This window comes from Phyllostomus hastatus, unplaced genomic scaffold (assembly GCF_019186645.2).
Source record: "Phyllostomus hastatus isolate PE091 unplaced genomic scaffold, TTU_PhHast_1.1 phas_contig_118, whole genome shotgun sequence".
NCBI classification, from domain to species: domain Eukaryota; kingdom Metazoa; phylum Chordata; class Mammalia; order Chiroptera; family Phyllostomidae; genus Phyllostomus; species Phyllostomus hastatus.
Genome location: NW_025333543.1, coordinates 7,791,709 through 8,080,066, shown reverse-complemented (window position 1 = coordinate 8,080,066; position 288,358 = coordinate 7,791,709). Strand labels below are relative to the sequence as shown.

General features: G+C 34.7%; 1 protein-coding gene across 7 annotated transcripts; it reads right to left on the bottom strand.

The window, feature by feature from the left end:
- Positions 1 to 137,756: 137,756 nt before the first annotated feature.
- Positions 137,757 to 263,298, bottom strand: TFEC (transcription factor EC). Of its 7 annotated transcripts, none has more exons than XM_045846898.1 (9): positions 263,173 to 263,298; positions 204,410 to 204,661; positions 184,166 to 184,252; positions 162,619 to 162,733; positions 162,169 to 162,213; positions 160,424 to 160,480; positions 155,736 to 155,811; positions 142,239 to 142,386; positions 137,757 to 141,365 (listed from the first exon to the last, which is right to left on the bottom strand). In XM_045846898.1, exons 1-9 carry the CDS (start codon positions 263,254 to 263,256, stop codon positions 140,985 to 140,987), a joined length of 1,245 nt encoding a protein of 414 aa, XP_045702854.1. In that variant the 5' UTR covers positions 263,257 to 263,298; the 3' UTR covers positions 137,757 to 140,984. The 7 variants fall into 7 exon arrangements, with proteins under 7 accessions (XP_045702854.1, XP_045702870.1, XP_045702863.1 ...); XM_045846914.1 differs by having other exon boundaries at positions 155,796 to 155,811; XM_045846907.1 differs by lacking the exon at positions 162,169 to 162,213.
- Positions 263,299 to 288,358: the final 25,060 nt, after the last annotated feature.

Here is a 288,358-nt window from a genome sequence, read left to right as displayed (position 1 = left end):
AAGAAATATGCAATACCCCTATTATTTTTGGTACTCTTATAATGTATTTACTTACATTATATACTCTACCATACATCTAGTATTTTACTTTAGAAAGTCAATATTTTTAGTAAAATTAAATAAAATATTTTATATATGCTCATATGTTTCTGGTACTCTCACTTCTTGTAAATCAAGATTTCTGCTCAGTGATATGATCACTATTAACTTGATCTTGAAAAACTTCTTTGGTAACAGAGTAGCATAATGCCTTGTGGTAAAGTGAGAGAGTCATGGTGCTATATACTATCATAGGAAACTGAGCCAATGAGCTAGCATAACCCCACAGTAAACAAATGAAGATGTACTTCAGTCCCCATCATATAAATTCTATTTGTTTCTGATGTTCTTTGATCATTGATAGAAAGAAAAATATATTATCTGTTAAATTACTAGAGGCACACCAGGGGAAAAGGGTAACATTGATCATCTTCACTAAAGAACCCACATATGAAACAGAAGCTATATTTGGAATTACTAAAATGCCATCTGATTAAGTGTATAGTAAGTCACCATTGTTTGCTATGATTCATTCAGATGAATTAAATAAGATAATATGAATTACACCACTGTATTTTCTAAGTTTTGAGAGCAGGACTAATATTTATTATAGGATGCTATTATTTTTGGTTTACTATTTGGACATGATGAAGCACCAACTTGCTGCTGCACTGATGGTTCTGGCTGGGTCAGGAATCAGAGTGGGGCTTCTGCCAAATTATGATTGCGCTACTTAAATCTTATATTCAGGGTGCCAACATAACCACAGAATGGTGTTACAGACCCACTGATATAACTGTGAAATAAACACAGACCACAATTTCATTTTTCATCTGACCACATAAACCCCCACTCTGACTAGTGATGTTCTTCATCTCCAAGGTTTAGTGAAAGGTCTGGGTATTTTTCTTTTCCCATAGCTTCAAGTAGAGAAGTATTTATAATAGTATTTTTTTAATATACACATCATTGTGGGATCTTCTCTCAATGATAACCACTTTGCTAGTAATTCAGTCCTGAGAATTACATGGGTAATGCAACTCTGTTTCATGGGACTTAGGTGAAAGTTTTATTCACCAAGCCTAAAGTTATAGTCACTAAAAGACCAAGTAGTGCCTTGGTACTTTTCATCTATTTCAACCTTAAAGACCCCATGATTCATTAGTCACTAGCAAAGATCTCCATTGATGAAACAATTCTCACTCTTTTTTCTACATTGTGTCTGTTATAGTAGCTCTGCTTTAATCATCTCTGGCAGTAAAACATTATCATGAAAATTTCATAACTTCCATGAAATGAGAGGGGTCAGAATAGAGAGTGAGTGAATTGCATGTGTCACATTTATTCCAACACCCCTATCTCCCTATTGGTGTCTTTCTTATACATAATATCAGGGAGTGTTCATGTCATTCAGTATAGACTACATTTGAACTCTACTTTTAGTTAACCAACTAGAGAACCACTCTTAACTACTCAAGCTATCCCACTGAATCCAGAATCTTTGGTAAATGTCACTTTTTAATTAATTTTGCCTTATCTGAGAATTTTCCCATGATGTATCTATCACTGTAGAATCACATATGTATTCCCCAATGCAAATGATCTCGTATTTGAATTCTTTTGACATGTAAGTATTCTATTCTTAGTTTTACTTGGTAATTGAACCCTTATGACATACTGAGATCTGACTATGGCTAGAACATTGAAGGTTGTGGGGCATAGTATTGGAGAAGCATGAGGATAACTAGCCATAATTCTTGGTAAAGTTATTTTAGGACCCCAAACAAGGGTTTAACTCATGGGTTAAACTCGAGATAGAGTGAGGCCACAATGAATGACCCACAATATAGCGAGGGACGACTGTATACTTCACTGGTGAGTACCCATATAGAATTTTATATGTTGTTAAAATTACACAGGCTTAAGAGTGTAGAAAGTGTTTAAAACCATATGAAATGTTTACAAGAGTGTGGGAAAGGTTTATAGGAGTGTGGAAAGGGTTTATAAAGCCTTAAAATATATATAAATAATAAAATAAATACAATGCTGCTACTTCACGGATTTTCACCTATTGCAGGGGTCTCCGGAACATAACTCATGTGATAGGTGAGGGATCACTGTAAACCAGCATCTTCTGATTGGAAAACAGGGTTGCTTCTGCTCAGTGCAATTTGTGGTTGAGGTACTCAGTCATCAAATACTTCCAAATGTCACTATTCTATTCTGAGAGCCTAATTTTTCTAAATTAGTGCCCCAACTAACCTTTATATAAAAAACGTATCTGTAATTCAACTTATATTGCAGATTCTCCAACTTGGTAGAATCAGGGTGTAAATTTGGTATACAAAAGATGAAAGTTTCTTTTTCTCTGATGCCTTAAGCTGAGAACATAAAGCCCTGAGTGTGTCATGTTCTTCCTTTACTTCTCAAACACAGATAAACACAGTCAGGCCATCCAAAAATTTTGTGTTCTTCATGCACATCATTCTGTGATGTGGCAGTTGTCATGTGGTCTGACAAAGTCATGCCTTCAACAGGCATTTTATTCCAGTCAGACATTTCTTCTTAGGGAACTGCTTTGCTACTAGTTGGCAAAGACTACTGGCATTCTATGCTCCACTTATAACCAGATCCTCATGTCTTTAATTCCTCTATTTAGGTCAGATGATGCATTCTAAATTCTACTGATTCTCTTTTTAAAGTTCTCTTGCCTGTAATGTATCAAATATTATATCAGTCAGTGTTAAGTTGCAAAAGTCAGAAAACAACCTATTTTTAACTCATAAGGTATTTATAAGAAATTAGGAATTTACAAAATTGGCAGAAGTATTAGAAGAGAAAACTCTGGGCTAGATTTCTAGGAATTAGTACTTGAAAAACACCACAAACTGGTCAAAACAAGAAACTTTTTACTGTGACACCATCTGGAAGTTTAGCTGTCAGAAATCTAACTCTACCAGCTATTAGCTTGAAAATGCTACTGCATTAATTACAACTCATGAAACAGAGAGCTGCCCCTAGTCAGCTTTCACTGGGATGACAATGCCTTATATTTGATAGATGAATCCATTTGGAAATGGTTGCCAAAAGTTTAGCCTCCAAAATTATGCTATATTTGTTGCATTTGTATATGAAAAAAAAATTTCTCTTAGTTTAAAATCTACATCTGTGTGAAAGCACATAATTTATAAAATCTAAATCACATCCAAAAAGTAATCTGCATGAAATCCTGAAAAACAGCACATTTATTGTTATCAGTTCTATTAAACTGAAGGACACACTTAGATGTTGAGCAAGCAAATCTAGCATAGTTGCCAGAAGCACCTTTCTGCTTTCCTCAGTATTTGAACTGATAGTCACACCCATCTCCTTGAGACATTATCTTTTCTTGAGTTCTGTTATACTATTATTTCAGATTTCTTCTCATTTCTGAAATACATTCTTTTCTTCCCCACTGCTGTCTGATTTTCTGCTATTTAGCACTAAATAATGAAAGTTTCACAGGCCTCAATCTCAGCCTATAATTTCTCTCCCTTCACCAGATAATCTCACTCATTTATCACAATTCCATATGTTCAGCTCAGTATGCTATTGGATCTATAGTTCGGTATATCTCCAATTGCATGTCTCTTCAAGATCTCTAAATTAAACTGTATAAAAGTGGAATTTTTAATCTTCTACACTTATGTTTACATTATTTGAAGCTACTTTACTTCTTGGTTATCACATTATAACTAGCCCTTATTTCAGTTTCAAAACAGAGCAAACTCTTCTATCTGAGGTCCTTTGTACATACTTTGGATTTTTGCATTGCTTGTTCACTTACATATTTTTATCTCATCTAAAATTTCATTTTCTCCATGAGGTAAGGGAATACTCAGGGCATTTTAGTTAAATGAGTAACTCCATTATTCTCCACCTCAGAAATTTTTGACTGCCTTCATTTTCCATATTTTGAGTTTTTACTTGTTCATTATATGTATCCAGCATTCTACTGCAGAGAGTGGGTAAGACCTAATCCATTGTGTTCAATACTACAAACCTAGTATCAAACATAATACATGGAATACAGTTCATGTTTAATATTTGTTGGATAAACAAAAAACAAAAAGAATAGAAAAAGTGAAAATTTCCCTAGATACTAATTCTCATTTTCCTCAAAGTGATATCATTGTTATAAAATAAAACATAAATATTAGTTGTTTTTTAAATATTCAACCAATTTTAAGTGAGTATTTCTTATAGACTTTCTTCTTATTTTTTAATTCCATATGCTAAGACAACCTCTGGATTTCTCTTCCTACTCAAGTCTAGGGTTTCATTTAGTTTTTAGAATTAAAGTTTTTATGATTAGTTGTTTTTTACTATTTGTCTTGTCCATCAATACAATACTATTTTTAAAAAATATATGAAAATGCAATTGTCAAAAACTGTGCAGGGTCTGAGTTTTCACTCTATATGTAAAGAACCAGTTAACCTGCCACAATTTCATTGGTGCTAGTAAAAGAACAAGACACCCTGGTCAGAGACAAAGGTTAGTTTATTACTCACAGCAATAACAATAGCCAGAGAATTATATTTTCTTATTCTGGTTTTCAAAGCCCAAATTCCCATAGGACAATACAATGAGGCCAGAGGATGCCTGCACATGTAGTGTGTTACAGGAAAGAGACCCTGAATTTAACAAGCCTGATTTAAAATAGGCAATAAACAAACTTGCCTGATTTTTATCCTGAAGGGAGACATTATATATACCAGATAGTAAGCAAGCCTGCCATTTTCTCCAGAGGGAAGCATTATCTCAGTTTCCTGAGGCCACTCTGTATATAAGCATCATTGATAAGATCATTGGTGCTTCTACTTGCAGGACATAAATAAATGGGAGAACTATAAAGAATCATACAACATTCAGTAATTAAATAATTATTGTAAGCAATTCTCCCATTAAACTGTAAAGTATAAACTATTTATCAAAAATATTTATTGAGGTTCTATTTTATTACAGACATATGACAATAAAAAGGATCAACCTCTGGCTTCACAGAACTTATATTTTCTATGGAATATAGATAAAAATGAATAAACAAATATACAACACAATACAATATGGTACAATAAGAGATATGGTATACTGTAACATTATGTGATATAATGTAATATAACATAACATAATATCAGATAGTATAATAATTAAAAGTGCTTATGGATTTAATTTGCTCTTAATGATATCAGAATACCTTTTTTTTTTAACAGAAAAGATTATTTCCAAGACTAAGGAGAGTCTGAAACTATATTCCCATTGAAGATTGTGTATGATTTACTTTCTCATTTAAAAAACTGTTATTCATAAATAGTATTTCATAGTGAATGAATTAAAATATTTCATAATAAAATTAAAGCATGTTATTGTGTTATAAAGACTAAGTGAGAAACAAATACAAAATTAATGCTTTGTCTGCATTCCCCGTGAACCTCAAATAGTTAAAAATGCCCCGACCCCATGCTTACTGTCAGAGAGTGCATCCTTCTTGAATTTGGGCTCCTTGTGCCACCCACACACTTTTGATCATTACCTAGATGTGCAGTGGTCATGTCAGTAGCTAATTGCCCACATTGCCATATTCATTATTCTTGTTAAAGGGAGATTTTAAAAATGAGTTCAATATATCAGCCCTTTTAACAGAATTATTAATAATCTGTGCACCCTCATTTATTATTAGGTCTTTTTTTTCCTGAGCTTTTCTTTCTCTGATAAATCTATAATGCTTCTGGAATGCTGTTAGAAATCATTTGCCCTCATTTTATCTGTTAACTCTTTTACCTAAAACTACAACAAATACATACTTTACAGTTTATACATTGCTAGCTATTCTAGTATGAAGTTGACCAAATTTTTCAAATTTATCACATTTAGACTTAAAACAAAGCACATTTAGACTATAAGCAGAATGAGATAGGACATTTTTAATGGGTAAAGTATATATGGAGGTCCAGATTGAGTCACCTCAAGGTGGGCCTCAGTGGTATGCAGATTACTCTGAGTTAAAGGCAATTATAATTTCAGGCCCAAGAAAAACTTTTGTCTTCCCTTTTAACTTCCTAGAAGAATTTGAATTAGAGGCCTTGCTCATAAGAGATTATCACAGATAACTTCTTTTGAGCTATCTATGGAGCAGGACAAATTTCTATTTATTAAAGTTCTGTTCTTATTATCATCCTGCAATAATCTTTTTCTGTATAAAATGGAAATTAATTTTTATTATTTTTAAAGAGTTCCTCAGTGACAGTTTATGTTTAGTATCATTTTGTATCAGTTTTAAGTATACAGCCTGGTGGTTAGACAATCACATACTTTACACAATGCTTTCTCTTGGTGCTAAAGTTTACAAGAAAATTCCCCTTTAAATCATTCTCAAAGAACATTGAATAATATAAGTATGTGATTTTCAATGAATTACTTAACTTCTCTAACTCATGTTTCTCATCTGCAAACTGAATCATTTATCATATATCTTGTATATCTTCTAAGGTTGACAAGACAATAACTACAAAAATGAATTTTATTTAACAAATATTTACTAAGTTGCTTTGTACTTCAGGCACACTTGTAGGTATCGAAGGTAAGCAGTGAATCAAACAATCAGTATCTCCCCCTCATGAGTTTATATTCTACAGGGAAAAGAAGAAAATAAATAAACAAAGTAAATATAGCATGTCAGATGAAGTAAATGCTTTGCAGAACAATATTGTGAGGTAAGGGGAAAATGAAAAGTTATGAATTTTGAATAAGCTGTTCATGCAAAAACCCTTTTAAAAGGTGGCATTTGGACAAAGCCAAACAGGATAGGTTCAAAGGTGGGAGACAGGGATGGGTGGGGTGGAGGGGCATAGTAGGGTGAAAATGGAGACAACTGTACTTGAACAATAAAAAATAAAAATAAAAATAAATCTAATAAAAAAGAGGGGGCATTTGACCAGGCACTTGAGTGAAGAAAAGAAGAGAGGTGCATAAAGAGCTAGGGAAGGAGGGTTCCTACTAGGTAATGGCAAGAACAACATGCCTGAAAACAGTAGATTTGGGCAATGGTAAGAACACTAGTTTATCAAATAAATAAATAAGTGAAGAGAATGAGGTCACTAGAATAAGAGGTCAGACTTATGGACTTGGACTAAATGAGATAGACCCTTTCTTTTTTGTTAGTTTTATTTTATTTATTTTTTTATCTTTATTATATTTTTCTAGTACCATTTAGTCACCTAATACCCCCCTTCCCCCAGCAATCCCCAAATTGTTATCCATGTCCATGAATCTTTTTTCCTTTTTGCTTAATCCCTCCACTCCCTAACCTCCCTCCCCAATTAGCTGCCATCCATTCTCCATCTGAGTCTGTCTCTGTTTTGCTTGTTAGTTCAGTTTGTTCATTAAATTCCCCCATATGAGTAAAATAATATGCTATTTGTCTTTCTCTGACTGGCTAATTTCACTTAGCGTAATGTTGTCCAGATCCATCTATACTGTTGCAAAGGATAAAATGTTCTCCTTTTTTATGGCCCAGTAGAATTCCATTGCGTAAAAGTAGACCCTTTTTGTCTGTGGTAAAGGGTTTAGATTTTACTCCAAATGGAATGGAAACAATTGGTGGGCTTTGAGCTGTGATGTGACTTTATTGCATTTTTTCCAGAAAGGTCACTAGGATGTCTTTAGTGAGAACTGAATGTAGCAGAGCAAGAATAAAGCTATAAGTTAGCTTTTAGAGTTTAGGAGGCGTTGCTTAAAGAGATTGCCTGAGATTGTGGGAAGGGGTTCAGTTCATGGTGTATTTTGAGTGTAAATGTGAGATCTGATGCTGATAGAGCAGATGTAATGTATGATGGAGAGGATTTAAGGACAATCAGGAGGAGGAGCAGGTATAAAATGTCATCTACAGTTTCTGGTTTAGACACTCTCAGTTAGGCATACTAATTATTCATTTAGGTGCAGATGACACATTCATAGTTGAATATACCAACCTGGAGTTGAGGGAGGACTCAGCGCTGTAAGAGGCATCTAAAGCCATAGAAATATGTAAATATCAGCTCATGAGTAAATATACATAGATAAGAGAAAATGACGAAGGGCTTATTATTGGGGTACTTGAACATTTAAAGGACAAAAAGATAAGAAGCTTGAAAAAGTCAATGAAAACTAGTATTCAGTGTAATAAAAGGAAAACCAAGAAAGTTAGATATCCTAGAAGATATATGGGGGAAAAAAAACTTGTTTCAAGAACAAAGAAGTGACCATTAATGTCAAATGCTATGGAGATGAAGTAAATAAAGGCTAAGATTAGACCTTGGATTTGGCAAAACAAAGACCATAGGTGACTTTGAAAATAAAGTGGTGAGGTTGAAAGCCTGTGCACAGTAGGTTTAGGAGAACATGGGAAGTGAGAAAATGCAGATATAAAGTATACACAACTTTTATGATTTTTCCTGGAAAGAACTTCACACTGTCATAGGTTTATCAATATGCCTTTCCTCATACCTCCAGGTTCTTAGTCTTCTACTGTTTTTCCTTTCATGTCCTTGAACAACCAGTCAAAACTGTCACCACAGTTTATGAGTCTCTATATATACCCATCTATGTAACATATTTTTTTAAAAAGTGGGTGACAAGGTGCATCACCCCCAAAGCTCAATGGGAGGTGTTCTTGTCACAAGAATATTTCAAGGTCACCCCTGAGTTGAGCAGAAGTCTAAACACAAATTATATATGAACTTTTTTCTCTTTATCACATAGGACACTTGCACCACAGGCATGAGCAATAGGTTTAAATGAGAGGTCCAAGTACAGCAGTGGTAGATGACACAATATATCTAACTTTAGGCTCTGATCTTGCCTTATCCCAGCTGTACCACATCTGTCTTACTGAGCCTAGTTTATGTGGGTCATCCCTGGATGCCTGGTTAATTCATGTCTTGTTATCAGATGCTTATTCTGTACTAGAGCCCAGTGAGTAGCATGCCAGGTGTTATTTCTGAGGTGTGTATAATTTTCTGCTAAACACTACATGGTTTTCCTCCAGAAGTCAAGGGGTCTATATTATGATTATACACATGGGGTTTGCTATAAATTCCACATGACTTCTTTTCCAACCATAAATATAGCTAAAATCAGTCTCTGATTCCTGCCTCAGAGGCTGATTGCTGAAGAGCTCAAATGCAGTAGGTCTCTAATGTCTTTCATTATTTAAGCAAGTTTTAAAATACCATAATATATTTTCTAAAAAAGTAACCATTAATTTCTTAATATGATAATTGTTTACCACAAAATTGAAAGAACTTACTAAATCAAATATAAACTCAATTCAATGAGACCTAACCATAAAGTATTAACTAGTATTCCTTATCAGTAATATTATACCACTGAGTCTTCATCAATATGTAATACTTTGGGAGTAGGAGTAAATGTTATTCTGACAATTGACATTGGTGAAGAAAAATAGTTAGGGTGCACTAAGTTTAAGGCAACAGCTGCCATTTTTTAGATATTTTATCACACTGATTATTGAAAAATAACTTAAAGTATGCTAGCACATACATTTGGAATTGAATCAACCTTTTCCATTTTAATATCACATAATCTCAAATCTAGAATATGTCTGTCTGGCCAATTTAGAAAGAGAGTTCTAGAATCTGGACCCTCCACCTTGACATGTTTCATATCTTTCCTGGATGGGAAACTACCAATCTAATTAAATCTCATATCAATCTATTTAACATAATACTATTTTGCCATAAAAGTCATGTGACACAAAAAATTTACATAACAAAAGATAGCTAATTAGAAGCTTAATTATATTATCTCTAGAAAATATTATTACTCCAAAACAAAATTTAAAGTCAAAAGTTGCCAAAAGAAAGAATGTTGCATGAGCTCCAACCCACAGAGCTGATCTTGAGAAGTCTGAGTTCAAAAAAAAAAGAAAAATATTTCATTTCCAGTTAATGGTTAGATGATTGACAGTAAACTTGTTAATGATACTATTGAGTCCTAAAACTGATTTTTTTACTAGTAGACCAACAAATGGTTTTCAAAATGTGCTTTAAGAGGAGGTGAAAGTCTATTGGTCAGGGCTAAACTCAACCACACCTCCATTTTAGCTTCTGTAAGCAAAGCAACTCTGCATTGTTTTCCTTCACATTGTAGGCTCATAAAAATGAGTAACTTTGCCAGATAATCTTGGGGAGCTAAATCTATTATTTGAAGTCTATTGCACTGTACATACAGCTGAGTTAATCTGTGTTGGTAAATATTTACAACCTATTCTCCAACATCAAAACTCATATTAAAGATTTCAGGGCTACAATCAATACTCTATGCTATTTGACTCTCTTGGTTATATTGATAAGAATTTTTGATGGAGGAAAACAAGGAGCATCCAGAAGTGAGTTTTATATGCATAAAAGTCAATAAGAATTTCATTTTGAGAACTAAGAACTATTATTCAATCTAATAAAGTTACACATTTAAAAGTATAGTTTCCTCTTACTGATGAAGTTCAACTTGCAAACTTAAATATTGTATTTTTGATAGTACAGACCTCTATATACATTTTAAGAAGACTGAATAATTTTAATATCATCTACATATGTTTATCTTTTAGATATATTAGACATATATCTTCAGACATTTTAAAAGATGTAAATTTATACTTTTCTTATTTTAAATACTTTAAATTAATTAACTGTATCTTATCATATATAAATATTACTTTATTAATCTAAAACTAAAAATATAGTGAGGTTTACATTTTCTAAACAGTTCCAGTTTTATAAAGAAAAATGTAATATTTCAACATAAATTCATTTCTAAATAAATTGCTCAATTATACATTTTAAATTGGAGTTATAAGGCTTTACTTTAAATGTCAAGTTTCTCTTAAATACAAGAGTAAACAAAATGTCAGTTACACACACATGCCTTCCTAACAAAATATTTATACAATGTTTTTGTATTTCCTTTTATACTAGATTCTGTGATGTGACAGATTATATTTTCCAAAAATGGTCAGAGAAATATTTCTGGTCACACCTCACTTCTATCATGTGGCAGAATCTATTAATCTACCCTGTAAACCTGGGCAAGTTTTCACCACTGCCTCAAAAAATGGTATGAAGAGCAAGTGATTCTACCAGCATGTTGTGGGAAAGCCTTGGCCACACAAGATGAGAGCCCAAGCTCCAGCCTTGCCTGATAGCCAGTATCAACCACCATACATGCGGATGAACAAGTCTTCAAATAATTTCAGTTCCCATCCTTCAAGCTATTATAGTTAATGTTGAGTGGAAAAGAAAAAAGTTATCCCCACTGAGCCCTGCCCAAATTGCAAATTTGTGAGCAAAACACATGTTGTCATTGTTTTAAGTCACTAAAACAGGGAGGGTTGTTAAGCAGCAGTTGATCACATACCAGCTGCTCAGAAAACCCTGTTAGGAATGTGGCAACCATTTTTCCCCAGCTGGTGGAAGTGTGAGAAGCTAATGGGAGGGTTATCAGCAAAATCGCTCTGCTAAAGAGATTTGCTTTGTCCTCCAAGAGTCAGTTCACCTTAAGCACTAGTTGATGTAAGGGGATTAACTAATATCCCCTTGTCCTAAACACCATCAAGGTGAAAGAGGTTGCATTGCCATCCCAGCTCCTGAGCTCCTTATGAACTCCCACAGACCTTTGGGATGCATCACACATCAACTCTTTTCCCAATGCTACTTTCTTTACCCTCCCAAAGGTGTAGATCCAGAGAGGACTCCCCAAACGAGTTCCTATACCCAAATTTCTGTCCCAGACTCTGTTTCCCTGGAATCCAACCTAAGATACTTTTCTATATTTAATTTAAAATCTTCTCAGGGTTAAAAGATGCATTCTAACTAGTCAAGACAGCTCTCTAAGGTTTTGAATGGGAAACTTAATTCTTGCTGGTCATTCTGATGACCTGTTTATTTTAGCTACTGAAACTTATTTATATTTGCTGTGTTCATAATATCATTATGCTCAGGAGATGATCATGTAGTCCAAATGCTATGATTCAGTATTCACAGAAGACTGCAAAACCTATGTAGATATATTATTCAGGGTCCAAACAGCAGACAGTAGCCATAGTGTTTATTTGAATTCAGTTAAAAAATGTTAACTAGTAGAAAGTGGGTAAAAAGGGTAAAAGAGGATTCAGAAGTAGCAGACACAAGAAGGCAATTACTTTCTCTCAGATGAGGGTATGTAAATAATAAAAGAAAAACAAAACAAAACAAACACAAAAAATGACTAGGAGAGCCCTATCCTCAAGGTTAAGACTCAGACCTCTTCCAATAGGAGGAACATGGTGACTTCTGGTGGGAAAGATATTTTCTAGAGACTGAAGAAATGGCCAGTAGTTGCTGGAGGGTGTGGCCAGGTCAGAGCTGCTTAAAAGCAGCCACTAGCAGGAAGGTCATAACCAAAGGGCACACTGGCAAAAGGCCACTGGGCTCTCTTATAAGCCAGGCGGTGAAAGGCAAATATCATAAGATCTGACCTACAAGTGGAACCTAATCAACAAAACAAGCAAGCAAGCAATATATAACCAGAGACATTGAAATTAAGAACAAACTGACAGTAACCAGAGGGGAGGAAAGAGAGGGAAGCGAGGGATAGTGGGGGAAAATAGGAGAAGGTTCATCAGGGAACATGTATAAAGGACACATGGACAAAGCCAAAGGGGGTAGATTCAAAAGTCGAAGACAGGGATGGGTGGGGCAGGGGGCTGTGGTGGGGTGCAAATTGAGACAACTGTACTTGAACAATAAAAATAAAAAGAATAATACAAATTGAAGACCAGATCCCGAAGAGAGGTATCTTCTTCTGTTGCAGCCTCATAGTATCTTTTCAGTGCACTCTACTAATGTTACTTAACATTTTTGCTAGATGGCAAAGTAAATTTGTTAATAGGGTTCAGTTTCATTAACACACAGCATGGGAAAGAGACCAATTTGAAACCGAAAGAAAATATCTAATCACTGACAAACCAGGTTAATCACTTGATTGGGTTCTGCATTTCTTTTGCTCTTTATACCTGCCTAACTTAAAACTTACAGACCTTAAATTCTCAGTACCACCTAATCCCAACTGCATTTAAAATGCTATCTGTTTGAATTTTTATTACCGCACATGGCTTCTTATAGCTCATTTTTGCACTTTATGAGATCAGTTTATAATCACGCTGCACAGTTTTGTTACCTCAATTAATAAGAAATTTATTTCAAGGAAGTACCTTAGAATAATACACAAATAGGAATCTTAACCATGTGATCACTCTTCATAAGAACATGGGAAAAATTATGCATTTGTCTCTAAAATCAGAACAAACTTTAGGTAGTAGAAGCATCCAATGTTGAACTAGTGACTGCATTACTTTGCTATCCTCTCCTCAATAGCAGTAATTAATGATATTTCACAATGTAGTCTACCAGCTGAAGCCTATCTTTTCTTCTGTGTCTCCCAACCAAGTGCCTTACTTTTAATCTTACTTTTAATAATTCTTCAAACTTCACAGAATTTATTTTTAACAATAGCTTCATTTCCCTCTATCAACAGTAGGTTGCCTTTTCTTTGTAGGTATTTTGCCATCTGTATTTGCTACTAACATGTTGATCCCCACCCCCACATCTCTAGTTCAAATTACAAAGGAATAGATTGATGGGTTTGTAAAATTAACATCTCTTCTTGGAAATTATTAAATTTCAAGCTACCTCATAAGTCTTTGGCCATCCTATACATGGGTTCTCACTGAAATACATTTGCCTTACTTTCTAAAATAATTCTTCTAAAATTAAATTAAGGTCCTGTCAAGTAAAGAACAAGTTTGAATACTGGGGTAAAGATGAGTGTAAAGATTCTTTAAAAAAGAAAAGAAAAACAACACTATAATCAATACTCACTTTTTTTCAGTATATCAATGAGTCCCTCTTCTGTAGTTAGAGATAGGGTTAATTGATGTCCAAAGGCATCTTGGGGGTCTGTGAGAAAAATCACAAAATAAAAAGAATAGAATAACCTCTTTTATAATAGGAAGGGTTAGGCATTGCAAAAAAATAAGGAAAAAAGAAACAAAATTAGGGTATAATAGTCAGTGTTACCATATATTTTCATTCATCCCCCTTCCAAAATAGAATTGATATTTATTAAGAGAAGAAAAGAAAAACAAATCAAGTGAAAATAAGTAAATAAAAATAGTGACTTAATATGTTATTAGAAGGAAAAATTAAAAATCTATAACAAATATATCGGGAGAAGTCAGAAACAAAAGAGGAAAGAGGGCAACTAATAAATGAGAGAAGAAAAGAATTAATTATTACACTAAGAAGGCTGATATATTGAGCTCATTTTAAAAATATCTTTAAAAATGAATGAAGAAGAAAAATTTAAATAAGGGGAAAGTAATATAGATAATGAAAAATACTAATAAAAATGTTGAGAAGGAAAATGTGAAATACATTATAAAATAGAGATTAGTGATTCAGAGACTCTATGTAGGGTTATGGATCCTTATTAAAGAAAATAAAAACACTGTCACCAATATGCTGTTGAACATATCAGCACTGTCTTGGATGTTATATATTCAATTGAATTAACTCTGAAATGTCAAAAACATGTAAATCACACTTTAAAACATATATTATTCAAGAAGAATTTCACAGGAGATGCAAAATCAACACACATGTTTCTATTATCCTCCTTTTCCTCCTAGCCCTTGGTTTCTATTGGATCATTTTCAAGAGATTGCTCACATAAAATGACTTTGACTAGCACTATCCAAAGCAGCTTATTCCAGTTCTACGGTCTTCCTATAGGAAGACCAGAAAACAAAGAGTACTTATATCATTGAAAACTCAGACTTCCTAGCAAACTACTGCCAGAAAAACCCATCAACACTCTGTGGCATAGCTACCTTATGAAATAGAGCCCATGTATTTAAAAGGTGATAATATGTTTTGTACTTCTCCATTGTTTAATCCTTGAATCATGGGTTGTGCCAACCCAAAAGCTTTCCATTTACATAACTCTTCATGAGTGAGGATAGCCAAATCACCATTCTATGCTCTTATCTCCATTTCTACTATTACATTCATCAGAAATGACAAGTGTTGGGCAACCACAGAGCAAGAATGAAAGGGGAAGATAGAGTAGAATTACAGTTAGGGGGCATTTAGTTCCCCATAAGTAAAGTATTCCTAGAGAAATCAGAAACTGAAAAAATCTTAGTATACTATATCTTGGGAGTTATATCTATTCATATAAGTCATGGGTTTAAATCAGCAGAGGTCCAGGAAATGGAAGTAGAAGAATGTTTTGTGTCATTGCAAATAAGTAACATATACATGAAAAATAAAAAATCCATTTCAATCAATGAATTAGGGGCCTATTACAAAGCAACAACTCCAACCTGTCTTCCCCTCAACCATATCAAATAAATGCCACTGAATTGGCCATTTCAGCTTCCATTAAGACTGCTCATCTGATTCAGCCAAATTTCCTAACAAAAACAGACTCATAATTTTATGGCTTCTACTGATTTGAGGAATCTTACATCAGACCCAAATCCAGAAAATTTTCAAAGGAAAACTATCTGTACCAAGTAAATTTTAAAACGAATAAAGTAGTAAAGGAACAGTCATCATGAATATGACCATTTTCTCAATGCAGTTGATTTTGCTGCATCTACCCAGCAAGCATCTGCTTTTACAATAAATGCATGAGTTAATGCCTCTGAGAAGAACAGCCACACTCTAACCATCTTGTCAAATCCATTCCCTGAAACCTCAGGGGTAGAGCCTTCCTACCACCATCAGGGAGGCCATATCAGCCTTTCTTTCCATTCCTCAATCTTCCATTGTCAGACCATGTTGGTAATTGGTTTTTAATTGGTTCATTTACCAGAATGATTTATATTGCCTCAGGTAGAAAAGATTTAATGACACTCATTACAGTGATTTAGATTATTTCAAAAATAGATAAGACTGTTGTCCTTCAAGATTGAATATCCATGTATATAAGTAGTATCACTCCTATATCTCTGATGTAAAAAAGGTGAAGTGCTTTGTTAACAATGATTTAAAAAATAGCTTATCAAGTCTGAACTATGAATCAGGCATTTTGCTAAATGCTTCATATGCATTATCTCATTTAATAGGCATTTTCATAAGAACAGGGGGGAAAAAACATAAGCAAGCTATGTCTGTAGGGTTGCATTTGTTTTGCAAATAGACTGTTTACAAACTGTTTCTCCTTAACTTTCCAGATGATCGATTGCTTTGCTAAAATTTAGTCCCTCCATTTTGAACAGTAACATACTTGGAAAACAGCTAGAGAGACTAGGTAAGAAATCTAGGTTCATTTCTTTCCTTTGTATTGAATTTATGGATGTGACACAGGTTAACAAAATTTACACAAGTTTCAGGTGCACAATTACACATCATCTGTGTACTGTATTGTCTTCTCAATACCCTAAGTCAAGTCTCTTCCATCACCATTTATCCCCTCTATACTCTCTTCCAGCTCCTCCCACCTATGTTCATTGCAGCATTATTTACAATAGCCAAGATTTTGATGCTGCCTAAGTGTCCATCAGTAGATAAGTAAATAAAACAGCTATGGTATATTTACACAATGGATTGCTACTTGGCTGTAAAAGGGAAGGCAATCTTACTCTTTGCAATAGCATGGAAGGACCTGGAAAGAATTATGCTAAATGAACTAAACCAATCAGAGAAAGACAAGTATCATATGATTTCACTCATGTGGAATCTAATGAACAAAATAAACTAACAAGCAAAATAGAGACAAACTCATTGACAGAGAGCAAGCTGACAGCTGTCAAGGGTATAGCTTGTGGGGCTTGGTTGGGATGTGGAGGGATTGAGAAAAAAAAGGAGGAGAAAGAGAGAATTTATGAATAAGAAATCTATTTTCTATCTTGATGATAATTGAGAAACCTTAATCCAGGTTACTTAATTTTGGGGTGTTTAGACCAGCTCTCCTGAAGGGATTGTTATAATTCTGAAATAACGTATCTCACTTCCTATTTCTATTTTTAATTTTGATGGGTTAGCTCCTAGGGTTCAGCCAAATATTTTGTAGTATAACCTATGCTTGTATTTCATTGTAGTCTTAACTATACCTTCTGCCTAAACTGTTTAAAAACATTAGTTCAACTCATCATTCAATTACTAAGAAGTTATGTACAGTCACACAAATGCCACATCTAAGTAAAGACAATGATTGCTTTTTGGCTGTACAGCAAAAAGAGTATCAAAAATAGTGTATTCATAGACATAAAGTTTCAAGCAAATGTAGGCACTGTTCTAACAGTAAAGAGACTAATTTTTCTACTTCAATATTTCATTTATTGTAAGCAAATATCCTAGTAACACAATAAAATCTTTTTAAACATTTCTTAGAATTACTTTGCATATATATACTATCATACATGTGACTTAAGAGATGTATTGATATTTAGAAACAGGTTGTAATGTTTTTAAGTAAAATAAATTCAAATGGATTCTTCTGATTGAATTTGGACAAAGAGGCATATTTTAGGATTGAGGTTTCACCCAATTATATACATTTGCACAGAAATCATTTAACAAAAAAATTGGACATGGCATAAGCAGTCTTGCTTTAACAAGCATAATATTTGGCAAACCTAAATATTTTCAGAAGAACATATTTTCTTACTTGGATTAAAAAATTAGTATTTATTTTATACTTATGGTAATTGACAGACTTTTGTTGAATATCTACTTCTTCAACATGTGCAATGTCTAAGAACTATTTTGCATTTTTCTGATTGTTTCTCAGACTGTCCCAAATTTAGGGAAGCAGATCTACAAAGATTTTACGTAAGTACTGTTTCATCACAATTCTGGATTAGTCTAGGCACATTTAGATGAGACTAGATATTTACTTGTGCATGCCCTGTGCATTTCTCAATGCATAACATAACTTTTTAGTTTAGTTTAGTTTAGTTTACATTTAGTAAATGTAAGTGGAAGAAAATATAGAATGGAATGAGGGAGCTTACTTCAGAATTATCTCACTTAAGGAAAGTACAAAGTATAGTCATGTACCACATGATAACCTTTCAGTCAATGATGAACTGATTGTATGACAGTAACCAAATAAGATTATAATGGAGCAGAAAAGTTCCAATGGCCTAGAGGCATTGTGGCTGTCATAATGTTGTAGGGCAATGTATCACTCACATGTTTGTGGTGACGCTGGTATAAAAAAATCTACTGCATTACCAGTTTGATAAAAAAAAGTAAAGCATACATAATTATGTGTAGTACATAATTTGATAATGATAATAAAGGACTATATTACTACTTAATTGTATTTACTATTCTATACTTTTTTACAGTGTATTATTTTTACTAAGAAAAAAGTTTGCTGCATAACAGTATGCCATGTTACTCTAACAGCTTCATACAGCTTGTGTTTACCATGTCTCTTGATTGTATAATTTTTCTCTTGTACTTTCTTTAATCTTGTGTTGTTTTATAAATATAGTATAGGTTAAGAGGAAAGTATTTATAAAGTCTTAAGTTGTGTACTAGGCCTTCACATTCACTCAGCACTTACTCACTGAGTCAGCCAGAGCAACATATAGTCCTGTTGGCCCCATTCATGGCAAGTGCCATATACAAGGGTACCATTTTTTAAATCATTTATACCATATCTACTGCATCTATTCTATGTTTAAACATGTTTAAATATGCAAATATCATTGTGTTACAATTGCCTAGTATTCTGTACAGTAATATGCTGTATAGGTTGGTAGCCTAAGAAAAATACTGTATAGTATAGGTATGTAGTAGGCTATTTCATCTAAGTTTGTGTAAGTTCATTATATGATGTTAGCACACTAACAAAATTGCTTAATGACACATTTCTCAAAATATATCCCTGTCATTAAGCAGCATATGATTATAGTTATTTCAAAGTTTCTATTACATCTTTCTGTACCCAGAAAATGAGTATGCAGGTGCTGAAAGTTCTCTGTTGACAAGAAATAGTTTAGCAGTAGTAAATCTTTCATGTACTTGAAGATATCTGTGTATATTTTTCTTCCTTAATTTAGTTCTGTGCTGTCCAATACAATAGCCAATAGTCAATTGTGTCTATTACATACTTGAAATATACCTAGCCTGAATTGAAATGTGCTATAAATGCAAAACACACACACCATATTTTGAAGACCTAGTATATAAAAAATGTAAATTATACCATTAATTTTATACTGATGTTGAAATAATAAATTTTAGATATTATGGGTTAAATAAAATATTACATTTTGTTGCTTTTCCTTTTTTAAATGTGGTACTCAAAAATTAAAATTATATTTGTGGTTCCAGTTATATTTTTATTGGAGAGTGATTATCTAGACTTCAACTTCATTGTCTCCAAGAATTCTTTTTTGTTATTGGGATATGTGTCCCAATATGTGGTCTATGTGGTTTGATGCAACCATTACCTACCAAATGGTTAGGAATAACATAGTGTTTTCAGGTTACCCAGACCAGGAGTAATCAAAATTTCCCAGACCATATGCTGAAATTCTCTGCCCCTTGGGTCCTAACTCAGCACCATTCCCTTCTCCTCCCTCAGACATCATAGTATCTTTCTAAATTTAATAATTTAGATTTTGGGAAAGTACACTACACATGACTTCTAACACCACGTGCCAGGCATAGATCTCAACAATTTATAATTATCAATTAATTTAATTCTCTTAACAATTCTATGAGGTAGGTTTCATAATAACCCTTATTTTACAGATGAAGAAACAGGTACAGAAAAGCTAATAATCTTACTCAAAAGTCAAAGAGCTAATAAAACTAAAAATGAGGCAGTCTGAAATCAGTCTGAGCATACACATGTATTTGTTTTACTCTCTGCTGATTTAATTAACTGATATCCCACAGATTCCACCCCTTCCCCCTTTACCCCATTTGCTGGGTCCTTCATGCCTCAAGTACTCCCAAGTCCCTGTCTTTGGTCCAGAAATATCAAAAGTTTTACTTTGTCTTTAAGAGCAATTAGCATTCTTGACCTCACTCTATAGATTCCTGGCCTTCCCACACATGTTTTGAAGCTTATGTTTTTACACCCACACAATAAAAGGGAAAATATTTTATAAGGGAAAACAATTTATTCCCTTAGAAGACAGACGCTTCTTTAGATATTTATGAATTTAAGAAGCATTTTATTTCTCTGCAGAACACTAATGAAGACTTAGTGTGAAAAATAATGTTAGCAAATTAGGAAACTGACTCACAGATCACAGCATTGCAAGGTTACACAGCCATCAAGGGACAGGAAAAAAAAACCCCTGGCAGGCAGAGTCTTTACTAGTCATGCCTCTCATCCATACAGATCATTTGAGGTTCTTCTGGGTTCTCTATCCTGGGGCCTCGCCTCTCCCAGAGCTCACACAACAATCAACTGTGATGTCCATAGCTTTGCCCACCATACATGAGTTATCACTACACTGTCACCAGATACTATAAGGATATCTCAGCTACCTTCCTAACAGCATGGCATTGTATCATCCAATAACTTTGAGAACATTATTCCACCATCTGTATCATTGTCTCTCTTCAGGTTATGGGAAAGAAATATGTATTTCATAGTGAGCACAAGTGGCGTCTTTGGTCAAAAACCTATGTTTGTTAGAAAAATAAAACCCTTTAGTCTATGTTATCACCTATATAAAGGAAAAATGAAAGTCAGCAAGTGCTATTTTCCCTGCTAAATAAAGAAAGAATAAATGTTGCCTAGACATAAGATGATGGAAAAGTTTAGAAAACTTTTCTCTTAGAAAAGAAATTATTAGTGGGTCAAAAATTGTTAAAAGAAATGTGAGTGTTCAGAATTTGACTGGAGAGCAAACTGATCAGCCAATGAGACCTTTTTGAGTTAATAATGAATGTCTCATCTCAACTTGAAACAAATCTGTCTGCCTTACTGGAAACATATAATATCAAAGAAGAGGAAAGCTGTCTCATAAAGGCATAGTAGCATTTGAACATCAATTTGACGGGTAGTATAATTTTCTTTCTAAGGACCATGAATATCATTGTATTGAAGCCTTCTACAGTAATACTACTAGAATTCTCCACATAAGTCATCTGAATAGGGAAGTTTCAGCAAAAGTCAGAGAAGAAGATATAGGAAAAAAGGTTGAGGCTGATGAATTTCACTTATGACCAAAAAACCATGACCTTGACTTATTTTCATTTAATACTAATCTATTATCTCTAAACCAGGAAAAACTAAAACTGAAATCAGTCAGAAGTCAGAATTATTTCTGCTCCAGATTTACTTTAAGTAGTACCTTGTCATCTGAATACATTGATATGCAAGTGACAAGATTCAGAGAATGTTCAGTTCTTATCTGTGGTCTCTCTTCTGAGTACCAGGGATAGGTAGTAGTGATTTGAACTCCTGTGTTTCCAGCATATAGCACATAGCATGCATGTAGAAGATGAGGAAAATATTTTATTAACCTTCTTTCAGTGTTATCTTGTTATACATATAAATGTATTTACATAAGGTAACACTGAAAAAAGTTGATAAAACAGTATTTTTATTTTTATTATATATAAAAGCAGAATTTTTATACTTGTTTACTGGGTAGTTTTTTATTATCCATATAGGAAAAAGTTTTGAGAAATGGCAAGCTAAATTTTCCATTGTTTTTAATGTTTTTTTTTCCTAGCATACCAGAAATCTGTCACTGTGTCTGGGAAAGCTTCAGTTAGTTATGTCTTTCTATTTTAATGTGATTTACCAGCATACAGGAAACAATAGAAACTATAATGACATCCCAATCCTCTAATGGCTTCTGGATTTAGTTTTAGTTACAATTATAAAACTTCTTTAATTATTTTCTAAATGACCTTCAAATTTTGGGTGAACTTTGTTCTGGTAGGACTGACATATGTATATACTATATGGAACTAAAGACCATATTGACTTCCATACATAATTAAACAAAAGATTTTGCAGGTTCACAAAAAAATCACTTAGAGCTAAAGTCACAAACTAGGCTATAGGTTATTCATTAAGCATGGCATATTTTTTAAGAGCCAATAATTTCAAATTAAGATTTACATTAGAATCTCCATTTCTACCCTCTCTTGAAAACTTTGAGGATATGATTACTTAGGACCTAGACTTCCTCATGGCAATAATTTTCAGGATCCAAGTATCTAAAGCCCCTTTAAATTTTCCATTCTTCACAGTCCCATCCCTCCCAGGGAGCCAATTGACTGTCTCTAATCTTAGTTACTTAACAAACTCCTGTAAAGATTTTGTGTTGTGACCTTGAGCTAACAAACTGAAAGTAATCAGAGAGGAGCAGGAGAGGGATAATAGGGGATAATACAGGAAGGGCCATCAAGGACATGTATAAAGGACACATGGACAAAGCCAAAGAGGATAGGTTCCAGGGTGGAAGGCAGGGAAGGATGGGGAGTGGGGGTGTGGTGGGGTGAAAATGGAGACAACTGTACTTGAACAACGATAAAAAAAAGAAAAACACTTTATCAGCATTACTTATAACAAAAGAAACTCCACTAGTGTACTATGCAGACCAACTGTGTTTTTTGGTAATCATTTCATATTTCACTTAGTTAAAAACACATCTAATTTTTAGCTGCATTATGAAATGTTAATAACCATACCATTAATTAGTAATACATATTCATTGAAAGTTAGTGACTTAAAGACCTAACTTCATATTTGTATTATTCTTTGGGACATGTATTTCAGAACTAGCATCACATCCAGCTATAGATAATGAGAATAAGATCATCTAACTAGATGATCTTAAGCTAACTAGCCTAATATTTTTGTAACAAAGAAAATGAGGACCAGGATGTACATGCATCCTTTATCCAATGTGATCAAACCAGGAGGATGACCAGGGACTAGAATTCAGACTTTAGATTCCTAACCAGTAAATATTTTTTTCTACTATTGTTAAATTCCAGCTATCTTTAATAATAAAATAATAGGACAATTATCTGATAAAGACACTTGACTCGTTAGTCTAGTTTTAGTTTTAAGGTTACTTACTAGCTTTTACTGTGCTAATGCCACATATATGTCTATAAATTGATTGGTTTAGTCATGTGCTTAAGCAATTATTTTGATAAATAATATGACTACCAGAGTGGCTAGTAAACTTATGTTAAAATCATTAATCAAACTTGCTATTTGTTTATAAACACACACATTCACTGGTTGGGGAAATATTTTATTCTTTATTCTACTTGTTTGCAGTTTCAGCTTCTGAATGAGGCCTTAATCAATTGATAAAAGGTGTTGTAATAAACTCAAGACAATTTTTTACATGACATCAAGTGACCACTTAGACTTAATATTTATCTTTCTTCTAGTAACTCTGACATCATGTTTCCAAATAAGGCAGTATGTTCTGAATTTCCTTTGTTCACTTCTGGAAGTCATCATGAGGCAGGATAGTTGGTATTGTTTGCCACCTGGGAACTCAGGGCTAGAGGACACAAGGAAATTAGTGTAATCGCTCACATGAAAAAGACAAAGAACAGATACAAAGGTGTAAGAGGAAAATCAAGAAAAGAGAATTTGGTAAATGTGAACTATCACCATTATATAATTTTAATCACTTAGTTACATTGCCTTGTTCCAAAGCTTAGACACAATTGCAACAACTAGAAGAAAATGTCCCCATTAAATGTTGATTCAATCCCATTTCTGTTAAGAGTGGCTATTAAATAAAGAAGTTGATGCCAAAGCAAAGTGTTACAGAAACTTAACTAACCCCCAGCTAGTGTTTTACTGCTGAAAAAAAAAATGTCCAAAATTTGTTGTTAACGAGTAGTCAATTTTCTATGCTTTTCTAAAGGACCACAGCTCCCCCACTTTATTTCAAATACTTCTCTGGAGATTATGTGACAAGTGAGGTTGTGAAGGATAGAAGTGATTTAGCTACCTCTAAAGATTATTTTCACTGTTATATAAAATTGTCTAAAATAATTTTTCCCAGGAAATAGATTTGGGTTTATTTCATACAGAGGAGGAAACACTGAAGGAAAAGGAAAAAAAAAAACAAAGAAGAAAAAAGAAGCACATGTCAAAAGATAAAATAGTACAGCAGAGAATTCATTGCCTAGGTAACTTTTTTCTTCTCTCATTTTACTTTGCAATAATTTCTCAATGGACAGATTCATTTAGGCTATGATTTTTATTCATATTTTAAGCTGTTGAGCCTGATGTTGAAATCTCCCTTGTCACCAGTTAGACTTACTAGTTTTAATGATTTGGGTTTTAAATGAAGTTCATTATATAATATCCTGCATTGCATGCAGATTATAAAATTCCTGCTGGCTTTACTTTTTAATTAAATTATTCTTTCAAGTGGGATATAGAAGTAGAAAAGTCCATCTTCTTTTTATATTGAAGAGACTCTATAGCCAAACTTTTATGCTTTATTACCAATGGATATTTAAAATAATGTTCTTGAATAAATGTTGATTGGGTCTAAAAGGATTATTTGTTTAATAAATCTTTCCCCCATCACCACCCAATTCAATTGCCTGCATTTTGAAAATTTAGATACATGCAGATAAACAGGTCTCAGTCTCTGTCCTTATCTCTCTCTCTCACTCTTTCTCTCTTGCTCTGGCCCTTGAATTTTAAATATTTTTGACACATGGTTAAATAACATCAATACCCTCCCCCTACAAAAAAAAAAGCAAACAAGCAAAATAAGACTTAATGAATCTGTTGTTTTATACTCCAGAAGAAGTAAGTCACCAAAATTCAGGGATAAGGGAATAAACAGGTTTCCTAAAAGGAACAGTGCAATGGGAGAAGTTCTAGGGAGAAAGGCCCATCACTCTGAGTAGAAAGAGTGGCACATTGTGTCCAGCAATTCAATTTTGTAAAACAGGTATTCATCATGAAGAGAAAAGGGGAAAAAGTCTCTAACTATGGTGGGAAGAGGAGCCTAAAAGACTCAGTTTCTAGAGCAAAAGCTGTCAGTCAATATTCTGAGGCATGGAGAGCTTACAGTGACAACCAACTTGATAGGGGCTTGGAGTATTTCTGGACCATGGTGGCAATGTTTCCAATCCAGATTGGTTTATATCTTCTTAGGTCCATCTCAGCAGACTAGGATACCCAAAAGCCATGTATGAGACAGAGCAAATGGACAATTATAGGGTTAGAAAGTCAACACAAAAAGCAAAAAAATGAATAAATAAATCACGATAGCAGGAATAATCCATGCAGGAAGTCACATTTCAGGCCCAAGAAATTAAAAATCATCTTGAATAGACCCATTGTTATAAAAAAGCTGAAGAAAAGGTAAAATGAGAGTTAGAAAAGTGAATTTCTAAGGGACAGAAGGTACGACAGGAAAGTTGATCTTTCTTTCTTATCTGTTGCCTCATTGAACTGTCAATGAGGTGTCAGAGGTGTCAGAAATCTTGACCAGAAATATCAGTAGGTGACATATCAATGCTTTTAAAATCTTCCATTTCTAAAGTTTAGTGCTTTAAGCTCTCTTGATGATCTGTTATTCCGAATAATAAGCAGTTTTGGGGTGGCTCCTGTAAGTCAGTGGCCCAATTAGACTATCGACTTGCAATGTCTCTGTAACCTTTTCAACTTACACTATGTGCCAAACTGGAGGGTTGACGTTCTGAGCTTCAGTTTAGAAATAGGGCACCTCGGCATCCACTTGATGACTAATGATGCAGGGCCCCCTGTTTATTTGCTTTCTATGGAATCTGATACTGGTTTTCAGTGCCCCTTTCTGGGTCTGATATAAAACTAATTGTTGGCAGATGTGGCAAGTGTTGTGAGCCAAGATATAGTATTTGTTTGCACTGTCTGAGTTTTCAGCCTTAACCAATGTCAGGTCACTACAGCTGGTTTCTATCAAGCTCATATACTGTAGCCCATCCACCTGACAAAACAAGATTTGCTCCTATGACCTTTATTTGAAAGCTTTAAATATGGGAATTCCACCAAAGTAATGGGGAGGTTATGTTGGAAATTCCTAATAAGTGAATCAATGGTTTAATTTATTTTTTATATGTTCCTTTTAAAATATATTAATTAAGGGTTATACTTTTAGCTCATCATGAATTTTAATTTTAGACATAAAATGTATACTAAATTCTTATCCTCTGTATAGGCATTACTCATAAAACAAAGCTTATAAACCACTTTTCAGCCTTAGTGAAAAAGTAATTTCACAGTCAAAACTACAGTAAACATCATGAGTTGGATCCAGCACACTAATTTTGTATTCACATTCCTTTCTTTACTGACAGAGCCTTCACTTTTCCCTTACATGCCAAAATCAGTATGGTGAATTATTTTTATGACCTTCCTCATTGTTTTAAATAAATAAAAGATTGGCATTTCAACCACCCTGTTTATATTAAACTACAAATTCCATAAGCCACAGTAGTGTTTGTATTTTCAACTTTCATGCATTTTTTCCATTGGTACATGAATTCATTTGATTTGTTTTAACTACCCAAAATATTTTAAGAGTACTGCACTATGGAGAAGTATTTATTTGAAGTAGCTGTGAACAATTTGCAAACTCTGTGATGATAAGTGGTTTTTACTAATGAAGCAGGCTTTTATTCTGTAGTCTTCACGACTCTGCAGGAAATAAAATCTCAAAAAACCTAAGCTTTATTAAAATGATTTTAGTTTTGATTTATATCTACTCCTTGAGTTGTAATACATCTAACATATTGTGACTCAAAGGTAATTTTACCTGTTTTTATGCCATCTCTGTGGTTACAAGATATTTTACATGGCTATAGAATAAAATTTGTCTCAATCTGAGAGCCTTACTAAACAGTTCATTTAAAAGGTTGTGGTTAGAAAAGCACAAAGTAAAAAGAATATCACTTTCAATTTTGAAGAATTTTGAAAATAAATTTATTTGGGAAAGTTTAAAATATCTTACAATACTAAATATAAGGTGATTATCACCTGTCAGAATGGCTATCATCAATTAATCAGCAAACAACAAGTGTTAGCAAGGATGTGGAGAAAAGGGAACACTCATTCACTTTTGGTGGGATTATAAACTGGCGCAGCCACTATTAAAAACATTCTAGAGGTTCCTCAAAAACTTACAAATGGAATGACCATATGACCCAGCAATTCTACTACTGTGTATTTATTAGAAAAAGTCCAAAACACTAAGTTGAAAAGGTATTTACATTGGTATGTTCATTGCAGGATTATTTAAAATAGCCAAAACACAGAAGCAACCTAAATGTCTATCAATAGTCAAATAGATGAAGAAGACATGGTACATATATACAATAGAATATTACTCAGCCATTAAAAAGAGTGGAATCTTACCATTTGTGAGAACACTGATGTACCTAGAGGGTATTATGCTAAGTGAAATAGGTCAGACAGAGAAAGACAGATACCATATGATTTCACTTACATGTGGAATCTAAAAAAAAAAATAAGCAAACAAAACAGAAACAAACTAATAGATACAGACACCAAACTGATAGTTGGCAGGGGTTTTGAGAAATGGGTAAAGAAAAAGAAGGGATTAAGGTGTACAAACTGGTAGATATAAAAATAATCACAAGGATATAAAGTACAGCATAGGGGATATAGTCAATAATAGTGTAATAACTATGTATAGTGTCAGATGGGTACAACATTTATATAACTTCGTAACTATTATAAAGGACTAAGCACTATGTTGTATAGCTGAAACTAATATTATATGTCAACTAAAAGTTTTTTCCTTTTTATCCTGTTGTTCAAGTATAATTGTCTCCATTTTTTAAATACACACACTATATGTATGTATATGTATATATATATATATATATATATATATGTGATAATCATGAAATAAATAAACTTCCCGCTTTTCCAATGAGGAGATTCAATTAAAGACTTTTGTTTGTCAATTTGAACATACAGATACTTAGAGACTCAGGTTAGGTAGTCAAATGTCTTATTATAATATTTAAGATAATTATTTATTTGCCCACATTTACAAATGTAAAAATAATAGAGTAATTATGAATATTGCTTTATTCATCTCTAGTTTCATACATGTAATTTTTCAATTTTTTATATCCATCTTTGACCTTAATCTCTTGGTCATGACTAGAGAAAGTTTTAAAGTTTGTTTAACAATTTTTTCCATAAAATATATTTTTTTACATTTATCTACAATTGTTTGTAATATAACACTATTTTTTAATTTTTGTATTATTGACCCTGGAAGCTATGTCCCAATAGATAAGACCCTTGAACTTAACATTAGAATATATTTTTTATTGTTGTCTTGATTTCCAAACTATAATGTACACCATTATTTTTAACTTAATTCAACACCTAATGGGGAATAAAACTGCTAAATTTCTGTTCCTTCTTTTATAACAATCCCACCAGTTAACCTCACTGATTCTAAATCCAATAAAGCAAATTGCCAAACAGAACACTATGATCAAAATAAGATAACTGGGAAAGCACCTATAATATGAGATACTTTGTAAATGCTCAAATGTAAATCAACTAATTCTCTCCTTTTGAAAGATAATAGGAGATGAGAATCTTCTTATATTCGGATATGCACAGTGTATTCTTCCAAATAATTAATTATTCAAGTATTATTTCACCTTCCTAATTATTGCCAAGATGACTTATTTCAAATTTTGCTTAAATATGTATATTTATATATATTTATATAGAATATTATGTTGATTATGCTGTTATAGTTGCCCCACTTTTTTTTGTCCATTTTATCCCCCTCCACATTGCACCCTCCCTAACTCCAGCATTCCCCTGCCTTAGTTCATGTCCCCGGGTTGTACATATAAGTTCTTTGGCTTCTCCATTTCCTATACTATTCTTAACTTCCTCCTCTCTATTTTGTGCCTACCAATTATGCTTCTTATTCCCTGTGCATTTTCCCCCATTCTCCGCCCTCCTTTTCCCCACTGATAACCCTCCATGTGATATCTATTTCTGTTCCTATTCTGTTGTTTAAATAGATATATTATATATAATATATATTTAATATGAAATACACTATATGTATTATATTATAATATATTATATTATTAATATATTATATTAATATATATATTAATATAATATTAATATTGTATTATATATTATATTGTGTATTATATATTATATTATATATTATATTATATTATATATTATATTATATATTATAATGTAGAACATATAATATAATATTATAATATAGTAAAATAATATAATATATGATAATATTATGATATATTATAATGATATTGTATAATATATTATTATATGTTATAATATATTATTATATGTTATAATATATTATTATATGTTATTATATAATATAATAGATGGTATAATGAATAATATATCATTGTAAATATATTTGTTATAAATAAAAATATAAATATATATTATATATTTATAATTATATATAATTATAATTACATATAAATATATAAAATATTGTATGCACATTATAATTACATATAATTATAATTATATAAATATAGCTATATATTATAAATAATAATACATTTAGTATAGTTAATAAATAATATATCATTATAATATATAATATATTAGAATATGTAATATAATATAATATAGATTAAATGTATAAGTGGAACCTAATCAACAAACAAACAAGCAAACTATAATCAGAGACATTGAATTTAAGAACAATCTGACAGTAATCAGAGGGGAGGTGGGAGGAGATGATGGGGGGAAAGGGACAAGGGATTTCAGGAACAGCTATAAAGGACACATGGATATAACAAAGGGGAGGTGGAATCAGGGGAGAGAGGGGGGTGCTGGTGTGGAGGGAGAGTGGTGGAGGAAAAATGCAAACAACTGTACTTGAACAACAATAAGAATTTTAAGAAATGTTTAAATAGATATATATTAAATAAATAACAAATACTTTCTTATATTCAATACTCAAAAGGTATTAAAGACATATGGTAAATGTTTTCATTTTTTCTCATCCGCCCCTCATTCAGTTCCCCATCTTGAAAGCTGTCAATATTTGGGTATTTTTTTCAGAAATATTACATATATATATATATATATAAATCAATGTCTGTGTATATTACTTTCTTTTTAAAATATTAACTGTCATAGTCTGTGCATATTAGTCTATACCTGACACTTTACTAACATTATATTTTGGAAATAATTCCATTTTATAGGTTGTTTATAATATTTTGTTCTTATAAATGCTACTGCAACTAAAAATAAAGGACAACTTTCTTTTATCTGTATTGTTTTGCAAATAAGTATATATACCTATAGCATAAATTTGTGGAGGTTCAATCTTGTACTGAAAGGTAAGAACACTTGAAAATTTGAGAGAAGTTGGCATAATAACTTTTTTCCCACTAAACATTTCCATAAAATTTTATTGCCTTTCCCCCCTCCATAGAAGATAAAGGTTTTTGAAGGATTAAGTGGTAGAAGCTATGTTATTAATAAAACAAAATGCTGTATAGTTACAGAGTTGAAATTGGAATTCATGAACCAGAAAAAAATACAACCATGTCTCTGAATATTTAATACTTAAGAAATAGCTAGAAGTTATAAGACAGCCATGACATGGTCAGCAGGTGCAATGAGCATTGGCTAATAGGCTTTTAGTCAATAGTTTATATGGAGTGAGAATTAATAACTTGAATATATGAGTCAAAAAGTGACTGAAGTATCAGGGGCAGATAATCAACACTGTCCATACTTCAAATCTTACTTCATCATTCAGTATAATTTTATAGTTTTCATGTAGATGACATTATGTTTTGTCATTGATACAATTTCTTAAGGACTTACCAAAACAATATCTAAGTGCATAGATTCAAATTGGCTAATGCATGAAAAAAATAGAAACATCACTAATCAGAATACTATTTACATCATCAGTTTGACTATCATAATTCCTACTGCTAAAGGTAAGCTGCTTCAGCCCTGGCTGGCATAGCTCAGTGGATTGAGCATGGGCTGTGAACCAGAGCATCATAGGTTCAATTCCTAGTCAGGGCACATGCCTGGGTTGCAGGCCACGGCCCCCAGCAACTGCACATTGATGTTTCTCTCTCTCTCTTTCTCCCTCCCTTCCCTCTCTAAAAATAAATAAATAAAATCTTTTAAAAATAAACAAATAAATAAATAAAGGTAAGCTGCTTCAATTTATATAAGTTTGGGGGGTTTTCTTAATATTATAGTTTAATACCATAGCTCATATATTATAATATACTGATAACTGCAATCAAGTAATAGAAACTTAGACACTACTTACTTTTGTGTTCTTTTCTAGTACTATATAAATTTTGAACACTTAATTTTTAATAATTCTTCCTGTTGTGAATATTTAGCTCCATGTTGTGGAATAAATTTTACATACAATAATATTACATACATGCATACAGTGCATGCATTACAATATGCATACAATGCATATTTTCATTTAATTAATAAATTTAAATTGATCTTATAAGTCTGTCACCATATACAAAGTACTTAAATAGTTTAGGACTTTTTTCTAGTCAAAATGGTCTCTATGTATGGAGAAAAGGGATAGAGGGAGTAACCATGCTCTTTGGATGTTGAACAAAGAACCAGTTAACTAACTGACTTATTCATCCTTTATCAAATAGTACAATACATCATTTCAAATCATGTGCACTTTAAAACCATATCTTCTGATTATAATAGTAATAACACTCCAGTTATTTAAGGAATACACACATGATCAAAAAAAGCATAAATCCCATGCAGTCTCACCCAACACATGCACTACTGAGCAGTCTGAGTATCATGGTAAATCTCTAGTCCTTCACTTTTTACCTATCTGAGAAAGACTTTGGTCCTGCTGTTGGTCAGAAGTAAATGTACTTCTGGCCAGAAGTAAATGCTGGACAGAAAAATACACATCACAGATCTCTGTGATCAGGATGAACAAAAAGAGGACAGTTGATGGCTGCTAAAGAAATTCCTCAACCATCTTGCTAAAGATGACACAGACAAAAAGCCTCTGTTGGCATGGTTAGTCTATTGAGAACTCTCTTATCCTTGGCTCTAATCTTGATCCTTTACCTTTATTTCCTTATTCTTCTTAGGTATCATCCTCCGTTAGACCAAAATCTCTGTTCTTTTTGTTCTATCTTTGATATTTTATTTTTCCTCTTTTATATAAAACCTGCTTATTACTTTTTCTTCTGTGAGTGCGCTCTGCCTAGCCATATACAGCTAAAAATGCAACTTCTGCCTCTGGTTACTTGGCTAAATCTCAGCTTAACCCACTGTGTCTGATTTTGTCATTTTGACACCTCCAATTGGCCAGGGCTAAGCTCTGATTGGGCAAAACATTCTGAACATTCTAGAAAGCAGGAATGTCTTAATAATCCTGGCTGTATGTATTTGGAGGTAATTTAACCAACAAATTGCTATAGGGATATTGGATAAAAACAAAATTCTGTCAAAAATCTTGTTTTTTTTTAAACTTAAAATATTCTCCAGATAATTCCTTAGTTTAAAGTGCTCTAAATTAATAAATATATTGGTCAACCACATTTTTTCATTCAGCAGAAGTCATAGTCATCAAGATATGGAATAGTTACATGAAATTAAGTTCTGCAGAAAAATAAAGTATTTTGAATATGTTTAATAAATATGTAGAAAATGTGAGGCTTGAACTTGAAAAAACAAAATGTAGGAATGTTTTTATACCAATCAATCAAAATTAAGGGTTCTCAAACTTTGTCTTTCCTCTTCCCTTTGATGAAATTCTACTAGGTTAGGTATTCCACTATGAATAAGAGGGTATTGTAAACATTCAGGGGACTGACCTACTAGATAAGTTTTCCCTTTGCTGTTTGGTCCAGAGTCCATGAAAAATCAATGTTCTCTTCTCAGATAACATGCTTATTTTTATCTACATGAAACTCATTAATCTCCTTCCAATTTGGTATTTCCGTCTTCATTCCATTATTGTTTTCAAGGTAACAAATGATATTTTCATAAGTATGGCTAGTAATCAATATAGACAAGCTCTGCTCATTGATCTGCAGAACACCTTTGATCTGGAAAATCACCAATTATGGCTGTTTAAAGTACATTCAATTGGATTAGATACAACAAAAAAGAACTGGTATCTACAGTGTTCTTTAATAGTTTTAAAACCTAGAAAGACACAAAGTTAAATATAAGGCCTCTTAAAAGATAAGGGTTAATTTTCATTCCTTCAATTTTAGATGAAGATTATCCAGCACATTCTACTTTATTTCTGAATTTTTATGGCTATGTAGTGTGATACTCTTAAAAGAGACATCCCAGGTATAAGGTAATTGATGCTTTGCAGTGATTTTCTGACAACCTTCAAATCCTAATTAATAAAAATAGACTCAGCTTAAATATTGATATGCTAAGCATTAGTCTTATTTTAACGGGGATTTCTGGTCCCAGCAAATTAAGTCTTTAATGGTATGTAGGCTACTTGGTTGATGATCTACTACATTTTTAGTGTTAATTTATGATTATTTTTATTGTCAGGCTATGACCAAATTTGAATTAGAAATGAGAATGTGAATTGTTTCTTGACTACATGAAACTATTCCACAAAGTACAATCTATATTACTTAATGTACAATGGTCTACACTACTTTAAAGACTAAAAATTATGAAATATGCAAAGATAAAAAAGGTAGAGAGCCCAATTGTGTATTTCTTTCTAGCTCATTTGTATCTCAGTGAAGTTCTAAATTCTGGTAAAGATCTAAAGTTCAAAAAGCTACCTAACTTGTGGTTTACAGCACAAGTTATAGAACAGAGACCTGGATTCACATCCCAACTCAACTCAACTCACTTACTTTGCTATCTATGCAACTTGAAAGATTATTCAATCTTTTTTCTTCTACTTCCCTTGTGCATAATAATAGTACCTATTTCATAGATTGTGAGTTTCAGAGAAATTAATACTTAATAATAATACTTAATATTTATAATTCTTTTAAATACTATTTTTATTTAATATTATTTAATAGTTATTTAATATTTTTATTTAATATTATTGATTGTGCTATTACAGTTGTCCCATTTTGCCCCCCTTCACTCCCCTCTGTCCTGCACACCCCCTCCCACCCACATCCCCCCCTTTAGTTCATGTCCCTGGGTCATATATATAAGTTCTTTGGCTTCTACATTTTCTATACAGTTCTTACCCTCCCCTATTTTCTACCTACCCTCTATGCTACTTATTCTCTGTACCTTTCCCCCCTCCCACTCCCACTCCCCTGTTGATAACCCTCCATGTGATCTCCATTTCTGTGGTTCTGTTCCTGTTCTAGTTGTTTGCTTAGTTTCTTTTGGTTTTATTTTAGGTGTGGTTGTTAATAAATGTGAGTTTGCTGTCATTTTACTGTTCATATTTTTTTATCTTCTTTTTCTTAGAAAATTCCTTTAACATTTCATATAATAAGGGCTTGGTGATGATGAACTTCAACTTGACCTTATCTGGGAAGCACTTTATCTGCCCTTCCATTCTAAATGAACGGTTTGCTGGATAGAGTAATCTTGGATGTAGGTCCTTGCCTTTCATGACTTAAAATACTTCTTTCCAGCCCCTTCTTGCCTGAAAGGTCTCTTTTGAGAAATCAACTGACAATCTTATGGGAACTCCTTTGTAGATACTTTCTCCTTTTCTCTTGCTGCTTCTAGGATCCTCTCCTTAATTTTAATCTTGAGCAATGTAATTATGATGTGTCTTGGTGTGTTCCTCCTTAAGTCCAACTTCTTTGATACTCTGAACTTCCTGGACTTCCCAGAAGTCTATTTCCTTTGCCAGATTGGGGAAGTCCCCCATTGTTTGTTCAAATAAATTTTCCACTTGTTGCTCTTCCTCTTTTCCTTCTGGCACCCCTATAACTCAGATGTTGGAATGTTTAAAGATGTCCTGGAGGTTCCTAAGCCTCTCCTCAGTTTTTTGAATTCTTGTTTCCTCATTATTTTCTGGTTGGGTGTTTCTTTCTTTCTTCTGGTCCACACCATTGATTTGAGACCCAGTTTCCTTCCCATCACTATTGGTTCCCTGTACATTTTCCTTTATTTCACTTAGCACATCCTTCATTTTTTCATCTGATTTGAAACCAAATTCAGCCAATTCTGTGAGCATCCTTATTATCAGTGTTTTGAACTGTGCATCTGATAGGTTGGCTATCTCTTGGTTGCTTAGTTGTATTTGCTGCAGAACTTTGATCTCTTCTTCCATTTGGGCCATTTTTTTTTGTCTTGTCATGCCTGTTACGTATGAGGGGTGGAGCCTTAGGTTTTCACCAGGGCAGGGCAACCCAAGTCGCTGGGTTGTGATGCTATATGTGGGGGAGGGGTCAGAGAGGGAACAATGGTGCTTGCTCCGCTCTCTGCCGGATTTCAATCACTTCCCCTGCTTCCCACAAGCAAACTGGGCCCTTCTGGTGCTGATTCCCAAGTAAGTGGGTTTGTGTACATTCTAGGACCCTGTGGGTCTCTCCGATGAACTCTCCTGTGAGTCTGGGAGTTTCTCCCACTTCCTTAACCCCCACAGGTGTTTTCAATCAGTGGTTTGAGGCTTTATTTCCCCATGCTGGGTTGTGCGGTCCATCCCGCTCCCCAGTTGTTCTTCCATGTTTATTTGCGTGCCAGTGTGGGAATCCCCAGGCTGCAATCCACTGCCTCGCCAGTCCACCCACTGCTGCCTTGCAGGCCAGCTACACCCCGCTCCACTATCTGCCAGCTCACTGGGTCTGCCAGCCGCCGCCTTGCTGGGAGTCCTCTCTCCCCTGCTGCCTGTCTCACTCCTCCTACCCGCCTGGGTGAATATGTCTTCTTTAACTCCTTGGTTGTCGGACTTCCATACAGTTCAATTTTCTGTCAGTTCTGGTTGTTTTGGTTTTTAAATCATTGTTGTCCTTCTTTTGGTTGTGTGAGGAGGTACACTGTGTCTACCTATGCCTCCGTCTTGGCTGGAAGTCCTTTATAATTCTTACTATGCAACTACTATATGATAAGTAATGTTCTATACACTTAAAATTATTTAATACAGCAACAACCCTATGAATTATGTACTCTTTTTCCATTTTATAGTCAAAGAAATAATTATAATTTAAAGCTATAAGCTAAAAGTCAAACTGATAAATTGTTGAGTATTAAATATAAGTAGTCTAATTTCAGAGTGTTCTCTCTTCTACTAGACTCATACAAAACATTTAGCATGGAAACTAGCACATAATAAGGTCTTAATAAATGATACTGCATGTTAACATATGTAAATAATAACTATTCCAAATTCCAGAAACTATTTAATTTTTAGATGTAAAGAAAAATAATATCATCCCTAGCCTTAAAATAATAGCTTTTTTGTATAAGAAAGAACATGGTAGCAAATTCCAAAAGTCCATATCTCTCATTGAAATGTTTACTGTGAACTAATTTGTGAGGCAGATAAATTGCCTTTGATGCTCTTATTCACCTCTATCAATATTCACATTTTCTATTGCAGTTCTGTTCCCCCTAAATACTTGCCTTCTTTCTAATCTTTCTAATCTTTCTAAGCGTTAAGAGATACTATATATATTTTTTAATCCTCAGCATTCATTAATCTCTTTTTTTTAAATTTCATACAAACTTCATTCAGAAAGAATATCCTCTCCCACTCTCTTAGTTTCTCGTCTATCTAGCTGTGTTGACTACTCTATGCTCCAGGGGTAACTGCAACATGCCAGAGCAGACATAACACGTGGACTAGTGAGAGGTTTGAGAATGGGGAATTGAAATGTGAGCTAATCACAGCAAATGAGATTGTGCTTGAATATCTGGAAACAAATAAGTTTGTTTTTCTTTTTTACTAGCCTCAAAGATTTGGGAACATAAAATTTAGAGCTGCTATGCCATGAGTAATCATCAAAAGGTACGTTTCTGAGTTGGAGTCAGTGTAGAAGAAATAGAGATAGATAAACTGGTCCTGGCAGTGTCATTTAAGCCCCTGCCTCAAGCCGTGCTTAGCATTAGTTCTTATATACATTTTCATTATGTGATCCAATAAGTTTTCCTTATGCTTAAGCCAGATAAGATTTCTTTCACTTCCAAGTCAAAGAGTTTTAACTGAGACAGTTTATTTATGCTATAATAAAAAATAGTTAACATTCAAAAAGATGAAGTTAGTAGTGTATAGATTTTTGGGGAGTGCATGTTGGAGCCTTATAGGACAATTGTGAAGGTAGCAATACTAATAAAATGAACTAATCCCTTTCTCCATCTTTCATTTGGTCAGAAGTTTTTTCAAGAATATCTTCATATCAGTAAGTCATCCTCAGAGTTTCTGCAGGCTTCTTGTTTTTGTTCCCTGGGGTTCAGTGGTAGTAAAAGAAGCACAGTTTTATACTTAGAGACTTTATATCTTGCTCATTCTCAGGCTCACACTTTTAAGGGAGTATCTTTAAAGTATATCAGATGTTCCTTTTGATGCTATTGGCTACCCATTATCTGGAAAACTTCATGCCTTTAAGACTAGATAGTTTTCTTCCTGGCTATATTCCCTGGGTCTAGAACATAAGAAGATTAAAATATTCTGCAACTGCTTTTGGACATATGTGGGCAGATACAGAAAGATAATAAAAATGCCAAGAGAAGACTGAAAACCATTTACTGAGGACTGCAGAGGAAAGGGATGGGAAGAATCTAGGCTCTTACTGACAGCATATGGCTAATAAATTAACATAGAACTGCTCAACCACTGGACTTTTGATTCTGTGGATGCAGTAGACATTTTGACAGTGTTTTTATTTTGACTATCCCAAAATTCAATCCCCTTCCTCTGCTAGGACATCCTTATCCTTATTAGGTAGTGCCACCCCTACATTATAAAACAATAGTTGCCAGATACTTACTTTTCCATTTTCCCTGCAGTTCAGGCATAGGAATACAAGCTAGATCCTGAGCCCAATTCTAATATGAGGCAATGACATGAAAGAGCACAAACCATGAGGAAGTACTTCAAGCAAGGGTAGTGGAACTAGCAGTAGATATATCCACTTTTCCAGAGACAGCAGTGTCCCAGGTTCAGCAAACTTATTATTATTAGTAAAAGTTATATACCTTTCATGCACAGGGGTGATGACAATGGTGTCTTCATGGGACAAGCTTTACAAGATAATTTTAGTTTTGTTCTTGGTTATATAACCTCCATCCCTATTTTTCTGATCAATCTAGAGATTTTAAGTCATCAATTTAAGATTTTAAATCAGCTGAATTGATTTCTATTACCCATGACTCAGAACCTTGTGTGATATAGAGGGATAAAGCATTCATTAAAATTCTTTTAAAAATGTGCCCTGGGCTGGTGTAGCTCAGTGGATTCAGTGCCAGCTGTGAACCAAAGTGTCGCAGGTTTGATTCCCAGTCAGGGTACATGCCTGGGTTGCAGGCCATGACCCCCAGCAACCACACATTGATGTTTCTCTCTCTCTCTCTTTCTCCCTCCTTCCCTCTCTAAAAATAAATAAATAAAATCTTTAAAAAAATGTTAAGCAGTTGGCTTCCTGCTGTTTTTGCAGCTAAATAAATTTCCCAAAATTTTCAACTAATGTATTGAGAACCATGATTCTCTGATATCTTCAAGGCACATGCTGTTGTAGTTACGAAGAATCGAAAGTAGAAATCCAGATTAAGGAAACAAACTTTTTAGTTTTGGTAGCAAAAATAAATAGGCGATTAATAGATAGACAGATTACAATTTTTTTTTCCACACAGATGGTCACCAGGTTTACTTACACAATGGTATCTTAGGAAGAAATCTTAATATAGTTTTTATACAATGGAAGAGCTATGTATTATTACCTTTTTTCAAAGCCTTATGTAAGAAAGACTAAATGCTCTTGGTTATAGCATGCCTTTAATGAGTTATTTTATTTTATTCTAATTTTGAGGTACTGTACTCTGAGACTTAACCAGGGGCTAAAACTGAGTATTGAAATCCCACTGTGATTTCCAGTTGATCAGAAAACACACTGAGCTCCCACAAAATGACTTATTGTTCTATGTTTATAACACAGAAGTGAGTGAACCCAGGATAAATAATATTTTCTGTTCTCTCTTAATGATTAGAATACAGAGCTAGCCCTGGCTGGCGTAGCTCGGTGGGTTGAGTGCAGGCTGCGAACCAAAGTGTTGCAGGTTTGATTCCCAGTCAGGGTACATGCCTGAGTTGCAGGCCATGACCCCCAGCAACCACACATTGATGTTTCTCTCTCTCTCTCTCTCTATCTCCCTCCCTTCTGTCTCTAAAAATAAATAAATAAAATCTTTAAAAAAAAAAGAATGCAGAGCTTGGGTTTAACAATGACACTGCACAGCTGATGCAACACTAGAGGACTAAGGGCAAGGATTTACACATCAGTGAAAAAGACAGCACTTGCCACACTCTTCACACTTAAAATTGCACTGCTGTTTTTCCTGAGCCTCACAATTCAAGCTCAGATACTTTTTGTTAATACAACCCCCTTTTCTGATACAGAGGTATTCTATTTGTCTTATCTTACTCTTCTCTATATTGTAATTCACTTGCCTTGGTCATGTGGCTTAGAAATGAAGTGATATATATATATATACACACACACACACACGCACTTCATATATATATATACACTTCATATATATATATACTCTTCATATATATATACTTCATATATATATACTTCATATATATATACTCTTCATATATATATGTGTGTGTATATATGTGTGTATGTGTATATATATGTATATATATATATATTCACCTTTCAGCATTATGCCCACACACAGGCTTCTGTCTGGTATTTTATAACAAAAGATGCCACTGGATACTCAGTTAACTTTTTCTGTCCTTCATTGGATGTAGCTCATTGTTTTTACTGTAAAAAATAATTTCTAGACTACATTTCTCCAAATTCAAAACTATACAATTTTGCAAATGGAAAGTTCCTTTTGAAATATGTAGGGACCTTATATCTGCATATGAAATAGTACTTGGAACCATCTTGCCTTATTTCCCTCTTGTGACTTGCTGTAATTTCAGAAGTATTACTTATACTTGTAAGTTAAGATACTTATTAATTTTCACAGGAAAACTACAGTTTCTTGTGAAATGTTTTTATAGTTATTATTATAATAATTATTATTATAAAATTGAAGTTTAGAATTTTCTTCTTCATTGTCACTGTTTTCTAACATAATTTCTATCACTATTTAGTACCTAAGAAAATCCCAGAAAAAAATGGTAACTACAGTAATGTAAAATGAAGAAAAGATCTTGCCTTTCCTTAGAGCTGATTTTAAATGCATCATTGACAATATCACAATCATTCACAGTACTACACTTTATTCAGGTGGCAGGTACTATTGCAAATGCAGAGCTCATCTGAGGGCTTCTTTTTTTTCCCTTTTCCTTTCTTTCAGTATCACAAAACTCTTCTATTCCACTAAAACAGTGAATTAGAAAAAATATGAAAACAGCCTGAAGATGCCTATTTTGTTCTTTAACATATAATACTTTCATTGAGGGTTTGAAATAGAATATATTCAAGTGTCAGATGTATGGAATTGGACTCCCATCCCTTTGAAAAGTTATATATTTTTCATTACTCTTCTGCCTATACAGAGATAAGTTCTTAAGATAAAATAGTTATGATGTTAAAAAGCACATTTATAAAATATTTCTTTTGATTCTAAAAATACATTTTTAAAAGTTTAAATATAAATTATAGTTTATACATATATACAGCACACATGCATAATAAAGGCATGGGAATTATGTACCATATATTTAGAAAAGTAAAAAATAAAATAGTGCCCCTTTATTTAACATTTTAATGCAAAAGACAAAAGAACAAGTTATTACTTTATTACATAAAAATTGTATTATCTAGTACAGGGGGTTGGCAAACTGAGGCCCACAGCCATGCCTCTGGTGTTTGCAAATGCACTTTTATTGAAGCACAGCCATGTCCATTCATTTACATATTGTTTATGGCTGCATCCCCCCACAATGGCAGAATTAAGTCATTGCAATAGAGACTAAAAGGCCTACAAACCCTAAACTATTTATCTGACCATTTAAAGAAAGAGTTTGCATCTTTCATCTAACATGTATATTTGTAAATGAACATTCCCCAAATTAAGAGGTTGAATGTAGTAGCTGTCACATTTTCTAGTAGTAAATTATAAATATATCTTTTCTGGGCTTTTTCTAGTTACTGAATAGTAAAAGAACTTATCTTAGAGAGCAGTGTCAATAAAGAAGAAAATTCTGAACTTCAATTTTCTAATTATTATTATCATGTTAATAACTAATAAACAGGCATGAGACTCAGGAACTAGAGCCAATGTGTAAAAAAGAAACATTATATCTCAGAATGCCTCAGCCATAGTATAAACCTCCACCACTTGAGATCTACTGTAGGAAATGTTCTATTAGACATTGAAGGAGTTAGTTTTCATCATCCCTACAATCTTACTTCATACACTAGAGAGCACAAAGTGTCAGCCATTACCCCCCAAAACTTATTCTAATGTAAAAAGGAAACAAGACCTGTGCAAACTAATGGGAGGTCTACAGACTATTCTTTCTTGAAACTGTCTTTTTCTGAAGGGATGAATCCAAAGAACCAGGAGAAAGTATTTTTCAATTAGCCTGCTTTTTGCTTTTATACTTTGGTTTGATTCTGTTTATCCCATGAGTTTTTTAATTAATCAAGAGTTTAACACCACACCACTAAAATAATCTTTTGGTATTTAGCTCTTATGCAAATAGTGATGTAACCCCTTAAAAAACTAGCTCCATATATTTGCTTTTCTGTCACTGATAATTTGATATATAATCACTAATTATTTCCATCTCTTTACATACAATATTTTAAACTTCATGTCTTGGAATTGTTCATATATTTTTTCCTAATAGTCACTGATCTACATATGGGCTACTTAATAGTTATTGAGGAATAGAGTCATTCTTTCCTAAAGAAATTCTCCTTCTATTAGGCCTCTATATCTCCAATGAAAGCATAAAATTTGCAAAAATATGATATTGCTATTTTCAATATGTAACAGTCTTTTATGGTTAAAAATCTAATCTCTATGTTTCTTTAACCTCATAACCTTATACCTCAACTTTGAGTCTGTGCTCCATTTAAAAATGCAAATGTTATTTAGTGCATATAAGAAAGTTCATCTCTGTTTGAAAATTGCATATAAATAACTCCAGAGGACTGGAAAGAAGCCTAGGCTAGAGTCATTGCATAAGGATTAGATCTGTATTACATTAACCTCAGAAAGAGGGAATTTCATGAATTAACATATAGAGAACTAGTGAGGAGGTTTGAGCTAAAATTTATAAACAATAGAGTCGTTAGCCAGTAAATGAAGCTATGTTGAAAAATATTTTCTTCACTATTTGATGAATTTTAAGTATCATACTAGTTATTCAGTATCAATATAGTCAAGTGATTAAAACAAAATGAAGTTTCTGCTTCTGCTCTGTAATACTGAGAAAAATGATGACTTGAATCCAGGGTCTAATATTCATCCTGTTACATTTCTCCTGAAATGACCAAAGGAATATAAAAACAGCTACTAATCTGCATCAGTTGAAGGCACAAAGAGTTATCATTTCCATCATCAGAAGTAGCTATGGGTTTATGCCAAATTTGGTGCAGTGGAAATGACAAGGCACCAAGGCCGGCTCAAAACCCACCTCTGGATAAAGGGGTTCAGACTCTCAGGAAGTAATCAGAAGATGTGCTGGCAGAACCCTGACACCTTTTCAATTGGAAACATAATCATCGGAGGTAAAGATTATTGATAGGCAATGTGAGCATTTCAATGTGGGATCATTTTTATTATTTCAGATAATGAACATTTCAAATTAGGTGTTTGGGGGTGGGCCCAGCATTCCTTTGTTTTCCCAACAGAAATATAATAATAATAATAATAATAATAATAATAATAATAATAATAATAATAAATTTTATAGAGAGTTTTTCACATGACACATACCTTCCTAAATTCTTCATAGGAATTATCACACTTAATTCTCCCAGTTATCAATTTCATAAGTAAACTATGGTACAGAAAGTTTAAGTCTGAGTAATTTATCCAAGATCAAATAATAAGTGAAGGAAACAAGATTTGTACTCTGGAAATCTGATTCGAGATGACACCTTTAGATATGGCCCTGTAGAGTCAACAGTGCCATCACCTATCTTGGCTTCTCAATAATACACAAGAAATGCCAATGGATATGCAATGGCTAGGTTTGCCAGATGTAGCAAACAAAGTATGGGATGCCCATAAAAGAGCAGTCTCACAATATCCCTGACTCTGAAGATTGGGCAGAAAGACCAGAGCCTTCATTCTGGTCTACCAGTTTCATCAAATAAAGAAGAAACTGCATAAAAGACTACTTCCTCTTCTGAAAAGTTCTGTATTTGAGTTTGTCCTTCACTTCTCTCTGGAAGCAAGGTTTTTATACTACTAATGTATGTTTGCATTTACCAGCCCTCCAGTTGAATATTTCACAGCAGAAATCTAAGAACAACTGAGAAAGTAATGTGGGGACCCAAAAAGATAAGCTACGTTTATTGGCAGACTGCCAGCTGGATTTATCTCTCTTCTTTCAAGAATAAGTTAATAAATAAACATCTAAGTGAAAATTGTCAAGAAATTCTGCAATATGAAAGAAAGTATTCATTCAGAAGTGTTTACTTTTATTTTTTTAATCTAGAGAAAGTAGAAATAAGTGTTTGATAGTATCTACTTTTTAAACTATCAAAAATTCAATAAAACCAAGCATTAGTTGATCTTCTACTATGGGTATGACATGCTCTGGTGCTATGAACTGAAACAAAGTCTGTGCCACCAAAAAAAATTTTGTTAACTGTAATTGAAAAATTAAGACTTATTTAAAAATCTTTGTATAATATACAGATAATGTATTATAGAATTATATACCTGAAACTTATATAATTTGATTAAACAATGTCACCCCAATAAACTCAATAAAAAATTTAAAAATAAAATTTAAAAACATAGTATAATATAAAAATCTTTGTAAAATAAACTTCCAGTAAAATAAATGAAATGTTAGGTACTGAGGATTGTTGTGGAATGAATAAATCAATCGATTGATCAGTCAACCAAGCAAAAAATGAACAAGTAACTATATAGAAAGAATGCATTGGCATTCTATTTTCATTCCCATCTTATCTACAGCACCTGGAAAGCTGTAAACAACATTTCCTATACTCTTTTACAGCTTAAATTCTGAATAGCATTGGGTAAAATTTAAAGTAAAAAATGTGGCAGTTGCCTCAATTCTACTGAAGGCAAGTCCATGCTATATATTGACAATAGCATTAATAGACAGTGTCTAGTGTCTGGTAAATATTTTTATAGATTTTGAGAGGCAGGGGGTGGTGTGTTTATTTTCTTTAACAGTTCTATGAACTACATGAGACCTTATACTATATCCCTTTGCCTTTAACTATCTGGAGTGCTATTCCATTCTCCACCCTTTACTATGAGGAACAGATCACTTGTAGAACAAACACTTTTAGAAAATGGCAATATGGGATTGGTTTCCTAAACTAGTTGCATTTGAATGCAACAATGATCTCGTTAGCCTTTGATAGTACGCAAATAGCGGCAAATAATTACTTAAATCGTCACCATCATCAAAGGAAAGTTTGAGTATCTGTTGCTGGTTGTGGGATTCATCAAACTACAGAAGCGTTATCAAGATAGCCCAGTCAACAATTGGGACAGATTGATTATATTGGATCTCCCCTATATGGAAGTGAAGGTGTGTGTAAAGACTAGTGAATGCACTTGACTTAATATTTTAATTTTATTTTTCAACTATAGCTTACATTCAATATTATTTTGTATTAATTTCAGGTATACAGTGCAGTGTTTAGGCAAATACTTTACAAAGTGTTCCCCCTAATATTTCTAATACCCACCTAGTACCATACACAGTTATTATAATATTATTGCCTAAAATCCATATCCTATACTTCACATCCCCATGACTATTTTGAAACTACTAATTCATACTTTTTAATCCTTCAATTTTCCAGCTAGTCCCTCAACTCCTCTAATCTCTCACAACTATGTCTGTTCTCTGTATCTATGAGTCTGTTTCAGGTTTGTTTGTTCCTTTTTTTTGTTCTATAGATTCCACATATAAGTGAAATCATATGGTATTTGTACATTTCCAACTGACTTATTATACTTAGCACAATACCCCCTAGGTCCATTCATGCTGTGCAAAAGGTAAAATCCCATTCTTTTTTCATTCATTTTTATGGTCAAGTAATATTCCATTGTATATATGTACCACTTACTTCTCCTTTAATCAATCATCTACTGGTGGGCACATTGGTAGCTTCTATATCTTGACTGTTGTAAATAAGGCTACAATGAATATAGAACTGCATATTCCTTCAAATTAGATTTATTTTTTTTATTTCTTTAGATATATACCCAGTAGTAGAATCACTGGGTCATGAGGCAACACCATTTTTAGTTTTTTGAGGAAACTTTGTATTGTTTTTCATAGTGGCTGCACCAATCTGCATTACCACCAGCAGTACACAAGATTTCCCTTTCTCCAGTCCTTGCCAGCACTTGTTGCTTGTTGATTTATTGATGATAACCATTCTGAAAAGTGAGAGATGATATTTCATTGTGGTTCTAATTTGCATTTTTCTGATGATTAGTGATGCAGAGTATCTTTGCATATGCCTACTGAGCATCTGTATGTCCTCTTTGGATAAGTGTCTATTCAGGTCCTCTGCTCATTTTTAATTGAAGTGTTTGAATTTTGGTATTGAGTTATATGATAAATTTTGGATATTAAATCCATATGGGATGTATTGGCAAATATATTTCCCCAGTCAGTAGATTGTTTTTCTGTTTGTTGATGATTTCCTTTGCTGTGCAAAAACCTTTTAGTTTAATGTAGTCCCAATTTTTATTTTTTCTTTTGTTTCTTGCCCAAAGAGCTATATCAGAAAAAAAAAATAGCTGAGAGAAATGTTCCAGATTTTAGTGCCTATATTTCTTTTAGGAGTTTTATGGTTTTGAGCTTTTCATTTAAGTCTTTAATACATTTTGATATAAGGAAGTGGCCTAGTTCCATTTTTTGCACGTATCTGCTCATTTTTCCCATCACCATTTATTGATTAGTCTGTCTTTACCCTGTTGTATATTTTTGCATCCTTTGTCATAGATTAATTGAATATGTAGGTGTGGGTTATTTCTGGGCTCTCTATTTGGTTTCATTGATCTGTGTATCTGTATTTATGCCAGTACCACATTGTTTTGATTAGTATAGGTTTGTAATACAGTTTGATACTAGGTTGTATAATACTTCCCACATTGTTCTTCTTTTTTAAGATTGTTGTCACTCTATAGGGTTTTTTGTGTGTCCACACAAATATTTGAATTATTTATTCTAGTTATGTGAAAAAACACATTAGTATTTTGATAGGAATCACATTTAAGTTGTAGATTGCTTTGGGTAGTATAGACATTATAATAATGTTAATTTTTCCTATCCATGAGCACAGTACATGCTCCATTTATTTACATCTTCTTTGATTTTTTCTTTAATGTCTTAAAATTTTCTGAGTACAGCTCTTTTACCTCCTCAGTTAAATTTATTCCTGGGTATTTTTAGATGCAATTGTAAATGAAACTGTTTTCTTAGTGTCACTTTTTGGTAGTTGTGAATAAGATGCAACAGATTTCTGAGTATTTATTTTGCATCTTGCTATTTTACTGAATTCATTTATCAGTTCTAGTATTATTTGTTTGAATATTTAGGATTTTCTATATGAAATATCATGTCCTTTGCAAATATCATAGTCTTTGTTTTAAAGTTTATTTTGTGTGATACAAATATTGATACCCAAGCTTTTTTAATTTATATTTATGTAAAATAGATATTTTTATCTCTTTACTTTTAGTCAGTGTGTGTATTTCAATCTAAGGTGCTCTCTTGTAGATAGCATATATACAGTCTTGTTTTCTTACCTATTCAACTTCCCTATTTTTTTTGATTGGAGTATTTAATCCATTTATATTTAATGTGCTTACTGATAGTTATGTATTTAGTGCCATTTTATTCTTTACAACTATATTACTACTTTTCTCTTTCTACTTCTTAAAGAAGTTCCTTTACCATTTCTTTTCATGAACTCCTGTAGTTATTTCTTGTCTAGAAAGGTCTTTTTTCACCTTCAATTTTAAATAATAGCCTTATTGTGTAGGGTAGTCTTGGTTATGACTCCAGTGCAGTCAATGTTGGACATTGTCTGTGACCAGCCCTGGGCTACCTTTTCAAAGCTACAAAGCCATCCATAGTATGTAACTGCCTTTGCTAGGCTCCTGTGTGCATGTCAGCGGCTAAGCTATTCACCAAGGCTGGCTTCCACCAACACTGATTTCAAGCCAAGTCAGCAAAAAGCCCAAGGCATCCTGAGATCTACATTAGCCTGCCAGTTTCCTGTTAGGCTCAATCCCTAAAAGTGCCTCTGTTGGTAAGTGATTTGTGTGAGGTAGGTTCTCAGTGAGTTGTCAGGAGGCACTAGTGGTATTCACCAAGTTGGTATAAATTTAAGCTCAATACCAGTGCTGGGTCTGAGGCTATTCAGCAAATGTCTTAGGGCATACCATGGCCAGACACCACCCACCTGGGGCCCAGGTGAGACTGGGTCTCAGAGAGTCTTTAGAATGAGGCCCAAACAGACCAATATTTGGTCATGTGAAGGGAGGGGTCTGCACAGAAATCATGGTGCCAGTTGGGTATACAAGGGGAAAATAGCCTTATCTTAAAGCCACACAACTCAATCTCTTTTCACTTCTGCCTGGACCTCCTTAAGAGCCTTTCAAGAAAGTCCACACTTGGGGTCCAGACTGAAGGCAGCCGGATGATTCCTCTGTTGTGAAAAAATTATGCAAAGCAGGGCCACTAGAAATCAGGAGGGTGGAGCTACTGGATTGTACAGTAGGGAAGTGGTGCCAGGCCTGTAGTGAGATGGAGAAAATAGCCCCACCTCAAAGCCACACACTCAGTTTCTGACACCCCTTGAAACTTCCTTGCCTTCCTCAAGATCCCTCCAAGAAAGTCTATACCACAAACCCAGGGAGTTGACTCCTCAGCTCCATGTGAGCTCTGCAGGATGGGGCAACATGTACTCAGGAGGATGGGACTAGTGCGTTCTCCCAGTCTGGGGGGAGTGCTTGACCCAGGAAAGATAGCAACAATGGGTGGCATAGGAGAAGATTCATCACAGGAATCCTAGAAGATGACCCTCCAGTTCTCTTCCTGGAGCCACAAAACCAGCCTTTGCTCTGCACAACTGTTGTCTGCTTCAAGCTGCTCTCCTTCTGTCACAGCCTGAGGTGAGTGGCCAAAACAAGATTTTGTGCACTGGCCCTTTAAGCTGGTGCCAGAGATTCTAGCAGACTTCCATCTCTCCTTGGCAGACAGAATCCCTGCTGATTTTCAAGCTAGATATTATGTGGGTTATTTTTCCTGGCTCTGATATCCCAGACTGGGGAGCCCAGAGTAGAGCTGAGAATTCTCTCTCTAAGGGAGTCTTTGCCACTGAGATACACTTCCAGTTTCTCAGTTGCCACATGTGGCTGCAAGCTCAGCTTTTTTTGTATCTCTGCCCTTCTTACAAGTCTTGGTGTAGCTTCTGTAAATCCTTCCTTTAAGACCTCTGTTCAGCTAGTCTTCAGCTGGTTATTCAGGTTGATTGATCTGTAATTTAGCTGCAATTTCCTGGGTGGAGGTGTGTGTAACTTCTACCTAATCCACTGCCATCTTGGAATCCCTCTGTACTCAATAAATTTGGTTGTGGATTTGCCTGCACTGCCTACTTTGTAAAACAACATTTTTGGACTCACTAAAGAATTTATTTCTATCATGGTATTACCACACAACACAACTGACTGACTATAAAATTCATTATATGAAGGAAATAGGAGAGACAGTGGGCTTACTCCCAATGAGTACATTATTTCTTAGCATGTACTCAGAAATAATGGGCCTTTTGTAAAGGTAGTATAGACTATTAAACACTGTAAGTCAATACCTTTCTTGGGAAGGATGTTTCCCTACATGATGATATATGTTTTCAGCTAGCATATGATATGTAGGTCTTTTTTCTTTCAGTTGGAACACACTGGTCTAAGCATGAAGAAGCAAAAATGCTAATGCAACACTTCTTTTAGTACATTTAATGACCCACTTACAGTATTTTTGTTTCTCATTTCTATGACTTTGTTTCTGATGGTTTAGACTTGATACTCAAGAGATAAGTACTTCCACCAGTAATACATCAACAGTTTTTGAATTGAAAGTTGAACCTGCCATCTTTCAATATTGAGCTACTCATGCCATTAGACCAACATACAGAAAAATGTTTTTTTGTGTTCTCTGGAGTTATTGATCCTAAAAATTAAAGGGAAATAGGGTTTCTATTTTCATGTGGGTTACGAAGAAACATGTTTACTACTAAGGAAATACTCTAGAACATAGAACAAATCTGTCAGGTTCATCTAAATGATTTAATAGGATAGCACACAGGTTCAATAAAGACTTAGAAACCACAGTTGTGAAGGTTTGAGTCACTTCATCAGGTAAATAATCCCAACTCATTTGACATGCTGCCCAAAAAATTCCAGGGAAGGGTTTTGAAAGGAAAGAGGTTATAAATAATAATTATGACCTTGTGATCAATTACAAAGGTAAGTACTAAAATAGCTATGCATATTGTCTTCCATGTGTACTTACCTCTATATCATTTTTAATAAACACCTTATTTTACTCTTAATTTTCTCCTGTCATTTTATATGTGGCATGTTAGTGTTAGTTTACTTTGCAATTTTGTCCATAAGTTAAAGAATATGAAGTTGGAGCAATAATTGAACAAAAGAAGAAATAAACATCACTGATTTGTAAATATGGTAACTAATGAGATTTTAGATCTCTTTTCTTAGAGAGAAGATGAAAGAATTATTTGTACATTGAAAACTGCATCATTGCAGGTATTATTGCAAACTGCTTTATTGCTATTATATTGCTGCCATCTGAAAAATTATATTGGAAAGAAGGATTTCAATGAAGTTGAGTAGCCAAGGAGGTAAATTGAGGTAGGAATGATGGCTTGGTACTCAACATCCATCTAGATGCCTCTCAAGGCAGCTTCCCATATTGAAGATGCTAGAAAACTACACACACACACACACACACACACACACACACACACACATTTTTTTCAAGATCTTGCTACAGCCTGGATGTCAGATATAGTCTGATGAAATCTTGAAGGTGGAAGTGAAGCAAAAGACTTTTTTGTTTCTGAGGTCCCGGCCAAGATGGAGGCAAAGGTAGAAACCCTTCACTTCCTCACACAACCAAAAGAAGGATAACAACCAATCTAAAATCAATAAACAACCAAAGTGCCAGAGAATCAAACTGCATGGAACTCTGACAACCAAGAAATTAAAGAAAAAATCAACCAGAACAACCAGCCTGGTAAGGTAGACTGCTAGGGCTGACTCAAAAACTATAGTGAGGTGGCTGAGGGGTGGGGCTGGCTGCCCAGCTCAGCAGAACTGCACGAGAGGGACTGATTTGAGGGGAAAACTGAGACTCAGAGCTGACAGTGGGCTAAGGCTGGGATTGCCACTGCAGGAGATACTTCCAGTCTGACATAAGAGTCTGTTGGAAAATGAGCTAGAGATGAGCAGGCAAGCCAAGCTGTTCCCTCTCTGGCCCCTACCTCACAAGCAGGGCAGCAAAGAGAGTTGTCCTGCCCAGGTGAATACCTAAGGCCCTGCCCCTTACAACTTATCAGGTGTGCCAAGACAAAGAAATAGGGTCCAAATGAAAGAACACAGCAAAACCTCAGAACCAGGTGATGAGGAGATTGCCAACCTATCTGATAGAGAATTTAAAGCTCTGGTAATCAAAATGCTCACAGAACTGATTGAACTTGGTCAAAAAAAAATGAAAGAACAAATGAAAGATACCCAAAATAAAATAAAACAAAATAATCAGGGAACCAATAATGACCAGAAGGAAACCAGATTTAAAGCAACGATTTGGGACAAAAGGAAGAGATAAACATTCAACTGGATCAGAAAGAAGAAATAAGAATCCAAAAAAATGAAAAGAGGTTGAGGATTCTCTGGGACAACCTGAAAAGTTCCAATATCTGAATTATAGGAGTTCCAGAAGGACAAGAACAACAGCAAGAAATTGAAAACTTATTTGAACAAATAATGAAAGAAAACTTCCCCAATCTGGGGAAGGATATAGACTTCCAGGAAGTCTAAGAAGCCCAGAGAGTCCCAAAGAAGTTGGACCCAAAGAGGAACACACCAAGGCACATCATCATTAAGTTACCTAGTATTAAAGACAAAGAAAAAATCCTAAAAGCAGCAAAAGAAAAGGAGACAGTTACTTACAAAGGAGACAGTTACTATAAGGCTATCGGCTGATTTCTCAAAAGAAATCTTACAGGCAAGAAGGGGCTGGAAAGAAGTATTCCAAGTCATTAAAGGCAAGGACCTATATTCAAGATTACTCTATCCAGCAAAGCTTTCATTTAGAATGGAAGGGCAGATAGAGTGCTTCCCAGATAAGGTCAAGTTAAAGGAGTTCATTATCACCAAGCCATTATTATATGAAGCATTAAAGAGACTTATCTAAGAAAAAAATTTAAAAATATGAACAATAAAATGACAACAAACACAACCATTAACGAATGAACCTAAAAGAAAAGAAAAACAATGAAAACAAAAACTAAGCAAACAACCAAAACAGAACAGAATCAGAGAAGTGGACATCATAAAGAGGGAGTTCAGTGGGGAGGGAGAAGGGAGGGATGCGGGGAATAGTACAGGGACAAAGAAGTATTAGTAGGCATAAAATAGATGGGGAAAGACAAAAATGGTATAGGAAACACAGACTCAAAGAACTTATATGTATAACCCATGGACATGAACTAAGGGGGTGGGGAATGCTGGAAGGTTGGGGGTGGAGTAGAGGGGAGATAAAGGGAGAAGGAAAATTTGGGAAAACTGTAATAGCATAATCAATAAAAATACATAAAAAAAGAATCTGCAGTTTAGGCTGGGTGGTGTGGCTCAAAGAGTTGAGTGCCAGCCTGTGAAGTGAAAGGTCACCAGTTCCATTCCCAGTCAGGGCACATGCATGGGTTGCAGGCCAGTTCTCCAGTTGAGGGTGTGTGAGAGGCAACAGATCTATGTATCTCTCACACATCAATGTTTCTTTCCCTCTTTTTCCCTCTCTCTTAAGATAAATAAATAATTGAAATTTAATATTTAAAAAAAGGATTTTTCTGTTTCTATTAAGAATCATGATGAAAGAGGTATGTGATTTCTTTTCTGATGTACCATTAATAAAGATCCCAGTGCCAGGTCACCAAATTCATGGATGTCAAGACAGGATTGTGGCAACTGTTTTGCTATACAGATTGCAACATGCATAGTATTGATTTGGAATGGATAGCAAGGTGATTTTCTTTATTTTTTTTATTTTATTTTAGTGTAGGCCAAATTATTCTTTTTCTTTTCTTTTTTTAAATTATTTCATTGTTGTTAAATTACAGTTGTCTGCATTTCCACCCCACCACTACCTCCACCCCAGCCAAACCCACCTCGCTCCCTTGCTTCTACCCTCCCCCTTGGTTTTATCCATGTGTCCTTTATAGTAGTTCCTAAAAACCCTCCCCACATTGTCCCCTCCCTCCTCACCTCTGGCTCTTGTTAGACTGTTCTTAATTTCAATGTCTCTGGTTATAGTTTGTTTGCTTTTTTCTTTTATTGATTATGTTCCGGTTGAAGGTGAGATCATATGGTATTTCTTCCTCACTGCCTGGCTTATTTCACTCAGCATAATGCTCTCCAGTTCCATCCATGCTCTTGCAAAGGGTAGGAGCTCCTTCTTTCTCTCTGCTGCGTAGTATTCCACTGTGTAAATGTACCACAGTTTTTCGATCCAGTCATTTACTAATGGGCACTTAGGCTGCTTCCAGCAACTGCCTATCATAAATTGTGCTACTATAAATGTTGGGGTGCATAGGTTCTTTAGGATTGGTGTTTCAGGGCTTTTAGAATATAATCCCAGCAGTAGAATTGCTGGGTCAAAAGACAGTTCCATTTTTAGATTTCTGAGGAAATCCCATACTGTTTTGTACAGTGGCTGCACCAGTCTGCATTCCCACCAACAGTGCACTAGGGTTCCCTTTTCTCTACATCCTCTCCAACACTTGTTTGTTGAATTTTTTATGATCGCCATTCTGACTGGTGTGAGGTGGTATCTCATAGTAGTTTTAATTTGCATCTCTCTGATGACGTGTTGCTCAGCATGTTTTCCTATGTCTGGGAGCCCTCTTTATGTCCTCCTTGGAGAATTGTCTGTTCAAGACTTTCTCCAATTTTTTAATTGGGATTTTTGTCTTCCTGAAGTGCAGTCATGTGAGTTCTTTATATATTTTGGAGATCAAACCCTTGTCTGAGGTATCATTGGCAAATACCTTTTCCCATATAGGTGGTTCTCTTTTCATTTTGCTGTAGTTTCTTTAGCCATGCAAAAGCTTTTTAATTTGATGAAGTCCCATTTGTTTATTCTTTCCTTTGTGTCACTTGCTTTAGGGGACATATCAGTGAAGATGCTGTGTGGAATGTTTGAGATTTTCCTGCTGATGTTTTCCTCTCAGACTTTTATGATGTCACGATTCATATTTAAGTCTTTTATCCACTTTGAATTTATTTTTGTTTATGGCATAAGTTGGTGATCGAGTTTCATTTTTTTGCATGTAGCTGTCCAGTTCTCCCAACACGATTTGTTGAAGAGGTTATTTTTGCTCCATTTTATGCTGCTGCCCCCTTTGTCAAATATTAATTGACTGTAGAGACTTGGGCTTATTTCTGGGCTCTCTGTTCTGTTCCACTGGTCTATGTATTTGTTCTTATGCCAGTACCAGGCTGTTTTCATTACAATGACCTTGTAATACAGTTTGATATCAGGTATTGTGATCCCTTCTACTTTGTTCTTAAGATTGCTGCTCCTATTTGGGGTTGTTTATGGTTTCATATAAATTTCTGAAATGTTTAGTCTATATCTGTGAAATGTGTCATTGGTCCTTAATAGGGATTGCATTGAATCTATAAATCACTTTGGGTATTATGGATATTTTGATGGTGTTAATTCTTCTAATCCATGAGCATGGTACATGCTTCCATTTGCTTGTGTCCTCCTTAATTTCTTTCTTCAATGTTGTATAGTTTTCTGAGTACAGGTCTTTTACTTCCTTAGTTAGGTGTATTCCTAGGTATTTTATTTTTCTTGTTGCTATATCAAATGGGATTTTTTCCTGAATTCTGTTTCTGATGTTCCATTGTTGGTATACAAAATACCTTCGATTTCTGAATATTAACTTTGTACCCCATTGTTTTGCCAAATTCATGTATTAGGTCAAGTAGTTTTTTGGTAGAGTCTGTAGGGTTGTCTATGTACACTATTGTGTCATCTGCAGACAATGACAGTTCTACTTTCTCCTTTCAATTTGCATGCCTTTTATTTCTTTTTCTTGTCTGATTGCTGTGTCTAGGACTTCCAATACTATGTTGAATAAGAGTGGATGCATAAACATGCATCCTTTTTTTGTTCCTGATCTTAGTGGGAAAGCTCCAAGTTTTTGCCCATTGAGTATGATGTTGGCTGTAAGTCTCTCTCATATGGTCTTTATTATGTTGAGGAATGCTCCCTCTATTTCTACTTTACTAAGTGTTTTTATCATAAATGGGTGCTGAACCTTATCAAATGCTGTTTCTGCCTCTATTGATATGATCATGTGATTTTTGTCTTTTGTTTTATTTATTTGATGTATTACGTTTATTGATTTCTGAATATTGTACCACCCTTGCATCCTTGGGATGAATCCCACTTGATCATGGTGTATGATCTTTTAACATATTGCTGGATGTGGTTTGCTAATATTTTGTTGAGGATTTTAGTGTCTATGTTCATTAGTGATATTGGCCTTAAATTTTCTTTCTTTGTTATGTCTTTATCTGGTTTTGGGATTAGGATGATGCTGGCTTCATAAAAAGAGTTTGGGAGTCTTCCATCTTAGATTTTTTGGAATAATCTGTGAAGAATGGGGGTTCACTCTATCTTAAATGCTTCGTAAAATTATCCTGTGAAGTCATCTGGTCCAGGGCTTTTCTGTGTTGGATGCTTTTGATTACTGTTTCGATTTCATCTGCTGTTATTGGTCTGTTCAGGCTTTCTCCTTCTTCTTCATTCAGTTTTGGAAGATTATATTTTTCTAGAAATTTGTCCATTTGACCTAGGTTTTCAAATTTCTTGACATATAGTTCTTTGTAGTAATTTCTTACAATCCTTTGTGTTTCCATGGTATTGGTTGTAATCTCTCCTCTTTCATTTGTGATTATGTTTATTTTGGTCCTCTCTTTTTTTTCCTTGATGAGTTTGCTTAAAGGCTTGTTGATTTTGTTTATCTTTTCAAAGAATCAGCTCCTGGATGTTTTGATCTTTAAAATTGTGCTTTTATACTCTATGTCATTTAACTCTGCTCTGATCTTGATTATTTCCTTCCTTCTATTTGCTCTGGGCTGTCTTTGTTGTTGTTTCTCGAATTCTTGTAGGTGTAGGGTTAGGTTTTTTATTTGAAATGTTTCTATTTATTTTAGGTATCCCTGAACTTCTCCATATCTCTATGACCTTCTGTCTCAGGGCTGCCTTTGATCTTGCCCGTAAGTTTTGAATTGTTGTGACTTCATTTTGATTTGTTTCCAGAAACTTTTTAATTTCTTCCTTTATCTGATTTTGACCCATTCATTGTTTAATAGTAAGCTCTTCACTCTCTATGAGTTTGAGTGTCTTGGGTTTTTTTCTTGATGTGGGTTTCTAGTTTCATTCCCTTGTGGGGAAAGAAAATGCTTTATATGATTTCAATTTTCTTGAATTTGTTGAGGCTTGTTTTGTGTCCTATCATGTGATCTGTCTGAAAATGTTCTATGTGCATTTGAAAAGAATGTGTGTTTTGCTTCTTTGGGATGAAGGACCCATATATATCAGTGAGGTCCATTTCATCTAGGGCATTGTTCCTTGCCAGAATATCTTTGTTGATATTTTGTTTGGAAGATCTGTCCACTTTTGACAATGTTAAAATCCCCCACTATAATTGTTTGCTGTCAATATCTTTCCAGAAGTACTCCAAGAATTTCTTTATGTATTTGGGTGCTCCTATGGTGGGTGCATATATATTTACAATGTTTGTCTTCTTGATGTATTATTCCCTTGAGTATTATGAAGTGACCTTCTGGGTCTCTTTTTGTGGCTCTTTTTTGAAGTCTATTTTGTCTTATGAGTCTTGCTTCCCTGGCTTTTTTTTTTCCTATCTATTTGCTTGGAATATTTGTTTCCAGCCCTTCACTTCCAGTCTACATAGGTCTTTTGTCCTGAGGTGGGTCTCTTGTAGGCAGCATATGTGTGGGTCATGATTTCTTATCCATTCCTCTATTCTATGTCTCTTGATTAATGCATTTAATCCATTTACATTTAAGTTTAGTATTGCTGGGTACTCATCCCTTGCCATTTTTCATACCTATGTGCCTCTCTCTCTCTCTCTCTCTCTCTCTCTCTCTCTCTCTCTCTCTCTCACACACACACACACACACACACACACACACAGTTTTTCTTCCTATTCTTAAAGCAGACCCTTTAGCACCTCTTGCAGAGCTTGTTTGGAAGAGGTATATTCTTTAAGGCTTCCTTTATACAGGAAGCTCCTTATTTGGCCTTCCATTTTAATGGAGAGCCTTGCTGGATATAGTAGTCTTGGTTGTAGGCCTCTGGTTTTCATTACTTGGAATATTTCTTGCCATTCCCTTCTGCCTTGGAGCATTTCCACTGAGAAGTCAGCTGCTAGTCTTATTAGGGCTCCCTTGTATGTTACTTCCTATGTTTCCCTTGCTACTTTCAGTTTCTCTCTGCCTTGGAATTTTACCATTTTAATTATGAATTGCCTTGAAGTGGGCCTCTTTGGGTTCCTCTTGATTGGGACTCTCTGTGTTTCCTGGATTTATGTGACTTTTTCTGGCATGAAATTAGAGAAGTTTTATATCATTACTTTTTCAAACAGGTTTTCTATCCCTTGCTGTTCTTCTCCTTCTGGTATCCCTATTATATGGATACTATTCTGTTTCATGTTGCCCTGCATTTCCCTTAACCCCTCTTCATTGTTTCTGAGCCTCTCTTCCTTTCCTTGCTCTTTCTGGGTGTTTTTTCTTACCTTGTCCTCCAGCTTGCTGATCTGATGATACTCTGCTTCATCTAGCCTGCTTTTGATCCCTTCTACTGTGTTCATCAGTTCAGAAATTGTATTCTTCATTTCCTCCTGGCCCTTGTTGATAGTTTCTATTTCCTTTTTCATGTTAATATAGTTTACAGTTAGTTCATTGTAGTTCCCCTGTAGTTTTTGGTAATTCTCTGTGAGCTCATTGAGCTTCCTTATAACCATTGCTTTGAACTCAATATCTGATAGTTGACTTTCCTCTGTGTCATTTAGCATTCTTTCTGAGGCTTCCTCTTTTCCTTTCATTTGGAGATTATCTCTTTGTCTTCCCATTGTTTGTGAGATGCTCCTTGTTAGCCTCTGCTTCTTCAATTGATCTGTTCTGACTCCCTGGGTTTATGGTGTGAACTTCTATGGTAGACTACCTGTGAGATTCAGTGGTACAGTCTCCTTGATCTGCTGAGTTTGCTGGTCTTGTGCTGTCATTTATGTTGGCTCTTTGTATGTCTTTGGGTTTTGATTGTTTTGCAGTATTTCTTTGGTGGGTCCTTCCCTCCAGCTGGTTAAATGAGGGTCACTTCATCCACCACATCTTATATTCTGTTGTGCAAGTGTGGACAGGTTGTGTTGAAACTGCTTCTTCTGTGTGTACAAGGTTTTAAGGCTTCCCTCTCGCTCTTGCTCTGTTTTTTGTTCTAGGTAATTTCTCCACCATTTAGTTGTATTTCCAGATTGATCCTGGGTTGAGGTTAGTGTGGCTTTCACTCCCTCTTTCACATTCTTCTGCTGTCATCTGTGGTGGTTCCTTTGTTGGTGGGTCTCCTTTTGCAGTAGGTATACTGGTGTTCACAGCTCCCACATATTCTTTTTTGTGATCAGTTGGAGGGGGAAGGCAAAATGGTTTAAGGCAATGGGAGTGTATTCTATAATATTTAAAGTATCAACCCATAGAGAAAAGATAGGAGATCCTTTGTATATGTATAGTGTTAACCATCACATTTCACCAAACTAGCTACTTTTTAGAAAGGGTGAAAAAAAGATAAGACTCTTATTGTGGGAGGGAAGGATTGTGAGTTAGATCTAGAACACAGTAAGCCTGTGGGAGGTCAGATGATGAGGTAACGTGAGAGTAAAGGTTAAAAAATAGTTGTAGTGTATGAGAGAATAGAGTTAACCACAATAGTAATAAAGTTCTGGAAATAGTGAAGTGAGCTAAGATATGGGAGGGGTGCTGTCTGGTATTTACAACTGTATGGAATAGCAATTATGTACAATAGTAATGGAGCAACAAGCATATGACAGAATCAATGTGATCTGAATAACAATAATAGGAAGTACAGGACCTAGAGTAGTGTGCTATTGGAACACAAGTGAATTGAAAGATGGAAAAGTAGTAATATACTGAAAGAGAAAACAAGGGAAACCAGTCAAACAATGAAAATTAACAAACCAAGCAAAGAAGATAAACAGAAAGAAGAGAAATACAAAAATACCAAAAAAATAAAAGATGTAAGAATAATGAAAAATAATAATACAAATAAACAATAACTTGCAAATTCTCTGGAGTAACCAAGTGAAATTTGTCTAGCTGTCTCAGTTGTTGGGATGACCCCTTTGGGTCCTATTCCAGTCCTTTCAGAACTCTAGGCTTTATTGCCTCACTTGTGGGGAAAAAAAGGAAGGAAAGAAGAAAGAATAAAAAAGGAAAGAAAGAAAGGAAGAAGGAATGAAAAAGAAAGAGGGAAAGAAAGGAAGAAGGAATTTTTTTTAATTTAAAACAAGAGCCTCCTGTTGGTTTCAAACTGGCCAAGCCAGTTCTGCTGCTCTTCCTGGCTTCAGCAGGCTGAGAGTGATTGGTTTTGCTGTTCTCCCTTCCTGAGCCACACTCTTTGTAAGTTCCCAGCCTCCAGTCCCATTCCTCAGTTCACTGCTGGGCCCCCAGTGCCTTCTGCACCCACCATAAGCCTTCAGTCCACCAGTTGCGCTGTCCTTGAGATGCACCAATTAGGGGCAACTCACTCACCACCTTCTTGCTCTTTGCTGTCCTAGATGCTAGGGACTCTCAGAGTCCCTTCAGGGTAGTTCAGCCCCCACCCCACCCCACTGAGTTAAGTCTTTCTGGGGATTGCTGACTCCCTGAGGCCTGCAGCTCTCCTCTGTGGGGGCATCCCTGCCTTCCTCTTAGAGAACCAGTCACCCTACAGGGCAGCGGGGCCAGAGTGGCTGCCACTGAATATGCAGGCACATGTCTCCTCTGCTGCTTCCCGCAGGGCCCAGGAGATGGGTGTGGGGTGCCTCTAGGTGGTGCAGTTGGACACACTCCATCCTGGGACTGCGGGTGTGAGCACTCAGCCTCTGCTACTGGGGAGGTATGGGCAGCCACCAGGCCTTGGGGTCAGATGTGTGCCGTCCGCAAGGCTACAGGTGTGAGCACTCAGCCTCCACTGCTGGGGCAGGATTGACAGCCACTGGTTCAAGGTTTTGGGTGCACACTGTCCCCGGGGCTGCGGGCATGAGCACACAGCCTCCACAGCCATAGCCGGAGTGCAGCCACTGCAGCCAGGCAGGGGTAGGGGTGCAGGAGGCACAAGGGGGTGATCATGGGGTGCTGCTGTTGTGGGAGAATTCCCGAAACAGCCAGTAAGTGCTTCCTTTTCTCCTTTTCTTTTTGAAAAATTTCTCCTTTTCAAACCTGCTGCTCCAAACAAACACCTGTCCTCTCACACAGTCCAACTCTCCAACCAGCCTGGGGACCTGTTGGTCAGGGTTCATCATGGCCCAACTTTTCCCAGCCGGTGTCCATGGTTTCAGTGGGTGCACACTGCCCCCGTGTATTTGCCACTTCATCCTTATTTGCCCCCTGTGACTTCAAGCATCCAGGTCCCTCCTGGTGCTACTCAAGCCTTGTTTAGCAGAGGAGGGAGCTGTTGACCTGGCTCTCTCCCAAGAAACCTGCAGCAGACCCTGGTTGGTGCCAGGCTTGGAGCTGCAGATGCCCTGGTCCCCAAATTTGTCCCAGGGACCTTATTGTGCTGAAGCACTCTCCTTACCATCTGATTTTTCCACATCCTCTACAATTTTTGCTGTCAAATCTTTATATATGCTATATATAACAGCAGTGGCTGTTCACTCTGTTCCCCAGAATATCGTCTAGGTGTTTCACCCATGAGCAGGTGGAGGTAGACTCCACTCCCACCTATCTCACCGTCTTGTTCCCACAAGGTGATTTTCTGATGGTGGTTCTTTAGTGATTGATCACAGGGGTTTCAGATTATTGTAGTGGCTGCACAGTTCTGGAGCCTACAGCAGCTATGTTTCACATTACAAAATGGCTTTCTGATCAAAGAGGAAGTATCATCTCCCTGGCAACTAGGTTTTGCAGTGTGACTATAGGACTCAATTCTAAAATTTCAACCTACAATTTCTTTCTTGAGATGTTCTGGCAGTTCAGTAAGCCATGCACCCTGTAATACCTTCATTTCCATGTAACCTAACAGCAAGTAGAGTAAAATCTGTTTTCTAAGTCAGCAGCCAAAACATACAAAAGACGTGACCACAAAGATCAAGATGAAAAGAAAGGAAGCATTACAACAGACTGAAAAAAGGTATGTATAGAAAATTAGGATTGTAAGCTTAAAGTGAATTTTGAAAATGTAAATTGTCATTAAATGTAGTAAATTTTAAAAGCAGATACTGCAGAAAATTGAACAAGGATGTGCCAGACAAATACACAGGGAAAAGACTAAAACATTAAAATGATTTTAAAAATGCTTATACTACATGCATGTGTGAACAGAGTAAATAAGTGGATGTTACATGTTACAAAAAAAAAATCAGAACTAAAATGAGGCAGTAATTATTATAATGGGTGAATCAGGAAACAAACTGATAAAAGCAAACAAATCAGAAAACTATAGTACTGGATGTATAGAACACAAGATCTTTGGAGATTCAGGTGAAATATCCTGATGGTATGTTATAATTTAAAGGTAAATAAACATTCAGACATCAAATTTCAAACAAAAGTAATCTCTCCAATACCTCAAAATGAATAAATGACAGTTTTCATGAGAAGACAGAAATTATTTCACTTTATAACATCTAGTAACAATGCATGAAAAAATATATATAAAAAATTTGAAGAAAAATATTTTGAGCTAAAGTGTGTGAAGTCAATAAAAATAGCTTTTGATATGTAAGACCTCAGAAAGTATGCTACACATAGACCCTTCCTGAAAGCAATTATTTAGAAGCCATTAACTAAATTAATTGATACTTTCTTGTATAATATTTTAATTCCTTTAGCAATTTTTAAGCTACATATTTTCAGTTATTTTCTTAGTGGGTCCTCTAGGTTTTCTAACATACACTTAATTTGTCTTCTTTATATCTACATTAACTTAATTCCAGAGTGATATAAAAATATTACTTTTCTTTAGCTCTATTCCCTCTCACTGTTTGTGTTGTTATTATTATACATTTTACGTTTATATATACTATAGACACAACAAATATTATAATATGTATTACTTTATATATTTTTTTATTAAAAAGTGAGTGAAAAATGAAGAGCAAGCACATACTTTTAGTTGGTACATGAGCCTTCTGGTTCTCTCCATTTGACCTGAAGACTCAAGTTATTGTTTGGAACCATTTTTTTTCTTTTACAACTTTGTTCTTTCAAACAAGTTGCACTGTTATTGTTAACTATATTACATTTTTATATGTTTTAGGTTCACTAATAAAATTACATAAATATTTTTATGAAGTTTTCAAATTAGAAGAATAAATATTTGCTTAAAAATATCTAATTATTGACCTTTACTGGTGTTTTTTCAGTGTGTGGACTTAGAATATTATTAAATGAGAAATTATTACAATATATGGAATACACCCAAGTTTGCATTTATAAATAAGAAAATTTTGAAGAAAATGTGTCAAATTTTGTTATTTTTTATGTATCATTTCAAATTCTTTTCATCATTTTTATTTATACTTTAATATATTTCTCATTTATATAAAATAAATGTGTTATTTTGAACTATACACATGTGCTGTATAACAGAGATTCTAAGGTGGTGATTTTTTTCAATGCCTTTAATTTTTTCTGAATATCCCATTCTGCTCACTTAATGCAGGACCACTGGTAAAAGCTGCCAAGTCTCGAGGCCGTAGTATAATGTGTACTGGACTCCACAAAAATTTCATTCTTTATAATCATACCAGCCAAAGAATTTTCTTTCATAGAGAAAATTGTTGCATGTTAACAAGAAAAAAAATGTCTTCTAAATAGTATGACAATGGGAGAACAATTTAAATTGAGATAAAGTGTGCTCTTTTATAAGCAGAATTTGAAAACTTTCCCTTCTCATTCTTGGTTTTTAGTCATAATGAAGGCTTATTTGTATAAAACAAAAATCAAAACAAGTTAAATAGTTGTGACAGTTAAGCTGGCAGTTCCATGCATAAATGCCTAGAGGATATTAAGGAAACCAACCAAAACTATTTCATTGTGCTACTCTCTGAGACTTCCTCACTTCTCCTCCTAGGAAGATAAATAAATGCAACTGAATATCACAACTTAATAGGAAATAGAAGTGTTCAAACTACTCCATGTCCCATGTCCACTTTAGTTTTTTGAATGATATTTTAAACTCTTACCTTGCATTCAATTTTCTCCCCATTTTTAAAAAATCAGCTTTCTTGTAGCACAATTTACATTTAATAAAATTAACTCATTTTAAGTTCTATGACTTTTCAAGTATATTTTATTGATTGTGCTATTACAGTTGTCCCATCTTTTTTCTCACCTTTATTCCCCTCCACCTTTCATGCCACTCCCACCAGCATTGCCCTTCTTAGCTCATGTCCATGGGTCATACATATAAGTTATTTGGCTTCTCCTTTTCCTGTAATGTTCTTAACCTCCCCCTGTCTATTTTGTACCTACCAATTATGCTTCTTATTCTCTAGACATTCATCCACACTCCTCCCCTTCCCCCTCTCCACTGATAACTCTCCATGTGATCTCCATTTCTGTGAATCTGTTCCTATTCTAGCTGTTCGCTTAGTTTGAAGGGGCTGGAAAGAAGTATTCCAAGTCATGAAAGGCAAGGACCTACATCCAAGATTGCTCTACCCAGCAAAGCTATCATTTAGACTAGAAGGGCAGTAAAGTACTTCCCAGATAAGGTCAAGTTAAAGGAGTTCTTCATCCCTAAGCTCTTATAAATTAAATGTTAAAGGGACTTACCTAAGAAAAAGAAGATCAAAACTATGAACAGTAAAATGACAACAAGCTCACAACTATCAACAACTGAACCTAAAAATCAAAATCAATTTTCTCTTTTTGAGGTTCTAGTATGTTTTCAATCCATATAGTTCTTATTACCTTCAGGCCTTTTTCTTTTTAAGATTTTATTTATTTATTTATTTAGAGAGAAGGGAAGGAAGGGAGAAAGAGAGGAAAGGAACATTAATGTGTGGTTGCCTCTCACGCATCCCCTACTGAGGACCTGGCCTGCAACCTAGGCATGTGCCTTGACTGGGAATCAAACTAGCAACCCTTTGGTTCACAGGCCTGTGCTCAATCCACTGAGCTACACCAGTCAGGGCACCTTCAGGCTTTTTAAACAAGTCTTACTTGTGGATAAACTTTTTATTATTATTTAATTATTTTATATAGAGAGAAGGGGGGGAGAGAGGGGAGCACTGATTTACTGTTCCACTTATTTATGCATTCATTAATTGATTCTTGTATGTGCCCTGATGAGAGATTGAACCCACAACCTTGGCATGTGGGCATGATACTAACCAACTGAGCTAAACAGCAGGGCGTGGATGAACTTTTTAAACTTACCATGTCTTCATTCATTTCTTAAATACATTATTATAATTGTGTTCCAACAAAGACAGGTTAGTAAAACTTAACTACCTCAATGTATTTTTTCACTTTTTTGATGGTTTTTGTATGCAACTTAGTTAAATAGTAAGCTAACCATGATACTTGGACCTCAAATTACAACACTGTTAACTAGAGGCTACATTTGCTATAGTAACAATTGGGGAGCTATTTAAGTTAATGTAAGTATAATATATGCCTAATTATGGGCTCTATTTTTTTTTATTTACTTATTCTTAGAGAGGGAAAGAGAGGGAGAAAAACATCAATGTGTGGGTGCCTCTCAAGTGCCCTCTACTGGGGACCTGGCCCACAACCCAGGCCTGTGCCCTCACTGGGAATCCAACCAGCAACCCTTTGGTTCACAGGCTAGCGCTCAATCCACTGAGCCACACCAGGCAGGGGTTATGGGCTCTATTTTTAAGAAAAAGGACATGGGTAAATGAAAATCTAGAATCTCTCTTCAGATATGAAGGAAAATTAGGCAACTTTAAAGAGATAGTAAATGGGGTGAAAATTAAGTATTTTAATTTGTAATATATTAATTTAGTACCAGGGAATAACTTCATTGTGCTCTAATTATTGGCATAGGCAGGATGTGTATGTTCTCCTTTATAACTCTGTATTAATGAAATTGAAGATTGTGTGCTTTATGCAATGTCTGTTATGCAACACTGTGAAAGTTAGCTGGAAGTCTTGTAGTGCTGAATGAAGAAAAAAGGGAAACAAAGTTTTCTCCGCGTTTTAAAAACCAGAGGTATTTTTTAGAAGTCATGTATGAAATAAACTGCCTATAAGTGAGTGACTGCAATGCCACTTCAGTTTTTAGTGATAGAGGGATCTGTTTAAAATGCTCCGACATAAAAATTAAATCAGCTTTAATTAAGTGCTAAAGTAGCATTCTTTGATCGAAATGGGTGAGTTTCTGGCATTTCAATGACAAATATGTATGAAAAGAGTTGTATCAACAGGGAAACCAAAACTGTTGAGGACTAATCACTGTTAGGGTATGTTTTTGTATTTTCAAGTTTTAGTATTCTTTCATTTTTGGCATTCATTTAAAGTTCTGAAGAGTATTTTGATATTGTACTTGATTCATCATCATTTTTGAAATTTCAAACTTCTTATGGAATATTTCTAAATAAGCTTTTAAAATAAGGCAACTATCTACATGGTTGCATTATTAACTAATATGTATTTTATAAAATTTAAACATATCTGAATGAATCAGAGCAATGCTCTATTTCTTTAGAGCAATACAACCATTTTTATAGGCATTTAGGCATTTTTTCCTTCAGTTTTTTGTTTCCTATGACTGAATTCTGGACTAGAAGTGATATAGATAGTATCTGAACCTAGTGATATTGTTCCTGGGACAAATTTTACAAATATTTTCTGTCATTCCTGATAGAGTATTCCCCAGCTCTTTTAGTTGGCACTACTTCCTGCTTGGAGTCAACACATTCTATTATCCCTCTTTCCCTAAAAGCACAAAGTTCAATTATTTTCAATGACTTAATTTTAAGTATATGTATTTTTAAATGAAGGAAATGGTAGACAATTAAAATATAACTTCTGGTGTAAGAGGCAGCATTGGCAACAGAATAGAGCACTGGTCTAAGATATGCAAATATCTCATCTGAGTTCTATTTTTTAGAAAGTGGGGGTTCAACCACCCTGCATGCTCAAAAAGACCTCTTGTCCTTTCTTTTATGCCCCTCCACCAATGTAGTATGTTTCAAAAGAAACCAATTATTGGGTTAAATCATCATCGTCTGGAAGAAATGCTAACATTTTAAGACCAGCACCAACATGTCTACTCATCATTGCATAGACAATTATGAGGGCTAGCTAAAATGTATATGTAATATTTTTATTAATTTTATTGCAGTGGCATGCTTAATAAAATTATATAGGTTTCAAGTGTACAATTCTATACTACCTCATCTGTATATTGCATCGTGTGTTCTTTGCCCAAAATTAAATCTCCTTCTGTCAGCATATATTTGACCTCCTTTGTCCTTTACTACCTTGCCTCACCTCAATTCCCTCTGCTAACCACCATACTGTTGTCTTTGTCTATGAGTTTTTCTATGTTTGTTTGCCCTTTGTTGCTTTCATGTTTGTGTATCACATATAAGTGAAATCCTCTAGTTCTTGACTTTTTCCATCTGACCTATTTCTAGTTTTTTAAATACCAGTTTGGCCCTGGAAAAGCCATTTCTACTCTCTGAGTCTACATTTCTATGTTTATAAAATGAAATTTAGTATATATTCACATGACTAAGATTATTTTGAGTATCATTGTTTATTTGAAAATATTTTTTAAAACTGTAAATTAAATTTCAAACATAAGTTGAAAATAAATTTTATTACACCTTAAAACCACCTAGGCTAAATCTTGCAGAACACTATTGTATGATAAACTAAGTTTAGAGCTCACAAAGTATGTCTAGGGTGTGCTTATGCAACACCAAAATATCTGGTTTGAAAGTGAATATTCATATAGGGCAGGGATCCCCAACCCCCAGGCCACAGACAGGTACCAGTCCTTGCTCTGTTAGGAACAAGATCACACAGCAGGAACTGAGTAGCAGGCAAGATAATGAAGCTTTGTCTGTATTTACAACCTCTCTCCATCACTCGCATTACCACCTGAGGTCCACCTCCTCACAAATCAGCAGCAGCACTAGATCTTAGTAGGAGTGCAAAACCTACTGTGAACAGTGCATGCAAGGGATCTAGGTTGCATGCTCCTTATGAGAGTCTAATGTCTGATGATCTGAGATGGAACTGAGGGGGTGATGCCAGGGGGTGTGGAGAGGCTGCAAATACAGATTATTATTAGCAGAAAGGTTTGACTGCACAGAGACCGTAATAAATCAGTCACTTACAGGCTTATATCAAAACCCTACCAAAGAGTGGCAAATGGCAGTTAAGCTGCATCTGGTGGCAGGCTTTATAGTGGCAAGTGAGTTGATATACATCAATTGTATGACTACATCTGACAGCAGGCATTAAGTCAGAATCTGACACTTATTTTAGTCTGCACATGGCCTATGCATTATTTTATTTACCACTACCATCCATGCCTCTTTCCTTCACTGCACATTTGTCTCAGTCACAGTTATGGTAAGCCCACATGCTAGCCCTCGCATGTGGTGAGTTGTATAATTATTTCATTATATATTACAATGTAATGATAATAGAAGTAAAATGCACAATAAATATCATTATCTTTTTAAAAAAGATTTTATTTATTTCTAGAGAGGGAAGGGAGGGGGAGAGAGAGAGAGAGAGACATCAATGTGCGGTTGCTGGGGGTCATGGCCTGCATCCCAGGCATGTGCCCTGACTGGGAATTGAACCTGAGACACTGTGGTTTGCAGCCTGTGCTCAATCCACTGAGCTACACCAACCAGGGCAAATATCATTGTCTTGAATCATCCTGAAACCATCACACCCCTGTCCATGGACCAACTGTTTTCCACAAAACAGTTTTGCTTCCACAAAAAAGGTTTAGAACCACCGATAGAGGGTATATAAGGCCTGCCTAGTATCTAGCCATGTGAAATGAAAAAAATAGAGCATTTATTGAAGATGATACAATATCCAAGAAACATTGTGCTCTGGATGATGACACTTTCATCCCCTTCAAAGTAGGCACCATGAGACCTCACAAGGTTCTTTCAGTTACCATTAGCTAACCCCTCATATTTTCCTGAATCTCATTGACAGTCTGAAATTGCTTCCCTTTCAGATGATTCTAGTTTTGTGGAAAGCCAGAAGACTCAGGGTGCCAAATGTGGGCTGTAGGGGGTACTGAGCCACTTGTGTGATTTAATGTTTTGCCAAAAACCTCTTCAAGAGAGTGGGAACATTTTTATGATGAAGCTGCCAATCACCAACTGCCCATAACTGTGGCCTTCTGAATTATCCAAATAATTTCCTCAGAGGAATGATCAAACTTAATGCAAAATTTGATGGAGATTCGTTGCTCTACTCACTTAGTCACTTTGACTGTGATGGTCTCACAGCACACATGCTCACTCAACAGCGCTTACTGTTCCCAGTGAACAGTACAGTGAAGTTGTCATTATTCACACATGTGTATTCTGGTCCACTCTCCTTGGCTGCCAGGTCACACAGATGTCATGCAAATCATTCCTGTATTAACAGTGGTTGGACTTTGTCCAGACAGACCTCGTATTTTCAAATAAAATTTCACCTGCTTACATATTTTTTAAATTTATTTTGTTAGCCATCAGAATTATTAGTAATTATGCAGTTATCATTAAACAGTTCAGTAGACACCTTCAAAATTAAAATCACTCTGGTAAGTAAGCTCTTACCATGAGAGATACTGTTGAGGACCTCCCTGCCTGGTCTCAGGAAGCTGTAACCCCCCGTGACTTAGGCTGAGTGAAAGACCTCCAGACCAGGAGCCACGAAGGAGACAAAACTTATTTCCCTGGCATGAACGCTGCCTGTTCATATGCCCCATTCCTTTTCATGCTTGAACGGCAGTCAATGACAGGTAACAATTTTCTTGGATAGAGAATGAATCTAAGACAGACGCGTTCACAAAGGAATGACAGGGACAAGACTCTTGGGGCTGTGGAAATAACCGGGTGATCAACATCAATCACCAATTTTGCCAATGCCTGAGTCCTTGAGAATACAAGTCTCCCAGCTGCCTTTGTCTCCTCTGCCCAACTCAGGCCCGTTGGAAGTAACAGGGGTGGTACAGTCCAGACCAGAAACAATGGACTCCCGGGGTAATCAGGCCTAAGACATAGAATATGAAAGACCCTGTGAAATCTGCTTGCTGGAGGATGCTCTTTAATTAGAATATGAAGTCACAGGCAGGAAACAGAACTAAGCTTTAAGTCCTGTAGTCTTTTTAAATGATAAAACCCCAAAATCTCTGGCTTAGGATCCCAGTAGGAAATCTGCCAGCACCTTTCAAAAGCTAACTACTTGTAATTTGCAAACTGTATTGGTATTCAAGAATAAAACCCTGCTTGTGCAGGGGGACAAGGCACTCCCCACAAGAGGGAGTGTCCATGGCGCCCTCCAGGAGAGAGGGTGGCCAAGGCACACCCCACGTGAGGAGTGGCCCTTCTGTTCCTATTCCCCCAAAGGACCTGGTTGTTTCTGTGTATGTTTTTTCTCGTGCTTCGACGAACCATCTGCAGCATTCTGTGCTCACTGCAGGCAGGTGGGCACACGTCAAGATACCATCAGCTTTAATATGTTTACCTAATAACTGTGCTATCTCAATAAACAAAAAGAACTACTGATATAGCAGGGTATTGGTTTTTTTAATAAGTGAAATGTAAATAAGTGATAATGAAAAACAAAAATATATTTGAATTTTGTAGAGCATCACTCTATCAATGGGTTTCTTTTAAAGAGGTTTTTACCTCTCCCACACTATCCCCCTTATTCTCTAAAATTTCATTGGTTGCACACATAGCAGCCCTGCCATGGCTTCTGGAGTTGTTGCTGTAAATTTGGTGCTATGGCCGGTGTTTCTTTGTAAGAGCTACCTAACTGCTCCTGTAACGTGATATTAACACCTTTCCAACTATAGATGAACCCTTATAGTCAGGATCAACAACAGACAAAGGCTTTCTACACTCCCCATAATGAAAAGAAACACCGCTGTCATACTTCCATACTTAAAGGCACATTAAAACACTGCACCATAAAATGCATTACTTGCTCTATTAGAGCAACTATTTTTTTGGCATGAGGAAATGTTTTTTCTACGTAGCATTCAGGGTAATTCTTTTGTTTTCATAGTACCAAGTCTGACTGGATACTTGAAAAGCCTGAGTTTTAACATGGTTAAAAAGGTCTAAATTGGACCTGGCTGGTGTAGCTCATTGGATTGAGCACGGGCTGCGAACCAAAGCATCGAAGGTTCGATTCCCAGTCAGGGCACATGCCTGGGTTGCAGGCCATGATCCCCAGCAACTGCACATTGATATCTCTCTCTCTCTCCTCTTTCTCCATCCCTTCCCTCTCTAAAAATAAATAATAAAATCTTTTAAAAAAATAAAAGCTGAGAAGCAAAATAACTTTTTAAAAAAGGTCTAAATTGGTTTGGCTCACAATTTCAATGACTACTAATAAACAGACTGACAAAAATATGTTTGTTTCCACATGGAATAACTCATTTTACAAAACTCATTTTCATTTACTCTTATTTATTTCAGTGGTGAGTATATATTTAGTAATTTCCTCTTGTTGGACACATTCATATGTTTTTAATTTCCTACACCTTTATTTTTTTTATTTTAGCCTTTTTTTATTGTTTATGCTCTTATAGTTGTTCCTGCTTCCCCTTTTGCCTCCTCAGCTCCTCTCATTTACACAGTCAACTCCCACACCATTATTTATGTCCATGAGTCATGCATACATTTCAATATGTTCTTTTTCTAATTCCTTAACCTTCTTTCAACCTTTCCCCAACCCTACCCTCTCCTCTTACAGTTGTCAGTCTGTTCCATGTTTCTGTGTCTCTGATTCTATCTTGCTCATTCATTTATTCTGTTCATTGGATTTCAGTATAAGTCAGGCCATATGATATTTGTCTTTCTTAGACTGGCTTATTTCGCTTAGCATAATAGTCTCCAGTTCCACCCATGCTGTCACAAAAGGTAAGAATTCCTCCTTTTTTACTGCCGTGTGGGATTCCACTGTGTTGGGAACCACCCTGACTGGTTTTAGGAGCTGTAACCCCTCCAGGGCTAAGGCTGAGTGAGTGACCTTTGGACCATAAGCCACTAAGGAGACAAAGCTTACCTCCCTGGCAGGAGCACCGCTTCTGCTCCTTTTTTCATAACTGGCCCCCAATGCTTGATCGGTTAGCCAATGATGGGTAAGATTCCCCAAGGGGGGGGGGAGAATGACCAAAACAGGCATGATCACATGGAGTCCCCATGGAAGGACTTGGGGGGCTATGGAGAAAGGGGGTGATGGACCCTTGCCCTTCAGCTTTGACAAAGCCTGAGTTCTCATTCTGCCTGTGAGACGTCTTCTAATCTCTTGGATGTCTTATTCCCTCTGCCTGACTTAATCCTAAAACAATGACAGAAGGTGGTGCAGCCCTGTGCTGGAAAGGGCAGGTTCCCCGGGTGATCAGGCCTGAGAAAAAACACATAACCTCCTGTGAAACCTGCTTCACTAAGAATGCTCTTAATTAAATGATAAAGGTCCAGGCAGGCAGGGAGTTTGCTTCCCAGAGTTTTGTGGCCCATTAGCTAACAGACCCTGACTCAGAATAGGCCCTCAGAGTTCTTTGTATGTTATTCTATTGTTTGATCCTTACTGCCTGACAATGATTAATGAACTTTACCTATATTCCTGGGAAAATTAAAAGTCAATAAAAATCCTGTGAAGGTAAGATAGGGGTGCTCTCCTTTGAGAGTGTGGCCATGCCGCTCCGAGGCACCCTCCCCTTGAGAGGGTAGCTGGGCCATCCCTTTTCCTCCACACAGGACTTGGTAGTCTGTGTGAATGTCTCATGACTCATCCATGATGCCGTGGACACTGCAGGCTGGTGTCTGCATCACCACTGTATAAATGTATCACAGCTTTATGATACACTTACCTACTGATGGACACAGGCTGTTTCCAAATCTTGGCTATTGTAAATAACACTGCTATGAACATAGAGGTGCATATATTCTTTTGAATTGGTGTTTCAGGGTTCTTTGGATATATTTCCAGAATTTCCTACATCTTTAAGTATGTTACAAAATTGCTGGATTCACAGATATCCTCACATATTCTGGGAAATGAATATTTATTTATAAATAATTTTTCCCTGCTTTAAAATCAGCATTTACTATAAGGAACTCTGTGGATTATTAGAATACTTGAAATCAGGAACTGATATACTAGCTTTCCTATTATACAAATACATTGAGTTATAAAAATATATATTTAAAATTATACATTTATATTTTTAAATATTATCCCAATTATTATGGAAGTTTTAATCTCAGTCACTTTTAATGGTAAAAAATAATAGCTCTTAGAGCACTTTCATCCATGTTACTATAATAGACTGAAATATTATGGTCAATGTATGCATAAAAGTATACTTTTAGATGAAACAAACACCAATAAAATCATTTTCAATTCAGATTATTTTTCTACCAGTGACTAATATCTTAAAATTTCTAATTTTCTAGACATTTTTCACTAAAAATTATCAAATACCATACAAATATAGCAGTCTCTTAGTAATTTCCTACAAAGAGCATCACTACCCAATATTGCTCCCTACACTTCCATAAATTAATCTCCTCTGGGAAAGAAAGAGATCTATTTCTGCTTTTTTATCCTACAACTACAGATTTTTAAGTCTTTCTGTAAGTTACATAAAAATGTTTGGAGTCTTATATTCCTATGGCCAAGAAAAGAAAGTATTAACATTTTTTAGCAAGTTAAATCAATATCATGTTTTCAAGCTAAATTCTAATAGTTATTTTGTAGTATTATTTTAGGTTTTAATATACTGAAATGTCAGAAAATTAAAAATGGCTAACAGCCAAAATAAGTTTAAAGATGTTCACATAGACCTATTTACTGACTTATTTTAGATGATGGAAATTACATAGTGTGAGACCTATAAAATAGCAAGACTTTTTCAAAAGAAACACTTTTAGATATGTTTTACTGTTAAAATAAAGACATATATATAATAAGTAATAATCTATTTTACAACAAAACATGCTCATTCTTACTTTTTAAAAATCTATTTCTGTCTCTTTTGTGCATAATTTATCACAAGAGGTGAAAGATAAAAGACAGTATGTGACTCAGTGAAAATCAATTACAAGTGAAATCTTCTAAGAAGAAAAGACAGTCAAAATATATTACAATATTTTGATATCAATAGAAGAAAAAGTGAGTTGACCTCTAATTATGAAATTATTACCTATTTATCAACTATTAGCCATTTCTTTCAAAGTTGCCTTTTAAAAATATCATACTAATCATTATTATTAAGAAACATAAAATTAAGTTATTCAGATTGATATCTAGCTCTTTATACTGTATTTATTTGAAGAAATTTTATGCAAAGTGAGATCAAGCTAGTTAATGTATGGGTAAATAATCTGTGGTGTAAATTTAGGAATATGAAATAGGAAATATTTTTCTAAAGTGCCAGTCATAATCTTTGCCCTGTTTTATTTAATAGTTTAATATTTACTAAAATGCTTTGAGAACAGGGTAGAAAAGGTGAGTAGTGTGAGTAAAATTATGTGAGAAGGGGGACAAAGCCTAAATGCTTAGGATCTGAGGTTGAAAGAAGGGTACAGAGGAGGAATATAACGTCTTTGAAAATGCATTTTGCTCATTCCAAGCTCTTCTAAGACTTGATAAGCTTCTTCCTTCTCCTTCAAGAATCCATCTATGCTATTCTTGATGTTACACATGTCATTTTACCTTTAGCAAATATGGTTTATCTCAACTTACATGGAACATGTAACCATAGGCATACTCTCTTACATGGGTAAGTAAGCATTTTGAGTTGAGAATTAGAAAATAGAAGACTAACTGAAAGATGTTCTGATGTCATATCCACAGAGGAGCAAGAGTAAAAGATCAGTATAAACAATAATATAAACAAGAAAGTTTATTGAAAACTTTTTTAAATCAACATTGAGCTACGAAACTTTGGTTGTTTAATAATATTTATTAAATACAATGCTCAAAGTTTTTAATTCAATTTTAAATAATTTTTGTATTTGAAACCAACATGTAGCTTTCCATTTATTTTTTTTCAGATACTTGTTTCTTCTTATGAAACTTTCCAAGACACAAAATGCAACTTGTAAATAATCTTCATTTGGAAAACCCTCATATGCACTCACATATTACATACTGTTTTGATTGGGTACAACAAACATGCTGCTCAATATGTAGATGTGTTTCAACTCATGATGACAGCTGCTATATGATTCACGAAGCTTACTGCTCAAGGCATTTGTTGTGGTTCGATATTCATATTTATATCAAAGATTTGTTGTGAACAAAGCAATCAAAATGATGTATCAGATGGTTACTGACAAATAGTTTTTTAAAACTATTCTTGTACTTTAAAAAAGAAAAACCCCATAAATATGTCAAAGTTCTATAAAAATAAATAGGTCCTTTAACAAGTAAACTAAAGTAGATGATGTTTCATTGTGTTTCATGTGCCATTTTAGTTATCTGCCAAACTAAAAGAACTGTCAACAAGATGGTTTGAAAATTTGCTTCAGAAAAATAATCTTTCTCCATTAAGGAAAATTTTTTAAATTAAAAAAAACACCAAATTCCTCTTAATTTCACCCAAGTCTGAGCTAAGTGCAACAGTCTGTTGCTCTTCCATGCACAAATGTCTGCATGATCTAATCAGTGAACAGTCATAGCACAGGAAGGATAACAGGCTATTTAAACTTAATAACCACCTGTAAATCACTCCATCAAGGAAACATTTGTTAAAACTTTAATTATCAGAGAAAAAAACATGCAAATTTCCAAAAGTAAAACAAGAACCTATTTCTAGGTTTGTCTCATAAATTGCACCCAAACCCTGATTGGCCACACAAGAAGGCTCAGCTTATTGCTTAAGCAATAAATCTAATATTTTCAATGGAGAGAGAACACACTGTTGACCCATATTTATTGGCATTTTTATCTATGATCAGGAATTACTACAATCTATAATTTAATACTGGGAGGAGGATACCTAAATAGTTCTACTTTTGTGATAGACTAAAAAAAGAAAAACAGATCTATATATGCATAGTAATTAAGAAGCACCTCCTTTAAAAATCACTAAAATGAATTTATATTGTTTTCTGCATAGTTTTCATTGACCTCATGAAACTCATCCAGGATTTAAAATGGACATGGGAAAAAAGTTAAGCATATAACTTTCCAAAATTTCACAGGAGAATCAAAGAGAAAGAAAAAGTTTTAAAGATTAAAAGATAGAGGAAGGAATAATGAAAAGGTGTAAAGAAAGGAGATCTGGGTTGTTTTTCCCCCACTCCAAAATACTGAAAGTAAAGCCTTCTAATTATCAAGACTACATAGAAATCTGAATCAATTGCATCCCTTTATAAGTCCCTGGTAAATAATAAAACAAATGTACTCATTTTAACCTAAAGGGTTACTGCAAAAAAAACTAAATTGTGACTTGTTAAAGTCTGGAATTTTTATACTGTTTTCCCATAATTTGTTCAACATCAGAATGTCAATAATTTATTTGTATAAAAGTGATTGCATAAACACACAGAAATACAGTTATCAACTGCCTTGCTTGTATAGATATGTAGAAAAAAGCTCATAAAAATGAAATGTCATATTCTTTTCAAGATAAAAGCCAGTTTTGTTCCCTCACTTCTAATTTCTTTTGTACAGATTTTCAGCTTCTTTTTTTAATGACAACTTATTTGTACTATCAGTTTTTCAAAATTGTATTTTAAAATATACAAGTTTGACCATGAACTAATTTCAACAACAACAAAAAAAACTGCCTTGGAAAGAAGGAAAATACCCTACATTTCTACAGAACCCGTCTTCATTGCTCTAATTTGGATAATTTTATTTTTAGTCCAATTGGGGTTTGTTGATTGGGTCAATTTATCCTCTTACTATTGAAAAGACAACTCACTGAATATGAGAACATATTTGCCAATGCATCTGATAAGGACTTCATATCCAAAATTAATAAAGAACTTATAATACTCAACAAGAAAAGGACAAATAAATTAATTCAAAAATGGGCAAAGGACCCATACAAACATTTCTCCAAAGAGGATGTACAGATGACCAGTAGACATATGAAAATATGCTCAATGTCACTAATAGTCAGAGAAATGCTAATTAAAACCACAATGAGATATCACCTCACACCTGTCATATAGCTATCATCAATAAATATATAAACAATAAGTGTTGGTGAGAATATGGAGAAAAGGAAACCCTCACACACTGTTGGTTGGAATGCAGACTGGTACAGCCTCTGTGGAAAGCAGTATAGAATTAACTCAAAAAATTAAAAGTGGAACTGCCTTATGACTCAGCAGTTCCACTTCCTGGAATATATCTGAAGAAACCCAAAACAATAATTTGGAAGAATATATGCACCACTATATTCATAGCACCCCTATGTCAATCTCAGTGTTTTTTACAATAGCCAAGATCTGGAAACAGCCCAAGTGGCCATAAGTAGATAAGTGGATGAAAAAGCTGCGGTACATTTACACAATGTAATACTACTTGGCCATACAAATGAAGGAAACTTTACCTTTTGTGACAGTATGAATACATCTGGAGAGTTTTATAGTAAGTTTTATGGTAAGCCAGTCAAAGAAAGACAAGTACCATATGATTTCACTCATATGTGGCATCTAATTAACAAAATGAACTCACAAGCAAAATACAGACAGATTCAGAGAGCAGACTGACAGCCATGGAAGGGATTGGAGGGCTGGATTGGTGGGGGTGGAGGGATTGAGCAAAAAAGAAAATATTCATAGACAGGAACAACAGTGTGGTGTTTCCCAGGGGGTAGAGGTAAAGAGAGGTGTGAGGGGCATGGGGGGATAAATGGTGATGTTAGAAGATTTGGGGAATGTGTACAAATGACATGTGTGGAATTGTGCACCTGAAACCTGTATAATTTTGTTAACCATCATCACCCCAATAAATTCAATAAAAAAGAATAGTCCAAATTAAATTAAAATGAATAAAAAATATCTGAAACCAGTAATAATAGTCCATAATTTAGGAACAGAAACATTAAGAAAACATCTGCAGAGGCAGAGTAGTGTCCTCCCATAGATTAAAAAAATAGAAATAAATTAAAAATTTCCTGCATTGAATGCCTGTCTTAAAAATTAATTTTCTTAAAGACAGCACCTATTTTACATTCCACCAAAATGAGTCACTTAATATTTAAGAATATTTTTTTCTTAATAAATGTTATTAGCTCGTCCTTAACTCAAAGCTTTTAGAACCTATCATCTCTGAGGTGTATACCCTCTGTTCATGATGATGCCATGCTACTGCTTTTTTGTCTATTTTTTAAATGATTGAATATTTTTCTCAAGTACTAGAATAATCCAATCACAAAGCAGTCCTGCAGTAGTCATTTTAACTCTTCGAACAGTCTCTTCAACTGTATAATGAAAAAGTTGGTCTCTGAGACATCTTTCTGAACTACAATCTCACGTCTGTCACACCTATGCTATTATATCAGCCATTGAAACAATCAGACAGATCACCTGTATGTCCTTTATTGGAAGGGAAAGGACTGTCAGTAAAACAAAGAGACCGAAATTTATAAAACATCTCTTTAACCTAGTCACTCAAATTTAAAAATGTGCCAGTCAGCCTCATGTATTTTTTTCACCAATTTTTTCATTAATTGACAATCAATTTAGTTAAAGTAGTTGAAGCAGTTGCAGTGCAGATTTAGCGTCAGTCACAAGTATACTGATATGTCTATGTTGGTGCTAAAGGAAAATATGTACTTAACTGCTTAATAAATTATATTTGGAAGAAGAGTTATCAGATAAACTTTGGGAGTAGCAGAATAAAATTTTAATATGTAAATAATGTATTGTCTATTTTCTACTTCCATTGTAGTATAGTTTCTGACTTTCAAACTGTTGTGTGACATGTCTGTGTTCTCTTGGCCAGGTGACGGTACATTTTTCAGCCTGTCAAACTTCCTGGTGCCCTTTTTTATTATACAGTATTGCTCTGTGCTTAGCCACTGTATCTTTTCATGCAGACACACTGTAGCTTCAGTTTAACACTAAAATTGATTTGCTAGGCGCTCCTTTGCTTCTTCACATTTCACATCTTCCCATTGAATTTCTTGTGTCAGGAGCACAGCACTGTCTTTCTACTTCTACCCTCAGAAATCTGAACTCTTTGAGTTCTCTGAATATTTAAATGGCTTTGTAGTGTGTTTCATTCTATAGTACTTTTTAAAATGTAATTCCATACTATTCTTTGCCAGTTCATATTCAGTGCTTGTTTTCATTTTGGATTCCTCCTGTTTAACATTGTTGTAATTTACTGGTCTTTTTAGATGACTTAATGGCAGGAGACTTTTTCTTTGTTGTAAGAAGTGAATATCCTAATTAGTATTTCCCCCAGAAAACATATGTTAAAAAACAAAACTCCATGATAAAATATGAATTTGTTTGAAGTTAATAGTTTAGTTTTTTATAAGAGGAATATATAAGGGAACAGCAAAAATTCATTATCTTTACACAGATGAGAAAATATGCTTTCATTTCTTTCAAAGTTGAAGACAAGAATGCAAAATGGTTCAGGCTTGAAATTATATGATTCAGATTGGCACCAAATCTTGGATGTTCTCAGGAAGATTCAAAGACCAACTGTTTAGGTCTTGTTGATAAGACACATCTATGGTAGCATATTGTTTTGAATGCTCATATTGGGAAACTTCTTAAAGTTCAGGTGAGAGTTCAAACTACTAAAGTATAGTCATTGTGTAATAAAATAACCAAGATCATTCATTCAGTCGACCTGATATCTACCCATCAAGGTGAACAAGGTAAGGAGGTATTGTATCTTATTGTAACATAACATGGTAAGTGCAGCATTCCAATCTAAAGGCAGAATTTTTCCTTTGAGTGAAATGATTAATGATCCCAACAAAAAGAAAGCTGTTACGAGAGAGACCTCTAGTGGAAAAAAATGCAAGTGCCTTGGCAAGGAATTTTATTGTTTATGCTTCATCCCACACCTCCCCACGCCCAAGGGGAATTTGCATACACTGTTTAAGACAGTGTCCACAAAACAGCAAGCTAATTACCTGGTTAACGTTTAGTACATATGATTTGCACAAACAAATAATACTTTTCTGAGCAGAGTCAAAGAAGTGCTTGAGGGACACTCAACTTCTTAGACATTAGATTTTAGAAAACAAGTTAGAGGTATCTAAGAAGAAAGACAAGAAGATTTGTAAAAGAGGGCAATCAGAAATTGGAGGCACTGCATAATTTAGGAGCTAGACCTGTATTTGTTTCTTGAACCAATCCTTTAATTGTAGGTAATTTTTTGACATAATATTAAAGCACTTTTTTGTGTGGAAGGTGAGGCAGGGATTAGGGGGATTTTCCAGTTTTTCATAAATCATATTTTAATAATAAAACATTAAAATGTTAACTCAAAATTATTTTTAAGAAAAATAGTGAAAGTTGGTGATGTACAGAGTAAGATGGCACCATGAACAGTTTATTTAAAGAAAATGTTGCCTCTCAATTACATAGTACCTCATTTGACTAATGCTCTGTAGTTTTAAAATCATTTTTATCTGTTCTCCATAGAATTACATTTAATTCACCCTCTGATCTGTAAACAATTTTTACGAATTATTAAAAATTTCTACTTTAAAAATATTGATTATATATATGAAAATTAAGATATGTTTTCTAGTTAGAGATCTAACACTAAATCACAGAGAAATCTAGGTCTGTTACTATGCTTAACAACTAAGTAATAATGTAACTTCTAATTTAAATTAGGACATCCAGTTTAGTTTAGAGAAACACTGTGACCCAGAGCTACATAACTTAAGAAAGTGCCAGAGGCATAATAAAAAAATTGGTAATTCAAAGGTATAGCATTAACTCAGCACTGAAATATGGTTATGGTTTCTAAGAAAAGCATTTAAAAGCTGTGGGACTACTTGCCTAAATAATAGTTTCCAAATTTCTCTTCTATAATAATGACAATTGTTACATATGGCTTTTAAAAAATCAGGCACAATATAGGTTTAGGTCTTGTTATTGTTTCAAGTGCATCATACAAATTGAGGAAAGGAGTGTTTTGTGAGGCTATTTTTATTTTCAGTGTCAGCCCCTAATTTTCTTATACATTTTAAATTTTCCCTATTGCCTTTAATAAAATTCTCTTCAATTTATCTTCAGGATGATGAAAGTTTGAAGCCTATTTGTGAGTCAAGTTATTCATAGACCAGATATTTTTCATGTTCATATATCTCAGTAAATGCTGAAGAGGATCTATTTTTCCATTCTTACCAAAGTCTGAACATCTCATAAAACAGGACATCATAGTTTCAATGAAGTATGGTTCATGGATCTCTTTAAATGTGAGCTGGCTTCTGGCAGCCAGTTAAATGAGAATTGGTATTCATTGTGTGTAGGTTGTGTTACCAGAGAGTAACAGATATTATTTCCTCTAATTTGTTTCCATTTGAGAAGGAAGTTTCTTTTGAGAGAGAAAAATAGCTTCAAATTATGGAGGCTCTGAGTGAGATATTTTGTTTATATTTCAAAATAATAATAATGGCTAAAAGTATTATCCAAATATAAAAAACACATAAAGCAACATGTCTATCTGGACTCCTTTTTGATTCTTTAAAAAATAATAATAATCACACTCTTAGGTTGCCACATGTTCTTTAAATTACACATTTCAATTTATCGCTATTACTCTAATAATGTTGAACCCTATGTCTTCCAGTATGTGTACCTCTCTAATGGCATTCTTGCATTCCTTCTAAGTCGTTCTCACCTATGCTCCACAAAAAATTAATTTTCACAAGCACCTTAGGACATAAGAAAGAGTGAAGATGGAAACAAAAGTCTTCAGAGATTGCCAGAATTCTCATTAGAAAAGAAAAAGTCTCAGTTCTGTCTCCTCAATTCAGTCTCGCCAAGGGGTTGAAATGCAAATGGCTTCCCTGTTACCACCTTGTGCCTGTAGGGGGCTGCATGCCCATCCATGAGAAACAAGAAAGAGTTCTGCAAATACAATTTTTCTTCTTATATTATGTCTTTTATGTCTGTATATTATGTCTGAAAAGAACCCTGTCTTTTTCATCCTTTTTTTTTTAATTTTTCAATTACACTTGACATAGAACACTGGCCGGATGGCTCAGTTGGTAGGCGTGTCCTCCTATATAGCGAAAGGTTGTGGGTTTGGTTCCCAGTCAGGGCATATACCTGGGCTGCTGCAGGTTAGATTCCTGATTGGATTGTGTACAGGAGGCAACCAATCAATATTTTTCTCTCACATCAATGTTTCCTTCTGTCTCCCTTCCATCTCTCTCCCTCCTTCTTTTTCTCTCTAAAATCAATAAATATATCCTCAGTTGAGAATTAAAAAAAAAATAAACATACAATTGACATACAATACCATTTCTTAGGTGTACACCCCAGTGATTAGACATTATGTAACTTACTAAATGATCATCTCAATAAATCTCAATCCGATATATTTCCTATGTTGTACTTTACATCCCCATGACTCTTCTGTTACTACCAATTTGTACTTCTTAATCTCTTCACCTTTGGCACCCAACCTCCTAACACCCCTTCAATCTGACAACCATCAAAATATCATCTGCATCTATGAGTCTGTTTCTGCTCTTATTATTTGTTTATTTTGTTTTTTAGATTCAATTGTTGGATGAATATGTATTTATTACCATGTTACTGTTTATATTTCTTTTCTTTTTTTTTCTTCTTCTTTAAGAACCTTTAACATTTCATTTAATGCTGGCTTGGTGGTGATGAATTCCTTTAACCTTTTCTTATCTGGCAAGCTCTTCATTTGTCCTTTGTAAATGATAGCTTTTCTGGGTAGAGTAATCTTCACTGGAGGTCCTTGCTTCTCATAACTTTGAATATTTCTTGCCAGTCTCCTCTGACCTGCAAAGTTTCTGCTGAGTGATCAGTTGACAGCCTTATGGGAGCTCCCTTATAGGCAACTAACTGCTTTTCTCTTGCTGCTTTAAAGATTCTTTCTCTTTAACCTTTGACATTTTGATTTGATGTATCTTAGTTTGGACCTATCTGGGTTCATTTTATTTGAGACTCCCTGCACTTTCTGGGCTTGTATGTGCATTTATTTCACCAGGTAAGGGAAGTTTTCGGTCATTATTTTTTCAAATAGGTTTTCTTTTTTTCTTTCAATTTAATTTTTATTGTATTTTGTTCCATTATTATTTAGTCCTCTTACATCCCTCTCCCCCCAGCAATCACCACACTGTTGTCTATGTCCATGAGTCCTTTTTCCTTTCTTTCTCTCTTTTCTTCTTCCAGCATTGGTCTGATGTAAATGATGGTATGCTTGAAGTTGTCCCAGAAGTTCCTTACAGCACCTTCATTACTTTTTATTCATTTTTTTTCTGTTATGACTGGGTGTTTTTTACTTCCTATACTCCAAGTCTCTGATTTGATTCTCATCTTCATTTACTCTAATATTGATTCTCTGTAAATTATTCTTCACTGCAGTTAGTGTATCCTTCATGTCTGACTGATTCTTTTTTAAGGTTTCCTTGTCTTTATAATGGTTTTCATATCCTTTTAATGTTGTTGAATTTCTCTCTAAGTTCAACTACTATTCCTCTAAGTTCATTGAGCATCCTTATAACCACCATTTTGAACCCTGGATCCCAGATTGCTTGTCTCCATTTTTTTTAGTTCTTTTTCTGGAGTTTTGTTCTGATCTTTTATTTGGGACTTTTTTGTCTCCTCATTTTGGCAGCCCTCTTGTGTGTATTTGTATATCATAGGTAGAACTGCTAGGTCTCCCAACCTAGTAGAGTGGCCTAATGTAGTAGGTATTTTATGGGGTCCAGTGGCAGAGCCTCCCTGATCACCCAAGCTAAGAACTCCAAGTGTACCCTCTGTGTTGTGTGTGTATATCCTCAGTTAATTGAGACTTGTTTGATGCTGGCACATCAATGGGAGGTTTTGACTCTCAAGACAATCAGTTGCAAGGATTGGCTGCGACCACTAAGCACTGACCGCTGACCACCAACCTTCTTCCTGTGTTCTGCCTGGAGCCACCTAGCATAAGCTACAAAGTGATCTCAACGTAATTTCTACTTGTGCTGAGGCTGGAAGTGCATATGTGAGGCCAAGCTACAAACCAAAGCCAGCTGTCTCTAGTGCCAGTCCTTGGGCCACTTAGCAAGAGATACAAGGTATGTTTAGGCCAAATGCTTCTTATTCCAGAGATTTTAAGGAAACCTGAAGCATGAGCAAAGAAGGACTATTTGTATGGAAAAGCCACTGGACACAGTCTGGGTGTGAGTGCAAGTTTGTGGGGCACAGTGTCAGGAATCACCAGGTTGAGGGGATCAGGTTGATGGAGACTCAGATATGACAGTCACCTGCCAAATCTGTGGAGGAAGGCATCAGAAAAGGAAAAATGGCCTCTGCTAGTACTTTAGTCTGGGAGAAAGCTGCTACTCCAGTTCTAGCCCTGATGCCAGACATTTCAGTTCCTCCCTTTATGTCCCTGGTGCCTTTTGAGCTGCTGCCGCAGTACTTGAACCCAGCGGTAATAAGTCCAAAGAATTCTACCTGTAATCCTTTCAGAGGAATAACTGTGATTCCAACCTCTGTCTCAATCACTCTTGTTTTAATTATTAATGTTTATAGACCTATGTTGCTCTTTTTGCTTCTTTTGGCTGCAAACAATGGGGAAGAAATAAGAAAGGAAGAGAATCAGAATCCTTTCTGTACTAAAAATGTGCCCCATTTTCAATTTTGCTTTTTCTGTTTAGGGCTGTATTTTTATCTACTCCATTTTTAGGTTACAACAAATTAGTTCAGGATTTATTATTTTTCACCATTCCAGTCATTCTTACCATTATCCTCATTCCACCAAGTATGCACAAGGTGTGCTATTATCAAAATATTTGGAAAGATTTTATTTGCAAACATATACAAGGTCCAGCACAAATAATGCCCCTTTTATTATAAAATATTTTATTACAAAATCATAAGCATATAATTCTGCATAACAATATCATACTCAAGCACAGCATATGCATTTTAGGTGAACTGCTCAAATTAAAACTATAAATTATTACACCCATATTATTACCCTACCAACCATACTCAAGCATGTGTTACTTCTGCTGGACCCCATACATACCCCTATGTTCATTTCAACATTATTCATAGTGAGCAAGACATGGAAACAACTGCAGTGTCATTTGATAGGTGGTTGGATAAAGACGTGTACATATACACAATGTAATACCACTTAGCCATAAGAAAAGATGAAATACTGTTATTTGCAACAACATGGATTGATTTTGAGAATATCATGCTAGGCAAAATAAGTCAGAAAGAAAAACTCAAAACCATATGATTTTACTTATACGTGGAATATTAAATCGAAAGCAACAAATAAACAAACAAGAAAAATAAAATCTCATACACACAGACAAAGTATGGTGGTTACCATAGGGAAGAGGGTTCCGAGGGGTAGTAAGTAAAGAGGAAAGGTAGTCAAATAGATGATGACATAAAAAGGTGGACTTTGAGTGGTGGACACACAATGCAATGCACATATCATGTATCTGGGAATGTATACCTGAAACTTATATAATCTTATTGACCAATGTCACCCCAATAAATTTAATTTAAAATACTGTTAAAAAATAACCAATTCAGTCAAAAGCAAACAAATGTCTGTGGAATGGTGATCAATTGATCTGAGCTTCTCATTTCAGCAGCACTGGCAGTAAATAAGTCACTTTTGTAGGTCTCTAACTCTTCTGTGCTTTGTTTTCTCTATCTACAACATGAAGATATTGCCATTGCCCCTATCCAAATATTGATGTAAAGATAAAATGCTTCAAAGAAATACAAATACAAAGTAACATTATACATCTAAAAATAAATACAGAATCTGTAGGACACTTATAGAATCCCTCTGCTTAACAGAATTGATGGCTGTATTTGAAATCCCTTTGGCTTAAATCCTATGTTCATTGCTTGGGATCTTTATTATGTTCACACAAATGACTGACACTGAATCGTGGGTGAGACTAAGCCAGACCTTGTATTGACCAATCAATGATTCCTTCCCTTTACCAATAAATAAGTTGTGGCCAATTAATGTCCAACACCATCTTCTACCCAATAAGTAATTTCATGTTCCAGATGCAATTACATGAAAGAGGATGAGGGTGTCTAAAGCCTAATTGTTCTAGGGATTTTATCCTTAAGGAATTTCAGAGGGAAAAGAACATATAAGGTCTTCTGGTCCAGTCAACAGGAATGATTTAAGCACTCACTAAGCAAAGCTATTTCTGGCTTGTCAACAGGAACATTTCTAGTATGAAATACTCGGATCCAAGTTATAATTGATATCTTAATTAATTCAAGATTGTTTTCACTAGAGTTGAACACTAGGTTTATTTTCCCTTTCTCATGAAAAATCACAAAAGTCAGTCTATATGGATTTTTTAGAAGACCATCATTCCTACATTAAATATGGCAAAAGAGGAAAGGAAGGTCATTTGCCTATTTTCTCTAAAGGAATGTACATATAATATGGGCTTATCTTCCTCACTAGATATGTATATAAAGTATATCTTCCAACTAAAATTTTGATTTTATGTTTCTCTGTTCATATGGAAAAATTTGTAGGAATTTAAAAATAGCAGGTATCAATGTGATTTTAAATTATTGTTTGCATATTGTTCTGCAGATATCTGTACAGAGAAAAGAAGAAATAGGGAATTTCCCAAATAGATGATTAAAATAACACTTCTATAGCTATACAGGTATAATATTAAGTTGTAGTATAGTATACATACATATTCTCTAGTAGTTTATGAGTTTTCTGAGATAAAAAAATCATATTAATCTTTGTAACTAGAGTATCCTTAATTTATTCACTTGTGTATTTATTCAATGTTTATTGAGCACCTATTATGTACCAGGAATAATCATATATGTCATAATTTTTGCAAATATGAGTGTAACATGATCCTCACCCTAAAATAACTCATAGTCTAATGAAAATGAAATAATATTATATTATATACTTCTAGCAACTACACTACATGGTTTGAAAAGCACATTTACTCACCTGATATCTTTTGAACCTTAACAACTATATGAGGCTTATATAATTAGTCCCATTTTTATAGACGAGGAAGTTGAGTTTAACAGAAGTTAATTATATTGCTTCAGGTCACTCCATGAATCAATGGCAAATCATGGGTTCCAGACTTCTCACTCCAAATCCTGTGGTACTTAATAAATATTATTACAAGTCTAACAGTACAAGAAGGGATTGTTGAATTATTAATACTGTTGTATTATTAGTTGTCTTTCATGTTCTTCTGATCAAATAAAAATATTTGTAAGACATCTTCCTAAACATCTATATGAAATCCACTTCATAAATAAATTACATGGAATCAAAACTGAAACTCCTGATTTGACCAGATGAATTGTGAACATGGAATCCTTTCAAATAAATCTAAATATTTACATACCCTAAAAAATTTAGTGCCACACATATGATTCAGTTCATTTCAACAGCCAAAAAAAAAAAAGATGTTTTTGTGAAAGGCATTGCATGCAACAGAAGGTCATGTTATTACTTGCCCTCACAGTCCCAGTTAAAAAAATTATTCTACCAGACATTGTTTCTTTTGTGACCTCTCCAGGAAAATATGATTCTTGTTAGTATCACTTCCTATGTAGTACAAGACTGATTTGGTTCAATCTAATCTACATATAGCACTGTGCCTGACAAGTTGCATTTGTATGTAAAAAGAAAAAAAGAATAATGTGTTACTCAAAAGCTTCTATTTTGTGGCCAGAGGGGTGGTGGGGTAGGGGAGTGGGCTGATGATGATATTTTGTGTGTACTAAAAAATATCTAAAAGAATCAATTAAGATAATCAGATGGTATAATATCCATGTTAATTAAGGACTAAATCAAACCAGATAAAAATTAGATATGTAGCTATCAGTTGAAGAATCATTTAAACAAAATGCTAGATGTCCTAAACATCAATATGCCAGATTCTTTTAAAAATATTTTATTGATTGTCCTGTTACAGTTGTCCCAGTTTTTCCCCCCTTGTCCCCCTCCACCAAGCACCTCCCATTCCTTCCAGCCAGTGATCCTCTCCCTTAGTTCATGTCCATGGGTCAGGCATATAAGTTCTTCAGCTACTCCATTTCCTATAATCTTCTTAACACTCCACTGCCTATTCTCTAACTACCAATTTGTACTTAATCCCTGCACCTTTCCCCCACTTTCCCTCTTCCTCCTCCCAACTGGTAACCATCCAAATGATGTCCATATTTATGATTCTGTTTTTATTCTGCTCATTTGCTTAGGGTTTTTTTTTTAGATTCAATTGTGGATAGTTATGAATTTATTGCCACTTTAATGTTCATAGTTTTTATCTTCTTTTTTCTTCAATAAGTTCCTTTAATACTTCACACAGTAATGGCTTGGTGATGATAAACCTCTTTAACTTTACCTTGTCTTGGGAGTGCTTTTTCTGCCATTCTATTCTAAATGATAGCTTTGCTGGATAAAGTAATCTTGATTCTAATAGATGTATAAAGTTCTATGGATGTCATTTTGATGTTGGGCCTATTTATTCTCAGGTATACCTGCACCAGAAGCAGAAGCATCTCTAGACTATGTGTGAATCATTAAATATGGCAAAATAGGAAAGGAAGGTCATTTGCCTATCTTCTCTATGAAAATGTACATATAATATGGGCTTATCTTCCTTACTAGATATGTATCTAAAGTATATCTTCCAACTAAAATTCTGATTTTATTTTTCTTTGTTTATATGGAAAAATTCATAGGAATTTAAAAAAAATTCTAAATTCATAGGAATTTAGAAATTCCTGCTATTTTAATGTTCATAGTTTTTATGAACTATAAACATTAGTTCATAGTTCATAATTTTAAAAAGCAGGTTAAATTTTAAAAAGCAGCGATTCCCTTCTGCTTTTTTAAATTCCCCAAAATTCAAGTTTAGGATAGGATAGTGTTTAAGATGATTGAAAATACTATGATATTAGAGTGCTTGAGTATCTCCAACTGAAGACCAGAAAACTAAAATTCACAAATCAAGTATAATTCTACTGCAGTGTATCTGTCCATTTATTCACCCATCCATCCATCCATCCATTCATTCATTCATTCTACATATTTTTATAAAACATTTAATCTGGAATTGTAAAAATGATGACTCATAACTCTCCCTGTAGCCACCCAGAATCCACAGTTTAATAACAAAAATGACAAATGCAGTTGTCTCTTTCAATGAAAGCATATTAGTTAATATTGAAGAAAAGAGTCAAAATGAAGATGAAGATGGTCAAGTCACTTCGTGAGGGTATAATCCCAAAATGATTATTAAATCTTAAAAAAAGAAGGCACTGAAATGTTTCATCTTTAGCCTTGCAACACCTGAATTAGTTGCTGATTCATGGAAGACAGTAAATATTGAGTGAATGAATGAATAAATGAGTGAAATAAACACTGCAGAAATTCTCAAAGAATCCAAAAAAAGTAATTCTCCACTCCATTGAATAAATAAATGTTATTAATAAATGAAATAAAAATACAGGCTGATGCTCAAAGGACAGTTTTCTTGTCTCAATAGCTTGACTTCACACTGCATTGCTTTATTCATCCAACCACCTAATTATTTCATAAGATAGACTGGGTGAGAAATGAAGAAAAAGCAACCTCAGATAAGATATGCCTTGGCCTTCAGAGGGGCTAAAAGTCCACCTAGTTTCAATATAGTTACCTGATTTTTGGCATTTGATTTTAGGACGTTTAGTAAGGTCTGAGTTTTTTTACCCACATACCAAACATATCACCTGTTTATGTGTATCCCATATGATATCACTCTGACATACTGTTAACATGATAGCATATTTATGGCACTTAGAAAAATAAGCAAGAAAAGGAAATATTATTATACCAAGCTTTGGCCAAAAATCTTTATAGTTAACTAAACTTAGTACCACCACTGTATCCAGAAATGTTCTGAAATGAACTTTCTATTTTGAGTAAATTTGATCTAACAAATTCAACTATTCACCGAAAAACTTACAGATTCCTCAAAAATGTATTATTTCCTGTTTCAAGATGTATTACCTTCTCTACAAAAAAAAAGTCTTTACTATAGTTCTAATTCTATGCAATTAATACTGAAAGGCATATGGCTCACTTTCAAGATATCGGGATGTAAATAAAGGACTGAAATATGAAGGTTTCAATTGAATTTAGGCTGCTTTCTCTCTGCATCTAGCAGAATGACAGCCATGGGCTCAACTTCATTTTTACCAAGCAATCATTGATAAGAGAAATGAGCATAAATTGGGGGGATTAATTGAAGTAGAGGACATATGGAGGAAAGAGAAATAGGATGCAAACAAAACCAAAACATTGAAAGTGGGTCAGGTGTAAGCTTCTTCGCTAGCAGGAAGTCATGATGGATCTCCAAGCTCCTTGTCCTGTCCTGATGGTTTGAGAGGCAGGCCTCATATTTAATATTTGAAAGTATAACAGGGCAAGTGGTGTATTATATAGGTTATTCAAAATCATACAAAAAAGTAGCATTTGGTCATTTCTTAAGTATTATTAAAAAGCACAGGTTACAGTGTACTAGTTTTGCTTCAAGTTTTCCCTTGCATTTTCTCTGAAAACAGGCAGTTGAAAATATCCCTTGGTATGTATTGCTTAAATGCATAGCCCCAGTTCATCCAGCTAATCTAAGTCATGTCAGCAGTAAAGATTAAGTGTGAATTTTTTTCTTATTAGGTTTTATGTGTGTGTGTACACATTCAATTTTATTGTAATAAATGAATCTTAATATTTAAAACTGAGCATCTGCTTTCTGTCCCAGTAATACCAAAAGAAAATTTAAAAATAAACTGGAACAAAATTACAATAGGGAATGCCAATTTCATTCTATATCTGTGAAATATGTTATTGGTACTTTAATAGGGATGGCATTGAATGTATAAATTGCTTTGGGTAGTATGGACATTTTGATGATGTTAATTCTTCCAATCCATGAACATGGTACATGCTTCCATTTATTTGTATCATCCTTAATTTCTTTCCTCAGTGTCCTGTAGTTTTCCGAGTATAGTTCTTTTACCTCTTTGGATAAGTTTATTTCTAAGTACTTAATTTTTCTTATTGCTATGTTGCTATAGTAAGTGGGATTATTTTCCCACTTTTCTTGTTCCTATAGAATGTCAATTTCAAATGTGATCCTACAGGTTCTGCTGATTCTCCCATCAAGTGGCAGGGCTCAAGTAACCATTAGGAGAGGATTTTGTTTAAAAAATGTCATTTTTAAATGTTAGGATGTTCATCAAACATTACAATTAAACATGCCAAAGGAGAAAGCATGTTGTCAAAATGCCCACCTAAGCCATGCAAACATCTCAAACCCACCCTTTGCTGATCTTCTACTACCCAATTTTTTATTTATTTTTCTTTTTTAAACAAGAAAAGTAGACAGATACATGTTGATAAATGGTAACTGTCATATTCACATAGAGACAGAGTGTGATTTCTAAGCCCATAATACAGAGAGAAAAGAAAAAAATAGAACTCTATGCACTACTATACCCCCTAGCTTCCAGCAGAACTAAGGGAACAGAATTTTCTTTTCTCCCACAGAGCACAGTAGTGTTCATTTCACAAATATTTTGTTGAGACAGGAAGAGGAAAAAAATAAATTTGGAAGAGAAATGGGCAGAGATTCTTTCCCACTGTATTTGCTCCAGAATAAGATGAGAACCATGATATAAAAGAGAGAAGAGATCTCAAAAAAGGGGCAACTGAGTACAAGAGGAAGAAACAAAAGACTTCAACTTGCTCCCAGAGACTGGAGAAAATTATAAAAGGAAGTCGGATTCCATCAGATAGTGTTCCATGAGTCTTCTTCATCTTCCTCTCCTTCCCCTCCTCATCATTAGGTTTTAATTTGTTTTTGATATGTTTATTAAGGCATTTAGTTGACTTGTTTTTTAAAAGTTAATGATAAAAGAATATATTGGGTTGACCAAAAAGTTCATTTGTTTTTTTCTGTATGATGGCTCTGGTAGCACTTGGTCTTCTTTAACTCCATTCGAAACAATTTTGTTAGACTGTATTGTGACAGATGTCATATCAGAGTGCATTAAAAAAGTATCAAAATTGTTAAATTTTTGTGTAGCCATTTTAATATTGAAGATGGAAGAAAACAAGTGACAGTTTCAGCCTATTATGCTTTATTATTTCAAGAAAAGTAAAAATGCAATTGATATGCAAAAAAGATTTGTGCAGTGTATGGAGAAAGTTCTGTGACTCACTGAATGTATCCAAAGTGGTTTATAAAAAAGTTTAATGCTGGAAATATTTCTCACTGAATGATGCTTCAAGGTCAGGTAGACCAGCTGAAGTTGGTAATGATCAAATCGAGACATTTATTGAGAAGAATCAGTGTTCTACTATGCAGGAAATAGCCAACATACTCAAAATATACAAATCAATAAAGTTATTAGTGAAAATGTAAAATACATCTTTTATTTTGTGGAAAAAAACATTAAATGGACTTTTTGGCCACCCCCATATAATTAAGTGCAACTCATTCACTGTCCCTTAAAGATTTAGAAAATTAAGTTCACATGTTCACATGTAAAAAAAATGACAGAAAAAAATTCCACTGCCTAGAAAAATCAAAGCATAACTGCTTTGCTATCTCTTCCAGCTGACCCACACAGAGGAATTCTCTTCCATTGTCTTCATGAAGTAAACTGGTCTTGTAATATTATAAACATAAGTTTTCCTTTTTCCTTTTTCTTAGCATTTACTAAAGATGTTTAAAATAATCTTGAGCTACTTCAGCAATGATTTATTGATGCATTTTATGCCTTTTGTTAGCTATAATATTAGTCATTTTAGTACATCAAGCCCTAATCTTCAAGTCTGTCAGTCCAATTTTGCATTACAAATCATTTGTAGTTTTATAACTGTCAGTCCCAAGGACATCTGAAAAAAGATGGATTTATGAAAGGTTACTATGCATTCTAAGAAGGCTGAGAATTAGCATGACTTTGTAACGGTTTTTATGAATTGAGCAGCAGCCATTACTGGCAATAAAGTGTTTTCTGCTTTCGTAATGTATCTTCATTTAAGTATTAAGGGTGAAAATGATCTTTAGCCTTGAAGATCCCTGTGACATGGCAATGGCCCAATGTATTAGCTGTCAATGGAGTGCTATGGCCTGACTCTCTCAAGGCCCCTATTTGTGGACAGTGTTATAATAACCCTTCCATTAGGCATCCCCAAGGCAAATAACCTCAGCTTTAACAGAGTCACTTTACAATTCCTTAGAGTAACATTAAGAGACTGCCTGGTTTATGTCAGTTTAAGATCAACTGCTCTCTGCATAGGTTCAATTCTGTAAATTTTAAGTAGCCATAGTTATTTCAGAATTATTTCATACATGCCTGCAGGTAAATAGTAGACACATAGAATATAGAAATAACCCCATTTAATTTTTAGCCAACTTTTTTAGAGATGAACTAAATCTAAATAGGCTTGAGAATTTATATTCCAAATGATGTTTTTAATCTGTGTACATATTATTTTTTATGAAAATTTCACAAAGTTGCTGCTTATGATATAGACAGGATTTGGAGACATAAAATCACAAGTGAAAGAGATAATAGAATGTTTACCAGGAAGCAGGCATAGCTCCTTATGTGTGTCCTAGGGGTGAGTAATTGTTAGAATACCAAAAGTGCTGGGGGTTTTTTTCTGTCTTTTTATCCTGATTTTGTCTGTCTCATGCTATTTTACCCAGGTAAGTAAATCTGATATGCTCAAATGAAATGCTTGCATTTACGTAAAAAATTACTACTTTTCTTATCTCTACTCCAGATTATTACTAGTCTCAAACTTAGTGGAAAAACTGGTATCTAAAGACATGTTTATTCTGTAAAAAATAAGGTCAAGCTGCCCTAAAATGCTTTGATAAAGCACAATTGTCATGTTGAATCTTAAAAGAAATCTCTAAATATGATTTGAACGATTCAAATGTTTGACCATGAAGCGAATTTATTCTGTCCTCTGAATCCACCTTTTGTTTTTGGGTGTCTGTGCCTTCACTTGTTAAAAGAAATTAAGCAAATTAAAAAATAAACAAATCCATTGGTAACTGTAAATTACAACTCAAGGCTAACTTTCATTGCTTTATTTTCTTTGTTAAATAAAACTTAATAAATTTGTTTGGTTTGAAAATTTTATTTTTAAAACTAATAGAAAATTCAACAACTGTTTACATAGTGCCTACAATGCATACAATGTATACATAGCTTCAGATAAGTATATACATCTTCAATGTTATTTCAATTCTTACAGTAAAAATCCAGGCAATTTTTAAAATAAAAAACTAGGAAAATAAACTATATGTTTAATACCTCCCTTTGCCTATTGGTGCTAAAAACACTAAAGTATAAATAAAATTTGGTTGAATTTAGTTTTGTACCATATCAGGTTAGCTGTTTTAAGAAAAACAAAACTGAAATAATATCATGTGCTAAAACCCCAGTGCTCATAAACAACACTTAGCTTTTTTGATTCACAGTGAAATCACAGTTCTCTATTTCTTGTTCCCTCTGTGACATTGCATGAAAGACCATAGGACAATACATGCCCTACAACATAATATAGGATGTAATTGAAAGGATTCTATTGATGCTATAAATCACAAGCAGTTCTGCTGAAGCAGTTTACGAATAGCAGTAAAACACTAAGTCTGGATCATATCATCAGAATTATGTAGCATATGCAGATATTATTATTTGTAATTGGGAATAAAGTATTACAAAACACATATATGGAAATCATGTTTTTCTTGGTACTTTCGGGCCGCTTTTACTAAAGAATAGAAGTTTTGGCTAAAATAAGAAATCCAGGGTTGTAGAATATCTGTCATTCTTGAGAAAGCATCAGTGTGCTCTGAGAGTAGACTATAATAGTTAAAATATTCTGACAGGTCATATATAACACAATTGCTAGAAGCACAAAAGACTATCTGCATATGGGCTACCAGAGAACTTGATAAGGTTAATTAGTACATAATCAACGAGACATAGCACCACAATGACTATGACAGTATGAGTTTGAGAGTGTAAAAGATCAGTCAACCTGGTAGTAAACTCTACAAGAAAATTATAACTATAATGGACTTATTTTTCTGATGAATTGACTGTGGGGTTTTTTTTAGACATATAGGCCTTCTGAAGCTCTGAAACAATCTTAAATTACAAGTGTCTCTCCTGGGAAACTAAAATGACGATAGCAATGCTTCAATAATTCTGGTCACATTTTTTATGATAAAGAGGAAATCTAGCATTCTAGCCTGTTTAACTGTAAACTTCTCTTGTTATGAATAAATTGTCCTGGTAGATGTTTTTAAACCAAGTGACTAAACCAGACGTGACTAAACCAGGTGGCCTGGATTGATGCCAAACAGTTCTTCCATCTGATTTTTTTTTCCTCAAAGAAACTAAAATATCATATATTGGGCTATCACAAGTAATATCAGAATATTGTAGATAGGCCTTCTTTTATTTCCACAAATGAAGTCATTCCCAAGCAATATTCTAAAATAGGTTAAGGTTTGAGCATCACCTCTTTCTCTCTCAGGCATTGGCCAGAAATGGCCATCAACCCCCAATTTACCTCTAGTTTCCCAAGAGTCAAACAAGGCACTCCAGAATTATTCACCAGATTATCCTCTCAGAACCATGTCCTATCAAAAGACTTGTTGCTGTCATATTTCCCTTCATTCAGAAAGAAATTTATTTTAATCTTATTTCTTCAGAACAAGAATAATAATTAATTTACTAATAAACTATTTGCATTTACTTGCAAAGGCAGTGTTTAATATGAGTAGATTATTTTCAAGTGACTTCCTGGGAGTAAGTTTAGAGTAAATTCATCCAAAAGTTTAAACATGAAGGCAAATAAAATGGGCAATTGATACTGTAGCAAACTATTGTTAGCATTTAATTTGAATTGAGGGTCACTGAAGTCCATTACTCTAAATAAATATATATATATACACACACATACATATATACACATTTGGTGAGTATGATTATACATATATATAATGTATATATTATACAAACACATATTACCTATACATAATACAAATGTAAGTGTACATAAGTATGTAACTCATCCTCAAATCTTAATACCACTCAGAAGAAAGAATTTTTATAGTATGGATATCTAGAGTCATACCACATTTCAGATAACAAAAGGAAAATTTATAACACTATAATGTCACTAAGAACAAGATTTCATAAATCAGGTTACCTAGGTTCCAATTCCTATTAATTGTGTGACTTTAGTAAAGTTTCTTAACTTCTTCATATCTAAGTTTCCTCATAGGGTCATTGAGAAGGTTTAGTAATTAATTTATATAAAGATAGTAATGTCTTTAAGATAGTAATGTTCTTTAAGACAGAGTTTTATTAGCCAATATCCTAAAATAAGTACACAAATTTTTACAAAGCAAATTCTAGTTTACCACATTATTCATTTTGAATGTTATCCATTTTTCATAAATGTATTCATTCAACTGATTTTTAAATACCCATATGCTATGTGCAATGCTAGATGATATGAAATATAAGGGGGACCAAAAAAGGGGAATTATATTCTGGGGGGTAGACCCCTTATAGTACAGGCTTCTGCCACTAAATGAGTGTTTGAGGAACCCATCTGTATCAGTATACCAGTTGGCATTGTTGTGACAGGCTGCATTTGGCTTTAGTGAACCTTTTGAAGACTCAATGTATATCCCTATTTTGTTATGGGTGATATATGAGCAGGCACACCAGCCCATTCCACGCTGAGTGTTCAGCAGTTTTTGACCAAAAATGAGATGACCACCATGCCCTAATCTCTCTAGTTACCAGATCTTACCCTGAATGACTTCCCTTTTCCCCAGATGAAAAATGGCCCCAAAAGTACACGTTTTGCCAGTGTAGAAGAGGTGAAACAAAGAAAGGCAGAAGCACTAAAAAGCATCAAAACTGATGAGTACAAAAACTGATTTGAGCAGTGGAAAAATGTCTTGATAGGTGTATTACATGAAATGGAGAGTATATTGAAGGTGACTGAAGTTTAAATATATAAAAATAAATACACAATTTTTTATAAATAAATTCCAGGTTATTTGGGATTCCCTCACACACAAAAAATATTTTAAAACCTTTTTTTCTCAACAAACTTAAAATCTATTATCCATTAATAAGATAGATGAGGTCTGTCCAGAAAATATCCAGCCATTGTTAATATAACAACAATGTTTTGTGTGACATTGTTGTAACGTGGCAGCCAGGGAGAATGGACTGGAATGTGCATTTGGACAATGATGATGACTTCACTAGTAATTAGTGGTGGCAGTAGACACTGTTGAGTGGGAATGTGTACTGTGTGACCATCTCATTTAAAACAACTGAGCAAGTAGAGCAAAGAATCTCCATCCAATTTTGCATTAAGCTTGAACATTCCTCAGAGGAAACCATTCAAATGATTCAGAAGACTACAGCTGTGGGCAACTGGTATTTGGCAGCTTCATCACAATAACACACCCACTCATGCATCATGTCTCATCAGAATTTTTTTCACAAAACATTGAGTAACCCAGGTGACTCAGCACCCCCTACAGCCCAGAATTGTTTTTTCTCAAAATAAAAATTACCTTTGAAAAGGAAAAGATTTCAGATCATAGATGAGATTCAGGAAAATATCATGAGGCAGCTAATGGCAACTGGAAGAACTATGTGAGGTCCCAAGGTGCCTTTTTTGAAAGGGACTGAGGCATCATTGTCCTACATACAACGTTTCTTGTGTCTTGTGTGTTTTTCAATAAATGTCTCTACTTTTCATGTTACATGACTTTGGAGTATATATATACATATACTCCAAAATAGAAAGTGATAATAAGGCCATAAAGAAGCAGTGATAAGGTTTACTGTATGATAGTTCATACAGTAAAAATAACTTCCAGCTACAGGTTCCATAGAAAGCTTCTTGGAGGTGATGAAATTTGAACTCATCCATAAAGATTAATAAGCTTACAGAGATAAGAAAGGTGATCATTCTGGAGGAGCTTAATTAAGGCATATATACAGGAAAGGGAGAAATTCTGTGTGTGTGAAAGAGAGGACTATAAGATACTCTAGTATTGTGGACATGTTTAGAAATCCAAAAATATGTATACAGGAAAATAATTATTTTGAGCTATAGTCTTCCAACCAAAAAATAATCAATATTCATATTTTTCTAGTTTGTCATATAATTTTATTTAAATATCTGAGAAAGTACTGTATGTGCTATATATGATCACATACATATATGCATGTGTGTATATAATAAATTATGCATGTGTGTGATTTTATGCATGTGACATGTGTGTAAATTATATGCATATATAATTGTGTTTTATTTTAAATAATTAAATATTTTAAATAGCTATGTAATTTTATAATAAAAATGATTAATTAATTAATATTTGAACTTCATATAAATTGCATGTTTTCCATACAGTTTACTCCTATTAAGAAGTTTAGAATAAATATATTTACATATAAAGCTTTGTTGAAATTGAACTTGGTTTTTTAAGTTATAGTCCTTTAAGTGAAATCAGTGTCAAATATGTTAAGGATTTTAAATATTTCTGATAAAATGCTATATTGCTTGAGTATAAGAATGTAAACACTCAACTAATACTGAGACTCATCTTAATACCTATTTTCTTCTTTCTTAATTTAACAGGCATAAAATTGTATTTCACTTACTTTTAAAATTGAAATTTGAACAAGGATAACACATTATTTAGCTGTATTTTTTATGTTTCTCCTTTTTATTTACTGACCCTCATCTACCCTTATAAGGTCATTTATTTACCTATGAGAGTGTAGAATTGTTAGCACAGGAAAAGAAACAAAGTTTTTTTAACTAGCTTCTAAATTCAAAATATATGTATTTTTGCAGAAATAAAAGTATTTGGAATATTATTTTTGAAGTCATTTTCTGCTAAACCAAATTCTGGACTGTCCCTGGATTGGCTCATATTGACTTTTTAAAAATCTCCTGTTTATCAGTAAATTTTTCCTGCTACCTCATGTGTCTAACAATAATGGATTATATTCTAAACATTTTAAATATATACTAGAAAAAAACTCTGGGTTATGTTATTTTCTTCTGGAGAGTAAAAATAGTTTGGTAAAATGTTAAATTATCAGAAGGTAAATTGCAGCTGTCAAGACTTGGTTTTAGGCTTTATTAAAATGAGTATGATTCAACTTTGCTACTACTCCAAAGGCATATTTATGACTTTTATAACATAGTTCTTACTCACAGGACATAAACATTCTTAGTTTAAACTATAAGATGTTTACCAAGAGCTCTCCACTTTAACTGAGTCCAAACTTTAATTTCTGTTGACACTCTGCTTTCTGAAACAGATTGGAAAAATATTCATCATAGGAGTGTGTAATGTACTTAGGAAGATCTTGCCTCAGTGAGAAATATTTAGCCCTAGATGGCCATAATTCCATCCTTCCAGAAACCATAAGTAAGACTTAAAAGAATCAAACTATTTCCAAGTAATTCAACTACATTTCAGAAGAGACATCCAGATGAGTGAGCTGGAAAGTAGCTCTTTCCCAGTTGAATCTTAAAATGGCTACGGCCTCAGAGTCCAAAGATACTGCTAGTATCTGGATTATTGACCCACAGATACTGTAGGATAATAAATGCTGTTGTTTAAACCATTAACTTCTGGTATAATTTTTCTATGTAGCAATAGATAACTAATGCAGAAGGAAACTTCCATAACCTGAAAAAGGGCATAATTGAAACATCTCTGTCAAACTTATTTAATGGTAAAACTCTAAATCTTTTCTCCCTGAAAGATCAGGAACATATAACTTTCACAACTTTGTTCAATTCCCACTGTGAGCTCTAGCCAATGAATCAGTCAGGCAAAAATAAATAAATAACATTCCACAATAAATAAATAAATAAATCCACATTGAAAAAGATAAGTAAACCAGTCTTTATTCACAAAAAAACATAATCAAATGTGTAGAAAATCTGATGGATTCTATAAAATAAGCTACTAGGACTAATGGCAAGATTATCAAATTTATTTTTAAAATTTATAAAAATTATATTTCTATATATTAGAAAGAAAGAAAACATATCATTCATAATAACATCAAAATAAAAAAAATAATTAAGGATATATATGACAAAATATATGTAAGATTTATACATTGTAAACTGGGAAACTGAGAAATTACAGAGGACTTAAATAAATGGAAATAATAATATTTATGGGTCTGAGGGCTTAATATCATTAAGATTCCATTTCTCCAATAATTGATTCATACATTCAGAACAACCCCAACTAAAGTCTCAGCTTCTTATTTGTAAAAACTGACCAGCTAATTCTGAAATTCATATAAAAATGTAAGAGAAAAAAATTCTCAAACATACACTATGTGCTTTTACAACATGTTATAAAGGTACAGTAATCCAGACAGTGTGGTATTGATGTAAATTCATCAAAGAGGTCCATAGAACATAATAGAGGTTCATAAACACACCTGAAAATATATGGACAGCTGATTTTCAACAAAGTGCAAAGACAAATCAGTGGAGTAAGTTACTGAAAAAAAGACTACCAAACAAAATTTCTTTGCATTCCTATGGGATCATTTGCTTTTCTGCAATGCATGAATAATTTACCTTGCAATTAATTTTCTGCCAGTTCACTTCAACCACTTAAGAATTCTACAATCATTTTGTTGATACAAAGTCCATCAAAGTTACAAGCAATAGAAAAGCACCAAGTTTTTCCTTTTACATTTTTCCAATTTTGAATACTTTTTCTTGAATCGTTAATTTTTATGACTCTACCAAAATCAAAATACACCCATCATTGCTACTTTAATATTGTACTAGCTAATAAATTTATATTTGTAAAGTGAACTAAAATATATTAGTATTATAAAGGAAGAAAAGTGTTTTCAGAGATTGTCTATACAGAAAATCCAAAAAATCTACAAAGGTATATTATAACTAAAAAAAAAATACAGCAAGATTTCTGGATTAAATGTCAATACACAAAGATCAATTGTTTAGGCTGACCAAGAAAAAAAAAGATAAAAGACTTAAATTACTAAAATCAGGAGCAAAAGAGAAATCAGCAGAAATATTACAAAACTAAAATGAATGAAAAAAGAATACTTTGAACAACTGTGGACTAACTACTTAGAAAACCTAGATTAAATGGAAAAATTCCAAGAATTACAGAAATCAATAATGTAAAAATTGCATCTGTCATGGAGTAGAAAATTTAAAAACAAAGCTATAAACCTAATAGAAATGTACAAGATGTAGAAAAATATTACAAAACATTTTAAGGCACAAAATCTTTCATAGAGGGCATGACTTGACATACTAAAGATATAAATTTTTCCAAATTAATCTTTATTTTTTAAATTAAAAACTCTGGACAACTCACTCTTAAAGAAGGCACATGAAATTTCTCTTATAACAAGCTACTCAAGTGCAAAGTAGGAGTGGATGTCATTATAAGTTTATTTTTATATTTTTAATTATGTTTTATTGATTATGCCATTACAGTTATGCCAATTTCTTTCCCATTGACCCTCTTCACTGAGCACCTACCACTCTCTCAAGCAATCCCCTCACCATTGTTCATGTCCAAGTGTCATGTATGTAGGTTCTTTGGCTACTCCATGTCCTATACTGTACTTTACATCCTTATGGCTATTCTGTAACTACCTATTTGTACTTCTTAATTCCCTCATCTCTTCACCCATTTCCCCATATCCCCCTCTCATATGGCAGCCATTAAAATCCTCTCCATTTCTATGATTCTATCTCTCTTCTTGTTTGCTTAGTCTGTTTTTTAGATTCAATTGTTGATAGATATGTATGTATTGCCATTTTACTGTTCATATTTGATCTTTGTCTTAAATAAGTCCCTCTAACTTTTCATATGATAATGGTTTGGTGATGATGAGCTTCTTTAGTTTTTTCTTGTCTGGGAAGCTCTTTATCTGCCCTCAATTATAAGTGATATTTTTGCTGGGTAGAACAATCTTGGCTGTAGGTCCCTGATTTTTAAGACTTTGAATATTTCTTGCCAATCCCTTCTAGCCTGCAAAGTTTCTTCTAAGAAATCAAATGACAGCTTTATGGGATTAACCCTGTAGTTAACTAACTGTTTTTTTCTTGCTGTTTTTAAGATTATTTCTTTATCTTTAACCATTGGCAATTTAATTATGATGTGTCTTGGAGTGGGCTTCTTGGCATCCATCTTGTTTGGGACTCTCTGTGCTTCCTAAACTTGCATGTTTATTTACTCCACCAAATTAGGGAAGTTTTCTTTCATTATTTTTTTCAAATAGATTCTTAATTTCCTTCTCTTTCTCTTCTCTTTCTGGCATTCCTATGATGTGAATGTCAGAAAACTTGAAGTTGTCCCAGAGGTTGCTTATACTATCCTTGTTTAAGGGGATTCTTTTTTCATCTTGTTGTCCTGATTGGGTTTCTTTTTTTGTTTTTTGTTTGTTTGTTTGTTTGTTTGTTTTTACTTTCTTGTGTTCTATATCATTGATTTGATTCTTGACTTCATCCAGTCTCCTGTTGCTTCCCTATAAATTATTCTTTATTTAAGTTAGTGTATCCTTCATTTCTGACTGGATCTTTTTTACGCTGTGAGGGTCTCACTAAATTCCTTGAGCATCCTTATAACCAGTGTTTTGAACTCTGAATCTGATAGATTGCCTATCTCCATTTTCTTTCATTTTTTTCTAGAGTTTGGATACTTTATTTTATTTGGGCCATGTTTCTTTGTCTCTTCCCTGTGTTTCTATGTATTATGTAGAGCTGCTATAACTCCCTGTATTGGTAACATGGTCTAATAAACAAGACTTGGTAACATGAGCCATGGTTGCTGTTGGCAGATCAATGGGAGGGATTTACCCAGACCAGTCAGCTGCAAGTGTCAACCACTTACCATCAATCTCTGCCCTCTGTGGAGGATCAGCTGTGCAGAGGCAGGGAGGTGGTGCTCCAACATGGTCTGTATCTGTCCACTGGTTGCATAGGCCCTGGGCTTTCCCACATGGCACAGGCCAAAGTCAGCCCTCAAGATGTGTTTTGCCCAGAGTCGCCCTGTCTGAGCTATAAAGCAATCTGAGATGGCTGCTACTTATGCTGGGCTTGGAGATTTCCAGCCCAAATTAATCTTTGAATTAAATGCAATTTTCTGAGTTTTTCAAGATAGCAGCAGAGTAGGTTAATCTTACTCCCACCTCCTTCCACAACCAAATTGGAAATGCAACTAAATTATGGAACACTGACCTTGAATTAACAATTAAATGCTTCTGAAGAGGAGACTTATAACCAAAGAAATGCAGAAGAAGCCACCTCAAGACTTGTAGGAAGGGTGGAGACATGAAAGGGACTGGCCCAGCTCCCTTGAGAAGGCAGCTGAGATAAAGAAAGAATATCTTAGTTGCAGCAGGTTCCCCATGAAAGGTGTGATGCTTAAACACCAGGCCAGGCTCCCCAGGTCGTTCTGCCTTGCCCAAAGTACCAGAGCCAGGAACAGGCACCAACCTAGTGTATGGCCATAAAAAGTGATGGAGTTTCTGCCCACTAAGAAGAGGCAAAGCCTAATGGAAACAAAGGCACTTTTTTAAAGGGCCAATATACAAAATTTTATTTGCAGCCTCTCTCCCTGTGCTTTGTTAGGGGAAGGGCAGTGGAGATTGGAGTTGCATGAAGAGAGTCTGGGGTTTGTGGCTTTGGGGAGAGTTATAGAACAGCCATCAGAGTTCCAGTACTGAGTCATCCCTTAATACTACAGCAGCCATCTTTCTAGGGCAGAGTAATTTCTTCTACACAGCATCAGTCTGGGAAAAAGCAATTATCCTACTCTCTCAAATTTCCCTTGTGTGGTTAGTAAACCCTGCTGAGGAATCAGCAGCTAGGCTGGCATGTAGAAGTCTAGGAAGACTCAGGGGGTGTCAGTGACAGGCTTTGGATTGAGCCATTCCCTCCACTTTCCCATGAACCTAATGGGTGCTTCCCCCTATGGATAATAAGATAGAAACAACGACCCAGCTTCTGGGAGAACCAAACTCTGCTCTGGAGGCCGCATCTGCTTGATTAGTAGGGGTTCTTCTCTTCCAAGGTCATGGAAAAAATTTGGGAAACACTCAGACTATGGTTCTGGAGCAAAGAATCACACCCACCATATTCCTGGAAATCTGAATGGCACCTCTGCTTCAGAGGAAATCCAAAAACCCTATTCTCCTGATCCCACAAGAGTTTTCAGTGAATGAGCTTTTTCATTGACTAATCCTAAAAGCCAGCTGGCAGGCAGAGTCAGGAGGCAGACCTCTGGGTGCATTGTGATATTTGCCCACCAGCCGCTGGGATCTGGTGCTGGTAAAAACCATCTTTAAAGTGCAGCTTGAACCTCCCCATATGCAGCTAAGCCCTGCAGAAGCAGCCAAAACCTGTGGATTGCTTGTAGCTTCAAACAGGTTGCTGAAGGTGAGGCATAGACAGTGTCTGTCATTGGCTTACATCAGAGTCCCTCTCAAGAGACCCACAACCACCACACCAAGTAGCCAATTTCAGACAACATCAGAGAAGAATCCAACAAGCTTCTCAAACAGCATATGTAAAAGAAGATTGCAACAGGCACTAACATTTGCTGAGGTGAACTTCACACTTGTTTTTTATTATTTTACTTGTTTTTTCTTTTCTATTTTTATCTTTTCTTATTTCATTTATCCTTATCTTTTCTTCTTGTTTTTCCATCCTTCTATTCTTATTATATTTTATTTTCTTTATTTTTCATATTCCTTTTCTTTCATGTTTTTCTTCTCATTCTGTTTTTCTTATTCCTTTTTTCTTTTCTTATTCTTTTTTCTTTTTTTAATTCTTTTTTGGTTGGTCTTTGGTTTTGTGTTTTGTTCTGTTCTGTTCTGTATTATTTTGTTGTGTTGGCCCCTGTATAGCAGCTTACATGCCATGGTTGGGGTTGAACCTTAAGTCAGCCAGCCTGAAAATAGAACCCTACCATAAATAGATCAATAGCAAACAATACCCAATTATAAAAGGAAGGCTTATATGACCCATACAAAGTACAACTCTGGCAGACAATATTCAGGGGATCAGGGTGGCTACACCACTGGATCTCCCATAATACCTACCACATAGGTCACCCATCTAAGACTGGGAGTCATAGCAGTTATATCTAATACATAGAAATAAATACAAAGAGACAGTCAAAATGGAGATACAAAGAAAAAAGTCCCAAATAAAAGAATAGAAAAAACTCCAGGAAGAGAGCTAAATAAAATAGAGACAAGCAATTTATCATATACAGAGTTCAAAGTTATGGTTATAATGCCCTAGTTGGTTTGGCTCAATTGATTGAGCATCACCCACAAACCAATGAGTATAGCATTCTATTCCCAGTCAAGGCACATATCTAGGTTGCAGGTTCAGTTTCCAGTTGGGGTGCATATGAGAAAGACAACAAATCTATGTTTTTCTTTCTCACATTGATGTTTATCTCTCTCCCTTTTGCCGTCCCTTTCCCTCTCTTTAAAATCCAAGGATAAAGATAAAAAAAAGTTATGGTTATTATCATGCTCAACAGCATGAAAGAGGATATAAAAATCATGAAAAAAAGGACAAGTTGGAAATGAAAAATCACATATCTGACATCAGAAATACACTGGAAGGAGTAAAATATAGGTTGGATGAGACAGAGGATTGAATCAGCAATTAGGAGGACAAAATAGAAAAAAAAAAACAGCCAGTCAGTACAGTGAAAAAAAAAGAATAAAAAAAGAATGAGAATAGTTTAGGGAAACTTTTGGACAACGTGAAACATAACAGCATCCTCAGCATAGGCATAACAAGGAGAAGAGAGAGAAAGAAATAGAGAACATGTTTGAAGAAATAATAACTGACATATTCTCTATCCTGGTGAAGGAGACACACAAGTCCAGGAAGTGCAGAAAGTCCCAGACAAGAAAAATCCAAAGGGTATCATACCAAGAGACATCATAGTTAAAATGGAAAAGGTTAAAGACACAGTGAGTCTTTAAAGCAGCAAGAGAAAAGTAGTTAATTACCTACAAAAGAGTTCTGTTAAGACTGTCAGTGATATCTCAACAGGCCAAAAAGGATTGGCATGAAAGATTACTTTATCCAGCAATTTATCCTATCATTTAATATTGATAATGAAATAAAGAGCTTCCCAAAGAAGCAAAAGTTAAAGGGGTTTTTCTACACAAAACCAGAAATGTTACAAGAAATGTTAAAAAGGAGTAGGAGGAGAAGAAGAAGAAGGAGAAGGAGGAGAGAAAGAAGAAGGAGGAGAGTGAGGAGGAAAGGAAGAGGAGGAGAAAGAAACAGAAGTAAAACAATGAAATGGCAATAAATACATACCTATCAATAATCAATTTAAATATGAATATATTAAATACTCTAATCAAAAGACATAGGGCAGCTGATTAGATAAGAAAACAAGACCCATATATATGTTGTCCACAAGATAACCACCTCAGAATGAAAGATACACACAGATTAAAAGTAAAAAAAAATGGAAAAAGATATTTTATACAAATGTAAATGAACAAAAAGCTGAGTAACAATACTTACATTTTAAAAAATAGACTTTAAAATAAAGTCTATAGTAAGAGACAAAGAAGGACACTACATAATGATAAATGGAGCAATCCAACAAGAGGATATAATTCTGGTAAGCATTTATGCTCCCAAGTAGGACTACCTAAAAACATAAGTAAATCTTGATGTACATAAAGAGAAAGATTGACAACAATGCAGTCATGTTAGGAAATTTTAACATCTCTTTGATATCAAGGGATAGATCTACCAGACAGAAAATCAATAAGGAAATAGTTGTGTTAAATTACACACTAGATCAGATAAATTTAATTGATATCTTCAGAGCATTTACACTTCATTCAGAGAAGAATATACATTCTTTTCAAGCACATATGAAACATATTATAGGATACACCACATTGAGTCTCAATAAATTTAAGAACATTGAGCCCTGGCCATGTGGCTCAATTGGTTAGAGCACTGTCCCATAGGGATAAAAAGTTTCTAGTTTAGATTTGTGATCAGGACACATACCTAGGTTATGGGTTTTATTCCTGGTTGGAGCAGGCATGGGAGACACAGGATTGATGTTTCTCTTTTGCATTTCTCTCTTACCTGTCTCTAAAATCAATAAAAACATGTCCTTGGGTGACAATTAAAAAATAAGAAGATTGAAATAATATCACACACCTTCTCTGGCCATAATGGTATGAAATTATAAATCAACCATAAGAAAAAAAACCCCACAAAGTCTTGGAGGCTAACTAACATGTTACTAAATCATGAGTGGGTTATCAATGAGATCAAGAAAGAATTCAAAAATTACCTTAAAACAAATTGAAAATGTTTCAACAACCCCATTATCTATGGGACACAGTGAAAACAGCCTAAGAAGAAAATTCATGGCATTACAGGCCAACCTGAAGAAATAAGAAAAAAACTCAAACAATGTAATGTCACACTTGAAGAAACCAGAACAACAAAGTCCCCAAGTGAGTAGAAATAAGAAAATAATAAAGATTAGAGCAGAAAAAAAAATAGAATCTTTAATAAATGCACAAAAGATCAATTAAATCAAGAGCTGCTTCTTTGAAAAGATAAACAACATAGACAAATATTTAACCAGACCATCAAGAAAAAAGAGAAAGGACCCAAATAAATAAAATCAAAAAGAAGGAGGAGAAGTAACAACACCACAAAAGGAATTCATAAGATTGTTTTAAAAAATTACAAATAACTGTATTCCAACATATTGAATAATCTTGGAGAAATCAATAAATTCCTAGAAAAAAAGTCTATCTTCCAAAGATGAATCAGAATCAGAGAAAATGAATAGATTACAACTAGTAAAATTGAAGCAGTAATCAAAAAAACTCTCAACAATGGAAGTCATGGACCAGGTGGCTTCACAGGTGAATATTACCAAACATTCAAAGAAGAACTAACATCCATCTTTCTCAAACTATTCTAAATAATTCAAGAGAAGATAAAACTGCCACACTCATTTTATAAGGCCAGCATTTTTCTAATTTCAAAACCAGAAGAAGACACTACCAAGAAAAAGTCATAGGCCAATGATCCTGATGAACTTAAATGTTAAAATCTTCAACAAAATATTAGCAAATAGCCTAATCCAGCAATACATTAAAAAATCATACACCATGATCATCTGAGGTATATTCCAAGGATGTAAGTTTGGTACAGTACTCACAAACCAATAAATATGATAAACCATACAAAATGAAAGATGAAAACATGAGCATATCAATAAATGCAGAAGAATTATTTGATAAAATCCAGTACCCATTATGATAAAAACTCTCATCAAAATGGGAACAGAAGGAATACACCTCAACACAAGAAAGTCCACATATGACAAACCCACAGCCAATATCATACACAATGGGCAAAAAGTGTAAGTGATTCTCTTAAGATTGGGAATAAGACAGGGATGTCCACTTTCAACTCTTTTATTCAACATAGCACTGAAAGTTCTAGCCACAGCAATCAAACAAGGAGAAGAAATAAAAATTCAAATTGGAAAGGAAGAAGTAAATCTCATTATTTGCAGATGGCATGATATTGTACACATAAAACTCATAAATGAATTCAGAAAAGTAGCAGGATACAAAATTATTGTCCAGAAATCAGTGGCATTTTTATACACCACCAATAAACTATCAGAAAGAGAAACCAAGAAAACAGTGTCATTTACTATTCAAATAACAACAAAAATAAGTTACTTAAGAATAACTTTAACTACTGAGGTAAAAGACCTATACATGGAAAACTACAGAACATTAAAGAAATAAATTGAGGAAGACAGGGAGCAAGGGATGGGATGGGCAGAGGAGGGCAAAGGGGGAAAAATTGGGACAACATAACAATAAAAATTATTTAATAAAAATAACAAATAAGTTGAAGTATATGCTGTGTTCATGGATTGGAAGAATTAACATCATTAAAATATCCATACTATGCAAAGCAACCTACATATTCAATGCAATTCATGTTAAAATATCAATGACATATTTCACATACCTAAAACAAATATTTCAAAACTTTGTATGAAACCAAAAAGACCCCAAATAGACTCACCCATCTTGAGAAATAAGAACAAAGTTGGAAATATCACAATACCTGACACATCAGTCCACTGTAATAAAAACAGCCTGGTACTGGCATTACGACAGGCATATACATCAGTGGAAAAGAACACAGAGTCCAGAAATCAAGCACCTATATGGTCAATTAATATTTGACAAAGGAGGCAAGACTAACAATGGGATAAAAACAATTTCTTCAGTACATTGTGATGGAGAAATTGGATAGATATATGCAAAACAATAAAACTACACTGGCAACCTACACTATACACAAGAATAATCTTGAGATGGATAAAAGACAAATATGTCACAAAACTATAAAAATCCTAAATATTATAGAAAAAAGGTAGGCAGTAAAATCTCAGACATTTCTCTGGGAAATATATATAATATTTTATATCCTTGGGCAAGTGAAACAAAAGAAAAAATGACAAATGTGACTACATCAAACTACAAAATGTCAACATAGCAAAAGAAACCATCAACAAAATAAAAAGGGAACCCATCTATGGAAGAACAGTTTTTCCAATAATATATCCGGTAAGGGATTAATCTCTAAAATATATGAAGAATCTATACAACTTAACCAAAGAATTCCAAAACCAAAGAATCCAATTTAAAAAATGGGCAAAGGACCTGAATAAACACTTCTCCAAAGAGGGTATACAGATGGCCAAGAGACATATAGAAATGCTTGAAGTCACTAATCATAAGAGAGATGCTATTTAAAACCACATTGAGACCTGGCTGATATGACCCAGTTGTTTGGAGCATCATTTTGTAGTCAGAGGGTTGCAGGTCCAACTTCAAGTCAGGGCATATGCCTAGATGGTAGGTTCAGTCCACCAACCAGACGTGTACAATCTCTGGTCTGGACGTGAACAGGAGACAGTTAATATATGCTTCTCTCTTGCATTGATGTTTCTTTCTCTCCCTTCCTCCCTCTCAAAAAGCAATGAAAAAATGCCCTCAGGTAAGGATAAAAATAAATAAATAAAAAACACAATGATATATCACCTCATACCAAAAGAATGGCCAACATCAATAAATCAACATACAACAGGTGCTAGAGAGGCCGTGGATAAAATGGAAACTTATTGCATTATCGGTGGGAATGAAGACTGGCATAGTCACTGTGAAAAAAATATGGAGTTTCCTCAAAAAATTAAAAACTGAACTGCCTTTGACTCAGTGATCCCACTTCTGGATAATACCCTAAGAATCCTGAAACATCAGTTCACAAGAATATATTTACTCCTATGTTCACAGCAACATTATTTACAATAGTCAAGACTTGGTAATTGCTCAAGTGCCCATTATTAGATGAGTAGATAAAAAAGATGTGGTATATTTACACAATGGAATACTATGTGGCCATAAAAAGGAAGGAAATCTTACCTTTTGCAACAGCATTGATGGACCTGGATCTTATTATGCTAAGTTAAATAAGCCAGTCAGAGAAAGACTAATACTATATGATCTCACTTATATGTGGAATAAAATGAACAAAATAAACTGACAAATCAAATAAAAACAGAGGCTTCGATACATGGAGCAGGCTGAGTCATCAGAGGAGAGGGTGGATATGGGACTGGATGAAATAGAATGAATGGATTAGCCAAAGAATATATATGTATAACCCATGAACACAGATAACTGTGTGGTGATGGTCAAAGCGAAGGAGGAGTGGGTACTGAAAGGAGAGGGGCAAAGGGTTAGAATGGGGACATCTACAATAGTGTCAACCATAAAAATAAAAAAATACAATCATAAAATAAATATAAATGCAATTTTATTAAAACTTTGTACATAATTCATAAAACCAGAAAACAGTTCTTTAGATTTACATGATGCCCTGTAAGTAGCAAATAAAATTCTCAAGGAAGGGAGTAGGAACATATGCCTTTGGACATTAATGATTATTTTAAACTTGGGAGTAAAGCAGTGTGGAACTGGCAAACATATTTAACAGATAAATAAAATGGAGGATAGTACATAGAAAAATACTCAAGTATTTATCACAACATAGTGCATTACAATCATTTTAGAGAGAGGTTATTACTTAATAAGTGATATTGGGTTAAGTTGGGATAAAAAGATTTGATCATGACTTTGTTATATATACAAGAATAAGCATAAAAATAATTTTATTTAAATGTGTAAATTAAAATTTATGCTATTAAAAAGTAATATGTAAAATATCTTCAGCAAGAGTACAAAAATTTTGTAGACAAGATATATAAAACACAACTCAGAGAGAATAATTGAAAAATTTGTCTATATCAAAGTTTAAAATTTGTTTTAAAGAAAAAAGAAAAACCACAGACTAAAAAAACATATCTACTATAGTATAACCAGGAAAGAATTGACATCCAGAACATATTCAGAATCCTTATAATCAATCAAAAAATAGTTTTAGACTTTTAGTCAAGTAGGTGCTATAAGTAAAAGCTGTGCTTGCCTCCTCCCATGAATGCATCAAAATTACAACTGTACTACAGAAAAACCATCATTGAGAACCATTTAAGGACTAGATAAACAGCAATCCAATAACTACAGATATACATAAAAAGCCATGTTGACATTGATGGGAAGGGTGGAGACCCAGAACAAGCAGGCCCCATACCATCAGAGTGCTGAGTGAAAAATGGGAAAGATATCTCAGCTGATGGGGTCCCTCCTGAGGACCAAGGGATCCTAGCCCCACAAAGGCTCCAGTATCAGAAAGAGAAGTTCCCATAATTTATGGCTGTAAAAACCAGCAGTGATTGTGGCTTAGTCAGATGGAGAGCTCCTGGAATCTCAGGTGTTCTTAGAGTCCTCACGAAGATTTATTCACTGAAGACAGACTCATTCACTATGAGCTCCATTGTCAAGGACGCATCTGAAAAAGCACCTGGACATATGTAAAGAAACTGAACTGTCTGGATTCAGGGCAAGGGTTGGAAAGGCAGCTTTTTCTCAGACAGAAGTGCTGATAGATGACATTGTTTCTTGGTTAATACCAAACCCCACTCAGCCTGCAGGTGCAGGACCACTTCAAGTTTGAATTTCTATCAACCTGGCTAAACTAACTCTATTTGTCTCACTTTGGTGATTTGCTGAGACTTCACCCCACACAGCTTGTGAATTACCTTGAGCCCCTTCCATTGGTTTTTCCATACAAACAGACTATCTAGGTTGACACTGGGGACTTTCCTAAAATTTCTCAAATGTTCATAAACCCCAAAGAAGTAGAATCTGGCCTCACCATGGTCTGTACCTCTTACTAAGTGGCTCCAAGTCCAGAACTAAAGGCAGGTCACTTTGGTTCTCAGCTTAGCTTCTCCCAGGCATCTCCAAGCCCAGCACAAGTGGCATCTTCTGAAGATCACTTCGTAGCTCACACCAGTGGACCCTGAGCTGGGCACAGGCAGTGGCCAACCTTGACCTCCATTTAGACTTTCCTAAAAGGCACCAAAATCAGCACACCAGGTGGCTAGATTCAGATGACACCAGAGACCTCCCCAACCACCTCCACAAATAGCACATCCAAGAGGCAAGTGCAGGAGACACAAGAGGCCCAATAAAATGAACCCTACTCTATGGAGTCAGCCCCTGAACAATAGCATCTCTACTTTAATCAAGGCAATTCCTCACAATCAATCAGCCTGTGGGGCAATCCCTCTCATTGAAATGCCAACAGAATGGAGGTTTAACTACCAAAGGTGGGAACACACAACCCACACAAGGGACACACCTGGAGTACCTGGCTCAGATGACCAAGAAGACTGCAACTCCTATGACAGACATCTACTCTAACAAGACTGAGAGATGTAGTGAATCTACCTAATACATAGGAAAAAAGCACAGGGAGTCAGGAAAATGAGGAGACAAAGAAACATATCCCAAACAAAACAGAGGAATAAAACTCCAGAAAAAGTGCTAAACAACATTTAGACAAGCAATGTATCAGATGCAGAGTTTGGAGCACTAGTTATAAAGATGCTCAGTGATTTCAGTGAGAACTTCAACAGAGATAAAAAACAAAAAAATGAAGGTAAGAAAAAAATAAAGATAACCAGTTAGATATTTAGAATAAAATAACTACAATACAAAATACATAAGAGGGTATCAACAATAAAGTAGGTAAAGCAGAATATTATATCAGCAATTGCATATCAGCAATCAGCAGGAAGACAAGGTAATAAGAAACACAAATAGGACAACAAAAAGAAAAAAGGTATCAAAAATAGGAATAGTTTAAGGGGCCTCTGGGAAAAAAATTTAGCACACCAACATTTCCATCATAGGAGTACCAGAAGGAGAACAGAGAGAGAAATGAATTGAAAACCTATTTGAAAAAATAATGATAAAAAACTTTCCTAATTTGGAAAAGGAAATAGACACACACACATCCACGAAATGAAAATAGTTCCAAACAAGACAAGCTCAAAAATGCCAACACTAACACACACAATAATTAAAATGCCAAAGATTAAAGAAAAAGAGAGAATATTAAAAGCAGGAAGAAAAAAGCAGTTAGTTACAAGTTTTTCTCTCATAAGAATGTCAGCTGATATCTTAACAGAAACTTTGCAAGAAAAAAGAGATTGACAAGAAATATTCAAAGTGATGAGAAGCAGGAACATACAACCAAGATTACTCTACCCAGCAAAACTAACATTTAGAATTGAAGGGCAGATAAACAGCTTTATATATAAGAAAAATCTAAAGGCATTAATCACCATCAAACCAGTATTACAAAAGTTGTTAAGGGGACTTCTTTAAGAAGGAGAGAAAAACACTAAAAGGTAGAAATAATAAAACAACAATAACTACATACCTATCAATAATTACTCTGAATGTAAGTGAATTAAATGTTCTAATAAAAAAACACAGGGTGGCCAAGTGGATAATATAACAAGACCTTTACCTATCCTGCCACTTGGTTTGAAAGACAATACAGACTGAAAGTAAAGGAAGAAAAAAAATTATGCTAATGGAAAAAATAGCTGAGGTAGCAGTATATATACCAAACAAAATATATTTTAAAACATAGGCTGTAATAAGAGAGAAAGAATGAACCAGTAATCCCATTTCTGGATACTTATCTAAAGCAATGCAAAATACTAATTCCAAGAGGCATATGTACCTTTATTGCATATTATTCATTGCAGCATTATTTATAATAGCCAATATGTGGAAGCAACTTAACTATCCATCAATTAATAAATGGATAAAGTATATAGATATATATATGATAAAAGAGAAAAGGGAAATATATATTATACAAATAAGCATTATACATTATATGAATATATAATTCATTATTATAGTATAATATATTAATTTATTATATATCAATAAAGTATATATTATAAATTATTATATACAATGCATTGATTATTACTATATAATGATACATTGATTTATTATATATTATATATTGTATTATATATATTATACAAAAGAGAAAAGAACCACATAAACAAAACTAGAAATAAAAGTGGAGAAGTTACCATACACACTGCAGGTATGCAAAGGATTATACTACATAGAATACTGTGAAAGAATATATGCCATCAAGTTCAATAAACTAGAAAAATGGGTAAATTCCTGAAAATATATAACCTTATTAGACTGAATCATAAAGAACTGGAAAATCTAAATAGACCAATCAGCAATGAGGAAATTGGAAACAACCAGCAAAAACCTCACAAAAAGTAAAATTCCAGAACTGGATGGCTTCACTAGTGAATTCTATCAAACATTTAAATATTTGAAACCTATCCTTCTAAATTCTTTCAAAAAATTGAAGAGGCAATACATTCTAACACATTTTATGAAGCCAACATAACCCTTATACTAAAGCCTGGCAAGAATAACAGAAAAAAAGAAAACTACAAACCAATAATTTTGATGACTACAGATGAAAACAATCCTAAACAAAATAGCAGCAAATCAAATACTACAATACATTAAAAATAATGCATCATGATCAAGTGGGGTTTATTCTAGGAGCACAGGAATAATTCAACATACACAAATAGGTCAATATAATACCACACCTTAACAAAAGAAAAGATTAAAATATTATGATCATATCAATAGATGCAGAAAAAGCATTTGACAGGATACAATATCTATTTATGAATAAAATACTCAATAAAAGAAGTATAGAAAGAAAGTAGGTACTTTCCAACATAATGAAGGTCGTATATGACAAATTGTTAGCCAATAGCATAGCAATGGTGAAAAACTGAAAGCTTTTCCTCTAAAATCAGGAACAAGACAAGGATGACCACTCTTGTGATTGCAATTTAACATGAAACTGAAAGTCCTAGCCATAGCCATCAGGCAAGAGAAAGAAATAAAAGGCAACCAAATTGGGAAAGAAGAAGTAAAAATGTCATTTTTTACAGATGACATGATTCTGTACCTGGAAAACCCTAAAGACTCCATCAAAAAAAATGTTAGAAACAATAAACAAGTAGCATATTGTAAAATCAAGGTACAAAAATGCATTGCCTTCCTATACACTGACAATGAAATTTCAGAAAATTAAATGAAAAACAATCCTTTTGCAATTGCAACCAAAAGAATAAAATATCTGAAAATAGAAATAGACTTAACAAAGGGTGTGAGAAACCTACATACTGAAAGCTACAAAGCATTATTAAAAAAGATTTAACAAAGACACACAAAATGGAAACATACTCCATGTTCATGCATTGGAAGAATCAACATAGTTAAAATGAACATATTACCAAAAGAAATATGAATATTTAGTGCAATCCTCATCAAAACCCTAATCTCATTTTTAAAAGAAATAATCAGATTTTTATGGAACTGCAAAATATCTGAATAGCCAAGGCAATTCTGAGAAAAAAAGAACAAAGCCAGAGGTATCACACTACCTCACTTCAAATTATACTACAGGGCTACAATAATTTTTTTAAAAAGCATGGTATTGTCAGAAAAACAGACACACAGATCAATGGAAGAGAACTGAGAACCCAAGGGGGAAGAAAGATCATGTATATGGGCAGATAATTTTCAACAAAGGATCCAAAAAGTTGAGAGGTAATAAAATCTTTTCAATAAATAGTGCTAGGAAAACTAGAAAGCCACATGCAAAATAATTAAACTAGGTTAAAATTTGTCCCCATATACAAAAATCAATTCAAAATGGATCAAAGAGCTAAATATAAGATCTAAAACAATAAATTACATAGAAGAAGAAATTGGTACTAAAGTTATGGACCTTGGTTGTAGTGAAGTTTTCATGAATTTGACTCCAAAGGTAAGGGAAGCAAAGGTAAAAATAAATAAACAAGACTACAGTAAACTAAAAAGCTTCTGCACAGCAAAAGAAACCAATAACAAAACAAAAAGGCAACAACCAAATGCGAGACAAATATTTGCAAACAACAGCTCTGACAAAAGTTTAATATCCAAAATATATTAAGAAATAATAAAACTCAACACCAAACAAATGAACAATCTAATTAAAAATAGACAGAGGACGTGAACAGACACCTCTCCCAAGAAGAGACTAAAATGATCAAAAGATATATAAAAAGATGTTCATCTCCACTAGCTTTTAGGGAAATGCAAACCCAAACTACAGTGATATGCTACCTCACATTTGTCAGAATGGATATTATCAACAAGCCATGTAATAATAAGTGCTGGACAAGTTGTGGAGGAAGGGAACTCTCATTCCCTGCTGGTATGAATGTAGACTGGCACAGCCACTATGGAAAACAATATGGCAATCCCTCAAAAAATTAAGAGTATAGTTAACATATGACCCAACAATCCCTCTCCTGGGTATGTACCTGACAAACTCAAAAACATATATGTGCAAACATATATGCACTCCTGTTTTCATTGCAACATTATTCACAATGGCCAAGACATGAAGACAACCAAAGTGTCCTTGAATAGGGGATTGGACAAAGATATAGTACAAATATATGGTGGAATACTGCTCAGCTATAAGAAAAATTGAAATACTTCCAGTTGCAACAATATGGAAGGACCTTGAGAATATTATGCTAAGTGAAACAAGTCAGTCAAGAAGAAGCTAGGAATCATAAGATTTCACTCATATGTGGTATATAAAACTGAAACTTGTAGACACAGACAACAGTGTGGTGATTACAAAATGGAGGAGGGTGTGGGAGGTAGAAGGTGGTAAGGGATAGAGAGGGCTTAATGTGTGGTGATGGAAGATGATTTGACTTTGACTTTGACTGACTTTGAGTATTTAATCATATAGGTGTGCACTCAAAACCTGTATGATCCTAATAACAAATGTCACCCCAATAAATTTAATAAATTTTAAAAAATTAAAAATTACTAAAACTTTTATGAAACCTGCTTTCAGTGACTTAGAATAGCAGCACTGACAGCAAAGTCAAGGCAGGAGGCACTTCCAATAAGAATCCTCTCCTGATCTCCTATGTCTTGGTTATTCAGGCCTCCTATGTGGTCCTGTGTTTAATTGTGGGTGCACAGATTTATCTTCTCCACCAATGAGTTAGTGTTTTAAGGATAAGAACTAAGGAAATCTTTTTTCTGTCAAGCCATTAATAGAATGTAAATATTGGATAACTGACAGGAAACTCGGAAATGTTTGATAAATGGGCAAATAGAAGAAGCTATATTTTCCCAGTGATCCTCTCAATTTTGTCATTCAGAATCACTTGCATTTCTGTGAATATCAAGTGAAAAACTTTTTAAATTATATAAGTCAAATTGTTTTTACTAATAGGAGAAGGAATCTACTTATGTTTAGGGGAATGCACAAAGAAGTGTAACCAAATTCTGTTTGAAAAGAAAGAACTGTCTCTTTTACACCAAAGTTTCCTCATGCACAGATCTCAAACTGAAGGAATGTTGCACATTTATTATGAGTCCTTAAGACATGGAACCAGGGCATTTCAGATGGAGAATCTCTCAATCTCCTGCTCCTGTCTTAAACATTAACTTATGGGAGTCATGATCTGCTGCAGGTGACTGGGTCTCACAAACATGGCCAAGTCTGTCAGGTTAGGTCCCTTAGTTCTGGTGTATCTTGTCATATGTTTTCACCTACCAGTGACAGAAATTCCCACCCAAACTGTTTCAAATATTAAAGGAGACTTTTAAAACCACAGAACTTAAAAAGACATGTTATAGCGCAGGATTTAGGTGACACTGGGTTAGCAATCCAGGAATACTTCTCTAGAATTCTGAAAGCTCCTCTCTCTTTACATATGTCAGCTTTGTCCTCAGGCTGGCATTCCTGCCAGATGACTAGAAGGCTGCCAGAAGTAACTCATACCATGTGCTGCTTTATTCACAAACATGGAGAGATAGCAAACAAATCACTTGACAAAACTATTAAACAAAAGTTCTGAGCCTCCTGAACTTGACTATCCTTGAACCAATTATGTTAAAAAGAAAAGCCAGGAACTGGTTGTATGCCTGGATTACCTGAACCAATCCCTACCGAAGCAACCACACTTGAAACTTGGTATGGAATCAATGCTACCAAATGGACCCAGCTGCTTCCCATGGGGAAAAGGACTGGAAAAAAAACATGGTCTGTGCCATTTCCATACTGTTGAAGAAGGCCCAAAGGATTCTTCCAGCATTCTAATGTTTTAGAGTATCCTTTTGCTATACTCATAGTAAAAGCCTTCTATTTTTGAGTCATCTCTACCTGCAAGGTATGTGGCAGACAAAGACATTCAATACATAAAAGTGACTGAGTCAGCAATTACCCTAAGCACCAAGTACTAACCATACTACTTCAATTAGTACAGGAAAGGAGAAGTGGTGACTAATAACTTGCCTATATCCTAACTGGTAATAATCTAGTCACAGTGAAATTGGAAAATATATGGTTTAACATTGCCAAACACATATGGCTATAATTCTAGCCCACAAGTAAATCCAAGTAGTCATTTCTTATTATGAGATGAGTCTGGAAGATTAAGCTGTAGCAGGAAGAAATGCAGGTGATGCTTGTAGAACTAGAAGACTCTACCTGTCTCTACTGACATCTTTCTATTCCTCAGACAAGTCAAGATGTTTTTGCAGTGAGGTCTTTTAAATATTTGCTTTCTCTACTACTGACCTGGTCCTTTGCACAGTTGTTCACTCATAGCTTTGTGTCCCTGTTAAAATGTTACCTATCTGTGATGTTCTTCCTGATCACATGTTCAAAGCATGTATCTTCACTCTCGTTGTCTATCATATTAGTGTCCTTTATTTTCTTTCTAGGACCAATAGTAAGTGCCTCAGTGTATTTTATATATATATATATATTTATATAATATATAATACAGAATAAAAGATATTATTCTATAAGATATTATTATATTATATAAGATATAACATATTATATATAATAACATATTATATGTATAACATGTTATATATTTATTTCTAAATATATATTTATAATATATACAATTTATTTATTAATGAATATTTAATATAAATATATACCATATTATCATATACTGTATAATATATTTGTTTATAAATATGTATTTTATAATATATAATTTTATTATATTTAATACTAGATATAATGATTATTTAAAACAGTTTTAGTATATTATATTTATTATATTAATTTATATAACATTATATAATATATATGTTCATTTATTAATATATGTTTATAATATAATTTATTTATAAATAATATGTATTTATGGTATATATTTATATAATATGCTATTATATAATGTGTGTTTATATAATATTGTATATTATATATTATTATATAAATGAATATATAATATATGTTATAATATATTATATAAGTAAATATATAATATATATACTTATTATATGTGTATATATAAAATAACAGGAAATGTATGTATGCATACAGCATGGAGACACTGGACAAAGACAATTCACTTCTGCATGAGATGGGGCCAGCCTACATGATACTCATATACAATGTAAAACTTATAAATTGTTTATTTCTGGAATTTTCCATTTAACATTGTTGAATTACAATTGACCATGGTAACTGAAATAGCAAAAAAGTGAAACTACGAATAAGGGAGACTACTGTAAAAAACCTAATGTTCATTTAAATTTTTTCTTTGACATAGTTATATGCTTTAAAATTTTTTAAAAAATAGAAAGATATTTAGTGAAAATATTCTCAAGTCTGCTCCCTCTTAAAAGCAAGTATTATGTCCTTTTGTATCTGTCAACACTTTATTTTTGCATATATAGCAAATATGTGTACATTTCTATTTTTCCTTATTACCCAAAAGGAACTGTCCTATACATACAACTCAATACTCTATATTATTATTTAGTAAAAGGAAAAATTTATGAAGAACTTTCTAAATCAAAATACTGAGTTTTCTTCCACTTCATGTCTCATTACAGGGACATAGTATTCCATTTTATAGCTGTACCATAATTCTCATGTTGATGGGCATTTTCTATAATTTCAACACCATTTTTTATGGGATAGGCTCTTCACCATGATTTGCAGTGCTTCCTTTATGTTTAATTCCAATATGAATATGGGCTTAATTCTGTCCTTTGAACTGTCTGTTTATTCATGACCCATACCACAGATTTAATTAGTAAGACTTTATGATAGGTTTTAATCTAGTAGCCCTCATCTTCCTTAATTGCTCTTCTTTTTCAGACATTTCCTTTTCAATTTATTTATCTTTCCTTATACAGTTTAATATCAACTTGTCTGATTTATGAAATTATTAATATTTATAAAATTTAAAAGTTAATTTAGGGAGAATTGAAACCTTTATTATATTGAGTCTTCTCATTCAGGGATATAGTATACCTTCTTTTTTCTTTTGTTTTTAAACCATTGTTCAAGTATATGTGTCTCCATTTTCCTCCACCACTCCCACCTATGCATGCCTCCCACCCTCAATCCCACACCCCTTTGGCTTTGTCCATGTGTCCTTTATATATGTTTTTGATGACTCTTCCCCTTTTTCCAACCCTTATCTCTTCCTCCCTCCCCTCTGATTACTGTCAGTTTGTTCTTTATTTCAATGTCTCTGGTTATATTTTGCTTATTTGTTTGTTTTGTTGATTAAGTTCCACTTATAGGTGAGATCATATGGTATTTGTCTTTCACTGCCTGGATTATTTCCCTTAGCATAATGCTATACATTTGCATCCATGCTGTCATGAAGGGTAGGAGTTCCTTCTTTCTTTCTGCTGTGTAGTATTCCATTGTGTAAATGTACCATAGTTTTTGTATCCACTCATTTACTGGTGGGCAACTAGATTGCTTCCAACACTTGGCCATTGTACATGGTGCTGCTGGGAACATTGGGGTACACAGGTTATTTTGAATTGGTGTTTCAGTATTCCTAGAGTATAATCCAAGAAGTGGAATTGCTGAGTCAAAACACAGTTCCATTTTTAGTTTTTGAGGAAGTTTCATACTGTTTTCCACACTAGCTGCACCAGTGTGCATTCCCACCAACAGTGTGCTAGGGTTCTCTTTTCTTCACAACCTCAGTAGCACTTGTTTGTTGCTTCTTTTATGATGACCACTCTGAATGGTGTGAAGTAGTGTCTTGTTAACATTTTAATTTGCATCTTTCTGATTGCTAGTAATGCTGAGCATCCTTTCATGTGTCTCTGGACCCTCTTTATGTCCTCCTTGGAGAAGTGTCTGTTCAGTCCCTTTGTCCATGTTTTAATTGGGTTGTTTGTCTTCCTGGAGTGGAGTCTTGCTAGTTCTTTATGTATTTTGGAGATCAAACCCTTGTCTGTGATATCATTGGCAAATTTATTTTCTAATATGGTTGGATCCTTGTCATTTTGCTGATCTTTTCTTTAGCTATTCAGAAGATTTTTATTTTGATGAAGTTCCATTTATTTATTCCCTTCCTTATGCCCCTTGCTCTAGGGGACATATTGATGAAAATATTGCTGTGTGGAATATCTGTGATTTTCTCGTCTATGTTTTCCTGTATGATTTTTATGGTGTTGTGAGTTACACTTAAGTCTTTTATCCATCTTCAGTTTATTTTGGGGGAAGGTGTAAGTTGCTGATCAAGTTTCATTATTTTGCATGTAGCTGTCCAGTTCTCCCAATATCATTTGTTGAAGAGGCCATTTTTACTCCATTCTATGGTTCTTCCCTGTTTGTTGAATATTAGTTGACCATAGAGACATAGGTTTATTTTGGGGCTCTCTATTCTGCTTCACTGAACTATATGTCTGTTCTTTTGCTAGTATCAGACTGTTTTGCTTACCATGGCCTTGTAATATAGTTTGATGTAGGTATTGTGATCCCTCCTACTTTGTTCTTCTTTCTCAAAATTGCTTCAGCTATTTGGGGTTACTTATGGTTCCATATAAATTTTTAACATGTTTGTTCTATATCTCTGAAATATGTCATTGGTACTTTAATAAGGATTGTATTAAATCTATAAATTGTTTTGGGTAGAATGGACATTTTGACAATGTTCAGTCTTCTAATCCATGAACACTATATATGTTTTCATTTGTTTATGTCTTCTTTAATCTTTCTACAGTGTTCTGTAGTTTTCTAAGTATAGGTCTTTTATTTTCTTGATTAGGTTTATTTCTAGGCACTTTATTTTTCTTGTTACTACATCAAATGAGATTTGTTTCCCTGATTTCTGTTTCTGATATTTCATTGTTGGTGTACAAAAATGGCTTCAGTACTGAATATTGACTATGTATCCTGCTGCTTTGCCAAATGCACTATTATGTCGAGTTTTTTGGTGGTGTCTATAGGATTTTCTACGTACATTATCGTGTCATTGAAAACAATGATAGTTTTACTTTCTCCTTTCCAATTTAGATGCCTTTATTTATTTTTCTTGTCTGATTGCTGTGGCTAGGACTTCCAATAGTATGGTGAATAGAAATAGTCAAAGCAGACATCCTTATTTCATTCCAGATCTTGATGAGAAAGCTTTTATTTTATGATGATATTTTACTATGATATTGGCTGTAAGGTTTTGGTATATGGCCTTTATTATGTTGAGGTAAGTTCCCTCTACTCTCACTTTGCTGAGCATTTTTATCATAAATGGGTGCTGTATCTTACCAAATGTTCATATGCACATTATGTCCACATCTGTTGATATGATCATGTTATTTTTTCTTGCCCTTTTTAAATATGATGTATTATATTTATTAATTTGCAAATATTATAACATCCTTGAATTCCTGGCATGAATCCCACTCGATCATGGTGTATGATCTTTTTAATAGATTGTTGGATGCAGTTTGCCAATATTTTATTGAGAAGTTAGTGTCTATGTTCATCAGTAATATAAGCCTGTAGTTTTCTTATCTTGTTGTTGCGCGTGGGTCACCGGCCAGCAGTGACCACGGAACACTGTGGATGGCTCGACGATAAACACGCGAGAAAAAACACCACATGCACAGAGACAGACTAGTTTCTGTGGGGAAGTAGGGACAGAATGGCCACCCCCCCCTAGTGGGGAGCGCGCTGATTTACCGTCCATACCTGCTTTTTATTAGGCTCATTCTGCATAATAATTCAGGTAAAGTACAGTACTCATTCGGGAAGTAAGGAACTATAGAAAACAAAGAACTCTGCCGGTCTATTGAGTTGGGGGGTCAAAGAGCTGTAAGACTGAGGAACAAACTAACTTCCTCCTAAGACCCTTCTCATTCAACTGAGAGCATTCTAAACAAAGAAGGTTTCACAGTAATTTACATGTTCTTTCTTAGGCCTGATCACCCTGGGGAATCCGCATTTCTCAGTACCGAGCTGCACCACCCTGTCATTGTTTCAGGCTTAGGTGGAGCAAGGGAACTAGGTAACCAAGAGATAAGGGGATTTTCTTCCAGACGCTGAGAACTCAGACTTTGTCAAAGCCGAGGAGTGAGGGTCCATCACCCCCTTTTGCTACAGCCCCCCCCAAGTCCTTCTTTTGGGGGGGCCTCCCAAAAGTGATCGTGCCTGGCTTAGGTCATTCCCCCCGTGGGGAATCTTACCCGTCTTTGGCTAACCGATCAAGCTTTTTGGGGTTCAGTTATGAATAAAGCAGCAGAAGCAGCATTCCTGCCAGGGAGATAAGCTTTTGTCTCCTTGCCGGCTTACGGTTCCAAGGGCGTTCCCTTAGCTTTAGCTAGGTGGGGGTTTCAGCCTCTGATACCAGTCAGGGCGGTTCCCAACATCTTGTTGTGTCTTTATCTGGTGTTTGGATTAGGATGATGCTGGCTTCATAAAAAGAGATTGAGAGTCTTCCCTCTTCTTGGATTTTTTGGAATAGTCTAAGAAGTATAGAGGTTAGCTCTTCCTTAAATGTTTTGTAAATTTCTCCTGTGTTACCATCTGGTCCAGGGCTTTTGTGTTCCAGGAATTTTTTGATTACCGCTTCAGTTTCACCAGTTGTTATCTGTCTGTTGAGCCTTCCTGCTTCTTCTTCCTTGAGTTTTAGAAGATTATATTTTTCTAGAAATTTGTCCTTTCACCCAGATTTTCAAATTTCTGGTATATAATTCATAGCAATGTTTTAGAATACTTTGTATTTCTGTGGTATCAATTGTTATCTCTCCTCCTTCATTTCTGATTTTTTTTATTTGGGTCCTCTTTTTTTCTTGATGGGACTGGTTAAAGGCTTGTCAATTTTGTTTATCTTTTCGAAGAACCAGTTCCTGGATTTATTGATTCTTTGGATTGTTCTTTTGGTCTGTATGTCATTTAATTCTGCTCTGATCTTGGTTATTTCCTTCCTTCTACTCACTTCCTGCTTTGTTTGTTGTTATTCCTCCAGATTTTGTAGATGTTGTGTTAGTTTGTTTACTTGAAATATTTCTGTCTTTTTCAGGTAGGCATATATTGCTATGAACTTCCCTCTATGAACTGCTTTTTCTGTGTCCCATAAGTATTGGACTCTTATGTGTTCATATTCATTTGTTTCCAGAAGCTTTTTTTATTTCCTCCTTGATCTCATAATTAATCTATTCATTGTTTAATAGCATGCTATTCAACCTCCACAAATTTGAATTTCTTTTGCGTTTTTTCTTTTGATGGCTTTCAATTTCAGGCCCTTTTGGTCCGAGAAAGTACTTGATATGATTTTAATTATCTTCAGTTTTTCAATATTCTTGTTGATATTTTGTTTGGAAGATCTATCCGTATTTGACAATGAAGTGTTAAAATCCTGTAGTATATGTGTGTTGCTGTGTATATATTTCTTGAAGTCCATCAAGATTTTCCTTATGTATTCAGAGGCTCTTATGTTGGGTGCATATATGTTTATAATGTTTATGTCTTCTTGACAAATTCTTCCCTTGAGTATTATGAAGTGTCCTTCTGGGTCTCTTTTTATAACCTTGTTTTGAAGTCTACTTTGACTGATAAAAGTAGTGCTAACCTGGCTTTTTCTTCCTGTCCTTTTGTTTTGAATATTTTTTCCCAACCTTTCACTTTCACTCTTGTAGGTCTTTTGTTCTGAGGTGCATCTCTTGTAAGCAGAATATATGCAGGTCATGTTTTCTTATCCATGCAGCTACCCTATGTCTTTTGATTGGAGCATTTAGTTCATTTAAATTTAAGGTTATTATTGACAGGTACTTATTCATTGCCATTTCATTCTGTTTGTATTCCTCCCTCTCTCACTCTTCTTTTTCTTAAAATTGTCCATTTAGCATATCTTGCACTGATGATTTGGGGGACATGTATTATTTCAACCTTCTTTTGTCTGGGAAGCTCCTTATTTGGCCTTCTATCTTGATTGAGAGCTTTGCTGGGTAAAGTAATCTTGGTTTCAGGCCTCTAGTTCTCATTAACTGGAATATTTCTTGCCATTCTCTTCTGGTTTAGAGTATTTCCATTAAGAAGTCAGCTGCTAACCTCATTGGGGCTCCCTTGTATGTTACTTCCTGTTTCTCCCTTGCTGCCTTTAAGATTCTCTCTTTGTCTTGAAATTTTGCCATTTTAATTATGATGTATCTTGAAGTGGGCCTCTTTGGGTTCCTCTTGATTGGGACTTTCCTGGATTTGTGTGACTTTTTCTCTCATCAAATTAGGGAAGTTTCCCATCATTACTTTTTCAAATAGGTTTCCTATCACTTCCTCCTCTTCTATTCCTTCTGGTATCCCTATTATATGGATATTGTTACATTTCATGTTGTCCTGCAGTACCTTTAGTTCCTCTTTATTCTTTTTTAGTCTTTTTTTTCCTTTTCTTGCTCTTGTTAGGAGTTGTTTCTCTACCTCATCCTCCTGTTCACTGATTCAAACCTCTGCTTCATCTATCTTACTTTTGATTTCTTCTCCTGTATTCTCCAATTCAGAAATTGTATTCTTCATTTCCTCTTGGCTGTTTCTGATAGTTTCTATGTATTTTTTCATGGTGATATAGTTTCCAGTTAGTTCCTTGTATCTTCAGTGTAGTTTTGGTAATTCTCACCGAGCTCATCGAGCTGCCTTATAACCATTGTTTTGAACTCAATGTCTCATAGTTGACTTGCCTCTCTTTCATTTAGCACTTTTTCTGTGGATTCACCTTTTCCTTTCAATTGGGTTTTCTTTTCTTTGTCTTTCCATTATTTGTGAAACTCTTTTTATTTGCTTCTGCTTCTTAAATTGATCTCTTTTGACTCCCTGAGTTTGTGGAGTGAATTTCTATGGTATGAGAACTGTGAGATTCAGTGGTGCAGTCCCCTTGATCTCCTGAACTTGATGCATTTGGGGTGCCCTTTATGCCATTTATTTTGGTGTAACTGGGTTTTGATTGTTGTTGACTCATTCTTTGGTGGGTCCTTTCCTCCAGCTGGTTGACTGAGGGACACTCTGACAACCAGGTCTTGTATGCTGTTGTGCAGGTGCTACCAGAAGAAAACCACACAGCCCATGAACAAACCAATGTCCCCCAAAACTCCCCCTGCAATTGCACTATCAACAGCAAATGGACCAGTGTTAATAAGGGTGTTAGGAGATTAAGAGTATTATATGTAAATAAAGGAATAAACCATAGTACAAATCTAGTGACTTAATATGCACAAACTTGATGGACAAGAAATGAATGTTAAAAAGCTATTCCAGAAAGAAACTATCGCAAGTCATGGAGAAGACCATGGTGGATTTTGTCTCTGTATCCTCTAGTATTTAGCACTATTTTTCTTTCTGGATCCTCCTCTTGTGATATCAGATGTTGATCCCATCTGACCTTAGCAGCATGCTCTGAGATTGCCAGGGATCTACTGTGTGTGGCTATCTCCTTTATGTGTTAATCTAGTCACTTTGCACCTAGCAGTAGGGCTTGAGCCCCATAGAGTGAGACAGAATCCCTCTTGGGGTTGTGGCTGTTGTTTCCTATCAGGCTGCTGCCACTCAAAGGGGAGTGGTCTGCCTAAGCAGGATGACTGCTGCCATTGGGGTGATGATAGCACTTGGATCCTGTTGGCTATTCTTTCAGTTCTGTCCCCATAGTATCTGTCCCCAGTCTCTCCTCAAGCATCTCTAGTCCACTCTGGTACACCCCCCCAACCTTTGCCAGGATATACTGTCTGTGGCTGGCCTCTGTGGTTGCTAACCTTGTCACTGTGCACTCAGCAGTCAGGCTTACAAACCATAGAGCCAGGGCAGAGTCCCTCCTGGGGTCAGGGCTATTATTTCCCCTCAGGTGCTGCCTCTTGGAGGGGAGTGGTATGCCTGAGCACAATGGCTGCTGCCAAATGGGTAATAACTTGCCACCAGGATCCTTGTGTCTACTTCCTGAGCTCTCTTCCCAAAGCTTACAACCCCAGTCTCTCCTCAGGGGTCTCTAACACACTCTGCTCCCACCTTTTCAGGGGGCCCAGGGTAAATGGCTGTAAATGAAAATTTGTGTGTTGACCCTTTAAACAGGTCTTTGCATCTCCAGCTGTAGATCTCTGGAAGAGAGCAACCCTGCCACTTTTTGCTGCTATTTGTTATCTGTGTACTTTTTGGGCTCTGGTGCTTTATGCTGTCTAACCCAGCTTAAGGTTTAGATACCACACTTCTCAGGGGGACCCAACTGGTTGCTTAATTATTCCTCTAGCACTTCAGCTTCTACGTGTGGTTGCCTAGACAGCCTTCTCGAGTCTCCACCACACTCCTTACTAGTCAGGTTGTGCTGCAGGTGATTCTTCTGTCTGTCCAAGGTTATAAGTCTCCTCCCTCTCTCTCTCTCTCTCTCTCTCTCTCTCTCTCTCTCTCTCTCTCTCTCTCTCTCTCTCTCTCTCTCATTTTTCAGTTGTTAGTCCTGGGTATTTTCTTCACAATTTAGTTGTAATCCCAGATTGGTCCTGGGAGGAGGTTAGTATGGTACCCATTCACTCCTCCACTATTTTGCCAATCTAGTATACTTTCTACTTATTCAGTTTCCATTTCACGTTAAGTGTCTTAAATAATATATGTAGGAAATTAATAAAAGAGGCAAGATATTTTGGTCACTGTTCAGCATTCATAGACAGTGAGGAAAAGGTACTTAATAGAGGAGTCTACTAATGTTAGCATAAGGTTTAAACTACATGCTTAACACAAAAAAAACTTATCCCCTGCTTGGAAAGTAGAGGTGAGTAATGACAGAGCTATTTGAGAACAGTACCTTTTTTTCACCATACAAGTAAAATTGTTCCTTCTTCTCCCCTTCCTTCTCTCCTCACACTCCAATGCACATGCATTCATGCACACATATACATACTGAAATATATGCTTTCTTACTCCAGGTATAAGAGAATTGACACCAAGTACCTCTGACAAAGGGTCTGAATAACATGGGGTTTGTGTGATAAATGAGATTTTATGACTAATTACTCCAAAGAAATTTAAATTTTCTGACCCCAAAAAGTTACATTTCATATACTGAAAGCATTAATGAATCTACTGAATTAGTAATAGGAAGCTTATAATAGGATACAGAGCATGGGTCCACTGATAATAGGAGAATACCTGTAGGCAGGATGGGGGCAAGGGACATCAGAAAATACAGTGTTTAAAAACACCTTGCATAACAAAGGCAAAATTAACAGCCATACCTTTCTGAAAAATAAAAAGCTGCTGTCCAGGGCAGATTATGTATGTGACTGTGAGAACATGCAGTGACTCATGACATAGTCAGCGGGCAGATGCCCTCCCCAGATGCCTGTGCATCACTGGGAACTCTTGCCCTGATTAAAGATGGCAGCTGAAAGAGGGTCAAAGACACTGGGAAACTGACAAAAATTGCGGACACTAACCCAGCATAGGAAGAGCTAGTTTTGAGGTCACATAGGAAGTTCCAAGCTGAGCATTTAAATTAGGTTAGGCTGAAGGTAAAGAAGGAGCCACAAGGTCTGTCTGCCTGGAGGTGTGGCTGGAGAAAATGATGGCAGAGCTGAGGGAGTTGTAAATGCCCACCAGGGCAAGCACAGACATGTGAGAGATGCTTGGAGCTGAACTATGACTGGGAATTCTAAGTTGCAGGCTTCTGCTTCTCTGAAGGCCATACAGAGAAGTCACCCCAGATCCTGAAGGAGGGAGCTGCTGTGAGAGGATGGCTTTTCTGAAACCAACAAGTGCACATTCCAGAGAGGATGGAGACCTATTTGCATGACCAGCTAATGGACAGATAGATAGGGGGAAGTTCTGAGCATGATTGAGAGCTCTCAACCTCCCTCAAGGTTGGAACCCTGTTAATAAAAATCTGTTTCCTTCAACACTAATTATTGAGTCATGTAGATCCAAGGCACCAAGTGGCCAAGCCTCTGTTTACACAGTTACAATCTGATTGGTTGCCTTTGCTTAAATAATACTCTCCCTTCTCTGTCTCACATCCTCGTCTTCCACCAGGCTAGCCCTACTTGCCTTAGGGTATGAGTTACATGAAACTGGCCCAGATGCCCTGATATGTGCTTCCATACTACCCCGATTCTGCTAGCATAGCACTTACTGAAATTTATTTAAAAATTATGTTTTATATTATCCTAAGCAACAAACACTGTTCTTTGAGGAAAACAGTGAATGAATTAATGAATCAATTCTATAGTAAAAGATTTCTCTACATTCATTGTTGTAACATTTGATATTATTTTCATTTAGATAAGCCAAAGAAGACACAAATACTTTTATCTTACTGCAGTTGAAATAACTGACAAGAAGAGATAGGAGATTCATTTCAATGAATGTTCATAGTCTTGAGTGAGCACTATTTCATTATCTGAAGAATTTGACAATTCACACTTCCCTTACCTATAATTAATGATGTAATCATTTATTAAAGAAAAAACATGTTAAGCAAGACACTGTGTTAAGTATTATGCGATGTAAAGAAAGCTAAGGAATAATTTTGGTGTCCAATGACCATCTATCTAATGAGGAAGGTAATCTATGCAATGCTACAAAAATAAAAATACAAAGATTTTAAGAAGTAGCTAGCTGCTATAGTCAGCAAGGACCATAATGATGGTAACTATTGATGTGGATGATGAGAAAAATCTTGAAGTAGGATTGTTAGACTAAATTGTTGCAAGGCCTAACTAAATTTATTGATTTTGGGACATGTGTAAAATACGTAATTCATCTATATCTCTAATCTACTTTCTATATTTACCAATGAATAAATAGGAATTTCATAGCATAATGAATAAAGTCTCAAATATCTCCTTCCTGCCCTTAGGAATATCAGAAAGGGTTTTATAAAACTACATACCTCTTTTAACATAGAATGATTATAAAGTCTTGTAGAACATCACACCCTACTTGTTCCATATAATTATACAAAATAAGAATTTTGGAAGAGAAAACCACATAGTTCAAACATTATTTTTCTTCACAGATATACACAGCATCACTTTTCACTTGTGTAAGCAAATAAATATAATCTTGACTATAGTATTGTTTGTTTTGCAGCACTTTAATTTTTTGGAACATAGCTTTTGTTCTATAATAATGCTTGACTGTTTCATATGCAGTATTTCCAATCCACTTTTCCTGGAATGTGAAAATTTTTAACAAAATGTTAGCATTTGCAGGCACCAGATGTTTTGACATAAGGAGAAGCAATATGTAAATTTTAATCCATGCTAGAAACAATAGCCTGCAGGCACTTTTTCTTATTATGTGAATTATATACTTAACCATAATGTGATAGATTCTATCAAAATCATCATCATCCAGAATGCTGTACACTGGTCTTTCAGACCAATGAAACTGATACATATTTAACCAGATTGCTGTACATTACTTAATCAATAAGCTTTCTTTATTTTACTATTTAACAACCCAATAGCTAGAACTCTGCAGGTGATTATAACAGAAACAACTTTTTAGGTTGATTTTAATACTCTTTCTGATGGTCAAACTTGTGTTATATCTAAATGATTTATAGCTGTATAAATCTCTTATTTTAACAAAAATATTAAAACCTGTTACAATTTTCTTTATCATTTCCATATTTTTAACTAATCTCAGTGTCAGGTGTGTGCATGTGTTTCTAATTGAATTGATTTGGGGATAGCTCCAAATGTTTCCTAGATATAGGTCCAAACCAAGAATAACTACTCTTTTACAGAGTCCTTTATAATATCAAGATATTAGGAAACTTTTTTATAAACTCCTAGATGGGCCTATAAGGCATGTACACACACACACAAAAAAAGTCAACAATCACGCATGAAATTTGTCCAAACATCCAACTTTTCAGCCTATATTGTGTCAAAAATCATCCTGACTTATTTTTACCTGCATTAGATTGGTTATTTCTTTCCACAGAGAAATTATTATATGGACTGGTATTTTTGGCAATAACAATGCCTTAAAAATATGCATGTTATAACTTTTAAAAAATGAACATATATCTGAAATAGAACACCATCTTTATAGTCAACTCAGAGTTGTACTGTTTTATTTATTAATTTTGAAACAAGTAAGCAGAAAAATTAATAAACATGGTATTACATATTAGGAAGTCTTAAAATTTCACTGAAATTCTTATTAATTTAATCATCAAGGGATATGTCAAATCAATACCAATTAGCAGCTTTAAAATGTTTTACATATTAAAATACATCATTCTATTTATCCTAGATTGTCTGGGGACCATCTACTATATTAAAATATTTTGTTGAGTTCCTTGATGATTTTATTGCTACCATTATGCCTGTTAGCAATTTTGCAACATTTTGATAAATATTTTCCATAAATCAAAACCATAACAGAATGGATAAGCAGATGGCAAGATAGTATATTAAGAAATGTAACAATTATTTTCATGAACAGGAAAATAATGGGTCATCATTTTCAGCATGTATTATGCATTGAGCAGTTGTCAGTTGTGAAGTCTCATGGCTGCCAAGTATACTTTCATATGATTAACCCACATTCTGTATTTTCTAGTACAGTCTATATACAAAGGCAGAACCAAAAGTATGCTAAATGTTCAGTTACTCTATGCTTCTATTTAATATAAGCAAAAAAAAGTTGGTACATTTTTAAAGTATGTGTCCAAAGATTAATATATGCATTAAATAAGTGCTCTTTTTCTCAGAAAATAAGAAAATTTACTGTTATTAAAAAAGAAAAATAGCAATAATTTCAAATTTGCAATCTTAATATGCTAAAAGTATTATTTCTGTCTAACCAATGTTAGATTAAAATTATACAAATATTACTTCAGCTAGTAATATATGTAAAATGGTATTTGAGCTAAAAATTTTAAACTAGTTTGTAATTTTATGATTAAATAATTGAATTAATTTTATCCTTGTATACTACAAGCAATTACCATGCAATTAAATAAGATCTTTGATTTTAGTTTTTAAACTTTAGTAGTAATGTATTAAAGGATGATGTATTATGTAACTTCTTTTTTAATTTTATTTTATTGATTATGCTATGGCAGTTGTCCCATTTTCCCCCTTCATTCCCCTTCACCCTGCACACCCTCTCCCACCCACATTCCCCCTCTTTAGTTCATGTCCATGTATCGTAAGTTTGTTGGTTTCTACATTTCCCATACTATTCTTGCCCTCCCCCTGTCTATTTTCTACCTACCATCTATGCTACTTATTCTCTGTACCTTTTCCCCCTTCCTCCTCCCACTCCCCTGTAGCTAACCCTCCATGTGATCTCCATTTCTGTGGTTCTGTTCCTGTTCTAGTTGTTTGCTTAGTTTGTCTTTGTTTTTGTTTTAGGTGTAGCTATTAATAATTGTGAGTTTGCTGTCATTTTACTATACATTTTTTAATCTTCTTTTTCTTAGATAAGTCCATTTAAAATTTCATATAATAAGGGCTTGGTGATGATGAACTCCTTTAACTTGACTTTATCAGAGAAGCACTTTATCTGCCCTTCCATTCTAAATGAAAGCTTTGCTGGATGCAATCTTGGATGTAGGTCTTGCCTTTCATGACTTGGAATATTTCTTTCCAGCCCCTTCCTGCCTGCAAGGTCTCTTTTGGGAAATCAGCTGACAGGCTGATGGGAACTACTTTGTAGGTAACTGTCTCCTTATCTCTTGCTGCTTCTAGGATTCTCTCCTTCATTTTTACCTTGGCTAATGTAATTATATGTGCCTTGGTGTGTTCCTCCTGGGTCCAACTTCTTTGAGACTCACTGAGCTTCCTGGACTTCCTGGAAGTCTATTTCCTTTGCCAGATTGGGGAAGTTCTCCTTTATTATTTGTTCAAGTAACTTTTCCACTTGTTGCTCTTTCTCTTCCCCTTCTGGTACACCTATAATTCAGATGTTGGAATGTTTAAAGATGTCTTGGAGGTTCCTAAGCCTCTCCTCATTTTTTTGAATTCTTATTTCATCCTTCTTTTCTGATTGGGTGTTTCCTTCTTCCTTCTCGTCCACTCCATTGATTTGAGTCCCAGTTTTCTTCCCATCACTATTGGTTCCCTGTGCATTTTCCTTCATTTCACTTAGCATAGCCTTCATTTTTCATCTAATTTGCAACCAACTTCAACCAATTGTGTGAGCATCCTGATCACCAGTGCTTTGAACTGTGCATTTGACAGGTTAGCTATCTCTTCATCATTTAGTTGTATTTGTTCTGGTGCTTTGATCTATTCTTCCATTTGGGCCATTTTTTTGTCTTGATGTGCCTATTATGTATGAGGAGCAGAGCCTTAGGTGTTCACCATAGTGGGTCAACCCAGTCACTGGGTTGTGACACAGTATTTCAGGGAGGGTTCCAAGAGGGAACAGTGGCACTTCCTCCACTCTCTGTTGGATTTCAGTCACTTATGCTGCTTCCCCCCAGCAAACTTTGCTTTTCTGGTGCTGATTCCCATGTAGGTGGGCTTGTGTACATTCTAGGACCCTGTGGGTCTCTACAACGAACCCTTCTGTGAGGATGGGAGTCTCTCCCAGCACCTCAACCCCCACAGGTGTTTTCAATCAGTGTTTTGAGGATTTATTTCCCTGCACTGGGACCCTGGGTTGTGAAGTCTGTCTCAGTCCCTAGTTTTGCCTATTTTATCTGCATGCAACTGTGGGACTGTCAGTCTACCTGCTGCCTTGTGTGTGTATGCCCCACTCCACAATCACTGCCTCGCTGGATGTGTTTGCTGCCACCCCATGCCTGTGGTCTGCCAATCGCTGCCTGCATGCCCAGGGTCTGCCAGCTCAGGTCTTGCACACCCGGAGTCAGTCAGCTGCTGCCTTTCAAGCCCAGGGTCCGCAAGCCACTGCTTTTTTTTTGCCACGACCCCTCTCTGCCCAGCCACCCGCCCCTCCTACTGTTACAGAACACAGGCGGGGAGGTGGGTAATTGTTGGCCCACCCAGGGACGCCAAAAACTGTTACAGAGCACACCCACACACAGGGTCAAGGGGGTTACTATATACTATTACCAAAAGAAACCTCCCACTAAGTTCGATTGTCCACAACCTTAGGAAAGATATTTCTCAATGCCAGAGATTTGTAAAAAGGAAATGAAGTATTTATTTAAAGCTATACAAACTTAAAGTAGTGACCTAATGTCCTCATTAAAATATCAAAGTCCTTTTGGATACCCACAGATTCCCACAGTGCTTCCTTCTCCCCCTGCCCTAATTTGGGGTACTGTATCTCAGGAAAAGAAGTAGAGGTCTGTGATTCTAGCTGTGGGCACCATCAGCTGTGTCACCCTCCAGGCAAGATCTCTAATTAATCCAAAGCCATGTGGCACCTTCTCATGGCCTACTGGGAAGAGTTCTTTCACCCTTCTTCCAAGCAAAATTTCTCCTGCTTCCAAGGCCATGTGGCCAAAGGCAGCACCCCAAAGATGCGTGGTCCTCTCCTACCAAAGCTGCAGGGGTCCCCACTCTGGACAAAACCATATGGTTCTTGTCTCCACTAAAGCTGTGGGGGTCTGCACTCTGGCAAAACTGCATGAATCTCTCCTCTATTGCCACAGCCACGTGGTCCTCTCTACCGGAGCTGCAGGGGTCCCCACCCTGGCCAAAACTGCATGGTTCTTCTCGGCAAAGCTGCAGGGAGGGGGGGTCACCACTCTGCCAAAGCCAAGTGGTGATTCTCTGCTAAAACTGCATGATGGTTTTCCCTACTAAGCTGCAGGGGTCCCCACTCTGGCAGAAGAGCAAGGCTCTCTCCTCAATGGCTGCCATGTCTGTGTTTAAATCCCCATGCCAATCTTCCTCTGTATCCCCATTTCCGACTCCTCCTACAATCAGTTACATCTGCCAGCATTCCTGTATTATTCTGAGTACACTGGGCTGCCATCATGAGTCTGGGCAGGGGTGGCCCCTTGTCATGGAGCCAATCTTCTCCAAGCTCTCACGCAGACACTGTAACTCAGGGAACCTGCCTCCCAGTTATATCTTGGGGGGAAGTTCTTTCCATCCCCCTGGCTCAGAGCATAGCCACAGCTATTTAGCATATCTGTGCAACCAGTTAAAGGTTATAGATATGTTAAGTGACCATGCCATGGATTAGCTGCAAAGCTGTGGCTGCACAAAACAGCTCTACATGTTCCTGCTCCATGTGTCCCTTTCCCCAACTCACACCTGAGGAGGGAAGGGGTGAGGATATCCTAATATTTCCTGGACACCTTGAGTTCTGGACCCCATTCCAAATCCCTATTTGGGGCCCCCCTTTTGGCTGCACCCTGTATCACTACCAGTCTGGATGAATGTGTCTATTTTAATTCCTTGGTTGTCGGACTTCCATACAGTTCAATTTTCTGTCAGTTCTGGTTGTTATTTTATTTCTAAATTGTTGTTGTCCTTATTTTGGTTGTGTGAGGAGGCACAGTGTGTCTACCTACGCCTCCATCTTGGCCAGAAGTCTAGAGTGTATTATGTAACTTCTTAATATATAATTCAGTAAAGTAATAGTCTCCCCCTTTATTTGCATGTTTTATATTTTTTTATTATATAACCACCAGCCTTAAATAAAATTTATTTCTGTGGAAAAAGAAACAGAAGCATGAATACATGGAACAGAATGACAGCTGTCAGAGGGGAGGGGGGCTGACTGGCTATAAGCAGGTAAAGGAATCAGCCAAAGAGCATATATGCATAACCGAGAGACACAGACAACAGTGTGGTCATGCCCACAGGGAAATGGAGGGGCAGGGGCAGAATAGAGGCAGGCAAGGGCAGATAAAGGAGCACATCTGTAATAGTGGAAACAGTAAAAATAAATTTGAAAATACCAAATTTTTAAATAAAATGGTAGTGCAGGAATGGGAGAGGTAGCATTTCAGACACAAAAGTCTTTAAATTTATTCTTGAAGCCTGCTGCATAAATGCAGAATGGACATTTTACTGAGGATTCCATCAACAGAAAACATAATATAAATCACTTGCATATGCAGAAATACAGGCACATATCCTTTTATAAGAAGACAAATATTTCCCTTTTATGTATAAAGCAGTGGTTAGTAGTAGTTCATCATTAAATTGGTTAAATACAGTAGGAGGTTTTCTTTTTTTTATCAAAATAACTATTTTCCAGTAATCCTCCATACATTAATTCTTTATGAACTTCACAGAAGAAAAAAGTAGAACAAAACTATATAATTTTTAGTTTCTTTGTTAAAAATTAAAATCATAGAAATGATAAAATATTGGTGTAAGCAATGAATAATGATTACAGGAAGGTTATATGATGCATTGGATCAGCAACTCTCTAAATGTGTTTAGTGTTTATTAAGTAAATGTAATAAAATCTCTCTATGTTTAGCTTGCACTAACTCAGATTGACATATACTTGTCAACATGCAGGGCCCTGGAAGAGCAAAAGTTGTAATTTCATGTAGCACATCCAGGCTGTACCATCAATACTGAAACAAAATTTAATCCTTCAGGTGTTTTCAAGAAACACAGATAGCTGATCTTGTGCTGATAACACAGAAAAATGATTAATTGATTCCAGTTTTCATCTATATTTTAGATATTTTAAGGTCAGTAAATAGCCTAGAGATATTCTAAAAACATTAAAATCATTGAAAACATTAGTTCTACCACTTATTTAAATATCTAAATTCCACAATATCAACAGCAAAAAGCATTTTCATAATATTTTGAAGTACAAGAAAATGACAATATGATGCAATCTATCAAAATAGGAAAAATATATTGTTTTACATTGTAAAATCTAACTTTTCCTCTGACATAAGGGTAAATGAGTAAACTAAATCAAGAACCTTATTGTGCCTAATTTTTAAGAGCTATTAAATATTTTATTTACAGCTATGTGAGAGAAAATATGAGTTAAAAAAGAAGGAGCAAGAAGGCTATTTACCAATGTCCACAGTTCATCTCATTATTTATTATTTAGAGCTTCTGTGCCCACATAAACAAAGTTATAGTCACTGATATCACTATCTGTATGCTGAGGAAATGTGTTGTGTTTATATATTCTTCAGTTATGGGAAAAGTTCAAAAAGAAATAATTAAAAAGAAATTATGAAGATCTATTTGAAATCATAGGAGACCCTTGTTAAGATCATTAGGAGATAGAAAGGTTGCTTAGTGTAAATCCATGTAAAGGTGGCCAATGTTTTATAATAAATAGAGAGACTAGATTGGATGCAACATTACCTTGAAAAGATACCAAAAAATAGTGGAAATAAAATTACTTAATCTTATTTTTCACAAAGTCTTTATTATCATTGCAATTATGCATTAATTATTTGAATGAACAGGCTTGGTTAATAGTGTGTCAATAGTCCAGTAATAGTTAGTGCTTTTTCTTGACAAAATTGTTTGATAAACAGTATAACTCTCTCCATCTTAATATGTCTAATTTCTGCAAAAATATTCTAGACAATGAATTTTGCCAAGGATCACTCATGATTTTTATTTACTCAAATAATTTTGCTTTTGGATTTACATGTTTTTACTCTGTTATTTATTTGTATCATTCAAATTTTTACTGTCAGATGCTTACAAATTTAGTAGCCATAGAGAAACTGACCCATAAATATTTAACAAATATATAGCAGGAGTCATACATATATAATGGGGTGTTTGAAAGGGGACTATTTTATAACTGAACAACTCCCTCAGTAGATTGTCTAATATTTGGTACACTTTCAATTTCCTATGAAACCTCATCACTATTGGTGTTGGGATAATGATATTCAGATAACAAGGGCTCCCTCTTCCATCATTATATACAGTATTAACTATGCACTTAACTCTTGATGAATACAACTACAATTGTATAGCTACAATGCAATATATGGAAGTATCAGACTTGATGCAGGGATTCCACACCTGGGATCCAAGGACACATTCAAGGGGTCCTTAAAACCTCTTGGTGCATGCAAATTCTTGATTGTATATACAATTTTATGTTTTTCTGGGGAGAGGGTCTATTTGTGACACAGTGCCACTCTTTACTCTGCCTTTCAAAATCCATTATCCATTTTACAACCCCCTAATTGTTATTATAATCTGAGAATAGCAAAAAAAAAAAAAAATATTCGTTCTTTTTCCAGATCTCTTTGGTCCAGACTGAAAATATATCCTGTGTCAAGTTCTTACAATTAGCTATGATAATAAAAATTGGGTTTCAGGACTGGGTAGTAGTATTTTGGATAGAAAATGATGATGAAGGAATGATATCATCAGTATAACTCATCTCAAACTATAAAGAGAATTATTGATAATATGAGAGCAAAAGTGGGATTCTATCCAGAATGATATGTTTCCCATGGACTGAGAAACATATTGTTTCTCTATGATTTACAATATTAAATTATCAACTCAGATAGTAAAGTAGAATTTTATCATAAAGTTAAAAGTATATCTCATTGCTCTCTTTTACATGCCATAAATCATCTATCTGTCTTTAATGACTACTCCTATAAATTAAAAATTATTTTTCCATGTTAAATGATGAAAATTGATTATCTAAACTCTGAGGTAATGCTGTAAGCTAAGCTAGAGATAATTATTATACCATAAGAATGTAATATTTTCCCTCTTTCATCATTTATCTCAAATTTTGTGATGGTGTATTTTCCATGTAATACCAAAAACTATGAAAGTTTATCAACAAGTTAATATGCATGAAATATTGCATTTCAATCACATCAATAATTTACAGAAATATTTTATTTTTTAGATTTCTTCCTAATTAAAAAATCTATTTCCACTATGTCATTTTTATTCTAGTTTTCAAGGGCTTTCACAACCTGTTGCCAATGTTACCTTTCAGAACTCCCTAACAGGCATCTTTTAAGGTGGCCAGATGAATGTTCTATTTCTAATAATGTTACATTAAGATACTTATTTATTTTCATTTTTATCATTCAGATATTTTTGCTCTATCTTCCCTCCCTTTCACTCAATTTATGCTTCCAAATTAGTTAAATTCTGTTCTTCACATAGATTTTTGTGATTCTCCTGACTTTATTCATTTTCATTTTCTCTGTCTGTATCTGTACCCTATGCTGATCCATGTAGGCTTGAATTCTATATATTGTTTATAATTTTTGTTCTTTTTCATGTGATCTTGATAACTCCCTGAAGAGAAAGACCATACCATCCTGCTTATCTGTTGTATATTTTCACAGGACACTGCAGTTTTGAGTATCCCTCAATAAATACACATTGATCAGATTACCATTTATGAAGGTCTAGTACAGAGCAATATATCTGGTAAGTAAATTCTCATTCCTAAAATAAGTTCAAGAGAGAAAAATTTGAGTAAAGCATTATAAACATAAATATTCTTAATAAATACTAGCAACAAAAATCAATAGAGTACTCTAAGTACTTATGAGAACAGAACTTTAATTCACAGCTGGATATAATAAGAGCTCTGTTTCACAAATTATTTTGTCACTTGGCAATGTAATTCTCAACATTTTGTCAATCTGAAGTAAGACCATATCAACAACTAAGTATTTTACATTCAATATTGGACATAGTGATAAATTTTAGATACCTGACAAACTGTCATAGTAGCAGGATTTTTTAAAAAATAGTTCATTTGCTGAATGATTACCCCAAATCTCTTCTTGATTAAAAAAATAAATTTAAAATGTGATTTCTAATGAAAAATAGAAAATCAGAAGAGTGAAAGAAAAAATATATTACCTGTATTATATGCAAGTGTATGGAGGTATATCTGTGTGAAGTCATAAAATTCTAATCCATATTCTTGAGAAAGGTTATTCTGAACAAGGCATATTTCCATAAATATGCAAAGAAACTTTTACAATGCATGTAATTAAACAGACTAGCAAAATTAGGATACAATTTTAGAAACCAGTTTTTATGAATTTTAGGAACCAGATTTATTTTGAAATCTTTTAATGTTTATTATGGATTCACTTTTCAATTATGAACTGACAGATTATTTATCTTTATAATTATTTTTATTAGAAGGTTGAACTTTAAACAACATGTTCACCAGGCAGTAGAGAAAGGAAATGAACTTCCAAATCTATTGATCAAGATTCTTGTAAACCATTTTAAGAGTTGAATAGTAAGGAGTTGGAAGTGAATAACTAAGAAAATGTTTGTATATTTCAGAGGTTTACCCTTTGCAGTCTGTTACAATAATACATCCAGTAAATAGCTATTTCTTATGTTGTACCTCTTTCCAGAAAACAAAATTTAAGTAGATTTAGGTTCTATAGTCAGAGAAGAATAATATGTTTTAGCCTTCAGTAATTCCTCAATACCATATTTCCTCTTCCTGTGAATTTATTCTACTGTTGTTTTTAATCCACCACTTTTTCATGAATAATATATTGTTTTAAAAAAATGAAGCCAAAGCAATACATGAAACACAGATATAAATGCACAGCACCAGAATAGAATTGTTTCCTAGTTGATGAGTAGACTGTGTTTATTTTTTATAACTCATCACCATCATCTGAGCTAAAACTGCTTCTTCTACTACTCTCTTTGGAAACTACAGAGGAAGTGGCAGATAGCAGAGGATCTGTTCCTAAATGACATATTGTGTCATCCAGTAGCATATCATCCAATGTTTGTTCCTCTTTCAAAGCAGCACTGAATGATAAATCTGTGAAGTGTGACAAAGGATCAGAGAAAGCCATAGCTTGATCCCAGAGTTTGGGGCTTGTTCCCTGAGACAGAGTCAGTTGTTGGCAATAGTCTACTGAATTCTGCTCAAGATGAGTCTGTTCTTTGGTGACATGAGCACCTAAATCAACTCGGTCCAGTGAAACCAGGGTTGGAAGACCATTAGCACGAGCCTGTATTTCTAGTTCCTGCAATTTCAAACAAGAATAATTAAATAATGACTATGAAAGGGCACTTAACACTAGAGAATAAATCAGAAATGAAACCAAATATTTCCAAGTATTCAAAATGAAAAGTAATACAAATTATAAATATTCTTGCAAATAATAGAATCTGATGTTTTTATCACCTAAAAAATAATACTCAGAAAAATATGAAAAAAATTTTTAAAGTCCATATCCTTGTCCTTTAAAGGAGTACACTGTGGTCCCATAGTGACTCAGACTCCAATACAGTCATTTGGAGAGAGTGAAAAATCTTCCATTTATTCTTCCAGATTAATTTCTCACTATATTACCATTTCATGGAAACGAAGTAAGTGCTTTACCTGGCCATAAGCATACTCACATAAAAAACCTGATAGTTATGAAAATCCATATTTTAATATTTTTGTCACATGAACAGATGAGGAGTGACTTAATATAAACTTGCACAATATGCCTTGAGGCAATGAAATCCATAGCAATGTTACTAAAGAAATAAAAGGGGTAAAGGAGAATTTAGTGTCCAATATTATCTAAAGAAACAAATGTTCTACTTTATTATTTTTTGTCTGAAATAATATTATGTGTGTTTATAAAATTGATTCAATGTTTTGCATTTTGCTATTAGTTGTTGTCATGCCTTATGTATTTTTTTTGTCATCTTGATCCTAGATTTCAAATCAAAACTTAATTGAAGCACTCCAATTAAGTCCAATAAATGTCTAAAAGGCAACAAATTTATCCTTCAGAAGGATAATAATTGTTAGTAAGAAAAAATAAATGAGACCAATGAATAAAACTGATGACAGGTAAGTCATATTTAAGCTATGTGGTTCATAGCAACATTCTTATAAAAACCTGAATCCGGAGTAGAAGCCGCCTGTTAGCTTGCTCTAATTTCTTCTGTCTGTGTTCTAATTCTTGAGCTCTCTGTTGTTCTTTTTGTAGCCACTTGATGTACTCCACTGATGCTTTTAGAATGGTTCCTTTGTTCCAGCGCATATCACTGTAGAAGGGAGAGATAACCTTTTCACAATTGTGCGTGTCAGCAGAATTCATAAGAACTTACAAAATCTTTTACATTAATATGAAATAATGATTTACATGACTATTATTCACTCTTAGATATTATTGCTTCTGAATAGAAATTTTAATAGAATAGTTAAGGAGCCCTTATATAGTAAAATTAATCCCAGAATGAAAATAAGTGTCAAAAGAAAGTAATAAAGTGACTTTTTGTAGGGAGAGCTAAATGCAATATCATGATTCTACCATTACAGTTTTTATATTTTTAGTGAAAATTGCTTTTATTATTAACTCCAAGATTAAAATCTATGTGCTGTATTTCTGCATTAATGAACTAGGAAATGTACATTACTGAGGACTTAAGCCTAAATTTTTAAAGATCATTTCAAATGTACCAATCTTTTAACCTACTTTCTAATAAGTTTGCTTTTATGCTTCTAAGAAAAAAAAATAAGGTCCCTCTTGAATGTTGATCCTGAGTCATTGTGAAACAAAACCAAATTTGGTAATATCATTTTATGCAACAGAGCAAAACTTTCTAGAATTATTAAGCAAATATTTCTGCACAGAAAGTATTAATACTTTTTAAAAGGCTAGATACCTATTTTTAAATAAATTGAATATAAGTAAATACAATTAAACATTATCAGATAACCTTTCAGTCTATAGTATAGAAAAAATAATAAAACATTTTTTGAGATAGGAGAATGATAATCTGTAATTACAGAAAAGGCTACTGATTTTTAATACCTGAAAACACATCAGTAAATTTAATACTATATGAGAGTTAATAATATTTTAGGAGAATGAAGCCAAACTATTTGCTAAAAGTTAACCGAAGCTATTGGGAAACCTAGATGAATTTTCAATTTATAGTCATGAGGTGTTTCAAATACAGCAGAAAGTAAGAATGTAGGACAAATTTAAAAAGACTGCATTGCATCTATTTTTTAGTTTACATGATCTTAATAAAATATCTTGAACTTAATATATACAGGGTCCAGCAGAAGTAATGCCTGCTTGAGTGTGGTTTGTTGGTTGGTAGGGTAATAATATGAGTGTAATAATTTATAGTTTTAATTTGAATATTTCACCTAAAATATCATATGGGTTTTTTGAGTGTGATATTGTTACATTACAGAATTACATGCTTGTGATTTTTAATAAAAGATTTTGTGATAAAAAGGGACACTATTTGTGCCAGACCCTGTATATACTTATTAAGTGATCAGAAGTGGAAACATATATTTTAAGAAACAAATGTGCTTGCATATGCCTGATTGGAAGTTCATGTTAGATGACAATTTCCTTAACTTTAACAAATTAAGTCTATCTGCATTTTTCTACCAGCAGTTGAAAATGTTTATTAGGCACTGGATAAGCCTTCTTCTACTGAAATACACCAAACTATTCAGTGTCTTGCACAACTGTAAAAAGGCTTTGTCAATTGTCTAAGGCTAAAATAGCTTTTGGTCCCATTTATCTCACAGTGACTTATCTGATGGTGAGAAGGCCAGGAAAAAAGAGAGTACTTTTGTCACTAAATCAAGAAGGTACATGTATTTGAAAAGTGTAGTGAACTTCTGAATTAAAACTCTAACAGGTAGGGAGCCTTTGAGCCATAATTTTGTTTTATTTCTTCTCATGAGAAGAAAAAGTTGGACAGAAAGACTAAAATGAAAAAATATAACACTAGCTAACTTTCAAGTTTAAAGCACTGTTTGCTTATATGTAAAAATAAATCCTCAAAATGGTGGTAGAGACCACACAATGAGTCTTCCTTCCGTTTCTACATGATACAATTTTAAAATTTTTAAATGATCACTCTACTTTAAAGCCACTTTAATATATAAAGTTTCACATGCTCAAACTTATATTAATTGGTTTTCTCAAAATTAGGACTATATGACTGAAAACATCAATAAGAAATTCAATAGAAGCTTAGGCAAGTCAAATAAGGTAATACAGAGCATCCAAGGACCTGTTCTAGCACAGGATTGGGAATGCCAAGAGAAGCCATGCACAGAGCTCTCCAAGGAGAGAAAGAAATTCAATAGCTTCTCAAGTCCCCTTTGCTCTGCAAACAAGCTGATAGGAATCCTTCTGTAGCAGGTGAAGGGGTGAACAGGGCAGCAAGAAGGTGGTGAACCCATTAATGGAAACTCTGTATTGTGCTGTGGGGAGCCAAGGATACTAACTTCCACTGGAGCTGAATCACAAGAATCAACAAGACTATGGGTGTGATATAATAAAGGAAGAGTTCCTTTACTTGAAGTCTTGTACATGAAAGAAATGAAAGTAGAAAGAATGATTTATTGTGTTTTTCCTAGTTTTAAAATATGGCTTGCATATTTTCAAATTTTTCAATATAATGAAGCAAAAATAAAGGTCACTTAAAACCTAAAAACATAATAATAAAATAAAAATACATATAAAGTTTCTCCTGAATATATTTTAGGTTTTCCAAACTCATTAATAAGATGTAAGCCTTTCTCCCAAGACAATTTCACGCAGCTAGGCATTCAAAACATCACATACGACAGTAACACCAACACATGCACAGGGACACATAACAAATTAATGTTTATACTAACTTCCCATTTTTTACAAAATAGTTTTCTTTGAAGAACTTAAAAATTTTTAGGAGATTTAATGCATGTAGATTTAAAGCAAATAATAAAAATGCATACATTGTAGTAGAAGTGTGGCCATGAAAAACTATTTAAAATGCAGTCTATTGTCATTTTAGGAGTTCACATCCACTATAAAGCATTAAAACATAACAAAAAAGAAGATGCCATGGCAGGTTTAATTTCTCTTGCTTAGACTAATATTTAAAAAGTTTTATTATTAAGCCCTGGCTGGTATAGCTCAGTGGATTGAGCGTGGGCTGTGAACCAAATCATCACAGGTTCGATTCCAAGTCAGGGCACATGCCTGGGTTGCAGGCCACGGCCCCCAGCAACCGACCATTGATGTTTCTCTATCTCTTTCTCCCCACCTTCCCTCTCTAAAAATAAATAAATAAAATCTTTTAAAAAAAGTTTTATAAGGTCTCATGTACTACCTCAACCATCATTCATACATAAAAGTAGGTTAAAATTACAACTATAGAAAAAATAGTAAAAAAAAACCCTGTACCCTGGCTGGCATAGCTCAGTGGATCGAGCACAGGCTGCAAACTAAAGTGTCGCAGGTTCGATTCCCAGTCAGGGTACATGCCTGGGTTGCAGGCCCCCAGCAACCGCACATTGATGTTTCTCTCTCTCTCTCTATCTCCCTCCCTTCCCTCTCTAAAAATAAATAAATAATTTTTTAAAAAACCTGTAATCTGTTTTGTAATTTAAAAAGTTGAAAAACAAGAGCAATTTTATAGCATCAGTAGAATAGTTTATGCTGATAGTATTTTATATTTCTACTAATATATTTTTTGTAACTATGATTCATAAAAACCACATATAAATTAGACCACAACCACTTATCTGCAGAAGCTCTTCATTTTTTGTGTTTGTTAGTTTTTGTTTGGTTTTATTATTTACCAGTGGTCAGGAGATTGTCCTTCCCTCATAGTTGTTTTTTTTCATTTAATTTTCTCAACCTGTATATTTTAACTACAGATATTCACTATATTATTTCCTCTTCTGACCTTACTATTTTGACCTAGCAAAGAAATATAAATTTCTGAAGTTTTTTGACACATAAAAATGGCCACTTCATAGAACTGAATATATCCTCAGGTATTAGCCTTCATTTCCTAAGCCAACCAATAAGTTTATTCTAATCATGAGCTGGAAAGTTCCTCAGAGTTCAACTGCTTCACAGTTCCTGCTATTTGCCCAGGAGCATGTGATATTTAGAAGATGAGCCCCAGATCTCTTCACTCAATTCAGTAATCTTTCTGCAAATTTCTGGCTTTTCTACTTTTTCAAAAGTATCTGCCATAGAAATATGTTTTCTATTGTGACTGAGTGCATAAAATTGCAACAAATATTTCACAAGTTATTACTATCCCTTTTATGTGCAATATGTAATATTTTTGATGTTTGCAATGCTATTTTTCCTTCTTTATTTAAAAATGCACAATCTGCTCCTTTTCATTGATTTCATGATCTATTTTATGGTAAACAATTTGAAAAATTCCATTCTATTATTTTATGATCTAATGTATATCCTTTTTTAAAAAAAAGAGAAACTGATCTAATGCATTTTAATGGTCACAGTCATTTATTCAGCAAATTAGTCTTATTTTTTTGACCCACTTTTTGTAAACTTCATCACTGCCATAACATGGTAATAATTTTTCAGTGCGAAACTTAGATTTCTGGTCAAGATGGTAGCATAGGTAAATATGGTATTCATACCTTCCCACAACCACATCAAAATTACAACTAAACTACAGAACAACTATCATCACAAACCACCTGAAATCTATCTAAATGGAAGTCCTACAACTAAAGAATTGAAGAAGAAGCCACAATGAGATGACAGGAGGATCAGAGATGAAAAACAGGTGAACCCATGCTCATATGTAGCAGATAAAAATCAGGAGAGAGGCCCCTGAAGAATGAGGGGTCCTAGCCCCCACACAAGGCTCCCAAGTCTCGGATTTTAGTGCTGGGGTAAAACGTCCCCATAACTTCTGGAAGTAAAAAACAGCAGAAATTGAGGCCAATTGAGATGGAGTGCCCTTGGAGTCCTAGGCAGTTCTTCCTAAAGGGCCTACAAACACTTATTTGGACATACTTCCTATGAGCTCTAGTGCTGGAGCAGTGGTTTGAAAGGCACCAAGAATATATGAGGCAGAACTGAATTGTCTGGCATCAAGGCCAGAGATCCCACTGTGAGGCAAAGTGCTGGCAGAGGCCATTGTACCTTTGATGAGACATGCCCCTACAGAGCCAGCAGGTTGGTGCCATATAGGAGTTTCCATCTTGGCTCACACTATTCACCCAACCATGGTGATTCCCTAAGACCATGCACCACCAAAATTTCAGGCCCACCCAAGCTTTTTCCAGTGGCTTTTCATATAAGTGGCCCATCTTGCCTCACACTTAAAGTTTTCCTAAAATATCTCAAACAAGCAGCATCTGGCCTCATTGTTCCATACCTCTTGATAAGTGGCTTAGCCTCTCCTCAGAACTTCCAAACCCAGAACAGGTAGAAGTCATTTTATAATCACTTTGTAGTTCAAGCTGTGTGGACACTGGACAGAATACAGGTAGCTGCTGACTTGGGTCTGCACTTCCTGCTAGGCCCCAAAGCCAGTGCACCCAGTGGACAACTTCAGACTATGTTGAAGCACCACACAATAACTTCCACAAACAACACACTCAGGGGCAGACTTAGCAAAGTAAGTCCTCCTCCATGCGAGGGCTGGAGGGCTATACAGCTGATCCTCCACTGTAGTTGGTGGTCACAGCCATTCCATGCAGTCAGCCTATTGGCCTGAGGATAAATCACTTTTATTGATGTGCCAGCAGCAAGAAAGTTTCAATTACAACAGGAAAGTATACATAGCCCACATGGGGAGGCTGTGCTACTAGACCCACAGGACACCTACTACCTTAGACACTCTATCAAGCCTGGAAAATGTAGTACCTCTACCTAATGCATAGAAATAGCCCTAACTGATATATCTCAGTGGACTGAGCACAGGCCTGCAAACCAAAGCATTGCTGGTTCAATTCCCAGGCAAGGCACATGCCTGGGTTGCAGGCCAGGTCCCCAGTGGGGGGTGTACAAGAGGCAACAACACATTGATGTTTCTCTCCCTCTCTTCCTCCTCCCCTTCCCCTCTCTCTGAAAATAAATAAAATATTTTTAATAAACACAAGGAAATAAACACAAGGAGGCTCTTAAAATGAGGAGACAAATAAACATGCCCCAAATGAAAGAACACAAAACTCCAAAGAAGAACTAAACAAAATGAAGACAAGCAATCTATAGATAGTGTTCAAAACATTAATTATAAGAATGCTCAATGAACTGAGAGGGAGAATAGTTGAACTCAAAGAAAACTTCAACAACATAAAACCCATAACAAAGAATCAGTCAGAAATTAAGGATACACTAACTGAAATGAAAAATAATTTACAGAGCATAAACAGTAGGGTAAATGAAGCTGAGAATCAAATCAGTGATTTGGAATATAAGAAAACAAAACCACCCACTCAGAATAGCAAAAAGAAAAAAAAATCCAAGAAAATGAAGGTAGTGTAAAGAGCCTCTGGGACAACTTCATTCACATCATGGGGGTGCCCTGAGGAGAAGAGAAGGAGCAAGAAATTGGACAATCTATTTGAAAAAAATAATGATGGAAAACTTCCCTAACTTGGTGAAGGAAATAGACATACAAGCCCAGGAAGCAAAGAGAGTCACTAACAAGACAAACCCAAAGATGCCCACACCAAGACACATCATAATTAAAATGTCAAAGATTAAAGACAAAAAGAAATTCTTAAAAGCAACAAGAGAAATACAGTTAGTTATTAACAAGAAAGCTCCCATGAGACTGTCAGCTTTGCAGGCCAGAGGGATTGTGAAGAAATATTCAAAGTGATGAGAAGCAAGGACCTACAACCAAGATTACTCCATCTAACAAAGCTATCATTTAGAATCAAAGGACAGGTAAAGAGCTTGCCAGGCAAGGAAAAGCTAAAGGGGTTCATCACCACCAAACTAGTATTATATGAAATGAATCTAAAAAAATAAATACATAAGCAAAGAAGCAGAAGAGAAATAAACACATAGGTGCAGATAATATTTTGACGGTTACTAGATGGGATGCTTGCAGGGATGGATGAAAAAGTTAAAGGGATTAAGAAGTATTAATGAGTTGCTGCAGAATAGTTTTAGAAATGTAAAATAAAGCATATGGAATATAGTCAATAATATTCTAATAACTGTAAATGGTGTCAGTTGGGTACTAGATATACTGAGATAATTACTTAGTAAAATATACAATGTCTAATCACTGGGGTGCATACCTGAAACTAATACAATATTGTAGGTCAACTGTATTTTTAAAATATTTTAAATTTAAAAAATACTAATAAAATATAACTATGAAAAAACAACAAAGCGAAAGTTGCCTACTCTATTTTATCCACACACTCTGTCTCCCATTAATTCATTTTCTGCAACTTTTTAACAAGATTTTATTTATTTATTTATTTGCTTGTTTGTTTGTTTGTTTATAAACAGAGGGGAAGAGAGGGAAAAGGTGAGGGAGAGAAACATCAATGTGTATGCTCTCACCCATCCCCTACTTGGGACCTGAACCACAACCCAGGCATGTGCCCTGACTGGGAATTGAACCAGCAACCTTTGGCTTGCAAGATGGCACTCCATCCACAGAGCTGCACCAGCCAGAGCCATTTACTGCAACTTTTATATTATCCATAGTAGCATCTGAAAATTCAATAAATGAAATTACAATAATTTCATAGAGTAAATGGCTACTATTTAAGCCCATATACCCAGACTCTACTTCTCAAATTAAGTCAATTGGAAAAGGCTACATTCTGGATTCAACCATGAAACTCACATTGGTGCCCCCCATAGAGGGACACAGAGTGACAGGTCAGGCTACAACAATCCAATGGATAACATGTATTGAAACAGAATTGGTATTGGATGTCTGGAATATCACAGCTAGCAGGGAGTTATCTCTTCTGTCTGTGCTATGTGGACAGATTCACATATACACATATTCAACATCTAACTGTTTTTAATTAGACAAAAAATAAATATAATTTGCCTACATATAAAATAATACAGTTAATGTAAATACTAATCACTCTTTTTCAGATCAATAAAGAAGAGAAACACACTTAAGAATGATTATAGTGAGTTTTCGTAATGGTGGTCCCATTCAGGGTAAATAGATTTTCCATATTCTAGATTAGAGGATTTTTATGGAGTTATGTCTTATATTTATCTTTTATTCATCTTGAGTTTATGTTTGTGTATGGTGTAAGTTGGTGGTCAAGTTTCATTTTTTTGCATGTAGCTGTGCAGATCTCCCAACACCATTTATTGAAGAGTCTATTTTTACTCCATTTTATGCTCCACCCCATTTGTCAAATATTAATTGACCTAGTAGATACATGGGTTTATTTCCAGGCTCTCTATCCAGTTCCATTAGACTATGTGTCTGTTCTTATGCCAGTACCAGAGTATTTTGATCACAGTGGCCTTGTAATACAGTTTGATATCAGGTATTGTGATCCCTCCTACTTTGTTCTTCTTTCTCAGAATTGCTGCGGCTATTTGGGGTCACTTATGGTTCCATATAAACTTTTGAAATGTTTGTTCTTTATCTGTGAAATATGTCATTAGTATTTTAATAGGGGTTGCATTGAATCTATAAATTAGTTTGGGTAGTATGGACATTTTGATGATGTTCATTTTTCCAGTCCACACACTATATGCTTCCATTTATTTGTGTCTTCCTTTATTTCTTTCTTCAGTGTTCTGTAGTTTTCTGAGTACAGGTCTTTTACCTACTTGGTTAGGTTTATTTCTAGGCACTTTATTTTTCTTGTTGCTATAGCAAACGAGATTTGTTCCCCTGATTTCTGTTTCTGATATTTCACTGTCGGCATACAAAAATGGCTTCAGTTACTGAATATCAATTGTGTATCCTGCTGCTTTGCCAAATTCACTATTATGTTGAGTGTTTTGGTGGTGTCTATAGAATTTTCCATGTATGTTATCATGTCATTGCAAACAATGACAGTTTCACTTTCTCCTTTCTAATTTAGATGCTTTTTATTTCTTTTTATTGTCAGATCACTGTGGCTAGAACTTCCAATACTATGTTGAATAAAAGCAGTGAAAGTGGACATCTTTGTCTTTTCCCTGATCTTAGTGGGAAAGCTTTTAGATTTTCCCACTGAGCATGATGTTGGCAGTAGATTTCTCATATATGGCCTTTATTATGTTGAGGTATGCTCCCTTTACTCCCACTTTACTAAGTGTTTTTATCATGAATGTGTGGTGTAATTTATTGAATGTTTTTTCTGCATCTATTGATATGATTATGTGATTTTTGTCTTTCCATTTATGTGATGTATCATGTTTATTGATCTGTGAATATTGTACCTTCCTTGCATCCCTGTAATGAATTCCACTTGATCATGGTATGTGATCTTTATAATGTAGTGCTGGATGTGGTTTGTCAATATTTTCTTCAGGATTTTGTCATCAATGTTTGCCAGCGATATCGGCTTGTAGTTTTCTTTCTTTGTTGTGTTTTTATATGGTTTTGGGATTGGGATGATACTGGCCTCATAAAAGAAGTTTGAGAATCTTCCCTTTCCTTGGATTCTTTAGAATAGTTTGAGAAGGATAGGGGTTAGCTCTTTCTTAAATGTTTTGTTAAATTGTCCTGTGAAACCATCTAGTCCAGGGCTTTTGTGTTCCAGGAGATTTTTTGATTACTACTTCATCCTCACTAGCTGTTATTCATCTATTTCAGGTTTCTGCTTCTCCTTGGCTCAGATTAAGAAACATATGATTCTAGAAATTAGTCCATTTCACCTAGGTTTTCAAAGTTTTGGCATATACTTGTTTGTAGTAATTTCCTACAATCCTTTGTATTTCTGTGGTATTGGTTATAATTTCTCCTCTTTCATTTCTGATTTTACTTATTTGGGTCAGGCCTGTCACTTTTTTTCTTGATGAGACTGTTTTAAAAGCTTATCAATTTTGTTTACATTTTCAAAGAAGAATATTTTTATTTTGTTTTTATTTTGTTTTCCTTTTCCTAAATTTATTGATCCTTTGAATTGTTGTTTTAGTCTTTATGTCATTTCATTTTGCTCTGATCTTGTTTCCTACCTTCTACTCATTCTGGGCTTTGTTGTTGTCCCTCTAGTTTTTTTAGATTCAGTGTTAGGATGTTTATTTTAAATATGCCTATCATTTTAGGTAGGCCTGCATCACTATGAACTTCTCTCTCAGGACTGTCTTAGCTGTGTCCCATAGGTTTTAGACTGTTGTGTGTTCATTTTCATTTGTTTTCAGAAACTTGTTGATTTCTTCCTTGACTCATTATCCACCTATTCATTATTTAATAGCATACTATTCAGTCTCCATGAATTTGAGTATTTTTTAGTTTTTTCCTTGAGGTTGGTTTGTAGCTTCAAGTGCTTGTGGTCTGAGAAAATGCTTGACATGATTTCAATTTTCTTGAATTTTTGGAGGTTTGTTTTGTGTCCTATCATGTGATCTATCTTTGAACATATTCTACATGCATTTAAAAATAATGTATATTTTGCTTCCTGGGATGAAAGATTCTATATATATCAGTTAAGTTGTTTTCATGTAGTGCATCATTTATGCTGTTTATGTTGACTCTCTGGATGTAATTGGGTTTTGACTATTGTTGGGTATTCTTTGGTGGGTCTTTCCCTTCTGCTGGTTGACTTAGTGTTACTTCACCCACCATGTATTGTATGTTGTTGTGCAGGTGCTGTCAGAACAAAACCACAAAATCCAGGAAATAAACCCACACCCTCAAAAATAACTTGCATTCCCAATACCACTATCAACAGCAAATAAACCAATATTAATAAGGGTGTAAAAAGATTAAGGCTTTATAAGAAAGGAGAGTGAATATGAGATGACCTACTGAAAGAAAAATGATTTTGAGGGGTTAGAGGGAGGAGCACTACCAAGAGTTGAAAATTTGAGAAATGCGAAGAGAGAAAGTAAAATTTACACCATAAATAAAAAAGGAATGAAGAAGGTAGAGTGGAGTAAGAGAAGGGAAACATATACTATTAGATTTAAACAGAAAATAAAATAAAATAAAATAAATATAAAATAAAAAATAATAAAATAAAATAAAAATAAATTAAAAAGTGAGAGACAGAAATAAAAAGGAAGAAAAAGTAAATAGATAAAAAAAAAATAGGAACCACCTGTCTGGTATAGCTCAGTGGATTGAGTGCGGGCTGCAAACCAAAGTGTCACAGGTTCAATTCCCATCAGGGTACGTGCCTGGGTTGCAGGCCATGACCCCCAGCAACCGCACATTGATGTTTCTCTCTCTCTCTCTATCTCCCTCCCTACCCTCTCTAAAAATAAATAAATAAAATCTTTAAAAAAAATAGGAACCATATTGGAGAGAAAAATCTACCACAACACTATCAACAACAAATGAGCTGATCCAAGATGGCTGAGGCATGAGTAGAAGTTACACTAACCTCCTCCCAGGACCAAACTAGAATTACAACTAAACTGTAGATAAACCTCCCAGAACAAATGACTGAATAATAGTGAGAAAGAAGCCTTATAACCTCAGACAGACAGAAGAATCAGCTTCAGCTCAATGTGACAGGTAAGGAGTGCAGTGGAGACATAAGAGGGCTGGCTAGGCACCCACAGAGGGCAGCTGAAGTGCCAGAGGGACATTTAAGCAGCTGGTTGGATCGCTTAGAGAAGTGTGAAGTCTAAACCCTAAGCTGGAATCCCTAGCCTAAAACAACAGTGCCTAAAAAGTACTCAGATAACATCCAGCTGAGAGAAGGGGCAGGGTTGCTCTCTGCTAGAATTGGATGGCTAGAGAAGCAAAGAGCTGCCTAAAGGGCCAGCACATACATTTTCATTTGCAGTTACTTATCCTGGGCTTCAGCAAAAGGGAGGTGGGGGCACAGTAGATGCTTGAGGAAAGACTGGGGGCAGAGGTTTTGGGTGGAGAACTGAGAGAGTAGCTGCTGGGATCCTGGTGCTGAGTCATCCTCCAATACTGCAGCAGCCAGGCATCTTGCTCAGACAGACCACCCTCCTCCAAGTGGAAGCAGCTTGAGGGAAAACAATAGCCTGACCCAGGAGGGATTCTGCCCCGCCCTGTGGTGCTTAAGCCTGAGTGCAGATTGACTAGATTAATAAGTGAAGGAGTCAGCCACAGGCAGTAGATCCCTGGAAGTCTGTAACAGGCTGCCTAAGGTCAGATAGGGACATCACATGACATCACCAGAGGCTGATACAGAAAGAAAAACAGTGGTAAATACTAGATGCTACTGAGATGAAATCCACCATAATCTTCTCCATGATTGGCGATATTTTCTTTCCTGTATACCTTTTTTACATGAATTTCTTGGCCTTCAAGGTTGTACATATTAAGTCACTAGATTTTATACTATAGTTTATTGAAGTTCACATATTTTGCTCCTTTCTTCTCTTACCTCATTTTACCTTCTTCTTTCCTCTTATTATTTTCATTTTAAATTTTATTTTCTCTCATGCTATGACTTGTTTCCATTCCACACTCTTGCTATTTCTTCCCTGTCCAGCCTCTCAAAACCAATTTTCTTGTTAATGGTCATCTCACATTTCTTTTTCCTACTCTTAAAATACCTGTGTTCTATCTCCACATTCAGCAATCTTTGCTTGTTGGTTGTGGATAGGGTAGTTGTTGTATCATTTTTTTTTATTTTTATCTTTAGATCTTCACTAATTTTGTATTTCAAATCTCAAATTTTACCATTCCCCTCTCCTACTATTTTTTTCATCTCAAATTTTAATTTTGTCATGTCTTAGCCTGCTTTTTTTCTTTCTGTTTTTTCTTTCATCCTGCCCTTTTTTAATTTTTTTTCCTTTCTTTTTCTTTTAATATCAAATATTAATTTTTACTTGTATTATCCTAGTTTTTATTCCTCACTCTTAGTATTCCCTCTCCCTCTATCATCTCAAAATCACTTTCATTTCCTTTAGACATCTCTTAGGCCATTCTTTCTTTTTCTTATTCCTATCCCCCCTATATTAATTTTAGTTCAAACATCTTGTTTAACTCCTTTGTATATATGATACCAACTTGGCTAAAAATTCCATTACAATAATCAATTAGTGGTTGAAATCTTTAAGCATGTTTTTTATAATTCTATTTTTCACTTGCATGTCTCCAGAATGTTGGAACCTCTGAAAATCTGACATTCCAATGTTCATGCACACACAAATCTTACATTTCAAGAATTGTTAGAACCATAAGTTGAGCACAGTACTAAGTGTCTTAGACATCATGTGCCACTATCAATAAGACTGTCAATATTGGTGTCATACAGAAAGACCCACTATAAACTGAAAAGAAATAATTTACTTATTTTTTTACAGCTCAAAAGGACAACTGTTAGTGACAATTTTGATGCTTAATGGCTTTCAGCCTTGAATAAATATTTTAAAATAAAATCAGAAGTATATTTATCTCTACCATAAGCTGCTTAGTTTTCTAGTTATTAATCCTCCTAGATCCTTCTTCCCTCCCACCCACTTTTCGGGGTATTAAAACCATCACTTTATTATAGAAATGGTTATTGAACTCACGGATCATTAGACTTTGGAATAAGAGTACCAAGCTCGTTGATTCGGTAATTAATATTATACCTTCTTCTTCTTTCAACTATTAAAAAAAAGAAATATTTATTATTCTCATTAAAGCACAATTCACTTTTATATAGATGTAAACTTTCTTAATAATTTTTAAAGAACAAAAAAATTTCATTTAATCAAAAAATATTTCTCAAAATAAAATAAAAATTCAAATATATTTTATTCTAAAAGAATAATAATATATTATTCACAATGTCTTAAAATATTTCCTTCTGAATACATGTTTTTCAGTATTTAAAATGCCATATAATATTTACTCATACTGAAACATATATATTTTTTATATATATGCATTTTGTCAGTCCATAAGGATTATAAATATCTGAGGACTTAACTCTTATATACAGCCCTGAAGGCCTAACACAAAGTTTGGCACATGGTAGGTATGTGTAACCAAGTAAACTATGACCTTTTTGAGGGAAGGAACTGTTTCCTCCTCATTTTTGTATCTCCAGAGGCTTTGGCATATAAGAGAAGCTAAATAAATACATGTCAATTAGAATGTAAATATGTTCTTTTAAATTTTTCAATTATATATAGAACAGTGTTTTTCAAACTTTAGTGTATATCAGACATGCCTGAAAGAATTGTTAGAATATATATGTACCCTACTAGTAGAGATTCTGATTTTAGTAGGTCTGGGTTGGGGTCCCAATATTTGCATTTATAACAAGCTTGCATGTGATTCTGATGTTCACTTTTAAAGGTTTCTTTAAAAATGATTATGCTTGAAAATTAAGATCATTACCAGAAAGAAGAAAAGACATGAAAGACACACAATGGTCTTTGTGAACCTAAAATATACGTATGGATTTGACCTTCAGGAATAATACATTGGAATTCCTTTGAAATTAGAATATAATTTATTCTCGATGCAGTTTATTTCCCTTCTTTATTAATTCTATTTTCCCTGTGCATGTGATTCAAAGAGCATGACACCACATTAAAAAAAATTGAAAATAAAGATAAAGCTGATAGAAATACATATATATTTCACAGCTAGAATGTGTTAATAAATCTATGTTCACACATACTAACTCCTATATTATAAAATAGATTTTTAAGTATAAAATGAGGCCCTGGCAAGGTAGCACAATTGGTTAGAGCATCGTCCCAATACACCAAGATTGCATGTTCGATCTCCAGTCAGGGCACATACCAGAAGTAACCAATAAATACATAAATAAGTAGAACAACAAACTGATCTATCTCTCTCTCTCTCTCTCTCTCTCTCTCTCTCTCTAAAAATCAATAAATAAAAAAAATAAATATAAAAGGAAGAACAGCTATGAAGTATATTCAAAAACTTATCTCAAAATAAGGGGTTGTTTTAGTCCTAAAATATTTCCCCAAAATCTATTATTTAAATATAAATAATAAATTTACCTTGTAAACTATCAGAAGTTTCTACTCTACTCTTCTTAAGTTGTGCTCGATACATGTTTAATGGCTAATTATAATGAGAGCTTTGGTTTCTCAATGTTTTCATACCTAGTACTAGTTATTTGTAGAGAAGTCAATTTTTAAAAAGTATAAGATGTCACGTGTGATTTCACTCTTCACAAAATTGTTGATATATTCGATCATTTTTGCCTTTGGATACAGGAGAGAGGAGTCTCTATCTAGGACCTCATACTTAAGAGGAACCATGCTTGCCTTCTTTCATCATATGCATCTCCACTGAGCAAGGCAGCCACAGAGCCAGGCTGATCCCTTCTAAAACACACACATAAGGGATATCCTCTGAAACATACTGAGCCTACTGCTAGAGCCTACAAAGGCCACTTCTCAGGTCCATCTTTCTGAGGGAAGATCATAACACCAGTGTGCTCACCACTAGACCCAAGATATGGACAAGGAGCAACTGTTTGCTGACGTGTATGGAGCTTGAATGTACTGGATCAAGTAGTCACACTCACACCTAAGACCACTGGAAACACAGAATGAAATATAGGGTGAAGAGACAAGTGAGTATTGCCCCACTCTGACATTCCCATTCAGAACTCCAAGGATCTGAGAATTCTAAATTCATAGCTGGCCTTCCAGTCCTTAGGAAGGATAGAGTATACTTATTTTAGCACTCTCTAACTTGACTCATAACTTTTAAATATTTAGATATCTGGTAAGTGGGACTTGATCTGTCTTCTTGTCACAATCTTCACAAACTTTAGGGGTTATCCTAGATTCAACATATTTAAAATGTGATATTAATTTTTTTAGCCATGATATCTCCAAAAAGCAAAATCACTCAATAAGGGAATCCAGATTAGAAAACACTTCAATAATGGACATACAAGGCACCTATTATACTTTATCTCAAATGACCTGTTTTTTAAGCTGCAGAAATAGAAGAGAGAAGAAACAAACAAGGAGAGTAATGATAAGCAGTCTAAAATAAAAGAGAAGCCCTTAGTTCTTTACTGTATTAGTTCTTTCTTTTTTTTATTGTTGTTCAATTACAGTTGTAATTTCCCCCCTACTACTCTCCCCTGCCCTACCCACCTCACCTTCCACATTCAATCCTACCCCCTTTGGCTTTGTCCATGGGTCCTTTATACATGTTCCTTGATGACATTCCCCCTTTTTTCACATTATCACTCTCTCCCCTCCTCTCTGGTTACTGTCAGTTTGTTCTTTATATCCATGTCTCTGGTTCTATTTTGATTGCTTGTTTTATTGATTAGTTTCCATTTAGAGGTGAAATCATATGGTATTTGTCTTTCACCACCTGGCTTATTTCACTTAGCACAATGCCCTTCAGTTCCATCCATGCTGTCATGAAGGGTAGGATTTCTGTCTTTCTTTCTGCTATGTAGTATTAATTCTTTTTTTCTTTTTTTTTTTTAGAGAGGGAAGGGAGGGAGATAGAGAGAGAGAGAGAAACATTAATGTGCGGTTGCAGGGGGTTATGGCCTGCAACCCAGGAATGTTCCCTGGCTGGGAATCGAACCTGGGACACTTTGGTTCCCAGCCCGCGCTCAATCCACTGAGCTACGCCAGCCAGGTAATTCTTGCTATCAATAATTAGCTCTCCATAATCATGTTCTACTTATAATGTGGATATAAGCTTCTTGGCTCTACCACTAATGGCTATCAGAATTAGATCATTTCCCTTTCCACAAATACCCTGAGGACTGTCATAACCTTGTGTCAGCTGTTTCCTCAGAGTCACATAGGAAACTAATTATTCTGTGACATATACCAGTGAGTATGAACAGACAGATGAAGGTGTTACAAGTGCAGGTAGAATCAATTTCAGCTAATTACATGTAAGGAAATTCCTGGTTTATTTTAGAGCATTAAATTTTTTATCTTGTTTTATTCTTTTCTCATTTTTTGATTTGGCTCCCAGAACAAAAAGGCTTCACAGTCATTTACCCAAGCTCACTTGAGAGTTAAGCACTTGAGGCATAACCAAACATTATCAAGCTCAACATTCTTGCTAAACAACTTCCTTTGCCTATGTTTATTCCTCTCATGTGACCTGTTATCAGAGTTAAACTGACCCATCAGGGTCTTTTCTTTTTTTATGTTGGAATTCAGAAATCCAACATAAGCAATACTTTTCAGATAACTTATTAGGAAAGAAAGAACAGATTGACAGAAAGATAAAAACCTGGAGTTATGTTTCTTGCTATTTAAATGGTGTACAATTCATTTACATGATGGAATACTATGCAGCAGAAAGAAAGAAGGAGCTCCTCTTCTTTTCAATGGCATGGATGGAACTGGAGAGCATTGTGCTAAGTGAAATAAGCCAGGTGGAGAAAGACAAATACCATATGATCTTACCTATAAGTGGAACCTAATCAACAAAACAAAGAAGCAAGCACAATATAACCAGAAACATTGAAATTAAGAACAAACTGACAGTAACCAGAAGGGAGGTGGGAGAGGATAATGGGGGAAAAAGCGGGGAGGGTTTTTACAAACATCTATAAAGAACACATGGACAAAACCAAAGAGGGTATGATCAAGGGTGGGAAGTGAGGATGCCTGGGGTAGGGGGGAGTGGTGAGGTATAAATGGAGACAACTGTACTTGAACAACAATAAAAAAGTTAAAAAATAAATGGTGTACAATTTCTAAAGTCACTTTAAACCTTTGAGCCAATGAATCACAATAGAGTTCAAATGTAACTAGGACACAGGTGGCAAACACAAGGCCCTTGGGCCGAATCTGGCCCTCCATCTTGTTTTATGCAGCCTACAGTGGCAGTGCAGGATTCCTTGCCCCTAGTTCAGGAGTAGTTACATTTATACAGTCCTAAAATTACATTTGGCCCTTGAGGGCAACTGTGAGGATGATGTAGCCCCTGGTGAAAATGAGTTTGACATCCCTGCACTACATGAACTCATCTCCATCACATGCAACATTCTTGAGAGAGAATGATCAAGGAGAGAATTTGAAAAGTTTCAATTTGTGAAAGTGTATAGCTTTTCTGAGATTTTATATCATTTAAATGTCTCTGAATAGCTCAACTGGTGAGATGTACTATTAATTTTGGTCATCTGACCTCAAAATACTTGTGGAGACACAATAAATAACAACACATTTTAACCTCCATGATTTCTATTGTATTACTTTTGTTTGGAAAAGAAGAAAAAGAAAAATGTACTCACTGAGGTTGTGGTTGTCCTTTTTCTGTCTCTCTTTTGCTAAAGCTGGAGTGTCAGTTTCTGATAAAAGGGAGATAAAACAATTCTTAGTTCTACTGTGTACCCCTTTAATCAACATAATTCAAGAATACTAAGTGAAATACGATATTACTTGCTCCAAGCAATATAGTATTTTTATGCAAATATTTAGATATCGGAAGAAAAGTACTCTTTGAGTAAGAGGCAATGGCAAGCCCTTTAGACTTTGAGTAGTAAAAATCAGATTTGTATACTGGCCCTCCATTTAATAGCCTTCTGATTTACTAGGTAAATTCTCAGTTGCAGTCTCTTCATCTGTAAAATTGGCACAATATTGTGATGATTAAAAGAGGAACAGTGCACAGCAAATGTTTAACAGCTCAATTATTATTATTTTCAGAACTTTAATATTATTCAAACCTAACTTTTATAACCTATATTTACAACCCCCCCACACACACAATCTTTACCTGAGGATATGTTTTTGATTTTTTCAGAGAGAGAGAAAAACATTGATGTGAAAGAGAAACATCAGTCAGTAGCCTCACATATGTGCCCTGACTGGGGATAGAACCCATGACCCAGGTATGTGCTCTGACCAGGAATCGAACCCACAACCTCTTGTGTTTGGGTTGATGCCCCTAACAACTGAGCCACCCAGCTGGGGCAACAATCTACATTTTTCATAACTAATTATGATACATAAATTATAGGATTTGGAATTAAGTACATTTCTTAGATATTACTATTAAACAATATCAGTAAATAACACATTATATGCTATTTGGTTGTGAACATTTGTGATAGTCATCTTCCAACATGGCCCACAATGATTCTTATTCATAATATTCACACACTTGTTAATTCCCTCTCATATTGAATAAGGCTGACCTGTGAAGTCAATAGAATATTGTATAAATGACTGGTGTGGCCTCCAAAAATAGGTATAAATGACATTTTCAGCTACGAATTTGGTGTGTCTTGGATCACCAGTTGTCATGTCATGATGAAACTTGAGTAGCCCTATGAATGTCCACATGTTAAGTACCAAGGTCACTCTCCAACTAGCAGCATTAACTTTCAAGACCTATAAGTGAACTACCTTGGAAACACATGCTCCAGCCCATTAAGGGTCAAATGTATGTATCTTTAGCAAACATCTTGACTATAGCCTTATGAGAAACTCTGAGTTAGAACCAATTTTCTAAGCTACCCCTGGATTTCTGACCCATAAAGATTATTTGAGATAAGTATTATTTCAAGCTATCAAGTTTTGAGGTAATTTTTTATAAATTAATATAGTGTCCCTTTAATTATTCTAATTTTTAAAATAGGTAATATAGAAATACATTTATTTAAATTTGTTCATTTCAACTACGGGCATTAATTTTGGCCTAAATTATTTGAATGCATAAATATTTGTGCATTATTGATTAGACTGTGTAAAAATTACTTAAAAACAATGTTTGGCCTCCAAACTAAAAATGTGTAATAGACATTTCAACTTAATTTTATTTTATGCAAATGAAGGAACTAAAACTGGACTTATAAGTCAAGAAATCCTTATTTGATCCATTTTTCCCTACTCAGCTTTATGACTAGAGAACAATAACTCCTCTGACTCTTGATTTCCTCATCTATATCTTGAAGGGATTTTACCATGTCTCTAATGCCTTTGAGTTATAATAATTTTAGAATATATTATTAAAAATTGAGAGGTTTTCACTCACTTGTGAAAGTTAAATGTAAGTCCATCATAAAATTCATAAAGCAAGCTAAAAGAGAAAATCAAGTTGTTTTATATCAAATTTTACATATAAATGGACTAATTTTTCCTAATCTATTAATCTATTATTTTGCAACCATATTAATAAATTGCATAATATTATATTAAAATGAACCTATGTTAAGAACTTCTCAAGCTGTTTTATACATATACATGTTATATATATGCATATGTATATATGTGTGTGTATAGAGAACATATATGTATATTTGCCCATTTTTCTAAAATAATAAATCAATTCAGTTGAACTACAAGTTATACTCTAAATCCTAAATGTCTCCTATTTTACCTGACAATTTTGATATTTAAAATTTTTTATTTATCTTGATAATACATCCTACTCATTTCTTATGCAGTTGACTAAAAAAGGATAAAAGAGTAAAAGCAACATTACCTGTAATTTCTCTTTTCACTGATAGACTCCTTGGACAGGAAGCATTTGTAAGACCCATATTAACTGATGAAATTCCCTGCTCACTACTATAAACATCCAAAATACTGCCAGATAACTTTAGGGAAAAAAGAAAGAAAAGGTCAATTAATCTTTTAGTGGACATTGATATATTTGGCTATATATTTTAAATTTGCCACTTTAAAAATTATAATAAATATTTTAATCTTAAATAAAAATGAGTATGCATTGACTTTAAAATATGGATTTTAAATCCTCAATATGGATGCTTGTGGAAATGTTAAAAAAAGTTATTTGTATGTAAGCAAAAAAAAAGAAATTAGTTTACTCATGAAGGAAAATTCTGATTACAATTTACAAATTTATAAAAGTTTGATCTATCACATTACCTAGTTATAAATGAATAAGATTAAATATATCACTTGGATAAAAATCAATATACATATTAGCAACGCTGATAAGAATATCATAAATTAGGTATAATGGTTGAACATTTTAGAAACCTTCTTAACACTATCAGTGCTACCGGCCACTCACAGTCAATAAGTGTTTTACACTGTTAATTGAGAAACTCCCTTTTCTCACAGGAAGGCATACTTTTTTCATTGCACACCTAATGTTCTAGATTTTTATAATTATTCCAGATGGTAACAAAAAGTAGCCTAAAACTACTTTTGCCTGTACTAGATATAGGTTACATCTAATTATAGCAGCATTACAATTCTTTTTTTAAGATTTTATTTACTTATTTTTTAGAGAGGGAAGGGAGAGAGAGAAAGAGGGAGAGAGGGAGGGAGGGAGAGAGGGAGAGAGAGAGAGAGAGAGAGAGAGACATCAGTGTGTGGTTGCTGGGGCTGTGGCCTGCAACCCAGGCATGTGGCCTGTCTGGGAATCGAACCTGTGATGCTTTGTTTCACAGCCCACATTCAATCCACTGAGCTACGCCAGCCAGGGCTCAACATTACAATTCTTAAAGTGCTGTTGGGAACAATTTTTCAGATAGCTGTTTTCTATATAATTCAAAATTGTACCAATTTATCACTTAAAATGTGCATATTGATTTGATTTCTCAAGAAAATTAAATTTAAACACCATAGTTTAAGTTAATATTCATTATTCCAGAACAAGCTAAGTTCAAAATGTGTGACTTGAACATTTGAAATATTTCTATTCTATATATCATTATTTCATTTATAGACAGTAAACCAGGAACTGAATAAGTAGTAACTTTTTTCTTTCTTTAAGAACCACACACAACTAATGAAACAAAGCAACAATCAGTTTATTACAAAAACTAACTCCTTATTCCAACTTCTTGTAAAATTCTGATTCAAACTGAAGAAATTTTTTGGTACTTATAAAATCAGACTGGAAATAAATATGAAGAAAAGACAAATGAAGATAAAAATTAACTTCTGAATAATAATCCATTAAACTATATATAATAATGTATATTTTTCAGAGAAAAATGTTAAAAATACAGTGGAAATCAGGTTAATCTGTAAGTACATGTGCATATTAATAGAGACATTATAGAATACATATGTACTCTGATGTATATTTATAAATATTACCATATTTTTGGACCATAAAACTCACCTAGGTTTTAGAGGAGGAAAATAGGAAAAAAATTTTGAAGCAAAAAAATGTGGTAAAATATTTAATAATGCCCTGGCTGGTGTAGCTCAGTGGATTGAGCACAGGCTGCGAACCAAGGGGTCACTGGTTCGATTCCCAGTCAGGTGACATGCCTGGGTTGCGGGCCAGGTCCCCAGTGGGAAATGTACAAGAAGCACCCACACATTAACATTTCTTTCCCTCTCTTTCTTCCTCCCTCCCCCCTTCTCTAAAAATAAATAAATAAAATCTTTAAAATATATATTTAATAACATAAATAACATAATATTTCACCAATATAAATGTAAACAGAACCCAACAGCAGCATTAACAACCATTATTCCTCCCAAATTGGGGCAGGGGGTGCATCTTATAGTCTGAAAAAGATAGTAGTTCTTTTCATGTTTACTCTATTAGGAATCTTTATCTTTGTTTTATATAAATTCATTATTTTAAAAGGTATTTGCACTTCATGCATCTTGGAAGGGAGCTACTTAAGTCAGAAAATTTTTTTCAATGTTCTCATCTGAAAAATAGGGACAAAGTTGATCATATGGGATAGATGATAAATGTTAGTATTAGAATAATACAATTAGGGAAAAATTTTAAAAGCAGTTATTTCCTTAACTTGTGAGTCATTTAGTCTTATTTATAAAAATAAAAAAGTTTCCAAGATCTTTTTGGAAAACCCTATTGGTTATAACCTGAGGTATCACCATCCTAAATTATACATTTCTACTATACCTTTGAGAAATAGAATGGTTATGCCAAACAAGAAAACAAGCACTAAGAGGGAAGGAAGGGGGAAGGAACTAGAGAAAGGGCATTTTTCTCTGAAAAGCTGGAATTCAAATGGATTTCAAAGCAGCAGCAGCAAATTGCAAAAATGTTTAAGAAGAAAAAGAGTCATATTACATATACAATGAAACAATAAAATGGTAGATTCTTAACATACTATTTTGCCGGGTCCATATTACCTAGTCAAACTATACCTAATCAATGATTTTAGCCTTAGAAATGGAGCTAAAATTCTGATAACAAATCTAATCTTGCTTCTTCACCATGGGTATATTACATCTTCTACTGACCTTGGTTATTGTCTAATTTATGCACTAAAAGCACAATGGTTAATATCCTATTTAATTTTATGCTGTAAGTACTACTCTATTTTATGTAAATGGCTAATCATTTTTTTGAATATCATTACATGGTTTATTTCAAAGTATCACACATTTCATATAATCTAAAGTGCCTTTTCTCCATTAAAATATATACAAGTATACTGTTAGGGAAAATTTAGATATTAAATATGCATCTGAAAGGTCTTACAAAGAAAAAGTATATTTAGTTTTCACAAAATTATTGATATAATTCACTTAGGCAATGAAGTCTATGTGTTTGTTTTATAAACAAGTTGGCAAATGGATATTTTATGAAGAAATATTTATTATTCTGGTTTAAAAGAATAATAAATATTATTCTTTTCAGTAAAGCCAAAGCTTCGACTTGAAATAGTAGAACATATCATTAACAAAAAACTAATCAATGGGCAATGTATTGATGTTTCTCTCACACATCAATGTTTCTCTCCCTCCCTTCTCTCTCTGAAAATAAATAAATCTTTTAAAACATTAATACATATAAAATAATTTATTATAAAATATTTTCAACAAGGTAGAACATTCTCCTCAAGACATTGCTTCTTACCAGTAGAAAAGATAAACTCGTTATCTAAGAAGTTGCTTTGAGGAGAGAAGTAATTTACAGTGGTTTTCATTGTCTAAATTTCTTCACCCCAAATTTTATGCACATTTTCACTACTGAGATCATAGAGATTGAAAAACGTAGGGATTTGACCTTCCCACATATACTTGCCTTTCATAGTAGCAATATTTCCTGAATAAAATGAGCTCACAGATCAAAATATCATAACAACATGCAGCAAAAGATGCCCCTGCTGGTGTGGTTCAGGGGATTGAGTGCAGGCCTGTGAACCAAAAAGTCACTGGTTCAGATCCCAGTCAGGGCACATGCCTGGGCTGTAGCCCAAGTCCCCATTATGTGCTACTCCAGAAGCAACCACACATTTCTCTCCCTTTCCCTCTCTAGAAGTAAAATAAATAAAAAATTTAAAAATAACATCAAAAGGAGCAATAAAAATTAAAATCTCATGAAACAAAGTTCTTAAATTAGCCATGTAGATTCTTTAAAAATATATTTTAATAATTTATAATATACAACAAAAACAATTAAAATAAAAATCTCCAAAATTATCAAGCAAAAATTAAAAGTATGAAAATATAATACTTAAAAAACAAATCTGTAAAAGAAAAAAATAGCATAATGTATACACTGAGAAGAGAATAAAGGAATTAATAAATTATAAAACCAAATTAACCTCTCAGGAGGATGAAGAAACAGATCAAGAACTAGAAGACATAAAATAAAATATAATCAGTACAGGAGATAGAATCATTAGAATTAAATACAGAGATTAGCATCTCAGAGAAAGATAAAATGGGAAGGAAAAATATTTTAAGAAACAATGGAGATACATTTCTGAGAATCAATACTAAATAAAAACTAAAGTCTTTTTTATTTTATTTTTTGTTTCTTAATTTTTTATTTAAAAATCAAAGGGCTTAGGAATGACAATAAGCCCTAACAAGTGTGCCTCAGTTGGTTGGGTGTCTTACCGCAAAGCAAAACGTTACAAGGTCACCATTTTGATTCCTGCTCAGGGAACATGCCTAGGTTGTAGCTGGTACCTGGTTGGGAAAAGCTCGAGGGGCAACAGATTGATGTTTCTCCCACACATCAATGTTTCACTTCTTTTTTCCCCACTCCCTTTCTCTCTTTCTAAAAAGAAATACATTAAATCTTTAAAATAAAAGAATGACAATGAAAAATGATATGGAAAAACCTGAGCCCAGACATATTTTATAAAAATGTATACCTATACAATGATAAAGAAAAACATGTAAAAGCCTAAATAGAAAAAAAATATTATGTCCAAAATAGCGAGAATCTGATTTACATAAGATTTTTCAATAGTAAAATTAGTTGAAAGAAAAAAGTAAGAAAGGGAAGGGTCATCAAGGAACATGTATGAAGGAGCCATGGACAAAGCTAATTGGGAGAAGGACTGAGGGTGGGGTGTGGGTGAGGTGGGGAAAAGTGCTAATGGGAAAATGGAGACAACTGTACTTGAACAACAATAAAAAGTAATAAAAGCAAATGAATTTCAAAAAAATTAAAAATTTAAAAGTAAAGAACTTAAAACACAGTTTTATATCCAGCTCAAATGTCATTCACATATTAGACCATGATAAAAATATTCTTAGAGGCATTAAATACTTAAGAATGTTTATCCAAACAGACTAACATTGCAAACAATTTTGGATGAATAGCTAAGTGGAAGGATATATTTAAAGGATATCTTCAAAAATATAAAATAAAATGACCAAATATATTGGTAAAGTATTTGTGGTCTAAAAAATGATGAGAAGAATCAAATTCAAAGATAAAGTGAAATAAGCCAGTCAGAGAAAGACAAATACCATATCATTTCACTCATATGTGGAATGTAATAAACAAACTGAAGTAACAAGAAAAATGGGGACAGACTCAAAGATTGAGAACAGGATGACAGCTACTAGGGGGAGAGGTAAGTGGGGAGAGGGATTGAGCAAAAAGGAAAAAGGACTCATGGACACAGGCAACATTGTGGTGACTGCTGTGGGGAGCAGAGTATAAGAGGACTAAATGGTAAGGGAAAAAAATACTGTAAAGATTAAACCAAGAAAAAAAGAATTGTTCATTCTCAGTGAAGAAGGTTGAAAATGCACACTAGAACATTTCACCTGCTTTCAGGACTCCCACCAGCCTAGTTGTAGATGTGTTTGTAAAGGGACAGCTGTCTCATAATAGATGCATGAGGAGCCTTTGAGAGCTGACATAACTGAAAGACAAGTTTGTGAATAATTTCAAGGTGTAGGGACATTGATGAAGGAATGGTGCACTGAGAATCTATTTCCAGTGGAGTCAGCTCCAGAGGTATAAGGAGTGAACAAGCATTACAGTTGGCCTGGGACTGATGAGTTTCCCAGGATGGGAATTAGATGCTTTGATGCTAAAACAGGGAAAGTTCGAGGCAAGCTGGACTTCCCAGGCACAGAGCCCTTTGGTCCTAATAACAGATTGAAACAAGAAAAAATGGATTTAAGGCACACAAGTTTCAAAAACTTGTACAAACAATAACCAAGTTTCATTGGTCCCTTGGTCTAAAGTTGCTGAGAAGCAAATGAAACTCTCTCACTATGAAAAAAAAAAAAAAGCTATAGTGACCTAGCTGGTGTAGCTCAGTTAATTGAGAACCAAAAGGGTTGCTGGTTCGATTCTCAGTCAGAGCACATGCCTGGGTTGCAGGCCAGGTCCCCAGTGGGAGCCATGTGAACAACAACCACATATTGATGTTTCTTTCCCTTTCTCTCTCCCTTCCCCTCTCTCTAAAACTAAATAAATAAAATCTTTAAAAAAGAAAGATAAAGTGAAATATATAACCATAAAGGTCAGTCATTAATATCAGTATGATCTATTAATATCAGTATGATTGGGTGGAGTAGTAAGGAACTTAATGGATGTGAAATGGTGAAAAAAAAGTACTAAGAAGAAACATTAAAATATGGGACACAAATAATAAAGATGAAACAGGTAAAAATATATCAATAATAACAATCAATGTAACCACTTCAAATGCCTCGGCTAACAGGTTGAAAGTCTGGGTAAAAACACAGTATTTAGATATATGTAGCTTACAACAGACACATTTGCATAGTAACAGGAAATACAGAGGTTAATAGAAAAAATACAATAAATATTAAATAAAATATGAAAATACTCATTCTGGAACCCCCCAAATTACAAATTAATTAATTAATTAATTAATTAAAGTTAAAAATGGAAATATATATTCAACAAATAATAACCACAGTAAAACTGATGTAGCTATTAATATCAGAAAAAAATAGATTTTTAAATTACAAAAAGCATTAGGAATAGAGAATATCACTATATAATAATAAAGAGTTCAATTGTCAAAAAAAAGCATAGCAATTAAAAGTCTGCATGTACCTAATAAAATAACATCAAAGTATATGAAACAAAATTGTTTGAACTACAAGAAACTAATAAATTCACAAATGTAGTGGGAGATTTCAACACTTCTCATTTAAGAGAAGCCAAGCAGACTGAAATAATCATAATGGTACATAAGATTTTATTTTGTTTCCTCTGTATTGAATTTATTGGGGTAACACTATCTAACAAAATTATATAAGTTTCAGGCACACAATTCCAACAAGATTGACATGCTTCTGGCAAGACTGATTTAAAAAAAGAATACTTCATTTTTTCTTAAAGATTTTATTTCTTTATCTTTAGGCAGAAGGGAAGGGAGGGAAGAAGAAAGGGAGAGAAGTATCAGTGCGTGGTTGCTTCTGACGTGTTCCCTACTGGAACCTGGCCCAAAACCCAGGCAAGTGCCCTGACTGGGAATCAAACCGGCAACCCTTCGGTTTGCTGGCCTGCACTCAACCCACTAAGCCATACCTGCCAGGGCAACAAATAATATTTTAAGTTAAAGGAGAATATAACTAGAGTGCAAATTGAAATTTAAAAGATATTTTTCCTACTAAGTTCAGGAACAAGGATGCCTACTTTCATTTCCATTCAATGTAAAAAATGGAACTTCTAGTCAGAAAAACTAGGCAAGGAAAGAAAATGAAAGTCATCCAAATTGGAAAAGAATAAGTTAAATGATCTTTGTTCACAGATGGTATAATCTCATATTTAGAAAACCCTGTGATTACACACATGTGCACATATGAATGTATGCACACACACAGCTATTACTGCTAATAAATGAATTGAGCAAAGTTACAGGATATGAAACCAACATACAAGAGTCAGTTACATCTTATTACACTAACAATGAACAATCTGAAAATAAAATTAAAAAAACAATTTCATTTACAATAACATCAAAAAGTAAAATATATAGTAATAAAGTTTCCCAAGGAGGCAAAAGATTTATACACAAAATACTAAAAAAACCTTGCTGAAAAAATTTAAAAAGACATAAAAAGTGAAAAGACATCTCATATTCATAGATGAGAAGATTTAATGTCATTAAGATAACAATAGTACCTATAGTGATCCACAGATTCAAATCAATCTCTATTAAAATCCTAACAGCTGTTTTTGCATAAAAGGAAAAACTCATAGTAAAATTTATATGGAATCTCAAGGACCTCCAAATAGCAAAACCAATCTTAAAAAAAAATAAACAAACTTGGAGAATTTGCACTTCAAAATTTTAAAACTTAAAAAAAAGCAGTGTGGCATAAAGACAAACATATGGACAGATGGAGTTGGAAAAAAAGGCCATAGGGGTGGGACAGAGGGATAAGGGTGGAAAGCAGGGGAAGGGGCTATTCAAAAAGTATGTATGAATGGCCCAAGGACATGGACAACAGTGAGATTGACTGTGGGAGCTAGGAGTTGTCTGGGTAGAGGAGATCTAAGGGAGGAAAATTGGGACAACTATAATAGAATAATGTTATTTTTTTAATGAGGCCAGAAATAAACCCTTGAATATACAAATATGTCAAGACCATTCAATGGGAAAAACCAGTCTTTTTAACAAATAATATTGGGAAAGCTGAATTCACATGCAAAAGAACAAAGACTCTTATTTTATGCAATATACAAAAATTAATTCAAAAGTGGATCAAAGACCTAAAAGGAGAACTAAAACAATGAAACTTAAAAGCAAGGAAATATTGGGGTTAGTGATCATTTTGGGGGCACGATACCAAAATCATAGGCAACCAAAGAAAAAGATAAAATGGACATAAAACTTTAATACTTTATACATTAAAAACACTATCAAGGGAGTGAAAAAGACAACCTATACAATGTGAGATACTATTCTCAAATAACATATCTAATAGATCAATATCCAAACTATATTATAAAAAAACTTCTACAACTAACCCACCAACAACTCAATTTAAAAAAAAAAAAAACACGGTAAAGGACCTGAATAGACATTCCTTAAAAGAAGTTATACAAATGGCAAAAAAGCACATGGAAAGATGCTCAACATCACTAGTCGTTAGGGAAATATGAATCAAAGCCACAATGAGATAACACTTTCCAGTCATTTAGATGGCTTATCAAAAAAAAATTTCCACCATTAGCTATGGTGGAAATCAATATGACACTTTCTCAGAAAATTCAACTTATAATTACCATACGACCAGCAATTCCACCTGTAGTTATATGCCAAAAAAAATTAAAAACAGAGACTTAAAAAGATACTTACATACCAATGTTTATGCCAACATTGTTCACAGTAGCCAGAAGGTAGAAAACAAACTGTCTACTAATAGATGGGTGAATAAATGAAATATGTATGTACATACAATAGAATACTATAAAACCTTAAAAAGAAATAAATTCCCAATACATGCTACTACATGGATGAATCTAGAAAACATTATGCTAAGTGGAATAGGCTGACAGAAAAAAGCAAATATTTTATGATTTTATTCATAAGAGGTACAAATTAGGCACAATTCATATAGACAGAAAGTAGAAAAGAAGTTACTAGGCGCTAAGGGACAGTAGGAAATGGGTATCTATTGTTTAACACATGCAGCTTCTGTTTGCAATAATGAAAAGACGGGAAATAGATAGTGGTGGTGGTTGCAGAACATTGTGAAATTGTCACTGAATCATACACTTTAAATTGTATATATTGGCAAATTTATGTGCATTTACCACAATTAAAAATGTTATGAGATATAACAATAATTTGACAATGATTATAAATGCTTATACAAAAAAGTGTAATATTTTTGAAAAATGTTACTTAGTAGAACTGAAGAAATAATTAATAGCTTAAACAGTATTTTGGCCATTGAAGATATCAAAATAAACTTTGAACATATTGCACAAAAAATCTGAAAATGATGTTTTTATGAGCCAAAGTGTTACATTTTCAAGAAAAATATTATCCCAATTTTGCACAAATATTTTTAAACAATAGAGACCAGAGGGAATGTTTCTCAATTCCTTGAAAATGAGTCATAAAAAGACATAAAAAAGAAAAATTATAAGCCCTTTTTATTCAACTATAAATTTTAAGGAAAATTGCATTAGCAATATGAACCCAAGAAAATGTACACAAGATAATTTGCTATAATCAAGATGGGTTTCTTATAAATACAATTTATGATATTAAAAGAGAAAAAGAAAATTATGATCATCTCAATAGATTCATACAAAATTATCTGATAAAATTCAACCTCATTTATAATAAAACTCAGTTTTTGAGATTATACTTTTCCATAATTGTAGAAAAATATAGCTTTACCTATTTTAAAATTACTGTTTCCCCTGAAAAAATAAAATCTAGGTTCAAAATTATTGTAGAAACATCTAAGTAAACTATGAAAATGTTCATATATCCATTTAGCCTTGTCAGGCCAAAATACTAAAGGACAGCAAAAGTAATCTGACCTAAATTCCACATATTTTTCCCACTGTTTTGGCCTATTCCATCTCTATATACTATGTTCAATCTACCACTCAGTTATTTCTTTTTCTTTTAAATCATGTATCGGTTTAAATTTTCTTCTCTATTCTTGCATCTCAAGATCCTCAGGGCCCTAAGCCTGACTTATATCCCTTTATCTAATATCCATCCATTCTTCTTAGTTAATTCCCAATTGCCCCTCCCAGCCCAATTCGTGTTTAAAAAGTAGAACTTCTGCTTTCTTCCAGCTCAAAATCTAAACTCTAAAATATTTTCCCTTTAACTCATATATTAAGGTCAAATTTTTTTGTCTAGCTTTTAAAATCTTATTACATGTCCCTACATTATCTAGCCAACATTATTTACCACTATTTTCAATTTTTGAAAGATTTCTCATCACCACATACACATAACCTAAGCTTCCAACATCAGATTGCAGCCTCCATTGGGAGATAGAGAGTGGAGAAAAGAGTGTTGCCATGAGGAATCTATGAATTAAAATTTAAAGATAATAAAATATAATATAAAATATAAGCATTATCATAATCTTAGATCTGTCTGACACAGGGGAATTTTTACTTCTAACCCTACTGTGGAAGGGTCCTTGCTTTAACACTTTTAATGGTAAGAACTGTTTGAATACCCAAAAATGTTGAAATCCACTGGACTATATTTTTCTCCATTTTATTCTTTCCAATTGATATTTTCTGTACTTCAAATGTCCTCACTCACTTATTAATTACCAAAATCTAACCTATCTTTCAGACTCAATTTAGGGCCCAAACCATCTCTAACACTCTTCCTCATGGCGGCCTGGTTTATTTTTCCTTATCCAAACTTTATAAGACTAATAAACTTGGCCATATTTTTAAGAATTTAATTTATATACTTATTGTTTTACCCCTATTTATTTATATTCACTCAGCAAGAGAGAAGATACCAGAGTATATATTCACTATGTTCCTGAAAATTGATTATTTATCTGAAATCCTGAGAATTTTCTTCAGATATATGTGTGTGTACATATATACATATGTATTATATATATTCTGTATTTGTGAATGTGTGTGATATAGCTATATCTCAAATAATCTCATTATAAATACATATAATATAAAAATATAATAGATATACATTACATATTATATGTTCAGATATTTTTCAATATAAATAGCTAAAAGCAAGTAAAAACTCTAAACCCTTACATACATATGTGTATATGCCATATCTATATATCTATATTATATATTTAATGTGAATTTTATGGGAAACTGAGAGAAAAAAATTTTGTGTTGTTTGGATCCTTTGGTTTTATGTGAAGACATTCATCATGAACCTAAAATGGTCAAAATGAGCATGAAACTATTAGATAAAATAATTATAGACAAAAAAAGTAGATAAACTCAAGGCATAAAGAGGGAACACTGTAGAGGAGCTTATACCACACATGTATGAATACTTAAAAAACTGACATTTAACTATTATTTTCTGTCCTTTTGTGTATTTATTCATTTAAATGTAGTAAACTAGATTTTTCTAGTTTTAAGACACATGCAACTGATCTACCTCTACCTTTACTTGGATTGCTAAAGTAAAACTATGAGGTTTGAATAATAAACATAGAACAGAGAGGTCCCACTGAATTATTATTATTTTTGTTCTATTCTGAGCAAATAAAAGTAATACATGGAGCAGGAATGGGAGACCCCTTGCTCTTGACTGGCTTGTAATGCAAATAGACAAAGATAAAATACAAAAGAGAGAATGTTAACTTATAAAAACTTTTGCATCATATACTTTAGATGCATATAATCTATTTAGTATTAAACTAATAAAAGTTATTAATTTAATGCATACACTACAATAAATAATTAGTGGAACTCTCATTTTTTGATAAAATAGTTACAATAAAACATTATTTTATTTTTAACAATTTTTTTACTAAATAGACTTTTTTAAAAAGGCTCACTACATCCTAACCACTAAAAACTACCTTGTCATTCAGTAAGCAACTTTTTAATACAGCAGATTATATATGACATATTTCAAATCTCAATTTCTACATTTCATATTTCATTATGAACTATTAATTTGTAAAGTTTTATCTCAGTATTTAAGGTGGTTTCATCTCCAAACATTGAAAGAATGGCGAAATGCACTTGCTCACCAGTTTTAACTTTGAAGTATCTATAACCTTCACAATAGCAATGGTTTTCTCTTTCTCCTTCATCATTTTCTTTTCCTTTTAAACTTGCAAACAATAACCAGGAGAGCTGCACAAAAATGTCTGCACTAAGGTGAACTTTGATTCTTCCTTGGACTTTAAGACTAATCTGGTCTAGATTGTGATTGAGAAAAGCTTGTTTGTTGATGTTATGCAGTCCTTTCAAGTTCCAACCAAGCACATGGGTTGTTAATATTTACTCATTCTTCATCTCTCCAGTGATCTTGAACTACAATAGTTTACTGAGATTGCCAAATGCCACCATAATTTACAGACACCTGACTGAAAAATACCTATATATGATAAAAGAAATGAGTTACTATGCACTACCATGTCATTGAAAGGAAGGAGTAAAACTATACCAATTGGTGAAAACTATAGGGAAACATATCTAAACTCAGAGGTTAAACAATCATTCAGCTAGAGTCAGAGAATTAGATCAGTCTAATGTCCCTACAAATGCTAAGGTTCTATAATTTAATTAAATGGCTTCATTCTGAAGCTGCAGGCACAGCACAGTGGTTAGGATTGTTGCATATGGAATCATACAGGACTGGATTCAAACCCCTTCCCTGCCATTCACTAACTATATAAACTTGAGTGAGCTGCTAAACATTTCTAAGCCTGTTTCCTTATTTATAAATTATACTAGGTGATTATAGTCTGTATCTTATAGGTTTGTTGTGGTGATTAAATGCAGTTTTTCACAAAAAAAATCTTGTGCACAATCCTTGTCACATAACAAGTTCCTAAGACATAGTAGCTATTATTATTGTTGTTATCCTTGGTGCTACTATTTTTTCCATTAAAATGATTATGAAATAATAACATATAATGAGGAAACTTTTTCAATAATCTGTATGAATTTTATAGTATGTATTTAATATATACTTGCTTAGCATCTATGATGGACTAGGCACTTGACTAGATGCTGAAAATAAAATAATGAACAGGTCACTGTTCTAGGGTCCAGAAACAGCAGTGAACAAGACAGACAAAAATCACTATTTTCAAAGTGTTTATATTCTAGGTATGGGAGCACATAACACATAAGTAAATAAAATAATAAGGATGATAGTATTTTGGTAATCAAGTCATAAATGTCAGAGGAAATTAAAATGAGATACTGATTTAGGGAGTGATGGGCTAATGTTTTCTAGTAAGGGTGATTGTGGATAGACTCTCTGACAAGGTGATATTAACTAAGTATCTGAAGCATAAAGAAGCTTCCATGCAAAGATCTAAAACAAAAGTATTCCAAGACAAAAAAAAAGAAATTAAGTAATCCTAAAATGATAATATGCCATCATGTTCAAGGAGCAGGAAAAAGACTATCAAGGCTAGAGCCAAAAGTTAAAGGGAAGTGCTGACTAGGATATCTGGATTATATTCAAGCATTTCAGGGAATTAATAACATGTTAAGCAAAGAGAAACAGGATCTGATTTTTGCTTTGTGGATGTCATTCTGGTTACTGTGTGAACAGCTATAAGGTCTTGAGAAGTAGCAGGAAAGTTAGGTTGGAGTTTGTCTCTGAAGTTCAAGTTAGACATGACAGGGCATACTGAAGGGCATATTGAATAGATGTGCAGGTGTGGAAGAGAGAGGGGAAAACAAATGGCTTTGGGTGCATTCAAAATTAGCAAAAAGTGGGTTGGGAGGAGACAAAGCTTTTCAGTCATATTAAGTATGAGATGATGTTAGAAGCACAAAAGATGTCAAGTAATCAGTAGGATATATGAGTCTACCATATAGGGGAGAAATCTAGTCTGGAATGGGTTGGGATCACCTATAAGATGTACAGATACATGAGAAAAAAAGTCTAAAGTCTGAGCCTGGAGGCACTTTAGCAATTAGACATATCTTACAGGAGAAAGAATCCACAAGACTGTGTAAACCCAGATGATGTAAAGCCACAGAATCACAGATAGTACTTGCAGGAGACAGTGGTCAAACACGACAAATGCCACTGAGAAGCCAATTCAAGTGAGAATGAAGAATTTACTATTGGCTTCTGCATTCCTTGGTTTTAAGAGTCCTTTTAAAATTGTGAGGACAACAGCTCCATAGGAGAATAGAGAGAGGGCAATGAGGAAATAGAGGCAGGGTGAAAATGGAAGCAATGAGGTTTTTTTAGGGGAAGGGGAGTCATGAAATTGTGCAGTGACCAGAGAGAAAATGTATCCAAAGGGATTTGTTTGATTTGGTTTCATTTTGGGGGAGTCTTATTAAAGACTAGTGTAATGCTGCTACTTATAATCCAATAAATCTGAACAGACTGGTAATACAGGGGGAGCTGCTGTTTAAAGAAGGAAATTTCTTGAGAAGGTAAGAATGAGTGGGATCTAGGATACAAATAGTTGAGCTGGTTTTAGATTATGAGCTGGGACAACTATTCTGTTATGTATAGAAGGGATGTGCCAGAAAAAATGAAAACATATACAAGTGGTGTGATAGAATTGGTAATGAAAAGCTAATAAATCAGTTCTAATCTGATTGCATATATTTGAAATATGTGGTGAAAGAGAAATGAGCTGAAAAATGGAGAATGGATGAGGGATCATGGAGATTTGAAGAGAGAAGAGAAGGTATTTAAAAGTTATCTTAATTAATGGGAATTTTAATCCAAGGAATGGAAATAGTATTATCTGTGAAATTTTGGTGATGAATTTGAGGTGAAAACCCCAATGAAATTTTGGTGATGTATTTGTGATGAATAATATGAGCAATGAGGTGAAATTTTATCCATTCACTGCTTAAGTGAAGATGTGGAATAAGATAAGTAATAAGTTTAGCTTGGGTTAGGATTTTGTCAGGAGAATACATGAAGAAAACAGAAAACATATCAAGAGTGTCTGTAAGAGAACTGGTTATAGTGCTTGACCAAAGACTCTAGACAGGTTAAAAAAGGAAGTTTCAAAAGTCTGTGAGTGGAAATAATACCTATTGAAAACAGTGATAGAATCTATTGATATGGAGTATCCACACCTTGTACAATTGGTAAATTTAGAAGACTAGAAAAAATAAAATGTAATGATCAAAAAATATAAAATAAAATTGTTATAGGATAGAGAAATTGGTTATAATGAGACCTAGGATACCATCATATAAGGGATGACTAAACAGGGGAAAAGAAAAATACCATTTACACTAAGGAGACTGAAAGACTGAATGGTTAAGCAAGAGTTGATAAAAGCATAACTAAGTTGCTTAAATATTTCTTGCTCTTTGACTCTTTTCAATCCTGTTTACTAGTTGTTGCAGTTAGAACTAATTGACAAGTGACTAACTCTGTTGATCAAGTAGAAATTGAGAGGTAACTTTCCCTTAATTATTCTGAGTCTAGTCACTAATCTATTCAATTCATTTCTGAGGCAGAAATGCCTGGGCTGAACGGATCTGTAAAAGTTTTGAACTATTTTATTCAACCTAGATTAATAGGAATAACCACCACAGGTGATCCAAGTTACAAGTCAACAGCTTCAAAGTCTCCCACCAACAGAACTTACAACATGACTTTTAGTTAAGCCTATGTGCAGTGGTCTTGGATAAATCTTAGCTAAGTGATATTTTAAGTTTTATGCTTAGGGCACACAGCAAAGGAGCCAAAAAGTGTCTAAGAACACATGCAATAGATAGCCCCAGAGATGTTGCATATTTCTGTGAGAACTAGAGAACATACACTTAGAAAACTCTCAAAAGTAGGTGAAAATTAGTCATAATTATTAGTAGTAAATCTCACTTTTGAAGCTTACCATAATGGATAGCTGTTGTCCATATGACATTAGAATTCATTCACATTTATTTTATATGAGCAACCCCTATGTTCCTGGTTCTCACTCAATCTAGGTAGTTTGGTGTGTGGGGCTGCTCAAACCACAGCTGTAGGGTGGGCCCAAGACCAGAGAAGTTGGATTAGGTATAGATAATTTATAAAAGTTGCTCCAGTAGGAATTATCCAAGGTATTTAACTATAACTACAGGAGTTCTCCTTCTCTTTGGTTGCCAAGCCTAGCTGAATGTATCCATTAGTTGTGATAATCAGAGAACCCTGACATAATAAGCTCATAAAATAAAGAAAAAAATCTTACATAATATAAAATCCATAGGTAAAAAAAATTCTCCAAGGACAAATAAGCATTTCTTTGCATTTTTTTCACATTTCTTCACAACTTGTTTATGTTTTTCCTCAATTTACCTTCTGGGCAGTAAGTAGCTAAGTTCCATTATCCTACAACATCATAAAGAGGCAAAAGTCTTTCACTCTCTTGGGTCATGTTTAAGGACTGAAAAGAACTTCCCAGAAGGCCCAGCAGCCTGCATAAAATGCCAGAATTACAGCACAAGCCCATTCTTAAAATAATATCTGGCAAGAGAAATGGAGCCACAGGAATTAGCTTATGTTATTAATCAAACACTATGTCTTCTTTGTGAAGGAGTGTATGTCTGAAGAAAAAAATGTACCATAGTCTTTTTATGTACTCATTTACTAGTAGGCAAAAAAAAAAAAAAAAAAAAAAAACCATGGTACATTTCTACAATGGAATAGTATGCAGCAGAAAAAAAGATAGAGCTCCTACCCTTCGTGACACCATGGATGGAACTGGAGAGCATTACACTGAGTGAAATAAGCCAGGCAGTGAAGGACATACACGATCTCACCTCTAAGTGGAACCTAATCAACAAAACAAGCAACCAAGCAAAATATAACCAAAGACATTGAAATAAAGAACAAACTAGCCCTGGCTGGTGTAGCTCAGTGGATTGAGCGTGGGCTAGGAACCAAAGTGTCCCAGGTTTGATTCCCAGTCAGGGTACATGCCTGGGTTGCAGGCCATAACCCCCAGCAGCTGCACATCGATGTTTCTCTCTCTCTCTCTCTCTATCTCCCTCTCTTCTCTCTCTAAAAAATAAATAAATAAAATCATAGAAAAAAAACATTCTTTAAAAAAAAAGAGAATACAAATATGTTTAAAAAAAAAAAGAACAAACTGACAGTAACCAGAGGGGATGAGGAAGAGAGATAATGACAGAAAATAGGGGAAGGTCCATCAAGGAACATGTACAAAGGGCACATAGACAAAGCCAAAGGGGATAGGTTCATGGGTAAGAGGTGGGGATGGTTGGGGCAGAGGGCCAGGGTGGGGTAAAAATGGAGACAACTGTACTTGAACAACAATAAAAAATAAAATAACATAAAAAGTAAATTTTAAAAAAGGAAAAAACATTTGGAAGGACAAACTGTGTCCATAGCTAAGGATAGGCTATGATAGTGTCTACTCAATGGCTGGAAATAAAGACAGCATAGAAGAAAACAAAGGCAAAGTTATGGAGGGATGCCCACATACAAACAAGGTCTGTCCATAAGGTATCTAGCCATGTAATGTGAAAAAATAGAGATATTTATTGAAGAAGATAGAAGATACAAGAAACATTGTACATAAGATCCCCTTCAAAGGTAACTTTAGTTGGGAAAAGCCAGAAGTCGCAGGGCACCAAATCTGGGTAATAGGGGGCTGAGTCACCTGGGTGATTTGATGTTTCACCAAAAAACTCCATAGGATGTGATGCATGAGTGGGCGTGTTGTCATGATGAAGCTGCCAAACACCAGTTGCCCATAGCTGCAGTCTTAAGGAAAAAATTATCTGAGTCTGGTTGTATGATCTCATCTCCCTCTTGTTCTCATACATAAGGTCTGTCCAGAAGGTATCAGCCATGTAATATGAAAAATAGAGATATTTATTGAAGATACAAGATACAAAAAACATTGTACATAGAACAATGATGCATCAGTCCCTACCAAAGTAGGTACCTTGGGCCTCACACAGTTCTCCTAATCACCATCAACTGCCCCACTGTATTTTTCTGAATATCATCAATGGTCTGAAATCTCATCCCTTTCAAAGGTGATTTTAGTTTTGGAAAAAGCCAGATGTCACAGGGTGCCAAGTCTGGGCTGAAGGGAGGTTGAGTCACCTGAGTGATTTGATGTTTCACCAAAAACCCTGCACAAGATATGATGCATGAGCAGGTGCATTGTCATAATGAAGCTGCCAATCACGAGTTGCCCATAGCTGTGGCTTTCTGAATCATCTGAATAGTTTCCGTGGAGGAATGTTCATGCTTAATGCAAAATTTGATGCAGATCCATTGCTCTCCTCGCTCAGCCATTTTAAATGAGATGGCCACACAGTACACATGCTCAATCAACAGGCATCACCACCTCCACACCAACTAGTACGGTGAAGACATTCATTGTTCATGTACACGCATTTAGTCCACTCTCCTTGGCTGCCAGTTTACATCAATGTCATGCAAACCATTTTCATTATATTAACAATGGCTGGACTTTTTCTGTACAGACCTCATATTTTAGGTAATTCCTTTCATGTTTAAGCCCCACAGAACCAGGTTCTGCCATCTCCAACCAATAGTTCCCTGGCTAATATGCTAACTCAAAGCATTCCTCTGAACCTAACAGGTTTTATATTTATCCACATGAACTAAAATAATCTTTCATGGTTTCCCATCTCTGGTCTTATCTATCTTTATATCTACCCTTAAAATCTTAACCATCTTCATAACTATATTTCAAACATCATCTTTTCATGAAGAATTTCCAAAAAAATCTAATTTTGGTAATGGTTTCTTCTTTACTTAAACTGAAGAGCAACTATCTAACCAGCATTTAAAATATACACATGTAATCTACTAAGATTTGATATAAAACAGATTTGGAGATAATTATTTTAATTATTCTTATAATACAGAATAAAGAAGCAAAGAGAGGTTATATGTCTTATACAATGTCTAAATTAGAACCTGGGATTTAACATCAAGATTCACACTCTTTCCCTCCCTGAGTCTCAGGTGTGCCTCACTGCACCACCCACTATCATGTGGTCTCTTGACATGTCCATTTTAGCTCACTCAACTTTCCTTTTCTATGGTGCAAGTATTATGCTTTATACATAGTAAGTATTAAATAAATATTTGGTTAATTGAACAGCTTGGTTTTATATATAAATAAAAATCATCAATGATTACTGATCAGTTAACAGTAAATATTTCTTTATATAAATACAGATAGGTCAGTATTATCTAACTTTTAAAAAATCTGGCCCTGGCCAGGTGGTTCAGTCTGTTGGAGCATTATCCCATACACAAAAAGGTTGTGGGTTTGATTCCCAGTCAGAGCACTTACCTAGGTATAGGTATAGGGTTCAACCTCCACTCAGGGTTCATATGAGAGACAACTAAGGGATGTTTCTCTCACATATTAAAGTCCCTACCCCTGCTCTCTCTTTTTCTCTTCCTCTCTTTCTAAAAATATTAATAAAAATATGCTCAAATAAGGATTTAAAAATGTATTCTGAATATCAAAAGCAAATCCCCAATAATCATTGACAACGAATTGTACTAAGTTATTCTATGTAGTCTCTGGAAAGCAAGATAATTGGCAAAGAAAAGTTTTCAATATATAGTTTCAATGAAGTAAGTACTACATCCAAGGAAAAGTTAGCAGGAAATAAATATAATTTCCTCTAACCCACAGTTAAATGCTGGTTAAGAAGATAGCACCCTCATTCTATGAAATTAGACTCAGAAAGCTAGGCTTTAAACCTCATTTCATCTTTGTCAAGTAAAATTAGTATTAGTGACTTTTTATAAAATAGAGATTCTGCACATCAGAAAAAAGAAAAGAAATACTTCTCTTTAAATAGTCTATTTGGGAACTAATAAAGAAAAAAGGGACGTTTTCTCCAATTTTTTAAAGACTTAAATTTAAGACTTCCATCATTAACATACCCCAGTTCATTGATTTACTGATGAACAGTATCCACACTATGCAATAATGTCAGTATTCACTTTCTTTAAGTAAAAATGTTTAAAGTCACACTTTAAAATGTCTTTAAAATGTGTAATTAAAATGTTTCATATTTTTTCATATTTTCTGCAAAATCTAAAACCATAAATAAGTCAAATATAACTTTTCAAAATGTGTGAGAAGAACTTACACACTCTTTACAGATAATTTTAGTGGTTGATAAATGAGCAATGTGAAGGCAAAAGCAATAGAGAATAAGATATTATCCCTTCATTGCCTGTTATTCCAGGAATATGTGCTAATATCAAGATATATGTCTATCCATTGTCTTAAAGGAACATTCTGTCTTTCTTCAGTTCATCTTTAACTTCTAGTTATTCTCTCAAAGTAGAGTTATACTTTTTGTGATAACAATCTTTTTTTATTTATTCTACAAGTTGTAGAACATCTGAATATAATAGCTATTAGTCATGGTAAATTAAGCAAAACTCAGTCATGAGTTTATGAGGGTGTCTTATTATGTGTGGAACTTCAAACAGAAAATCTGAAGATTAAATCACTCATAGAAAATGCTATAGAACATTAGACATATAATTAAATGAGTGTTTATAGAGATTAGAAAGATAGATAGATGATAGACAGGTAGACAGATAGGACAGTTAAAGCCTTATTACCTATCTTCCTCAATAATATTATATAATCTTTTTCTGCACCAAGAAATATTTTCTAATATTCATCTATTATCTTGTCTGTTTCAAAAATTCAGAAGAAAACACCATTTACTGAGCAATTTAAATTTATTCTTACAATCTGAAGCTTTTTTATTTGATATTTTATTTTGAAAACATATAAAGTTTATATTCCTTTTCATTATTATATGGAAAATACAACAGTTGAGTGAGTTATTTAAATTCTAAAATGCACACATTTAGTTAAATGATATTTACATATATTAATTTGGGTAATTTTATACATGATTATCTATTTGAGTAATATTTCATTAACTATTCTATTGTGCAGAAATGGCCATAGCATTTCAGGGTGCAGTTTAAATAATGTTCATTCTTCTTTCCTGATACTTAAATTATCCTTTGGCAAATCTAACCAACAAAAGAATGAAAGCATTTTATTTTTCCCAATAAATTGAATTTAAAAGATCTTAGGAAAATGATTTTACTATGTACTAAGACATTTTTTGGTAATCAGAAGCTTTTATTTATTTAAATCACATCGACCTTCTCAGGTCTAGAAATACTTACTCTTCTTTGCATTAGCAGAGGAGAGTCTGTTCCTTCCTCTTTAAAACTTGATTCCATACTGCTTATATCCTCAATAGCATCTTCCATCTAGCAAAATACAGTACATTTAGAATAATGTGTATAATATGTGTATAATGATAAAAGTTGTGCTTCATCCTGAATTTAAAGACAAAAATTTTAGTAACTATTAATTTTTTAAAATATTCAAAGTTATATGTATATAAAAGCCTAGAATATTTTAGAACTTAAAATGATGTAATCTTGAAACAATTTGATTTGTGTTGCTTTTTCTTGCATTTATTTCTACCTACTGGCAGATAATAGTTGGGCAAATGATCCTGGGCTAGTCCCTTGGAAATCACTATCACCATAAACACAGTGTTTTTCATGAAGTAACTCAAGCCATGGCCCATATCTTTAAATTGTAGGAAGAAAACTTTTCTTTTAAAATATTTCAATCAAAATCTAAGTACTAACCAGGCCTGACTCTGCTTAACTTCTGATATCAGATCAGATAAGCTGCATTCAAGGTAGTAGGGCCATATTTGAAAAATAAGAGCTAGTTCTTTGAAAAGATAATCAAGATTCATAAACTTTTAACCAGACTCTTCAAGAAAAAAAGAGCTTATTTTGTTCATTAGATTCCACATATATGTGAAATCCACACCATATGGTTATATGGTATTTGTTTTTTTCTGACTGGCTTATTTAACTTAGCATAATAGTGTCCAGGTCCATCCATGCTGTTGCAAAAGGCAAGATTTTCTTCTTTTTTATGGCTGAGTAGTATCCTATTGGGTAAATATACCAGTAATCATTTTTATCCACACGTCTACTGATGGCCAATTGGTAAAGGGATTGAACACAAAAAAAACAACACTCATAGACAAACACCAGTATGGTCATAATCAGAAGAAAAAAAGGAAATGGTACGATCAGGAGAGTATAAATGAGGGATAAATAGTGATGGAAAGAGACACTACTTGGGGTGGTGAACACACGATACAATATACAGATGATGTATTACAGAATTGTACACTTTAAACTTACATAATTTTTATACAATGTAATCACAATAAATTCACTAAAAATTAATTTAAAAAAGAAAAAAGAGGACCCAAATAAATAAAATGATAAATGAAAGAGAAATAACAAATGACACTAACAAAATGCAAAGATTGTAAGAAAATATTATAAACAACAGCATTCCAACAAAATGGGCAACCTGGGGGAAAAAATGAATAAATTCCTAGCAACACACAATCTTCCAAAACTGAAGGAGGAAAAATCAGAGAATCTGAATAGACAGACTGAAACTAGTGAAGTTGAAGTAGTAATCAAAAAACTCCTAAGAAACCAAAGTTCTGGACTGAATGAATATACATGTAAATTTTACCAAACATTCAAAGACAAACTAACACTTATTCTCAGACAATTCCAAAAAATTCAAGATCAGGTAAGACTCCTAAGCTCATTTTACAAAGCCAGCATTATCTGAATCCCAATAGCAGATAAAGACACTACAAAGAAAAAAATATATAGGCCAATATCCCTGATGAACATAGATGCTAAAATCTTCAACAAATATTAGCAACCTAAAAACAGCAATAAATTTAAAAAAATCATACATTACAATCAAGTGGAATTTATTCCAGGGTGCAAAGTTGGTATAATATCCACAAAACAATAAATGGTGTTACACCACATAAACAAAATGGTGTATAAAAGCACATGATCATATTAACAGATGAAGATAAAACATTTGATAAAATCCAGCATCCATTTATGATTATAAAAAAAAACACTCTCAGCAAAGTGGGAACAGAGGAAACACACTGCAATGTAATAAAGGTCATATATGACAAACCCACAGCCAATATCATACTCAATGGGCAAAAACTGCAAATGTTCCTCTTAAGAGTGGGAACAAGACAGGGTTGTCTGATTTTGCCTTCTTATTCAACATAATAGTTGAAGCCATAGCCACAGCAATTGGACAAGAAGAAGAAATAAAAGCCATTCAAATTGGAAAGGAAGAAGTAAAATTGTCACTATTTGCAGGTGACATGATACTGTATATAGTGAACCCTAAAGACTCTACCAAAAGCTTACTAGAACTGAATTGATTAAAGTAGCAGGATACAAAGTAAATATCCAGAAATCAGTTGCATTTTTAAACACCAATGATGAACTATCTGCAAGGGAAACTAAGAAAACTATCCCATTCATAATTTCTTCAAATGTAATAAATACCTAGAAATAAATTTAACCAAAGTTGTAAAATACCTGCACTCAATATTATAAGACACTGAAGAGACAAACTGAAGAAGATACAAGTGAGTAGAAGCACATACTGTGTTCAGGATAGAAAGAAATGACATCATTAAAATGTCCATACTGCCCAAAGCAATCTATAGATTCAGTGCAAGTATCAATCAAGATACTAATGGTGCATTTTGCAAAACAACTACAAATATTCCAAAAATGTATATGGAACACATAAAAGAGCTTGAATAGCCATACCAATCTTAAGAAAGAAGAAAAGAATTGGAGAAATCATGCTACCTGATGTGAAACTAAACTGTAAGAACATAATAACCAATAGAACATGATATTGGCATAAAAATAGACATATGGATCAATGGAACATATTAGAGAGCCCATAAATAAACCCACAACTTTATGGTCAATTAATATGTGACAAAGGAGACAATAACAAACAATGGAGAAAAGACAGTCTATTCAATAAATCATGTTTGGAAAATTGGACAGAAACATGCAAAAAGTGAAACTAGACCACCTTCTAACACCATATAGAAAAAAAAACTCAAAATGAATTAAAGACTTACATCTTAGACTTGAAACAATAAAACTCCTAAAAGAAAACATAGGCAGTAAAATCTAGGATATATCTTATAGCAATAATTTTTTTTCTGATGTACATCCTCAAACAAGAAAAACTAAAGAAAAACTAAACAAATGGGACCACTTCAACTAAAAGCTTTTGCACAGCAAAGGAAACTATCAACAAAATGAAAAGACAGACTACTACATTTGAGAACATATTTGCCAATACATCTGATAAGGGGTTAATATCCAAAACTAACTTAAAAACTTACAAAACTCAACACCAAAATAATAATTCAATTAAAATATAAGACAAAGGGCCTTAACAGACACTTCCCAGAGAGGACACACAGGTAGCCAATAGACATATAAACACATGTTAAATGTCACTAATCATCAGGGAAATGCAAATTACAACCACAATAAGGTATCACCTTACACCTGTCAGAATGACTACCATCAATAAATCAACAAAAAACGGTAAGTGTTGATGAAGATGTAGAGAAAAGCAAACTCTCATGCACTGTTGGTAGGAATGCAAATTGCTGCAGCCACTGTAGAAATCAGTATGGAGTTACCTCAAAAATTAAAATGGAACTGCTTTATGTCCCAGTGATTCCACTTCTGGGAATTTATCTGAAGAAACTTGAAACTAATTCAAAAGGATATATGCAATTCTATATTTATTGCAGTGTTATTTACAATAACCAAGATTTGGAAGCAGCCTAAGTGCCTATCAGTAGATGAATGGATAAAAAATGTGATACATTTACACAGTGGAATTCTGCTCAGCCATCAAAAAGAAGGAATTCTTACCCTTTGCAACAGCATGGAGGTATCTGGAGAGTATTATGGTAAGTGAAATAAGTCAGTCAGATAAAGACAAATACCATATGATCTCACTCATGTGTGGAATCTAATGAACAAAATGAACTAATGAGCAAAACAGAGAAAAACTCATAGATGGAGAGTACGCTAAAAACTGTTGGGGAGGTGGGTGGCTGGGTTGGGAGAGTGGAGGGATTGAACAAAGAAGAAACAAGGAGACAAATACTCATGGACATGGATAACAGTATGGCACAGCTAGGGGAGAGGTTAGGAAGAGGGGGTAAGGGTAATAAATGGTAACAGAAAGAGGTTTGATTTAGAGTGGTGAACACAGAATACAGTGCACAGATGATGTGTTGTGGAATTGTGCACCTGAAACCTGTATAATTTTTCTAGCCAGTGTCATTCCAATGAAATCATTAGAAAGGAAAAAATGTTTTGATTGCATCTTACAGGTATACAAATGGAAGTGGTCAAATACAAGTACAACTAACTGGAAACACATTCAACTTTCCAAAATGACAAATAATAATGGAAAAAATAACAACAAAAATAATCATAGATACCTTAAACTGTAACAGTAACAAACATTTACGTAGTGTTGGAGATGTGCTGGTCACTGTTCTATATACTTTGCATACATCAGTTTATTTACTCTTCATATTAGCCCTATGAAGTGGATACTATCATCATCTCCATTGTAAAAATGAGAAACTGGGAGAAAAGGAAGTTTAATAATATGTTTCAAAATATGTAGCTAGTGAATGACAGAGGTAGGGCTGAAATCCTGGAAATTTGGATCTATAGTCCTAATTTATTTATTTATTTTCTGCAAAGTTCTTTTTTTTATTGCTTTTTCTTATGTTCTTCTAGAAAGCAATACAAAAACAGATGTATCTGGTTTTGTGATTAGTTATTTCTTAAAGTCTCAAAGTTTATACTTTACTGTCTTGTGATAGGTAGTCTGTGATTTTAGTCATGGTTCCTATAACATACACCTTAAGTATAGGGACCCAAGTTGTGAAGAGATCAAAATATTTGTCAAATTATTCTCAGCTCTTCATGAAGTTAACCCAGTAAGAAAATAAAGACTGTATTCTTTTTTTTTAAAGATTTTATTAATTTATTTTTAGAGAGGGAAGGGGGGGAGATAGAGACAGAGAGAGAGAGAGAGAAACATCAATGTACGGTTGCTGGGGGTTATGGCCTGCAACCCAGGCATGTACCCTGGCTGGGAATCGAACCTGCAACACTTTGGTTCACAGCCCATGCTCAATCCACTGAGCTACACCAGCCGGGGTAAGATTTTATTCTTTAAAATCACGTCTAGTACTCCTACAAGCCAATCAGAGCAACAGACCAGGAATCACTTTTTAAAAAGGCATTGCAGTTTAAAATACAGCCGATGACAAATTCTATTCCCTTTCTCAACTCTTTCTAAAATTGATTTATTTCTAAGTTATAGAAATAACTTAGCTGAAGATTTACAAAGCTATGTTTTAAAATACCTTGCTTGCCAGCCCCTTCTCTTTAGCTTTACTAGCTATCTTCTCTCTCATTATGTTCTCTTTAGTGAAATTTTAAAATATAATGTAAACACAATGAGTGTGAAAATACTGAATTTATATAACTGTAATACTGTTAATCTCCCATGATGTACAGAAACAATAAAAAATATCTCTGGGAGATATACAAAAAATATTTTGTGATTTTGTTATCTTCTAAACAAAATTTCTGAGAATTCAGAGCATCAAATGTTCAGAGACACCTACTAAGATACTCCCAAAGGTTATATGCCAAAAAATTGAAACACTATTCATATGTTAATTTAACAAACATTTATTGAACAATATTTATTTCAAGATCTTGTAAATACTGGAGCTACAAAAACAAGCAACACAAAGTTTCTGTTCTCATGGAGCTCAAACTCTTTTGAGGAAACAGAAAATAAGCAGTTAATAGCAAAAACTAGTTTGAAAGCAATTAAAGAAGGAAGTCAATATAGTTTAATGGGAAGAAATGTTGCTTTAGAAAATTGTCACACAAGGATTTACTGATATTTGAACACAGGCATGAATAACATGAGGAAAGGTAGCCTTTGGAAATAAATCAAAAAATTATGAAAACCCTAAAGTAGGAACAAGCTCAGACTATTTGAGAAAGAGTGAGAACGCCAACAGAAATGGAGTAGAGTGAACAAGGGCAACTGAGGTTTCAGCCAAAAAGTAGGCAAGAAAACGACATTGTAGAAATCTCTAGGCCAGTGCTATCCTACAAAAATTTCTGCCATAATGGGAATGTCCTATATTTTGTTGTTTATGTAGCAGCAATTAATCACATATGGCTACTGAGGCTTGAAATGTGGCTAGTGTAACTGATGAACTAAATTTTAATTGCATTAAATTTTAAAGATTTTATTGAATTTGAATTAATTTAAAATTAATTTAAGGAGCCACATCTGGATAATGGTACCATATTCAAGAGTATAACTCTAGACCACTTTCTAAACTTTAGATGTTATTCTATGTGCTTTGAAAGATGTTCCAACAATCTAGGATAATAAATATGTGTTTTGTTTCTTTTGGTTAGTCCAATCTTCGAAAGTTTTACAGTATGTTATTTATTGTTACTGAACTCAAATTTTAATTTCATAACATTTCTTTCATTCACTTTATGCCATTAAGAGGACAACAAATTTTTTTTTCTGAACAGATATGAAGAAGACCTGAAGAGAGAAGGGTGGTAAGAATAACTTATGGTAAATATTTTTCTTTGAGGTACTGCTGGTAGTTTCACAAATAATTACAAATAAGTCACTTAACCTTTTACATTTCCTATAAATTTACAGCATAAATAACTCAATCTCTTGCATTTCTAATTTTTCCTTCTTGCCTATAAACATGCTTAGGTTTCTCCTATTTCAGAGGGAAATCTTTCTTCCCTACATGTGATAGTTCATCCACCTAAGAGTCTCTGTCTTTGCTTTTAACACCTCTATCTTATTTCTGTTATCCACCAACATTACTAACTTTTTCCCTAATTTACTGAATAAGTTGGTTCTTCTATTACCCAAAATTGATTTAAAGATCTAAAGTATAGTCCAAAATTTTGTTTCACATCTTCCAAGAATCTTCATAATTAATCATCTTGGAATCCAATTGATATTTTTAAAAAGATAACAAATACAACATTTTGAATTAGATGAAATGATTAACAGCTTAGACAAAAGCACAATTACAAATCTGCAAAATAACCACCCTCAAAGTAATAAATGACGATAATGAAATACACAGAAAAAGAACATATGATTTTGACAAAAATCAAAATGTCAAAAATAGACACAGAAAGTATGAGGTTCAAGGACAAAGGAAAATGTTTACAAGGTTCAAATGATTTTTTAAGAAAGGTCTACAAACACTAACAATAAAGCCTTTCAACATCACAGGGTACAAAATAACAATGTGATAATATTTTAAATATTAAAGGTAAAGGACTTTGAACCTAAACATTTACAACCAATAATATATCCTTTAAGTATATGGTGTGATCAAATTTTTCTTAGGCATACAAATTCTGAAGTTTTAAAGCAAAAAGACATTTTAAAAACACTCAGAAGGCAATTTAGTCAGGTGATAAATACAACTATGAAATAAATACAAAATATAAAAAGAATGAGTAAGCTACAGTAAAGATTTTGATATCTAAATAACAAGTATATACCACAAGATCAGTCCAGAAAAAGTCCAGCCATTGTTAATATAATGAGAATGGTTTGCACAACATTGATGTAAACTGGCAGCCAAGGAGAATGGACTGGAATGTGCATGCATAAACAATGATGCTTTCACTGTACTAGTCAGTGGAGGTGCTGATACCTGCTGAGTGAGCATGTGTACTGTGTGGCCATCTCATTTAAAATGACTGAGCGAGGAGAGCAGTGGATCTGCATCAAATTTTGCATTAAGCATGAATATTCCTTCACAGAAACTATTCAGATAATTCAGAAAGCCACAACTATGGGCAACTCATGATTGGCAGCTTCACCACAACAACATGCTCACTCATGCATGACTTCTTGTGAAGAGTTTCTGGTGAAACATCAAATCACCCAGGTGACTCAGCCCCTGTATAGCCCAATTTGGCACCCTGTGACTTCTGGCTTCTCCCAAAACTAAAATTACCTATGAAAGGGAAAAGATTTCAGACTGTCGATGATATTCAGAAAAACACAATGGGGCAGCTGATGGTGATTGGGAGAACTGTGTGAGGCCCCAAGGTGACTACTTTGAAGGGGACTGAGGCATCATTGTCCCGTTTATAATGTTTTTGTATCATGTTATCTTCTTCAATAAATGTCTCTAATTTTCATATTATATGGCTGGATACCTTCTGGACAGACTTTATATATAAGAGCAAGAAGGAGATGGGACCACACAATCAGACTCAGATAATTTTTTCCTTAAGGATATGATATAGATATTTCTAAACAATGATATAGATAGAAAACATATAACTATGTTTCTTAAAAAATTAGGAGTCATGAGAGAGAGACAGAGAAAAAGAGAGAGAAACTTAATCTGTCCAATGGTGTATAGGAAAAAGAGATGGCAAATAAGAAAACAGTATAGTAATTTTAAAAAGACATGAGAAAAGAAAACTATTAAATATTAATAGTAAACTAATAGCAAGAGTGTAAATGAGTTACCATACTAATCAAGAATCTGCCTTAAATTTGATTTTTCAAAAGTTATTGCAGTAGTATACCTATAAGGGACACATTGAAAATAAAACAATAGAGAAAACTGAAAACATAGTGGAAAGTTTAACTACAAACATGAACAAAAGGAAAGCTACAGTAGCAATTTTACTATAAAGCCATATAAAATTCAAGGTTACATTTTAAAGAAAAAGTAATACCATATGATCAGAAATGCATATGCACCTAAAAATACTTATAGTAACAACTATCAGAACTCAATATATAAAGCAAAACTCTAGGTGAATTTTTTAGCTCGACACTCTCAAAGTTATAAATCTGAATTTAACCTTCTCTTCACCTATTCTCTAGGCCACAACTTGGGTCTTGTCATCTCCTAAATTACTCTATTTCTGAAATCTTAAATTTTATTTTTTTATTCATCAAATGTAATCTTATAGTTAGATCCAATCTAGACCCCCTAGCAGATAAATTGGATAAGCTTCACAATTTTCATTTTATGATTCTCCATGCCTTTTCCCTGTTATCTTTTACTATTACCACCCCAAATATCTACAGATTCAATCTCTCCCCCTCCTGTTAACTCTAAATCCAGGGTGAAATGGCTCTTGCCCACCATCCTACTAAAATTCCTTTTGTTGCTATTTTATTCAACTTCTTTTTTTAGTGAACTTAATTTTTTTTAAATTTTATTGTTGTTTTCAAGGACAGTTTTCTGCCTTTTCCCCCCAACTTTCAAATTCAACATATATCCATCACTCCTTATTCTACTAGAGTCAATTGCTACATTTGAGCCTGTGGATGATTCTCTCCTTCTTTAACTTTTTCTTTGGCTTCAGTGATACCACACTGGTTATCTTTTTACTTTATCTTTATGGCCCCTCCCCTCTGACCATCCTTAAATGGTGGTGATATCCTCAATCCCATACATGGTTCACCATTCTCTTAACTAGGTTCATGCTCTCCAAGGACTCTCTCTCTAATTTCAATTTTCAAGTACCACCTGCATGCTGACAACTTCCAAATCTCTTCCTCCACTCTAGATTATTTCTCCTCAAGGCAAACTTGGATATCTATCTGTCACCAGCATCTTCACAAGGTGGTCTCACAGATACCTCAGCCCTAACATGTTCAAATAGAGGGTCTTATCATCTCTCATTGCACTATAGAAAAAATACTCTCAACTACAGGCTTCTTCTCCTACAAAGCTGACAGACTGATATCAAACTCAAATATGATTATGTCATTACAGCCCCCACATTTAATCCTTTTAATGATTTGGTGTTGTTTAACATAAAGTACCAGACTTTTTGTGATTTGTCTATTGCCTACTTCTCTAGTATCTCCTTTAACCACCATCTGCTTCTCACTTTCCACTCACCTCATGCTGTTTCCCATCTCTATTCTTGGTTTATGCTATCTCACCTGGCTCAATATTGCACTAGCCATTTTCCTCCATTTCTTACTGTTGATATACTTCTGATAAGAATAGCACTTCTGTGTTTCTACATATACATACCATTGCCCTTCCTACATAATATTATAATTATTTATTATTTTTCTCTCCTCTTAACTTAGAGTACCTAGAAAGTACAGAAGATAAAAAAGGACAATGAATAATAAATGTAGGACATGCTCTGAAAATGCTATGATAAGTGTAATTTTTATCCATGTAATGATATAGCTGTAACTATACAAACTCAGAGAGTAGGCCCCAATTTCACTCAGAGAACCACCAGGGAAAGCACCATAGAGAAGAAACCTGAAATGAATTTTCAAGGGATTTGGGATTTTCCAGACAAATGGTGGGGTATGAATGAATAGTTGGAGAAGAACAGGTGTTAAAAAAGGAAACACTGTGAGAATCATATGGCTGAAGCCAACAGGGCTAAACCATAAGTCTGGGTCAAAAGGCAAGGCTTAAGTGTGGAAAGTCCTGTGTGCCATGAATACAAATTTGGGTTATCCTGGAAAGACCATGTTATAAAATGCTTCTTTTGATTTTACATTTCATTGTTTCAGAGACCTTTAATCACCGAGATATTCCTGATTCCAACTCCAAAATCCTGAGTCTAATGATCCTCTCACAGACTTATTTCTGTGATAGCTACAACTTCTGGGGTGTTCTTTGAATTCACAAAATGCTCCTAATGTCATAGGAAGACAGGTTTAGGAGAAAGAAGCACCAAAGTGACAACATCAACCATCACCTGAGCCACCACATTGCCCTTGTATTAGGAATTTTTATATGTAAGCATCAAAACAATTCTTTAAGATATAGAAATGTTAATGAGTGAGGTTAAGAATTGAAACCCCACAGCTAGGAGGTGGTAGCAGTAATGTCATGCTGTGTGACTCTAAAGAATGCAGTTTCTGCTTAGTTACGTGGACTCCTAGCACCAATCAAAGAATATTGGAAAATTGCAAATCATAGGGTACATTTTAGGTATTAAAGATAACAAGAGTGTAAATAGTGGCAGTATGTGAAAATGTGTAAGTTACAAGTCAAATTCAAAGAGAACACAAAATGATTAAAGCTATAAAGATTGGTTTAAACTATGACTTAAAGGACATCAATGATGGAAGAGACTTCTATATGCACATTTTGTAGTTAAATGATTTTTTAAAGAAAAATTTTATGCTCATTGCCCTTAGACTACTCTAGGGATTTTCGATCCTTCCAAGCCATGCAATTCCTTATGACTGATACCACCTAAAAGACCACAAAGATCACATTAATTTCCTTTATGATGTACAAACTTATTATTTTTTAAAAGGTAAACTATGTACTTAAGGAATAAAAATACTTGCTAAGAAAAACTGAGAAGACTGATATATGTTAATTGTCCTTTCTTATTTTTAGAACACATATATCGTAAGAAATATCATTTTCTGAGTTTTGCCTAGAATTGACTGGCATATGCATATCCTTTGGGATTTGTCTTTTCCCTTTAGAAATCAATCTTCTACACAAGAAAATGAACTTTGAAAGAAGGTGGTTATAAAATAAATTGTATTGAGTTACATCTAATATTTACTGTACAGATGGTTTTTGTCCTACATATATTTTATTATATTCACAGAATGAATAGAAATTCTAGTTTATATTTTAAGGGGGCAGGTATTTTATATACCTACTATTGAAAAGTTTAAGTAAATATACATGTAGAGATTTATATCCCATTTTGGGTTTCAGTGAGTCCTGTTTTGTGGTTGTTTTATATTTTGTTAAACAATTTACCAAATCCTTATTCTTTTCCTTTTTTCAGATTAACGTAAAATTTGAACACACAAAAGAACCTTCCTCTATCACTTGGAATTCAAATAATGGAACTGAGCATTACTCTTTTGTACCTGGAAGCTACAGACTTAATAACTAAAAGGCAGTGACCCAAAATCAGTAATATCCATCAGGAATGTAGATTGGTAGAATGAACTTCGGGGGGGAGGGTCATAGGACCATAGCTCCATCTAACAAATCAAGTGAAAAGAAAATAGAAAGCTCAGTGATTAATGTGGCTTTTCTACATTGTGATAGTAAAGGAAGTTGTTTACCCAGTTCTAGTTGTTTTCCTGTTCTATTCATTCTTCATCATTTTTTGAAGGCTTATATACAAGTCAGTCACAATAAATATAAATTCCATGAAGCTACATAATCTCATGTATTTCATATCATCAGTGGCTCTAAATTCCTCTTATTTACTAAACAGTAGGCAAGTATGTTTTGAAAAAAAATCAATAGTAAAATTTCCATATATAATTCCATAAAATATTAAGTCCAAGAAGATTATTAGTCTTATTTTAATGAACATTTCTAGAGCACATATTTACTACTATTTAAACATCTTCTGCCTACTTCATTTTAATGTGTATTTAAGATATATAACTATGATAAATATTTTGACAATTTATTAGAAAACCTTTAAAATTAAAGCTAAATATTCTTGAGAGAGGGTCCAAGTTGGTTGAAGTTTACACTCACCTCTTCACTAATGAAAAATTACAACTAAATTATGGAAGAATCAACATAAATGAGCAGTGAAGACTAGCTTAACAGAAGTCTTATGATCAAGGATTTACAAAAGAAGACACATCAAGATTTTCAGGTAGAGCTGAAACCAAAAAAGTCAAACACATAAAATGGTTCAAACTCTGGAGGGATAGCTCAGCTGTGAAGGTCTTCCCTCAGGAGTTAGAATTCTCAATCCCATAAGACTTTCTAGCCAGAGGAACTAGAGCCAGGAAGAGAAGCCCACATAACATCTGGCTATGAAAATAAATAGGGATTCCACTAGCCAGGGTGGAATGACAGCCTGCTAGAAACCCAGGTGCCCTCTTAAAAGGATAAGCCCAAAGTCTCATTCCCAACCACTCACTCTGGGTGAGGAAAAGGAAAGCAGCTAAAATCAAACTGGAGTCATACAGGGAGACATTGGTACGTTGGCTTTGCAGAGAAGGCTAAGGGAATAGCAACCAGGGTCCCTGTGCTGAGGTTCTCTCCTATACCACCCAGAGATGCCACCTTTACTGTAAGCACACCCCTTCATACGATACCAGTCTGGAGAAACATACTAGCTACACCCTCCTGAGTCCCTGTGGCCCCAGTCTGTCAAGCTTGTGTCCTATGAAGAATCTACAGGCTGCAGCCATCTTGGGCCCATAATAAAGACATTCTTTGAGGGCCCTTAAGGAGGCCTGGGCAAACTCAGGGGCTATTAGAGACTGAGTTGTATGGATCTAGGGTAAGGGCCTTTTTTTCCCTTTCTTGCCTGACAGGTGACACCATTCTTATGCAGAACCTTTCCTCCACACTACCAAATTTTGGTCTGTTTTAGCCTGATAAACCCTATCGACCTCACTGTGATCACTCCCTGAGACTCAGACCTAGCACAGAAGTCTTTGGGCACCAGGTGGGTGGGGGCTACCCATACAATACCCTACAATAATTGCTGAATGGCCTCAGACCTAAGTTTGAATCTGTATCAACCTGATGATCTCCACCAGTCCCTACCTAGTAATTCATTTAGAACCTACCACATGCACTCATACCTCCAGAAGCTCTTTAAGGACTGAGCCTAACAGGCTGCTGGCAGGCAAAGGTGGATCTTGAGGTACTTTGAGCTTTTTGCTGGGCTGGCCTGGACTCAGGGCTGGTTGAAGCCAGCCATGGTACAAATCTTGGCTCTTCCCATATGCAACCAGGCACAGCAAAGGTAACCAAAAACTGTAAATTGCTTTGCATCTTCTAATAGGTAGCCCAGGGCCAGTCGCAGGCAGTATCTGACTTGACCTCCACCATTGTCCCTCCAAAGAGGCCCCAGAACCTACACATGCACCATCAGGCAGACTTCAGACCACATCAGAGCATGACTCAATTAGCTCCACAAGTGGCACATATAAAGGGAAAATATCAACAGACACCATACACTGCTGGGGTTCATTTCATTCTGTGGAGTATTCTCCTACATAGCAGCTTGTACAATGTGATTCAGATCAATCTTCACAGTCAGCCAGCCTGAGAGAAAACCCAATCCACAGACATACCAAAAACAATCAAGACACAACTATCACAGAAGGGCTCACATAACCCACACAAAAGACATTCTGAAAGTACCTAGCTCAGGTGACCAGGAGGACTATATGAATGAGTCCCACAGGGTACCTACTACCTAAAACAACCATACCAAGACTGAGAAACATACCAGATGTACATGATACACAGAAACAAATACAGAGATATCTAAAATGAAGAGACAAATAAACAGGTCCCAAATGAAAGAACAGAAGAAATCCCCAGAAAATTAACTAAACAAAATGAAGGCAAACATTTTACCAGAAACAAAGTTCAAAACAATGGTAATAAAGGATGTTCAAGAGACTTAGGGGAAGAATGGATGAACTCAGTGAAAACTTAAAATAATATATATTAAGTAAGCAAAATAAAAAGATAGCAACCATAAAAAATGAACCATTCAGAAATGAAAAATTGAATATTTAAAATAAAGAATAAAGAACCAAAAGCAGACAAGATGAAACAGAAGACTGAATCAGTGACTTAGAAGACAAAGTAGCAAAAAAAATCCAATTAGAGCAGCAAAAAGAAAAAAAAATAAATAATTGAGGATAGTTAAGGGACCTTTGAAAGAACGTGAAGCATAACAACACCCACATAATAGGAATTCCAGAAGGACAAGAGAGAGATCAAAGGATTGAGAAACTATGTGAAGAAATAATAACTGAAAACTTTCCTAACCTGATGAAAAAAAAAAAATACAAGTTCAGGAAGCATAGAGAGTCCCAAACAAGATTAACCCAAAGAGGCCCACACCAATAAATATTCAAAGTGAAGAAAAGCAAGGACCTACAATCAAGATTAGACTCCCCAGCAAGGCTGTCATTTAAAATGGAAGGAGAAATAATGAGCTTCACATGCAAGAAAAAGAGGAACATAGGTTAAAGAATAAAATAGCATAAACTTGTACCTATCAATAATCACTTTAAATATAAATGGGTTAAATGCTCCAATCAAAATAACATAGGTGGCTGAATGAAAAAGGAAACAGATCCACATGTATGCTGCCTACAAGAGACCCACCACAAAACACAAGATATTCATAGACTGAAAGTAAAGGGATAGAAAAAGATATTTCATGCATATGGAAATGAAAATAAAGCTGAGGTAGCAATAATTATATCAACCAACATAGACTTTAAAACAAAGATTATAAAAGGAGACAAGGAAGGCCATTACATAATGATGAAGGAGTCAATCCAACTAGATTGTAAATATTTATGCACCCAACAAAAGAACACCTAAATATGTAGAGCAAAACTTGATGGACATAAAGGGACAAACTGCCAGTAATACAGTTACGGTAGGGGATTTTGACACACTATTGACATCAAATGATAGATCTTCTAGAAAGAAAATAAACAATGACCTTAGATGACACACTAGATCAGATGTATTTAAATGATATCTACAGGGTATTTTATCCCAAAACATCAGAATATACATTCTTTTAAAATGCACATTGAACATTTTCCAAGATAGACCATATGGTAGGATACAAAACAAGTTTCAATAAATTTAAGACTGAAATCGTATCAAACATCTACTCAGACCACAATAGTAGAAAACTAGAAATCAAGGGTCTAGTCAAAGAACATGTATAAAGGACCCAAGGACATGGACAACAGGGTGGGGGCTGACTGTGAGAGTAGGAGGGTAGGTTAGGGTTAGAGGAGAACAGTGTAGAAAAATTGGGACAACTATAATAGAATAATAGAAAAATAAAATAAAATTTTATTATCTAAAGAGAACAAAACTAAAAACATACAAACATATGTAGGCTAAATAACATGTTACTAAACAATGAATGGGTTAATAATGAAATCAAAAAGGAAATCAAAGATATCTTGAGACAAAATTGAAAATACAACAATCCAAAAAGTTATGGGGCCCACCAAAAACAGTCCTAAGAGAAAAATTCATATCAGTACAGGCCTATCTGAAGAAACGAGAAAAATTTCAAATACATAATGTAACTTTATACCTAAAAGAACTAGAAAAATAACAAGAAACAAAGCCCAAAGTAAGTAGAAGTCAGGAAATAATAAAGATCAGAATGAAAATAAATAAAATAGAGTCTAAAAACCAATACAAAAGTTTCATGAAACCAGGAGCTGGTTCTTTGAAATAGATTGGTAAACCTATAATCAGACTCATCAAAAAAAAGTGAGGGGGTGGCCCAAATAAAACAAAAAAATAAAAGGAACAGTAACAACTGACACCATAGAAATACAACGAATTATAACAAAATACTATAAACAATCATATGGCAACAAATTGAACAATCTGGATGAAATGGATAAATTCCTAGAAACATACAATCTTCCAAAATGAACCAAGAAAAAACAAAAAAGCTGAATAGACCAATTTTAAGAAACAAAATCATAGCTATAATAATAATAATAATAAAAAAACTCCCAACAAAGAAAAGTTCTAGACCAGATGGCTACACAGGTGAATATTACCAAACACTCAAAGAACACCCCTCCTTCTCAAACTATTCCAAAAAGCTCAGGAGAAAACAATATTCCCAAGGCCATTTTACAAAGCCAGCATTATCCTAATTCCAAAACCAGGTATGGACACTATTAAGAAAGAAGATTATCAACCAATATCCCTGATGATCATAGATGCTAAAATCCTCAACAAAATATTGGCAAAATGAATTCAGCAATGCATCAAAAATATTAAAAAACATTATCAAAAAGGATTTATTCCTGGGATGCAAGGTTGGTACAATACCCATGAGTCAATTAATATGATACAACACATACAAAATTAAAGGACAAAAATCATATAATTGTATCAATAGATGTAGAAAATCATTTGACAAAGCCCAGCACCTGTTTATGATAAAAACTATCAACAAAGTGGGAATATAGGGGACATACTTCAACATAATAAAAGCTATATATCAAACCCACAACTAACATTATATTTAATGGGGAAAAACTAAAAGTGTTTCCATTAAAATCATAAACTACACAGCATGTTCACTTTCACAGACCACTGGAAGTTCTGGCCACAGAAATCAGGTGAGTAGAAGAAATAACAGGCATCCAAATTGGAAAGGAAGTGGTAAAATTGTCATTATCTGAAGGTGACATGATACTTTATATAAAGAACCCTAAAGATTCCACCAAAAAACTAGAACTGATAAATGAATTTAGTAATGCAGTAGGATAAAACATAAATATTTCGATATTATTTGCATTTTATTTTAAGTATATTTTATTGATTATGCTATAACATTTTTCTCAATTTTTTCTTCCCTTTATCCCCCCTCCACCCTGTACCACTCCCTGCCCTCCAGCATTCCTGCCCTCCCACTGAGTTCATGTCCATGATTTGTACATATAAGTTATTTGGCTTCTCTGTTTCTTATACTATTCTTAGCCTCCCTCTGTCTATTTTATGCCTGTCAATTATGCTCCTTATTCTCTGTACCCCCGCATTCTTCCCCTCCCCCACCCCACTGAAAACCCTTCATGAGATCTCCATTTCTGCTTCTGTTCCTGTTCTAGTTATTTGCTTAGTTTTTGTTTTTTAGGTTCAGTTGTTGATAGTTATGATTTTGTTGTCATTTTACTGTTCACAGTTTTTGATCTTCTATTTCTTAGATAATAAACTATCAAAAAGGGAAACTAAGAAAACAATTCGTTTACAATTGTTCAAAAAGGAAAAAAATACCTAGGAATAAATTTTAAAAAGGAGGTAAAAGACTTGTACTCAGAAAATTATCAAATTTGAAGATTACAATCAAATAAGATAAAATAAATAGAAACATATATCATGTACTTGCATAGAAAGAATTAATGTAATTATAATGTATATATAATCTAAAGCAGTCTTTAGATTCAACACAATCTCTATCAAAATGCCAATGATGTATATTACAGAACTAGAATAAATAACCCCAAAATTTATGTGAAACCACAAAAGATTTCAAATAGCTACAGCAAACTTGAGAAGGAACAAGTTGGAAGTATCATGCCACCTGATATCAAACTGTACCACAAGGCTAGAAATCAAAATAGCATAATAATGTCATAAAAAGAGCCACATAGATCATTGCAATAGAATAGAGAGCCCTGGAATAAACCTACACCTATATGGCTAATTAATACATATTTCACAAAGGAAGCAAGAACATACATGGATAAAAGCAGTCTATTTGATCAATGGTTTGGGGAAAATTAGATAAATACATGCAAAAAATGAAACCAGACCACTTTCTTACACCATATACATGAGAAACCTCAAAATGAATTATAGACTTAAATGTAAGAATCAAAACCGTAAAACTCCTAGAAGAAGACACAGTAAAATCTGTGACATTTCCCTCAGCAATAGTTTTTCTGATACATCAGATCAGGCATGGAAAACAAAAGAAAATAGAAACAAATGGAACTATATCAAACTAAAAAGTTTTTGCCCAGCAAAGGAAACCATCAAGAAAATGAAAAAAAAAAAAACAACTAAACTACTGAATGGGGGGAAGATATTTGCCCATGATACATCTGATAAAGGGTAAATACAAAAAACTCAGGTTAATTCATACAACTCAACACCAAAAAAAAAAAACCCTAATCAATTAAATATGAGCAGAGAACCTGAATAAACACTTCTCCAAAAGGACATACAGATGGCCAATAGATATATGAAAAGACGCTCAACATCATTGCAAATTAAAATCACAATGAGATATTTCCTCACACCTGTAAAAATGGTTATCATTTTTTTACCCTTACCCGAGGACATGCTTATTGATTTTAGAGACAGAGAAAGGAAGAGAGAGAGAGGGAGAAAAACACTGATGTGCGAGAGAAACACCAATCAACTGCCTCTCACATGCCTTGACCAACGACCAAACTGACAATCCAGGCATGTGCCCCGACTGGAATTAAACCTGCAACTTTTTTGTTTATGGGTCTATCCTCCAACCAAGTCACACCAGCCATGGCAGAATGACTATCATTAATAAATCAACAAACAAGTGTTGCTGAGGATGTAGAGAAAAAAGAACCCTCGTGTACGGTTGGTGGCAATGCAGACTAGTGCAGCCACTATGAAAAACAGTATGGAGGTTCCTCAAAAAATTTAAAGTGGGACTGCCTTATTACCCAGTTATTCCACTTCTGGGTATATACCCCCCCCAAAAAATCCAAAAACACTAATTTGGAAAAACATGTACCCCCCATGTTCACTGCAGCATTATTTACCATAGCCAAAATATGGAAGCAACCCAAGTGCCCATCACTAGATGATTGGCTAAAGTAGTGGTACATATATTCAATGGAATATTACTGGGTCATTAATAAAATAATGAAATCTTACCATTTGCCACAGCATGATTGGATGTAAAGGGTATTATGCTAAATATAATAAGTCAGTCAGAAAAATACAAATATTATATTATTTCACTTACATATTAATCTAAAGAACAAAATAAATAAACAAAACAGAAACAGACTCACAGGTACAAAGAACAAAATATTTGTTGCCAGAAGAGATGTGGGGTAGAAGATTAGTTAAAAAAGGTGAAGAGATTAAGAAGTACAAATTGGTAATTATAATATAGTAACAGGAATGTAAATTATAGCATAGGGAATATAGTAAATAACTGTGCATAGTGCCAGGTCAGTACTGGAAATATTAGCAGGAGCAATTTTTAAATTATAAAATTGTCTAACCACTGTGTTGTACACCTGAAACTAAAGAAAAAAACTTTATTAATGAAGATGATCACCATACAGGGTCTATATATAGGTCCCATAACTAAGTATTTCATTTGTATCAATAAAACCCAAATAACTTCAGAATAAATTTTTGATTTATTGTCAGTAAAGTGGTGAGAGTTGGTTCCAGTATGGGCAATGGACCCATAAGTCATGCAGTGGTTACTGAATACTCTATTTGAGAAGAACTGTGCTTGACTCTCAGCTGAAGTTTGTTTGTTTTATAAAAGAAATTCTTTTAATTATTATATTTATAACAAAGACCTTTCCATACCACACCAAAAAGCTAAATCTTAACATATATTACTGTTAGTGATTATTTTGTCTTACATTGATACATGAGTATTGAAATGAATTTTTATATTTGTATTATGCATAATTAATGTGTATATCAATTATTACACATTTTAAAAATTAAGACATCTTTTATTAAATGAATTTGTAGTTGGATTTTTACTGTAAAAAATGTCAACTTTAATTTCTTTGAATGCCTTTTTTTCAAAAGCTCATTATATATTTTCATAAGCAGCTATTAGACATACATGCCATTCCACATTGTCATCTTCTTTCCCAAAAGTTAGCAATTTGGTGAGTGGATCTCCAGCCAGGACAGTGTCACTCTTGGGAGGTGAGTGTCCAGGCTGTACCACAAGCACACTTCTTTGCGTTGGAGGGTAGGACTGTTTAAAAGTCTGGTTGACAATCTTGTGGTCAAGGGTCATGAAGGGTTTTACTTGCTGTCTCTGGACTTTCTGTACCTGAGTCCTCCCAGGAGTTTCCAGGTACTGGGGGACCTAAAAATAGAAAACAAAATATTGCAAAATGTAGCATCATATTGTATTTCAAACTTCTGTTTTCAACAACTGAATTATGACAATAATCACTATAACATATAGTTGCTCTCAAATTTATGACCTAAAGTTTACTAAAATATATTAAGTGCTAACCATGTTTTTAATCATGTAACCTTCAAAATTACATGCAACTAAAACAAAGTTTGGAATATATATATAAGTAGTGATACTTTTTTCAGGGTCTAAAAAGGAAAGGCTGAAATAATACAAGGAAAGTTATAGCCAATTCATTGTTATTAGTAATTTTTACATATTTTTAGAGTCCTTTATATTACAAATCTAAATATTCTGTGGGGTATAATCACAACTATCTTTTAGATAAAAATTTAAAAATTATCCAGGAGGGAACAGAAAGAATATATATATTTTCTTCTGGAAAAAAGTCCAATCATTGTTAATATAATGGGAATGGTTTGCACAACATTGGTGGTGAAACCTGGAAGCCAGGGAGAGTGTTCTGGGATGCACATGCATGAACAATGATGACTTCACTGTACTAATCAGTGGGGGCTGTACATGCTGTTGAGTGAGCATGTGTGCTGTGTGGCCATGGCATTCAAAATGACTGAGTAGAGCAACAAATATGCATCAAATTTTGTGTTAAGCTTGAACATTCCTCTGCAGAAACTATTTGAATGATTCAGGAGGCCTCTGCTATGGGCAACTGGTGATTGGCAGCTTCATTACAACAATGTGCCCACTCATACATCATGTCATGTGCAGAGTTTTTTGGTGGAACATCAAGTCATCCAGTTGATTCAGGCACTCTACAGCCCAGATCTGGTGCTCTGTGACTTCTGGCTTTTCCCCAAATGAAAATCACCTCTGAAAGAGAAGACCTTTCAGAGCATTGACAAAATTCAGGAAAATATGATGGGGCAGCCGATGGCAATTGGGAGAAGAGTGTGAGGTCCCAAGGTGCCTTCTTTGAAGAGGACTGAGGCATCATTGTCCCCTGTACATTGTTTCTTATATCTTGTATCTTCTTCGATAGATGTCTCTATATTTCATATTACATGGCTGGATAGCTTCTAGACAGACCTCATATATATACTAAGTATTACATGTGATTCTTTGTAAGTGGTAAAAATCTAGGTGATTGTTTTCACTTTTCTACATTTTCCAAAGTTTCTATACTAAGTTTATTTTAATATATTAATAGTCTTATTGCTAAAACCATATTTATTTTTATTTTTAATTTATTTTGTCTTATAATTTTTAAAGTACCATGTACTCCCCCATACCCCACTCTGCCACACAATCACCACATTGTTGTCCATGTTCATGAGTCCTTTTTCTTTTTCACTTGATCCTTCCACCCCCAACTCCCACCAAGAGCTATCAGCCTCTTCTCTGAGTCTGTCTCTATTTGCTTGTTAGTTTAGTTTGTTCATTAGATTCCACCCACTAGTGAAATCATATAACAACAACACTTTGGCAGAGTCATTATGAATACAGAAAAAAGCATACAGAAAAAGATGTAACCAGGTAAACAACTGTCTGATATTTTGAAACTCCTTTTTCAAAACATAGGCTTAAAATGCTCTGAATCTTCAGTCTAGCTATCATAGTTAACAATATACCATTATTTATATGAAGACAATTATAAGCATTTTCAAGCTTTCCCTTTAAAAACATCTGAAAGTAATATTGTCTGTCAGTCCTGTTTATATTAACTATGCTGTGATATGGATACATTTTCCTCAAGTGACCTATATATAAACCTATTTAATATTTTTCTCATGTTAAACAATAGTAAAGATTGCTGCACAGTGCTTATTTTTTTTTTATTTCCACTACATAAACTACTCCTTAAAGCCCTTAACAAGCATTAGCCCAGATAAATAGCATTTACAAAGTATTTTGCACTTAAATTAGCTGGTTTGGGGTATGATATTGTAGTAGTTACTTCAGTTAATTCTGCTATGCTGACAGTTTTATCATTTTAATTTCACTAGTATAAAATAATTTTTCAGTCATATAAAAAAGATTAAGATTGGTAATAAATATTATACATATTACTAATTATAGTGCTATAAACTTTAAAGTTGTAAAATAACATTGCATTAAAATGCCATGGGTATTTTTAGGGTAGCTGTTTCGATTAGCCTAAATTTTAAGTTAATTCTTCTTAATCTGTATACATTTAAAAATATATATTATAAATACATTTTCATATTCACAAAGCTGTATCATTTATACAATGTAAGTGAATACTAAAATATATGTTGTATCTACAAATGGCAAGTATCTCTAATGAGAAAAGTATGTTGAATCAGAATTTATAACATTGGCTAATTCATTTTTCACCTTTCATCCACCAACTGTAAAAGCCTTCATTAGAGTACTTGTATTTTGTGTTATATCAAGAATACAAGAGAAATCATAGATGTGATCCAAGGGCCTGAGAAGTTTTCCATCTATGGCAGTATTAATATCACCTATGGCAAAAGCAACAATCATGGTAAAAGTATGCAACAGGTATCAGACACTGTGCTGAACAATTTACCCACACTACTTCATTTTATCCTTGTTACAACTTTAGGATATAGGTATCACTAGTATTTCCATTGCAGCATATAGATGCAGCCACTGATACTTAGAGGTTAAGTGCCATGCCAGTTATCACTCCTCAAGTAAGGGATGAATCCAGAATACAGAGCCTGACTTCCTTAACATTACACATATTGGCTCAGTAATGTATACAACAAATTAAAAATTTGATTTTTTCCACAAAACAAGAGTTTGAAAAATAATCGGAAGAGAAAATGGTTATAAATCAGGTGTTGGAAGGAGATGGCCCTATGCATTGGAGACCAAAAGAAGGAAATCTGAAATGCAAAAAAATTAAAATGAGGACATCTTACTTTAATAAAAATAAGTGTCAACAATAAAAAATAAAATTAAAAGGAAAGAGAAAATGGCAGCAATGTAGGTGGGAGGTAAGCCCACTTGCTCATGCACCCAACTGGGACACTTAGCAGATCTAAATAAATGGAGTCATATAACATGCTTATGGATTGGAAGAATTAACATCATTAAAATTTCCATACTACCCAAAGCAATTTATAGATTCTACACAATTCCTATTAAAAATATCAATGACATATTTCACAGATATAGAACAAACATGTAAAATATTTATATAGAACAAAAGAAGACCCCAAATTAGCACAGCAATTTTGAGAAAGAAGAACAAAGTAGGAAGGCTCATGATACCTAATATCAAACTATATTACAAGGCCACTGTAATCAAAACAGTCTGGTACTGGCATAAAAACAGACACACAGAAAAATGGAACAGAATAAAGAGCCAAGAAATAAACCCATGTCTCTAGGGCCAATTAATATTTGACAAAGGTGGCAGGAGTATAAAATGGAATAAAAACAGCCTCTTCAACAAGTAGTGTTGAGAGATCTGGACAGCTACATTAAAAAAAAAATGAAATTCAACCAACAACTTTCACCATACACAAAAATAAGCTCAAGATGAATAGAAGACTTAAATATAAGTCACAACACCATAAAAGTCCTAGAGGAGAACACAGGCAGGAAAATCTCAGATATTCCACACAGCAATATTTTCACCGATATGTTCCATAGAACAAGGGACATAAAGGAAAGAATAAACAAATGGGACTTCTCAAATTAAAAAGCTTCTGCACAGCTAAAGAAAACATCAGAAAAATAAAAAGGGAATGAAACATATGGGAAAATGTATTTGCCAATAATACCTTGGACAAAAGTTTGATCACCAAAATATATAAAGAACTTACATGATTCCATACCACAAAGAAAAATAATTCAATTAAATAATGGGCAAAGGGCCCTGGCTGGTGTGTCTCAGTGGATTGCGTACCTGCCTGTGACCCAAAGGGTCACCTGTTCAACTCTCAGTCAGGGCACATGTCTGGGTTGTGGGCCAGGTCACCAGTAGAGGACACACAAGAGGCAACCACACACTGAAGTTTCTCTTCTTTTTTCTCCCCTTCCCTTCTTTATAAAAATAAATAAATAAAATCATTTTTTAATACATTGGCAAAGGACCTGAACAGATACTTCTCCAAAGAGGGCACACAGAATGCGCATAGATGAATGAAAGAATGCTCAGCATCACTAGCCATCAGAGAGATGGAAATTAAAACCACAATGAGATGCCACTTCACACCAGTCACAATGGCCATTATAAACAAATTAACAAACACCAAGTGCTGGCAAGGTTGTGGAGAAAATGCCAAACTGGTACACTGTTGGTGGGAATGCAGACTGGTACAGCCACTCTGGAAAACAATATGGAATTTCCTCAAAAAGCTAAAAATGGAACTACCTTTTGACCCAGCAATTCTACTGCTGGGACTATACCCTAAGAATACTGAAACACCAATTCAAAAGAACCTATGCACCCCAATATTCATAGCAGTGTTATTTACAATAGCCAAGTGCTGGAAACAGCCTGAGTGCTCATCAGTAAATGAATGAATTAAAAAACTGTGGTACATTTACACAATGGAATACTACACAGCAGAAAGAAAGAAGGAGCTCCTACCCTTCACAACAGCATGGATGCAAATGTACAGCATTATGCTAAGTGAATTAAGCCAGGTGATGAAAGACAAATACCATATGATCTGACCTATAATTGGAACCTAATGAACAAAACAAACAAATGAGAAAAATAGAATAAGAGACATGGAAATAAAAAACAAATAATTAGTAACCGGAGGGGCAGAGATGTAACGGGACAGAAGGGGAAGGATCATCAAGGAACATGTATGAAAGACCCATGGACAGACACCAGCAGGTGGGCAAATGATTGAATGTGGGAGATGGGGATGGGTAGGGAAGGGGGAGTAATGGAAGGAAAATGGGGACAACTGTAATTGAACAATAATAAAAGTTTAAAAAACATTATCTAATTGAGTTTGGATAACAAAATATTAAAAAAAGAAAGATGACAAAAAGTTGGGAGATAATCACAGAGTTAGTTGTGAAAAGGAACTCACAAAAATACCTTCTTTTCTCAAAGGAAGACTACCATCGCCTCTTTAGATCACTCTATACAGAGACAAACTGAAATATAAGATGAAGCCACCTCTAATTCTGCCTAAATTTATTGGTTATTTATAGGGAATTCTAAATGTTTAGCAGGCAAAAGTGAAGAGTATCTTGGACCCAACCTATATAGCACCTGCAAACTAAGCAAAAAGAGTCTAAAAACATAGTGAAGCATAGAAAAAAATCAATGGAATGTGATTAAACTACTCCCCAGAAAAATCTCTGTTCTTTTCCAGTCATGGACTGATATCAGAAAAATGAGACAACGAGGTGTAAATATCAGTTAAAATCATACGCAGCCAATTTTAAAATACTTTTAAATTGCCTGAGATCCAAAGATGCATTCACAAAGATCCATTGCATTTGTTTACTGAAGGACCTAGTATTTGGTTGGATGGAGTAAATGAAATTAGAGACTGTTATTGTTCATTTATTCACTTATGTAAGAAATATGTTTTGAGCACCTAGCATGTTTGCAGAGTAATACAATTAAGGTAGGAGCGACATAACTGGAGTGTCTGCTTTCAAAGAACTTGTAGTCTAGTCATAATCTAGACAGGGAAGAAACATATATGATTTCCAAGAGCAAGCACTGTGTTTATCTTGCTGGCTGCTATACTGCCATCATTTTCTATGCATACCCCAGATAATGGTACAGAGTGTGCTTTTTAAAATATGTATCTAAGCCCTGTTTGGGTAGCTCAGTTTGTCAGAGCATTGTCCAGATACACCAAGATTGCAAGTTCAATCCCCCTGCGGTCAGGGCACATACAAGAATCAACCAATGAATGCATAGATAAGTGGAACAACAAATCTCTCTCTCTCTCTCCTCTCTTCTCTTCTCCTTTTCCCTCTCTATAAAATCAATACATAAACCTTTTTTAAATATATGTCTGTATGTATTCAATGAATGATTGAGCGAATGAGTCATCAAAGTACAGACGGACTATTGTGAAAACAAAGTGCTTTGGGAATCCACAAGAGGAACAGATGAACTATAATCAGAATATCAGTCCTAACCTAGGAGACTGAAGCAGCTATAGATTGTTATTTGGTTTATTAAAATGTCACAGTTTAAGACCATGAGTATCATACTTCCAGAACTCTGAATTATGGCTCAACATTATCACTCTGCTATTGGAAACTAAATATAATGGTGGTCAGTTGAAATCCAAGATTTTTTCTATGTGCAGAAGTCTGTTTAATTTCACTTAAAATAATTTATTTTTAGTCTCCCTATTTTCTGAAACATTGTAAATAAATAAGAAGGGTGAATGTGGTGAGAGTTATTTATACCAGAAAATGTAGGTAGAAAAATTAATTTGTAATTGTGTATACAATTTACCCATGAGCATCCTGTCAGCCAAGGAAAATGAAATTTTTTTTTAAATTATTAGGTTAGAACTTGTGAAAAGGCAGATATTTGGCCATTTTTTGATCCACACAATTTCAGTTCCATCTGATTCAATCTAATATACATCTTACTGATGATATATTATACCAGTTATAAAGAGAGAAAATTATTTTTAGGAATAGTATCAGAATTTATAAACTGGGTTTTTTGATGTTTTCAATGACATATGAACAAAATTTCACAGCAACTTTTACAAATATGCAACAACATTCTTCATATGCCCATATTTTTAGATATAAAAATATACATTCATTGTCATAAGGTAAGTGATCTAGAAAATGTACTCTGACTTTATTAACAGGTGCTGTCAGAACCTGAGCCACAGGTTCTGGCTTAGGGAGAGGAAAGCAAGATTATGCAGGCAAAGGCAAGGGTGGTTCAGTCATGAAGAGGATAATCTGGGCCATGCACTATAACATCCATTATATTTACTCTTGATCAAAGTCCCAAAGAATAATGTAAGTCAGCTCAAGTAAAAAGTCCAAATACATAATTTGGTTCTGATCTGACTGATCCTTTGAGAGTACTTACACAGGCAGAGACAGCAGTGTTTCCAAGCCAAATTACCATGCAGATTCTGTATTTGGATATACAAACCCAAAAGATCACCTGGTTAGATCATTACCTCACTATCAATTGTCTTACTAGACTTCAGATAGAATCACATTCTTTAACTTAAAGATCCATTATTTTAAGTTACAAAAATAAAAAAACTGAGCATAAAAAGTTTAACTTTTTAGGCCCTGGCTGGTGTGACTCAGTAGATTCAGTGCCAGCCTGCAAACTGAAAAATCGCAGATTCAATTCCTAGGTAGAACACATGCCTGGGTTTTGGGCCAGATCCCCAGTTGTGATTGGGTGAGAGGCAACTGATCAATGTTTTTCTTGCATATCAATTTCTCTCTCTCTCTTCCTCTTTCTCTAAAAATAAATTTGAAAATCCATTTTTAATTGTTTAAATATATTTTATTGCTTGTGCTATTATATGTGTCCCACCCCCCCTTTACTCCCCTCTGCCCTGCACCCTCCCTCCCACCTGTAATTCCTGCCCCCTTAGTTCATGTCCATGGGTCGTACATATAAGTTCTTCAGCTTCTACATTTCCCATACTATTCTTAACCTCCCCCTGTCTATTTTGTGCCTACTATTTATGCTTCTTATTTCCTGTACCTTTTCCCCCATTCTTGTCCCACCTCCTTCATGCTGACACCCTCCATATGATCTCCATTTCTGTGATTCTATTCCTGTTCTAGTTGTTTGCTTAGTTTTTTGGTTTTTGTAGGTTCGGTTATTGATAGTTATGAGTTTGCTGTCATTGTACTGTTCATAGTTTTTGATCTTTTCCTTAGATAACTCCATTTAACATTTCACATTATAAGAGCTTGGTGATGATGAACTCCTTTAACTTGACCTTATCTGGGAAGCACTTTATCTGCCCTTCCATTCTAAATGATAGCTTTGCTGGATAAAGTAATCTTGTATATAGGTCTTTGCCTTTCATGTCTTGGAATACTTCTTTCCAGCCCCTTCTTGCCTGTAAGGTTTCTTTTGAGAAATCAGCTGATAGTCTTCAGAGAACTCCTTTGTAGGTAACTATCTCCTTTTCTCTTGCTGCTTTTAAGATTCTCTCCTTATCTTTAATCTTGGGTAATGTAATTATTTTGTGCCTTGGTGTGTTCGTCCTTGAGTCCAATGTTTTTGGGACTCTCTGAGCTTCCTGGACTTCCTGCAAGTCTATTTACTTTGCCAGATTGGGGAAGTTCTCCTTCCTTGTCTGTTCAAATAAATTTTCAATTTCTTGCTCTTCCTTTTCTCCTTCTGGCACTTCCATGATTCGGATTTTGGATCATTTAAAGCTTTCCTGGAGGTTCCTAATCCTCTCTTCATATTTTTTAATTCTTGCTTCTTCATTCTATTCTGGATGAATATTTAGTTTCTCCTTTTGCTCCAAACTACTGATTTTAGTCTCACTTTCCTTTCCTTCACTGTTGGTTACCTGTGCATTTTTCTTTAATTCACCTTTCATAGCCTTCACTCTTCTATTTTACAACCATAATCAACCACTTCTGTGAGCATCCTGATTACAAGTGTTTCAAATTGTGTATCTGATGGGTTGGCTATCTCATCATTGCTTAGTTGCATGTTTTTCTGGAGCTTTGATGTGTTCTTTCATTTTGGGCCATTTTTTTTTTTTGGTCTCAGCATGCCTGTTACATAGTAAGCACTGGAGCTTTAGGTATTCACCAGGGCTGGGCAAACCATGTCGCTGCATTGTGATGATGTATATGGGAGAGGGATCCAAAAGGAAACAATGCAGCTATCTAGACTCTCTGCTGGCTTTCAGTCACTTCCTCTGCTACCCACAAGCAAATTGGGCCCTTTTAGTGCCGATTCCCAGATGGGTGGGTTTGTGTACATTCTAGTACCCTGCAGGTCTGTCCAGTGAACTTTCCTGTGAGGCTGGGAGTTTCTCCCACTACCACAACCCCCACAGGTTTTTTTCAGTCAGAGGTTTGAGGCTTTATTTCCCCACAATAGAACCTTGGGTTATACAGTCTGTCTCACCCACCAGTTGTCCCTCCTGGTTTATCCACATGCAAATGTGGGACCACCCACTCCACCAGCTGCCTCCACCTTGCCACAAATCCTCTCCACCTGGGATGCCCATCTGCACCCATCCTACTGGTTTGGGTGAATATTTCTTCTTTAACTCCTTGGTGTCAAACTTCCATAAAGTTTGATTTTCTGGCAGTTATGGTTCTTTTTTCTTTTGAAATTTGTTGTTGTCCTTTTTTTGGTTGTTCAAGAAGGCACAGTATATCTACCTATACCTCTATCTTAAAATCCTCCTTTAAAAAGTCTTTCTAAAAATATGATTCAAATGTAGTTTAATACCCATATTCTGATAAAGATATGTTGGCCTTTTAAAAATTAGAAATACAATTGTAGATACCAGAGGCAAAAGGATGTGGGGCAGACTTAAGATGATAAACAGGGTCAAATATATGGTAACAGAAGAGGATTAAAGTAATATATAGATAATATATTGCAATATTATATATCTGAACAATATATAATCTTCTTAATCAATGTTACCCCAATAAATTTAATTAAAAAAGAAATATATATATTGGTGAGCTATTAAAATGCTTAGACCCTTTAATAAGAGAACTGGGACAATATGCTTAATGGGTAATCTGAAGTAATTTTTTAAAAAATTAGAATCACACAAACTCCTACAAGTACCAAGTGCTAAAGGAAAGGATTTGGTCAGGAAGAAAAATATCATTTTCAAGAGTATAGAAAACACAATCATTGGGAAATCACAATCACAAATACAAAATGTATGTATCTGTGATTTTTATTGTTTTCGTTTTTCCATTTCTGCTTTTGGACTAGACTAGATATAGGAATTCTGCCTTTTGAGAGATCTGATGGAGCTCCATGAGAAAGCAGCATAATACCATAGAGAAGAATCAGATCTCATTCTCTGACAATAGCAGTTGAAGCAAAAGAATACAATTTAGAGTATCAGATGTCTGATGATGTTTTTTAATCATAAAGTTTAGATCAGTCTTAGAAATTTTCTACTCTATAAATTGGCAAATATTTAGTTAAAAGTTAATTAGTACTAAAAAAATATTATGTGGTTCTATTTGCATTTGAATTTAAAATTTCCTGCTAGGTAAAAGAGTTGAGGAGTAATGTGCACCAGCCAAGCAGTGATAACTAGAAAGACCTCGAAGTTCTCACGTGGAGTGATTTTTACATAGTGGTTTTCAAATTATGCTCCTAGATACATGGATTCATTCCTCCAATTTACTTTTTGGTGTTCTACATTTTAGTCTTCTGATCTAATTCTTACATGGGTTTCAGATCCCTTCCATTGGATAACAATAGGGAGATAGTGTATTGTACAAGGAAATTTTCAAAACAAATGGATAGTTGTACTAAAAAAAAAAACTTTGGAGGACTCCACCAACCCTGTGATTTTCCATGTATAAGGTTCTACATATCATATTTAATATTTGTATTGTATCTACTTAAATATTGTCAAATATTCATGTTTATGCAGGCTTGTGCACATTTTTTTCATCTTTAAAATGTTATCTTTTGCTGAAGAAAGTGTAAGGTGATGGTAAAGCTGTCAGGTAATTGTTTCAACATTTGCTCAGTAAACAATTAATAATAGTATGCTCTTTCTTAAAGCCAGTCCCAAGGGAAATTCATTCCTTTCCAGAAAGCAGGTGTGTGACCCATGTTTCACCATCCACCTGAAGCCACTTATCTAAACTGAGGGCACAGAACCTGGGAGGAGATGAGACAACTTCTGATACTAGCCTTTTGAAACTCAAAACTAAAATGTAATGGCAAACATCATGTAAGCAATTATATCAATAACAAGACTCTATCATCATTAATTTGATTAGCCAAACAAATTAAACAAACAAACATGGGCACCTGCTTAGTAAGCATGGATAAAATATCTGCAAGGGCATAAATGAAATATATTCAGCAAGAAATACATTTCTTCTAAATATATTAAGAGATGATGGTAAATAAATACATACACATTGGTATTAAACACATACACACATCAAAAAGAAAGACAACCCCATTCACTGCAACAGTGTTTCATTTTGTTAAATTGGTACTAAGCTTGAATTTAATAAATGAAGTAAAGGCTTGGACTTTGCATGTGAGTAATAGGTTACCATTAATTATGTTCCATATCACAGGTACATAATAGAAAATCTATTTTGGGGGACTTATGAATCTACTATCTCCTAGCTATCTTCTCATAAAAGCGATATGACATTTGTTAAGGTTCTGTAGTAAAGATTAATAACTCATTTCTTCAAATCTTTTTATAGCAGTCTTTGGGTATGATATACCCATAAATCTCATCTTGACTAAACCTAAGATTATATAGTTGAGCTTGTCTGATTGAGATATAACTATTGAACAAAGTAGGGCCCAGTTTATCAAAAGTTTTACTTAGGTTTCTGAATAAATGTCAGAATATTTTAACTCAGCATTATATAATCCAAAGTTATCTGATGGATAATAATATAAAATATGATTGTAATATATGCCCTTCAGTCTTAATCACTGAATTTGGATAATCCCAATGGTATACTTTTTTAGAAAAGACCCACACTTAAAAGACTGTATGAGGCATGAATACTATTAATCAGAGTTTTTCTAATTCAATAATATTCTAGCAGTAAAAATGCTTAAACTCCACAAGCACTCATATCTGCACTATAAAGTCTAAGATTCCCTTACAAATCCCTTACAATTAATCCAGCTCCATCTACTGCACTGATTTTATTTTAGTATTTCAGTAAAATTTATATATTTAAAAGAATTACATAAACCAGCTACATAACTGTGGTTTATTTAATCTGATCTCTCCTATTTTCTAGTGCTTACCACATATTAGGATTCATGCTACTAAGTTCTAGGAACAAAATTATTAACAAAACAGGCATAACCCAATCTCCAAAGAGTTCATAGTCTACTAACAGAGGTAGATAACATATCATTATAACATGATGTAATAAGCCCTATAAAATCAAAAGTTGTCACAAAAATCAAGCATAAAGACCCACATACAAATAGGAACAAATCATTCAAATGAAAGTCAGTTTCTGGAAAAAAATGAAAGAAAGCAAGATAGTTTCTGCTACTAATTTCACTAATTCATTCACTTAACAAATATATGTATGCTTATATAGCCTAGCCACCTGGACTGGTAAATATGGTGAGCAAAGTCTTTCTCCTCAGGAGCTCATGGAAAGGTGAAAGAGACATATTTTTAACCAAACCATCACACAAGTCACTATGAAGTTTCAAGTGCTCTAAGTGATAGGAAGGATAGATATACATGAATATGAGCAGGTACAAAAAGATTAGACAGAAATTAGGGATAATTTCTCTGAAGAAGAAATGACAGGGCTGAATCTGGAGAATGATAAGAAGAAACTAGAGGAAGATCACAGAAAAAAACATTGTAGGGAGATGAAACAGCATGTGCAAAAACCCTGCTGGGAGGAAGCCAGATGAGAAAAATGCATTGAAAGGAAATAACTGGGAGCAGAGCGTTTAGAGTGTGTTAGAGGTTAGGGAAGCCAATAGGACCAGTTTATGAAATCCTTTATTATATAAAACTGTCTTATTTTCTTTATCACAAGGAAGCAGACATAGTAGTTTGGTTGGGTGAATTTTAGAAGTATAAAAGGAGAAAGTCCAGGAAGCAAGGGCTGCTGTACTAGGGATAGTGTAGCTGGATTCCAGGGACATTAGAAATTGACTAAAACTGTTACCTGAGTTTCTGGCTTAAGTGACTAAATGGATAGTGATGCACTTAACAGAGAAAACTTGGTTGTTTTTTGGAGGGGGCATAGAATCATAAATTTGGTTTTGAAGATATTCAAGAGGGTATATGAAATGTGAAGTTGGACATATGGGTCTGAAACTCAGAAGTAAGGTATCTACCATCAATAAAATTTATATGACATCTATACTTAGGTGATATGAGATTATCATTAGAGGATGTACAGAATTCTATGAGGAGAGGGCCTAGAACTGAATAGGCTCAACTCCCAAGTTCTAATTACACATATGAAATCTATTCTGATTCTACACACTATTTTCCCTTAGGTCCCACTGTTTTTTTCACACATTTTTCAAATGGTTATCTGTGGTGTGTGTTATATTGTCAGGTAAATCTTCCTTAATAATTATTAGTTTGCCCTTTTTCCAAAATTAGTTATTCCTTCTTCTGATATTGATACAGCAGTATTTTCCTAGTTCAGCTGCATTACAACTCTTACATTACCAGTCCTCAACTTCTTCACTGCAGTCCCAAAATCCAAAAATCTCTGAAAATCAGATTTTAAAAAAATTGGTGTAGTCCCTGGTCAGGAAGCTCAGTTGGTTAGAGCATCATCCCAATACACCAAGGTTGCAGTTTAACCCTTGGTCAAGGCACATATAAGAAGCAACCAATGAATGAATAAAGAAGTGAAACAACAAATCTCTCTGTCTCAAATCAATATATAAAACGATTTTAAAAATTATTGCATACCTAAATGGTGGCAAAATCAGATCCAAAATGAAGTAAAGCTATTTATACAGCCTTATCCCACTTAGAGTAGATATCCATTGCTGCAGATATATTAATGTATTTGATTTGGAATGCTGTCTTTGGAACGTCTATGGCAGTGTCAAGGAATAAACTGTATATGTACCATATTAGCTTTTTTTCACCTTTATTTTATTTTTTTGTTTTAATAACATTCATGCAATATAATCTGAGGCAATAGGAAAAAAGTTTATTCTAATATTGTTTTGGCTACTCCAGTGATCAGATGAAACTTCAAATATGATTTAACTTTTCTATGATTCAGATATTTCTCATTTCTTTTTTAACATATTTTATTTATTTATTTTTAGATAGAGGTGGAGGGAAGGAGAAAGAGAGGGAGAGAAACATCAATGTGTGGGTTGCTCTCACATGCCCCCAGCTGGGGAGCTGGCCCACAACCCAGGCATGTTCCCTGACTGGGAATCAAACCAGCAACCCTTTGTTTTACAGACCCGTGCTCAATCCACTGAGCTATACCAGCCAGGGCAGATATTTCTCATTTCTCACATATTCTTCATTGTTGTGTTGAGGGAAAAAGATCTTTAAACAATAATCAAAGGCAATCTCTTTTCTAACTTACCTTTCTCCTATAAGCAATCATATGGTTTACAATAATACATGTATAAGAATATTCATTGATGTTTTATTTGTAATAACAAAAACTTGGAAGCAAAGTAAGTTGTGATATGGTTATTAAATTATATATTACATAATAATGAAAGTAGATTTATTTTCCAAATAATAAGAATAAATCATATGTAAATCATAAATAAGAATAAATCATACACATATACATACAACAATGTTTTATTTGAAGCTCATATAATGATGTAAGTCATTTAAGATTGCCCTGTATTGCCTTTTAACATCAGAAATATTGTGAATTCTGAAGATAGCTAGACCTAGGTTTTTGAATAATAAATTTTATAACTCATTATTTACTGGGTGAATGTCATGTAGAAAGGACTATGTTATATGCTTTGCCTATGTTACTTCATTTAAATTCATAATATCATAAATAAAAATTGAAATGGGCTTTGACAATTAGTTTTTAAAATGTCACTACAATATTTGTTTTTGTTTTCAAAAATTATAATGTATTCAAAACTCAAATTTAAGTTGAGCACATGCTGTCTCTTGATAGCATAAAAATAACTAATGAGATATGTCCTTTCCAATTCAACACACCAATTCAATGAATGACAGATGTATTCTTACATTAATAAGAATGAATTATCCAAGTATAACATCATATTTTGTATTATTAGACATACTTGTATTTAGTGTTTATGGCTATATTTAAATAAGTTAGTACTACAGTTTGTATGCTTTTTAGAAGTTCCCTATACAATTCAATTATTTCCTGTAAGTATGGAATACACAAGTTAAATACTTAAGTTAGATTCAGTAATATATCTTAAATTGCTGTTCATAAAAAATGATTATCTAACTGAATGTTAAATCATTAATATTTATTAGGAAGATTTTGTAAACAAAGGACATGTTGCTTCAGAAATCAAAAATTGTGTTTAGATGATGTTTTATACTTCATAGTTACTTTCAACTTAAACCTCTCATGTAATGCTTAAATGTATTAGTTTTCATCCTTGGTATAGTAACATTTGGTATAGTGACATTTCCATTACAAAGTTGTGAGTATTCTTTCAAGGATGCAGTAAATAGAGATGCAAGACTTATTTCTTTAAAAGGTCCTATTTCAAATATCTTGGAGAATCATCAATTGTACTTTTTAAAAAATTTACATGTTGTAGAATAGAACCAAAGCCATAAATAAAATATCTGGAGTAAAAATCCAAGCTTGCCAACAATAATTGCCATTTCTTGTAACATTCTGTTAGAATTATATTATATTTCTATTTTTAATTATCTTAATGGTTATTTATGGATAATACCAATAGATTATCAATATATGCAGACCTTGTAAGAGAAACTGGTCACTTAATATAGTTAAATTTGTAACAAAGAAGTTCATATAACTTTGTAAAAATAAAAGGATCATAAGTGTTTATCCCTCAAAAAATTCCAAACAGTCCAAATGATTTTATACTAACTTATACCTGAAAACTTTAAAAATTAAAAAAATATATTTACCTTATGAGTTGATATATGATCAATTAATAAAGTCATTTTATCATAATTGAATATCATTAAAGCTACAGTATTCTAATCTAACCATTTCTAAAGAATATTATTGGGGCATTTTAGGTAGTTAAATATTAAAACAATCTGGCTGAAAATGAGACCTTGAAATTATTCATTTTGATTGACAGAAGAAATTGGCTTTGTTTAATAAGTACATATATATCACTCAATTTCTGGAGACATTACTACCTTTTGAGGTGGGAAGGTAAAATTTATATTGTCTTTGTTTATGTATTGGGAACCACCCTGACTGGTTTCAGAAGCTGTAAACTCCACATGGCTAAGGCTGAGTGGGCAACCTTCAGACCAGAAGCCACTAAGGAGACAAAGCTTATCTTCCTGGCAGGTGCACCACTTCTGCTCCTTTTTCTTCACCCTACCTGAGCCCCAGTGCTTGGTTGGTTAGGCAATGATAGGTAAGATTCCCCAAGGAGGGAACAATCTAAGACAGGCGACCACATGGAGGCCCCAAGGAAAGATTTGGGGGCAACAGCAAAAGAGGATGATGGACCCTTGCCCCTCAACTTTGACAAAGCCTGAGTCCTTATTCTGTCAGAGAAGTTTCTTAATCCCTTGGCTTCCTTACTTCCCGTGCCTGGCTTAAGCCTGAAACAATGACACAGGGCAGTGCAGCCCTGTGCTGGAAAGGGTGGGTTCCCCAGGGACGATCAAGCCTAAGAAAGAATATGTAAAATCCTGTGAAACCTGCTTTGTTTAGAATGCTCTCAATTAAATGATAAGGGTCCAAGCAAGAAGTGAGTTTGTTCCTCAAAGTGTTATAGCCCTTTAGCTATCTGACCCTGACTAAAAATAGGCCCTCAGAATTCTTTGTATGTTATCTATTGTTTAATTCTTACTGCCTGACAATGATTAATGAGCTTTACCTGTATTCCTGTGCAAAATGAACCTAATAAAAACCCATTAAGGAAAAGGCTCTTGGCCCTTCTCCTTTGAGAGATTGGCCACCTTTCCTCCCCAAGCAGATCATGTCTTGGTAGACTTATTCTCATCTGTGGCAGTTGGAGGGTCCCTGTGGGTGGAGTCCCCCTACAAATATGATGATTTTTTTGGACTATGTTTTAAATGTACCTGTTATTACATCATCTACATTAGTCAACTTCCTTAAGTAAATATGCCTTCTTGTAGAAAAGTCCTTCAGTTATATAGTTGTAAATTTACCTTACCTTTGACACTGAAGAATAATCTTTTAGAATCAAGTAAACATACTTAATTTTTTTTTATTGTTACAGAAAGCACATTACCATGAAACAGTAATTCATCAAGAAAACCATTCACAGGGACCTCATGGACTAGATGAAATTTCAGAATTAAAAATAACAAGTTGACTCGCTGGTGTGGCTCAGTGGACTGAATGCTGGCCTGCCTGCAAACCAAAAGGTTACTAGTTGCATTCCTAGTCAGGGCGTATGCCTGGGTTGGGGACCAGGTCCTCAGTAGGGGGCATGTGAGAGGCAACCATACATTGATGTTTCTCTCCCGCTCTTTCTCCCTCCTTCCCCCACCCTCTTTAAAAATAAATAAATAAAATCTTAAAAAAAGAAAAAAGCCCTGGTTGGCATAGCTCAGTGGATTGAGCATGGGCTACGAACCAAAGCATCGCAGGTTCAATTCCCAGTCAGGGAACATGCCTGGGTTGCCAGCCACGGCCCCCAGCAACCACACATTGATGTTTCTCTCTCTCTCTTTCTCCCTCCCTTCCCTCTCTAAAAATAAATAAGTAAAATCTTTTAAAAAATAACAAGTTGAATCAAACATTTCAATGATTTGTATATGGACTTTAATCTTAATTTTGTAGATGAATACTGAAACTCAAAAAGATTATCAGACTTACAATCATACAGGCAAAAACAGTGAACTCAACTTCTCATCTTTTGATTACAAATAAGTTGAACTGCAAGTTATTTATTATTAGCTCACAAAAAATTATCTTAAGTTTACTCCAGTCAACACTATTAGGAAAAAAGTATCCTATATCCAAACATAAATATGAAATAATCACCTCTACCCTCTGATGAAAAAACTTTTGGAGTTGATTCCCTGTTCTTAATAGAGTTTGATTTTATTAACTTATATATATTTTTTTGTTTTATTTTCTATTTTATTTCATCTGTTTGGTAACCATCTTATGCTGCAAGATCTGGGTTGTCCATACAGTGTGAGACAATGTTATAATGAAAATCTACCATCAGCAAATATTAACTCTAGATAAGTCTTACTTTAAAGTGTTTTGTTCCACATTAGTTTCTAGATCTATTTATTAAATAGACACTATTCAGAAAAGTTCTTGTCCTTTTACCATAGGAAAATTTTAGTTTCCTTATACCATCTTTACTATTACCTTCATGATCCTTTCCTAAAAATCTCTAACTTTTTCTTTTGTTTTTTAAAGATTTAATTTATTTATTTTTGGACAGGGAAGGGAGAGAGAAGAGAGACAGAGACAGACAGACAGACATCAATGTGCGGTTGCTGGGGGCCATGGCCTGCAACCCAGGCATGTGCCCTGACTGGGAATCGAACCTGAGACACTTTGGTTCGCAGCCCGCACTCAATCCACTGAGCTACTCCAGCCAGGGCAAAATCTCTAACTTTTTCATATGAGAGAAAGTTTGGATAGGGAGAGAGGTGAAGGCAGAGATTATTATTTTCAGATTGGTTTGTTCTACATATATCATGTTTATTATATTTAGTATTTTTAACTTCTTGCTCTGAGGAATAAATTTAAGAAATGAACAAATGCATATAAAATTTGGCAAGAATTGAAATAAGCCCAGAAGAAAATTTTAAACTTTTAACATTACCTTCCTTGTGAAAGTCAAAACCATAATTAGGACAGGATTCTGAAAATACAAAACAGTGAATCCAATCTCTTATCAGCTTATTAAAACATATGGTATGTGAATATATATGTCATTGTCTATTTAAGCATAAAGAAATCCAAGATAGTGTTGGAGTAAGTAGAAGCTATACTTATCTCCTTCTGGAATTAAAACTAAATTATAGAACAATCATCCTAGATAACCAACTGAAGAATAGCTGAAGAGAAATCTTATAGCCAAGGGTATACAAAAGTGGTCACATCAAGACTGGTAGAAAGAGCAGAAGTGAAAAATGGCTGGCCCTGTTACCATGGAAAGCCAATAACTTTCCAGAAGGATATCTCATCTGTGGAGAGTTCCTCCTGAGAAGCATAGTGTCTAAACCCCAAACCAGGTTCCCCATCCCAGAGCACCAGAGCCAGTGTCCACATGAAATGTGGCTGTGAAAAGCATCAGGGTTTCTGTCCACCAAAAACAAATAGGAATCCACTAGAGGCACATGCACTGTTGTAAAGAGTCAAGGCACAAAATTTTGTTCACAATTTTGGTCTCTGGTGAAGGGATGGTGCAGAAGACTAGGGTAGGATGGAAAAAGTCTGGGGTTTATGACTCTGAGGAGACAGTTTAAGGAATACTTTACAGGATCCCTGTGCTGAGACATTCTACCATACTACAGATGCCATTTTTCTTGGGTGGAGCACTCTCTTCCATGTGGCATAAAACTAGTGGAAGGCAATACCCCTACAGTCTGGACTGCCTCTCACCCAACCCATATGGAGTTTATATCCTGATGAGGAGTACAGCCAGAGGTTCTTTCAGTGACAGAGCCTAAAGCCTAACAGGAAGCCAGCAGGTATAGGCAGGCAGAGGTGGATCTTAGGTTGCTTTGGGCATGCTACAGAACTGCCCATGGACCTGGTACTGGTAAAAGTCAGCACTGAAGTGAAACCTGGTCCTTCTTGCATGCACTCAGGCCCAACAGAGGCAGTTACAAACTGTGGGTCACCTGTAGTCCAAACAGGTTGCTGAAGGGAAGTCACAGCATCTTATATTGGCCTGCACCATAGTCCCTCCCAAAAGACCAAAAACCAACACACCTAGTGGCTAGCTTCAGACAACAACAGATAATAATTCAATAAAGTTGAAAAACACATATCCAAAGGAACATTGTAGTGACATAAAACCCTGACGAAGCAAATTTCACTTCATGTGGTCAGGACCTGCACAGCAGCTCACAGTGTGTGATTGAGGTTGAGCCTCATAGTCATCTGGCCTATAGGTTGATCCTAAACACAAATGAGATAATAGCAATCAATACTTAATTACAACAAAAATGCCCATATAACACAAAAAAGGAACATTTCTGGTTCAGCCAGTTCAGATAATTAAGGAAACTGAACTCTGGAACCCACATGAAAACTACTTCATAAGGTCACTCGCAGAAGACTGGGTGTCATAGAAGATCTAATACATGGAAACAAATACAAAGAAACAGCCAAACTGGGGGGACAGAAAAACAAGCCTCAAAAGAAAAACAAAGAGGACATTCAAAGGCCAATATGATGGCAGAGGAGTGAGTGGAAGCCACACTAATCTCCACCCAGGACCAATCTGGAATTACAACTAAATTGTGGAGAAATTACCCAGAAAAAAAACAACTGAACAATAGTGAGAGAGAAGCCTTATGACCTCGGACATACAGAACAACCAGCTTCGGCACAACCTGTCTGGTAAAGAGTGTGGTGGAGACTTGAGAGGGCTGGCTGGGTGCCCACAGGTGGCAGTGCCAGAGGGACAATTAAGCAGCAGGTTTGATCCCCCTGAGAAGAATGGGGTCTAAATGCTAAGCTGGGATCCCCAGACTAGAACACCAGATGCAAAAAGTGCACAGAAAACAACCAGTAGTGAAAAGCCACAGGTTTGCTCTCTGCCAGAGATAAACAACTGGAGAAGCAAAGAATCATTTAAAGGGCCAACCACAAATTTAATTTGCAATCATTTACCTGGGGTTCTGGGAAAGGGGTGGGGCAGAGTGGACTAGAGAGGCTTGAGAAGAGACTGAGTGTGGCAGCTTGGGGGAGAGACCTGAGACAGCAACCCATGGAATCCCAGTGCTGAGTCATCTCCCAAACAGTAGCACCCATCCTAAGGCAGATCACTCCCCACTGAGAAGCAGCAGGCTAAAGGGAAACAGTAGCCCCAACCTCAGCAGGAATTCTGCCCCACCCTATGGGGCTTATCCCTGACTGCTTCTAATCTAGCAAAGTGATCAGATTAACAACAAAAGTAGACAAACATAGACAGCAGACCCCTGACAGTCTCAGAGCAGGATGCCTAAGGTTAGATGGGGTCAATATCTGATATCACCAGAGGTGGATCCAGAAAGAAAAAAACAGTGGTAAATAAGAGAGACTACCAAGACAAAATCCAGTGCAGTCTTCCCCATGGTTAGTGACATTTTTCTTTTCTGCATAGCTTTTTAACATTCATTTCCTGTCCAGAAAGTTTGGGTATATTAAGTCATTGAATTTATATGATAATTTATTTATCTTTTTCTTATAATAGCCTTAATCTCTTCACACCCTTATTAATACTGTTTCATTTGTTGTTTATATTAGAATTGCAGGGAGGAGATATTTTTGCAGATGTGTGTTTGTGCCCTGGGCTTTGTGGTTTTCTTCTGGCAGCACCTGCACAAGAGCATACGAGACCTGGTGGGTGGAGTCACCCTCAGTCAACCAGCTGGAGGGAAGGACCCACAAAAGAAAGACCCAACAATAGTCAAACCCAATGACATCCAGAGAGCCAAAATAAATGGCATAAAGGGCATCCAAGAACATTAAGTTCAAGAGATCAAGGAGACTGCACTACTGAAACTCACAGGTCTCCTACCATAGATGTTCACACCACAAACTCAGGAAGTCAGAACAGATCAATTTAAGAAGCAGAGGATAATAAGAAGAGTCTCACAAACAATGGGAAGACAAAGAAACAATCCCCAAATGAAAGGAAAGGAAGAAGTCTCAGAAAGAATGCTAAATGAAATAGACACAAGTCCACTATCAGATATTGAGTTCAAAGCAATGATTATCAGGAAGCTCAATGAGCTCACAGAGAACTACCAAAAACTACAGGGAAACTACAATGAACTCACTGTAAACTATATCAACATGAAAAAGGAAATAGAAACTATCAAAAAGGGCAAAGAGGAAATGAAGAATAGAATTTCCGAACTGAAGAACACAGTAGAAGGAATCAAAAGCAGGCTAGATGAAGCAGAGGATCGAATCAGCAAGCTGGAGTACAAGGAAGAAAAAAACCCAGAAAGAGCAATAAAAGGAAAAAAGACTCCAAAAGAATGAAGAGGTGTTAAGGGAACTGCAGGAAAACACAAAACATAATAACATCCAAAATAATAGAGCTATCAGAAGAAGAAGAGCAAGAGATAAAAACCTGTTTGAAAAATTATGGAAAACTTCCCTAATTCATGAGAGAAAAGGTTACACAAATCCAGGAAGCACAGAGGGTTCCAATCAAGAGGAACCCAAAGAGGCCCACTCCAAGACACATCATACTTAAAATGCTAAAATTCCAAGACAGAGAGAGAATCTTAAAGGCAGCAAGAGAGAAATAGGAAGTAACATAAAATGGAGCCCCAATAAAGCTAGCAGCTGACTTCTCAATGGAAAAGCTCCAAGCCAGAAGTTAATGGCAAGAAATATTCCAAGTAATGAAAACCATGGGCCTGCAACCAAGACTACTCTATCCAGCCAGGCTCTCAATTAAAATGTTAGGCCAAATAAAGAGCTTTCCAGACAAAAGAAGGCTCAAATTACACCTCCACCAACCAGCACTGCAAGATATGCTAAAGGGACTCCATTAAGAAAAGGAAGAAAAAGAGTGAGAGAGAGAAATACAGGTGTGAAGGAAGTAAAATGGCAATGAATAAGTACCTATCAATAATAACCTTAAATATAAATGCATTAAATACTCCAATCAAAAGACAGAGTAGCAGAATGGATAGGAAATCATGACCCACACACATGTCGCCTACAAGAGACCCAACTCAGAACAAAAGATGAACACAGACAGAAAGTGAAGGATTGGAAAAATTATTCCAAGTAAATCAACAAGAAAAAAGGTAGCAACACTCATATCAGACAAAATAGACTTCAAAACAAAATTCATAAAAAGAGACTCAGAAGGACACTTCATAATACTCAATGAAAGAATCCATCAGGAAGATATAAACACTATAAACATATAGGCACCCAACATAGAAACACCCAAATATGTAAGGAAAATCTTGGAGGACTTCAAGAAAGATACTAACAGCAACACAATTATAGTGGGAGATTTTAATACCCCACTATCAAAGATGGATGTATCTTCCAAATAAAATATCAACAAAGACAGAATGGCATTGAACAATGTCCTATATCAAATGGACTTAACTGTTCATCTGTATATATAGAACTTTTCATCCCAAAGTAGCAAAATACGCATTATTTTCAAATCCACATGGAACATTTTCATAATGACCATATGATAGGACACAAAAGAAGCCTCAACAAATTCAAGAAAATTGAAATCATATCAAGCATTTTTTCCAGACCACAAGGGACTGAGACTAGAAACCAATCCCAAGAAAAAAACTCAGAAACACTCAAATTCATGGAGATTGAAAAGCATGCTATTAAAAAATGAATGGATTAAAAATGAGATCAAGGAAGAAATAAAAAATTTTCTGTTAACAAATGCAAATGAACTCACAACAGTCCAAAACTGATGGGATACAGCAAGGCAGTCATGAGAAGGAAGTTCATAATGATACAGGCCTACCTAAAAAAGATAGAAACATTTTAAAGAACAACTTAACCCTATATCTACAAGAACTGGAGGAACAACAACAAAAAGTAGAAGGAAGAAAATAATCAAGATCAGGGCAGAATAAAACCTCAATGAGACTAAAGAATCAATTCTAAGTAAGGATCAATAAATCTAGGAGCTGGGTCTTTGAAAAGATAAACAAACTCGACACGCTTTTAAGCAGACTCATCAAGAAAAAAAGAGAGAGGAGCCAAATAAACACAATCAGAAAAAAAAAGGAGAGTTTACAAATGATACAGAGATACAAAGGATTGTAGGAAATTACTACTGGGAACTATATGCCAAGAAACTTGAAAACCTAGGTGAAATGGACAAATCTAGAAAAATAATCTTCCAAACTGAATGAAGCAGAAAGCCTGAATAAACCAATAATAACTAATGAAATAAAACCAGTAATCAAAAAACTCTGGGCACACAAACACCCTGGACTGGGCAGTTTCACAGGAGAATTTTACAAAACATTTAAGGAAGAGCTAACCCTTATCTTTCACACACAATAGCAAAAAAAAAAAATCCACAAGGATGGAAAACTCCCAAATTCATCTTATGAAGTCAGCATCATCGTAGTCCCAAAACCAGATAAAGACACAACAAAGAAAGAAAAACACTGGCCAATATCAATGATGAACAATGACACTAAAATCCTCAACAAAATACTGGCAAACCACATCCAGCAATACATTAAAAAGATCATACACCATGACCAGGTGGCATTCGTCCCAAGGATGCAAGGACGGTACAATATAAGCAAATCAATAAATGTAATACATCTCATAAACAAAAGGCGAGACAAAAATCACATGATTATATCAATAGATGCAGAAAAAGCATTTGATAAGGTACAGCACCCACTTATGACAAAATCACTCAGCAAAGTGGGAACAGAAGGAGCATTCTTCAACATAATAAAGGCCACATATGAGAGACCTACAACCAATATCATACTCAAAGAGCAAACACTAAAACCTTTCCCACTAAGATCAGAACAAGACAAGGATGTCCGCTTTCACCATTTCTATTAAACATAATATTGGAATTTCAAGCCACAGCAATCATCCAAGAAAAAGAAATAAAAGGCATCCAAATTGGAAAGGAGGAAGTAAAACTGTCATTGTTTGCAGATGACATGATAATGTACATAAAAGAAATCCTATAGACTCCACAAAAAAACTACCCAACCTAATAAGTAAATCTGGCAAAACAATAGGATACAACGTCAATATTCAGAAAGAGAAGGTATTTTTGCACACCAACAATGAAATACCAGAAACATAAATCAGGAAAAAATCCCATTTCATATAGCAACAAGAACAATAAAGTACCTAGGAATAAACCTAACCAAGGATGTAAAAGACCTGTACTCACAAAACTACACAACACTGAATAAAGAAATTAAGTAAGACACTATAAATTAATGGAAGCATGTACCATGTTCATGGATTGGAAAAATTAACATCATCAAAATGTCCACACTACTCCAAGCAATTTATAAATTCAACACAATCCCTGTTAAAATGCCAATGTCATATTTCACAGATATAGAACAGACACTTCAAAAATTTATATGGAACCTTAATCAACACTGAATAGCTGCAGCAATTAAAAAAAAGAACAAAGTAGTATGGATCACAATACCTGATATCAAATTGCATTACAAAACCACTGTAATCAAAAATGTCTGGTACTGGCATAAGAACAGACATATAGACCAACAGAACACAATTGAGAGCCCAGAAAAAAACTCAAGTCTTTACAGTCAAGTAATATTTGACAAAGTGGTCAGAAGCATAAAATGGAGTGAAAATAACCTCTTCAATAAATGGTTTTGGGAGGTCTGGATAGCTACATGCAAAAAAATGAATATCGATCACTAACACCATACATAAAAGCAAATTCAAGGTGGATAAAAGTCATGACATCACAAAAGTACTAGTGAAAAACATAGGCAGGAAAATCTCAGATATTCCATGCAGCAATATATTCACCAATATGTCCCACAGAGCAAGGGACATAACAGAAATAATAAAAAAATGGGATCTCATCAAAATAAAAAACTTCTGAACTGCTACAGAAAACAGCATTAAAATGAAAAGAGAACCAACTGTATAGGAAAACGTATTTGCCAATGATACCTCAGACAAGGGTTTGATCTCCAAAATCTATAAAGAACTCATATGACTGCACTCTAGGAAGACAAACAACCCAATTAAAAAATGGGCAAAGGACTTGAACAGATACTTTTCCAAGGAGGACATACAAAGGGCCCAGAGACGTATGAAGAGATGCTCAGCATCACTAGCCATCAGAGAAATGGAAATTAAAACTACAATGACATACCACTTCACACTGGTGAGAATGGCCATCATGAACAAATCAACAAACAACAGGTGTTGGAGAGGATGTGGAGAAAATGCCACACTGGTGCACTGTTGGTGGGAATGCAGACTGGTGCAGCTACTGTGGAAAACAGTATGGAATTTCCTCAGAAAACTAAAAATGGAACTGCCTTTTGACCCAGCAATTCCACTGCTGGGATTATACCCTAAGAACCCCGAAATGCCAATTCAAAAGAACCTATGCACCCCAATGTTCATAGCAGCACAATTTACAATAGCCAAGTGCTGGAAACAGCCTGAGTGCTCATCAGTAAATGAATGAATCAAAAAACTATGGTACATTTACACAATGGAATGCTCTGCAGCATAAACAAAGAAAGAGTTCCTACCCTTTGCAACAGCATGGATGGAGCTGGAGAGCATTGTGCTAAGTGAAATAAGCCAGGTGGGGAAAGACAAATACCATATGACCTTACCTATAAGTGGAACATAATCAAAACAAACAAGCAAGCAAAATATAACCAGAGACATTGAAATTAAGAACAAACTGACAGTAACCAGAGGGGAGTTGAGAGGTGATAATGGGAGCCAAATGGGGAAAGGTTTTCAGGAATATTTATAAAGAACAAAACCAAAGGAAGGTAGGATCAAGGGTAGGAAGTGGGGATACCTAGGTTGGGGAGGAATGGTGGGAGGAAAATGGAGACAACTGTGTTTTAACAAAAATACAAATAATAATAAAATAAAATACCCAAAAAAAAGAAAACAGAAACAAGACAAAATTCCTGAAAAAAATAGCTAAACAAAATGGAGGCAAACACTTTATCAAATATAGAAGTCAAAATAATGGATATACGGATACTCAATAGCAAAAAAAGAATGTAGAAACCATAAAGAGGGACCAGTCAAAAATGAATAATGCAATATCTGAAATGAGGAATAGACTAGAAAGAAAAAACAGTATGTTGAATGAAGCACAGAATTGAATCAGCAATATGGAAGACAGATAGAAAATACACCTAATCAGTGCAAGAAAAAGAAAAATAGAATTTAAAAAATAAGGATAGTCTAAGAAAACTTTGAGACAGCATTAAGCTAGTGACATCTGAATCATAGGGTACTATAAGGGGAAGATAGAGAGCAAGGGACCAAGAACCTGGTAGAAGAGACAATGACTGAAAATTTCCCTAAATTGATAGAGAAAGACACACATGTCCAGGAAGTGCAGAGAGTACAAAACAAGATGGGCACAAAGAAGGTTGCCTCAAGAAACATCATAATTAAAATGGCAAGGTTTAAAGACAAAGAGAATCTTAAAGCCACAAAGAAAAGATGATTAATTACCTGCAAGGCAGCTCCCATAGAACTGTCAGCTGATTTTCCAACAGAAATATTTCAGGTCGGGGGAATTGTCATGAAACACTGAAATTAATGAAAAGCAAAGACCTACAACCAAGACTACTTTACCCAGCAGGGTTATTATTTAAAATTGAAGGAGAAATAAAGAGCTTTCCAGACAAGGAAAAGCTAAAAGAGTTTGTTACCAGCAAGGCAGTACAAGAAATTTTTAAAAACCGGGTTGAAGAAGAAGGAGGAGGAGGAGGGGGAGGGAGAGGAGGAGGGGAAAGAGAAGGAAGAAAAAGGAGAAGAAGAAGGAGGAGGAGGAGGAGGAGGAGGAAGAAGAAGAAGAAGAAGAAGAAGAAGAAGAAGAAGAAGAAGAAGAAGAAGAAGAAGAAGAAGGAGGAGGAGGAGGAGGAAGAAGTAGAAGGAGAAAGAGAGGAGAAGGAGAAGGAGAGGAGGAGGAGGAGGGGAAGGAAAGAATGCTAACTAAAAGAATAAATGGCAATAAACACATACCTATCAATAGTCACTTTAAATGTAATTGACTTAAGTGTTCCAATCAAATAACATAAGGTAGAAATAGATAAGAAAGATAAGGATAGATAAGAAAGATAAGTATAGATATGTATATTATATACATATATATGTATATAATCTTGCTTTTTTATATCTCTTATAGACAGTATGTATCTATAAGAGACCCATCTAAGAATGAAAGATATACACAGACTTAAATGAAAGGGATAAAAAAAGATATTTCATGCAAATGGAAATTTTATAAAGCTAGGGTACCAATAATTATATCTGACAAAACAGACTTTAAAACAAAGGCTATATAAGAGAAAAAAAAGGAAAGAACATAATAATAAAGAGAATAATCCAACAAGAGAATAAAATCCTGGCAAATATTTATGCTGCCAACATAGGAGACCCTAAAATTGAAAAGCAAATCTTAATGGAAATAAAGACAGAGATGGTCAATAATACAGTCATATTAGGGGATTAACATCAAATGATAGAGCTTTGAGACAGACAATCAAAAAGGAAACAGCAGCCTTAGGTCAGAAGGATGTGATTGATATCTTCAGAGCATTTGACTACAAAGCACCAGACTATACATTCTTTTCATGTGCACATTGAATAATTTGTAGGACAATCCATATGGTAGGAAACAAGAAAAGTCTCAATAAATTAAAGAAGATTTAAATCATAGCAAGCACCTTTTCTGACTATAAGTGCATGAAACTATAAATCAATCACAAGAAAAAAACTGAAAAACACACAAAGACATAAGGTTAAATAACATGTAACTAGCCCTGGCTGGTGTAGCTCAGTGTATTGAGCACGGGCTGGGAACTAAAGTGTCCCAGGTTCGATTCCCAGCCAGGGTACATTCCTGGGTTGCAGGCCATAACCCCCAGCAACCGCACATTGATGTTTCTCTCTCTCTCTCTCTCTCTCTCCCCCCTCTCCCCTCCCTAAAAAATGGATGAATAAAATCTTTAAAAACAAAAATAACATGTAACTAAACAATGAATTAGTAGCAATGGGTTAACAATGAGATCAAGAAAAAATCAAAAGATATCTTGAAACAAATGAAAATTAATACACAACAAACCAAAACTTATAGGACACAGCAAAAGCACTTTTAACAAATAAAGTTATAGCACTATAGGCCTATCTCAATATATAAGTAAAATCACAAATAAATGATATTACTTTACTCTTAAACTTGAAACAAAACAACAAATAAAGCCCAAAATGAGCAGTAAAAAAAGAATTAATAAAGATCAGAGGAGAAATAAATAAAATAGATTCTTTAAAAAAGGAATAAAAAAGGCCAATAAAACCAAGAGCTGGTTCTTTGAAAAGATAATCAAGACTGACAAACCTTTAACCAGACACATGAGATATATATATATATATATATATGGAGAGAGAGAGAAAGAACGCAGAAAGATAAAACCAAAAATGAAAGAGGAAAAGTAACACCTGATATCAAAGATATATATAAGATTGTAAGAAAAATATTATGAACAACTACAAAAATACGCCAACAAATTAGACAATCTGGAAGAGATGGATAAATTCCTAGAAATGTACAATCTTCTAAAACTGAATCAGGAAGAATCAGAGAATCTGAATAGACAGATTAAAACTAATGAAATTAAAGCAGTGATCAAAAATCTCCTAATAAACAAAAGTCCCACATCAAATGGCTTCACAGGTGAATTTCACCAAACATTTAAATAACTAAGAACTATCCTTTTCAAAGTATTCCAAAAATTCAAGACAAAGGAGAACTCCCAAACTCATTTTATAAGGACAGCATTATCCTAATTCTAAAACCAGGTAAGATACTACAAAAAAGAAAAATTTAGGTGAATATCCTGATGAACATAGATGCAAAAATTCTCAATAAAATATTAGCAAACATAACCAAAACAATACATTCAACAAATCATATACCATGATCAAGTAAGATTTATTCCAGGAGGCAATGTTGTTATAAGATTTGCAAAATAATAAACACATATACCACATAAACCAAATGAAGGATAAAAACCACATGATCATATTAATAGATACAGAAAAATATCTGATAAAATCCAGCATCCATTTATGCTAAAAAATTTTATCAAATTGGGAATAGAGAGAACATAACTCAATGTAATAAAGGCCATGTATGACAAGCCCACAGCCAACATGACACTCAGTAGGCAAAAACCAGAATCATTTCCCTTAAGATCCAGAACTAGACAAAGATGTACACTTTCATCATTCTGGTTCAACATAACACTGAAGTCCAAGACAAACAATCAGAAAAAGAAGAAATAAATTACATCATTATTAAAAAGGAAGATGTAAAACTGTCATTATTTATAGATGAAATGACACTATATAGAGAGAACCCAAAGATTCCACCAAAAATCTCCTAGAACTAATAAATGATTCCATAGTATAAGTAGGCAGGATATAAAATAAATATCCAGAAACCAACTGCACTTCTGTACAACAATAATGAACTATCAGAAAAGGAAACTAAGAAAAATAATTGTTTTAAAGGTGACAAAATGCCTTGGAATAAATTTAAACAAGTATGTAAAAGACCTGTACTCAGAAAATTATGAGACACTGAAGAAATTGAAAAAGATTCAAATAAGTGGAAGCATACATTGTATTTATAAATAGGAAGAATTAACATCATTAAAATGTCCTTATTACCTGCAGAAATCTATAGATTCAATGCAATTCTTATCAAGAAACCAATGGTATATTTCACAGAACTAGTACAAATATTTCAAAATTTTATATGTAAACCATGAAAGAACCCAAATAGGAAGGGTGATCTTGAGAAAGAGGAATAAAGTTGGAGGATTCACTGTACCCAATATCAAACTATACTACCAGCCATAGTAACCAGAACAGCATACTACTGGCATAAAAATATACATATAGATCAATGAAACAAAATAAAGAGCCCAGAAATAAACTCATGCCTTTATAGACAGTTAATATTTAACAAAGGACACAAAAACATACAATGGGATAAAATAGTGTCTATTGAATTATTAGTGTTGGGAAAATTAGACATATATGTGCAAAAAAATTAACCTAGACCACCTTCTTATACCATACACAAGAACAAACTCAAAATGAAATAGAGACTTAAATGTTAAACTTGAAACCATAACACTCCTAGAGGAAAACAGGCAGTAAAATCTCAAAATTTCATGTTGAAATATTTTTTCTGATGTGTCTCCTCAGGCAAGGCAAACAAACAAACAAACAAAAAAGCATATGGGACTACATCAAACTGAAATGTTTTCTGCATAGCAAAGGAAACCCATCAACAAAATGAAAAGACAATCCATTAAATGGGAGAACATATTCACCAATACATCTGATAATAGGTCAATGTCCAAAATGTATAAAGACCTTACAAAACTCAACACCAAAAAATTAAACAATCTAATTTAAAAAACAGGCAAAAATCCTGCAGAGACACTTCTCCAAAGAGGACATAGAGATGGCCAATAGGCATATGAAAAGATGCTCAACATCAACAATCACCATAGAAATGCAAGTTAAAACCACAATGAGATAACACCTCACTTCTGTCAGAATACCTATTATCAATAAATCAACAAATGACACCTTTCAGCAAGGATGTAGAGAAAAGGGAACTTTTATGCGCTGTTGGTGGATGCAGATTGGTGAAGCCACTGTAGAAAGCAGTATGAATTCACCTCAAGAAATTAAAAATAGAACTTCTTTATGATCCAGGGATGTCACTCCTGGGAAAATATCCAAAGAAACCCGAAATAGTAATTTGAAAGAAGATATGCCCCACTATGTTCATTGCAGCATTATTTACAACAGGCAAAATTTGGAAGCAGCCCAAATGTTTATCCATACACAAGTGGATAAAAAAGGCTGTGGTACATTTACACAATGGAATAATACTTGGCCATACAAAAAAAAAAAAGAGTTTTTACCCTCTGAGACAGCAAGGATGGACCCAGGGAGCATTATGCTAAGTGAAATAAGCTAGTTAGAGAAAAATAAGTACCATATGATTTCACTCATATGTGGAATCTAATGAACAAAACACAGCTAACAACAAAATAGAGAGAGACTCATAGAGAGCAGGCTGACAGCTGTCATGGGATAGGGGAACAAGTCAGGGATGTAGAGGACTGAGCAGAAAAAGAGAGAGAAAGAAAAAACTCATGAACACAGGCAATGGTGTGGTGATTGCCAAGGAGGAGGAGAGGTGAGGGAAAGTGGATGAGGGTATAGAAGGGTATAGGTGAAATAAATGGTGCTAGATGGAGACTTGACCTGGGGTGAAGAACACAAAATACATTGTACAGATGATGTGTTATAAAATTGTGCATCTGAAACCTGAATACTTTTGTTAACCAGTGTTACTCCAATAAATTAAAAAAAAAAGGAAAAATAAAATAACAAAAAGTCCTTTGTAAGAACTTTCTTTTATGTCAATTGCTTTTGAGAAATAAAAAAAAATCAACATGGTAGTTAATATTATAGCTTTGAAATATGTGAAAAATATTTTACTGTCACTTCAGAGGAGATGATCCAGGATTATATTTTCCATTTTATTTTGAATAGACTAACCAATTAAAATAAAACTTTTTTCATTGAAAACTAAAAGGAGAAAATGAAAATTTATTACAAAATATATTATTTTTAGCCTTTTAAACACTTATCAATTATTTGTAATTATTTTGTGATATGTAAAATATTGCCTTCTTCACCAAAGATATCTACATATTAATCCCCAGAACCTTGGATATGTAAGCTTACATTATAAAAGGGACTTTGTAGATGTGATTAAAATAGAGTTGTAGGTGAGCAGATTATTTCAGATTTTCTGGAAGGGCCAATGTAATCTCATAATCTCAAGGGAGTGTCCTTATAAGAGGGAAACAGGAGGGTCAAAATTCAACAGAAGGAGATGTGACTCTGGAAGTAGATGTCACAGTGATAAACAATGAGCCAAAAAAATGCAAACAGTCTCTAGAAGTTGGAAAAGACAAGGAAATTGATTCTCCCCTGGAGCCTCCAGAAAGAAACTAAGCCCTGATGGTGCTTTGATTTTAACTTAATGAAAGTGATTTCCTCTAAAACTATAGGATAATAAATGTATCCCTAAGGGGTTTATAAGTCCCTAAGTTTGTGGGGTTTGTGGGGTTTTATTACAGCAATGATAGGGAGCTAACATGTATTCCTTTTTAATTTAATTCCAATTTTTATTTTCTCATTTTTAAAAAATTGTTGTTCAGGTACAGTTGTCTCCATTCTTATAGGAATTTTGCTGGTGGCTTTTAAGAAATACCCTGCATTGAAATGCTGGTAGTATGGGATTTCCCTATCATAGCTGAAGTCACTTGAGGAAAAACCTAAATGAAGTCAATTCCTTAACCTAACACCTTTAATTAACTGCACAATGTTACTAAAATGTTCCAGTAATACAAGTTATAAAAGCAAAATGTTCTTCCTTTCTTTCTTCCTCCCTTCTCTCTTTTCTTTATTTCTTCCCTTTCCTTTCTTTCTTTTTCTTTCTCAGAATGATCTAAAGAAAGTATAGGTAAGGACAGATGAAAATAGAAAACTAGATTGAAGCCAAGTTTGTAAAAAGGAATAAATATCCTCCTAAGCTTATAGCCCTGGTGTGCCATAAGATGCTTTTAGTAGGATAATAATATGATCAACTACTATTTTTGAAATATCCCTCAGGTAGCAATATGGAGATTGAAAAATGGAATAACCAGACTGGGCACAAGAAGATTTAGAAGTTTTCAGTAATATTACAGGAGAGAAGAATTAGAGGGCCCAAGCTAAGGCAATAGTATTTGATACTGGAAAGACAGATCAAATATTAACTTCTAATATAAAGGAATTAAACCAAAAACATGTATAGGACTTCTGATTAATTTATAATACAGCAAAAAGAAAGAAATATGCATATTTGACCCTTCAGTCTGAGAGGCGAAGTTCTGGAGAAGATGGTATTTACAAAAATAAGAAGTAGAGGGAAAGTTTTAAAGAAAAGAGTAATTTCAATGAAATCTGAGTACCTCCTAAGAAGGGGAGCTGATAAAGAGATGTAAGAGTTTAGAAATACAGATTTGGTTGCCAGCTTAGAAGCATTGAATTAGGGTTTCAGATAAAACCACACAGGATGAAGAATTAAAATCAAAAAGACAAAATATCAAGTCAAGACCTCTGAGGACCATCAACATGAAATACACAGGAAAGACTAAAGGAATCTCAAAAAAGTATTTAAAAATTACTATAGAGTGACAGGACAAAGACAACACCAGACAGAGTTTCAAGGGAAAAAAAAGTGGTTAAGTTCAATGTCACAGGGATGTGGGAAGAGAAAGAACAGAAGATATTGCTGGCAGACTGGGAAGTAACTGGGTCACTGGTCCAGTTCCTCATGAGAATTATCTGAGACTTAGAAGGGAAGTCACTCTTTAGGGACAAGAAGTACATTGTGAATTGTAAATGAGACCTCAGGGCTCAGCATTTGGCACTTTTTCTTATCTCTCTACACTCTCTTAGAGGAAGCATCTGTTCTCATGGTTTCAAATACTACCTACATCCCTGACTTCCAAATTTGCATTTCTGTTCCAGTTGGCCTATGAGGATAGACCCCAGAATGCAGTGACTTAAGGAGTGAATTGAAGGTGCCACAAGACTCTGTACTAGGCACCTTCTCCTCTTGTCTACATGGATGTTATCATCTATTCCCACAGTTATAAAACCATTTACATACTAACATAATATAAATCCTAAATTTTCTCTCTCTGTAGGATATATATATATATATATTAGAGGGAGAAGGAAAGAAAGCCAGAGAGAAAGAGAGATAACTTACAAATATCTCAAAGTTTAAATTTAATGTCCAAATACCCCCAAACCTGCTTCTCTCCAGTCTTCTCCAAGTCAATCAATGGCATCATTATTCATCCAATTTTTGAATTCAGAAACTGAATAGTCTTCCTTGTATCTTTCATTTTCCTTACCCACAACATATGATCAACACTGTACATGCTAGGTTTCAAATTTATCTCAAATAGATCTATTTTTATCTTTACTACCAGCACTCTAGTCCAAGAGGCCATTATCACTGTGAGTCCTCTGCTACTGATCTTCCAGCTTCCTTCATTGCTCTCCTCAACCATTCTTCATATACCTTCAGAATCATATACCTTTTAAAATCATAAAATAAATTATCCTCTCTCCTACTTAAAATCTTTCAATTGCTTCTCATTTTATCTAGAATACAGTTCAGTTTCCTTATTATGGCCACAATTGGATAAGTGGTCCCTGGCCTATTCAACTTCATCACATGCTGTTCTCCCCCATACTCACTTTGATCTAGCCACAATGAACTTTTATTTTTAGCTATTGTAACAAGCTAAGCACTATCTCCTCCTACCCTTAGAGCCTCCAGATATGCTTTTATTCCTACCTGGAATGACTTTTTTTCTTGGATTCTTTAAAATATTGACATCTTACCTCACAAGGCTTGATTTTAATGTATTCTAATCACTTTGTTTAAATGATTTTCCTAATATGTTCCTAATACTTTCCATTTATAAATCCTTTATAGTGTTGGCATTTTTCTAACTAGTTTTCATGTAATGATTTATTACCTATGTTTTAACTACATTATCTAAGCTGTTTTAAGACAAAGACTTTGTCCCTTTCATTTAAAATTAGACATCCAGTACTGCACACAGTGCCAAGTATATGGTAGGTCTCAACACATAGTTTTGAAATAAAAAAAATCAGTGAATTTGAACAAAACCTTAAGTAATAATGACTACCATATACTGGATGCTTACTATATGCCAAGAACTATTCCAAGCATTTTACATGTATTAAAGCTTTAATCTTCCCACCAATCCTAGGGGGCAAGAACTATTCTCATCCCAATTTCAATGATGAAAACTTAAGCAAAGAAAAGATAAGTAATATTCCAAAGGACACACAGCTAGTAGTGCCAAGATTTGAACCTAAGAAGTGTAATTCCACAGTTTACACTCTTAATCAGCTTTAAAAATTTAGAATGCTTGAGCATAAGAAAAGAAATCGAGGGGGACGTTAGCTATTATAGTTGACGCTAGGGTTAATAAATGGGAGTGTTTGTATGTTTGTGTGTTTGCATGTATGTATATAAGTGGAGAGACTTCACCATATTTACATGTAGAGGCTAACATTTAATTAAGGAGAGGTAGAAGATACAAGCAAGAAAGAACAACTGATTAAGTAGATGATTGACAGAACAGGTGTTGAGTGGGATCTAAAGCAAGGGACCTATTTTGGCAAAAAAAATTTTCTTTCTATGAAAAAGGAAGAAAATGAATGTGTTTTAATAAAATATTTTTAGATTTCTGGGAAGATATTTGAAAAATTCTTCTTTTTTAATTAGAGTTTCTCAGTAAAGTTGTATGCAAATGCTAAGATTGTGGGCAGAGGTGATGAAGTGTATGTTTTAATGAGAAGAATAAAATGTTACAAAATCTACTAAATGGAATGGAAAAGAAGTGGAAGGCCCAGATAAGACTGAAAATCACTAAGCTGCAAAGGCCTCAATCTGAGTATTCTCCTAGATTGTTATCCTTGACAGCTGCCTGGAGGCTGAGCTAAGCAGCTGCACTGGTCAATAACAGTCAGGTATAACAGAAAAACAATGGGGCAAGAAATAATTTTACTTGTGAGAACTGAGTGAAACAAGTGGGGTAAAAGCTGGATATGGAAGGGACAAATACACAAAGACCAAAAGGTGAGGAAATTGATTAACAAATGGATAAGAAGACTCAGACCAATGAGAAAGTATAAAGATTGCAAGAACAAAGAGAATTGGAAGGCTGAAAGCTGTGGTCTTTCAGGACACTGGCTCATCTTCTGAAACTTCCTGGCCCTGGGAAACAAGGTGCTACACAACCCACCTCTATTGACTTTTATAACATTTTTATCCTTCCCTTTAATTGCTCACTACTCCTCTGCCTTAGAAAACCATTCAAGATTCTCATAAATATCCATGCATGTTAACTTGACCACTTGCTTGGGGGTGGTAAAAATTTTACCATAAAAGATTTATTGGCAACATATACTTGTCTATTCACCAGGCTTCCTCTTCTCAATGGGAAATTATCTCCAAATATTGCAGCATCAAACATGTTTTTAGTACTCTTCTTACTATTTGTAGAAAATTTTACAATGACAAAATGGTAGGCATTTTCTTAACTTTATAATATTTTCATGAGACTTAATCAAAAACCAGGGATTCAGAAGATGGCAGCTGAATGGGTGGAAGCTGGGCCTACTTGCTTATAACCTCAGCAATGATTCTTGGCTGATCTTCCAAGTAATGTGAATAGTCAACGGAATCTCAGCTGACATGAATTTTTGAAACCAAGGAGTACAGAAGATGCTTTGCACCATCCAGTAAGAGATTTTGCACACTGAGGGGGAAATGCCCTGTGTGAGCCGAATGCAGGAGGGGAGAGATCAGACAGAAAACACAGCTTACTGGCTTCCTCCCCTGCTGGAGTAGGGTTGTGGTCCCACTAAGGGAAACCACCAACTCTAATCAGTGGAGACATGGAAGGACATACAAAGTCTGGGAGACTTAGACTACACAAACAGTCCATAGCTGCAGCACCAACCAGAAGAGTTCCAGAGAGAAACTCCATCTCCTAAAACTGTCAGAGGCACTGGGAAGGCTGTGGGAAGCCCTGACTGAGGGAGACTTTGTGCTTTTTGGGGAGGTGGAGCACATGGAGAACTGGCCAGAACTCAGTGCTACAGTGTGGAGGCCACATAGAGACTCTTTAAAAGGGGAGCTGACGTGAGCCTAGGAAGGGACCCTGTACTCACACATGTGTGCAATGGCTTTGCCAACAAATAAACAAACCATAATGAAAGCTCAGTTTAGTCCCACTGAGTCCAGCTGCACAGGAAGAACAGAAAGTGGCATGGCAAAGGGATTGTGGGATCCGGTGTGACATGGCTGGTGGAAGAGGGCTGCACAGAGCAGACATAGAGTCAGGCCTGAGTCTCCTACAAAATGACAGGCTGGGGACTAGACAGCCAGGAGCCAAATGCCTGAGATTCATTGTAGACAGGCGGGTGCCCTCACAGGCAGGTGTGCCCAAACTCTACCTGTGGGGTTGCAGGTTCTGCAGATCAGTGAGGCCAGGCTAGTAGCCCCATGCTCAGTACATATACATGGGGGAAAGAAGATGATCTAAAAAGGTCCTTTCTGAACTTTTATTAGATGCTATGAGCTATGCTGTTTCCTCAGGCCCTGATCCACTGAAACCAGCAGAGCAGAGAGATTAAACAAAAGGGGTGTTCAGGGCCCTGCCCAGCCTCAGCCCTCATACAGAACTGCCATCAGTGCCAAGCAGGGGCAACTTTTCAAAGATTGGCCTCTCGTAGGAAATGGACAGCTAATTCATCACAAATGATACATTATTGAAAATGATCAGGGACAGACCAAGACAAGTTGTGTAGGGTTGTGGGGTGGGGAAACACTCTCACCATCTTTCCTGAAGACTTAATAGCACATACTGAGGGAGATCCACGGATTCCACCCTCCTGATTGCACCAGATACCCTCTCTGGGGCAGGGGAAGGTGGTACTGGCAACACATTCAGACTTTAGATGAACCAGTCCTGGGCCCTGTGCTAATGGAAAGCTGGCAGAGCAGAACAGTAAGGCCCAGCCTAAAGGAGACAGTCACAGACTATGGATTGCTTGTAGTTTCAAACAGGCTGGTAGGACAAGACTATGATATCATCTGACATTACCAGGAGCGAATCCAGAAAGAGAAGACAATGGCAAATACTTGACTTGGCTGAGATGAATTCCACCGTGATCTTCTTCATTATTTCTGGGTTTTTTTTTTCTCCAGCATAGCTTTTTAACACTTTTTTCTTTTTCTTCAAGTTTATACTTATATCACTATGTTTTTATTTTAGCTTATTTCAAATCTCATATTTTGCTCCTTCCTTCTCTTACTCCCTTTTGCCATCTTCTTTCCTCTTATTATTTTTAATTTTATATTTTCCCTTTTTATACTGTTTTTATTCTGCACTCTAGATATTTTTCCTCCCTCAAGCCTCTCAAAGGAATTTTTCCTGTGATTATTCATCTCACATTCTTTTTCTCTTTCATGTTCTTATTCTCTCTCCACTTTTATTAACTTTTGCTTGTTAGTTGCTGATATGGTGGTTGTTGTTGAATGTCTTCAATTATAACCCCAGAGTTTCACTATTTTGTATTTCAAATCTAAAATTTTATTGTTCACTTCTATTCCATTTTGCCTTCTTCCTGTCATTTCTTTCTCTTTTTTTTTTCATTTTAAATTTTATTTTTTCCTTCTCTTAGCCTGGTTTTCTTTCCTCACTCTATCCTCTCAAAATCACTTTTCTTTCCTTTAGAATATCATAATCTTGTTTTCTTTTATTTTTCCTTCTTTAAGGTGGAAGTCCCTTTCCACCTTTATTAATCTTTGCTTAGCTGTCATTAGTATTGTTAGGGTGAATGATGTTTTTCTTTATTTTGTTCCATTTTCACTTTTTAAAATTTTTTAACCTGATATTATACTCTTCCCTTTTCTAACTCCATTTTTCCTTCTTCCTTCCCTTTTTTATTTACAATATAAATTTTATTTTCTTTACTTCTTCATCTTGTTTCTATTTTCTACTCTTATTATTTTTCCTCCCTTTACCCTTTCAAATCATTTTTCTTTGCATTAGTCATCTCATATTTGTTTTTCCTTTCTTATAATAATCTTAATCTCTTTCCACTCTTACTAATATTTGCTCACTTGTTGTTGATAATGTGGTGTGGCTGGGGGTTAATTTTGGGGGCATGGGTTTTACTTACTGGGTTGTTTTGTTTTCTTCTAGCAATATCTGTAAAATAGCATACAAGAAGTGGTGTGTGGTGTGAGTCTCAGTCAGTCAGCTGGAGGGAAGAATCAAGCAAGGTATGACCCAACAACCACCAAAACCCAATTACGCCCAGAGAGTCCCCCCAAAAAAACAGCATAAGGGGAATCCCAAGAGCATCCAGCTCAAGAGATCAAAGAGACTGCACCACTGAGTCCCACAGGTCTCCTACCATAGAAACCCACCCCATGAAGAAAGGGAATCAGAGCAGATCAATCTAATATGCAAAAGCAAATAAAAAGGCACCTAAAATGGGGAGACAAAGAAATATACCTCAAGTGAAAGGGAAGAAGGAACCCCCAGAAAGAGTGCTAAATGAAATGAGGCAAGCAATATACCAGACATAGAGTTTGCAATAATGGTTATAAGAATGCTCAAGGAGCTCAGTGAGGACTGTAAGAAACTCTGTGGGAGCTACAAGGAACATAGTGGGAACTATATCGGCATAAAAAATACATAGAAAAAATGAATAAGAGCCAGGAAAAAATGAAGAATATAATATCTGAAATGAAGAATACACAAGAAGGAATTAAAAGAAGGCTAGATGAAACAGAGTATCAAATCAGCAAGCTGGATGACAAGGCAGAAAAAAATTCCAGACAGAGCAACAAAACAAAACAAACAAAAAAGACTCATAAAGAAAAAAGATACTTTAGGGGAGATGCATGAAAACATAAAACACTATAATATTTACATCATAGGGATACCAGAAGGAGAAGAAAAGAAGCAAGGAATAGAAAACCTGTTTTAAAAACTAATAACAAAAAAAACTTCCTTAACTTGGTGAGGGAAAAAGTCACACAAGCCCAGGAAGGACAGAGGGTCCCAATCAAGATGAACCCAAAGAAGCCAACTCCGTTACACATCATAATTAAAATGGCAAAATTCAAAGACATAGAGAGAAGCTTAAAGGCAGCAAGGGAGAAACAGATAGTAACATACAAGGGAGCTCTGATGAGGCTAGCAACTGATTTCTCAACAGAAACACTGCAAGCCAGAAGGGAATAGCTTCCAAATAATGAAAGCAACAGCCTGCAAACAAGACCATGCAGAAAAGCTCTCGTTTAGAACAGAAAGCAAAATAAGGAACTTCCCAGACAAAAAAAAAAGTTAAAAGAGTACATTTCCACTAAACCATCATTACAAGAGATGCTAAAGGGACTGCACTAAGAAGAGGAAAAAAGAAAGAGAAATACAGATACAAATGAAAATGCCAATGAATAAGTACCTACCAGTAATAACCTTAAATGTAAAGGGATTAAATATTCTAATCAAAAGATATAGGGTAACTGAATGGATAAGAAAACATCACCCACAATATTCTGTCTACAAGAGACCCACTTCAGAACAAAAGACCTACACAGGATTAAAGTGAATGGTTGGAAAAAATATTCCAAGCAAATGGACATGGAAAAAAAAAGCTGGGGTAGCAATACTTATATCAGACAAAATAGATTTCTAAAAACAGCCATAACAAGAGACAAAGATGGTCATTACATAATACTTAAGGCAGTAGTCCAACAAGAGGATTATAACCCTTATAAACTATATGCACACAACATAGAAACATGTAAATACATAAGGAAAATCTAGCAGACTTTAAAAAGGAATAGACAGCAATGGTCATCATCGGGTATTTTAACAAGCCACTGTCAACAATGGGTCTTCCAAACAAAGATTCAACAAGGATCTTGTTGCATTGAATTACATTCTAGATTAAATAGACTTAATTGATATATATGGGACATTTCACCCCAAAGGAGCAAAATGTACACTCTTTTCAAGCACATATGGAACTTTCAAAGATAAACCACATGGTAAGACACAAAAAGAACACCTCAACAAATTCAAGAAACTTGAAATCATATCAAGTATCTCAGATCACAAAGGCTTGAAATTAGAAACCAACCTCAAGGGAAAAACTCAAAAACTTCAATACATGGAGACTAAATAAAGTTTTATTAAATAATGAGTGAGTTAATAATGAAATCAAGGAAGAAATCAAAACTTATTGGGAAATAAATGAAAATGAGCACACAATACCCAAAACCTATGGGACACAGTAAATGCAGTCCTTAGAAGGAAATTCGAAGAGATACAGGCCTACCTAAAGAAGATAGAAAATCTCAAATAAACAAGTTAACCCTACATCTAAAACAACTAGAGGAACAACAACAAAGAAAGTGCAGAGCAAGTAGAAGGAAGGAAATAATCAAGATCAGAGCAGAATCAAATGATGGAGAGACTAAAAAAACAGTTCAAAGAATCAGTGAATCCAGGAGCTGGTTTTTTGAAAAAGATAAACAAAATTGACAAACTTTAACCAGATTCATCAAGAAAAAAAGAGAGAATCCAATTAAATAAAATCAGAAACAAAAGATAAGAAGTTACAATCAACACCAGAGAAATAATAGGATTTTACAAAATTACTATGAACACCTATATGCCAAGAAATTGGACAACTTGAGCAAAACAGGTAAATTTCTAGAAACATACAATCTTCCAAAGCTAAATCAAAAAGAAGCAGAAAGCCTGAATAGACTGACAACAACTATGTAAATGAAGCAGTAATCAAAAACCTTCAGGCACACAAAAGCCCTGATCCTGATGGCTCCACAGGAAAATTTTACTAAACATTTAAAAAACAACTAATGCATATCCTTCTCAAGCTATTCCAAAAAATTCAAAGAGGGAAGCCTCCCAAGCTCCTTTTAAGAGGCCAGTATTATTCATATTCCAAAAACAGGTAAAGACACAGCAAAGAAAAAAACACAGACCAATATTTCTGATGAATATAGATGTTAAAATTCTTTACAAAGTATTAGCAAACTACATACAAAATACATTAAAAAGTTCATACATGATGATCAAGTGACATTTATCCCAAGGGTGCAAGGATGGTACAATATTCACAAATCAATAAATGTAATACACCACATAAACAAAATAAAAGTCAAAAACTACATGATCATATCAATGGATGCTGAAAAAGCATTTGATAATGTATAGTACCCATTTATGATAAAAAACACTCATCAAAGTGGGAATAGAGGGAGCATACCTCAACATAATAAAAGCCATTTACAAGAAACCTACTGCCAACATCATACCTAAAGAGCAAAACTGAAAAGCTTTCTCCTTAAGAACAGGAACAAGACAAGTGTGTCCAATATTACTACTCTTATTCAGCATAGTACTGCAAGGTCTAGCCACAATGATAAGACAAGAAAAATAAATTAAAGGCATCCAAATTAGAAAGGAGGAAGTAAAACTGTCATTGTTTGCAGATTGCAGGATAGTGTACATAGACAACCTCATAGTTTCCACCATAAAGCTATTTGACCTAATAAGTAAATCAGGAAAAATAGCAGGATACAATGTCCATATTCACAAATTAATGACATTTTTGTACTCCAGCAATGAACTATCAGAAACTGAAACTAGGGGAAAATCCCATCTACTATAGCTACAAGAAAAATAAAGTACCTTGGAATAAATTTAACCAAGTAGGTAAATGACCTGTATTTGGAAAACTACAGAGCACTAAAGAAAGAAATTGAGGAAGATACAAATAAATGGAAGTTTATGCCCTGTTCATGGATTGGAAGAATCAACATCTTTAAAGTGTCCATAATACCCAAAGCAGTTTATAGATTCAATCTAATTATTATTAAAATCCAATGGTATATTTCACAGAACTAGAACAAATATTTCAAAAATTTATATGGAACCATCATGGAAGACCCCAAATAGCTTCAGCAATCTTGAACATAAAGAACAAAGCAGGAAGGATCATAATACCTCATATCAAACTATACTAGAAGCCCACTGTAATCAAAATGGCCTGGTACTGGCATAAGAACAGACATATAGATCAATGGAATGGAATAGAGAGCCCAGAAATGAACGCATGTCTCTAAGATCAACTAATGAATCACAAAGAGGGCACATACATAAAATGAAGTAAAAATGTCCTCCTCAATAAATGGTGTTGGGAGAACTGGACAGGTACATGCAAAAAATAAAATTAGACCACCAACTTACACCATATGCCAGAATAAATTCAAAAGGAATAAAAGACTTAAAAATAAGTTGTGACACCATAAAAGTCCTAGAGGAAACATAAGCAATAAAATTTCAGATATCTCACATGGCAAAATTTTTGCTGATATATCTCTAAGGCAAGGAAAATAAAAATAAATAAACAAATGGAGCTACATAAAATCAAAAAGCTTCTGTATGGCCGAAGAAACCATCATCAAAATGAAAAGGAAACTGAGTATATGGGAGATCATATTTGCCAATAATACATTGGAAAAGGGTTTGATCGCCAATATACATAAAGAACTCATATGACTCAACATCAGGGCAACAAACAATCCAATTAAAAAGTGGGCAAAAGACATAAGTAGACCCTTCTCCAAGGAGGATATGCACATGACCCATAGACATATGGAAGAGATGCTGAGCATCACTAGACATCAGAAAGATGCAAATTAAAACCAAAATGAGATATCACTTCACACCTGTCAGAATGGCCATCATTCATTAATCAACAAACAAGTGCTGGCAAGGATGTGGAGAAAAGGGAACCGTAGTGCACTGTTGGTGGGAATGCAAACTGATGCAGCCACTGTGGAAAACAATATGAAATGTTCTCAAAAAATTAAATATGGAACTGCCTTTTGACCCAGCAATTCCGCTGCTGGGAATATACCCTAAGAATCTCAAATCAGGGACTTCCGGCAAAGATGGAGGCATAGGTAGTCACACTGTGCTTCTTTACACAACAAAGATAGGGACAACAACAATTTAGAAACAGAATAACAACCAGAACTGATTGAAAATTGAACTGTATGGAAGTCGGACAACCAAGAAGTTAAAATAGACCCGTTCATCCAGACCAGTAGGAGGGGTGGAGTTGGGCAGCAGGTGCGGGTCAGGGCGCAGAGAGCAGAGAGTGTTGGGACTGGGCGCGTAAGGCATCTGGGGCGCACAAGACTGCAGCAGGTGGACCCTGAGCACTCAAGCGGCAGCTGGCAGACCCCGGCCGAGGGGTGGCAACTGGTGGACCCAGCAAGGCAGGAATTGTGAAGCAAGGCACTGCACACAACCCAGGATCCCAGCACTGGAAAACAGAGCCTCAGGACATTGATTGAAAACACCTGTGGGGGTTGAGGCACAGGGAGAGACTCCCAGCCTCACAGGAGAGGTCCTTGGAAAGTCCCACAAGGTACACAAGCCCACCCACATGGGAATCAGCACCAGAGAAGCCCAGTTTGCTTGGGGGAAGCGGCGGAAGTGACTAAGATCCGACAGAGAGTGGAGCGGGCACCATTGTTCCCTCTCAGACCCCGCCCCCACATAAATGTCACAAGCCTGTGACTGGGGTTCCCTGCCCTGGTGAACACCTAAGGCTCTGCTCCTCATACATAACAGGCGCAACCAGACCAAAGGGGGGTGGGGGAAGGTGGCTCTAACAGAATTGAAAGCTCCACAATCAGTACTTTTAAGAGACCAAGAGATAGCCAACCTATCAGATGCACAGTTCAAAGCACTGGTGATCATCATGCTCACAGAATTGGCTGCTTTTGGTTGCAAATCAGATGAACAAATGCAGGCTACAATAAAAGAAATGAAGGAAAATGCACAGGTAACCAATAGTGATGGGAAGGAAACTGGGACTCAAAACAATGGAGTGGATCAGAAGGAAGAAAGAAACAATCAAACAGAAAAGAATGGAGAAATAAGAACTCAAAAATATGAGGTGAGGCTTAGGAACCTCCAGGACATCTTTAAACGTTCCAACATCTGAATTATAGGGGTACCAGAAGGAGAAGAGGAACAGCAACAAGTGAAAAAGTTATTTGAACAAATAATAAAGGAGAACTTCCCGAATCTGGCAAAGGAAATAGACTTCCAGGAAGTCCAGGAAGCTCATAGAGTCCCAAAGAACTTGGACCCAAGGAGCAACACACCAAGGCACATCATAATTACATTACCCAAGGTAAAAATGAAGGAGAGAATCCTAGGAGCAGCAAGAGATAAGGAGACAGCTATGTACAAAGGAGTTCCCATCAGACTGTCAGCTGATTTCTCAAAAGAGACCTTGCAGGCAGGAAGGGGCTGGAAAGAAGTATTCCAAGTCATGAAAGGCAAGGACCTACATCCAGGATTGCTCTATCCAACAAAGTTTTCATTTAGAATGGAAAGGCAGATAAAGTGCTTCTCAGATAAGGTCAAGTTAAAGGAGTTCACCCTCACCAAGCCCTTATTATATGAAATGTTAAAGGAACTTATCTAAGAAAAAGAAGATAAAAAACATGTATAGTAAAATGACAGTAAACTCACAATTATTAACAACCATACCTAAAACAAAAACAAAAATAAACTAAGCAAACAACTAGAACAGGAACAGAGCCACAGAAATGGAGAAAACATGAAGGGTTATCAACAGGGGAGTGGGAGGAGGAGAGGGGGAAAAGGTACAGAGAATAAGCAGCATAGATGGTAGGTAGAAAATAGGGGGAGGGCAAGAATAGTGTGGGAAATGTAGAAGCTAAAGAACTTATGACACATGAACATGAACTAAAGGTGGGGAATGTGGGTGGGAGAGGGTGTGCAGGGTGGAGGGGAATGAAGGGGGGCAATGGGACAACTGTAATAGCATAATCAATAAAATAAAGGCATAGAAAAACTGGGAAAAAATGTTAGATTTAACAGTACACAAAAGCAAGCTCTGACAATGCTAAGTCAGAAGAGAAGAGACAGAATGTATTAAATGTATTTTCTAAAAAAAAAAAGAAAGAAAAAAAAATCCCAAATTACCTACTCCAAAGAACTTAAGTACCTCTATGTTCATAGCAGCACTATTGACTAGAGCCAGGTAATGGAAACAGCTTAAGTGCCCTTCAGTTCATCAGTGGATCAAAAAAAAAAAAAAGTGGTACATTTACACAATGGAATACTATGCAGAAGAAAGTAAGAAGGAACTCCTACCTTTTGTAACATTATGGATGGAACTAGAGAATATTATCCCAAGTGAAACAAGCCATTCTATGAAAGACAAATACCATATGATCTCACCTATAAGAGGAATTTAATGCACAAAATAAACTAATGAGCAAAATACAACTAGAAGCATGAAAACATGGAACAGAATGACAGTGACCAGAGGGGAGGAGAGAGAGTAATAATGTGGAAAGAAGGGACAAGCAAAGGTCAAAGAACATGTATAAATGACCTATGGGCATATACAATGGTATAGAGATTGACTGTGGGGGCAGGCTGGTGGGCCAGGTAGAGGAGGGCAAAGGGGAAAAATTGGGATTTAATTTAAAAATATTAAAAATAAAATAAATAAAATAAGATATGGACCTAAATTCAAGAAATTGACCTTAAGAAATAAATAAGAAACTATAACACTGGGCAAAGTTCAATGTATATTCTATAAAAGTAAGCCCAATATTCACAATAAAATGTTATGAACACTAAAGAAAAACAGTGATGATGGCATAAACAATTTAATTTTTAAACATTTCCACTATTTTAATAACTTTCACCATCAGCATCACAGACTTTGTGTCTTCTCTGTCATTGAAATTCAATTTTTTAAATATGCAGCCACAAAATTATAGGGAAAGTAGACAATTGGCATGGAATCCAGAGATTAAAATGAATAAGACTTATAGAATAGTGTATTTTGTACAGTATTTTACAATTTACACAGCATTTTCTTATCCACTGATCCCTTTTGTGATCTCTTATTTGATCCCTTATGATATGACCCCCTATTTGACACATTTTATTGATGAGTTCAGAGAAATTAATCAACTTATTAAAGTAGCACAAAGTTAAAAATCAATCCATCCAAGCCTGCTTATCTATGCTATGGTGCTCTTTTCAAAGTAAAATCTATGTGCCCTGGCTGGTGTGGCTCAGTGGATTGAGTGCCAGCCTGCAAACCAAAGGGTCAATGGTTCGATCCCCAGTCAGGACACATGCTTGGGTTGCAGGCCAGGTGCCCTGTGAGCACACAAGAGAAAACCACATTGATGTTTCTCTCCTCTTTCTCCTTCCCTTCACCTCTCTAAAAATAAACAAATAAAATCTTTTAAAAAATAAAATAAAATATATGCCAATAATCATAGTGTTACCAATGGCACACACTGCTGGTAAGTATAGAAAAATTGCTTTATGTCAGGCACAGAGCTCAAAGCACTGTAACTGCCACAACAAGCCAGTGAGGTGACCAGCCTTATTCTCTATTTACTTCACCTGAAAAAATGGAGATAAAGCATAGGTGAAAGAGCTCTGAAGCAAAGCGAGAGATTTCAAATCCTTACTGGTCTCACTACTGAGTTTTGTTTCTTCATTGGGATGATAATTAAAATGAAGCTGTCTCAAATTAACAAATATTTTTAAATGATAATACCTGGTGCTGAAGAAGGAACAATGCTACAGGCACCAGCAAGAGTTGCTGCTAGGCAGTTAAATTCATATGTTTTTATAGCCTAAGGAAATAATCCTCAATGTGCACAAGGTTTGAAGCATTAAGATAATCACTGAAACCTTATTGATGATTCCATAATGTGGAGAACATATAAATTTTAAATAGTATATATCCTGCTGGCCAATTTATAGCAGTCTTCAAATTGTGAGAATTACTTCTTACTTTTACTCAGGTCAAAGGGCTTTATTGCTAAAAACAATCATAAATGACTAAAAAGCAAAAACTTTGAAAGCAAGGCTGAAGTAATTTTCTTTCCTTCCACTATTCAAAAAATTTTTAAAAATGAATGATACATTAAATGACTCTGATACAAGAGAAGCTATGACTATTAAGTAAGCTATTTTGAGAACAGTGTCATCATTTTATTCATTACTGACACTCTGGCCCTAACTTCTATCTAATCTTTCCATTGAACTTATTTAATAAAAGTAAATGAAATAGCATCTAAGTCCTGAATATTTACCACATACTTTCATGGAAAAAGTTGACATTTTAGGAGTGTTAGAAAGCAGTTCATGGATGTCATTCAAACAATAACAGGGTATTTCAAATTATTGATGTAAACGCAGTAGGATACTCAACCAATGTATGCCAAACTGTTTAACAATGTGCTTATAGCAAGCAATAACCTTGGTATATTCTCCCTATAAATGTGAGAATAAATCATTATGTCTATCTTTATAGTGGTGTTTTATCTTGACCAAACCTGGGAGCTCATTTCAAAGTAAATTTCATAAAGGAACATAAGCATGGATGTATAGAAAGGGGTTTCCTTTAAAAAGCTGCTCAAATAATAGTAGCAACCAGATTCTCTTGCTTCATCAAAGGTTTTGTTTTAGTGGGTCTTTTTGTCTCAAATTCTTTTTTTTAGTAGAACTACTATTAGTAGCAAGGTAACATTTCCTTACCACAAGTCATTAATAACTGAATTAGTAACCTGATATCAGAGAAGTCATTTGCTGTCATACATCTATTATCAAACCTTCAGAAGGGTAAGTGAATATGATGCCTTTTAGTACTTGGCCAAGTTAGGGTAGAGTTTCAGTCTTATTGAACTCTATATGTGCACAGAGAAAATGTGATTGTTTTGTAGCCTATAAATATATTGTGAGCCCTAGCAAATGGAAAGACATCTCACTCTTAAAATTCAAATGCTGCAATGTGTCAGTTTTGAACTTCTTACTGGTCCCAGGAAAATAGGTAGTTTCAAATATAAGTTATTTAAAGTAGATTCTGGTATACAGATACCCACGTCCTCCAAAGTTAAATTTTCCAGGTAAATTGTCTCCAGTCAATCTGACCACTTACACCTGACAGGCAAACCAGTCAAATAAGCAGTCACAATGGGCCAAAAATCTGTCAAAATGGTTTGCTTAACTAGTGATTACTTTTTGAGTGACTGAGCAGTCAAGTTCAACAAAACAGTCAAACCAGACTTTCCATGTATAGCCCTTCCTGTTTAAGTAGTTATTCCCTATTTATATATTTGAAAAGAGTTTGATTAAATTACATTGTTTAAGAGACACAAATCAGTTATGAGCAACTAGTCTGATAATTGGAGCTCTCTTAATCATTGATTCTCAGCTTCAACACTGGGGAGAAAGGGCTCACTGGGCCTGCCCAAGAGTTACAGAAGGGAAGCAAGGGGGAGAGGCAGACAAGAGAAAACACCATGGGAGCAGGAAGGAGCCATAGGCCCAGTTCCCAACAATTCTTGGTGAGAGGACTGAGACTTGTGTCCTGACAAGAAAATGGGCTAGTTGTACTGTTTGAGATTAGATTAAAACTCTTAGAAAGAACTCAATGTAGGGTTTGGTAACATAGATATCTCTGTTGATAATGGTTTTTTGTTCTTAATAGGAATAATAATTTTTGTCAGTAGAAAGATAAGCATTAAGAATCCCCTTAACTGAAATGAGGGTGAGGGTGATTTCATTTCTTGGCTTACACAAATGATAACCTTGCATTGCAGTTTGATTTTTCAAAAGCATTGGTAGAGCAGCAATCGGGATTGCAGGTTTGGGAATTAGTCCACCTAGCTTAAAACCTGAGCTACTCCTGTGTGTCTTTGGGCCAAATATTTCCCATACATGATGTCAATACCCTTACAATGAGTGCAATAATACTACTCAATTCCTAGGACTGTTCTGATTAGTAAATAACATCATAAGAGCACAGTACTTTTAATAAGGTAGGGTAAGGGGGACTTGCTCTACAGAGGTATCTGACTGCAGGAAGATGGTCCAGGTCAAGTTCACCATAACTCTCAGAACACTTTATTTGAATAGTTCATTTTTATTGTATTTTTTCCATTACCATTTATCCACCCTATACCCTCTTCTACCCCTACCTACTCCTTCTCCCCTCCACTATCACTACAGTGTTAATATTTTTATAGAAAGTACTAAACTTCTATACCAGCATCTTATGTTTGTTTGATCTTACTCCAATTAATAGTGTTATCATTTAATAACTATATAATTTATAATAATGACATTAAGGCATATGGCTAAAGTTTCTAGGACACTATCTATGCAGGCATTGAGATACATGTTTTACTTTCACTTTTGCATTTAATAACCATAAAACCCATGAGGTATATCAGGTTTACATAAAGAAACTGAGTTTTGGATTACGTGAGCTGTCTGGGATCAAATAACTGGTTCTGACAGAGCTTGTTTTAAAACTTAACCATCTTGCTTTAAGGCCTATGTCCATTCTAATTTATGTTTCTATAAGCCTATAATGTAACAAATATTTAATTAATAATAACTTATATTTCTGGTTGTTCTAGCAAAGAGTAGTTGATACTGCAGATTTGGGACTTACCAAAGAGAACTTGTCTGTTAAGTCTCTGAAGGTATCATAAGTAAATCAGAGAAGCCAAATGATTGAACACTGACCTATCATATCTAGAGCACATGTTCTTTCCTCCTTCTATATTTCCATTTTTTGTTCAAAAGAATAAAGCAAAATGTCTAAAATATAAAACTCACATATTTCAAAAGACATGGGTGGAGCTGAACAAGACTTCAAAGACTGGTCAATTCAGAATATAAAAAGTACAATGTCTCATTAACTGAAGATAGCTAGAGCATCAATAACTTACAAGTGACACAATTGTTGTGATATCAAACGGTTCATACTGTTTCTTGGTTGATTATTCTGTCATTGATAGAGGTTGTAATCTCAGACAATAACATAAAAAAAAGCCTAAAAACTCCAAAGGAGCATAAACAAATGATGCCTATGGGAAGAGCCCAGGCTTCTGGCTAAAACTCAACATAGAAGGTTGTAATCCAACATACAGGATTAACATCTCAGGAGACTTGCCCTAAGTCAGTTCATCTCTCTGTGATGCCTTATCCTCTAGATGGAAATAAAAACAGTGAACTCTCTTAAATATGCCCTACGGCCTGATTAAAGATTGAAAAGGTCTCTAAAAATCTACAACATTCCCAGGGAAAAATGCTAACTATCATTATCATTATTACACCAAATGCCATAATTTGGTCTCCTCAGATTCCTTTTTTATGTAGATTCCATCAAACTCTGACTTTTGACTTTTTGCCTCTCTGCCCAAATCTCCAAAGACAAAGCAAAGGGAAATGTTGAGGCAATTAGTGGAAAATGGAAGCAATTAATTCCCTTTTTTACTGGAGACCTGGCCTCTGTGAACCAGTTTAACCAAAAATAATCAATGACCTTTCTCTGACCAAACTGAAGCAAATCTACTTGATATTTGTCACTGGTTATCCATCTCCTCCTTCAACATTAATGAGTCTCTTCACTTTGCCCCTTTCTTTTATGAAATAGAGCCATCCATTCTGGTCCTTTGTTACATCTGCAACTGCTACTTTTGCAAACGTAACATAGTCAAAGACCTCATTATCCATATATAAGCGTAGGAACCATTTTTAGCATAACAGTGCCTTCTGATTTTCCCCAAACCTTCTTTTTTTACTGTTTTCCCTTCTGTGTTATAAAGATAGGCTCTTGTTCAAAATGAATGAAATAAAACAACAAAGACAAAGTTTAAATTTAAAAGTGGTCAAAAAAAGAGTGTACAATTTACCTGTGTCTAATATCACACATACCAAAATCGGAGTCCCTGCTGCATTACTTACTCACTTGCCTTGGGAAAGTTACCTGTCCTTCAAAAATCTCACTTTTCTGAGCAAACATAAGAGCTTTTGCCTCAAGGTTATTGTCAGGCTCAAATGAGATGATATATGTAAAGTCTTTTAGTACCCAATGAAAGCTCAATGTTAGCTACTATCAACTGGTGAAGAAAAGAGAAGGGAAAAGATTTCATGTAATAGATCTCATATTGATACTCATTACAACTCTTCTAAAATGACTGCTACTTGAGCAGAATAGTTAACATTTACTGATTCCCATTTATCCTTCAGTAAAGGACTTAATATTTTAGCTAATGCATTTATTTTTATAAATTCTTTCCAACTAATATATTCTGAAATATCTTTGCTTGCTATTTTGTTGTGGTGGTGGTGTTGTTTTATCTTTAGACAGATATATCTTAAACAACTGATGAAGTTTTGTCATACATTTCACTGTCTTCAGTAGGACTAAATATAATTGAACTTAGATACAAATTAGTGCAACCTGTACTTCTTGTTGAAACAAATAGAAATGCAATTAATTGGAATAACTTTTTAGAATTTATGGAAAAGTACAGATAACTTATAAAGAAAAACAAATCATAGGTTACTGGCCAAATTATGCAAAAATATGCCTCATTCTATACTTCATTTTGCTCTGAGAGTTCTGTCTGAAGGCAAAATCCTCAGATACTGTTTTCAGGAGAGGATACATGAAATAGTAGCTCCTGGATATTTTTCATGCTCTGAAAATCTATCTGAAATGTGAGATCAGGGATCCTAAAGAAAAAGGAGAGAGGTCCTACTTTTAGGCTCTGAACTGGATTTCCAGTTTTAGAGATCCCACAACCACTTTAAGTTTAGTATCCTAGGAATAAATTCAGAACTACTGTTTATGCACAGGGGAGCTAAACTTGAACATCATCAGACCCCTTCTTCACATTCAGTCCAGTCCTTCACTCACCACACTAGATACTGGATATTAATTTAACTTAAAATATTCAGTAAAACACACGAGAGACAGAGAGAGAGAAAGAGAGACTTACTCAAAATCACATGGCAAGTTAGTAGCAAGCTAAAAATGCTGAACTGACTTCCTATTTCACAGTGTGTTATATCAGCATTAAACCAAGGAACCACAAAGAAATCACTGAATCACTGACAAATATTTTCTTGGCCCACTGCTTTGGGAGCTAGTCCACGTTCAGTTTAAATGCTTATTTGTACACTAAAAAAAATGACATAGTACACCATATTTTTAGCAAAATAGATGTTTTTTGTTCTTGCTAGAAGTACATACACTTTGCAAAGTATTACCCAGGAAAACATACTTGTCCTTGCTTTCTTAAAGCAGGTACACTCTATAATCAAACCTAAAACTTATGACTCTAGTCTTTCATCCCTCCAGTATGTGTTCCAAATGGCCAGAGATATCTTGCTAAAATGCAAATCAGACCAAGCTACTCCCTTTGAGAAGATACCAAGATAAAAGACTCCTGAATGTGCCATGCTTTCTGAACTCTCTGCACATGCTAGTTTTTGGTTTGATGCTTTTCTGCTACCCTGTGTCTGCATAGAGAATAGCTAATTATTTTTCAAGATGTACTTCAACTATCACATCTTTGAACATTTTGCAAAAAATGGAGGCTCATAACAAATTCATATATACTTTTATTATATCACTTTCCAGTATAATTAATTGTTGAAACACAGTTGTTCATGGGCAGGTAACATATTTTACATATCTAGTGCACTACCTGGTACACTCCTTTACATATACACCATCAGCTTAAGTAAACTTATGTAGTTATTAACTAAGCAACTGATCACAGCAAAATCACACATTTTCTACATTCTCCAGAGGATGGTATTGCAATCATCTTACTGTGCAGACTCAATTCCTGTCTGGTTTCTACACTTAAGAGTGGATATTATCAGAGTTTGCCAAATACTATAACCCCACATATCTACAATAAGCATTCAAAAGGCAATTTTTTTTAATAAAAGTGATGGATGTTTTAATATTTGAGAGCAGAAAGTATAGAAGGTTGTTATGGGAAGAACATTTAATGATAGGTATAATTCCAATGGAATGAGAAAATTGTCCATTATATGAAAAGTACCTTGCACATTTGAAGGACAATAATAAGCTACAGAAGAGGAAAAGTGATTGATAAATGGAGAGAAACCTCTGAAAGTATAACTCTTAGTTATAGATTAGATGCTTCTTAGGCTAAGATGAAGAAACATAAAAGTTTACCAGAATTTAAATCTGATGGTAAAAAAATGCTGCTTCCAAAGCTGTTGCAGACCTCAGATTGTTTAGTAGATTCAAATCCATTTAAATTTGCACAGGATCAAAAGGAGCAGAGAGTGTAAACATCTCACCTGCTGAAAAATTCCCTACAGGCACTAACTGAGATTATTACCTGCCAGATTTTCAATGTAGTAGCTACTGGTTTAAATTTGGGGGGAGTGAGGAAAGATGTTTGAGAGAATGACTTTTGGCTAAATGGGAAAAGGATATAGCAAAGCATATGATTAAACAGATAGAAAGTTCTGGCTCAAACATTTCGTGATTGAAAATACAACTAAGGAATCTGAATGTCTTTCAGAACTTTACTTCTTCATGTGCACATAAACTTTTGTATTGGAAACATGTTCATACAATAAAAAATGAAGAAAAGAAACAAAGACAGGAATGAAAGGATTCTCTGGCCCAGCGGAAGAAGCTAGAAAGTGAATCACACTCTGTTCTAGTATGCAAGCTCAGCAGGAGCATTTCAGGAAAGGCAAGAGATGATTTAGAAATACTCTTCCATGGTAACTCTCAGGAATAAATATAAGGAGGCATGGGAATCCTTATTAAAACTCAGTTTCTATTTCTGCATTTCCATCAATTGCCTTTTTAAATTCTGTTTTTGAATTCTCAGCCTTTCAAAACTGAAGAGACATTGTAAAAATAAAAAGAGCAACTTAATGGGTCTTTAAGATCATTAAGCTCAATCTCTCACTCTATCCTGAGAGCAACTATAAAATTGAAAACAAGGGATTTCACCTGAGGAAATTCCACAATATATCTTACTATTTCACCTTTCAATAATATCAATTACCCCAATTTTCCTGAAGTTTAACATATATTACCTGTAATACATATTCATGTCATTTTATTTTTGTCAATAAGTGGCCAAGCCTTTTTAAATTCCAATAAATACAATTTAATAAAATCACAAATTATCTATCATCCATGAAGTTCCCATAGGCAAAATAATTTCTGCCAAATGTTGAATATCTCCAAGCACCTATACCCCAAACCAATTAACTGGATGGTAATTCATAATTATATAAAATAAATGCTTCTGTACACATTAGTTTCTTGTTATTCACTTCTACAAAAACTGTTAAGCTCTCTCTCAAAGATTATATTTTTGAAGACGTGATCCTTAACAGCTTTCCTTATACATCTTCTGCTCTATGCCTCACAGACTCTTCTTTCTGAACTTAGTAAACATAATCAGTAAAACTGTACAGGAACTATATTTTGGATTATAATTTTTTTTTGTTTTGCCACATTGTAGAAGATTGGTTTGTTTCAGTCTGGCAAATGTGACTCAGCTCTGTATGGAAAACCTACAGAAGCGAAGTGGTGGGCAGGAGCCAAACCTTCAAATCGAGTTTTCCTGTGGGAATCAGGCCTAGAAAATTCATAGACTGTTATGGCTTGCTCTTGCTAAAACTCCATCACCCTAGTCTAAAACAACAAATGTATATGGTCTATCTTCAGGGTAATTTCCGAAGCCTGTGTGAATTTTCCCAAGGTTCTCCTCTGCATGTTATTTTCATTTCCTTGATTGTACCTAAAATGTAGACAATAATATTCTGTGTAATAGATAATAATGCTTTCTTTGATGTAAGACCCAAGAAAAACAATAAAAGCCTATCTAAGCAAGGATCGAGGCACTCCCCTCTTGAGAGAGTAGCCATACCGTTCCCTTTTTCTCCACAGGATTGCTGTCTCCTGTGCATTTATTTTCTCTTTCAGTCCCAACAGGTGAACTCTGCCAGGCGGAGTCCACCACACTACGTGACAAAAAATTTAAAATCTGCTATTTGTAAACATTACCTCTGAATTTGCTATTACTCCATTTCTTAATTTCATTTTTTTTACTATAAGAATTAATTAAGTTTATCTCTGTGAAAAAAATCTGGCATGTCTAGCTGATTTTATATAATTTTACTTGTAAATTAATTAATAAGAATTGAATGATTGCATTTATACATGCACACATTTATTATTTCATCTATAGTCATCATTATTCCCTTTGAATATATTTCATTAGCTTATTTTAAATTATTGTGTAAAAATATTTTATTTTTTTCAGTTTCTCCTTTCATTATTTCTCCTTTCTAGCCATTCAAACCACTGTTTTCAAAATTATTTTCTACTTCCACTGTGTTAATTACCATAATTTCTAAAAATGTTATTTATGCTAAAAATGTACACCATATTTAAAGTGCTCATAATTACTTTGGCTATCTAGAACTTACAACAAACCCGTATGTCACAGTCATTAAAATTAATATGACTTTTAAAGACCTTTCTCAGCTTGTTTTATTTTTCATGTCATCTCCAAGTTTCAGTTCAACAAAATTCTACTGCTTTGAAATGAAACTGAAAATTAAAACAATAATAATAATAATTAAAACCAAAGAAATATATACAATGAAAATCATATGGGATTCATTCATTTTATAGATTATTTTTATACTGGAAATGGATATCACAAAAATCAGTCTTCTTTAAGACAGTTTCCACCCCAAAGAGGAAAATATTTAATATTAATTCAAAAGCTACAAAAGTGTATAAAGCTGTAGTCAGACTCATCTAAAATAGAAGTAAAGCAGAATTATATGAATAATCTTGATAATGAACTTTACATTCTGTTTCACTTTTCTTTGTTGACACATTCTCTGAACAGGGAAGAACTGTGAAGTTTATTTTAGTCTCTTAAATGTTAAATGAAGTTACTAGTAAGTTACTAATAAGTTCCCTGAAATAAATTAAAGGTCACCTCAGGTTTTTTTGTCTCAAAATGTTATTTCTGATTAAACATTTTAAGATAATATTGATAGCATAAGATTACAATTCATATAAACAAATATACATATATAATACATGTGCAGATAGGAGTGTGATGTTTTCAGATACATAACTCAAGTCCCTACGCCAACTCTAATTATTGCAATTGAAATCCATTACTATAAAAATTTTTGCTTTGGGATACTTAAAATCACCTAAACAAACTTTCTGGATCCAAAACTTCATTAAGAAACTCAAAATAATGTTTAACCCTGGACAAATAGCATATGCTAATGTACTATCTGGTGTTATTTCTGCTATGAACAGTAATATTTTCCTGCATTTAAAAGCCAATGACATTTGTGTTTCAAAGACAAATACCATAGGATCTCACCTATAAATGGAACCTAATCAACAAAACAAACAAGCAAGTAAAATATAACCAGAGACATTGAAATAACAAACAAACTGACAGTAACCTGAGGGGAGTGGGGAGGGGGAAAGCAGGGGAAAGAAGGGGAAGGGTCCTCAAGGAACATATATAAAGGACACATGGACAAAGCCAAAGGGGGGTAGAATTGAGGGTGGGAGATGGGGGTGGGTGGGGCAGGGAAAAGTGGTGGCAGGAAAATGGAGACAGCTCTACTTGAACAACAATAAAAATTAAATAAAAATAAAAGCTAATGATACATATTTTGCTAAAATATAAACAGAAATTAATACTTATTCAAAATAACACATAAGATGCAATAAAATGTTAAATCATGTTTTCATTTAGTAAATATTTGAGAATATTACACTGGAAGAAGAACTAAAACAGTGATTTCCCTATCTTTATTAAAATAAGATGCTGAGTTTTAGATACATTTTATCCAAATTACAGCAAATCACAGTTGACTACTTTAATATCTTGATACCTAGTGATCATGCAAAATAAAACCATAATTATAAGCAAGCCACACATATCAAAGTAAAATAGATATTGATTAAACTCAGAACTTGTTTAAAGTACAGAAGATTAACCTGTCAATTTAGTTACCTACCAGCAATGATTGGATTCTATCAGTGTTATCACCTCTACAAACAGCACCATAGAATAATCCCTCTTCCCATAACATAAGCACCATGCCAAACAGATAAGCAGAGTAAAAGATCTGATCATGAATAACTTGGGCTAGTTGGAATCCACTTACTAGAGGAAAGAGAAAAGAGAAGTGGCTCACTAGGGCATTTCCTGAACCTTGTTTGGAATTTCAGTTAAGGAAGAAGAAATGACACAGCAGTTTCAAGTAAAGGAACTTCCTTTCTTTTATCTAAAATATGTTACCAATTTGAGAAAAAGCACTCCAACAAAACTACTCCACCACAGTACTGTGGCCACAGTAAAAGCTCTCATTTCATTTATTACCCTATAAATAACATTTCTCCCAGGATATACACAAGCATTATGTGGTTTTTATAAAAAAGGACTTAAGATCCCACATTTATTGCAGCATGTTCAGTCTTGAATTTAACATTTTTTAACAAACTGACCTTCACCACTTTTCACTTTTTAAGAACTTTAATTTTATTTAGAGTAGTATTAGATTTTGAGTTTTTATTGAAGGCCATCAAATTTCCCATGTTTCATATAATCACATTTTCCTTACATATAGTTTTGCTCTCAATGTGACCCCAGGATAATATTTATCTTGTCCAAGAATATTTTATCTTCCTATGTAGATGGAAGGTATACAATTCAGCTTATAAATTTTATAATTTTTATTTTCATAACCCAGTATTTTTAATGAATGTGAACACCTATTTACTCACTGCCTTTACAAATGAAACTTCTAAAGAAGTCTCATTTTACATATTAGTTATCTGCATAAACTTTTAAAATCTAAAGATATCAATTTCTTCCCAAACTGTAATTTGTGCTGTGAAAATCTGCCTTCATTCTGTATTACACCATTTGTTTATTTTACCTATTTTAAAAACAATATTTAAAAACAATATATGTGAAGCAAAATGTTCATGTTAATTACTGGTTTCATGCAAAATTTCTCTTGCCTTTATTTTAAAATATCGATCATCCTACCCAAGTTACAGATGAGCAGCGTGGATTCTGCCATGCTGAGGGCAGCCCTCTGACAAACCTTCCACTACAGACTGTTGGAAGACAAACTCTCATTTGCTGAAATGATGAGGGATGTGGAAATACACTCAGAGCACCAATAGCATCTTCTCTAAGTACTTAGAATCAATCCTGTCACACAGTAGACAGTACACATTAAATACTAAGGCTTAATGTTTTTTAGATTAACCTCTCCATCAGAACTAATACCATATTTATTTATTTATTCATTCATTTATTAATAAATTTCTATTGAATATCTACCACATATCAGGCACTGGGAGACTAAGACAAACAGTTATAGTTATTACCCTGAAGGAGATTAAAATCTAATAGAATTTGGAAGATAAATTACCTATGGTTTAAATTAGTTAAAGAAAGAAACATAGTAATATAATGGGTAATATATGAAATAACAAAAATAATATAAGAAATAAAAGGATTATTTTCTTATATATGATATTAGGAGAAAAAAAAGATATTGAAATAAGACATGCCATGAAATAGCATTGTTTGGTTTCTAAAGTCAAACAATTTGGATATACTAAAGTAATAAATAATAAATAACATCTAAGTCACATAATGTTTAAGTTAAAAGTATTAACAGTTCATACAGGAAAAAACTGCTGCTTACAAAGTGGCAGCTTAACATACTTTTTGAAACTGATTTTAAAAATAGTTCTACAAGTAAGTAAGAAGCAGACCACAATATAGAATATTAGCCCTTCGAAAAAGAAAAACAATAAACTTGTTGTTATTCAGGTTGCTTTTATAGAAGTCTCAATACCAAAGGTTATTATTAAAATGCTTTATTGGCAATTGATTTTATACTTACACACCTGGTATTTTGAGTCTTTATGCCCATAACTATGCTTTTAATCTTACCAGCAAGTAGCCAAGTAAAGACAATCATTAATTTACAAAAAACTTCCAATCTGTTAAAACTGGAAAAATTCAGATTTTTTTTAAAAAAAGAATCAAGTAAGTCAGTCAAAGGAAAAGATATTTCTCTTTTAAGAAGTTTAGAAAGTAAGTCCAAGATCAACAGTACCAAAGAAAACAAGCAAATAAAATTAGATGTGAATATATAATTTATATGCCACTCATGGATATGAATCATAATTTCAGAGGGATTATATTATAATAAAGTCACTTGGCAAATAATTGATATTGATTATTCAAAATTCTGGTTTCATTACCAGTTTTGGGAAGTTCAGAAGTTAGAAAGTGAATGTTCCCTGTTTTTACACAGCTGCACTCTGCCTGAATAGTACTTTATGATAAACACTGAATGTCAAATCTGATCTTAAATTCCAGTATCATTTAAGAACTACATACATCTAATATATAGGAGCTGATCTCATTAAAATACTAACATTGAAACTTATCTAGATTATAATTATTTCACTAGCACACTACAGTATTTGTAAACTTTAAATATATATTTTAAAACTGCACTTAAGTTTTATTCTATCAAAATTAATATGTCCTTAACAAGAAGCACACCAGGTGTGAGGGCTGTGGAACACATGTAAAATGTGCACATCACTATATAGTTGTAATAGTAGTACTTTTTCACTTCTGAAATGCTCTTTGTCTACCTCAGTGGCCTTAAGAAATTTCAACCCATTAACCCACCTGTGTCAGCAGTAATGCATGGACTTATCATTGCTCCATGAGAAAAGGGTAAATTCAATCAAGAGAATCAAATGACTTTCCTAAGTTTGTCCCTAACTCAGTTTTGAAGAGCTAGGAGTCCCTAGAAACCTTAAATACATTAATGTAATTTAATTATTCAATGATGTCAAGGGCTTTAAGAATTCTCTAGAGTTTATGTTTAATCTTGGCATACACTAGAGTATTAAACAGTCAGCCCTTCTGAAATTTATGAAGTAGGCAAAATTTGTCTTTAGCATGCACTGTCTATGTCCTTTTCCCTTTTGCCAGACAGGTGCCACAATACCGTATCATCTCCCCACTTTGCCATTGTCTACAACTATTTTTAGAAAACTCTATAATTAATTCATTATATACTTTATTCACTAAAATATAAATGACTGATGAGACATAAAATATTCTCCCTCCCAAGCACATTTGCATTTGAAAGCTTATGAATCTTTAAGGTAAAGAAGGGAAGATATATTTAAAATTGAGAAGGGATTATTATATAAAAAATTTGGGAAATCAAAAATACTCCATGGAGACTGTCATCTAATCTGAACACTGCTATACTCAGACTAGATAGTGTATTATCCATAACATATATAAAAGTATAAAGCTTTTTCTTTTGCAATGTTAGGATCTTCCAAATGAGATGGCATCTCCCATGATTGACACTGCAACTCCCTAGAGATTAGAAAAATGACAAGACTTCTACAGTCTGCCAGAATTGTACAATTGCTTTCTGTCAGACAGGGGAGGATAGGCTATGCTGTCATAACAAACAACTTGTAAAAAACACAAAATATTAAAAACAAAAATGTTATTTCATACTCTATACATCCAGTATGGATTGGTAGGAGAGCTCTGTTCCACATAGTTACTCATGGACCCAGGATCTGAAGGCCCCATCTCCACACCACTGAGGCAGGGAAACAGGAAAAGTAAAACTGCAAACAGGTTCATAAAGCTTTTGCAGAAAGTAATATGCATAAATTCTGTTCATTATTCATTAGTTAACACTGTTAATGGCCATACCTGCATCAAAATAAATTAACCTGCAATTCTACCATGTGTTGAGAAGAGAGGACTAAGATATTTGTTACTAGGACCAATAATTATAACACGCTTTTAATAACCAACTTTCCCAGGGAAGAACTTTTTAGTAAAGATTAGTTCTTCCATAATGTCACCTAAGAAGCAAATTCAGTCCATGCAATAATAAGCTCTGAGCTTTATTCAATGATTTTACTATAAATACAGACAAGAAGGGGCAGTAGGCACAGGAAAAAGAGAAGGAGCAGATAAACGAAGAATGAAAGAGGATAATTTGGATTTTCATGATTTAGGGAGACAAAAACTAAACTAGAAGACAACTTCTATGTAAGAGTATATGGGCTTATGAGTGTTATGATTTTTGTTCTTAAGACCTACATTAAACATACCTTCCAGAATTTATCTGTGAGGGGAGTATAGTTTATTTGCAACTGGAGCATCTTTCAGAGGAGCACATTTGACAAATTTGAATTTTGCTATAAGCAAAACATAAAGTTTTCCTGAGAAAATTATATGAAAAATAACAATTACTTTTATTATTTTATTTTTTTAAATTCTCACCTGAGACTATGTTTAATGATTTTTTTAAGAAAGAGAAGAAGGGAGAGAGAAAAACATCAACCTGTGGGAGAAACATTAGTTTCCTCCCATATGCATCCCCAACAGGGTATAGAACTTGCAATCTACATATGTGCCATGACTTGGGATCAAACCTGCAACCTTTTGGTGTAGAGGACAATACTTCAAACAACTATGCCTCCTGGCCAGCGTCAACACAGTTTTTTTAAAGGAAGAAAATTTGGAAATAATAATAGAATCAGAGATAAAAAATAAAGAAATATATAGAAATACCTTTCATGTTGTTTTTTTTACTCAGAGATTTAAAAAATACTCCTGCATATGTAAGAGTCATAAGAGTCATTAATGAGCACTTCTTGTTTTAATTTGTAATTATTAACAATTATTTAATTGTCATTATCTCTAGAGTTGCACTGATTCTGTATGTCAAATAAAAAATTTCCCAGCCCCCTCTCCTACTGTTTTTTTACTCAAATTTTAATTATGCTGTGTTAGCCTTTTTTTTCTTTTCCCTTTTTTGTCTTTCTTCTATTTCTCTTTCATCCTGCCCCTTTATTTCTCTTAATTCTTTTTTTCTTCTTTTCCTTTACATCCCAAATTTTAATTTTTCCCTCAGTCTAGTTTTTGTTCCTCACTCTCAGTATTCCCTCTATCATTACAAAATCACTTCTCATTCCTCTAAACATCTCTTAGACTTTTCTTTGTTTCTTTTTCCCTCTTATTTCCATACCACCAATATTAATTTCAACTTATTTGTTGTTGATAGTGCTCCAGTGGATCATTCCTATTTCGTTCCTATATATTTTTCAATTACATATATTTGATTTTTATTATTGTTCAACTACAGTTTTCTGCCTTTTCCCCCCACCCCTCCCCACCACCGCAACCTTCTGCACCTCTCTCCCCTATTTCCACCTGTGGAGGATACCGGCCTGCAGTATCCATCTCGGCTGCAGATGTTTGTTGAAACATGAGAAAAACATACACAGAGAAAACCAGGTCCTGTGGGGGAATAGGGACAGAAGGGCCACTCCTCACATGGGGAGTACCTTTGGCCACCCTCTCTCCTGGAGAGCACCGCTTGGCCACCCTCTCTCCAGTGGGGAGAGTGCCCCGTGTCCATACCCAAGCAGATTTTTATTGAGAAAACAGACTTAGTTTGTGGATTCACAGTCTGGCAGAAAAGATCAAAAGATGTAAACAACTTACAAAAGTGGGGACAGAACTCCTGCTGAGATTCCTGGGCAAGGGTTGTGGTCTTTAACATATGAAAGAGCTACAGGTTTCAAAAGTGTCCTGCCTGTGATTTTAAATTCCAAAATAATAACATCCTCCAGCAAACAGATCTCACAGGATCTTGCATATTCCATGTCCCAGGCCTGATTATTCTGGGGGTCCGCCATTTCTGGCCTGGGCTGTTTCGCCCCTGCAGAAGACAAAGGCAGCCAGGAGACTTGGATTTCTCACATCCAAGAGCAAAGACTCAGGCTTTGACAAAGCCAAAGAGGCAGGGGTTGATGTCAATCACCCCTTCATTTCCACAGCCCCTTCTCTCAGGGCATTCCCACGTGATTGTGTCTGCCTTAGATTCATTCTCTTTCTTAGAGAATTGTTACCCATCATTGACTGCCAATCATGCCAGGGAAATAAGTTTTTGTCTCCTTAGTGACTCCTGGTCCAGAGGTCTTTCACTCAGCCTAAGTCACAGGAGGTTACAGCTTCCTGAGGCCAGGTAGGGCTGTCCCCAACATCCACCTCCCCTTGGTATTGTTCATGTGTCCTTTATAATTGTTCTGTAAACCCTTGACTCTTATCACCCATTACCCCCCTCCCCTCTAGTTACTATAAGTTTGTTGCTCATTTCTATGTCTCTGGTTATATTTTGCTTGCTTGTTTGTTTTGTTGATTAGGTTACACTTAAAGGTGAGATCATATAGAATTTGTCTTTCATGGCTGGCTTAATTCACTTAAGAATAATTCTTTCCAGATGCATCTATGCTTTCACAAAGGGTAGGTACTCCTTCTTTCTTTCTTTTTTGTAGTGTTCCACTGTGTAAATAAACCATAGTTTTTTGATCCATTCATTTCTTGATGGGCACCTAGGTTGCTTCCAGTACTTGGCTATTGTAAATGGTGCTTCTGTGAACACTGGGGTGCATAGGTTCTTTTGAATTGGTGTTTCAGTGTTCTTAGGGTATAATCCCAACAGTGGAATTGCTGGGTCAAAAGGCAGTTCCATTTTTAGTTTCTTGAAGAAATTCCATACTGTTTTCCACAGTGGCTGCACCAGTCTGCATTCCCACCAACAGTGCACTAGGGTTCCCTTTTCTCCACAACCTCTCCAACACTTGCTGTTTGTTGCTTTGTTTATGATGGCTATTCATAAACAAAGCAACTGGTGTGAAGTGGTATCTCATTGTGGTTCTAATTTGCATTGCTCTGATGGCCAGTGATACTGAAGCTCTTTTCATATGTCTCTGGACCCTCTGTAGGTCCTCCTTGGAGAAGTGTCTGTTCAAATCTTTTGCCTATTTTTAATTGAGTTGTTTGTCTTCCTAGAGTGCAGTCATGTGAGTTCTTTATATATTTTGGAGATCAAACCCTTGTCTGAGGTATCATTGGCAAATATGTTTTCCTATATGCTTGGTTCTCTTTTCATTTTAATGCTCTTTTCTTTAGCAGTTCAGAAGTTTTTTATTTTGATGAGATCCCATTTGTTTATTATTTCCTTTATGTCCCTTGCTCTAGGGGACATATTGGTGAAACTATTGCTGCATGGAATATCTGAGAATTTCCTGTCTATGTTCTCCTGAAGGACTTTTGTGGTTTCATGACTTATATTTAAGTCTTTTATCCACCTTGAATTTATTTTTGTGTATGGTGTAAGTTGGTGATTGAGCTTCATTTTTTCTGCATGTAGCTGTCCAGATCTTCCAACGTTATTTGTTAAAGAGGCTATTTTTACTCCATTTTATGCTTCTGCTCCCTTTTGATCATAGCTTGCCTGGCAAGATTTGTTAAAGAAGAGCTCCCTATTTTTACTCAAACCCTTATGTGCTATGACTCCATTTTAACAATTCATGTGTTATCCCTACCATTTTCTCATAGGAATTTCATGAGGGACTTTTTAAATGACTCTTTTTAAATTTATAAGTTTATTCCTTTTTGTATAACCTTCACCTACACTGCATATAGCTTTTCAAACATTTCGGTTCTCTGTTTGTAGTGTGTGAGACATCTATTATTAATGAAATATTGGTGTTTTTTTCTGAATTGTCTTGAAAAAATAATGTTCTTATACTCATAAAAGGAATTTTAGAATGAGGTATTGTTATAAAAATCATTATATCCACTTATGTTCACAAGGTACTCTGTTAAACTTAGTAGTCTGATGACATGTAAGCTCCATATATTGTTGCTTTAATGCATTCCTCTCTACTTTGATAAAAGCTTTAAGATGTTGCCACTAGTTCTTTAATGATTTCCTTAGATGTTATTGTACCTTTATTTTTTCCTCCAAAAAATCTGTTTTGCATAAACATGAGAGGTCAAGGGAGTGTGAGTTAATGAATAAAGTTTCAAGTTTTAGTAACAAGGTAGTTATCAATGTCAGCAATTCTCTCATATATTATAGTTTCTCTTTAATTATAAGAAAAGTTTATTTTAGATTTCTGAAAAATATGAATCATTAACTTTAAAATTAGCCAAAATATGTTATTCAAGTTGTCATTTTGAGGTCTATATAGCTACTTCCTTATTGAATGGAATGGGGAAGGAATTCCCCATTAATGGAATTTGGAGGGAGAAGAGTCATTGCATAGATATTGATTTGTTCTTATTCACTTTCTTCATCATCCCTAGTTAACTTCTGAATGAGTCTTGCATTTTTTTAAATTTGTGCGTGTTTATCTATATATACACACATCTCTCTCTATATATATACACACACACACATATGCTTTCAAGTGATTTTGTGTCAATTACATTTAATAAAAAGCCATTGTAGATTACTTATTATATCCATACTCAAGTTTAACATTACTGTAGGGGTGAACTATTAGCTTAAGTTCTGCTTTCAACTAGACTATAGTTAATAATATGGTATCATGTACTTGAAATCTGCTGAAACTAGATCTTGTGTCATTACCATATAAAAGAAAGTTAATTTTGTGATGTGATGTGTTAATTGTTTTTATTGTGATAATCATTTCACAATGTATATGTTTACTGAATCATTCTGTTCTACACTAAAAAAATACCATTATATTTATCAGTTATTACTCAATAAAGCTGGAAAACAAAATAAAAACCCTTAACATTCAGAACTAAATTATATTAGTCATAAAACTCCAAACTTACTTGTGATATGGGATAGTGCCTATTGCATATTACCTATCTTTTGTCAATGTCGATAAACTTGTCTATACTGTGAATGTTTCCCTGAGCCCATGTAACACATTTAGTTGTTTGTTCTTCATAAGCAGTGCTGTGCTATCTATATTCTCTGAATTGTTAACATGTACCTCTAAAATCTAACTGCTGTTTCTGATACTTTACCTTGTATTTTCTTGTCTTTAAAATTTAGTTTACTGTATACCACTATCCCTATTGTTCCTTGCTTGTCACACCTGTTACATTTCTCTAATAATATATGAGCTTGCCAGTGGGTGAAGAGTTGTAGGTGTATATATTGCTTAAGAGATGCATCTTTTGCCCCTTGTTTCAGGGACTGGCTGATCAAGAAGCTCTGCGAAGGGGAGTCTGATTCACCAACCTACGTATATGCGTGTGCATGCATGCCTGTGTGTCTAAGTTTGCTTCAGAATTGCCATGCTAAACAGGGAGAATATAACAGAAAACATAAAGCCTGGGAGATTTTGGGCTTTTAAAAAATATTTTTAAAATTTATTTTTAGAGGGGGGAGGGAGAGAGAGAGGAAGGGAAGGAAACATTGATGTGAGAGAGAAACATCAATTGATTGCCTCTCATAGGAGCACCATGCAGGCATGTGCCCTGACCAGGAATCGAACTGTGGACATTTTGCTTTGTGGGATGATGCCCAACCGACTGAACCACACTGATCAGAGCAGATTTGGGGGGTTTTCAAAGCTCAACTCTTCCTGCTTTCAGTTGCAATAAGACAATTTTCTACATGGTTAGCAAGATCTACACACAGGAGAAAATAATGACTTCTGAGCACATTGTTCCTTGTCATAGATTTGCAGATATACCATGATCACTGCCATTTACCATCTTTCTGTTTTTTTTTATTAAACATAAAAAGATCTTAAGGGGTTTAATTTTACAGTTTCTAACTTTATATTTATTCTAAAAAATCACTGCATTCCATTATGTATGCAAGTGAACACACGTAGTACAGCTCCTGGCACACAATACACAGGCTCTAAATTATCTGAATTCTAGATCTGATATGTAACTAGAGTTGTGTTTGTATTTTATAATAGTTAGCCAACTCTACCATTTAATTGGATATCTTTTCAATTCTTTTCAAAAATTTTTCCTTTTTCCTCATTAGTTGAAAGCACAATGAAAGAAACCATTATCATATGGGACATGTAATACTTACAAATGCTATATTAAAAGATAAGGAAACTTACACCCATGTAATTAGTATGTTTACATGCTAGTCTGGATATACCCAGTTATTTACATTCTCAGAAATATTTCAGTAGCAAATACAACAGATCCTTCTCATTTCAGTGTTATGACAGGAGACAGATATTCAAGCAACATAAACTAAGTATTCTGGGAAATTCAATATTAACATTTCCTTGGAGGAAACCTCTATCTCCAAGGAATGTATTCCACTCTAAATTTCCTAAGCCATGATAGTGTATTGTGGGGTGGGGGCAGCTCCGCCTATAGAGCCCTCTGCCCACCACAGATGAGAATAAGTCTACCAAGGCATGATCTGCTTGGGAGGAAAAGTAGCCAATCTCTCAAAGGAGAAGGGCCTTGAGCCTGTTCCTCAATGGGCTTCTTTTGGGTTTAATTTGCATAGGAATACAGTGTACAGCTCAATCATTGTCCGGCAGTAATGATCAAACAATAAATAACAATCAAAGAACTAGGAGGACTTATTTTGAGTCAGGGTCAGATAGCAAAAGGGCCATAAAACTTTGGGAAGCAAACTCATCGTATGCTTGGACCCTTATCATTTAAACTGGTGGTATTAGCAAAGCAGGTTTCACAGGATTTTATGCATTCTTTCTTAGGCCTGATTGCCCCAGGGAACACCCCATTTCCAGCACAGGGCTACACCCACCTCCAGCATTGTTTCAGGCTTAAGTCAGGTAGGGGATGCCAGCACCCAAGAGATTAAGAGACTTCTTACAGGTAGAATGAGGACTCAGGCTATGTCAAAGCCAAGGGGTGAGGGTCCATCACCCCATTTTTCTATAGTCCCCCAAGTCCTTCCCTGATGGCCCTGTCATGACCATGCCTGTCTTAAGTCGTCCCTCCCTTGAGAAATCTGACCTGTCATTGGCTAACCAGTCATCTGCCTGGGGCCAAGCAAGGTGAAATAAAGTGGGCAGAGGTAGTGTCCCTGCTGGGAAGATAGCTTTGCCTCTTTAGTGGCTTATTGTCCCAAGGTCTCTCACTCAGCCTTAGCCATGGGGGATTACAGCTTCTGACACCAGGCAGGTGGTTCCCAACAGTGTATCTATTTATGTTGTTATTTGAACTCTGTCAAAATAAAATTAAATAATCCAATGTTAATTCCTTACCATTTGGCATAAAAATCAGAATTCTCCTAAGTGCAGAGGCCACTCATGGAGTACAGTATATCTGGGTAAAATCATATCAGGTTAGTTTCAGTGACAAAGAAAAGGTGAAGAAAGTTTAGAAAGTGCAGGAAAGTTTTTGTTTGTCTTCCAGTTTTTTATTGATGTTTAAAAAAGGTTGTCCCCATTTTCCCACCAACATTTTCTCCCACCCTATCCATGCCAACCTCCCACCCTCAATCCCGCCCTACTTGGTTCCATCCATGGATACCTCACACATGTTCATTTATGTTCTTTTCCCTTCTTTCCCATGTTACTTCCCTTTTCCCTGCCCTCTGGTTACTGTCAGTTTGTTGTTGATTTCACTATCTCTGGTTATATTTTGCTTGCTTGTTTGTTTTGTTGATTAGGTTACACTTAAAGGTGAGATAATATGGTATTTATCTTTCACTTTGCTAAGTGAAATAAGCCAGTTCCATCCATGCTATCACAAAGGGTAGGAGCTCCTTCTTTCTTTCTGCTGCATAGTATTCCACTGTATAAATGTACCATAGTTTTTTGACCCACTCATTTACCAGTGGGCACCTAGGTGGCTTCCAGCACTTGGCTATTGTAAATGGTGCTTCTATGAACATTGGGGTTTCATAGGTTCTTTTGAATTAGTGTTTCAGAATTCTTAGGGTATAAACCCAGCAGTGAGATTGCTGGGTCAGAAGGCAGTTCCATTTTTAGTTTCTTGAGGAAATCTCATACTGGTTTCCACAGTGGCTGTATCAGTCTGCATTCCCACCAACAGTGCACTAAGGTTCCCTTTTCTCCATAACCCCGTCGACACTTATTGTTTGTTGATTTGTTTATGATGGCCATACCTCACCAGTGTGAAGTGGTATCTCACTGTGTTTTAAATTTGCATCTCTCTGATGGCTAGTGATGCTAAGCATCCTTTCATATGTCTCTGGGCCTTTTGTATGTCCTCCTTAGTGAAGTATCTGTTCAGGCCTTTTGCCCACTCTTTAATTGTGTTGTTTATCTTCCTGGAGTGGAGTCCTATGAGTTCTCTGTATACTTTGTAGGTCAAAACCTTGTCCAAGGTATCATTGGTAAATGTGTTTTCACATACACTAGGTTCTCTTTTCCATTTTGCTGATGTTTTCTTAAAGCAGTCTCTTTAGCATATCTTGCAGTGCTGTTTGTTGGAGGTGTATTCTTTGGGCCTTCTTTTGTTCAGGAAGATCATTATTTGGCCTTCAATTTTAATTGAGAGCCTTGCTGGGTAATCTTGGTTGCAGGGCTTTGTTTTTCATGACTTGGAATATTTCTTGCCATTCCCTTCTGGCTTGGAGCTTTTCCATTGAGAAGTCAGCTGCTAGCCTTATTGTGGCTCCCTTTTATGTTACTTCCTGTTTCTCCCTTGCTGCCTTTAAGATTCTCTCTTTGTCTTGAAATTTTGCCACTTTAATTATGATGTGTCCTGGAGTGGGCCTCTTTGTGTTCCTCTTGATTGGGACCCTCTCTGCTTCCTGGACTTGTGTGGCTTGTTCTCTCATCAAATTAGGGAAGTTTTCCATCATTACTTTATCAAACAGGTTTTCTATCCCTTGCTCCTTTTCATTTCCTTCTGGTATCCTTATTATATGGATATTATTATGTTTCATGTTATCCTACATTTCCCTTGACACTCTTCATTCTTTTTCAGTATTTTTTCTTTTTCTTGCTCTTTTTGGGAGGTTTTTCTCTACTTTGACCTCCAGTTTGCTGATTGATCCTTTGCTTCATCTATCCTGCTTTTGATTCCTTCTAGTGTATTCTTCAATTCAGAAATTATATTCTTCAATTCTTCTTGGCCCTTGTTGATTGTTTCTATGTCCTTTTTTTATGCTTATATATTTTTCAGTAAGTTCCTTGTAATTTCATGTAGTTTTTGGTAGTTCACACTGAGTTCATTGTGCCCCCTTATAAGCATTGTTTTGAGTTCAATATCTGATATTTGACTTGCCTCTATTTCATTTAGCATTCTTTCTGAGGATTCCTCCTTTCCTTTAGATTTGGGGTTGTTTCTTTGTCTTCCCATTGTTTGTGGGACTCTTCTTGTTTGCTTCTATTTCTCAAATTGATCTGTTTTAATTTTCTGACTCTGTGTTGTGAACTTCTATTGTGGGAGGCCTGTGAGATACAGTGGTGCAGTCTCCTCGATCACCTGAACTTGATGTTCTTGGCATGTCCTTTGTGCCTTTTATGTTGGTTTTCTGGATGTAACTGGGTTTTGATTGTTGTTGGGTCATTCTTTGGGGTGTCCTTTCCTGCCACTATTTGACTGAGGGTCACTTTGCCCACCATGTCTTGTGTGCAGTTGTGCAGGCACTGCCTGAACAAAACCACAGAGCTCAAGAAACAAACCTGCATCCACAAATATAACTCCCCTTCACAATACCACTATTAATAGCAAATGAGCCAGTATTAATAAGAGTGTAATGAGATTAAGACTATTATAAATAAAGGGAGTAGATATGAGATGACCTACTGAAAGAGAAATGATTTTGAGAAGGTAGAGGGAGGAGCAGTAATAAGAGTTGGGAGATGGAGCAATGGAAGAAAAGAGGGTAAAGTTTACCTCATGAATAAAGAGAGGGAATGAAGAATGTGGAAATGGAGTATGAGAAGGGAAGCATATAATATTAGGTTTAAACAGAAATTGAAAGAGTATAAAATAAAATAAAGTGAGAGACAGAAAGAAGAAGGAAGGAAAAATATTAAATAATTAATATTGGTAAACCACATCCAGGAATACATTAAAAAGATCATAAACCATGATCAAGTGGGATTCATCCCAGGGATACAAGGATGGTGCAATGTTCACAAATCAGTAAATGTAATATATCACATAAACAAAAGCAAAGACAAAAACCACATGATCATATCAATACATGCTAAAAAAGCATTTGATAAGGCACAACACCCATTTATGATAAAAACACTCAGCAAAATGGGCATAGAGGGAGCATTGGTCAACTTAATGAAGGCCATATACGAGAGACCTACAGCCCACCCACATCATACTCAATGGGCAAACACTTAAACTTTTCCCACTTAGATCAGGAAAAGTAGAAGTTTGTCCACTTTCACCAGTTCTATTCATCATAGTATCAGAAGCCCTAGCCACAGCAATTAGACAAGAAAAGGAAATAAAATTCATCCAAATTGGAAAAGTGGAAACAAAACTGTCATTGTTTGCAGATGACCTGATAGTATACATAGAAAATGCTATAGACTCCACCAAAAAACTGCTTGACCTAATAAATGAATTTGGCAAAACAGCAGGAAACGAAGTCAATATTCAGAAATCAGAGGCATTTTTGTGTACCAGCAATGAAATGTGAGAAACAGAAATCAGAGAAAAAATCCCATTTGATATAGCAGCAGGAAAAATGAAATACCTCAGAATAAACCTAACCAAGGGCGTAAAAGACCTGTACTCAGAAAACTACACAACACTGAAGAAATTAAGGAAGACACAAACAAATGGATATGTATACCATGTTCATGTATCAGAAGAATTAGCATCATCAAAATGTCCATACTACCCAAAACAATTTATACATTCAATGCAATACCTATTAAAATACCAATAGTATATTTCACAGATAGAGAACAAACACTTCAAAAATTTATATGGAACCATAAACAGCCTGGAATAGCTGCATCAATTTGGAGGAAGAAGAATAAAGTAGGAGGGATCACAATACCTGATATCAAACTGTATTACAAGGCCACTGTAATCAAAACAGACTGGTACTGGCATTAAGAACAGACACATAAACCAATGGAACAGAATAGAGAGCTCAGAAATACACCCAAGTCTCTACAGTCAATTGTTATTTGACAAAAGTGGCAGCAGCATAAAATATAGCAAATATAGCCTCTTCAGCAAATGGTGTTGGGAGACCTGGGCAGCTACATGCAGAAAAATTAAACTTGACCACCAACTTACATCATACACAAAAATAAATTCAAGGTGGATTAAAAAACTTAAATATAAGTCATGAGACCATAAAAGTCCTTCAGGAGAACATAGACAGGAAATTCTCAGATATTCCATGCAGCAATATTTTTGCTATGTCCCCTAGAGCAAGGGACATAAAGGAAATAATAAACAAATGGGATCTCATCAAAATAAAAAACTTCTGAACTGCTAAAGAAAAGAGCATTAAAATGAAAAGAGAACCAAGCATATAGGAAAACATATTTGCCAATGATACCTCAGACAAGGGTTTGATCTCCAAAATATATAAAGAACTCACATGACTGCACTCTAGGAAGACAAACAACTCAATTAAAAAATAGGCAAAAGATTTGAACAGACACTTCTCCAAGGAGGACCTACAGAGGGTCCAGAGACATATGAAAAGAGCTTCAGTATCACTGGCCATCAGAGCAATGCAAATTAGAACCACAATGAGATACCACTTCACACCAGTTGCTTTGTTTATGAATAGCCATCATAAACAAAGCAACAAACAGCAAGTGTTGGAGAGGTTGTGGAGAAAAGGGAACCCTAGTGCACTGTTGGTGGGAATGCAGACTGGTGCAGCCACTGTGGAAAACAGTATGGAATTTCTTCAAGAAACTAAAAATGGAACTGCCTTTTGACCCAGCAATTCCACTGTTGGGATTATACCCTAAGAACACTGAAACACCAATTCAAAAGAACCTATGCACCCCAGTGTTCACAGAAGCACCATTTACAATAGCCAAGTACTGGAAGCAACCTAGGTGCCCATCAAGAAATGAATGGATCAAAAAACTATGGTTTATTTACACAGTGGAACACTACAAAAAAGAAAGAAAGAAGGAGTACCTACCCTTTGTGAAAGCATAGATGCATCTGGAAAGAATTATTCTTAAGTGAATTAAGCCAGCCATGAAAGACAAATTCTATATGATCTCACCTTTAAGTGTAACCTAATCAACAAAACAAACAAGCAAACAAAATAAGCCAGAGACATTGAAATTGAGAACAAACTGACAGTAACTAGAGGAGAGGTAGGAGGGGATAATGGGGGGAAAGAAGGGGAAGAGTTATCAAGAACATGTGTAAAGGGCACATGGACAAAAGCAAAGGGGGGTAGGATCAAGGGTGGGACATGTGTATGGCTGGGGTAGGGGAAGGTGGGGGGAAATGAAGACAACTGTACTCGAACAACAAAAAAGAAAGGAGAAAAAAGAAAATAAATGCAAACTACGCAACAGAGAGAAAATGAATGTAAGAAAATGAATGTGCATAAATAAATGTAAAAAATACAAATTAGGCCCTAGCTGGCTGTAGCTCAGTGGATTGAGCGTGGGCTGCAAACCAAAGTGTTGCAGGTTCGATTCCCAGTCAGGTCACATGCCTGGGTTGCAGGCCATGACCCCCAGGAACTGCACACTGATGTTTCTCTCTCTCTCTTTTTCCCTCCCTTTCCTCTCTAAAAATAAATAAATAAATCTTTTTTAAAAATTACAAATTTGAGATATCTATTCACAGTTATCAAAATGTGTTAAAAATAAACCACTTCTTGTTCTTAAAAAATGTGTTGAAATACAATCTTACCTGCAAATAGTAGGAAAAAGGAAAGGAAATCTAAGTGAAAATTCATGTCTTAATATTTAATGCAGTGTGATCATTTCAGACACTACTAATAAGAAATATCATGGGAAGTTACCAAGGAATTCTCTTATATACTGGCAAATGCAAGGTGAACTTCTTATGCATAATCATTCTCCTTATGGATTATTTTATAACTCAATCACTGTTGAGCTCTTTGGGTAAAGAAGTAGAATGTATGGGTGGGAATGGTAATGCTGTAAAGGAAGACTCTTCTTGGTTCTATAAAGTCCTGTCCTATAAATGTGACTACAAAGCCACTAGTATCCCATTGTGGGGATTCTCAGCTAACATATAATGCCTAGTTATTTTTTCAAAAATAAAAAAGTACTCTACAATCTCTAAAATTATATCATTTAAATTTATGGCACAATTAGAATCTGTCATCCAATGTGAATGATGTAAAAGTTTTACACAGGAGTTGTGAACTTGGGCCAGTAAATATTAAACAAAACAGTGACTTGCCCCAAAGCAGACAGATATAGAATTCATTAAGTATTCTAAAGTTCTCCTATATACATTCTTTGTCACAGCCATAGAAAGTCTTATGTGCTACCACACAGGCTAATAATGTGTTCAATCCTTCTGATATTTTAAGGTTTTCGTAAAAAAAAAAAATCTACTTAATGAGAGTAGTCTTTACTCTTAATTAGTACTAATAGTATAACTTTTTTTTAGTCAAAATAACATACTGATTACAGGCTCTGAAAATAAAATTTAAAATATTTGGAATATTATTTTTTTCACAGTCAAGAATAGATGTGACTAACTTACACTTATTTTGTAATAAAAAATGCAAATGTAATTTATGGTCTTCTGGCTACTATATCAGCAAAATATCTTTCAACTTCTTAAGTGGTTTTGTGTTCTCTAATTTTTTGTTTTTTGTTTTTTGCAACAATATTTGGGAAGCATATTTAAGGGTTAAAGATTAAGTGATAAGTTGAGTCACTGGTTCCTGGTAAACAGCTGGATGCTGAGCATCATTCCCTCCTTGCGCATTTTCACTGCTTACACCTATTGTTTCAGGCATCCAACAGCTGTCTGGTTTTAGGCTTAGAGGCATAATCTGTAGTTCCACCTGGAACTTGTCTATGTGAAATGCAAAATACTCAACTATGACAGATCAGCAACTGTGAAAAGGTTTCTCTTTTCCAAATTTATTTCTTCTGGGCAGCACTATTTACTTCAGTGGAGGGTAGACCAAATTAGATCCTACCAATTATGTAAGGAATTGAGTGGGAGAAACCTGAGCAAACTAGCAACTCATTTCCAATGTATCCCAGTGTTATTGCAGTATCACTTATAAACTGGCACCCTATGATGCTACAAAGTTGGTTGGATCCTTAATCTAACACAAGTATCAAAAAGAGGAGAAATCATTGTGCTTATGGTAATTTATGTGAAAATTTTTTCTGATTTCATAAGCTCAAAGAGGGCAGAAACTTGTTCATCTTAATCACCATTGTATCCCATTACAAACTTTGTGCATAACATTTAATTAGTGCTTAATAGCTCTCCACTGAATGGATGAAATTGGCAGACATTTGACATTGATTATGTTCCTGATACTTTAAGTATAGCTAAAGTTATCCATTTTTGTTACAGAAAGATATATATACAAAAAATTAAAGAATCTAGGGCAAAATCATGCTGTGATTTATATTTTGAAGGTGGTGGAAAACTACTGTTATATGCATAAACTTTCACATGTATAAGAGAAATAAACAGTAATACAATTCTTCAAATTTATGCCTTAGAACTTTCTTACGTAAAAGACCACTTTATTACAATAAAAACAAAAGTGTTGAACACTCTCACTTATGTATCAATAACTGCGCTAACTACTGCACAAGAAGAAATGAAACAAGCTTGTGAGGCAGTTCTGTTATATTCCCCATATTAAAGATGAGAGAACTGAGGCATAAAGTTCTAGTCATTAACCAGAGTCATACTGGAGGCAAAATTCAAGCTCAAAAATCTGGCTCAAGCTGAATTCTTAAGATTACACAACATAACTTCTAGTAATGAGATTTTGGGTGATACCTCTCAAGCTAAACCTGCATAAGCCACTCAAAGGAACTGTTATTTTAAGAACCTGGGCAAGTAGCATATTTTGTATTAATATATATCGGATGACAATTACACCCATGGTGTTTTATATTCAGGTGCATGTGTGTGTGTGTGTGTGTAGTTATCTACATTAATATAACCTAGAGGAGGAGAAACACAAAATGGAGCAGTATTAATAATAGTAAAATAGCTGCAAACATTTATTGACTATTTACTACACACTATATGCTGTGTTCAACATTTTTCATGGATTATTGGTTTAATTCGTCCTCATTTTTTGACAGGTGCTACTATTTGTTATCCTCTATTTTTTCCAGATTATAAAACTAAGAATTGGTAAGTTGATTTTTTGAAACATTAGGCAATCTTCGGAGCCCATGCAAAAGATGTGTGGTATGAGAGAAAGGGAGGAGCCAAGTGATTTGTGCTGAGAAACTGTAAGGTTGGAGCTGCTGTTTTTTGTGATGGGATAATCTGCTGGAGAAATTAGCAGTGTGGACATGTTAACTTTGTGATGCATATTGTATATCCAGACACAAACAAACAGGAGGGTAGAAGATGGAGTGCACAAATGAGGGAGGTTGCTCATGGCCAGTGGCACTGAGAGTCACAGTGGAAGGAGGAAAGCCAAAGCGTGTGGACAGACTCAGAAGGCCTGAGAAACATGGCTGTGAAGTTTTTGAGTTTTTGAACATTCTCTCCTGATGGCTCAGATTTCCTCAGTGAAGTAAAATTTAAGAGTAAGAAGAGGCATTCCAGGTTAGTGAGAAAGGAGACGTGTGAGACAGAGATAGAATGAGTCTTAAACATGTAATTGGATTTCTGGACAGCAACCAGGGCCCATTTAAAGATCACAGTAACTAATTTAAAGTGAAACTGGACAGCCTATTTATTCTGACTTTTTTCTATCTACTTTATATGTGCATGTACAGAATTAAGTTGAATTTAAATAATATTGAGGTTTTGCCAGACAAGAATGGTGAAGAAAGAGATGGACAAAGGATTTGAGAGTGTGAATAAGAGCATTATGATATTGCCAATGGTGATAATGTTAATGATGGTGACAATGATAACAAAAGCTAATCTTATTGCATGCTATGTACCAATAGGAACTAAGGTTCTAAAGAAGGTTCTAAGCATATTATATAAATTGTTTTTATTCACAATAACCTGGTGTCCATGTGTTTTATTATTGCCATTTTATAAATCAGGTAACTGAGAAGAAAGATTAAGTAAATTACCAAAGATTATAGCTAATAAATAGTGAAGGAAGGATTTAATGCAAGGTATTCTGGCTCCCTGTAACAATAATTCTATATTTCCATGAGGAATGTACAATCTGTTGAATAATCCATTGATTCTTGTACATTCTGAGTGAATTAAGAGCTTGAAAGTAAAAGTAATGAAATGGTGGAAGGATCAGTAAACTGTAGATCTCAATGGAGGAAAAAGAACAAATGCTAGAGTTGGGGGTCTTTGATGATGCAAAATAAAAATACATAGTGTTAGTTATAGAGTGAAATTATTAAAATTTAACATAATGAGTCACTTCAGGCCAAGATGGAGGCATGGGTAGACACACTGTGCCTCCTTGCACAACCAAAATAAGGACAACAATTTAGAAACAACAAAAAAAAAGTACTGACAGAAAATAGAACTGTATGGAAGTCTGACAACAAAGAAGTTAAAGTAAACACATTCATCCAGACCATTAGGAGAGGTGCAGTTGGGCAGCTGGGCGGAAAAAGGTCGTGGCAAAAAAAGAGGTGGCTGGCAGACCCCAGTGCCCAAGGCGGCAACGGGTGGGCCCAGTGAGGAAGCAGATCATGGAGGGGTGCGCAAGGTGGCTTGTGGAAATGGGCGGCCCCACATTCGCGTGCAGATAAACCAGGCAAAATGGGCGAGTGAGACAGACCACACAACCCAGGGTCCCAGGGCCCAGAAATAAAGCCTAAAAGCACCAATTGAAAACACCTGTGGGGGTTGAGGTGCTGGGAGAGACTCCCATCCTCACAGGAGAGTTTGTTAGAGACCCACAGGGGCCTAAATGTACAAAAACTGACCCACCTGGGAATTAGCTCCAGAAGGGCCCAGTTTACTTGGGGGGAGTGGCAGAAGTGACTGAAATCTAGCAGAGAGTGGAGCAAACACCATCATTCCCTCTTGGACCCCTCCCCACATACAGTGTCACAAACCAGTGACTGGGTTGCCCTGCCCTGGTGAACCACTAAGGCTCTGCCCTCATATGTAACAGGTGTGTCAAAACAAACAAACAAAGTGACCCAAATGAAAGAACAGATCAAAGCTCCAGAACAAATACAACTAAGCAACAAAGAGATAGTCAACTTATCAGATGTATAGTTCAAAGCACTGGTAATCAGGATACTCACAGAATTGATTGGAGTTGGTCACAAATTAGATGAAAAAATGAAGGCTACACGAAGTGAAATAAAGGAAAATGTTCCCACCAATAGTAATGGGAAGAAAACTGGGACTCAGATCAATGGAGTGGCCCAGAAGGAAGAAAGAAATAAGTAAACAGAAAATAATGAAGAAACAAGAAGTCAAAAAAATTAGGAGAGGCTTAGGAACCTCCAGGGCATTGTTAAACATTCCAACATCTGAATTATAGGGATACCAGAAGGGAAAGAGGAACAGCAACAAGTGGAAAAGTTATTTGAACAAATAATAAAGAAGAACTTCCCCATTCTGGCAAAGGAAATAGACTTCCAGGAAGTCCAGGAAGCTCAGAGAGTCCCAAAGAACTTGGACCCAAAGAGGAACACACCAAGGCACATCATAATTACATTACCCAAGGTAAAAATGAAAGATAGAATCCTAGAAGCAGCAAGAGATAAGGAGGCATTTACCTACAAAGCAGTTCCCATCAGACTGTCAGCTGATTTCTCAAAAGAGACCTTGCAGGCAAGAAGGGGCTGGAAAGAAGTATTCCAAGTCATGAAAGGCAAGGACCTACATCCAGGATTGCTCTATCCAGCAAAGCTTTCATTTAGAATGGAAGGCCAGATAAAGTGCTTTTCAGATAAGGTTAAGTTAAAGGAGTTCACCATCACCAAGCCCTTATTATATGAAATGTTAAAGGGACTTATCTAAGAAAAAGAAGACAAAAAACATATACAGTGAAATGACAGCAAACTCACAATTATTAACAACCATACCTAAAACAAAAACAAAACAAAACTAAGCAAACAACTAGAACAAGAACAGAGCCACAGAAATGGAGATCACATGGAGGGTTATCAACAGGGGAGTGGGAGGAGAAGAGAGGGGGAAAAGGTACAGAAATAAGTAGCATAAGTAGTAGGTAGAAAATAGATGGGGGTGGGTAAGAATAGAATGGGCAACATAGAAGCTAAAAAACATATAAGTATGACACATGGACATGAACTAAAGGGGGGGAATGTGGGTGGAAGAGGGTGTGCAGGGTGGAGGGGAGTGAATGGGGGGAAATGGGACAATTGTAACAGCATGATCAATAAAGTATATTTAAAAAATTAACATAATGAATGATGTGACTATATTTGCAGTGGGTCTAGAGTATAATCACATGAAAGTATAATTAATGTAGTAGTGTCCAATAACCCTGGAGGAAAAGGGATCAAGAAATTAAGAGACCAAACTATTGGAGATATCATCTGCAGAGGTATTGAAATCACCAAGACAGAACCAGTTGTAGGAAGAATGACATGTGTGCAGGGGCTAAATGTAGAGAATAAAGGGGATTGACACTGAGGTGGTGAATGATAAATAGACTTGCCCAATTAAAAAATTAAAAATATAGGATCCCCAGAGACATTATAATTTCAAATAAAAACTGAATTTTTAGTAAGTTCCAAATATTATATACTTATGTAAACCAAACAAATTATGTGTGTTCATCTAAAGCTCAAACAGAGTTAGGTGTCTTATGTTTTATCTGCCAAACCTACTAATTAATCCAGCATCTGAACTTAGATTTGTTTTACTCACAGACTGATTTCCTAAACTTGATATACTTTATCACTAGTGTTATTTTAATCAAATAAAGTAATGAATGTCTTACAAAATAAATATTATACTGCTACTTTACTAAATGAGAATAAATTAATTCCATGATCTTAAGATATTTTATTTATATGAATACATAAACATATATGGCACTTTATAAAACAAAAAGTATTTTAAAAACATAAACTTCAAACTCAATTTTTTATCACCAGTTATATGTACAATAAGATCTCAATGGCCCAGTTCCCCAATTATCTCTTGTTAATTTAGTTTAGCAAGTAAAGCCAATTATGATGACAGAAAAGTAGCTATACATTATCACAAATGACCTTTCATTTTTGACATAAGTTGAAAAAGGTTCCTCTCAGTAATTCTATAGTCATATTTAAAACAAATTTAGCATTGTGGTTGAAGTTATGCTTTAAAAAGCAAGAGGCCCCACAGTTTGGAATCAATGCTATCATAATACTTATTTAAATGTGGTTCTTTTTTCTTTTTTCAATGCCATGTTAGGCTATTTCATCTTTAATTTAAATATTTATTCAGTTATGTCAAAAATTCTAAAGATATGGGAGATATGTGTATAGAAAGAATAGAAATCTAAATAATTCCTAAAGAAGTAACATACAAATATTTTTTAAAGATTTTATTTATTTATTTTTAGAGAGGGAAGGGGGAGAGAAAGAGACATAGAGAGAGAAACATCAATGTGTGGTTGCTGGGGGCCATGGCCTGCAACCTAGGCATATGCCCTGACTGGGAATCAAACCTGTGATGCCTGGTTCACAGCCCACACTCAATCCACTGAGCTATGCCAGCCAGGGCTAAACATACAAATATTTTAAAATACTTTTTTATATGCTAGCTTATAGTGTATTAGGATTTTTAGCAATTTGATATTATGCATTTTTCTGCAAAGCATATAAGTAATGTAGGAAGTATATATTCATTATATAATGCAATAATATTTGTAATAAGTGTTATATATAAAAGTAAAATTCAAAACTTTTAAAGAGATTTTATATTTATATAAAATGTTTATTTTTCAAAGTAATTTTACAGACATTATCCTAATGATTTCACAATTCTGTGAAGAGGATAATATAACTATAATACTCTCTTGTTTGCAATAAGAAAGTCAAGTATTAACTGAAAGCTTAAAACATGGCAAACTAACAAATAGCAAATTTAACTCAAAGATCAGATATTTCTATTATTGTTTCTTTAATTTCTTTACTATAATAACTTGCATCCTCAGATGCTCCTATCTAGTGCATATTGAAGCATTTTGTTTCTCTTGTTATAGATATATAATTAATAGCTATAAAGTTCACTTTATAATTATTGCTTGTATATAGTTGAAATATCACTAAAATGGTTATAAAAATATTGTTAAGAAAGCACAAACTGAATGTTACTATAGTTGACCAAGACAGAGTAAAAAGGACCAGTTATCCTCCTAAAAGAAACAACCGTAACACAGAGAACATATTTGAAACACAAGCTTTCAAGAGACTGGACATCAAAAAATGAAAGAGAATGATTCCTGAGAGACAAGAAACATTCAAGGGAAAAATAAGCTCAATTATTTCCCTAGCTTATTGTCAAGACATTTTCCAATTTGTGGTACAAAGAAACTAAACCCAGGCAGAAACTGGCACACTCCAAGAGTGGAGAAAGCTGATATGAGTTAACAAGAGACCAAAGTGGCTAAAGTTCTCAACGCAGTATAATGGGTACAAGGGGTTGGGCGAGGGCTGCAGAGAAAGAACTGCAGATATCATTAAGTGTCCCTCTCAAAATATCCAGCTAAGTACTTATCAGTGCATTTGTCTGGGGGAAACACCCCAAACCAGAAAAACAACCACCTTAAGTGAAAAAAAGGTAACAGGCATACTGGAAAACACATGGTTCAAAGACATTGAGAACACAGAAGGATCTTGCCTCAATTATGAGGATACTTGCCACTAAATCTAGTGTTGCTCTGGTCCCATCTAAAGAATTCTTAAACACATAAGAGAACTTCATTGTTCTCTGAAGCTGCAGCGGAGGTGGGGCACAACTGGGGTGCCTTTCTGAAGGTGAGGGCTAGTGGTTTGTGGGCAGGCATGACAGTTTATCTGCTGACACAAACTGGGCATTCTGGAAACAAAATCTGTTTTTCCAGTTGCCCCAGGAGATCCCAAAAAGAGGAGAAATCAGTATTCAAAAAATGGCTTTATAAACAGGGGAGAAGGACAAGCTTAATTGACACCTAACTTATTACCTCAAAGGGAAATCATATGCCAAGCTGATCTCTGCAGAGTAGGTTGAATCTGTGAACACCAGGATACCCACTGGAAGAGGAA

Coding starts and splice junctions, on each gene's coding strand:
- TFEC (XM_045846898.1), bottom strand. CDS start 263,256: ATGGTGCTTATGTTATGGGAAGAGGGATTATTCTATGGTGCTGTTTGT. Junction 160,481..162,168: donor CTTACATTTAACTTTCACAA/GTGAGTGAAAAC, acceptor CCCTTTTATCAG/AAACTGACACTCCAGCTTTA. Junction 142,387..155,735: donor ATTCCAAAGTCTAATGATCC/GTGAGTTCAATA, acceptor TCCCTTCTACAG/TGATATGCGCTGGAACAAAG.